This window comes from Staurois parvus, unplaced genomic scaffold, assembly GCF_062004578.1.
Source record: "Staurois parvus isolate SC_StPar_1 unplaced genomic scaffold, SC_StPar_1.0 ptg000381l, whole genome shotgun sequence".
In the NCBI taxonomy this organism is placed as follows: Eukaryota; Metazoa; Chordata; class Amphibia; order Anura; family Ranidae; genus Staurois; species Staurois parvus.
Window position 1 is genome coordinate 2,370,527 of NW_028318177.1, and position 288,358 is coordinate 2,658,884.

At 41.9% G+C, this 288,358-nt stretch overlaps 3 protein-coding genes and 1 long non-coding RNA gene across 5 annotated transcripts; 3 read left to right on the forward strand and 1 right to left on the reverse strand.

Annotated features, from left to right (window-relative positions):
• Window positions 1-65,042: 65,042 nt before the first annotated feature.
• Window positions 65,043-153,262, forward strand: HDGFL3 (HDGF like 3). Its single transcript, XM_089685718.1, has 8 exons — window positions 65,043-65,430; window positions 102,573-102,649; window positions 111,671-111,809; window positions 120,188-120,199; window positions 124,044-124,205; window positions 134,467-134,610; window positions 145,724-145,807; window positions 147,990-153,262. Exons 1-7 carry the CDS (start codon window positions 65,347-65,349, stop codon window positions 145,775-145,777), a joined length of 672 nt encoding a protein of 223 aa, XP_089541844.1. The 5' UTR covers window positions 65,043-65,346; the 3' UTR covers window positions 145,778-145,807; window positions 147,990-153,262.
• LOC149455934 (uncharacterized) lies at window positions 65,562-70,743 on the forward strand. The gene is made up of 2 exons (XR_016313995.1): window positions 65,562-66,629; window positions 70,518-70,743. It is a non-coding gene; the product is annotated as an uncharacterized LOC149455934 (long non-coding RNA).
• On the reverse strand, window positions 152,842-208,545 carry TM6SF1 (transmembrane 6 superfamily member 1). 2 transcript variants are annotated; one of them, XM_089685716.1, is made up of 11 exons: window positions 208,175-208,545; window positions 195,469-195,572; window positions 193,121-193,218; window positions 183,354-183,457; window positions 178,701-178,783; window positions 177,055-177,176; window positions 174,349-174,453; window positions 166,325-166,417; window positions 158,849-158,968; window positions 158,720-158,751; window positions 152,842-155,880 (listed from the first exon to the last, which is right to left on the reverse strand). In XM_089685716.1, exons 1-11 carry the CDS (start codon window positions 208,264-208,266, stop codon window positions 155,718-155,720), a joined length of 1,116 nt encoding a protein of 371 aa, XP_089541842.1. In that variant the 5' UTR covers window positions 208,267-208,545; the 3' UTR covers window positions 152,842-155,717. The 2 variants fall into 2 exon arrangements, with proteins under 2 accessions (XP_089541842.1, XP_089541843.1); XM_089685717.1 differs by lacking the exon at window positions 158,720-158,751.
• A 73,753-nt stretch (window positions 208,546-282,298) lies between these two features.
• LOC149455936 (protein kinase C delta type-like) lies at window positions 282,299-287,737 on the forward strand. Its single transcript, XM_089685719.1, has 6 exons — window positions 282,299-282,531; window positions 282,888-283,060; window positions 284,913-285,051; window positions 285,964-286,146; window positions 286,546-286,677; window positions 287,573-287,737. The coding sequence occupies exons 1-6, from the start codon at window positions 282,409-282,411 to the stop codon at window positions 287,735-287,737; spliced, it is 915 nt and encodes a 304-aa protein (XP_089541845.1). The 5' UTR covers window positions 282,299-282,408.
• The last annotated feature ends 621 nt before the right edge of the window (window positions 287,738-288,358 follow it).

The following is a 288,358-nucleotide window of genomic DNA, read 5'->3' on the forward strand; positions in this document are numbered from 1 at the left end:
CATAGCTACAACTCACATGAAAGCTGTTTTCACGGGAGAGGCTTTTGGAGTGATCGCTGGTGAAGTCAACAGAAATTTAGTTTGACAAAACAGTGCAAACTGACATAACTGCATGAACTCACCCAAAGCTCCAGGGCTCCTTTACAGTTGTGTGGTGTGGTAGGCTGGACATACATTATACAATTTTCCTTTTAGACGTAGCAAAACCATATACACTTTCAATTTGTAGGCAGTCAGGCAGGCCCCTGTACTATATAGTTGTAAAGGTATATCTAAAGGAAATCAAACAAGAAAATTGTATAATGTATGGCCAGCCTTAATGTACATTATGTTGCTTATGCCTTCTGATGTGCTACAACAAGTGTTTTCGGGTGAAATTAAAAGTGAATGCATCAAACCAATGCAGTTATTACAAAAGTGTGATTCGTTCTTTGAGCTTTGTCTTCCTGAAAGACAATACCTATGATAAATCTGCAGAACACCGACTACATTCATTAGAATTCACTGGAGTGGCTCAAAATGTTTATTGGGGTTTTTTTTGTTTTGTTGTTTTTAAGAGCATATACAGTGGGGCAAAAAAGTATTTAGTCAGCCACCAATTGTGCAAGTTCTCCCACTTAAAAAGATGAGAGAGGCCTGTAATTGGCATCATAGGTAGACCTCAACTATGAGAGACAAAATGAGAAAAAAAATCCAGAAAATCACATTGGCTGATTTGGAAAGAATTTATTTGCAAGTAAGAGTGGAAAATAAGTATTTGGTCACCTACAAACAAGCAAGATTTCTGGCTCTCACAGACCTGTACCTTCTTCTTTAAGAGGCTCCTCTGTCCTGCACTCATTACCTGTATCAATGGCACCTGTTTGAACTTGTTATCAGTATAAAAGACACCTGTCCACAACCTCAAACAGTCACACTCCAAACTCCACTATGGTGAAGACCAAAGAGCTGTCGAAGGACACCAGAAACAAAATTGAAGCCTGCACCAGGCTGGGAAGACTGAATCTGCAATAGGCAAGCAGCTTGGTGTGAACAAATCAACTGTGGGAGCAATAATTAGAAAATGGAAGACATACAAGACCACTGATAATCTCCCTCGATCTGGGGCTCCACGCAAGATCTCACCCCGTGGGGTCAAAATGATCACGAGAACGGTGAGCAAAAATCCCAGGACCACATGAGGGGACCTAGTGAATGACCTGCAGAGAGCTGGGACCAACGTAACAAAGGCTACCATCAGTAACACACTACGCCGCCAGGGACTCAGATCCTGCAGTGCCAGACGTGTCCCCCTGCTTAAGCCAGTACATGTCCGGGCCCGACTGAAGTTTGCTAGAGAGCATTTGGATGATCCAGAAGAGGATTGGGAGAATGTCATATGGTCAGATGATACCAAAATAGAATGGTTTGGTAGAAACACAATTCGTGGTGTTTGAAGGAGAGAGAATGCTGAGTTGCATCCAAAGAACACCATACCTACTGTGAAGCATGGGGGTGGCAACATCATGCTTTGGGGCTGTTTCTCCGCAAAGGGACTGGGGCGACTGATCCATGTACAGGACAGAATGAATGGGGCCATGTATCGTGAGATTTTGAGTGCTAACCTCCTTCCATCAGCAAGGGCATTGAAGATGAAACGTGGCTGGGTCTTCCAACATGACAATGACCCAAAATATACCGCCCGGGCAACAAAGGAGTGGCTTCGTAAGAAGCATTTCAAGGTCCTGGAGTGGCCTAGCCAGTCTCCAGATCTCAACCCCATAGAAAACCTTTGGAGGGAGTTGAAAGTCCGTGTTGCCCAGTGACAGCCCCAAAACATCACTGCTCTAGAGGAGATCTGCATGGAGGAATGGGCCAACATACCAGCAACAGTGTGTGCCAACCTTGTGAAGACTTCCAGGAAACGTTTGACCTCTGTCATTGCCAACAAAGGATATATAACAAAGTATTGAGATGAACTTTTGATATTGACCAAATACTTATTTTCCACCATAATTTGCAAATAAATTCTTTCCTAATCAGCCAATGTGATTGTCTGGATTTTTTTTCTCATTTTGTGTCTCATACTTGAGGTCTACCTATGATGCCAATTACAGGCCTCTCTCATCTTTTTAAGTGGGAGAACTTGCACAATTGGTGGCTGACTAAATACTTTTTTGCCCCACTGTATATACTATTTTTGCTGCAATGTAGAATTACCTTATATACACAATTGTGGGTTTTATAATTGAAGGGGCAGCAGTATCATTTTTTATTTTTAGGTATGGGTGGGGCATCTTCAACGAACAATGTACAGTAGCCCCCTCCTTGCCTTGCTTGTTCACTAGCCTTCAATTTCTGCTCCATAGTTTGTGTCTGCTATATCCTCATGCTTTTGTTCATTTTAGAACTGCTTCTTTGGCCTTACAAATCTCTGGAAATGTAAATACAACTTAACCACTTCAATTACGGACACTTTCACCACCTTCTTGTCCAGGCCAATTTTCAGCTTTCAGTGAATGACAATTGCGCGGTCATGCACACTGTACCCATATGAATTTTTTAGCATTTTTTTGAGACAGATAAAACTTTATTTTGGTGGTATTTATTCACCACTGAGATTTTTATTTTTTTGCCATATAAATGAAAAAGTCCAAAAATGTTGAAAAAAAAAGTGTTTTTCTTATAAAAGTTTGCAAATAAATAATCTTTCTGTGTGTATATATATATTGGCCAAAATGTATTTAGTTATAATTTTAGTAAAAAAAAAAAACCCAAATTAGTTTATAACCAAAAATTATAATTTTTCAAAAAAATTTTTTACATTTTTATTTTATTTTTTATATTTGTTTTTGTTTTTTTTTAACATACTGTAACCATAGTGACACTGTACTACTTGTGGGGAGTGATGAAGATTTTTTTTTTTTCACACTGATAGCTTTACCCCCATAAAGGCTTTAAAAGCAATCATTTATCCTTCTCTCTGGCTGCATTCTTGCAGCCATTGAGAAATACTGTAAGAGCTGTGATTGGTCACAGCTTGTCACATGGTACAAAGCATGTTGTGAATAGCCTTGTACCATGTGACCTCTGTGATCATTCACAGATTTCACTAGTAGTAAGCAATGATGTCAGAAGTGACATCTTGCTTACTACTATTCATGTGATCACTGATTGGCCAATCAGTGATCATATGATTGGGATCTCACACAGGGAGCGCGCACAGGCAGGGAAGCAGAATGACGTTTATAAACGGCCACCTGCTCTTGCACTGCACCCGTCCAGCGGTTTATATACATGGGCCGGACGGGAAGTGGTTAAAGCAGGTAAGAAGGCCAATTGCAGGTCAACTGCTCCAACCAATAAGGCTCCATGTACACTGGAATGTTTTTCTACTGGCAGCAGAAAAACACGGCAAAACACATGTAAATGCGGTACTGCGTTTAACACTTGGACGTTTATTCATCTCATTGGCCGGAGTACTTTCCATTGAAATGAATAACCACCAAATCGCTAAATGCGGTTAACATGGCGCATTTACACGTGTTTTTTATTCCTCTCCTGCAGATTCTTCTGCATTCAGGAGAGGGACATTTAACTGGTCCTAAACTCTGCTGCTGTCAAACTCTGATAAAAGTCTGTGTGCATGGATACATAAGCTTTTATTGAGTTGAGATCAGAGGCTTTGGCAAAAAAAACGCCAAAAAGCTCTTGAACTAATGTTTTTGAGCAGCAGTGTGTTTGATGCCTACATTTTAAATAACCTCAGAAGCATCTCAAACTGATGTCAAAAGCAAGCTGCTATTGTCCATCAACACAAGCCCATCGACACAGGCCTTAAAGTGGTTCTAAAGGTAAAACATTTTTCATTTTCATGCATTCCTAGCAGTAAAGTATCAGAAAGTTTCAAGACTAGTTTTGTAACACGCCAACAGAGGGCAGCACAAAGTTGCACACACAGTCCCAGAGAGCACCCACCTTCATAAGTCAGTGTGCCAAAAGACATTGTCCTGTGTACATTGGGAACTGTGCAACTGTTGCTATTCTGACCATGTGTGTTACCAGGTCTGCTATTTCATCATGGACAGCAAGTTAGAAGAAATAGCCAATGTGAAATTCTGAGTGAAACTGGGCAAATTTGCCACAGAGATGTTTGACATGATTCGGCAAGTTTACGGCACTGCTGCAATGAATCGTTGGAGGTGTTTTGAGTGGCACGCACACTTCAAGAGCAGAAAAACCTCACCAGAAGAGAATGAGAGATCAGGCAGACCGTCAACAAGCTCAACTCCTGAAAATGTTGAAACTATTTGGCAACTTGTGCATGATGATTGTCGGAGAAAAATCCACAATATTGCTGCCAATGGCGGTATGTCATACGGAATAGTCCAGGCAATCCTCATGTGTGATTTGAACATACGCTGTGTTGCTGCGCATATTCCCCAGGCTGCTGACCCAAGAGCAAAAGGAACACTGAGGGAGTTCTTGACAGACTTTGATGCAGTGTTCATATTTGCTCTTTGTTATAACTTGCTGTACATGATGAAATAGCAAACCTAGTAACGAACATGGTCAGAATGGCACCAGTTGCACAACTGGCGATGTACACACGATGATGTCATTGCTCCCTGTGCCTGTGCGTGCAGCCTTGTGCTGCCATCTGTTGGCATGTTACAAAACTAGCCTCAAAACTTTTTGATACCACCTCATACTTATCTGGGTCCTGTATCGATCCAGTTCTGTGCCCGTCCGCCAGTCTTCTTTCCTCTCCCCCTCCTCTCACAAACTTGGCTGAGCGCAGTTCAAGCCATTGGCTCCTGCTGCTGACAGTCAACTCCTGTGAGCAGAGATCGGAGGGTGGGGCCAAGCCGCGTTGTGTGTGTCAATGGACGTGCATAGCCAGGCTCAGGATTGAGCCCACACCTTTGCCCCCATAGCAAATGGCTTGCTATGGGAGCAGACACAGAAGAGCAGGAGCCAAGATCACCAGCAGGTGATCCCAGAAGAGGAGGTTCAGGGATGCTCTGTGCATACCATAACATTTATTATTTTAATTTGCCTTTACAAACTCTTTAAAGTATAGTGCAAATACTTTGCTGATCCTGCCTGTAGATCTGTTGCCACTTCCACTAACAGGGTGACAACGTTCTTGGTTGTAATATGAAATTGCACAGCAGCGTTGTCACCCTTTACCCTTTTAGGGCAGGAGAGTTTTAGATGGACATGTAGTTTTGAATAGACTTTAAAACTGAAATCAAGTTGTTGTGTTCCCCAGGGATTGTGAGGGATAAATGCGCATTTAGTTTAGGGAAGGTTTAAAGTACATGAATACTTTCTTTTCTCATTAATGAAACTGTTGTGTACTAGCCTGTTATACCCCTTCATTAGCAGGCCATATTTCTGTGATAGTTTGACAGACCATTACTCCATCATGCACCTCTGTGCCTTAATGAGTTTTGTATAATTTTTTTTTGAGACAGATAGAGTAGATATTGAATAACTGATGGTCTTTTTTCCTTTTATAGTAAAAAATTAAAACCCAACATTTTGATAAACTGTTTCCCATTCTGTTAGAATAAAAATGCCAGAATAGTACACAAAACCCCAAAATGGCCCTTTTTCAAAAGTAATCTCATTTTTTGCCACAATTTTTGTGAAAATGAATTAAAACTGCCGAATATTGGGGTGCCGTGAAGAGGCCCTGCAGTTTACTCATGTATTTGTAAATGTGTGCAAACTAAACCCCTGTTTTTAACGTGAACTGTTAGACAGAACAATTCAGTTGGTTGCAGGCTGGTTGGTCAGCTGAGCTGGGAATTTTTCTCTGTTCTGTGAACATCAAGGTTGTGTTCTATTAAATTGCGCTTAGTGTATCCAACATATTCTAAAATATTTATATTTTATAAAATATTTATAAAAATAAACAGCTGCAACTTTTAAAAAACGTAATGAATGAGTGAAAAAACAACACATATAGTGTTTTAGTGGCGCTAAATTAATAGTGATAAAGTGATATAGTGAGTACAACACAATAAATGTGAATAAATCAAAAAAATGAAATCAGTGAATTATTGTGAATACAAAAATATATATATTGATCCAAAGTCCACAAAGATTATTCCTCCTCTCTCTCTGTGTTTTTTCTGCTTCCTGTCTGGTATTGTGCTGGAGAGCTGATGTGTGCATCGCCCACAGGTGTGCCTGGCTCTGCTCATTCATCGGAGCGGCGGGGGCGGGAAACTCTGATATGGGAGCTGAGCGCTGCATCGGGGACACCGACTGGGGACACTGACAGCAACTTGGATTGGAACCTATAAACTAGAAACGTTGGATATATCCATTCATGTGGCTGCATTTTTTTCACTAGTAACTGCCTTTAAACGCTGAAATCATAACACTTGAATTTGGAAGGCTGAGCTTAAACTAAAGAATTAGTTTGAATTATTATACCTCCATGATGATTACAGTCTGTTTATAGTCTGTTTATATTTTGGAGGATTATTCCTTGAAGCCTGTTTGCCAACCACGAGAGTTGAAGGCAACAACTTTTGGTGAGTGCACATCCGTGTGGGGGATACTTTGAAGCACTTTGGAATCCACCCCGTGCTGTTTAATGATAACCAAGAAGGAGGAATAATCTTTGTGGACTTTGGATCATTATATATATTTTTGTTTTCACAATAATTCACTGATTTCATTTTTTTGATTTATTCACATTTTATTGTGTTGTACTCACTATATCACTTTATCACTATTAATTTAGTGCCACTATAACACTATATGTGTTATTTTTTCACTCATTCATACCTGGCTTTTTGTTTGCCAGTGACCTTATTCCCCTGTAGGCAGCAGTATAACCCAGTTGTCTCTGAATAACAGAAAGCCGTGTCTCTTAATGAAACCATCATCACTGGCAAAGAGCTATGTGGGATGGGATTTATTGTGGGAAGAAGCCTGTGAAGCGAGGAATAAGGTAACTATTCCTCATCTTTACATCCCCTTCCCCAGAATAAAGCACTGTTTAATCTTGCTATATGAGGGTGACTTCAACCTACTATTTTTTTTATAGCTAATTGTAGTTCAGCATAAAATTGGAATTCCAGCTTTTATATCACTGGCCCATACAAACTATTTCCATTACATAACGATGTACCCGCTGTGAAGTATTGTAGTAACATAAGCCACATACAGTAAGTGGCGCTGTGTTCTAGCAACAGTATGGGTGTACTCCGCCATGCAGGAGAAGCCTTGCATTTTTATCAATGAATACAAGGCTTCCTCTGATCACCTGAGATAGAAATTATAGATAGAAATTATAACGTCATCCGCCCGCTTCTCCACCTCACCCAATCAGAGGAAGCCTTTTATTCATTGATAAACATATAAGTCTTCTCCTGAATGTCGGAGAGGCACTCAGCCGGTTTCTCTTTAATCCTGGCAGCAGACTAGAAGTCACCCGTACTGCTGCTGGAACACACCGCAACTTACGGTGTGCAGCTAATGCTACTACAGTCATTACAGCACACACAGCGGCCACATTTTTATGTTCCAGCTTGACCCAAACAAACTATTTAAAGTTATATTAAAGTTCAAGTTCCACTTTAAGTAACCAATGAGAAAAAATAAACCCCAACTCCAGTTAAATACATTTCTGTTCCTCTGCCTGAAATGTAGAAAAGAAAGTTTAAACCATAAAGATTACTGTTTTATTAGAAATGAATGAATGTGCTTGGGTTCAGTTCATGGGCCGTTCATTGAACCCATTGTAAATATCCAAAACTGCAAACTTAAATGCAAACCCCATTGATGTTTATAGGACATGAACCTGGAAAATCAATTTTAGCCATTTTCAAGGCTAATTGTAAAAGGATGACAAAGAACATGGGGACATGAACCAATGCAAAAATACATTTTCAAAACTATTGCTTAGAAGGAAGAGGGTCCTCCTCGTTTATGCAAATTCAAGAGTGATATGGAAAAACCACCAATCCTTTACTTGGGAGAAAAGGCTAAATTATAATTATTCTTAGAAATGTTTCCTCCCACCATGCGGAATACCCTGTGAGGGCGGGACCATGGGAGCCTATGATTGATGTCACAGCTCTGGGAATTCACAGTCATTGTTCAACACACTCCTGTATTTTCCTGTAGGGGTTTGAGAGGCTTACCCTATAGCACATCAAGTGGAAAGAGGGTCAATATGGGTCAACACTGAGTAGGGACATGTGAAAGCTTGAAGCTCACTATAAGTCTCCTAAACCTATTCTACTTAACCAGGCAGCTGTTGCAGTGGAAGAAAATAATGTACCCTAATCATTCTGATGCACAGACTCTCAATGCCAGCTTGGCAAAACTACTGACTTTACAGAACCACTAAGTGCTGCAGAACTAATGCAATGGCTCAGGCAAAACTGTTTTGCAGCTGGTATACCTGGAGAAAAGTAGCCACACTGAGCCAGAGACTTTGGAAGCTCTTCAGGGGCAAGCAGCCTGATAGGTGACTCAACTCAACTGTTCCAGGCCAGGTTCTGTGAAACACAAGCAACCTAATGGATGCCCTTTGGCTGGGAAAGGTCACACAAAGGAGTATTGCAAGGCATGTGTCCTGAACATGTTGAAGCAGCTGTTCCTGGTTAGGTATTCTGTCAGGATGTGCTGTGGTAGGACAGAAGAGTGGGTGGTCACTTTGGGCAATCAGACCAATGATATGTTTGCTTGGCTGAAATACCAGCAGCATACACCGACACACCAGAACTTCAGGTTGGCCATGCTGCAGCAGCTGAACCAGCAGTACCACATTGGTGGCTCCCGATTCAGGACATGGGCACTATCTTGTCACATTTCAAAGAGGAAAAAGAATGTTGGGTCATGATGAGGCTGGGATTAGCATCACAATCACTTTAGTGTCCTCATACTGCATGGTGTAATAAGGCAGGCACTGGAATTTCTGAGGCTGATGTTGAGGAGGAGAAAATTCAGAGCTTGAATCCAAAGGGAAAATCATTTGGGGATTTTTTGCCACCACCCAAGAGGAGGCATGAAAGGCCCCCACAGCAGGGCAAAGACCCTCTTTGCCACATCTAATCTGGCTAGATCCACCAGACTGTAACCATATATAAAGGGGGAACACCTAATGGAAAAAGACTGGCTGCTCTCCCACAAGGTGGGCTTGGTTACACATTTATTGCTGAAGCATCCACCAACAGTATTTATTTTTTTTGAAACAATACTTCAAGATTAGCAGTTGGTAATCATTTTACATTTTTATCATGTTTATTTTTACTACTTAAGACCATCCCTGCCCTGGTCAAGTAACGGTGGCTGCATACAAGTTGGTGTCCAGCCAGGACCACCAGCTGGAGGTGATCCAACATGCGCATGTGGGGAGGTGCAGCAATTTCCCACCCACCAACAGTATTTATTTATTTGGAACAATAATTCAAGATTAGCAGTTGTTAATCATTTTACATTTTTATCATGTTTACTTTTTACTACATAAGACCATCCCTGTCCTTGTCAAGCAAAGGTGGCTGCATGCAAGTTGGTGTCCAGCCAGGACCACCAGCTGGAGGTGATCCAACATGTACATGTGGGGAGGTGCAGCATGATGTGGGTAGTAAATACTGAGTGTGGTAGACTTGGAACTTGCATTGAATAGAATGCCAACGTTTCATACACCCTGGCGGGAGAGCACTGCAAGGGGAATAGCTCACATTTCAATGCAGTCAAAGTTGTGGTTGAGGAGAGATGCCAACAGCGTCTGTTTCAGAGCATGAATTGCAGCCTGGCCCCAAGAGGGGAGGCTTCTTCTCAGGATAGCGAATCCCTAGCTTGTCTCTTCTCATCTGGAACGTTTCCCTACTACTATATACTTTCATAATAGAGAAAAAGTGTGGGTTTCTCCCTACACTAGTCACTTGCAAAATGCACTTCAGAACCCAGGGCAGGGACTTAATAGACCCTGCTGACCCAAGATGACCTCCAAGAGTCACATGTCTGTAATGGAGCCAACCAGAACACTGCTCCATTGACCCAGGAAATCATAGAGAAAACAGTGTTTTCCTTGGACTTTCTCTCCAAGCTGTGGCACAACTTGGATCGAGCACCACCTAAAGTGGAGAAAACAGACTACACCTGCCTACAGGCATGAGGTACTATCTTGCCCTGCTGCATGTGCTATGTTAAAGAGGGCCTTTAAGCACAGCAGGGTGAATTTGTAACTGAGAAGCTGTATTTTAGTTTTAGCTTACATGTTGTTTTGGTTTGGAATTTTTTTTTTGGGGGGGGTTCAAAGAATGCAGTGTGGTGCTGAGACAATAAAGGAAGGTCTTAACCAGACTGTAAATAACAACTGCCTAATGCAGAAGTTATCATTTAAATGATAAAAAAATAAAAATCGCACCACTCGATTGACAGTATGTAAGCACTTTTACAAGGCCACAGTTTAAGAAGGAGAGATTATGCAAGTTTATAATTAGGAAATAAAATTTAGAGTGCATTTTTGACAGAAAAAATCCCGACATACTGAACTGAGTCAATATACACTATGTCATTAGCTTTAGTAGAATGCAGTTTAAGAGATACTTTTACAAGGTTGCAGACAACAAGCAGGTTTATAATAAAAAAAAATCAAAATTAGACTGTGTGTTATTTCACAGCAAAAGCCAAAAATATTGTAGTGACTCAATTGTCAGTGTTTTACTCTTACTAGGCCACACTTTAAAGAGAAAAGACACCAACACATTGTAATGTCAGAAGGAAAGATCCATAAGTCGCATATCAAAGGCAGACCCATGTGCATGAGTTGAAATGAACAGTAGCCTCAGCCCGGACTCCAGCCAGGCTATGTCCCCATCACATTTCACTGCGCCCCCTGGAGAATAATCATGGGGATGGCATGATTAAGCTACAAAGGCGGAGTTAATCATGTTGGGCACATAGCCTGTCTGGAGTCCGGGCTGAGGCTACTGTTCATTTCAACTCATGCACATGGGTCTGCCTTTGATGTGCAACTTATGGATCTTTCCTTCTGACATTGCTGCAGCTTGAAGCTAGGACGAGCTACCTATCCCTGCTTGCATTCACAGTGGTCTAGTTTGGACTCCCTACCTGAGCGGCACCTAATTTTGTCTTTTTGGATCACCAAAACATTGTGGTTACACATGCGCAACCTTTTTAAACACTTTAATACCAGACTCTTTCACTTCCTTTCACACTTTGAATGACAACTGCGTGGTCATGCAACACTGTAGCCAAATTAATTTTTTTTTTAATTTTGTTCACACAAATAGAGCTTTCTTTTGGTGGTATTTATCACCACTGTTTTTTTGTTAAAAAAACAACAAAAAAGACCAAAAATTAAAAAAAAAGCAATATTCTACTTTCTGTTATAGGACAAATCCAATAAAATCAAGTTTCTTCATAAATGTAGGCCAAGATGTATTCTGCTACATTTGGTAAAAAATAACCCTAACCAGTGTATAATATTTAGTCTGTAGGAAAGTTATAGAGTCCACAAACTATGGTGTGTGTATATACTGTATATCTGATAATTGATCAGTTCTGATATACTGATGGCCTATCTCATTTCTTGAGGCCTGAAAATGCTAGGACAGTACAAATATCCCCCAAATGACCCCATTTTGAAGAGGATTAACATCAGCCAGATTTTTTTGCTTAAAGAAGCGCCAAAAGTAGTAGTGCCTATGTGCACAGCATTTAAAACCCAGCTCTGGGTAAAAGAAAAAAAGATGCCCTACATTGCAAAGGTCAATAGCTTGTTGAGGGTAGAGTAATAAAGTGCAATACCTTGTTCCTTACTCTGGTAGGCTTCCTCCAATCGCTCAACTGGTCCCCCACAGTCTCTCCTCTAAGGTGTTCTGGTCTGCAGTTTCACTTTCTGGCTACCCTCAGGTCATGCTACAGGTACTTACAGAAGAATAGAAGGAGTGATGCCACGTAACGGAACTGAAGTGAAAGAAAGGCACGAGGCACTGCGAAGCTAAGCCTGGGTTCAAATCAGTGTGGTGCGGTCAATCGCATGTGATTCGCCCAGGAACCACACCGCATTCCTGTGCAAATCACATGCGATTTGTATGCGGTGCAGTTGGAGCCATACAGTTTGTATGGCTCTATCCGCACCGCACCGCACCTGCACCAGAAAGGTGTAGGACCCTTTTTTGGGTCCGCACTAGAATCAGATCGCATGGGTATTCACACTTATGTGATCTGATTCTGCACATTGCACCGTGTTTGCGGACTGCTTTCAGGGTGTTGTTGACTTAACATACACACCCACAGCGGTTCCCATGAATGGGGTGCAATCCTGATGCGGTACGGAATTTGCACTGAAAACGCTGCGAATTCTGCACTGCATCAGTGTGAACCAGGGCTAAAGGTAGAAGTGAGTTAGGGGTTGTGAATGCAGAGATGGCACAGCAGAGACTTTGGATGCAGCAGAGGCGGGGGTACAGATATGGCAAGGCTGAGGCTATGCATGATTGCTGAGACTGTCGTTGCAGCGGAGGATGTGACAATAGTGGAGGCTGAGGGGCAGCTGAGGAGCAATTGTTATTTCACTCTAAAAGGCCCCCACAATATTGTAGTAAGTGTACCATTTTTAAACACTATGACTAGGCCGCTTTTTTGACAAGACACACACCAGTTTTTTTTAAAAGCAAGAGAGGAACATAAGAGTGTATTTACTTACCCAACAAATTCCCAAATTGTAGTAGATACATACACTGTCCTTACATAGGACCCACACCAGCTGTTTCTAAATCAAGAAATCAATCTGAGTATTTATTTTGTTGAAACAAGCACTCAGCTTATTGTAAATATGTATACAGACATTGACCGCTTGCCTACCACCCTACAGCAGAAATACTGCTACAGGGCGGCAGGGCTGCGCAAAATCACATATATACATGATTTTGCTTCTTCGGGTAGGGGGCGCATGCGCGCCCTATTGGCCCCACCATTGGTTGCTTCAGCTGTCGATCACCGGGTCCCGGCTGGTGATTCCCCGCTGGCACCTGGCAGTCACCAAGTATCATTGACGGGTCAGAGGTCTGTATGGAAACAAAACAGATCTCTCCCCTATCAGCTCCAGCACGCTGCTTTGTATGGATCTGCATAGCAGGGCAATACAAAGTAGGGTGCTTCAACAGTAAACCACACACACAGCACATAGTAAAACAGCACACAGTAAAACAGCACACAGTTAACCCTTTGATCACTCCAGATGTTAACCCCTTCCTGCCCAGTGCCATTAGTACAGTGTCAGTGCTTTTTATTAGTGTCATTGGGGATGTCAGTGACAGTTAGTCCCCCCCCCAGTATCAGAATGCCCGCCGCAGTCCCGCTATAGGTCACTGATCTCCGCCATTACTAGTATAGAAAAAAAATTTCAATATATATACTGCCATTTGTAGATGCTATAACTTTCACATAAACCAATTAACTTACATGTATTGGGAAGTTTTTTAGCAGACATGTCACAAAATACATTTTGGCCTAAATTTATGATGAAATTTGCTTTTTTTACTGGACGTTTATTAGCAAAAAGTCAAAAATATTTTTTTTCTCAAAATTGTCGGCCTTTTTTTGTTTATAGCACAGAAAATAAAAAATGAAGAGGTGATCAAATACCACCAAAAGAAATCTCTATTTGTTTGAAAAAAGGACGTAAATTTCATTTGGGTGCAGCGTTGCATGAGTGCACAATTGTCAGTTAAAGTAACGCAGCGCCGTATTGCAAAAAATTGCCTGGTCAGGAAGGGGGATAATTCCTCTGGAGGGCAAGTGGTTAAAGCAGAGTTCCATCCAAAAGTGGAAGCTCTGCTTGTCTGCCTCCCCCCCCCTTCTGCTGCCACATTTGGCACCTTTTGAGGGGGGAGCGGGTACCTGGTTTTGACAGATACCTGCTCCCACCAACCCAAACAGCTCAGTAGGGGGATATCTCACTCCACACCGCCACTTGTCCTGTGGTTGGAGTGCGTTCCAATGCCCGGAAGTCACCTGAGCTGTTTGGGTTGGTGCTCCCTGTGGCATCTATATTATGTGAGTGGAATACATTTTATTTACATATTTTTGAATAAAGAATTTGCCACACTATGATTATCTTCTTGGCCTTTTTCTGAGATACTGAGAATGGAGGAAATGGTTTAATGTCATTGGATTGGAAGAGGTTGATGGATTCTGCAGGATTGTGCATCACACCTACGGCATCCAGGATCTGTGTTTACAAGCATGCTGGCTACTTTGTTGTCCAAGTTGATCCGGTGACTTCCCATTTCAGCCATACACTGTGGTGGAACATAATTTGGACTTGTAGTCACCAGTTGGACTGTCACATTAGGACGATTTTTGGTATTTTGGATTTCACGTTTCTTGTGACACAATATCATATATGTTATGTTGATTCATAGATATTTTGTATAATTATCATGATTGCACTATTTTGGTGAGCGCCTACTTCTAATAATTGCACATTTATGTTAAGTGTTGTTTCACTTAAAGGGGCAGCCGACTAGATTTTTATTGAATTTTTATTCGAGTTCACAATTTGGTTGGGTTTGGCGCTGCTTCATTTTTTGATTGGTGCAATTTGTAAATCGTATGTTGCACCTGAAGTCGCAGTAGCATGAACCAGGGCTAATCTAATTGGATGATCTAACCTAATTGAATAACATATGGAACTGTTCTTACGTTTTTCTACTTATAACCTAATTGTGTGATGTATGGGATTGTTTTCCCTTTTTTTCACTTTTTTTTTACTTTTTTCTGCACGATTAATGATGATTGTGTAATTTATGAGCTTTGTTGTTTATAAGCACTTTTTGAGTCCAAATTTGGTAATTTATATTAAGGAGCTCTTCACTATTAGTATGTATACATATATTGTAGTGAGCATACTCACAGTCTTTAACCACTTGCCTACCGGGCACTTATACCCCTTCCGGCCCAGGCCAATTTTCAGGCACAGGTGGGTGGCACTGCTGGGCATTTGTGGGCACAGGTGGGTGGCACTGCTGGGCATTTGTGGGCGGCACTGCTGGGCACTGGTGGGTGGCACTGCTGGGCACTGATAATCAGTGCCCTGATGATCGGTGCCAAACCGTCCTCTGACAATTGCTGGTTATTGGCAGTACTTTCCTTACGCTGTGACAGCGTGAAGAAAGTGCAGATGATAACCAGCAACTGCATTTACCAGTGATCCACGTAGGACACGGCGATCATGGAGATTGCTGGGTGCGAGCCCCCGGTAGGGTGCATTCTGGGAGGACGTCCAATGAAGCCCTCCCAGAACTGGACAACCGCACTGTAGTTGTCATTCGGCTATAGCGCGGTTGGCAAGTGGTTAAACACTTTGACTAGGTTGCTTTTTCAGAAGAACCCACACCAACCAGCTTTTAACTAAAAAAAAAAAATCAACATTAGGCTGGATTTATACATGCAATAAGATTGCCACGCCTTTGAAAAGTAATCAATGGTTGGATTGCTTTTTGAGAGGTGTTTGACAGGCAGTGAGGAGGTAATATGTCATCTCCTTAGCAACTGTTTTAACCCTGTAAATGCCGCACCAGCACACATCATCTTGGCTTGGCTAATAAAAATGGCTGAAGTTCAGTTTGCAGAAGAATACCAGACAGTGAGTGAACACAGGGATAACGTGGCACTGGCATGGAGGGGAGTATAATTCTGCTCTAATGCTTGGAATAAACCTTTTCCAGCACTGACCAATTCTATAGAAGTACTCCAGATATGGATATTTAAGCTTGGACCAATATCACTGTGGATATACCATACCTGTGGAATCTCTCTAGAAGCTGGAAATCTAAGTATTCTGCAAATTCTTAGTTTCTCAATAATCTACCTATCCTTTTGTATAACCAATACTAATAGGCCAGGATAGTAGCTGCTAGCAACTCTGCTGGACTTCTCTCAGCAAGGAAACCTTTTTGTCATTTGCTCTTAGGAAAGTTCAGTAAGGTGCACGTCAATTACTTCGAGGCCCAGTAACCATATTTTCTCTGTAGGCCGGGTCATCCGATTGCATGATTCTATGAATATATTTACAATGATATAAGACAGAAAATATTATAGCGCTATCTAAATGTTATTATAACAAATTCATAATATATACATAAAAGTCATTTTTATTTGAAAAACACATATTCATTAACATACACAGATATGTAGATTCTTTCTCCAGTGGTTGCCTTTGTATCAAGTAAGGTTGCACTCCTAAATATTGTCTGATTGGGTTGTAATACCTGCCAGTTCTATTTCAGCAGATTCTGTATATATCGTATCGTCACTTTCTCAATCATTGAGACGTACTAAGTGTGGAACACCTTCAGCAGCTCAAAATTCTTCCTCTGAACTCTTCTGCTTACATCAAATTTCACTTTTCTTAATTATAATTATAATAATTATTGTAAAAAAAAAGGGACTGTCTTTGAAAACAGATATCTGTGGGACACAGTACAGAAAGTGTCATTTTAGCACCATATCAACTATTCTCTGTTATCTCTACCAAGTACTTCATACATTGGCTTGGGAGACAGACTTGGCCTCAGATCAGCGAAGAGGATTGGAAACTATGGCCCTCTAAAGCAGCGTTTTTCAACCACTGTGCCGCGGCACACTAGTGTGCCGTGAGATATTGTCTGGTGTCCCGTGGGAAAAATTGCAATTTCATCCGTAACATGTGGCCTCGGCTCACAAATAGACTAATCATTAGAACAGCAATGGGCAAACTACGGCCCGGCGGACCTTTTAATCCGGCCCGCGGAGCGTGATACTGTCAGGATGATCTGTCCCCCTCGACGTATCTGCGCATGTGCCGGAGATCGCCGATCGGCTGCTAATGCCTGAAACTGGCACATGCGCAGATACGTCGAGGGGGACAGATCCTCATAGGAGACAGATTTTCATGCTACACCGGAACGGCGAGAGGAACGCGCGGAGCAAAGGTAAGTGAATTGACACAGGGGGGGGGGGCTTGGGGACTTAATATGGGGGATGAATTACTATGGGGGATGAATTACTATATGGGGGATGAATTACTATATGGGGGATGAATTACTATAGGGGGGATGAATTACTATGGGGGATGAATTACTATATGGGGGATTAATTACTATGGGGGATGAATTACTATGGGGGATGAATTACTATATGGGGGATGAATTACTATGGGGGATGAATTACTATATGGGGGATTAATTACTATGGGGGATGAATTACTATATGGGGGATTAATTACTATGGGGGATGAATTACTATGGAGGATGAATTACTATATGGGGGATTAATTACTATGGGGGATGAATTACTATGGGGGATGAATTACTATATGGGGGATGAATTACTATGGGGGATGAATTACTATATGGTGGATTAATTACTAGGGGGATGAATTACTATGGGGGATGAATTACTATATGGGGGATGAATTACTATGGGGGATGAATTACTATATGGGGGATGAATTACTATGGGGGATGAATTACTATATGGGGGATTAATTACTATGCTTACTATGGGGGAATATTACTATACTTACTATGGATGACACATACACATCATTCATCTACTCTTGGTCCGGCCCCCGGGTCCAATTATAAAATACTTTATTATTTCATAATAAAGTAATTATAAAATAATTTCTTTGTGTTTGATTCCTATTCAAGAGAATTACTTTATATATAGTCAATATAGGCACAGAGGTAAATTTTTTTAACATTTTCTAATGGTGGTGTGCTTCGTGATTTTTTTCATGAAAAAAGTGTGCCTTTGCACAAAAAAGGTTGAAAAATACTGCTCTAAAGTACATAGGAGAACACATAACGTGACTCACATAGAAGCTAATCATAAGGTCCTCTCTTGTTAGTATTTGGCAGGTTTGCAGAAATGTATCCCATTGTTTGTGATGGGGTCTAACCTCATGAATATGTCATCTTTACAATGGGAAGTCAGATTTTGAGCTGTATGCTTCTTACATTTTATGTTCCTGTACAATTCACATAGATATGATACCACCTTTTGATGTCTCATGTGCCTTATGTGACGATTTGCTAACACATCTCCAGTTAGTATTCAAATTGTGCTTTTATTGCATATTGTGAGAGAAAGGGATGCAGATTGTGTTTGTATGCTCTTTTTGTACTGATAATAAAAAAAAATAATAAAATTAAAAGAGTATGGAAGTGAGAGGGTAGACTTGAGAGTGAGTTGGATGGGAAAGCCCTTTAAAGTTCTTTTTTGCCTTAACAATTTGTAAATACTTTAATATCTAATATCAGGACACCGGAGCACTTTAAAGCCTAACTCAAGCCATAATGTTTTCCTTTAATTATGAAGAGAGCTAGGAGCATATGGATCACCAGCACGTAAATGTCAATCAAGCTAATCAAGGTTCCATCCCTTTATCTATCAAAAAATAGTTAGGGCTTTAATGTGCAAGTGTGCCCCCTCTAGTAATCACATGGGCAACAAAAATGCATCCATGTTTATTTCTTATGTTATTGCCACCCTGTACCCATTTTTAAAATTACATTCAATTTTCTTCCCTCTAATATGATTTAACTTTCTTCCTCATTGTGAGTTCCTGTATTGTTACTGCAATACGCACATTGAGGGCTGGAAAGAAATATTCCTTTTGACCTTCAAACATGGCAAATGCCAACATCTGGTGCATCATATTGTTTGCTTCAACTCCTCCACATAGAGGTATTCGTGGATGCCAAGTGTTTGGTGAGTTCAGCTATCTAATAAAGATTGCAGTGATTGTCCCTGCAACACAGAGATCCCAGAAAGGGATATTTTACTATTACAACAATTGAAGTCAGAATAGTAAGAACAAGGGCAGTATTTATCGCACTGTCCACATTCCGACCCTGCTCTTAAAGCACTGCTTGGGCTTACATGTTATATTTATTGTCTTGTATTTACTTTGTTTAGGAAGGGAAAAGTGGAGTCTCTGTTGCCAAAGATATCAACTTGAGACACCAGGCATAGGGGTTGGTATTCCCAATGTGCGGGGCCCCTACCTTTCTTACCAAGCCCACAAGTCCTCCAGCACTGGGGGTGTTTTTAGAAAAAAATGGTTTTGATACCTCTGGCCTGTAGATATCACTATTTACAATTGTTACATGTGTAATAGTTTTTAAACTGTTTTCTAGTTCCTGTTTCTGTTATGGTACATGTTTTATGAATGCCCTGAACATGTTAATAAAGCACCACTCTAATTTTACAGTACTTCTCTAACTCTTACTCTTAAAAAGACCATCTGTTAAAGGCAACTGCTAGACCTGGACCCTCCCTAGAAGTGTGAAGCTACGTGTCCTCTTCGTTTGAGGGCAGTAATCAATGTTTATTCTGTACAACAACAATATGGCTAGTTTTTCATGCTTAAATGCAAAGGGCTGAACTCCAATATAAGAGGAGATTGGTTTTGCAGGGGTTCAAGAGTTAGAAGGTAGATGTTGGGTTTCTTCATAAAGCCCATCCAGATCATTTGGGCATGTTTGCCTTTGCAGCTAAATTGACTCCTGTTGCTGTCACTTACAGCCAGTGAGGAGAGAGCAGGGGGTGGGGCTGAGCTACAGTCTGTGTATCTATGGACACACAGAGCTGGCTCAGGAGCGACCTCAAAGAGTGCCTCCATAGCAAGCAGTTTGCTATGGGGGCACTCATCGGGGGATGAGAAGCCAAGAGCAACAGTGGGTGACCCAAGAAGAGGAGGATCGGGCTGCTCTGTGCAAAACCATTGCACAGCACAGGTAAGTATGACATGTCACTTTAAGGAAGTTCAGTATTGGTCTGGAGTATATAGGGCACATGCCTGTTTCAACACCAGCAAAGATATGCCATGTTGGTATGGAATGGCTTCATTATCCTTTTCCTACCTTGCGTTTTTTACCTCCATACTATTTTAACTTCTTTCTCATCCCTTTGTCTTCCTTCTGCATGGAGTTTTTCAGCTTTTATAAAAGATGAGTACCCAAAGATTCAACTCACAATAAGACACCAACCCACATGAATAAGACCTGAGAAACATGGGGGGCAAGCAAATGTTGTCTTGGTTAGCCTTTGGAGGTTTTTGTTCCTGAAAATGTCTTATTTATCTCTTTGGAAGTTGCATACAGCAGAATGAACAATGACATTGGGTTTACCGATGTGGTGGATCCACGTCTACTCAAGGCATGCTGAGCGTACGATGACTATTTATAACTTAATGGTCCATCTGGTCTGGTAAGAGGCCCTCTTGTATTGTGGTGAAGGTGGTGGATCTTTTCTGGACATTTGCACATTGTTTTGCACCAAAGTGATAGAAGTTCTGCTTGTCACTTACATCTGTGAATTGATTCTCCCTTGGGAAGAAGTTTCAATTAAGAAGACATCTTTGTGGTCAGTTGTTATACGGATACTTTTTTGACATTACATATTTATGTTTCATGATCTAATTTTACTATATATAAAAGTTTACTGTCTGTATTTTTCACATACCATTTGCTTTTGTACTGCACAAGCACACAGCTTTTTTACTTTTACTTGCGGTGCTAAATAGTCTGCAAATAAAAAGTTTGAAAAAAATGGCTTAGCACCTGATCCAGCAAGGCTTACTGGAGCATCACAAATGTCCTGTCACTATCCAGGAAGTATGCTTAGTGAACAATCAGTGGCCCTAACTGGAGAACTGGAGCCTGCAGACAGACTCACCCTGGATCGAGTTTTAGTTTAATACATTGAACTCTCTAACTGCAGATTAAAATGTAACACAATGGGGGTTGTAAGCTGCTTGTGTGTATGTTGGGGGAGTTGTAAAAAAGTTGGGTACTTTTAAGGCTACTTTAAACCTAAACCTCCACTGCTTACAACCACCCCTTACTAAGCATTGGGGAGTGCTAAACAGCCTTGTCCTTGCCAGCCTTGGTAGTGGGCATTTAGAGTTTAACCCCTTTCTTGGAAAACCCCTCTCAATGCACCACTACTGCTTCTAATGGGAAGTCTAGTATTATTGTGGCTGGATAACACAACCTTAGGACCCTCCATTTATTTGGCTGCACAATATGCAATGAACATTTATGACTGTCCTCATTCACATTCTACTAGTCTTGTTCACACATATTTCCAAAAACGACATGCATAAATTCCCTGCACCGGATTGTTTGTGCCAACCATGTAAGATGGCAGGTGAATGAAGAACACATAGGCATAGTTGGGTGTTGCTCTCTTCACTCAAAACATGCATGAGGCTGAGAGAGATCCCGTTACCACCTGGAGCCATTTTCCCCGTGAAAATGTAACATAATTTTCCGGATGCTATTGCCAACTCTCAGTGCAATACCAGAAGGCAGGTGCAGACCTCAACAGCCATGTTGTCACTGCTTTGCTCTGGTGGAACAGCTGGCTCAATTACTGTAGCACTGAGACTAAAGGAAGAAGGGTCAGCCAAAGGAATGTTTACCATGATGAGGCTTGTCATCGTGCTATGACGGAAATTTCTTCATAGACATGAGCATGTATTTGTTTATACCTTTCACGCTTATACCGTGGAAGGTTATGTGGTATCATACTTCTCCTAAAATTGTCCTCCAGCTCCCTCTGCCTGCTGATATTGTTTTTCTGTTTTCAAATAAATAGGTTTGTAATAGTACATCGGTGGATTAAGATTGCCTAAAACATTCATATCTTGCATTGTAATAAATAAACAAAGAAATTGAAGCCAACAAATGTTCAGCCCAATCCCCATATAACCTATTTACATGTCAAATTATCAGGTGGCCCCCTTGTGCAGGTATCACAACAAAAATTCCAGGGTCAATTTAATTTTTATTAGTTTTTTTCCCAGCTCTCCAATCTCTATAATGGAATGGGTGGAATAGAAATATAACTTAGAAAAGTGACAGCAGAAAAGAGACCGGTCTGCTCGTTTTGTTTTGTTATTTTCTTTTTTAATACGCTTTCTTTTTTTGTCTGAGTATAGAATAGACTCCTTGCCAGGTGTGATAGTCAGTGAGTATTACTAGTACCACACATAGCTGCTGGGAATGTTAGTAGGCATCATGGTTTGCATAATTGTGAAAATTAGCTATTCTTTCTTACTTACTAATGGATTTGTATTTCTGCCCTTAAAACCCTTAAATTTACACAGTCCTTCCACACCACAGAGCTTTGTCTCGCTCAGTAGGAGACCTGAGTTTTGCTTTACTGCAGTTCTATAACACTTAGAGGTCTTCTTCCCATCCTGTGATTGGGCAGTGCAAAGAGAAGCAGCAGACTGATGAGATCATAGTACTGCCACTCGCCTCTCTTCCAATCAGCATTCTCCTCAAGGCCATCTTTAATATTGATTGGACCCTGGGCAAACATTTTATTGGCCCCCCTTCCATGCAATTTTGCTCTCCACCCCAACATCCCAAAAAAACAAGCAAATACACACGCGTTTCATGAATAAATTGCTTCCTCGGGATCCACGCCTATTACATATACTCTACATTAGGCCTTTGCACATTAGGTCTTCTCAAATAAAAGCATATTAACATCAGGGTCAAAACATGGATCTTCCATTAACATGCAAGTGGTTTCTAATCCTGCTTGCATTTAAAATATTTATGGATGTATAAATTAATACAGACCTGTATCAGTTTGCATCTTTTATATCTACATGGAGTTCAATTTCTAAAACCATATGTGCAGTGCTGCTCTCCACAAATGTTGTAAAAACAATGAACTTATAAGGATCTTGATTGTGTTTTAGTATATATATATATATATATATATACACACACATACACTGCTCAAAAGAATGAAAGGAAGACTTTTTAATCAGAGTCTAGCATCAAGTCCGTTAAACTCCTGGGATATTGATCTGTTCAGATAAGTAGCAGAGGGGTTTGTTAATTAGTTTCAGCTGCTTAATGAAATTAAGAACAGGTGCACTAGATGAGCAACAATGAGTTGACCCCAAAAACAAGAATGGTTTTACAGGTGGAGGCCACTGAAATTTTTTGCCCTGACTGTTTTTCACTAGTTTTGCATTTGGCTAGGGTCAGTGTCATTACTGGTAGCATGAGGTGATACCTGGACCCTACAGAGGTTGCTCAGGCAGTCCAACTCCTCCAGGATGGCACATCAATACGTGCCATTGCCAGAAGGTTTGCTTTGTCTGCCAGCACAGTCTCAAGAGCATGGAGGAGATTCCAGGAGACAGGCAGTTACTGGGCCTTCTGGAGTGGCCCAGTCAGAGTCCTGACCTCAACCGAATTGAAATGCTGTGGCATGACCTTAAGAGAGCGATTCGCACCAGACATCCCAAGAATATTGCTACACTGAAACAGTTTTGTGAAGAGGAGTGGTCCAAAATTACTCCAGATCGTTGTGCAGGTCTGATCTGCAACTACAGGAAACGTTTGGTTGAGGTTATTGCTGCCAAAGGAGGGTCAACCAGTTATTAAGTCCAAAGGTTCACATACTTTTTCCTCCCTGCACTGTGAATGTTTACATGTTATGTGCAATTAAACCATGGCAACATCTAATGTTTGTGTAGTATTATGTTCAGCAGACTGTGTTCTTCTATTGTTGTGACTTAGATGACGTTCAGAGCACATTTTATGCCCAATTCATGCAAAACTCCACGTAATCCCAAGGGGTTCACATACTTTTTCTTGAAACTGTATACATATTTCACACATGAGCAAAATGTATACAGTGAATAATTATACAGCAGTCTGTATGTACACATATAACACTTGAGAAAAGAGTAATTGCAAAAACATTTTGATAATAAAGGCAACAAAACAAGCAATGATAAGTAGAACACTTACAAATATTGTATGAGCATCCTAAACGGTACACAGTAGTGAATATTAGAGTAAATGATCAGTTACAGCCTCTAGCATTAGACAGACCAGAATTCCCCAGGGTGCGGAATCTAAGTTCTGACCTGCTTGTTCACCAGAGCCCCTGATGGTGGGGATGGACTTGGAGCAAGCCGAGACCAGGTCGTGACCCCTGGGTGCAACCAGCTGTGGTAGAGGCACCTGTCGGTGGTACGCAGCAGGTGAGAGTCTGATGTGAGGAGGTAGAGTAAGCGAGGTCAGACAGGCCGGGTCGGTAACAGCGGAGCAGGTCGGTACAAATGGTAGGCAGAGGAATAAACGAGTTACGATCTGGGTTTGGCAACTGGAGATCAAAAGTGCAGGAGCAGGCAGGAGAATGGTCAGGCAAGCCAGGAGTCAGAGCAGGAGAAGTCAGCAGATCAGTATCAGGCAGAGTCAGCAGCAAAGTAAACTCACAGAACACAGGAAAGACCATACGGCACTTGAGCATTGCAAGAGCTGGGTTTAAATAGCCCGCCCGACTCCTGACAGGCACTCCTGGGTCCTTGTGGTTGCCCGGAGCAGCCTTTGCTGACAGGCGCGCCTGGGTCCTAGTGCCCGCCTGCCTGTACATTTTATCAGGATTCTACGCATGTGCAGATTCGATCGCCGCGGCGATCTTCCCATTCCCTGACAAGGTCACATGCACTCTATTCATCATCCAATGTGTCCTCCTTAGATCATTCGTGTCCCCTTTGAATGTGCACTCGGCCTGTGTCAAATCACCTCCTTTCTCCTCCAATCCATCAATTTTGTACTGAGGGAACCAGAGAGCAAAACTCCAAACAGTGTTATATCGTTTATTACAAATTCCACAAACTCACAGAAATGCACTTACATTAAAACCAAACAATAGGGCTTATTCACGTGGTTCCGGGAGGCTCCTGTGTTCCACGGACCAGAATTATGGCACCGGAAGTAATGCAAAAGGCTCTGCCCCTTTATCCTTTTCCATCTTTATAAAGTTCCATTACCTTGTTATGCAGGTCTTTTGACAGTTCTTTTGTGCTCCCATGGCTACAATTCTAGCCTGCTCAGTGCATCCACATGATGGCTAATATACTCATTGACTATTTATACACAGACACTAACTGCAGATTCCCACAGGTGTGAGAAATTAACCTTAAATTGCCATTTTAACCCGAGTGTGCCAGCTTGTGTGATTGTACAAAGGCCAGGGGATGGAAACTTTCCAGGCCATTTGGGTGATTCCTGTTTGTCATTATGATTTAAAAAGGAGCCAAACAACTATGTGATAATAAATGGCTTCATATGATCACTATCCTTAACCACTTGCCCTCCTGAGGATTTACCTCCCTCCATGACCAGGCCATTTTTTGCGTTATGGCGCTGCATTACTTTAACTGACAATTGCGTGGTCATGCAATGCTGCACCCAAATAAAATGTAGGTCTTTTTTTCCCATGAATTGAACTTTCTTTTGGTGGTATTTGATCGCCTGTGTGATTTTTATTTTTAGCGCAATAAACAAAAAAAGACCGACAATTTTGAGAAAAAAAACAATATTTTGGACTTTTTGCTATTAAACATGCCCAGTAAAAAATCAAATTTCATCATAAATTTACGCCAAAATGTATTCTGTGACATGTCTTTGCAAAAAAAAATCCAAATACGTGTAAACTGATTTACGTGAAAGTTCACAAATGGTGGTATAGATAATGGGGTGTTTTTTTCTACTAGTAATGGTGGCAATCAGCGATTTTTAGCGGGACTGCGGTGGACATTCTGACACTGGGGGGGGAACTAACTTGACACCCCAGTGACACCAATACAGTGATCGATGCTAATGGCACTGGGCAGGAAGGGGTTAATGTAAGGGGCAATCAAAGGGTTAACTGTGTGCTGGGAGTGTTTTACTAGAGGTTGGGGGAGCGGGTGTGCTTCACTGTAAGCACACTGATCGGGATGGCTGTACTGTGCACAGCTATCCCGAACTGTGTGCTCGAGCTGACAGGGGGCAGATTGTTTGAAAGACAAAATAATCTTCCTCACCATTGGAGATGATTGGTAATCACCGGTCACCGGCGGGTAATTACCGGCTGGGACCAGGTGATTTACATCCGCAGCCGCGAGTGGCGGCACGTGGTCTGCACGCACCCTCTACCTGGAAATGCACAATCACACATATACATATATATATATATATATATATATATATATATATATATACATACAGGGGCGGACTGACCATTTGGAAACTCGGGCACTGCCCGAGGGCCCGGGGTCAGTAGGGGGCCCCATGAGATGCCCCTGGTACCTTTTTCATAGGCTTTTTTGAGTTTGAGCAAGGACACAGGGGCCCCATGATCCCATATTGCCCGGGGGCCCCATGAGTTGTCAGTCCGCCCCTGTACTGTGTATATATATACACAGGGGATGGATATATATATATATATATATATATATATATATATATATATATATGTGATTCTGCGCACAGGTGCCGCCCTGTGGCAGTATATCTGCTATAGGGTGGTCCTTAAGCGGTTAAAAAAAAGTTTTTGGCTTCATCAGTCATATTTTCAATATCAATGCCAAAATTTCACGATTTCTGCCAGGGGATGCAGACTTTTGAGCACAAGTCTAAATGGAGATATATCAATGCTCATATACAAAATTACAAACTTACATACTTTAAAGGACATACAGTACACCAATATGGGGCTGACAGACATACTTGGGGGTGGGCTACAGACTCGGGTCTGTTCACTGATTTGCACCATGAAATAAAAACAAAGACATGCATGCTCAATTGTAAAATGCTTCCATACTGTATATAACAAATGCATTTCTACAGGGGTATGGCCACATTAAGGATTCTGAAATAACCTTCTGCACGCTGCTATAAACCCTCACATATTTCAGGCAACCTTTTGCATAAAAATAAAGAATAGTTCAATATAAAGAAGACAAATAAATAATTAAATCTACTATTTGTTTAAACAAATCCACTTTGAGACGGGCCAGGAATACTAGTTATAGCAGCGCGACCTCTAGTGGACAAATCATGCCACCACAATGACTATCCGGAGATGATCATTTTTAGGCTCTGATTTACGATAATAGAACTTTTATGTTAGTCCAGTACATCTATTCTCATTTTAAATATCCAGCCAAGTACAATTAAATTCAGTTCTGTATTCTCTATGTGAATAGAAAGTTAGATTTGTCTTCTTTATTTCATTTTTACTTGCCTTGATTTTGGCAGGAAGTCATGATTTAGGGTTAGTGTTAAACAAAGTTTTGGGTCTGAAGTAGAAGGCTGGCAGGTCACAGGTACATTTTCTCAAACCATGAGCAAAAGTTTTACTTAAAATAAAAGTATAGTCTATTAAAATATTTGCAATATGCGTGTGAATGTGGACAGCTTAAATCGGTATTAACCCCTAGCCCCCCCCCCCCCCAACGCACACAAAACAAAATCTAATATATTGCAGCTTACCGATCATTAGATGTGGTGGCTGATTTTGTTTTCTTTTTTAGGCTTTTTTCCCTCTGTTTTCTCTCTGGATGAATGAGTTTGGGAGGCACTGAAGACAGTAGCACTGTGAGTCTGGGGGGAGAGGAGTGTTAGATGTATTAGCAGATTTGAATACAATAACACACTGAAGCCAAACACCAGCTTGTGCTTTATAATACATTACATCAGTTTTTTCCTTTTGAGATAAAGGTTTTACATGAATAAATAAAAGCTGATAATTGTAACTATCCCTGCCAGTGTTAAATGGTAAACTACAGTTGCAAGAAAAAGTATGTGAACCCCTTGGGATTACGTGGAGTTTTGCATGAATTGGGCATAAAATGTGCTCTGAACGTCATCTAAGTCACAACAATAGAAGAACACAGTCTGCTGAACATAATACTACACAAACATTAGATGTTGCCATGGTTTAATTGCACATAACATGTAAACATTCACAGTGCAGGGAGGAAAAAGTATGTGAACCTTTGGACTTAATAACTGGTTGACCCTCCTTTGGCAGCAATAACCTCAACCAAACGTTTCCTGTAGTTGCAGATCAGACCTGCACCACGATCTGGAGTAATTTTGGACCACTCCTCTTCACAAAACTGTTTCAGTGTAGCAATATTCTTGGGATGTCTGGTGTGAATCGCTCTCTTAAGGTCATGCCACAGCATTTCAATCGGGTTGAGGTCAGGACTCTGACTGGGCCACTCCAGAAGGCGTATTCTGTGCTGTTGCAGCCATTGTTTTGTTGAATTACTTGTATGCTTTGGGTCATTGTCCTGTTGCATCACCCATCCTCTGCGGAGCTTCAGTTGGCGGACAGATGGTCGTACGTTTTCCTGCAAAATGTCTTGATAAACTCTGTAATTCATTTTCCCATCAATGACAACAATCCATCCAGGCCCTGAGGCAGCAAAGCAGCCCCAAACCATGATGCTCCCTCCGCCATGTTTTACAGTGGGGATGAGGTTTTGATGTTGGTGTGCTGGGCCTTTTTTTCTCCACACATAGTGTTGTGTGTTCTTCCCAAACAACTCAATCTTGGTTTCATCTGTCCACAGTATATTTTGCCAGTAGTGCTGTGGAACATCCAGGTGCTCTTTTGCAAACTTCAAACGTGCTGCAATCTTCTTTTTGGACAGCAATGGCTTCCTCCGTGGTGTCCTCCCATGTACTCCATTCTTGTTTCATGTTTTCCTTATTGTAGATGTGTCAACAAAAAATGTTAGCATGTGCCAGAGATTTCTGTAGGTCTTTAGCTGACACTCTGGGATTCTTCTTTACCTCATGCAGCATTCTGCGCTGTGCTCTTGCAGTCATTTTTACAGGACGACCACGCCTAGGGAGAGTAGCAACAGTGCTAAACTTTCTCCATTTGTAGACAGTCTGTCTTACCGTGGACACATGAACATCAAGGCTTTTGGAGATACTTTTGTAACCCTTTCCAGCTTCATGCAAGTCAACAATTCTTGATCGTAGGTCTTCTGAGAGCTCTTTTCTGCGAGGCATGGTTCACACCAGACAGTGCTTCTTGAAACCAGTAAACCCAAAACAGGTGTGTGTTTTTTAAGGGCAGGACAGCTGTCAGCAACACATCCAATATCATCACACTGATTGGAGTCAAGGTTGGCTCACTCCTGGCTCCAATTAGCTCTGGGAGAAGTCATTAAGTTAGGGCCTCACATATTTTTTCCTCCCTGCACTGTGAATGTTTACATGTTGTGTGCAATTAAACCATGGCAACATCTAATGTTTGTGTAGTATTATGTTCAGCAGACTGTGTTCTTCTATTGTTGTGACTTAGATGACGTTCAGAGCACATTTTATGCCCAATTCATGCAAAACTCCACGTAATCCCAAGGGGTTCACATACTTTTTCTTGCAACTGTACATCTGGAAGAGAGCTTGTTCTTTTCAAAAACAACAGATTTTTGGCCTGGATCACTAGATGAAAATAGAAGAAAGGAATCCTAAAAAAGAAAATGAATGCAGCCATCACATCTAAGAACTGTTACATTGCAATATAATGTTTGCTCTTGGGATTAATACTGCTTTAAGGTGTATGTAAAGGGATTTTTTCTTTATTTTAAAGATCCTGGGAAGGGTTACATTCTCTGTTGTGTTTTTATGCTGTCTGCTGGGTAGATTAACCCTTCTATTTACCCTGGTGATCACTATCACTGAGACAGTGATGGGAAATCCAAACTCCAAATCTTTAAAGCTGTCACCAGAGCAAGAAGTGAGTGGAAATTATCCAAAAGAAATGTTTTGTTAACAACTGTCTAAGATGGGATTTTCTCTCACTTTGGGAAGATTTCCTCTCATTTCCTGTTGCGTCACAAGCACAAAAAGTATAGAAAAACCTCCTCTTTGGGATCCAGACAACAGAAGAATAACCCACAAGGAGTTGTAACCCTTCCCTACTCTATCCAAAACTTTGGGCTATAGAAGAAGTTTAATGGAAATACTTGTTTCACTTTGACATCAGGAGTGAGTAGAAGGTAAAAACAACAAAGGCATGCCATTGGTAATTTGACTTGCCATGTCAAGTTTGACAGGCGGCATTGTCTGTAAAGCTATCCCATTGCAGCCAAATGCTGGGCTTCTGGTTGTGGCATGGTAATTATATGCAAAATCCCCCTTAAGCAAAAAAAAAAAAATCCAAAGAAAAGGCATTTAGGAGGTAGCAGTACATTTTCTGAACACCTGGAAGCCGCTGCTCTACCATCTTATGTAAAGCAATCCATCTCCTGTAGGCCTTAGATTGGTGACACTATCTGCTCCGACTACATGAAAACATTACCATTATTTAGGTGGTCTATCTTTGAAGTCATTTAATATCAGCAGTAGTTCATGGAAATGTCTGATTACAAATAGTCACCAAACAGAGAACCAAATTTAAATATATCTTACAGTGTCTACAAAATTACCCACCCCCTTAGAAGTTTTTGGGGTTTATTCTCAAAGAGCATTCAACCACAGTGGATTTAATGTGCAAATATGTTTTATGTTACTATAGAAATATACTAATTAATGTTAATGTGACATATCTCTGCAAAGGGAGTTACCAATTAATAAAAAAAAACATAACTGGCTGCATAAGTAATTTATTTATTAATATGATCATTGTTTGGCCTATGCAATAGAATATGTTTGGTAAGAAGGCTAAATAGCTCACTTTGGGGGGCTGTAGTGACCCAGATCTCTGGGTTACTGCAGCCCTAAAGCCTGTCACTTTTGGATACAAGTTTATAATTCACTCCATACTGTTCCAAGAGGGAGGTTCCTTTCTAGGATTCCCTAGTCTTTCCCTTCTTGTCAGGAGCCTTTCCCTACCACTAGTTACTTTCCCTCGCAAGCAGGAACAGCAAAAAATGTGCCAAAATCTTGGGGCAGGGAGTTAAATAGACCCTGCTGACCCAAGATGGCTACCGAGGGTAACATGTGCGCAGCGTAGCCAACTGGAATGCTGCTCCTTTGACCCAAGAAACCATAGAGAAATGTTGTTTCCCTTGGATTTCCTCTCCAGGCTATGGTGTCACTCAGTTTGAGCACCTCCTCCAGTGGCGAAAACAAACCGCACATGCCTACATCTTGGTGGGCATAAATACTGAAGTATGGACCTATATCCAATGGATTAGACTTGGAACTGATGTAATTCTCGTGCTATGTATGGGCCTTGTCCTGAGGAAGCGGACATATGAAACACGTTGATAAGAGTTGCTATATATTATTAGTGTATTTGTGTTATGTCATGGTCAAAATGATTACAAAATGTTGGATATTATGTATGTAAATGTTGTAATTTGGTTTTAAACGACCAAGTGGGTATAAAAGGGTTTTGGTTACATTCTCACTTTTCATAAAAAATCCCATAATGTTTTGTAAAAGTACAGATAAAAAAAACATATGAATGCAGCACTGTGATTGTTAATACATCATTAAACATATTTTTGAATTGTAAGCACTGCAAGTACCTGAATGTACCTGGTATCAGCCACTTATGGTCCTTGTTGTATAGCAGGACTAGCATGCAAGTGGGAGAAGCAGTACAAGGTGCCAGTCAGTTCATGTTCTGAGAAGAAGCATGCTGACAAGAAGGAAAGCAGAGTGACAGAGAGATGAGCTTATCATTGTGAAACTTCTACGTTTACTATCCAGTCATAGGCTAGGGTGGGTCCAGCATGACCTGGGTTCAGAGAAAGTGGGTTTATTAATGTATCTTTAAATTGGCTATTCATTTTATCGTTTTTGGCTGCCACATGTTTTTGGAAAATGAAGAAAGAAAACAAAATCATAATTTTTCTTTTCTTTTTTTATATATCAAAACTTTGTGAGAAAAAATGAGATCTGCAAAATACTCACCATGCCCTTATTTAAACTCCTTGGGGTGGCTACTTTCCAAAAAGGGCTCATTTGGGGGGGGGGGTGCTATCCTGGCATTTCAGGGCCTCCAAAACAGGGCCTTCAAAGTGGTCATTGGATTTCAAGCTCCTGTATGTGGCTAGGCTCCCAAAAAGTCTCACACATGTGGTATCCCCATACTTGCTAGAAGTAGCAGAATGTATTTTGGGGTGTAATTCCACATTTACCCATGGCTTGTGCGAGAAATATATAATTTAAATGACAACTTAAAAAAAAAAAGATGTTTTGTCATTTTCCAAAAACTTGTGGGAAAAAATAAATCTTCCATGGACTCAATATGCCTCCCAACAGATAGCTTTGGGTGTTGGCTTTCTGAAAAGGGGTCATTTGGGGATGTTTGTACTGTCCTGGTATTTTAGCACCTCAAGAAATGTGATTGGCAGTCAGAAAGTAAAAGCTGTGTAAATTCCATTATCTACACCATAGTTTGTAGACGCTATAACTTTCACACAAAGCAATCAATATACACTTATTGGGATTTTTTTAACCAAAAACATGTAGCAGAATACATTTTGGCCTAAATTTATGACAAAATTTGAGTTTTTGGGATATTTTTTATGACAGAATTGAGAAAATATCAGGTTTTTTCAATATTTTTTTTCAAAACTTTTTTTGTTTATAGCGCCAAAAATATAAAGCGCACAAGTGATCAAATACCACCGAAAGAAAGCACTATTTGTGTAAAAAAAAGGATGTAAATTTCATTTATGTACTGTATTGCATGACCGCACAATTGTCAGTTAAACTAGTGCAGTGTTGTATAGTAAAAAAATGGCGTAACTTGCAGTATCTATACCATAGTTTGTAGACGCTATAACGTTCACATAAAGCAATCAATATACACTTATTTGGATTTTTTTTCCCAAAAACATGTAGCAGAATACATTTTGGCCTAAATTTATAACTAACATTGAGTTTACTATGTATTTTTTATAGCCGAATGTAAAAAATATAGTTTTTCTTCAAAATTTTTGGTATTTTTTTGTTTATAGAGTGAAAAATAAAAAGGGCACAGGTGATCAAATACCACCGAAAGAAAGCTCTATTTGTGTGAAAAAAGGACATAAATTTCATTTTGGTACAGCATTGCATGACCGTGCAATTATCAGTTGAAATAGTGCAGCGCTGAATAGCAAAAAGAGGCCTGGTCATTAAGGGGGGGTAAATCCTCAGCATGGCAAGTGCTTAACAGTAAAAATAGTTTGTTTTACATTGTATATTATTATTATTATACAGGATTTTTATAGTGCCAACAGTTTGCTCAGCGCTTTACAATATAAAGGGAGAAAATACAGCAACAATACAGTTCAATACAAGAGGGTTAAGAGGGCCTGATCCTTGGAGCTTACAATCTAAGAGGGAGGGGCTAGTGGTACAAAAGGTAATAACTATGGGGTATGAACTAATAGGAGGAATAGAAGATTCTGTTAACAGCTGAAGGCAGGATAGGCTTCCCTGAAGAGATAGGTTTCAGAGATCACCTAAAAGTGGAAAGATTTGGACAGTGATTGGATTTGGGGCTGAAAGAACAGATGGGAGTCTAGGATTACACCTAGCACCCTGGCATGAGGGGAGGGACTGATGATTGTATTATTGATCTTGATGGAGAAGTCAGGGGAGGGGGCACGGGCTGGAGGAAATAGTATGAGCTCCGTTTTGGAAAGTTTTAATTTGAGGACGTGGAGTGAAATCCATGCTGATATGTCACTTAGTTGGTTAGTAATGCAAGAGGAAGGGGTGAGGTGAGGAGCAGAAAGATAGATTTGTGCATCATTCACATAGAGATGGTAAAGCCATAGGAGTTTATCAAGTGACCAAGGGCGGAGGTGTAGTAAGAGAAGAGAAGGACAGAACCTTGAGGCACCCCTACAGAAAGAGGAATCGCAGAGGAGGAGACAGAGTTATAGGTAACGCTGAAGGAGCGCTGCGATAGGTAGGAGGAGAACCAGGAGAGAGTCTTGGAGGCCAAGAGAGTGGAGTTTTTTGAGGAGGAGGGGATGGTCAACAGTATCAAAAGCCGCAGAGAGGTCAAGTAGTAAGAGTATAGAGTAGTGACCATTGGGTTTAGCAGTAAGTAAATCATTAGTGAATTTTAGTAGGGCAGTATTTATGTCAAAGGTGTATAAGACTCACTTTGTGGGACTTATGAACGAATCCGACTTACGAACGTTCTCCTGAAACGGAACTCACTTGTAAGTCGGGGACTTACTGTAATAATGATAATAAGGTAATATAGCGCTACCCTCTTGAGGGCCACCATGTTTCTGGGTCCCCCTTACCTTTGCATAGTCAGGTAACACATATTTTTCCACACTTGCATCCACAGTCCATGAACAGTCTATGAGCTTGGTTTTTTTGTTATTTTAGAAGGAGAAATAACGTGGATGGGGTAATAGGGATTATGGGATGCCCAACTTGACTGAAACAATGAACGGGGACAACTTCCTTTCTATGTAAATAAAAAACCCTGAATTGTTTCTCTCCTTGAATATGGTCAGTCTTTACGGATCAGTAGCAAAAGCCCCCTAAAGGCTAAGGACTCTCAGGCCCCTCTGAAAGTTAGCACAGGTTGTTGCAAACTACATGCAGAAGTATCTCCTTTCCACTGTAGAACTGCTCCAAGCTCCACAGCCTGCAGACACTTCCAGCCCTCCTGGCTGCTTTGAAGATCTCCTTGGACAAGGATAGAGGGTTAAGCACAGTGCCGTCCTTTGAAAGCTTGCTACACATGGCAGTCTCTCTCCCCTTGTGAATCCCTGGGTGTGCTGTTATACTCACTGCATCCTTCTTGCTCCCACAGATCCCAAGCATTGGTCCCGTTCATACTGTGATGCTGAATGGACCTACCTGAGCCAGCCTGAGCCCAGCTTGGAGGCAAAAGCCCCCCTAGACCTAGAGGACCTCTCCCAGGCCGCCAACAACCTCTTAATCACTCCATCTTCCACCCCACTCCCTTGATATCATGGCTCTCTCATATTTATGGGTTAGTCCCTTACCACAATACCAGAGCCTCCAAGCCTGGAATTGATCAGACTTCCATAAACATGCAGATTTAGGTTTCTGCCCACTAGCTTCTGGAAGCTTCCATGTTCCTCCAGGACCAGGTGGAGGCAATAGAATCCCATCCTAGTGAGTCACCCAGCCTGACCTGCAGTAACTTGACCTAATTACAGACTCAAACAGTTACCATGAGTCATACCATAATAAATGTACCTATGCTAACACTAGTAGCACTCTAGAGGGTTCTACACTAACAAATGGACACAATGGTGAGGACACTTCTTTGTAAAAACATTATTGAACCAACCAAGAACACACTGACTCCCCCCACCTAAAAACTGCCCACTGATGCTTTTCACCCTTGTGGTCTTAATCCTCTCACTGACTAATCCCATAAGGGGAATATATGTCACCATGTTCTTGGTTGGTTCAATAAAGATTTTATGAAGAAGCGTGCATCCATTTGTTTCCTTTGGGGTGAGAGCACATGGAGTGAAGACCAGAGATGACCATGGCACAAAAATTTGTTTTGTTGCGGATTCATTCATTAAGTTAATAATTTTGTTTCATTATATTCATTATGTTAGAATGATTCATTTTTAGAATTTGATTCTTATATTTGATTTGTTTCATATATTTGTTATTTTCAAATAAAAGGCAGATATATTCATTCTATTTTATTCTATTCTCTTCTAATCTATTCTATTTTTCTCTATTCTGTTCTATTCTTTTCTATTCTATTCTACTATATTCTATGCTTTTATTTTTTATTGTACTCTATTCTTATATATTCTGTTCTATTCTGTTTTATTCTATTTAATTCTAGTATTTTATTTTTATTCTGTTATATTTTTTTCTATTCTATTGTATTATTGTATAAAGCAGCCTAAGTAAGAATCACCATCTTATTTCACTTTTATACCTTACCATATGTATTGCAATATATTTCCATTTCAAATTCAAATTAATGTTCAAATTTGGTTAATTAGTTTTGTTATCATTTATTTTGGATTCGTTACTGTTGTGATTTGGAGATTCGGATTCATCTGAATCTCTAAATAACAAAAATTTAAATTCATAACAAAATGTGAAAATGGGCTCCTTGACCAGCACCTGAAACACCTTTGGAATGGTGACAGCTTACGTTAGCCTTCTGAGTCTGCTAGATCCAGTTCCTGTTGGAGACTGTTCCACATTTTCACAGCTCTTAAAGTACAAACCCCTGAGATCTGCAGAGGTCTAACTGCTGCTTTTCCACTTGCAGTGAGTATCCTCATGTTTTTTGGAGTGACTTCAACCTGAACAATTTTCTGTATTTAATATAATATACACTCACCCACCACATTATTAGATACACTCTGCTAGTACCGGGTTGGATTCCCTTTTGCCTTCAGAACAGCCTTAATTCTTCGTAGCATAGATTCAACAAGTTGTTGGAAACATTCCTCAGAGATTCTTTTCCATATTTACATGAGTTACTGTTGCCTTTCTATCATCTCAAACTAGGCTGATCATTCTCCTCTGACATCAACAAGGCATTTTCGTCCACACAACTGCCACTCACTGGATATTTTCTCTTTTTCAGACCATTCTCTGTAAACCCTAGAGATGGTTGTGCATGAAAATGCCATCAGATCACCATTTTTTTAAATACTCAGACCAGCCTGTCTGGCACCAACAACCATGCCATGTTCAATGTCACTTAAATCCCTTTTCTTCCCCATTCTGATGCTTGGTTTGAACTTCAGCAAGTCATCTTCACCACATCTAGATGCCTAAATGCATTGCGTTGCTGCCATGTGATTGGCTGATTAGCAATATGTGTTACCAAGTAATTGAACAGGTGTAGCTAATAAAGTGGCCGTCGAGTGTGCATATCAAACCTGTGTACTATAATTAAACCAAATGACAATTTTCGTGAACTGTAGCATCTTACACTTAATAACACTCCCATATGTGTTAACCAACTATAGTTATAAACAACAATGGTGTAGCGCTATACATAAAATATTGCACTGTAACTTGCAACACACATAACTTGTGCTAACAAATATATAAATAAATGTGTGCAAGAAGGTCAAGCCCAACATGGTTCAGTCTCTGTGTCACTTTCTGTGTATTATTTTTTTTGCTAAGTATACTTCTACAACAACCGTACGCACACTTCCACACCTCCACCTTGATTGTGTGCAAAGAAACAAACAGAGGGCGCACGGGCCTAGTGCATTACCTTCTATAAATAAGATTTATTGAATAAAAGTAGTATACTCTCAAAAGAATAAAATCAAAGGCACATCACAAAAAAGACAACATAGTCCAATCTCCCTAGATGGTGGCTGTTGGGGGACTGTAGACCTCCAAATGTCTGACGCATTTCAAGGCAGAACCTCTTCCTCAGAGCCAAGGTTGGTTCTGCCTCAAAATGTGTCAGCCATTTGTCTTTTTTGTGATGTGCCTTTGATTTTATTATTTTGTGAGTATACTACTTTTATTCATTAAATCTCATTTTTAGAAGGTAATGCACCAGGCCCGTGTGCGCTCTGCTGTTTTGCACACAGCTCCTTTGGAGTTCCATGGTCCATTGAGGGCAGCAAGGCTTGCATTCCCAAAAAGTACTCCATGTAGGGTTACTGACAGTGTGGAGCTCATCGTCCAGCGCAGGAGTTTCAGCATTCATTTGCTCATGCTTCTTTTTATCAGACCTCCACCTTGATTGCTTTGCCCCCTCCGGCTGTGGTTTGTATGATCCACATAAAATGCACGGTCAAAATAGGAATGCATCCCCTTTAAATGGGATCCTCTATGCTCTGTAAATGCTGACATCGGTCTGGGCTGGAATCTTTCACTCAAGGTTGTTAACAATACCAGCGATTCCTCACTAAGCTGCAGCACCAGTTCCCTTTAAATCGGCTCCTGTTTGTTCTCCTTCATCTCCTTCACACAACAGCATAAAAAAACAAAACATCCCATAGTGCTTCACCTTTATAAAGGCTTTATTCATCCACGATAAAATATTACTTGCATTTCCCTGTGATTATTGCACCCTGATATACAAGCATCAATAGGTAAACAAATCACTGGTATTCAGCTCCAGCCGGCTATGATAAATACCGCACTTCCTGGTTACCCTGTGCGTGATGACGTCATTGGAAAAGCCCCGTGTGCACACAGTTGTCATGGAAGTATAATTAGCACAAAAAAATAATACACAGAAAGTGACACAAAAACTGAAGCTTGTGGGACTTTTGTCTTGCACAGATTTATTTATATATTTGTTATTAGCACAAGTTATGTGTGTTGCAAGTTACGGTGCAATATTTCATGTATAGTACCACATCATTTTTGTTTATAACTTTCTATATTCAACATGTGTTTCTTTATACAAGGTCATAAAATGTCTAGTTTATTTAAAACAAATTCATATTGTTGCCCTTAAAACCTATGACTCTTTTATTAACCAACCTTTAGAACAGGGGTCTCCAAACTTTCTAAACAAAGGGCTAGTTAACTGACTTTCAGACTTTAGGGGGGCCGGATTATGGTCATTGGGAGTAGAAATTGTCATGCGTCATTGGGAGTGAACAATGCATCTTTGGCATTAGGGGAGGAATAGTGCCCTATTCTTGGTGTAAGTTAGAGAAATAGTGCCCCATCGTTGGTGTCAGTGGGAAGAATAATGCCCCGTTGTTGGTGTCAGTGGAAGGAATAGTGCCCCATGGTTTGTTCCAGTGGGAGGAACAGTGATCGTTGTTGATGTCAGTAGCAGGAATTATGCCCCCTTGTTGGTGTCAGTGGGAGGAATAGTGTCTTGTATCAGTGGGAGAAAAAGTGCCTCAAGGGCTGGATCAGGGCAAGCAAAGGGCTGCATCTGGACCCAGGCCGTAGTTTGGAGACCACTGCTTTGGAAGCTGCAGATTGACATTGCATGCTTTTATCACATCTACAATCTACTAAGGCACCCAGATTCTTCATCATTTTTTCACCCAATTGTATACCTCTTTGGTTGCATGATGCATTCATTAATTAACCTCCAGGTGCTCCTGGAGTCCCTGTACAGCAGAGCTCAGAGTAGTATGGAAAAGATGAAGCAGTACAAGCAGCCACTCAGTTCATGAGCTGACAAGTAGCATTTTCATAGGGGCATGCTATTTATTCTCATTGAGCTCTTTTGTCTTTAAGCTGTTGGATCAACCATTGAGCCTGGCTGAACTGGTAAAATCAAGGACTATGCTTTGTGTTATCTGCGAACACAAAATCTTTCAATTCCAAATTCTTTGCTATTTTTAAACGAGGAAAAATATCACCTTTTTAAATGATGCAGCATATCACAGCGCCATGGTATATGCATTGTGGTGTGCAGTGCATTGTGTTACGCTCTACTTTGTGGTACCATTTGTAATGAACGACGATGATATGTGCTGCACATAGATCAGGTATCTTGCCATGTATTGCAGTAATGCACTAATTGTCCTGTGTCATTGGGAGTAAACCATTCATCTTTGGCATTAGGGGAGGAATAGTGCCCTATTCTTGGTGTAAGTTGGAGAATTGCATGCGTTTTGTGCTGGAATTGCTACAACATAATAGTGTGAATGGGCCCCCAATGATATATTAATGTATTGTACAATGTAAAGCGCTGCGTAAACTGCTGGCACTAGTAAGGACCTGCAATAAATAAATAAATAAGCCAGACTGGCTCAACTGCTACTGGCAGTGGTAAACATGCATGAGGCAGAGATACCCAGAAATAGGCCAAGCTGATTTTTTTTTCCTGCACTTTTATTCAGCAAAGCAGTAAAGAAACACATCAGTGTTGCAGGAGGACGTTGTACATGTCCATAGTATAGAACAAAACCAAACATCTGCTTTTTTGAGTCACTAACCAACCTCAAGTTCATCCTTGGGTGTCCCAAAACAAACAGACAAGTCTTGTACCATTTTAGTTTTCTCTCAGCAGTCAGTCATTTCACCCATCAGCAGGCTGTAACAGCAGAAAGAGTAAAAAAGGAAGAGCCTCTAGCATCAGTCAGGTCACACACAAAAAGACCTATGGACAGCTGAGACTAATGAAAAAGATCTAGTTAACAGGTAAGATGGGGACCTAGAACTGGAGTCGTTTATCCCACACAAAGCTCCACAAAACCTCCAGGCTCCAGGACCCATAAAGGAATTAACTGGATCTTAAACAACAGTTTGTTTTCTCTATAGCAGACCCCAACCTTGGAGCCCCTCACCATGTGTAGTTGAGAAACCTAGGTGACATATATTTCCAGCCAACAGTCCTGCCAGCCTGTCCTTATCAGTATATAGAGCTGTTTTTATCTGCCTGGAGTTCATCTTTAAACATATACTATTTACAGTGTTTATATACACATTTGCATTCAGAATCTTCTAAGACAATAGAAATAAAGGTGCTTCCTAGAACAGCTACTCAGATTCCAAATGTTGGTTGGCTATGGTTTGCAGCCCTATTTTAGTTTTTATTTAACTGTTTTTGTGTTTTCTTTTTCTTTCTCCACAAGAGTGGTTACAAGTAAGGAGAAGGTTTATTTGCCATCCTCCTATGTCTTACTTGTTGTAAGAGGGTGCTGTGCTGTTTTTCTCACTGTATTGTTCATGCACAAATATAGATAATGGCTCTCATTTTTCGAATATCAAAAGGGCGTTACTCTTATGATTTCCTTTCCAATACCCTGTATACAAGAAATGCATTGTGCTATATGGTTATATAACATCATGTGAAAAGCTACTAATGTGCATCGTGAATTTGTATAGAATTTGCAGCCTCAGTTTGCTTCAGGGGCTCCCTCAGGTGTGCTTCCCCTAGCCCATGGGGGGTATTAAATGCAACACTCTGACTTTTCACAATATTGCTATGAAATCTGCTGGTGGCACAGAGATAAATAATAGTAATTAAAAGAAAAGAACATTACTCATGTCCTGTGTAGCTATACGAGTACAGGAGGCAAGCAGGCATATTTGAATTGGGTCAGTGCAGACCCCATGGTGCTGTCATTCAATTCTAGCAGAGGTCTGTGTTTACGACCTTATATGCAGACATCAAAGAGAACAACTGTCAGAAGGGGAGTTAGTGATCTGCAAACTAAATCTACCTCTGACAGGCATTTTTCTTTACTGTAGTTATCTGATTTGGAATTATGCACACACTTTTGCTAGGGATGTCACCAAATGAACAGGCTTTAAGGCATCTCCTACAGAGCTGCCACGCAACTCTGAAATGTTGCTGGAGCAATGCAAGGTCAGGAAAGGGAATGTGAAAATTGGGAAAGTAAAGATTAATTACTTAGTTGAAAAAGTTCTGAACAGTTATAGTAGTTTTTAAGTGAGTTGCAGTCTATTGTATCTATTTAACATTAATGTGGTAACATGTAATCTGGGAAATATTATTATGCAACAAAGCTAGCGTGACAAGCGGGTTGTTCCCACTGTATTCCATACTTTCTTGTGTTTGAATAGACCTCCAATAACAAATGCTGTGAAAAAAAGCCTTTCAAAAATCTCTTCAGGGGAATGTTTGGAGGCTTCTGGGTGCAGCCTGATGACACCGTAAGTATACAGCCACAGCAAGGCCATTAGTCGCCATCCTTCTCAACTAGGATAGGGTATGCACTATGCTGGATATGTATCAGACAGAACAATCACATAAAGAGTCTGTTTCAAACAACACTGTACACTAGAGGACACAGGATCACAGTCTAGACCAGGGGTCTCCAAACTTTCGAAACTCGAGACAGTTTATTGTTTTTCAGACTTTAGGGTGGGCCGGACTGTGGCCATTTGGAGTAGAAAATGTCCTGGCATCAGTGGGAGTCAATGCCCTATCTTTGGTGTCAGCGAGCGGAATTGTGCTACCATCGTGGGTGTCATTGGGAAGAATTGTGCCCCGTTATTGATGTCATTGTGCCCCATTGTTGATATCAATGGGAGGAAGTGTGCCCCATTGTTGGTGTAATTGGGAAGAACTGTGCCCCATTGTTGGTGTCATTGGGAGGAATTGTGCCCCATTGTTGGTGTCACTGGGAGGAATTGTGTCCAATTGTTGGTGTCATTGGGAAGAATTATGCCCATCATTGGTGTCATTGAGAAGAATCATGCCCCATTGCTGGTGTCATTACAAGGAATCGTACCCCATCATTGGTGTCATTGGGCCCTATTGGTGTCATCCCATTGTTGGTGTCATTAGGAGGAATTGTGCCCCATTGTTGGTGTCAGTCGGAGGAATTGTGGCTCTTCATTGGTGTCAGTGGGGGGAATTATGCTCATTGTTGATGTCAGTGGATAAACTATTGCCCCAAGGGCTGCATAAAAGCAAACAAAGGACTACGTTCAGCCCCCGGGCCACTGTTTGGAGACCACTGATCTAGACCATAGGTTATATACAGCTATCTTTGGGTGTTGGACAATGGCAAACAAGCTGCAAGAACAATGCCAATATAACCACTCCCACTCCCAGAATGCCTCAATTTTTAGCTATCATCCATAGGTGATAGATGTTTTCCCTCTGATGACAGAAGCATACCACTTTCTTTTTATTTTATGTGTTCTCAAGATTCTTCTGTCAAATTTTCAGCAGCTATATCGCCACTGCAACTTTCCAGATCAGTTTACTCCTTTACTCCTTGGGGGACTGTACCTGGACTCAGCCAAGAAGAAGATTTGGGGCTGGCCTATGATGTTGCTTTGGACACTGGATCTTGCAATGTGTGTTCACATTAGTATGCAGTGCAAAGTGTTGAGTATTGAGCTTCAGGGTGCTATATAGGTCCACGGCCATTGGTGGAACTCTGTATTTGAAGTCTACTTTGGGAGTATGCTCACTGGCAGGGCAAAGACCTGGAGGTGGTCCCTAAAATCTATTTCCTTGCTCGAAGGACTGCAAGTCTTGTGATAAGATAGGGCTTTTGCACTTAACTGGTGCCTAGGGAGCTGTTGCTCCAGTCCTCCTGTAGCTCAGTTGTGGAGAACAGGCTGCAACACAGCACTGGTTATATCATTTCTTTTTAAATTTGGCACCCTTTTTGCCTCTCCCTCAGTTCCCTCGACTAACGGACAGGGCTGCCATTACGCACATACGTGCCATTTTCCTGCTCCTATATTCCTAGATTGCAGGGGCCGCAAGCCTTAGTCTCTTCTCCAGAGTTTGTATCTGACTTTCCTCTTGCTGTTGCTATGCTACCTGAGGAGGACATCAAATCATCTGCCTATTAAAGATATAATTTTGATCCTTATTGACACAGTGTGCACTTGCTTAGCTTTAGAAGAGCCTGCATCAACACGTGCTTGAAAAAGAGAAAGGAGTCTTTTGCTCACTGAGCAGATAATTAATAGGGTTGATGTGGAGGGGTAAGTCAGGATCATCAGGTAGGAAGAAGGGTTACTGTAGTTAGAGGGATTATAGGTGCTCAAAGAAAAGGAAGGCTAGCCCTGGGTTTGAGCACCCAAACAAACTCGCCAAGTTAGGTGAAGGTGTTGGGGTGGCAAGCTCAGGGGTGGCAGCCCTGGATGTCACCGCTACCCCTAACAGCCAGGAGAGCAGACCATCTAGTCGGGGTGGTGAGGGTAGTGCAGGAAGGCATAGACAATTGGTGGTAATGGAGGATTCCATAATCGGAAGAGCTGATAGAAAAATTTGTCGCCAGTATCGCATCAAGCAAATGTTTTGCTGTCTCCCTAGTGTCAGGGTTCCGCGTGATGTGTACCAGGTTGATAAATTACTGGGAGGGGCTGGGCATGACCTAGCTGTCATGGTCCATGTTGGAACCAATGACAGAATACATGGAAGGTGGAGGCTCCCTCAAGAAGCAATTTAAAGAATTAGAGTGCAAGTTGAAAGGAAGGACCTCCAAGGTGATATTCTCTGAAATATTGCCTGTGCCAAGAAACTTAGAGAAATTAATGCATGGCTAAACTCTTGGTATAAGAGGGAAGGATTTGGGTTTCTAGAGCACTGGGCTGACTTTTCATTACGGTAAAACCTATATGCTAAAGAAGGTTTGCACCTAAATGGACAGGGGGTCTGCTGTGCTGGTGGAGAACTTTATGGGAAGGTTGAAAGAGTATTTAAACTAGGATTAAGCCCCCGGTCACATCGGGTGAGATTTGGCATGTGATTTGCATGCCAGGCGACTTGAAAATCGTATACCAAGTCGCATCCTATTGTCCGCTATCAGAGTGGTCATATCGGTGCGGTTCCGACTTGGTCAGAGCTGCACTGATTTCAAAAGTAGTGCATGCACTACTTTTGTTGTGATTTGCATAGACATCTGTGTCAGATGTCTTGCTAATTGCAAGGAAATCGGCACATCACCCGATTTTGAAATCGTGTAACTTCACTGTAAGTCGCATGATTCCAAAATCAAGTTTGATGTGAACGGGGTGTAAGGGGGATTGTGAGTTAGAATATAATGGAGCAGACAGGTCAAATAGGGGGCAGTCCTTAATGGTGGGTGGAATGGGTAAAGATGGGGGGGGAACTTATGGCAGATGATAAGAAGGTTCCCATGTTAAAAACAACAAAAACAAAAAATATGCAAAATACGTGTGAAAAATGTGCAGTGAATTAAAGTGCTTGTTCACCAATGCCAGAAGTCTGTCAAGCAAAATAGCTTTGGTGCATGAAGAGAACTATGATTTAATTGGTATTGCTGAATCTTGGCTTCATTCTTCACATGACTGGGTTATTAATATTCCTGGCTACACTCTCTTTCGAAGAGACAGGGTAAAAGTTGGTGGTGTCTGTCTCTATGTGAGAAGTAATCTCAAAGAGAGTGTGAAAGAGGACCTAGTTGATGGAGAGTATGATGAGGCTTAAGCATTATGGATGGAACTGCATATGGGGGTGCGTATTGCAAAGTTTATTACTGGAGTTTGGTATAGGCCACTCAGTGTTAATGAGGAGGTGGAAACCTAGCTCCCTGTACTGATAGAAAGGGCCACAAGGGCTCAGACAGTGATAATAATGGGGGATTTTAACTACCCTGAAATTGACTGGAGTAATGGTACTGCAGGAATGATTAAAAGGAATGATTAAAAGGCAAACATTTATAATCCTATTAAAAAGCAAATTGTATGCACAGTTCAGAGAGACCCAACTAGAAATGATGCTCTGCTGGACCTGGTAAGCTCATGCAGTGCTTATTACTAATGTTCATATAAAAGAATATATGGGTAACTGTGTCCATAACATGATTTTATTTAATGTTAGCTGTAAACAACAAGCACATAGTGGAAAGATAAAAACGCTCAACTTTAAGATAGCATAATTTCCAAGGCTGAGGGCTGCTCTTCAAGACTTAAAACTGGAAGGAAATATTGGCGTCAAAGAACACAGAACAGAAGTGGGAATTATTCAGAACCACTGTACGCGAACACACTGCAAACGTATTTCTATGGACAATAAGTTTAAAAGGCTAAAAATAAAACCTATGTGGCTCACAACCAAAGTTGAAAAAGCTATAAATATTAGAAAAAGAGCTTTTAAAAATACAAAAATGAAGGAAAACTAGCATCATTTAAATGTTACAAGGAATATATTATGTATAAAGGAAATCAAGGCCGCAAAAATTCAAAACAAACGACAGATTGCAAAAGAGAGTGGGACAAAGCCCCAAAAAAACTTCAAATATATTAATAGTAAAGAAGTCCGGTCTGAGCATGTAGGCCCTTTACAAAATAATCTAGAGTGGATGACTGGTGACAAAGAGAAGACAAATTTATTAATACCTTCTTCAGCTCTGTGTATACAACGGAGCATGAGGGAGCTCATGTCCATAATGGGATGATATTAACTTAGCCCCAAATGAACCATTATGGTTCAAAATTGATATGGTCCAGAAATATTTAGACAGATTAAAGGTGAATAAGGCTCCTGGACCAGATGGCATACACCGACGGGCCTTTAAAGAATTGAGCTTTGTCATTTCAAATCTATTGTTTACCACTGGATTGGAGTAAAGCCAATGTGGTGCCAATGTTTAAAAAGGGATAAAAGTCTTTACCAAGTAATTACAGACATGTTAGTTTAAAGTCTATAGTTGGGAAGATCCTGAAGAGCAGGGGCGGACTGACAACTCATGGGGCCCCTGTGCAATAGGTGATCATGGGGCCCCTGTGTCCTTGCCCAAACTCAAAAAAGCCTATGAAAAAGGTACCAGGGGCATTTCATGGGGCCCCCTACTGACCCCGGGCCCTTGGGGGCTAAGAATATGCATGCATCATACATACTAGGGGGAGTACAACTGGGGGAATCAATGGTGGAGAAGGATCTGGGGGTTCTGGTAGATCACAAGCTTAATAATGGCATGCAATGCCAAGCTGCGGTTTCCAAAGCGAGCAAAATTATTTATTGTATTAAAAGAGGTATAGACTCCAGAGAGAGATATCATAGTACCCCTGTACAAATCATTAGTAATACCTCATGTGGAATATGCAGTTACATTTTGGGCACCAATTCACGGAAAAGGATATTGGGGAGGTGAAGAAAGTGCAGAGAAGGGCAACCAAACTGATAAGCGGTATAGAGGAGCTCAGCTATGAGGAAAGATTAGAGGAACTGAATTTATCCTCTCTTAAGAAGAGATGATTAAGGGTGATATGATCAACATGTATACAGCTACTTGCTTTACCTTTCTGGCGGTATTCCCGAGTGTAGCTCGGGGTAAAGTTTCAGCACCACAAGCTGTAACCCCAAGCTACACTCGGGAATACCCTGCAGCGTTGCTCCGGGATTCCTTCTGCACTTACCTTGTTCTGCGCTCCCGCGATGTCCCCCCTGCAGCGTCCCCAGCAATGTCCTCCGGCCGATGCCGGCATCTGTCTCCCGGGTTCTGTTCCCTGCGACGTCAGGACATACGGGGACGGAACTGGCGGGAAATTTAAAAATGTCAAAAAGTGACATTCACTAAATACACTAAAAGCACATAGTAAAACATTACTGTATAAAACCATTTCACATACATTTTGTCCCGAGTGCTTTGTCCTGTGCCCTGCCTGCATATTTACTGTTCTTTTTGCCTGGAAACTGAGAAACGTCCATGGCGTCCAAAAAGCATCCCTTTAGGTCAAAATCAGTTTTAGACCAGCTAGAGAACAGCGATAGTAAATCAGAACCTCCTGCAGAATTGAATGATAATGATTCGTGGGGAAATTCGTCATCAGACACTGAAAACGATTTTGCGACTTTGCTCAGTGATGTGCGAACTTGGCGCTCTATTTCAATTTTCAGTGTTTTTGGTTTGATTATATTATTGAATTAAATTGATTATTATATTATAATTTATGATTTCGTGTTTCAAATTTTAACATACCCAGAACGTTTACTAGACTCTTGTTCGGGACAGATTTCAGTGAGTTATTCCTAAAAATTACAGGCCTACAATAAAAAAACGACATATTTCAATGCAAAAAAAGGTACCGCTTTGAGCACAGAAATACTGACATAATCAGACAGCTAGGGAGGTTAAAAAAAACATTAAAAAATATAAAATCTCCAAGACATGAAATTGCTAAACAGGGGCGGACTGACAACTCATGGGGCCCCTGGGCAATAGGGGATCATGGGGCCCCTGTCTCCTTGCCCAGGCACTAGAAGAGTAGGCTGGGGGATTGTGATGATGTCATCACTCACTGACACATTGCACATGTGATGGATGGCCGGCGGGTCACACTCACACAGATACGAGACATCAGAGTCAGACATTACCTTCCTCTGCAGGCACAGCTCCGCCTCTGCTGATGAATGGCAACAGAAGGGCTGGAACTCCACAGTGATCAGCAGCCACCAGCCGGCTTGCGGTAAGGGACTGAGTCTGAGAGGAACACTGGAAGGACACTGGCCTCAGACACCCAGCATCTTCCTCTGTCCTTTCTTCCTCCCCTCTTCTGCCCCTCCTCTCAGCAGGAGGATCAGTCATGATGTGGCGGTGTCCCACATCGAGAGAGTGTCGGCTTGTGCTGTGCCCAGGTGCTCCTAAGTGACAGTGCGCCCTAGGTGGCCGCCTAGTTTACCAAATGGAAGCACCGGCTTTGTCTGGATGCAGTAGCATGTTCTCTCCACTTAGGGGTGTTTCAAGCTCTCTTTTGTGGGGGACACCTAACTTGGAATTTCTGGCATCCAAGTTCAACAACAAACTGGTTTGTCATCAGGTCAAGGGATCCTTGGGCTTTCACAGTGGATGTTCTAGAATCATGTACACGCAAAAATTATTATTTTTTTTAATTTTCCTCGCACATGATTGGGTAGTTATTGCAAAGTGAAACTTTACCACATTCACTAAGCCTGGGGGCAAATTCTCTTGCAAAGTAAACCGCTTATTTGCCTTTAGTAAATCAACCCCTGAGAATGGAGACCGGTAGATCATGCTTTCCACACCTAGATGAATCTGACTACATCATGCAAATAAATGTACAGGTATAATTTTGTATAGCTCTTACCTCACTCCAGTAGGCCAGTAAATAAATGTGATGCTTTTAGTTCCAGCCTCTACCCTAAATGTGGCACACAAGTTGGTTTATTTTTCACATAGTATGGTTTTGTCTTCAAGTTTAGGGCTCTTTGAAACAGGTTGAACTAATTTTGTTTGAATTAATAGGTTCATCTGCCCATTCTTCTGTATAATAAAAATGCAGAAAAAGGTGCACAGATCTAGTACATTACAATATTACATTTATTTCCTGTGTGTGGCTGGAAAGCACCTATTCACGGAACCCCTCTGTATAAATTGACCTATGCTAGGGGGAAATGCCCACACAAGTTTGATAAGATCTGGAGTTGCTGGGTCGATGCACAGGGTGATACTATTTAAGCTTTATCATTCTTAAACTGTTCCCTTTGGCTTTGGACTTTGGGTCTTCCAACAGATTATACCGCCCATTGCCCCTCCTTTTTTTCTTTCTTTCTCAGCCCTCCCTTGCATCCCCCTCTTCCCCTCTCCTTGCTGCTGACTGAACCTTTTCTTCCACCCCGTTGAGTGTGTCTTAACACTTTGTGTGGGTACCATACTCTGATGTCATATTGCATGTTGTGCTCAATACTTTTTTGTTGTTGTTGTTGTTTTCTATAACTCTCTGCATGCTGTATATGCACTTTTGTACATTTATACCCAATTGCATACCTTGCAGAGTTTGATAAAAAGTTTCACTGGGAAAACAAATGCATTCCAATAAAAACCACTAACTAAGAATGATAATTCTATTTGACACAAGAGATAACGGCCTTAATTTGGACATGGGATTCCTCACTCATTATCTGACAGTTTTATAACCCCCTCTGTGACTGTTGCCCCCCCCCCCCAGCCTTTGCTTTTGCTGTGTCTTATCTCTAGTCTAATCCTAGTCTTTTAACCATTGCTGTGTACATCTGTTTGTGTGTGTTTCTTTCTGGTTTTTTTTTTCCTCCCCCTTTCAACATCTCTCCTAACATTCTGCTAAAACTTTGTAGTAGTACTGCCTGGACCTTGAATAAGGGGACATACCCCGAAAGTTTGTCCTCAAAATTGGATGTTAGTGCAAATAAAAAAAGTATCATGTCAGTACTCAATTGTTTCTGTCGCAAATGCACTAATACGGCTACAATCACCTCAATAAAAACCACAAAATCGCACTCAGCGATTAGATGGGTGGATTATGAATTACTGGAACAATTGTTGTATTGCAATGTACTAGGTCCATGCGTCTTTCTCATTGTTTTTCTCTTTTCTTTATCAAGTAGATCACCTCTGCTTAAGAAGAAACTGTAAGACCCAGTGTGTACTATTATGGACCATTATTAGGCCCTATGCACACTGGATATTTTGCAAACTCTCCTAGACACCTTACCTCCTGACAAAAGCGTTTTGGCAGAAATAACAGTTGATGATATAATTCATTTCATTATCCAGAATAATCATTTCTTTTGGTCATTGAAATGCATTAATGCTTAAGCACTAAAAGCGCCTAGTGTTAAAGTGCCTCAAAGTGCCAAAACGCTGCTGCTCCTGGACGCCTTGGCAGTAGAGGGTTTTTTTTGCCTCTAAACACCCATGGCTCTAAACTCCCCTAAATGCCTATGTGTGCATTTAGGTGTATAGAGGCAGAAAAAAAGCCAGATTCCCCTAAAAGCCACATTAAAAATGTTTGGTTTGCATGAGGCCTTACACCTAGAAATCTGGTAGAAACCCTGACAATGAAACTTCTAGACCAATGTACCTATGCAAATATATCCATATCTAGAATTATTTAGTGCCCGTTCACATATATGCAGATTGGATGAGGTTTGAACCGCATCCAATCCACAAAAAATGTGAAAAAACATTTCTTCCTGTGGTGCCTGTTCACATATGTCCGGTGCACTAGCGGTGCGGATTCAGTGCGTTTTTGAAAAGAGTCCTGTACGATTTCTGAGCAGTGCGGTCCGGTTCAGGTGCGGATTACAGGCTATTGACTTCTATGGGAAGCGTTTCTAAACCGCTCATGTCATCAGTTGTGAACAGGATAAAATTCTGACCTGAACCTGATCTAAACCCCCTGCTTGTGCGCGCTCCCTGGGAGCGCACAGCACCACGATCCGGTGCCCACTGTGTCATCCGGACACAGAGGAACACCGATCGTCATACGGGAACTCTGTGCGAGGTCCCGATCATGTGATCTCTGGCTGCAAGAATGCAGCCAGAGAGAAGGAGAAGGAGGAATTTTTGCTTTTACAGCCTTTATGGGTGTAAAAGCAATCAGTGTAAAAAAAAAAAAATCTTCCATCACCCCCCACTGGTAGTACAATGTCACCATGGTGACAATGTACTGCTAGGGTGACAGTATGTAAAAAAAATCCAAAAAAATAATAGTATAAAAAAATAAAATAAAAATGTAAAAAAAAAATGTTTTTGGTTATAAACTAATTTGGTTTTTTTTTTCTACTAAAAAGATAACTGAATACATTTTGGCTGTGATTTATGATGAAATATTATTTAGTTGCAAAATTTTATAAGAAAAACACTTTTTTAAAAAATGTTTTGGACTTTTTCATTTATATAGCAAAAAAAAAATAAAAAATCCCAGTGGTGAATAAATACCACCAAAATAAAGCTTTATCTGTCTCAAAAAAATGCTAAAAAATTCATATGGGTACAGTGTTGCATGACCGCACAATTGTCATTCAAAGTGTGGTAGCACTGAAAGCTGAAAATTGGCCTGGACATGAAGGGGGTAAAAGTGTCCGGACTTGAAGTGGTTAATTAGCACTGTTTTTTTTCTGTTTTGCGCTATAAATTAAAAAAGACTGATAAGTTTGAAAAAAACGCATTTTTCTTCCTTTTTGTTATAAAATTTTGCAAATAAGTAAATTTTCTTCATAAATCTACAAGCTATGGTACCAATCACTGAAAATTGAACAGAGCTGATCAAACCTCATGTACTGATGGCCTATCTCATTTCTAACAACACTAACAAGCCAGGACAGTACAAACCCCCCCAAATGACCCCTTTTTGGAAAGTAGACATTCCATGGTATTTAGTAAGATGCATGATGAGTTTTTTGAACCTGTAATTCTTTTCCAACAATTGTTTGGATAATGAAGAAAGTAAATATAATTTGTTTATTTTCCACACAATTGTTATATTAACAGGTTATTTCTCTCACATGGTATATGCATACTTGCAGCTTCACCCCAAAACACATTCTGCTGCTCGTCCTGATTATGGGGATACCACATGTGAGACTTTTCCACAGCCTGGCCACATACAGAGGCCCAACATCCAAGTAGGACCTACAGGCATTCTGGAGGCATAAATTACACATCTCATTTCCTCACTATCACATTTTTGAAGGAATTACCCACAAAATGACCCCATTTTTTAAAGCAAACCCCCCCATGTATATTCTATGAGGCATAATGAGTCTTTTGAACATGTCGTTTTTTTTCCACAAGTTTTCAGAAAATGGGGAAAGAAAATGAAAATATATTTTTTTTACACAAAGATATTTCTAACCCATAGCATGTACATACCAAAAATTACACCCCAAAATACATTCTGCTGCTGTCTTCTGGGAGTGCTGCGCTGCTTGTACTCACCACTGTGCTACTGGTGGATGTCTGCTCCTCCTCAGATCTCCTGAACCTCTTTGTTTGGACTCTCTCCTCCTCCGTTGCTGACCCACTGCTTTCAACTGGCTCATACTCAGAACCTGAGTCTGACAGAGAGAGCGCCCCGCTACTCCTGTCCATCATACTCAGTATCTGGAAAGCCTCCTCGCTGGTGTATAATTTTTTAGACATGTTTATACTGCACTGCTGATATTGCTGATGTTGATTTGATGTTCACTGGCACAGATATTAATCACTGGTACAGATGTGGATTTCACAGTGATACTGTGTGACAGATATTGAGCACTGGTAAACTGTGACAGATGTGGATTTGACACTGGTAGGCTGTGACAGATGTTGATCACTGGTACAGAAATGGATGACCACAGGTACACTGTGACAGATGTATATCACTGGTACAGATATGAATTTTACACTGGTACACCACAACAGATGTGGACCACTGGTAGAGATATGGAATTTACACTGGTACGTTGTGACAGATGTGTATCACTGGTACAGATATGGAATTTACACTGGTACGTTGTGACAGATGTGGATCACTGGTACAGATGTTAATTTTACACTGGTACACCGTGACAGATGTGGATCACTGGTACAGATATGGATGAGCACTGGTACACCATGACAGATGTAGATCAATGGTACAGATGTGAATTTTACATTGGTACACTAAGACAGACGTGGATCACTGGTACAGATGTTATTTTTACACTGGCGAGCCGTGACAGATGTGGATCACTGGTACAGATGTGGAATTTACACTGGTACGCTGTGACAGATGTGGATCACTGGTACTGTGTGACAGATGTGGTGATCACTGGTACTATGTGACAGATGTGGATGACCACTAGTACTGTGTGACAGATGTGGTGATCACTGGTACTATGTGACAGATGTGGATGACCACTAGTACTGTGTGACAGATGTGGTGATCACTGGTACTATGTGACAGATGTGGATGACCACTAGTACTGTGTGACAGATGTGCTGTGTGACAGATGTTGATCACTGGTACTGTGCGTGAGATGTTGATCACTGGTACTGTGTGACAGATGTGGATCACTGGTACTGTGTGACAGATGTGTTGTGTGACAGATGTTGATCACTGGTACTGTGTGACAGATGTGGATCACTGGTACTGTGTGACAGATGTGGATCACTGGTACTGTTTGACAGATGTGAATCACTGGTGCACTGACAGCTGTGTGGGGGACACTATGGAGTGATGTGTGTGTGTGTTTTACACAGATCAGCTCTGCTTCTCCTCACTAGCAGGCTCTGTGTAAGGAGAGGCAGAGCCGATCAACAGACTGACGGCTTTGTTGACATCGCATGATGGCTGTGATTGGACACAGCCATCATGTGATCAGAAGGGCCAATCAGAGAGCCCGTCAGCCGTGCAGCGTTGCGCTGTGTCCATGGGATACAGGCACACTGAGAGCACGCAGCTGTGCAGCCACATTCTGAGGTTGTTCAGGAATGTCCACTCACAATGGCGAAGATCCCACCTGGACGTTTATGTGCAGTGGCCAGGTGGGAAGCGGTTAAAGAGGACCTTTACTCAAAATACACAATTACTCTCCCCTGCCTCCTCCCCCTTCCTCACTCCTATTTGGATTTTTGTAATCTCTGTTTTTGTGGTCGGCAAGAATGATATTGCCCCCTTTTCCTGCTATTATAAATGGGACAAATTAAAGAGTTATTTTTTTCAGCATTGTTTTAAACTGTCAATGATTAAGCGCAAAAAAAAAGTTTTACTTCTTTCTGCCTTCAGAAAATACTGAATAAATATCTTTGGAAGAAAAGCCCAAGAATAAGCTTTTGTTACCACATAAAACATTTATATAAGAAATGCCAAAGTTAGCTCATCCACTCCCTCATCATATCACAACTCGATTACTGCAACTCCCTCCTCACTGGCCTGCCTCGCCGCTGGCTATCCCGCTTCAGTCGATCCTGAATACGGCTGCCAGACTCATTCACCTTTCCAACCGCTCCATCTCCGCCACCCCTCTCTGCCAATCCCTCCACTGGCTTCCGATTGCGCAACGGATCAAATTCAAAATCCTAACACTGACGTACAAAGCCGTCCACCATACTGCCCCGAACTACATCACTGACCTAATATCCAAGTACCGCCCAGCACGCACACTCCGCTCCTCACAAGACCTCCTTCTCTCTAGTTCCCTGGTCTCCTCCTCCCATGCCCACCTCCAGGACTTCTCCAGGGTGTCACTTATCCTCTGGAACTCCCTGCCCGAACCCATCAGATTATCACCTACTCTCCTCTCCTTTAGGCGCACCCTGAAAACCCATCTCTTCAGGGAAGCCTACCCCACACCCTGCTAACTTGCCGACCTCCTCCACTCTACCTACCACTCCATCCCCCACAGCTATCTCCTCCTGTGCCACCATCCCCTCCCTCCTAGATTGTAAGCTCAAAAGAGCAGGGCCCTCAATCCCCTCATGTTTTGCATTGTATTGTTCTGTCACATGTTCTGTCCCCCTTTGTAATGTACAGCGCTGAGCGAACTATTGGTGCTTTATAAACACTGTATAATAAATAATAATAATACTGCTGAATCAGTAGACTCCTAGCTAAATTGTAAAAGTTACATTCATAGGGAGTAACAGGTGCGGCGGGCACTAAAGTGGTTGGTAAGTACAAGTGTTTGGAGATACAAACTACTATGCTTAAAGTGTTACTAAACCCAGGACCCTGCATTCACTCTATCTGGTCTCCCACAGTACACACAACATGGAAATGCAATTATTTTAGAAAATATAAACTGTGAAATACCTTTTCTCATCAGCAGTTAGAGCAGTCTTGTGACTTCTATCAGTGTCCAGCTGAGCACTGGTTAAAGCTTGTAGGAGGAGTTTTCATTTTGCTCCAGGAGGATGCAGAACCCCTGACCTCTGTCTGGACAGTGCTGATTGGCCTTGTGCTGATCACATGCACCCTCCCAAGAAAAATAACAAAAAACACTCTAGCAATACACACCAAACTGAGCATGCGCAGAGTGTCCCCGAGGCTCTGTTCTATCAGGAGATGAAATGGAGAATGTAGAAGAAGGGGAGGATCAGACGTCAGGATCAAACATCCTTTTTACACAATGCAGAGGATTAACCCCTTAAGTTCCACAGTGATTATAATAAGCATGCTTTACTGCATATACAGACTGACTTTACTATTGTGGATTTAGTAACACTTTAAAAGGGCTGAAACAACGCATGCATCATTTTAAATGTTTACTTTTTTTTGCCAATAATCAACAGTTTTCAACATCTGTATTTAAAGTGACCCCATCACTAAAGTAAATTATCCCAGCAAAGCTATCCATGAAAAAGAAGAACGTTTACAAACATGGACAAAGTGGTTGGTAGTCTTCACAAAAGAAAAAATAAATAAACTCTGAAGTAACTGACCAAAATAATTGGCATCCATCATATTCCATATTCAATCAAAATTCAGACTTTGCATTTAATTTTTGATTTAACAGAATATTTTAAATAGTAAAACAAATAAAAATTACATGAACAAAATGATGGGTCCCTTAAGCTGAGATTTTGCTGCCCAACCTTCAGGATATAGTCACACCAGGTGCAGGTGCATAATTCAAATGAAAAAAAACAAAAAGAGGGCGCACCGGTATAGTGCATTATCATTTAAAAATATGTATTGAAAGAATAAAAAAGTAAGTATCATACTCACAATGGACATGTAAAACACAGGCATATCACAATGAACAAGGTGTTCAATCCAAATAGCATCCACAATGATGGAACCCTGGATGACCAACTGTCTGACGCGTTTCGAGGACTCAGCCTCTTCCTCAGAGCAAAATGCCTTGTCTTCTATCTGGCTGGTGGTGTGCGCTGAAAAGAGTAGCTTTAGTTTTTTTTCAATACGAGGCAACTCACCACCTTGCACCGAACGATGCCTTACAGAACTTAATGAACATCACAGTGGAACATATCATTACATTTGTTTAAAAAAAAAAGTAAATGATCATCACTGCTGTGATCCCACTGCACCCCACCCCACACCAGCCATGTAACGCAACGGGAGGTGTGAATGTACCCTCAGAGGAAATACCTGTAAATAAGTGATTTCTGTCACTCGCAATGAGACTTCTGCACCTGACAATATGTAGTGTGGTCCACTCTTTGTGAGAACTGCTCCAGCTATCTCAGGTTTGAAGGGTGTCCCATCCAGACAGCATGTTTCAGTAGATGTTTGGTAGAATTCAGGTCAGGGCTCATAGAAGACCACTTCAGTAAAATCCAATGTTTGGCTGTTAGCCATTTATGGGTGCTTATGGCTGTGGGACCTATTTAAAGACCCATGACCTAAGACTGAGACCAAACCTTCTGACACTAGGTGTTACATTTTGCCCCAAAATGTCATTATATTCTTGAAATTTCATTGTGCATTAAACTGATTTAAGACACCCTTTGTCAGACGCAGCAAAGCAGTCCTAAAACATAACCAAGGCTCCTCCATGTTTCACAGTAGGTATGGTGTTTTTTCCTTCGAAAGCTACAGTTTTCACCTGTGAAGATAGAGCTGATGTGACTTGTCAAAAGCTCCAGTTTTGTCTCATGTGACCAAAGGGCATTCTCCCAGAAGCGTTGTGGCTTGTCAATTATTAAAATGATTAATTTTAACAAATTCCTATCTCACTTTTGTATGTTTTTCTTTGAACAGTGAAGTTCACCAGGGGCTTCTTTCTTTGAGCTCCCTCTCATACAAAAAGTGATAGATGGTGCAATCAAACACTGATTTGCCTTGATCTTGGAGTTCAGTTTGCATCTCTTTGGAAGTTTTCCTTGACTCTTTGTCTACCATTCGCAAAATCCTTCTTTTCAATCCGGGGTTGATTTTTCTTGTGGCCATGTCCAGGGCAGTTGGCTAGACCTTTTATGGGCCTTAAAGTGGAGCTTCACTCATTTTTTTCAGACGTATCCTTTTTTTAATGCCCACCCACAGCGCTTCAAATTTTAAAACTTTTCAACTTTATCTGAAAGTACCTTTTATTAAATTATTTTCCCCCAGGACTTTGGTCCTGATCCTGTGATAGCCTCTGATTGGCTATCACAGTGATCAGTCACTGTGCAGCCCACTTCTGTGTTTACTTCCTCGTCTGATACATTTTATCTTTCTCTCCTTGCAGAAGAGGAAGATGTAAACAAACAAAAATGTGTAAAATAAATTAATAAAGAAAAAATAGGTACATGAAGGTTTGATTTAGTTCAGTGCTAAGGTTAGTGTCAAGGTAAGGATCAAAGGTCAAGGTAAAAAAAAAAAAGAAAAAAAAAAGTTGGGGTCAAAGGTCAAGTTCAGTATATTTTTGGTATGTTTTTTTTTTCTGTTAGTATCAGTGTATTTTAGGTAGGATAAAAAAAGCTAAATTATTTCTGGACTGTGCTACGGGTACAAACAACAAATAACATTCACATATGTGGTATTGTCAGGAGCAGGAGAATTTATTTTGGGTTGTTCTTTGGCAGTAAATGATTGTAATGGCAAGAAATATACTGCTAAATATAAAAAAAATGTTTAAACAACTATTTTGGGTCAGTGTTCTTTGACAATTAAAAAAATCAGGAGATATCTGTAACCATCAACAGAAAGATCTACTTGTTCAGAAAAAAACCAAGGTATAACCCACCTGGATGTACAAAGTAGTTGCGGTGATATGTACGGTTTTACTAACACGTCAAAGTTGTGAAATTGCGTTCATGCATTAACATTTGTTTTTCTCTCAGTCACTAAGGGGTTAACCATTTGACACCCGGCCTATGGCCAAATGGCGTCCGCAAAAATGCATTAGCTTTCCGGGAGGCCGCCATATGGCGTCCTCCCGCATATGCGCAGTTTGCGCGCTTGCAGAGCCGCGCAGCGGTGCGATCTGTCACCGGCCATGTACCTTGGACACGGCCGATGACAGATCTGAGTACCGGCCCCTGTTGCCGGTACCATGTGACCTGCTGTGACCAATCACAGCAGGTCACATGACAGTTGTATACAATGGATGGCTTCATTCATGCCATCCATTGTATACTAGTGTCTAGCTGTGAATGGTCACAGCTAATCACATGCACATGTCATGTGATTAGCTGTGGCCAAATCACAGCTAAGCACAAAAAAAAAAAAAAAAACCCTGAATGAATCGGTGTCATTCAGGTAAATGCTTGCTTTTAGCAAAGTAATTCTTTGCTATAAGCAAATTGTGTAAAAAAAAAAAAAATACTGATCACTTCCCCAAAGTAGTACAATGTTACTATGGTAACATATGAAATATGAAACAAAATCTTAAAACAAATAAAAAAAATTTAATAAAAAATGTAAAATAAAAAAAATATATATATATTTTTTTTTTCATACTGTCACCAGTCAGTGTCCCTGATCACCGCCATGCCAGTTATATGATGACACTGTACTGCACTGGTGACAGTATTTAAAAAAAAATAGTGAAAATAATTTTTTTATTTTTTCATTTTCCAAAAAATTATGACAAAAAAATACAACTTCAAAAAACTCGCCATGCCTCTTATGAAGTACGTCGGACTGTCTACTCTGCAAAAAGGGGTCATTTGGGGGATATCTGTACTGTTCTGACATTCTTGGACCTCAAAAAATTAGATTGGCTGTCAGTACTTCAGGATTGATCAATATTCAGATCTATACCATAGTTTGTGAACTCTATAACTTTCCTACAAACTAAAAAATACATCCTAATTTGGGTTATTTTCACCAAAGACATGTAGCAGAATACATCTCGGCCTAAATTTATGAAGAACAATTATTTATTTGCAAACTTTTATAACAGAAACAAAGAAAAACGTGTTTTTTTTGTAATTTCTGGTCTTTTTGTTAATTTAGCAAAAAATAAAAACCCCAGCAATGATTAAATACCACCAAAAGAAAGCTCTAGTTGTGTGAAGAAAATAACATTTTAGTTTGGGTACAATGTTGTATGACTGCGCAATTATCATTCAAAGTGTGAGAGCGCTGAAACCTGAAAAATGGCCTGGGCAGGAAGGTGTAAAATTGCCCGGTATTGAATTGGTTAATGCTTTATGCATGTAAATATTACACAAACATTTACATACCTACAGTGGAAACAACACTAAAATTGTCCCAGGATGCAGCAATGTCCTATTATTTTTGCTAACGCTGTTGAACACAGCGCAACATTACGTCCCCAGGCTCAGCTCTCTGAATGGCCCATAGACTTACAGACTGGCTGTGTACAGATGCTACCAGATACTAAATGTATGTTTAATGCCGGCCAGTGAGAATGAGCTCTTGGGTGTAATATGATTGTTTTTACATTTTTTTTCTCTGTTTCCTAAGGATCACAGCTGGAAAGAGAACAGTAGTGAGTCCAGTTGACTAGCTTGGCTCCTCATCCCAGAAACATATATACAGTGTCTTGAAAAAGTATTCATACCCTATGAAATTTTCCAAATTTTCTCATGTTACAACCAAAAGATTTTATGTGATAGACCAGTGGTGGGCAACCTTTTTTTTCAACTGAGCCAAATCTTGCCAAAACCATGATTGAAATTTATTTTGAGAGCCACATTTTTAAAACTGAAAATACATCCCCCATAGTAATTCATCCCCCATATAGTAATTCACCCCCCATAGTGTAATTCATCCCCCATAGTAATTCATCCCCCATATAGTAATTCATCCCCCATCGTAATTCATCCCCCATAGTAATTCATCTCCCATATAGTAATTCATCCTCCATATAGTAATTCATCCCCCATAGTAATTCATCCCCCATATAGTAATTCATCTCCCATATAGTAATTCATCCCTCATAGTAATTCATCCCCCATATAGTAATTCATCCCTCATAGTAATTCATCCCCCATATAGTAATTCATCCCCCATAGCAATTCATCCCCCGTATAGTATTTCATCCCTCGTATAGTATTTCATCCCCCGTATAGTATTTCATCCCTCATATAGTATTTCATCCCTCATATAGTATTTCATCCCCCATATAGTAATTCATCCCTCATATAGTATTTCATCCCTCATATAGTATTTCATCCCTCATATAGTTTTTCATCCCCCCATATAGTATTTCATCCCCCCATATAGTATTTCATCCCTCATATAGTAATTCATCCCTCATATAGTATTTCATCCCTCATATAGTATTTCATCCCCCTATATAGTATTTCATCCCTCATATAGTATTTCATCCCTCATATAGTAATTCATCCCTCATATAGTATTTCATCCCTCATATAGTAATTCATCCCTCATATAGTATTTCATCCCTCATATAGTATTTCATCCCTCATATAGTATTTCATCCCCCCATATAGTATTTCATCCCCCCATATAGTATTTCATCCCCCCATATAGTATTTCATCCCCCATATAGTAATTCATCCCTCATAAAGTAATTCATCCCTCATAAAGTAATTCATCCCTCATATAGTATTTCATCCCCCCATATAGTATTTCATCCCTCATATAGTAATTCATCCCTCATATAGTATTTCATCCCTCATATAGTATTTCATCCCCCCATATAGTAATTCATCCCTCATAAAGTAATTCATCCCTCATATAGTATTTCATCCCCCACAGTACTATCCCCCCCCCTTCTAGTAAGCCAAGTCCCCCGTGTCAATTCACTTACCTTTTGCGTTCCTCTCGCTGTCTTCCCGCGCCGTTCGGGTCTTCAGGGCGGACTGTGAGAGGAGCCTAGCTCCCCTCCCCTCACGTTCGGCACGCTGCCCCGCCTACACACATCCTGACAGCCACATCCGCGGGCCGGATTAAAAGGTCCGCGCGGACTTTTGGGGCTGCCAACCGAGAGGAGGCAGGGGAGCGGCCGACCGAGAGGAGGGAGGGGAGCAGGCGCCCGGCACACAGAAGAGCCGCATTAGAGTGGGTAAAGAGCCGCATGTGGCTCGCGAGCCGCGGCTTGCCGACCACTGTGATAGACCAACACAAAGTGGCACATAATTGTGAAGTGGAAGGAAAATGAGAAATGGTTTTCAAAATGTTTTACAGATAAATATGTGAAAAGTGTGGTGTGCATTTGTATTCAGCCCCCCGGAGTCAATATTCTGCAGATCCACCTTTCGCCTTTTTGGGGATGTCTCTACCAGCTTTGCACATCTGGAGAGAGACATTTTTTCCCATTCTTTGCAAAATAGCTCAAGCTCTGTCAGATTGGATGGAGAGCGTCTGTGAACAGCAATTTTCAAGTCTTGCCACAGATTCTCAATTGGATTTAGGTCTGGACTTTGACTGGGCCATTCTAACATATGAATATGCTTTGATCTAAACCATTCCATTGTAGCTCTTGCTGGATGTTTAGGGTCGTTGTCCTACTGAAAGGTGAACCTCCGCCCCAGTCTCAAGTGTTTTGCAGTCTCTAACAGGTTTTCTTCTAAGATTGCCCTGTATTTGGTTCTGTCCATCTTCCCATCCAACTTGATGCCGCCACCACCATGTTTCACGTTGGTGGTGGTATGTTCAGGGTGATGTGCAGTGTTTTCCGCCACACATAGCATTTTACTTTTAGGCCAAAAAGCTCAATTTTGGTCTCATCTGACCAGAGCACCTTCTTCCACATGTTTGCTGTGTCCTCCACATGGCTTCTCACAAACTGTAAACTGGACTTCTTATGGCTTTCTTGCAACAATGGCTTTCTTCTTGCCACTCTTCCATAAAGGTCAGATTTGTGGAGTGCATGACTAATAGTTGTCCTGTGGACAGATTCTCCCACCTGAGCTGTGGATCTCTGCAGCTCCTCCAGAGTTATCATGGGTATCTTGGCTGCTTCTCTGATTAATGCTCTCCTTCCCCTGCCTGTCAGTTTAGGTGGACAGCCATGTCTTGGTAGGTTTGCAGTTGTACCACACTCTTTCCACTTTTGGATGATGGATTGAACCGTGCTCTGTGAGATGTTCAAAGCTTGGGATATTTTTTTATAACCTAACCCGGCTTTAAACTTCTCCACAACTTTATCCCTGACCTGTCTCTTGGCCTTCAAGATGCCGTTTGTTCACTAATGTTCTCTAACAAACCTCTGAGGGCTTCACAGAACAGCTGTATTTATACTGAGATTAAATTACACACAAGACACAGGTGGACTCTATTTACTAATAAGGTGACTTCTGAAGGCAATTGGTTCCACTTGATTTTAGTTAGGGGTATCAGACTAAAGGGGGCTGAATACAAATGCAAGCCACACTTTTCAGATATTTATTTGTAAAAAATTTTAAAAAACATTTTTCATTTTCCTTCCACTTAACAATAATGTGCCACTTTGTGTTGGTCTATCACATCTAATCCCAATAAAATACATTTACATTTTTGGTTGCAACATGACAAAATGTGGAACATTTCAAAGGGTATGAATACTAATTCAAGGCTCTTTAGTATAAACCAAAAGAAGAGGCTCACAGCTTCATTTCCCATACTTCTATCCTGAGTTTTCTTTCAATATTGTTTTTAATGATATGCTATCAGACGTGGCAGAGTTGCCCCCTGAACGCCTCAACACTGCCCTCCGAAAAGTGATCCACTGCGGCAGGCTTTTCATAGACTGCTGCCATGTGAAACTAGCCTTAGTGGCAGTTCACAGTAGAAAGCACATGCGCACGTTGTCACCCATTTTAGACAACCTATTCATTTCAATAGGCTGCTGCATGCATAGGAATTTGCTAACAGTATGGCAGGGGGGACTTTTAAAAATCGCATCGCATGAAACAGCATGGTACTGCAGCAACATGTGATTTGGTGGCTGCAAACGCGCTACGCTTGCTAAGATGTGTTTGTAGAGAGATTAACTATTAATGGCACCCACATGCACCTAATAAGGGTAGATAATTCTCATGCAGTGCTGGAAACATGCATGGAAATGCGCATTTCTGCGTTCTGGCATGAACAGGCCCTAGCCAAGCGTCACACTGTAGTGGATGTAAATGACACGTTCCCCGACCTGCACTTTTGCAGATGCGATGGGGTGCCATTCATTCTTAATGAAACCCCCACACATCAGAAAATGTTGCGTGTTTTTGGGTGTGCAGCACCATGTGATTTAGTGCGGCTGTGCATTTTAGAAATGGTCGGGGACTTTTTCTTTGTGTTTCTGGCAGGTGCAATAGTCAAAATCCACACATATGTGCCTGCGACATTGTGAACCTAGCCTAATGCAGGCCATAGATGGGGAGAAAAACTGCAGATTTTTCTTTTAAAAAACGAAAAATCGGTTGTTCAAGTGGCCAACGTTACCATCAATGGTAAAAAAAATCGGCCGATTTTCTACCCGTCTAGAGCCCGCAAAAAGTGTCCCTGCAGAGAGCTCTGCTATTTCTTTGACAGTTCTCTGACAGTTCCTTGACATTTATAGAAGTTGCAGCAATGTATCTATTTGTTTCCATTTAGGATACAGATGTTTTTATTCGGAAACAAATAGATACAATGTTTCAACCGCTGTAAATGTCAAGGAACTGTCAGAGAACTGTCAGAAATAGCGGAGCTCTCTGCAGACACTTTTTGCTGGACTGGAATTCTTCTTATTTTCATCCTACTTCTTCTTCTTCTTCATCCTCATCCTCCTCTTCATCCTCATCTTCTTCTTCTTCATCCTCATCCTCTTCTTCATCCTCATCCTCTTCTTCTTCTGCATCCTCATCCTATTCTTCTTCTTCATCATCATCCTCATCCTCTTCTTCTTCATCATCATCCTCATCCTCTTCTTCATCCTCATCCTCCTCTTCTTCTTCTTCTGCATCCTCATCCTCTTCTTCATCCTCATCTTCTTCATCCTCTTCTTCATCTTCTTCATCCTCATCCTCTTCTTCTTCATCATCCTCATCCTCTTCTTCTTCATCATCCTCATCTTCTTCTTCATCCTCTTCTTCTTCATCCTCTTCTTCTTCTTCATCCTCTTCTTCATCATCCTCTTCTTCATCCTCTTCTTCATCGTCTTCCTCTTCTTTTTCTTCTTTTTGTCTTCCTCTTGCAGGTCACTGCTCATGCGCAGATTTTTTATCGGTAAAAAATCGGCCGATTTGCCCACTAATTGCCGCGAAAATCGGCCGATCGGCAAAATCGGCCGATTTTTTTTCCAACTTTACCGAAAAAAAAAAACGGCCAAAATACCGAAAAACGGCCGACCAAATCGCCCACTAACGATCCGAAAATCGGCCAATTTTATTTTCGGCCGAGAAATCGGCCGATTTTCGACCCATCTATGGCCTGCATAAGCCCCCGTTCAATTTGACAGTTCAAAATGGCATCACAAGTCGCACCCTATTTGTGCCTATGGAACCGTTCAAATCAGTTCAATAATTTTAAAAAAGGGTCCTATTCTATTTCTGGCGATTTCGTGTGCGACTTGCATTGACATCTGTGCATGAAGTCGCATAGATGTCGGTAAGCCGCACATGAAATCTCACTGACCAGAAGCCTTGAAATTGTACTACTTCAGCTGAGTTGAGCAATTTCAAAGTCACCGGTCAGTGCGATTTCATGCGTGGCTCACCGCCATCTATGCAACTTCATGTCAATGCAAGTCGCACATGAAACTGCCAAAAATAGTGCAGGGACCTTTTTCAAAAGTGGTGCAAGTTGAAGTCACACTGATTTGAATGGTTTCTTAGGCACAAATAGGGTAGACTTGGCATGTGATTTTGAACTGTGAAATCGCATGACAAATCGCATTGGCGTGAACGGGGGCATAGGCTCCATTCACACCTTTGTCTTCTGGTAAACATGCAAAAAACACGTCATAACGCACACTGCAAAAATGCGAGAGGCTCACAGCTACAAGGAAATGGTGCAGGAGCTACTTTGGCGCAATTGTCATGCACAGGGCCCATGCAAGTGAATGGGCTGCCCTATGCTGTCGCATGTCATGAAAAAAAAGTGACACATTGTGTTGCGCAGGTGTGAATGCAGCCTTAGGTATAGCGTGGAGACTAGATTGTAAGCTCCTTTGGCACAGATACTGATGGGTGACCTATAGATGAGATGTTTGTAAGCTCCCTCCCGTCTCAGTTTTCACATCAAGGAACCTCCGCCAACCAGAAGATCCACCAGCTGGAGCAACGCGCGCCGTACAACTACCTAGCCGGATATTTAGTGTGCGGTCCCCGCCCGCTCCGCTGGAGGAGAAGTCCTGTGTTGTTCCTCGCAGCGCCATAGAGCTGACGGTGGCGGTCGGTGTGACGGGAGAAGGAGGGAAGGAGAAGAAGGGGTTTGGTCGGTGCACTGAGGGGGGAAGGGCCTGCGGTGGAGGAGACCTCCTGCTCCGTGTACACAGGGGCGCTGCTGAGGGGAGCTGATCAGTGAGGGGCCTTTGGTACCCCCGTGTGTCCTCCTCCCCCATCTTCCTCCTCCTCCATCTCCATCACCACAGCGGCTGCCGCAGGGCGGAAGGTTGGTGTCAGGGCTGGACGAGGACACAATGGCTCGGCCCAGGCCACGGGACTACAAGGCGGGAGAGCTGGTCTTCGCCAAGATGAAGGGATACCCGCACTGGCCGGCCCGGGTGAGTGTGCCCGCTGAGGGGCGGGGCTGAGGAGAGACCGGGAGAGGGCGGGGGACAGGTGAGGAGGGGGAGGGGATGTCTGTCCGCCCATCACTCAGCATCTTCATCATCTTCACCTTCCTCACCCCACATCAGCTATACACCGACCATGGGGGGGTCTGACCGGACATCACATGACGTGAGGGGCCCCATCACCGGACATCACATGACGTGAGGGGCCCCGTCACCGGACATCACATGACGTGAGGGGCCCCATCACCAGATATCACATGACGTGAGGGGCCCCGTCACCGGACATCACATGACGTGAGGGGCCCCATCATCGGACATCACATGACGTGAGGGGCCCCGTCACCGGACATGACATGACATGAGGGGCCCATCATCAGATATCACGTGAGGGGCCCCATCACCGGATATCACATGACATGAGGGGCCTCGTCACCAGACATCACATGACGTGAGGGGCCCCATCACCGGACATCACATGACCTGAGGGGCCTGTCACCAGATATCACGTGAGGGGCCCCATCACCGGACATCACATGACGTGAGGGGCCCCATCACCGGACATCACGTGAGGGGCCCCATCACCGGACATCACGTGAGGGGCCCCATCACCAGGCATCACGTGAGGGGCCCTGTCAACGTACATCACATGATATGAGGGGCCCCATCTCCGGACATCACATGAGGGGCCCCATCTCCGGACATCACATGAGGGGCCCCATCTCCAGACATCACATGACGTGAGGGGCCCCGTCACCAGACATCACATGACATGAAGGGAGCAGGGCCCTTGATCCCCTCATGTTTTGCAGTGTATTGGTATTGTTCTGTCACATGTTCTGTCCCCCTTTGTAATGTACAGCGCTGAGCGAACTATTGGAGCTTTATAAATACTGTATAATAATAATAATCACTGGAGATTACATGACATGAGGGGCTCCGTCACCGGATATCACATGACATGAGCCCCCCCATCACCAGAGATCACATGATATGAGGGGCCATATCACTGGAGATCATGTGACATGAGCCCCCCATCACCAGAGATCACATGACACCACTGAGGGTCCCCCATCACACCGTGTACCCCTCCCCCATTATTGTTTTCACATTTATAACCCTTTATTTCATTTGTTTTAGGTCTTTCTATCACCCGGCAGTGGGGGCCTCATTCTCCGGCACAGAGAAAGGTGTGTTTATGTGTCCCGGAGGGACAGGCGTGTGCATACAAATCAGTGTCAGGCTGCGGCTGTACATGTGTCACCGTCCATCCCAGTGTTTACATGAGTACAGGGAGGGATGAGCGGCCCCAGACACAATCCAGTAAACGCATAAAGATGCTATTCTAGCAGTATGGCCCCTTTGACCTCTTGCTGGGCATGGAACGCAGGGAGGTGGGCCCTAACACCCCACCATTATGTTCATGGCAGCCAAGGGTTCTGTGCTGAGAGTGCACTCCCGGACCAGTGACCAAGGTGTCACCGACAGATCCCCGTCTCTAGTTATGGTTAGGAGTCCATGGGATGGGCTCCGGATCTTTTAAACCCTGTGACAGCCAATCACTGGAGTCAGTGGGATGGGCTCCGGATCTTGTGATCCCTGTGACAGCCAGTCACTGAAGTCAGTGGGATGGGCTCCTGATCTTGTGATCCCTGTGACAGCCAATCACAGGAGTCAGTGGGGTGGGCTCCTGATCTTGTGATCCCTGTGACAGCCAATCACAGGAGTCAGTGGGGTGGGCTCCTGATCTTGTGACCCCCTGTGACAGCCAATCACAACTGGAAGTCCACCCCCCCACCTTAAAGCGGACCTTAAATCTGCAATACTTACCTGAACTCCCAACGTTCCTAAACAAAGGTCACTCACCGACGATGGCCCCTTCTCAGTTTCTTCAGGGTGCTGGTCTGCTGCCTTTTTGATTGGCCGGCACAGGATGATGTAATTCCTGCATTCAGTCATCCCAGCACACGGGCACCATGCCAAAAATGTATATTGAGCTGCACATGCTCAGCTCAGTGTACATCTAACCCCTTCCTGCCTGCCCCAGTGTCTCAACTATTACACCTGGGGGGCAGGGAGGACTACCTGATTATGTGACCCCTGTAATTGGTTGTCAGAGTGGTCATGTGATTAGGAGCCAAGCATGCAGGATCCTGTTCATTAGTGTGGGCTGAGAGCTGTCATTTATAGCTCAGTCTGTCCTGGGAGTGCACACTGAGCACGCTCTCTGCACAGAAACCAGTGTCACCCCAGGATACATATGTGCAACATGTGGAAGTCAAAGCCCACCCTCTTTGCTGCCACATTATGTGGGCGGCAGGATGTTAAAGAAGACTGCGAGCAGGCAGGTAAGTTTGTTATTGCAGAAGAAACATTGCGTGTCTCTGCTGCAGTAAACATCGCACCTGCTCACATCCTGCTCACAATTGTAGAAGTTAGACTTTAGTTCTACTTTAGGGTCCCGTTCACACCGTCATGTGCGTTGTAAAGGAAAACAGCACATGTGTCATAAGCAGTGTTAGTCAGTGAGGCCGTCTGACCTCTGCAGCCCATCAGTAAAAAATGAGGCATGTCCCCTTTTCTCTGCATTTTCATACACTGAGACTTCCAACAGAATACTGTAAACGCTCTGCAATGCAAATGAAGAAACATAACAGCAGACAGGGATGGATGTCAATCTGGCCTAAGACCCAGTTAAGGGGCCACAGTGGATGGGAAGGGGTTAACATGGCCTGCGCCTATTTTTTGAAAGCTGTGCGCCAGTTTGGGTACCAATGCCGGCTTGTGCACCAAATTCTGGTAGTTCCTGCTACCGCCACTTTTAGAGACATAGAAAAGTGACGGCAGAAAACAGAGTGGTCCGTTGAATCTGTCCTTTTTTTTTTTGTTTTGTTTGTTGTTTTCATTAAAGCAGAAATTCACTCTCAATCAACGCTGACTATTTTTAATCCTTATGCTGCTAGCATTAGTAAATAGATAGGAAAGTATCATATATACAGTGCTCAGCATAAATGAGTACACCCCTTCTGAAAAGTAAGATTTTAATCAATATCTCAATGAACACAAGAACTATTTCCAACCTTTTGACAAAACTGAGTTTTCTAGAACATTTGTTTAGCTTATTACATGAAAGTAAGATTAATAATATAACTTAGATTACAAAATCTTCAGTTTTACTCAAATTAGTTGATGCAAAAATGAATACACCCCACAATAAAAACGACTCCATCTAGTATTTGGTATGACCTCCATGATTTGTAAGGACAGCACCAAGTCTTCTAGCATGGAATGAATAAGTTGGCAACATAATGCAACATCTATCTTTTCCCATTCTTCAAGAACAATCTATTTTAGAGCCTGGATGCTGGATGGAGAGTGATGCTCAACTTGTCTCTTCAGAATTCCCCATAGGTGTTGGATTGGGTTCAGAATAGGAGACATACTTGGCCACTTTATCACTTTCACCCTGTTCTTCTTCAGAAATGCAACAGTGGCCTTAGATGTTTGTTTTGGATCATTGTCATGTTGGAAAAGTGCACGACGACCAAGGACACGGAATGATGGTAGCATCGTCTCTTTCAACATAGAGCCGTACATCTGTGAATTCATGATGCCATCGATGAAATGCAGCTCCCCGACACCAGCAGCACTCATGCAGCCCCACAGAAGGACACTGCCATTGCCGTGTTTCACTGTGGGCACCATGCATTTTTCTTTGTACTCCTCACCTTTGTGACACCATACAGTTTTTAAGCCATCAGTTCCAAAAACATTTATTTTGGTCTCATCACTCCAGAGTACAGAGTCCCAGTAGTCTTTTTTTTTTCAGCATGGGCCCTGGCAAATTATAGGCGGGCTTTTTTTGTGCATGGGCTTCCTTTGTGGACAACACCCATGCATGCCATTTTTCTTCAGTGTACGCCGTATTGTGTCACAGGAAACAATCACCCCAGTTTGGCTTTCTACTTCTTTAGCTAACTGCAGTGAACTTGCATGGCGAATTTCTTCAACCCTTCTCATCAGAAGACGTTCCTGTAAAGGTGTTAACTTCCATGGATGGCCTGGATGTTTCTATGAGATGATTGCAGTGCCATCTTTGTTAAATTTTTGTATCACTTTTGCTACCGAATTCTGACTGATAAGTAAAGCTTTGCTGATCTTGTAGCCTTCACCATTCTTGTGTAAAGAAATGATTTTTTTTCTTAGGCCTTGTGACATTTCTCTTTCATGTGGTGCCATTGCTGACAGCATAAAATGGGAAGGGCTTTTCTTTGTTAAAGTGTTACTAAACCTACAACAGTAAAATCAGTCTGTATATGCAGTAGAGCATGCTTGTTATACTCACTGTGAAACTTAAGGGCTTAATCCTCTGCTTTGTGTAAAAAGGATGTTTGAGCTTGTCTTCTCTGATCCTCCCCTTCTTCCACAGCCCCCATTTCATCTCTTGATAGAACTGTCCAAATGGAGGGTCAGGGATTATACAATCTCATAGGGCAGTGAGAGGAGAGTGAAAACCCCTCCTACAAGCTTTAACCAGTGCTCAGCCAGACACTGATAGAAGTCACAAGACTGCTGTAACTGCTGATGAGAAAAGGTATTTAGCAGTTTATATTTACTAAAATAATTGCATTTCCATGTTCTGTGTACTGTGTGATGCCAGATGTAGTGAATGCCGGGTCCTGGGTTTAGTAACACTTTAAGTAACGCCCTTTTATAATTAACTGTCTGCTGGACACCTGTTTAATGAATAATTAGACACAGCTGTAGTTGAATTCTTGTTAATTAGGATTTTGTTGTCTAAAATTTAGCTTTGCAACTAAGACTTTCATTGGGGTGTATTCATTTTTGCAACATGGTCTTGATTGAATTTGTTAGGAAAAATACTTTTTATGTGTGCAAATTAACAAATCTTGTTTGCAATCAATGTCCCGCATTTGTGGGAGTATGTTATAGTATAGTGTCCCATAGAAAATGTTGATTCTGAAAGAAAAGTAAAGGTTATCTGACAAATTTGTTTGGGTGTACTCATTTATGCTGAGCACTGTACTTGTTTTAAGCTTTTTTTTACATTTCTTCAGTTACTTCCTGGTTCCCATGCATAGGCAAATGATGTCAAACGTCCCAGGAGTCTTCAGGAGAGGAGCGAGGGTCCCCAGCTCAGCCTATGCCTGAGCTAGGAGCAGATGGATTCCAGGAAGTAAATGATACATGAATCATCTGCCCTTACTCAAGATGGCCACTGCCAGAAATGCCAGGAGGTGTTTTTCAAAATGATTTCTCAGCATAATAAAACATGGAGACATGGATGGATGGTTGAGTTTGCTTTGAATATTAAAAAGGAATTAAATAGAATTTTTGGTTTGTGACGCTCAGATGCAGTGCAGTTTAACTTTTTTGCATATAGATCTATACTCAGCATGTTTGAAGCCATTTAGTCTAGGTTCACACTTGTTTGGTGCGGGACACCGCATGTGATTCTCACAGGAATCGTACTCCTGTGCATATCACATGTGATGTCTGTGTGGTGCGGTTTGAGCCATACATTTTGTATGGCTCAAATTGCATCTCATCTGCACCAGAATGGCGCAGGACCCTTTTTTTCCGAACCTGATTTGCATTGCATGGGTGTTCTCACCCATGCGGTCTGATTTCTGGCAATCAATGCGTTTTTCGATCCATTTCAGGGTGTCATTAATGTAACTTTGACATCCATACCAGATCTATGGACGCCATGTAATTGCAATGTGGGGGCAGGAAACACACAGGATTTGCTGTGTTTCCCGCATCGCATTAGTGCGAACTAGGTTTCACTTGTTGACTGGCTCACTACGTCTACTGGACGTTTATTCCAAGCATCGACTTCCCTACTCCGAGCATCAACTACCCTTGTTATGGCTACAACAGATACAAAAAGAATTACCGTCAGTTCACAGATGAGGAAGTTGGTGGTGATTAAGTCCAACTCCTGGTTGGAGCACGGAGACGCCAGTGCACAGAGTGTGGCATATGTGCGGGGAAGCTGCTATAAATGTGACAGCTCCGGCACTGTGCTCCTGGATTGCTAGGATTCTAGTTGTCACTGCTGTCAGCAGGTGATGCATCCCCAGCCCCATTCAGCTTCTCACGGAAATTATTTGGCTGGCGGCTGAATGTAAACAAAGGGGCTGGTTGTTGACTGACATAATTGTCCACATATGGGTAATAAAATCCCTTTGTTTAGGTTAAACTGTTGGCCAAGGATGAGTTGTTGATTGCAATGAAGCTGTCAGTTGCAGAGCACATGGCATTCTAGTTAGCAAGCGGCTGACCATGCAATGAAGACCCCCCCCCCACATGCCACAGATTCACAGATGTACCTGTCTCCCACAGCTATATAATTCTGTTCCCTACAATGGCATTTATTGTGCACAGAAGTGACCAGATTCTAAAGAATGTCTAAAACACTCTTTATGAATTCCCCAGAATCGGTTTTTATCCATTCCTGTACACATGCAAACGCTCAGATGTGTGATTACCAGCGTACAGCCGCAGCTTGTCATTGATTTGTACAGCCGTGTCTATGCAGACTCCTGTCCGTTAGGGATGAGATGGGTTCCATCTGAACCCATGGGAAGCTGTCACATGATGGCATTCTCAGTGGTCTGGTAAGCTGTGGGTGGGGCTTTCCCCACCATACATCTGCATGTACGCAAAGAAGCAGGGATGTTTGTGATGTCATTGGATTAATATGGTTACATGACATTGACCACTAATTTCCATAGCAGGTAAATGACCTCATGAGAATTCCCGTCCATTTGCAGATGCTGGGAATGCTACGGCCACACCTTCCCATAGCTCCTGCTGAACTGGGTTCAGACCAAATCCAGCTCATCCCTGAGATCAGGTTCTGGTCACATAAACACACACCACTTCAACTGCTAATGAGGCCTTGCGCAGTGCTTTACATATTGTATACGTACATGTGTTTTTCTTATTACAGGTATTTGTAGCACTGAGAGTTTACATAGAACTTTACATACGATACATTTATATCAGTCTCTGCCCTCAAGGAGCTTACAATCTTAAGGTTCTTTTTTCACCTGCATACCCACCCATACATAGGGGTTCATTTACTAAAACTTGAGAGCTGATTGGCTAACAAGCACAGCTGCACCAGTCTTTGCACTTTCCAGTTTTAGTAAATAACCCCATAGAGTCAATGTAATAAACCTTTGGAGTGGAAGGAAACCCACACAAGCACATGGAGAACAGGCAAACTCCATGCAGATAGTGTCCTGACCAGGATTCAAACCAGGGAACTCAGTCCTGCATGGCAGAAGTACTAATTACTAACCTCTGCGCTGGCCATCTAAATAATGACCTCGTTAAGGGGCTGCATGGTTTTTTTTTTCTGGAACATTTGTTCTGCTGAAAACTTTGGCAATCCAGACTGAGTATATAACGAAAGGTGCATCATTAGTGAACAATGCTTGTCAGAACATTCAGCAGACAAGGAGGTATAGAGGTTGATTTACTAAAACTGGTGAGTGCAAAATCTGGTGCAGCTCTGCATAGAAACCAGCTTCCAGGTTTTATTGTCTAAGCATAATTGAACAAGCTGAAGTTGGGGGCTAATTGGCTACCATGTACAGCTGTGCCAGATTCCAAGTGCCCCAGTTTTAGTTCATCTACCCCATAGTTAGCTTTCCATGCCAAACAGAGATTTGGATTTTTTTGTAAGCCTCATATCCCCTCCACACAAATGCCTTTTAAAAGCCATATGTAAACAAATTTCCCAGGAAAAAAAAAATTACATTGGCCCCAGCCTGAAACATTAACTGGAGGAGTAGGTGACAACACTTTGCTTCACCACTGCCTTCTGGGTTAGCTGGGAACTTGAAATCCAATCCAGCCCATTGCATGAGAGCATTCTTGCCATAGTCCTGTCTCCCAGCTATGCAGAAAGTCAGATAATGTCACCCATGCTTTCCAAAAGTGTAACAGGCCCAGGCCAAGGTTATTTTTTTCTTGTGTGTTCTGTTTATTTACAAAGGTGTGTTAAAGCCATTTTTAATATATGGGGTAGAAGGGGAAAAGGGCTAGAAAAAAAGCTAAACTTCCATTTGGCATGGAAGGTCCACTTCAAGGCTAGGTTTTCACCTAACCTATAGCCCCATTCACACAGAAATACATTGTGTTCAAAACGCACTGCAGTTGTGATGTGCTGTGGGTGGCAGTGTTAAGGGCACCCCAAATGCAGGTTGCAAACACAGTGTGTTTGCCTGAACTAGATCACTTGGTACAGTAGTACCATGCGATCTGGTTGCAGCACATCTTCAAAAGTACTGCATGCACTACTTTTGGTGCAGTGCAGTGCGATTTGAAAAAATAAACGGGCTCAAATTGCACCACACTGAACTGCATGTGAATCACATTCCTCTGCGATTCATAGTGTGAACCAGCCTTTAATGATATGCAAATATTACTTTCACCTGTAAGGGCTGATCTTAGCTATGCCTCCTCCCACCTCCTTGGCTCCCCTGTTAGCCATTTAGGGCCCGCTGTCACAATAAAAGACCAGTATGGAGGCTCAGGAGAAGTTTGAGCCAAACTTGGCTTCTGTGGGAAATGTCTAGATTTGGATATGACTTCAGCTCCTTTTGTACTGCAATTGGAATACCATGTAGAATGAATAGCACTGCATCACACCAACACATTTCATGCACGGTGCTGCACCAATGTTAGTTGTGAAAGTGTTAGTTCACCGTTACCTAAATTCTGTAAGGTGACTTAACATGGACCCTCTCCCCATCCCCCCTAGTCCTGCTGTACTGGAGTCCCACGATCCTCCGCTGTCAGTCACCAGCGTGACGCTTCATTGGTGCGGGGATTTGGAAACCCCACAGTTTAATCTCCTCTTTGTATTGCTTAGCCAGTACGGACCAGAGGGATTCCAGTTGGTCAGCACCGTCACATGGATGGCATTGACCAATCACAATCTGTCTAGTTCATACTGTCAGCACTGCAAAGAGAGGCGAGAAAGCCATGAGGATTTCAAATCCCCAGACCAGTGAAGCAGCATGCCCTGTCTGACAACGGAGGATCATGGGGGGGGGGGGGGGGTGAATTGGGGAGGAGGTCCAGTGTTAGGAGGACACCTTCTTTACAAATTTTCTGTAAAGGTGAACCAACTCTTTAAAGCACTTTTAAATGCCCATCACCACCATCTTGATGAAACACAGCCTACACTTAAAAAAAAAACTAGGGGGAAAAGGAAATAAAGGTACATAATATACTTACCTCTCCTCCTGCTTCCATAGTGCAGAGGGTGTCATCATCCTCCTGCCAACATGATCCCGGGGCATAATGAGTACTCCAAATCTCACAAATACATGCTGCAGCACTGTGCTGGAGATGTTGTCTCTACAAGATCCTGGAGTGCTTTTCCCTCCATTCCCTCCTAGATCTTGCAGGAAGGAGGATGATGTTTCCTTTGCTTTGGTGTTGTGGGTAGCAGCCAGAGGAAAAGTAAGTATACTTTTTCATTTTTACCCCCCTACAGGTTCTTTATTCATGCAGCCTTTCTAAAAAAGAGAGGGGGGGGGGTGGCTGGCCCACTTAAAAAGCAAACCTTGCATCCTAGCTTTAAGGTCCATTTTAAAGAGAGGCATCGCAGGAATCCTCTGAGAAATTACCACCTGTTGAGAACTTGTATCTTAAACTTGTATCTTAAATTTTTGTGTGTGTATATGTATATATATATATATATATATATATATATAGTATATAGTGTGTGTATGTATATATATATATATATACACATACACACTATACTGCCAATAGTATTGGGATGACTGCCTTAGTGTTAGCCCATAGGGTTCAATATTGAGTTGGCCCGCCCTTTCTAGCTATAACAGCTTCAACTCTTCTGGGAAGGCCGTCCACAAGGTTTAGGAGGGTGTCTATGGGAATGTTTGACCATTCTTCCAGAAGCACATTTGTGAGGTCAGGCACTGATGTCGGATGAAAAGGTCTCTGCTCTAATTCATCCCAAAGGTGTTCTACCGGGTTGAGGTCAGGACTCTTGCTCATCCATGTCTTTATGGACCTTGCTTTGTGCTCTGGGGCGCAGTCATGTTGGAACAGGAAGGGGCCATCCCCAAACTGTTCCCACAAAGTTGGGAGCGTGAAATTGTCCAAAATGTCTTGGTATGCTGATGCCTGAAGAGTTTCCTTCACTGGAACTAAAGGGCCAAGCCCAACCCCTGAAAAACAACCCCACACCATAATCTCCCTCCACCAAACTTTACACTTGGCACAATGCAGTCAGGCAAGTACCGTTCTCCTGGCAGCTGCCAAACCCAGACACGTCCATCGGATTGCCAGACAGAGAAGCGTGATTGGTCACTCCAGAGAACACATCTCCACTGCTCTAGAGTCCAGTGGCGGCATGTTTTACGCCACTGCATCCGATGCTTTGCATTGCACTTGGTGATATAAGGCTTGGATGCAGCTGCTCGGCCATGGAAACCCATTTCATGAAGTTCTCCACACACTCTTGTGCTAATCTGAAGGCCACACAAAGTTTGGAGGTCTTTAGCTATTGACTCTGCAGACAGTTGGCGACTTCTGCGCACTGTGCGCTTCAGCATGCTCTGAACCCTGCTCTGTCATTTTATGTGGCCTACCACTTTGTGGCTGAGTTGCTGTTGTTCCCAGTTGCTTCCACTTTGTTATAATCCCACTAACAGCTGACCGTGGAATATTTAGTAGCCAGGAAATGTCACAGATGGACTTATTGCAGAGGTGGCAACCTATCACGGTACCACGGTATTCACTGAGATCCTGAGAGCGACCAATTCTTTCACAAATGTTTGTAGAAGCAGTCTGCATGCCTAAGTGCTTGATTTTTATACACCTGTGGCCATGGAGGTGATTGGAACACCTGAATCCAATGATTTGGAGGGGTGTCCCAATACTTTTGGCAATATAGATTGTGTGTGTATGTGTGTCTATATATATATATATATATATATATATATATTTTTTTTTTTTTTTTTTTTTAATTAGTGATGGTTTTAAACAAGTGCATGTGTGCTGTGAAACAGGCTGTAAAACTGAAATAATTTTAATTGCATCTATAAAGATAAAGCAGCAACTCATAAGACTGTCCTAGTGCATAACAGGCCATCTGAGAAGCAGTATTTGCAAGCCTGCTGCTGCTGATGTCACTGCTCACACTCCCAGTCCGTAAATATTTATTGTAAATACGACGGATGCTGGTGATCTACACATAGAGGTCTATTTATAAAACATTCAGTGGACAACTATTAGAGCCATGAAATGTATGAAATTTTCTCATATTTTTGTAATAGATTAACAACTGTTTCATCAGCTCCACCTAGTGGCCAAAATTTAGTATAGTTTTCTGAAATACCTCAATGAGAAAACACTTCATTTTGGCCACTAGATGGACAGAGCTAACACAGACCGTGGCCGCCGCTCACCTCCTGCTGTACGGATATTCCTAAAGCAGGGCCGACAGGAGGAGAGGCAGTGACGGCTCCGGTGAAGAGTAGGAAGCAGTAGCCAAGGACACACAGACACCTCCTTGGCCGGGCCGCTGCACACAGCTGCACTAAAGAGACAACGGCGGCCTCTCTCCTTCCCTGGTGGGCACACTGTGACAGGTCTGTAGCAGTGGTGGCTTGGGCTGTCGGTTTGCTGGATGGGCTGCCTCTTTGCTGGTTGAGCTGTCTCTTTGCTGGATGGGATGTCTGCTGGATGAGCTGTCTCTTTGCTGGACGTTTTGTCTCTTTTCTGGATGGGCTGTCTCTTTGCTGGACGAACCATCTCTTTGCTGGACGGGCTGTCTGTTTACTGGATGGGATGTCTCTTTGCTGGACGGGATGTCTCTTTGCTGGACAGGGATGTCTCTTTGTTGGACTGGGCTGTGTCTTTGCTCAGTTGGGTCCAGCAAAGAGACATCCCAATCCAGCAAAGAGCCCAGTCCAAGAAGGGACATCCCCATCCAGCAAAGAGACATTCCTGTCCAGCAAAGAGACATCCCGTCTCTGTGGATTGGGATGTCTCTTTGCTGGATGGGGATGTCTCTTTGCTATATGGGGATGTCTCTGCTGGATTGGGCCTTCTCTTTGAATATATAGGGGGCACTGTGATTAGATTTTTAGGGGCACTGTGATATAAAGGGACTGTAATCAATACAGTGCCCCTTTACAGTGCAGTCCTCTTTATATTACAGTGCGGAGGACCGACCCTGTGAATATTCCATCACCAACTGCCCCCTGCAAATGCCCTTCCACCCTCAACACCCCGGAAATTGGCTGTTCAGCCTAAAATGCTCTGGCCTATTTTTTTCCCAGTCCGGGCCTGCTGAGGGGGATGAACTCATGAGAGAAATAGAAGATTCAGCTATAGGCTTTCAGGGATCGCCTAAAAGTGGACAGAGTAGGAGATAGCTGAACAGATTGAGGTAGAGAGTTCCAGAGGATGGAAGAGGCTCTGGAGAAGTCTTGGAGACAAGCATGAGAGGAGGAGACAAGGGAGCTAGCAAGCAGGAGGTCTTGGGAGGAGAGGGCGATTTGGGTGATATTTGGAATCCAGGTTTCCTAATAAACTTGCTCATATCATTAATGTTACCCAGTTCACAGTTTTAGAAATGTTGTGCTGTGGTGTTTGTCAGCGCTTCATTTATGGTTTACAAGGAAAGAAAATGAAAAGTCAGCAGCTACAAGTACTGTCACTGCTGATAGTTAGGAACAAGACTAGCCCATGATGTCCAGCATTGTCTTCCATGCAGCTACTGCTCCTCAGGGTTCCTGTTCCTCCACTCTGTCCATCTTTGTTTCTCTGGAACCAGCTGTCAGTTTCTGATGGCTCACGGCTGACTGCTTACTACACATGCATGGGATAAGACCTGTTCTAAAACAGGTTCTGCAGTCTCCTGGGATGTGTGGCATTATCCCAGGAGGCTGTGGGTAGGGGCAGACCAATTGATGTCCTCCTCTGACCCATCTCTTAGCTGGCTGAAGGAGGAAGAAAAAACAAGGTAACTCCTTTTTGGGTGAGGGTCCACTTTAACAAAACTTTAATGGTTTTGAAACTGTAACCTGAAAATTCTGTCTCCTTAAGATGCTTTGGTTTTATTTTGTATCATTTATTGTCAATACACATATAATGGTGCTCCCATGCAACATAAACATCAAGAATAATAGGGTCTTTCTGCTGCTTGCATAAAAACAACAATATGGTCCAGGGAGCCCATCTTTCTGCTGCATGTGGAAGGATAAGGAGGTGGAACTCTTCTATGTCACCACATGCAGGACTGATGCAGGTGTTGAGTGCAAATAACCATTTCGTTTGGATGATCTTTGATTTATTTGAGTAGGGAACATGTTGTGACTTATATTTGTTGAATAGTTAGAGAGTGATGTTACAAAATGCAAATATATTTATGCATCAGGAAAGAAATTTGTTATATCAATGGGCCCCATAGTGACAAACAGTTACATATACATACTGCCCAACGTGGGATGGGAAGGAGAGAGACACCATATAGCACAAAGTATGTAGGCCAGGGACCCTTCCTGGCACAATCTCCCATCATACAGACCTTGAAATATTTATATGGTTCTAAAGTGTAAATTTTTTTCACCTTAATTCATTCTATGCATTAAGGTGAGAAAACTTCTGTGCCACAGAATCCCCCCCCTCCCTCCCTCCTGTATTCTTACCTGAGCCCAATCTCGATCCAGCACTGTGCATGAGAGCGGCGGCTCTCTCCCTCCTCACAGCGAGGATTGATAGCAGTGGGAGAAATCGAAGATTCAGTTATTAGCTCAAGGAAGGATAGGCTTCCCTGAAGAGATCCAGCACTGTGCATGAGAGCAGCGGCTCTCTTCAACCTCACGGTGAGCATTGATAGCAGAGGGAGTGGGAGAAATAGAAGATTCAGTTATTGGCTCCCACTGCTGTCAATAAAATTATGTTACTGGGGGGCGGAGCCGAGCTCGGCTGTCTGTGTCAATAGATACAGACAACGTGGCTTGGGAGCGAGCCTGCACGAGTGCCCCATAGGAAGTGGCGGAAGGAGGAGCCAGGAGCGCCAGGGGGAACCACAGAAGAGGAGGATCGGGGCTGCTCTTTCAAAACCATTGCACAGAGCAGGTAAGCATAACATGTTTGTTTATTTTATTTAAAAAAAAAAAGCCCCACAATCACTTTAATTTCAATAATTTTTATTGAATTTTTCAAGGATAAACAAGGGTAAATAATGGAAAAACAGGGAAAGGGTAAATGGTTCAGTCATACAATATTACAATAGACAAAGTATGATTGATCTTTTTGTAGTAATTCCGTTCTAGGATGGATGGGGTGTTGGTCTTGTTTTAGCAATATCATCAGAGGTATTTGCATATATTTGATGAGTTTGTTTGGTGAGATTTCGGAAGTTATTGGGGGGGGGGGGTAGGGGAGGATAGGAAAGATGGGGAAGGATCTAACTGGGAGATTGAGGAGATACCAGTCTTGGTATGGGATATGTTTTCGTCTCTTCAAATGTCATCAGTGTTGTATAGAACATTTTGGGTGTTTTAGCCAGCGGGTCCACTGGGTGGTGAATTTGTGGTAGGAGGAAGTGTTCCCACAATCACTTTAATACACAAAAAGCGAGTGGTTTAACCCACAAGTGTTTTTATTTATAGCTGCTGTCTTTCTTTAGAGTCTGTTCACATGTTCACAAGGCCATTACAGTAACGCATGGTAAAAGACACATTAGCACAACATTTGATAATGCACCATATGTGCATTGTGGTGGCACTCATTGTAAATGGCACCTCAACAACGCAGCTGTGCTGCACTGAAACGCATCATAATGTACGATGTGTGCTAGTATGTATTGCACTGAAACGCATCATAATGTACGATGTGTGCTAGTATGTATTGCACTGAAACGCATCATAATGTACGATGTGTGCTAGTATGTATTGCACTGAAACGCATCATAATGTACGATGTGTGCTAGTATGTATTGCACTGAAACAAGCTCTACTTTATTGTGTTAAGGTGCAGTGCAGCTCATTCCTTTTAAACATGTTGCCTAACACAGCGTGCCACAATGCTCCTCAATGCTATGCAGTACAGGGCATTGTAGTTGTATGGACCCTTATGGGCAGCGCAGTGGCTACGTGGTTAGCACTTCCACCTGGCAGTACTAGGGTCATTGGTTCAAATCCCAATCACAGGATTACCTGCCTGGAGTTTGCATGTTCTCCCTGTGCCTGCATGGGTTTCCTCTGGATACTCTGGTTTCCTCCAACACTCCAAAGACATGCTGGTAGGTTAATTGGCTCCTGTTTAAATTGGCCCTAGTATGTGTATGTATGAATGTGAGTTAGGGGCCTTAGATTGTACCCCCCTTGAGGGTTAGGGACTGATGTGAATGTACAATATATATGTAAAGCGCTGCGTAAATTGATGATGCTATATAAGTACCTGAAATAAATAAATATATAAAAAAACTAAATAACAAATGCACTTACTCTAACCATTGCATGAAATGCTTAGTTGTACTATAACATTTTGGTAGTTAAATAGTTCATTTTTAGAAGTCTGAACATCAGGTCAAAAAAGAGGGACAATTGAAGAGGAAAAATAGGACAGAGGGATCAGGTTTCAAGAGAGGGACCGTCCCTTTAAATAAGGGACAGTTGGGAACTATGTATATATAATTTTGGGATTTTTTGCCTTCCTCTGGCTCCACTATGGGTATAGAATTGTCTATATAGGATTTTATAAATCTATTTTCTTTTTTTCCCTTTTATTGGTTGAACTAGATGGACTTGTGTCTTTGTTTCAGTCAGATTAACTATGTAACTATATAATCAGTTGCTATTTGTTTTATAAGGAAGGAGTTTGTATAGCAGATCTACTGACTTTTGCAAGACAAGCTGATATCAAGACAGTGACTGTCCTGCCACCTACACTCACATAAGGGCTAGTAAGCCCTGAATAGGACATTATTTATCCTCCTACGTGAGGTTATTGCCCAATAAACTAATGTTTTTACAACAATCTACCAAAGTATGGTTTATTCTTGCTGTTTGTCATTAGCAACACACTAGCTGCCTGACAAGGCCCTATTATAAATTGCCTTTATAATGTATTTAATTATTCACAAAGATAGTTCTAATTTATAGAAAAAGATATTCTGGTATGTTGTGCTCCCTTGCCTGATGTCTCCATGGTATCTGAGGTTATACAATGATAGTTACATTTAAATATTCAAGTAATATCTAATACTTACAACTTGCTATGTTTAATTATATACAGTACACTACATTACTGCACCATCAGTAACAGCAGAGAAATGAATAAAACAAATACATTTATTTTTTGGTTGTTATCATAGATTATTACTGATTTTTGTGATAGACACATAGTTCTAAAAGTTTCATAATAAGGCTCCATGCACACTAGCATTTTTTATTAGCCGAAAAAATGCTGGTAATAGCGTTTTAGTAGCGTTCAGGAGTGGTAGGGTTTTATTTGCATTTTTACAGTATATGTAGAGGAAAAAGAAAATCTGGACAAAAACTGTTAGGAGTGTTTTAGTAGAGATTAGCAGCGTTTAGCGTTTTTTTCTGCTGGTAAAACGCTCCAAAAAACTACAAAAACTATTTTTTTTCAGCCCCTAGATGCTGAAGATCAAAAAATGCTAATAGCCTAAAGTAGTGTGCATGGACACATAGGATAACACTATTTAGCTTCTAGGAGCAAAAGCAAATGCTAATAACAGCTTCTAGGAGCTGCAAAAAATGCTAGTGTGCATGGAGCCTAAGAGCTGAAACTCGTAAAGGCTGAGATGTGTTATAATAACGCATTGGGCTGCAATGCATTGTAACAGTGTATCACACTGCCCCTCATGCTACAATGCTTGTACACCGGTGTACACTATGTAGGGACAGTGAGGGATGGTGCAATGCATAGTTACAACACATCAAAATGTTTATTTTTTTGTAACTTTATTCAAGTGCTGCAATTCGATGACATTGTATGGTGAGTGGTGCTGCATAGAAATGAAGCATGTCTGCATTTTTACTCCACGCACCGCAACTTACTTCAAGGCAGGATTGTGATGTGAACAAATGTTTCCTATGTCCCCTTGCATTGACCCTGTGTTAATCTGTGCAGATCAATGAAGATAGTGTGAATGAGTCCTAATGTGAAATGATAATGACCATACCATACATAAAGTGGGCCAAGGTACCATGCAGAACATTGAGGGATACTGTGTGCAGCTGACCGTACAGTACATCACAATTGGATTCCTCTTTCCACTGGTTAGGGGTAAATCTACAGTTAATATTAATTGGGAAGAGGTGAGTTTTTTTTTTAGTTCAAAGCAAAATGTGACTGTACAACTTTGATGTCAAGCAGAAGGCTATACACAAGTGTTTGTGTAGGGGAGACATGCTTACAGTATTTTTCTTACAGTCACACTGGATTTACAGCACTGATTTACAGATTTACAGCACTGGAAATACTGCTACAGGGCAGGAGAGGTGTGCAAAATCACGTATATATATATGTGATTTAGCATTTCCGGGTAGGAGGAGTGCTCGCCGCGCATGCGCCCTACCTGCATCGTCATTCACAGGCCTTGGATGTCAATCACTGGGTCCCGGCTGGCGATTACTCGTCGGCACACGGTGATCGTCGAGTATCTCTAATGGGGGAGAGACCTGTGTATAAACAACACAGATCTCTCCCTTGTCAGCTCCTGCACACTGCTTTGTATGGCTCTGCATAGCACAGCCATACAAAGCAGTGCGCTTACAGTGAAGCACACACACAGCCCAAGTAGTGAAACAGCACACAGTTAACCCTTCGATCGCCCCAGATGTTAACACCTTCCTGCCCATTAGTATAGTGTCAGTGTTTTTTTTTTTAGCACTGATCACTGTATTGGTGTCACTGGGAATGTTAGTTTCCCCCAGTGTCAGAATGCCCGACGCAGTCTCTGAGTCCCACTATAAGCCGCTGATCGCCGCATTTACTAGTAAAAAAATAAAATAAAAAATTCCAGTATCTATACCGCCATTTGTAAATGCTATAACATTGCGGCCGGCCAGTTCTGAGTGGACGTCATATGACGGCCTCCCAGAACGCGCTGGGGCGCGCACCCGGCGATCTCTGTGATCGCTGTGTCCTACGGACACAGCTGATCACGTGATGTGGTAAAAGGCCAATCACAGCGGCCTTTTACCACCTGATCAGCGGTGTCCAATGACACGCTGATCAGAGGGAAGTGCAAGTGCCGGTTCTCGGCTGCACTTTCCTCACGCTGTCAGATCGTGAGGAAAGTACTGCCGAGAACCGGCAGTTGTCAGAGCGGGGATCGGCACCGATCATCAGGGCACTGATGATCAGTGCCCTGATGATCGGTGCCCAGCAGTGCCACCCGCAAGTTCCGCCCACCTGTGCCCAGCAATGCGCCCACTAGCTCCGCCCACCTGTGCCCAGCAGATCACCCACCTGTGCCCAGCAGTGCACCCACCTGTGCCACTCTGCAGTGTCACACACTTGTGCCCAGAAGTGCCACCTACCTGTGCCCAGCAGTGCCACCCACCTGTGCCCACCCACCTGTGCCCACCAGTGCCTCCCACCTGTGCCCACCCACCAGTGCTGCCCACCAGTGCCACCCACCAGTGGAGCCCAGCAGTGCCACCAGTCAGTGCCCAGGGGTTGTGCCAGTCAGTGCCGCCAGTCAGTGCCCAGCATTGATGCCAGTCAGTGCCGTCTATCAGTACCCATCATCAGTGTCACCTATCAGTGCTGCCTATCAGTGCTGCATATTAGTGCCGCCTATCCGTGACACCTCATTAGTGCTGTCTATCAGTGCCGCCTATCCGTGCCACCTCATTAGTACTGCCTATCAGTGCCCTTTAGTGCTGCCTATCAGTGCCCATCAGTGCCGCCTATCAGTGCCCATCAGTGCCGCCTCATCAACGCACATCAGTGAAGGAGAAAAAATACCTGTTTGAAAAATTTTATAATAGAAACAAAGAAACTTTTTTTTTTTTTTCAAATTTTTTGCACCTTTTTTATTTATAGCGCAAAAAGTAAAGCGCCCAGTGGCGTTTAAATACCACCAAAAGAAAGCTCTATTTGTGAGAAAAAAATGATCAAAATTTCATATGGGTACAATGTTGCATGACCGCGCAATTGTCAATCAAAGTGCGGCAGCGCTGAAAGCTGAAAATTGGCCTGGTAAATAAGGGGGTATAAGTGCCTGGTAGGCAAGTGGTTAATAGCAAAATGTCAAAAATATTGTTTTTTTCTCAAAATTGTTGATCTTTTTTTGTTTATAGCGCAACAAATAGAAAATGCAGAGGCGATCAAATAACATCAAAAGAAAGCTCTATTTGTGGCACAAAAAGGACATGCATTTCATTTGGATGCAGCGTTGCATGACCGCGCAATTGTCAGAAAAATAACGCAGCCACATAAAGCAAATTATGGCCTGGTCGGGAAGGGGGTATATTCTCATGAGGGCAAGTGGTTAATGCGGCACTGGACTTTGGATGGACATATCTTACAATGAAATCATAGGAAGGTTGGAATACAGGATAAAATTGTAATGTGTGTGGGCAAGGTAGGGCTTGGCATAGAAAAGCTGATCTTTTCTGAGGAAGTTAAAGAGGAAGTTCAGTCTGGGCAAACAAAATTAAAAGTCAGAAGGTACTAATACTGTAGCTCCTGACTTCTAATAATAGGACACTTACCTGTCCAGGGATCCTGCGCTGTCCTCACCTTAGCTAGTTCTTCACTAGCCTTTGGGTTCCCGGTGCCGGCAGTCCAACTGGCTCTGCAGAGTTGGGCTTCACAGCTGGCTGCCCACTGCACATGCATGAGCCTCGCTGCACTTTAATGGTCCCGCAGTCTTCCGAGACCTGTGATGTATCCCAGACGACTGCGGAGAGGGAGGGGGGAATGAGAATTTCCACTGGGAGCAGGTACCTGTCAAAGCTAGGTATCCGCTCCCCCCCCCTCCCCCCCAAAATAAAAAAATAACATGCCAAATATGGGAGATGAGGACTTAAAGCGAAACTTCCCCTTTTGGGTGAAGTTCCACTTAAGGTACATATCTGTTTACCGGCACTTAGATTGTCCCACATCTGAAGGATTTTCTGTCTTTCTTTCGAACTACAGCCCAAGGTTAAAATGAAAGGTAGCAAAGAATTGCAGCCGCGACGGCTCTACTGCCTGTTTTTACTACCCCCGACGCCCTGTGAAAAAGCCCTATGTCCTAGCAACAACAAAAATTATCATCGGAAATCTTGTAAAAATATTTTTGAGAACATTTCTCAATAGACATCTTAGGGCTCATGTACCCTCTACCTGATAAACTGACATTTAGGAGCTTTTCTGTGTTTTTTTCAGCAGCCCCTGAACTCTCCCTAATGTTTTCCTATGTGGCCATGTACACATCGTCGTTTACAGGCAGTTGAGTTTACAGTTGTTTTTTTAGAACGCACCAAACTTGCGTTAAGGAGTAGGTTTTATCAGCGTTTCAAACACCAAACGCTAGTAAATGTGGCTAACTGCGTTTTTAAGCGTTTGCGTTTAGAAGCGTTTTTTAACTGTTCTATATCCAGATGCTGTCCAGAGCCTTTTTTCATCATCAGAAATGCATGCAAAGTGTTTTCCATGTATTCAAATGGACTCAATACACCAGCGCAGTCAGTTCCAGGTTTTGCGTGAAGGTAAAAATGGTAGAACGTGCCGCATTATGCTCATGATGGGATCCATAGTGAATACAACCAGAAAAGACAGGTCATCTCAACACATACTGCTCTCTGCTTCTGCTCTATTTCTCTCAAAATGTCTGAAATAGTTTATTTATTTCAGGTACTTGTATAGCGCCATCAATTTACACAGCGCTTTACATATATATTGTACATTCACATCAGTCCCTAACCTTCAATCTAAGGTCCCTAACTCACATTCATATACATACTAGGGCCAATTTAGACAGGAGCCAACTCGCCTACTAGCATGTCTTTTGGAGTGTGGGAGGAAACCAGAGTACCCAGAGGAAACCCACACAGGCACAGGGGGAACATGCAAACTCCAGGCAGGTGGTGCTGTGGTTGGGATTTGAACCAACAACCCTAGTACTGCCAGGCGGATGTGCTAACCATTTAGCCACTGTGCTGCCCATCGTTAATTTTGTTACTGTTTTTCAGTGCATTCTGGGCATTTTAGAAGGTCTCCTGATGTTATCTTTAAAAACGCTTCTAAACGCAAACGCACATAAACGCGGTATGCAAACGCGGCTAAACTGACGTTTTTTTAACCTACGTTTTCCAGCAGTCAGTTTCCATCATTCAGAAGTATTTTCCAAACGTTCCGTGTACATGAGCCTTACAAGTGGGCAACTGTTAAAAGTTCATAATGATGAACAGTAGTTTTCTGACTGGTTAGTATAGATAAAACATTATTACTCTTTGCAACTTATGCATCAATTAGAACCTTACGGTGTTCTTTTGTTGAGTGAATTCAGACACCTCTCTGACTGAAGTCTTCTGAGCTCTGGCAGCCTCGCAGTGCATTGAACTGGGGTGAGCACCCGGCCCAATGTGAGAGCCTGCTGACAGTGTGAGTCTGAACCTCCCTTCCCAAAGTGCGAGTATTTAAAAAGGACTGATTCATTCATATCGGAGTATGGGTGTATTTTAACATTCAAACTCGTTGACCGGTCTGTGTTCATTTTTAGGGGAATGATGTGTTGGATAAAACTATTTTTAAGGCTTACATTTACTTATGAACTCCAGACTTTGAAACCCATTTAAATGATGGATTGTGGTTTCTAGTTCCTCTGAGTATTTCTGCTGTTCTGTGTAAGATGTAAGGCATAAACAAGTAACAATAAATACATAACCTGTTTTTTGGGGTTATAAATAGCATTTTTCATTAATTTATAATAGCAACCATCTTACATAGCAAACAATGATTATCAGCACTTGTGATTTTTTAAAAATTGATTTAAGTTCATTCACCTTTTACAAAGAGAAAAATGTGTTTTTCGCTATTTACAATATGTGAAGTTGTATGGGCATATTGTATAGCCCAGCCTTTCTCTACCAGAGTGCCTTGAGGTCTCTTTCGGGGTGCCTTGAGGTTTCTTTAGGGGTGCCTTGAGGTTTCTTTAGGGGTGCCTTGGCAAAATGTCTAAAAGTTGCTCAAAACTTGTATACAAGCCAGCTGGTGGAAGAAGCCTGACTTTTAGTTACACAAAGCCCCAGGTTTTCATTGTGCACCATTATGACTTTCTAGCCTCCGGCATCCTGACAACCAATGACATCTTCAGCTAATAAGGAGGATGTCAGTTACCTGAACAGCATCCTAGTTTGACCCTCCCCCGCCCTCTCCATCAGTGCTGGGGTCACATTAGCTCAGTGAAGGAGAAAAACTGAGGGAGAAGAGAAACACGAGAATACTAGTCAGGATCAATGTGCAAAAGTATATTTAATTTGGAAGAATAAATCAGCTCTAGTGTTGGGTGTCCTACATGTGTGGGTGTTGCTGCGTTATATAAAACTATTAGAATTGTTTCTTAAATTGGGGTGCCTCAGGACTGTCCATAATTTTAGAGTGTGCCTTGAAATTGTCCATAATTTTAAAGGGTGCCTTGACTGAAAAAAGGTTGAGAAACACTGATCTAGAGAAAATGCTTTCTCGTGCTTATATTTTGCTGTGTAAGGGCTCCATTATGAACACCTATTTAAACGCAGTATAAAATCATATGCAAGGAAAATGAATGTATTTCAGTGAACCTTGTTCACACCACTGAAGCGCTTTGTGTTTTCATTTGCATTAAATAAAAAACAAAAAATTACAGTATACTGCATGTTTTCACATATAAATGTACTAGGAGGTATTTAAATGAACTGTAAATGGAACTCGGTAAAAAAATTAAAAATAATGCCTAAAAAATGTACTGCACATGCATTACAAGGCCCGGTTCACACTAGTGTGGGCCATGCAGCCCCCGTCTACATGGGCATGACAGCCTATTCATGTGAATGGGCTACTGTGCGCGCGTTTCACGCATCCGCAGGGAGACTGCATGGTGTTTTTGACCATGTGGTTTTCATGCAATTTCTGCACCTGCGATCGTGCTGCGGAATGAGATGTGTGGGGGGTGCCATTCAGAATGACTCCTGTGCGTATCCCAAGAGAAACTCGTTATGGGTGCAGGAATTGCATCGATCCCCACACCTGCAACTAGCCTGCAGTATATGGGCTATTGTGAACCAGGGGTAAATACATGGAAACACCCGCAAGACTGCACGCTGAACGTGGGGATTGTGGTGGATAGGAGCCACAAGGGTTTGCTTATACAAAAGTCCTGTTTACACCACAATCCCTGCATTCGGTGTGTTGTTCAGCAAACACTTTTACATGCATTTGTAATGCATCTGTGATGTTTTTTCCAGGGTTTTTTTTTTTTTTTGCTGAGTTGCATTTACTTTACTTAAACACACATGACAACACTGTAATCTAGGCTCATTCAAATATATAAATTCTTCTTGCGTATGCATTTGTACTGCGTTTAAAATGCATTTGACTGTATCTGGTGTAAGTGAGCCTTAAAAAAAGCCAGATGCAGTCTTACTGAACAGGGGGATGTGCCATCTCCTGGCTCTCTTTGAGTCTTTGCAATAAACAGCTAACCAGAGAAAGGAATGTTTTTAAATAATGAAACCTATTAGGTCTGGTGTAAAGGAGATAGTAAATGGCTACATCGTTCTTCAATGAGAATAGATGGGGATGGCTGAAAGGTTGTTTCCCTGAGAGAGCTGTTTGTGATAATGGAGGTTCAGCAGAATCAGGCTGCACACATGATTTTACGAGGAACACCACACCTCCGTGGCTTCTGCTGTGTTTTCTTCATTCACTGCCTTAGCTACAGTTGTAAGAAGGAAAATGATCTCCATGTTTTCTCTACCCTTCCAGAGCTGGATCTATTGGGAAAACACAATTCTGACTCCAGTCCAGACTCATTTTAACTGAAATCGCATGTCTAGTTCCTTTTATGTTAGTATTGGCAGAGACTCTGCAATTTTCATGTGATTTCAATTTGATTCTCCTGATGTTAACATACATGTTTATATATTTTTGGGATTGTCAAAATATAATAGGCTGATGGTCAAATCATTGAAATGCATGTGAATGCTTCACTTGAAATGAAGGTGTTTGTAGTAATACATGGAGCTTCTTTGTTATCACGCTGCACGGTCAGTGACTAGATATGTTTCGTTTTGTCTTTATTTGTTGAAAGCTGCATTACTGTCCACATGTACATTTAAATAGAAATTATTATTGCAACTGTGTTATCTTGTGACACGATTGCTGAGTGGATAATTGTACAAGATTAGTTAGACAAAGATAATGTGGGTCTTATGTGAATGCAATAATAATTAGTAGCCATGTCAGTGTATGTGTCCAATCAATGCAAGGTAGGTTTTATGATTACAATTGCAGAACTGTGTGACTGCAAATGATTGATCAGTTACAGAACTGTGTATTTAAATGTTGTGCTTATGTGTATAGTGTATTCAAATATTGTGTATGTAGAAATCTGCTTAAAAAGAACCTGTCATGATTGGCATTATACTGGAGACTAAAGCTGCTCATACATGGATTTAAGTTGGTCGAATCAGCAAGGACTGGCTGAAGTTTGATCCATATGTGGTCACTGTGGTTGAACAGAAGTCAACCTATCGACTGACTTGTGTTCAACCACCTTGTTGGTAAATTTTGGCTCGATCAGCGCTGCAGGCAATAGACTGCAGAGCTGATCTGTGTATTCTGATGGCAGAGGGGTCTCCCAACAGTTAGGATACAATGATACAGCGGGGAGGATTCCCCCATCCACATCAAATGTGTGGATGGGAGAATTGGGTCAGTTTTTTCTGTTCAACCTACTGGTTGAACAAAAAATAAAACTGACCCGTGTATGGCCAGCTTAAGTATTCAGTGTTTTATTATTTGTTCAGACTTACCTATTCAACTGTTCTTACATTTAGTTAGATCCCATTTAGAATACTGTGTCCAATTCTGGAGACCTCACTTACAAAAAGATGCTGATAAGACAGAATGGGGTTTATTTACTAAAGCTGGAGAGTCCAAAATCAGACTCCCTTCTGCATAGAAACCAATCAGCTTCCAGGTTTCATTGCCAAAGCTTCATTGAACAAGCTGAGGTTAGAAGCTGATTGGTTTCTATGCAGAAGGGAGTCTGATTTTGGACTCTCCAGCTTTAGTAAATAAACCCCAATGAGTCCAGAGATAGGCAACAAAAATGGTGAAAGGTCTGGAGGATAAAACATACCAGGAGAGACTTCAAGAACTTGATATGTACAGCCTGGAGGAAAGAAGGGAAAGGGGAGGCATGATTTAAACATTTAATACATGAATGATGTGAATAAGGGAGGGCAATATTTTCAATATAAAGCCAAGATCCAGAACACGGGGACATGATCTCAGACTAACCGGAGGAAAGTTCAAAACTAATCTTAGAAAGTATGAGTTGATTCTTGCATGTTGATGAGTTGATGACTTCCAGCAGAGGTAGTGAGTCAGTCAACAGTAAGTGGATGTAAACATGCTTGGGACAAACATAGATCTATGCTCAGACAAAAAAGTTAAATAAAACAAGAAAATTAAATAAAATATATATAACACACACATATAAATAAAATAAAAATGCAGCTGACTCAATGGATCCCTTGGTCTTTTTTTTGGCTGTCACTCTTCTATGTTTCTTCTTTGTTTCTAAGTTACTCTTCCTAGCCTGAATCTTTAGGTAACAGAGCCTGTCAATTTAATAATACTGAAAGTTGCTGACAGCTTTGGAGTGCAATTAAAGACTAACCCATCCTACACCAACACCTTCAAATTTGTCAGATTGAAGGCTACATAGCCAATGGTGAACAAATGAAAAGATGGCCAGCACTCTAAATAGAAAGATATCTTAACTCTTTAGTGAGGTCATAGATGCAAAAGAGCCAGAGAGCAACAATTTCACAAAGCACATGTCACAATAATGAAAGGATAAGTTCACCTGTAAAAAAAAAATTCTTATGCAGGTAATAATAACTAATTAATGTATTATTTTTTTTCCTAGGAGCCTGTAAAGCATTGCACCTGTGATCAGCAGATCGTGGGAGCAATTCTGGGCTCCTGCAGACTGCCAGTGTAGCTGTCTGCCCGGTCATCCCATACAGGCAGGCAGTTACTGATGTCCAGGAAGATGAAGAAACTACGAGGACGCTCACCAGCACCCTCATAGTACATTGATAACAACAAGCCATTATCTGCAATGACTGATGGTACTTGTAGTCTATTAATTCACAGGAACTCGGAATGAATGATGTGGCCTTGTGGGTCACAATGGGGGATACGGTCCAGGTGATTTAGTACCATGTTACTTGTTACACCATGAATATGGGTGTAACATATTACTAAAGGTGAACATATCCTTTAAAACAAAATATAAAATAAATAAAAGGCTATGTTTCCAAAGGAAAAAGAAAGGGATATAAAGAATTAAACATAATACCCTAAAATTCCATAACGTGACAGAGAAAGGAGGGGGAACCCCAAAAAGAATGTAGCAATTACAAATATATATAGCAAATTAAAAATGGGTATTGGGCCCCTTTTCACACTGGTGTGCTCTTGCCATTCTTTCCCAGAATGACAAAAGCACTTGAAAACTATTCCCCATGAAATCCTATGGAACTGTTCACATTGCAGGTGTGCTGCGCTTTGAAAAGCCCTGCATGCTCCATTGGCTTAAAATGGAAGGTGCCTTTTTGATGCAGTTTTTCAAAAGCGCACCAAAAAGGTACCTTCCATTGTAAGTCAATGGGAACTCATCAAAAGTTCATCAGTGTGAAAGGATCAACAGTGTTGTTTAACCGCCTCCCACCCTCCATATAAGGTAATGATGGACGGTTCTCTCATTCTGGGAGGATGTCATATGATGTCCTCCCACCCTAACTGTGCATGAGCGCCCTCAGGGGCACGCGGTGATCGGTGGTGCGCTGTGTCCCTGGGACACAGCGGATCACCGATCACTGTAAAGAGCCGATTATGTCGGCTCTGTCATGTGATCAGCTGTGTCCAATCACAGCTGATCACATGTAAATAGGAAATGCTGGTTTTCGGCAGTCCTCTCCTCACACTGACAGCTCGTGAGGAGAGGTGAGCTGGTAATCGGCATTCCTCAGAGGGGACATCTACACTGATCATCAGGGCACTGATGATCAGTGTAGCCCCATCAGTGCCACCTGTAAGTGCCCATCAATGCCACATACCAGTGCCCATCAATGCCACATATCAGTGCACATCAATGCCACGTATTAGTGCCCATCAGAGCTGCCTTTCAGTGTCAGTCAGTGCCTCCTATCAGTTCCAATCAGTGTTGCCTATCAGTGCTTCCTAAAAGTTCCAGTCAGTGTTGCCTAACAGTGCCTATCAGTGCCATATATGAGTGCTGCCTTTCAGTGCCCGTCAGTGATGCCTGTCAATGCCCACGTGATGCCTGTCAGTGCCCATCAGTGTCTCCTCATCAGTGCCGCCTATTGGTGCCCATCACTGCAGCCTCATTAGCGCACATCAGTGAAGGAGAAAAATTACTTATTTACAAAATTTTATAACAGAAACTAAGAGAAAACTTTTTTTTTTCAAAATGTTGTCTTTTTTAGTTTGTTTAGTAAAAAATAAAAACCCAGAGGTGATTAAATACCACCAAAAGAAAGCTCTATCTGTCTCAAAAAAAAAATCTAAAAACTTTGTTTGGGTGCAGTGTTGCATGACCGCGCAATTGTCATTCAAAGTGCGACGGCACTGAAAGCTGAAAATTGGCCTGGGCAGGAAGGGGGTAAAAGTGCCCGGTAGGCTAGTGGTTAAACCCATAGGAGCTGCCATTTCCTGAACGTGTATCTGAAAAGATCCTCTTTTTTAATAGAATACAGTTTGTGTCACCACCACTGTTAGACTCAGGGTTATGGTCAATCACCATACGGTTGATACGGTTCATGGGTTTGGTGCTGGGCATGGCAGAGTGAATCGTAACAGGGTTGCTCACTAAAGTAGTTTCTTCAGAAGGTGGGTCCTCAGGGCCACCAGTAAGTCACTCTTGTGTTTTTGAAACCAACATTTGAAAGTTTCAGTGGTCTTTCCAATATGAACCAAAGATCCATACAAACATCTGTGTGGTGATTAAAGTGTTCATAGATATGGTCATTGTGGATGACAGAAGGTGAAGCTACAAAAAAGTGCTCTACATACATTACATCTATGGCACTGGAAGCAGTTCTTCTTTTCAGACATTATCTTAGTTGGGTTCTTCTAATATTTATCACAGGGATATGCCGTCATTCATAGATCCCTCACATGTGTGCTCTATTTATGTGTGTAGCGGTGGTTGTTTAATTTCAGCACAAATTTCTATCACCACCCCCTGTGACTGTGTCTGTTGGTGATTTTTTTTTTCTATCAATTCCTTATTTAGAGCACGGCAGTACAGAAACACATTACACAGTAAAGTGCAGCCAGTCATAAATGATAAGTGCATAGAAAGGTCATTGAGCTATACAAGGCAATGCATGATGACAAGGACATGACTCTACATATTGAAATGTACAAAGCAGGAGCTGCAAACTATTCCAGAACAAAACAACAAGCACGATTTTGGGGTATATTAAAGCCTAACTAGTAGTATTCGGGTCGTTGGTTCAAATCCCAGCCATGGCACCACCTGCCTGGAGTTTGTATGTTCTCCCTGTGCCTGCGTGGGTTTCCTCTGGGAACTCTGGTTTCCTCCCACACTCTAAAGAGTGTATGTATGAATGTGAGTTAGGGACCTTAGATTGTACGCCCCTTGAGGGTTAGGGACTGTTGCGTATGCACAATATATATGTAAAGTGCTGCGTAAATTGACGGCCTTATATAAGTACCTGAAATAAATAAATATCTCCAGGTTTGCTATGACATTAGCTTGTTTAGACCAAGCTGGTGCAAAATAACTATTTGCCTCACTAACAGATGCGTCTGTTGAGAGCGCTCTGTATCGGCAGCAGTACAGGGATTTTTCTGTCCTGTTACCAGAAGAAAATTGAGTTGGGCTTAGCACCCCATACGGAAGAAAAATATATTTGAAATATGTTTTAAAAATAAAATGTATAAAATTTATTGACATATATTTGAAATGCTACAATTGTGGCCATATTCAATATATTTCAAAATATATTTTAATAAATAAATATATGTATATGTCTGCCTTGTAGTAAATGGGTCATGGGTTCGATTCCCAACCATGGTGCCTCCTGCATGGAGTTTGCATGTTCTCCCTGTGCTTGCGTTGGTTTCCTCTGGATTCTCCGGTTTCCTCTCACACTCCAAAGACATGCTGGTAGGTTAACCTCCTTGACGGTATTCCCGAGTGTAGCTCGGGGTAACATTTCAGTACCAAAAGCGGTAACCCCGAGCTACACTCGGGAATACCATGCGGCACTGCTCCGGCATGTTGTCTTCACTTACCTTACCCTGCGCTCCCACGATGTGTCCCCTGCAGCGTCCCCGGCCATCTCCTCCGGCCGATGCCGGCATCCGGCTTCTGTGTCCTGTCCCTGTGACGTCGGGACGTACGGGCGCCGCCGCCGCCGCCGGCGGGAAATTTAAAAATTTTAAAAAATGTCATTTTTTTTTTTTTACATTTTTCATAGTAAAACATTGCTGTTTCAACCAATTTCACATACATATTGTCCCTAGTGCTTTGTCCTGTGCCCTGCCTGCATTTTGTCTGTTCTTTCTGCCTGGAAACTGAGAAATGTCCATGGCATCCAAAAAGTGTCCCTTTAGGTCAAAAGCGGTTTAGATCAGCTAGAGAACAGCGATAGTAAATCAGAACCACTTGCAGAATTGAGTGATAATGATTCGTGGGGGAAATTCGTCATCAGACACTGAAAACGATTTTGCAACTTTGCTCAGAGATGTGCGAACTTGGCGCTATATTTCACATTTCAGTGTTTTTGGTTTGATTATATTATTGAATTAAATTTTTTATTATTTTTATATTATTTTTATGATTATTTATTAAATTATAATTTATGATTTTGTGTTTCAAATTTTATCATACCCGGGATGTTTACTAGACTCTTGTTCGGACAGATTTCAGTGAGTTATTCCTAAAAATTACAGCCTACAATAAAAAAAATACATATTTCCATGCAAAAAAATGGTACCGCTTTCAGCACCAAAAATCTGAAATAATCATACCGCCAGGGAGGTTAATTGGCTCCTGTCTAAATTGTCCTAGTTTCATCCCTGGCCATGCGGGATCTCCTGGGGAAAGACCTGGCAACCTACCCTGTAAAATAATTGCTAAGAGAATTCATGTAAAAAGTCGCTTACGAGTGACGGTCCATGCAATCGCCAAGGGTCGGATACAACTGAATGGATATATATATATATATATATATATATACTGTATGTTGAAATGTGTTTTTATTACAAAATATATGAAAAATATTTTTAAAAATACATTTCAAATATACTGGATGTCTTTAGAAATGCAAATCTACATTTTTGGAATGCATTTACAGATATATGTAAAAATTATGCTAAAATGACTTTTTTATATGTAAAGAAAAATCTGAAGAATATATTTTTAAAAATATATATTTTTAAATATATAGTTTTTTAAAATATATTCTTCATATTTTTTTAACATATAAAAAAGTCATTTTAACATATATATTTACATATATTTGTAAATACATTCAACAAATCTAGATTTGTATTTTTAAAGATGTACAGTATATTTGAAATGTATTTTTAAAAATATTTTTTTATATATTTTTAAAAAAAAACACATTTCAACATACAGTGTGTGTGTGTGTGTATATATATATATATATATATATATATATATATATATATATATATATATATATATATATTCATTGAAATATATTTTAAAATATATTGAATATGGCCAAAATTGTAGCATTATATAAATTATATATAATATATTTCAAATATATTTTTCTTCCATGTGGGACTACTCAGCCATTCAGAGGGAGCTTTGTATTTCATCAATGTATAAAGGTGAAGATCATGAAGTCATCTGCCCGCCTCAGCCAATCAGATTTATCCATTCATTAAATCCAAAGCTTCCTTTGAATGTCCAAGCAGCGTCCCAGGAATGGCACGGTAAGTCCCCATACTGCTGCCAGGACACAGCTCTGTATGCGGTATGTAGCTGATGTTACATACAGTTTATACATCACCCAAATCGGGTGCATTTGTTAGTAAAGCTAAAGTGGCTTAGTGGCTAAATGGTTAGCGCTTCTGCCTGGCAGTACTAGGGTCGTTGGTTCAAATCCCAACCTCAGCACCATCACCTGCCTGGAGTTTGCATGTTCTCCCTGTGCCTGCTTGGGTTTTCTCCGGGTACTCCAGTTTCCTCCCACACTCCAAAGACATGTTGGTAGGTTAACTGGATCCTGTCTAAATTGGCCCTAGTATGTGCATATATGAATCTGAGTTAGGGACCTTAGATTGTACACCCCTTGAGGGTTAGGGACTGATGTGAATGTACAATATATATATGTAAAACACTGTGTAAATTAACGGCACTATAAAAAATACCTGAAATAAATAAAAAATTATTAAAGTTTCATCCAAACTATTTAAAGGATAAGTTCACCTTTGTAAAATATATAAACATCTTTTTGCAGATTAAATATGTGCATTTATTTTTTTTGCTAGGAGCCTGCGATCAGTAGACGACTGGTACCACGCAGGTCTCAGTTCTCCTGCACACACTCAGAGTAAGATGTCTCCTCATATAAGCAGGCAGTTGTACATTGACAGGAAGAAACAATGAACTACCTAGAGTGCTCAACAGCACCCTAGTCATTCATTGGGAACTACAAGCTGACAGCCACAAAGGTTTGTCGGTACTTGTAGTTCTCCCATTCACAGAACTCTGGGGATTAATGACGTGGCTGGGTGGGCGGAGCCCTGGCTCACTATCACAAGAATCGGCGGGTCTGGGAGAGGCTGCAGCAGTGGGAAAAACGGGTTGGAACACCTAACATGTTCTCAAAGGTGTTAGGCTTTAACTTTAAAGGAACGAATATTGTACCCTAAGGGAATGTACATAGCACAGCTGGGTGCCAGATGACACGGGGTACTCTGTGGCCCGGGAGAGTGGGAATCTGTTGTTGATTTTCTTAAAGGATACATGCACTTGCAGGTAAACAAAATGTGCAGCATTGCATGTAAAGCTTTGAACCAGCGACCAGCAAATGTCTGGTGCCATACAGGTCTCCAGCAGACTGTCAGTTTAATCCGTGTACTCATACCTTGTACAAGCAGACAGTTTAACATTCAAGGTAAGACTGAGTGAACTACTCCAGTGCTCCACAGCGGCGTGGTAGTTCATTGAGAACTACAAGCAGACATCTGCAAAGAATGTCAGTACTTGTAGTTGATTAACCTCCCTGGCGGTATGATTCTTTCCGATTTTATGTGCTGAAAGCGGTACCATTTTTTTGCATGGAAATATGTAGTTTTTTATTGTAGGCTGTAATTTTTAGGAATAACTCACTGAAATCTGTCTGAACAAGAGTCTAGTAAACATCCCGGATATGATAAAATTTGAAACACGAAATCGTAAATTATAATTTAATAAATAATCATAAAAAATAATAATATAATAATAATAAATTTAATTCAATAATATAATCAAACCAAAAACACTGAAATTTGAAATACAGAGCAAATTCGCACATCACTGAGCAAAGTCGCAAAATCGTTTTCAGTGTCTGATGACGAATTTCCCCACGAATCATTATCACTCAATTCTGCAAGTGGTTCTGATTTACCGTATTTTCCGGCGTATAAGACGACTTTTCAACCCCTGAAAATCTTCTGAAAAGTCGGGGGTCGTCTTATACGCCGGTGCGAGCCGGTGTCAGGGCGGCACTTTTTCGAGGGGCTGCGCGACGCCGCCCCCCCCCTCCTTCTCCAACGGACACTAAGTACAGGGGTGGGCAGAGGGGCTGCTGTACCTTACCTGGCTCCGGTCCCACGACGATCCGGTCCAGGAAGCGCGGCTGCTCCTTCTTTCAGTTCGGCCGCTCGATGGTCACGCGGCCGCTCGGCTCCGCCTCCTCACCGATGATTGGGCGCCAGCACTGGAAAGGCACACAGGCGACCAATCACCAGCGAGGAGGCGGAGCCGAGCGGCCCCGCAAAAATTCGAGCGGCCGAACTGGAAGAAGGAGCAGCCGCTCCTCTCCCCCACTGACACTAACGATGGGGCACTATTCCTCCTCCACACTGACACCAACGATGAGGCACTGTTCTCCCCACTGATACCAATGATGGGGCACTATTCCTCCTCCCCACTGACACCAATGATGGGGCACTATTCTCCCCACTGACACCAATGATGGGGCACTATTCTCCCCACTGACACCAATGATGGGGCACTATTCTCCCCACTGATACCAATGATGGGGCACTATTCCTCCTCCCCACTGACACCAATGATGGGGCACTATTCTCCCCACTGACACCAATGATGGGGCACTATTCTCCCCACTGACACCAATGATGGGGCACTATTCTCCCCACTGATACTAATGATGGGGCGCAATTCCTCCCACTGACACCAATGATGGGGCGCAATTCCTCCCACTGACACCAATGATGGGGCGCAATTCTTGCCACTGATACCAATGATGGGGCGCTATTCCTCCCACTGACACCAATGATGGGGCGCAATTCCTGCCACTGATACCAATGATGGGGCGCTATTCCTCCCACTGACACCAATGATGGGGCGCTATTCCTCCCACTGACACCAATGATGGGGCGCTATTCCTCCCACTGATACTAATGATGGGGTGCTATTCCTCCCACTGATACCAATGATGGGCCACTATTCCTCCCACTGACACCAATGATGGAGCACTATTCCTCCCACTGACACCAATGATGGGGCACGATTCTTCCCACTGACACCAATGATGGGGCACTATTCCTCCCACTGACTAATGATGGGGCACTATTCCTCCCACTGACTAATGATGGGGCACTATTCCTCACACACTGACACTAATGATGGGGCACCATCATTGGTGTCAGTGGGAGGAATAGTGTCCCATCATTGGTATCAGTGGGAGGAATAGTGCTCCATCATTGGTGTCAGTGGGAGGAGTAGTGCCTCATCATTGGTGTCAGTGGGAGGAATAGCACCCCATCATTGGAATACCATACTGAAATAGCATACCATATTGAAATCAAATCTGATGTTTTTTCATTTTTATTTGGTGTGCGTTGGAAGAGGGGTAGTCTTATACGCCGAGTATAGCTCAAACCCTATATTTTAACAGGAAAAGTAGGGGGTCGTCTTATACGCCCAGTCGTCTTATACGCCGGAAAATACGGTACTATCGCTGTTCTAAAACCGCTTTTGACCTAAAGGGACGCTTTTTGGACGCCATGGACTTTTCTAAGTTTTCAGGCAGAAAGAACATTCAAAATGCAGGCAGGGCACAGGACAAAGCAGTAGGGACAAAATGTATGTGAAATGCATTGAAATAGCAATGACAGCAAAAATGAAATTTTTTAAAAAATTCAATTTTCCCGCCGGTTCCGGCGCCCGTACGTCCCCACGTCACAGGGACCGGAACACAGAAGCCGGATGCCGGCATCGGCCGGAGGAGATGGCTGGGGACGCTGGAGGGGACACATCGCGGGAGCGAAGGACAAGGTAAGTGCTGCAGGGACCCCCAGAGAACGCCGCATGGTAAGCCCGAGTGTAGCTCGGGGTTACCGCTTTTGGTATAGAAATTTTACCCCGAGCTACACTCGGGAATACCGCCAGGGAGGTTAATTCACAAAACACTGAATGAATGATGCAGCCGTTTGGGCAGAGCCACCCTTGGCTGCACTGATTTAAAAAACTGACAGCTAATATGGAGAATTTCTCCCTGTACTACTGTCACAGTGTGTTTGTGAGGGGGGGAGGGGGGATGGTAGTGATCAGGCAGCCGCTGCAGCAATGGGAACAGGTTACATCTTCTACCCTAAAAATGATGACTTTAGACAAATGTTCGTATCTATAGTGCATGCAGTTCTATCTTTGACTTTTAAGTTACCTTGTGAAAGGGCTCTATTCAATACATCTGCGGGATAACCCCATTCCAAAAAATTTTTACAAACATTTTTCAGTGTCAGAGCAATTACGCAATAGCCGCATAAATTAGAGAACCGGTAACTTTTCAATTAAGTTTCTGGGATGAGCACTAAAAAGATGCATCATAGTGAAATCCTTATCGAGAAAAACACTAACAGAACTTTGCTGAAACATTCCTACAAAACAGAACGTTAACAATACCAAGAAATTCCCTCTAGTCTCCTTCATTACCCCCGGTTCACATAAATGCAGCTGTGCGGTGCGCGTTTTGTGTGGGCACAAGAGCCCATTCATTTGAATGGACTCTCGTGCCCCGTGACACGCAGGGAAGAAGTCCCTGCACTTCGTCTGAAAACGCAGCCCGCACGGGAACCTCGGTTCCCAGTACGGTTGCGTTTTCCAGTGCGGGCGGCGTGCCATTAGAACTAATGGCACCCACCCGTGGGTCCGCATTCCTCTGTGCGGGTGGTGCGGCTGCACAGATTTTTGTGCAGATCCGCAGCCACACCACCAGCACATATGTAAACCTAGCCTTAGGCCCCTTTCACACGGATGTTCTCATCGGGAACGCATGCCCAGGTGGATCAGATCAGAACCTCCATTATCCACTATGGAGGGGCGGGTGTAAATGGACATGTGTCCCTTTACACTTGCCAACATCCAAACCTATCTGCCAAAAAAAGACGGATGGGGATTCGTTCCTCCTTAGCCTGTTGGATCAGATAGCAGTCAGATGGAAACAGACAGGTGGTCTGACTGCCCATAGAGGACAGCGGGCTGTGTCCGCTCTGCACAGACCTGTCATCCACTTGCTCAGTGGGGATCAGCAGACAGATCCCCCACTGAGCAAGCGGATCTGCTGACGGGTCCGTCCCATGTGAAAGGGGCCTAAGTTGTATTTCATCAATGGGCAGAGCTTCCTCCAGTCTTGATCCAGTCTCGATCGATAATATTGATAAAGTATTTCTTATAGGGTGTTGTGGTAGGAAACAAAATTCTGGTGAAAGGACTAGCACTTTTTCATTCTGGTTTTAAGATGGCAGGAAATTTGACTTGAAAGCACAATCACTGTTCTAAATAGAGTGTATTAATATGTAAGTTGTACTTTATTTTCCTATTGTCTACAAATTGGTGCTGTCTGCTAAGCACTGCTGTTAGGCATGGTTTTTTTTAAGCCAATCAAAAAGTATGACTGCTATTTTCAGCATCCTAAGTTCAGTTATTTTTTTTTTTTATTGAGGGTACTACTGGGCTTTTTATCATTTATTTATTTATTTTATTTATAATTTTCACCCAAGATTCACACATTCTTCTAATTGTATTCTATTAGAAAACTGTGTAGAAATGTCTGGTACAAAATCTGGTGCAGCTCATCATAGTAACCAATCAGCTTCTAACTTCAGCTTGTTCAGTTAGGCTTTGACTTAAAAAACTGGAAGCTGATTGGTTACTATGCTGAGCTGCACCAGATTTTGCACTCTGCGGTTTTGGAAAATTGCTTGAATCCCTCCTGCAGAAGTGTTTTACCAGCGGGGAGCCTTTCTGGCCGGGAGAACACAGTGATTATTGTCAGTAGCTATAGCAGCTGGCAATAATCACATGTAAAAATCCGACAGGCTGGTAGTACCCAAGTCGTACAACAATCTAATCGGGTGCAATCGGCCTGGCCATAGATGGCTTGAATCTTGGTTGGTCCCTACTGCACTGGCTAAGATTCTTCTATGGCCATAGTATGTACATAATATGGTTTCCAATTTAAAAAAAACATGGATTTTAATTCTTGTAAACATTTATGCAGAGATATTTTTCAGTAAAAGTCTAAATATATTTTTATCTTTAACAGATTGATGAACTGCCGGAAGGAGCTGTGAAACCACCAGCAAATAAATTTCCAATTTTCTTTTTTGGCACTCATGAGACGTAAGTCATTTTCAATGGATTAATATATATTGTAGGCATAACACCCCTACCGAGTGACAGTGCATAAGGAGAAGTTAAGGTAATCACAAATACAGGAAGAAGCCCAAATAGATCTACCAACAAGTAAGCACATTTAGTTTATTGCAGTACAGAGCACCCATATTGGTGTGCTCTTCAACAGATCCAAGGGAGCTAGAGTTGCATGCAAGTAGGTGTGTCACTTTTTCTGCCTTCAACCCCTTTTCTCACAGGTTAAAGTTTTTTTTTTATTTTTTACATACAGAGGTCCAAAACATCTGTTCAATTTTTATTATGTGCATATTAATGAGATAGTAAAACAAATAATGCCTTGCCTTTTTAAGGAAATACATTGTCTTTTTTATTTCAGACCATGTAAGGAAACATAAAAAATATCAATGTTTCTATTCTGTTTATTATATTTTTTATAACTATTTGTGTTTTCTGTGAGCTGTATGTGCTTCTCTTTACACCCCATTAGGCACTTTTTTGAAGAGGGGAGGAGTGTTTGCCCTGGAATCACTTCATATCTTAATTGTACAGGACACAGGCCTTTTATTCATAGACCATGGGTTATATGCAGGCTAGCGTCTGGTGATTGGACGCTGGCAAAAAACTTGCTAAGGCCGCCCCTGGTGTGCAGTTATGTAAACTGGGCCACTCTGTGAAACTCCATTTTTGTGCTAGTGTGCTTTGGCGAAGGCCATGTTCTTGTATTTTCCTTTTTACATTGTTGATTGTTTTTTTCTGAAGCTTCTATCAAGATCTGACTGATTATTGCCTGTGGTTACCTAGCAGTTTCTGCATCACTTACACTTGGTGTGTACCTTGGGGACTGTACCTGGACCCCACTAGGATCCTGTGTTAGGTGCTGACCTTGACACATAGTGCAATGTTTATATTTAGCCTCTGGGTGCTATACAGGGCCATGATGTATTTTCTATGGTTCCCAGACCCTGAAGACCCCTTTGGGGGTTTGCCTTGGTGGGAAAAGTCTTGGCCAGTGTTGTGAATAAGCTAAGACAGGGTTTCCCTGTATATTGATTCAGTTTTAATAAACATCTTACAGTTCCAATTCTGTTCCATTGAGGATGTTGCCTCTTTTAAGGATTCAGTTGATATGATCTTAACGGCCATCTCTGACTTTGTAGGTCCTACCCTACAGACAGCAATTGCTGCCATGTCTGTTTGCCAGACTGTTGCTAACTTGACATGACAAATGAACAATGATCAGGAACCTGATCAGGAATCAATGGGATCTGCCAGTGCTTCTCTCAGACAAGAGGAATTTCTAGCATCATACGAAATATGGGATGCTTATCTGCACATTTCAATCTTCCCCTCACATCAATATTTTCTGCGTTTTGCAGTGGGAGACCAACACTTCTAATTTGTAGCAGTACCATTTGGGCTCTCTTCTGCACCCCAAGTATTTACAGAAGTGCTTGCCTTGCTTCTGGCTGTTCTGCTAACCAAGGGCATTCATGTCACAGGTTACCTGAACGACCTCCTACAAAAGGACTTCTCAACCACAACCTTATCTGCGAGCAACAAAAGGATGATTCAGTTCCTATAAACCTCAGCTGTATAATCAACTTTTCCAGGTCTCTCCAGCCTTGACACTTTCTGGAGTACCTGGGGCTAATCTTGGACACAGCAGAAGACAGAGTTTTCCTCTCTCAGGAGAAAGTTGCTTCCCAAAGGTCCCACACGAGGAACTGCAGAACTAAATGGCACCCCTCAGTTTGCTTCTGCATTAGGGCTCTGGGTCTCCTTTAACAGATAGGTTCACCTTTTAAAAATTATAATAAATGCACATTTCTCTTATGTTCATTGACAGACACAGCTGCTTCTTCTGTATCCATGACCAAACAGGGTTTTATAGCCCCACCTATAAAAACCGGTTTGGGCATGGATGAAGAAGAAGCAGCTGTGTCCGTCAGTGAACTCAGAGAAAGGGATTTTACAGTAACAAAAGATCTGTTTTTTTTGCAGGTAAAAAAATATGCATTTACTATTTTTTTCTTAGGAACCTGTAAAGCATTGCACGACCAGCGGATCGCAGGTGCAATGTCAGGCTAATGCAGACTTTCAGTGTAGCTGTCTGCCCGTATCTCCAATATGGGAAGAACCAATGAACTGTGAGGATGCTAACCAACACCTTGTTATTCATTGAGAAATACAAGCCGTCAGCAGCAAAGACTGTCGGTACTAGTCTATTCATTTACAGAATTCTGTGAATGAATGAGGCCGGTGTGTGTGGGCAGAGCACCGCATGGCTGCACTCTTTTCAAATTATGACAGTGGCTGCAGGAGCGGGAACATGTTACATGTTCCACCCGTTTGTATCCTGTTTCTGAAGGGCAACTTATCCATTAGGGCAGTTCCCTTAGCCCAGTTTCACTGCAGACCTTTTTTAATCCAACATACCCATGACATGGAACAAGCAACTCCAATTCTTTTATTACCCAATGCTAAAGCATCAAGGAGGCAGCAGAAGTCAAGCAGCCCTAAGACAAACAAGTCTGATACTCATGTTCTAGTTCTCTCGGCCATACACATCTCTGAAGTAGATAATTGGCAGATTGACTGTGTAAGCCGTCACCGCCTGGACAGGGGAGTGGTCTCTGCACCCAATAGATCTTTCAAAATCTCTGTGAAAAGTGGGGATACCAGATGTAGGTATCCTGGAATCCAAGTACAACAACAAATTTGTGGCCAAGACCAGGGATCCTCTAGCCTTCACAGTAGATGCTGTGGTGATTCATTGGACTCAGTTCAAGGGTTTATGCCTTCCCTCCAATGAAAACCCTCTCTTGACTGCTATACAAGGTAGAAGAGGAAAAGGTTCTGGTGATTCTCATTGCACCAAACTGGCTTAGGTGGACATGGTACACATACATACCCAGACTTCTTGCAAATGAGCCTTGGCCTCTTCCACACAGACAGACTTTGTGGCCCAAGGTCGCCCATTGCATCCTGCTTCTGTGTCACCGATTTTAACAGGATGGTGGATGAAATCCAAGTCCCAAAGGATAGGGGTATTTTTGATTCTGCTATTCCCACCTTACTCATTGAAAAATATTCCAACTCTCACAAGATTTCACATTGCACATCAAAAGCTTTCTTTGCCTGGTGCAAGGGCAGGAAGCTGAGTCTCAGGAAATACTCTATCTCTCATATTTTGACTTTTCTTTAGTCTGGCCTTGACCAGCATCTGGTCCTAATTACCCTTAGGGGACAGGTTTCTGCTTTATCCATTCCATCTCAGAAACCTCTTGCTTCCCACTCCTTAATCAGGACTTTTCTCCACGGAGTTGCTCATATAAAGATAATAGCAATTTTCACTTTCCTGTACATTTCTTTTCTTGGAGTACAGTAGAAGTCACAGACCCCTCCCTGAAGGAGGGATCTTATCAGTGCATACTAGGAGCAGCCCCAGCAATTTTTATTCAGTGCCCAGTCACCTGAAGATAGCTTGCCTGTAACCCATGATCTAGGAATACAGGTCCTGTGTACTGTACAATACTCCAAGGTAAGGAATTTACAGGTAAGTCACAGTTCCTATTTTTCCAGTAAGCAGGCTTTGGTGTTAGTATGTCATTTGCTGTCCATTTGTCTCTCAGCCACATCTATTGCTATTAAACCCACAGTGAGGTTGCAAATGTTAATTAGGCCAGCATTGGTTTCAGCACACCATCTGGACGCCTATACATCATGATTTTTTTTTTTTTAAGTATAACTTTTATTAGTATTATTTTTACAGTAGAACATAAAATGAGGATGAGCAATGTACACATTCATGTTTGCCCAAGATGCAATGAAAACATACAGATTTACATCTTAATTGGTTGCAGGCCAATGTGTAGCTGTTGCTTAAGAGGCGGGACATTGGTTACATGGTAACACAACCTGTTGTTTCTTGCTTCAACATGCTCTATGGTCATAACTGACTAGCGACAGGCACACATGCACACTGCCGACAGTAATTATCCTTGGCATATGATATGCACACGCTTGATGGATGCTAAACAACATTTGGTTGACTGAGGCATACAATGACAGATTTACATTGCTGGGGTCTTTGTCGCTTCTGGGCTGTCATATTGGATTAGGTGTTTAATGATAATAAATGATTTGTAAAAAAAACTATATGTGGGTTTGGATTTTTTTACATGAGCTTTATACTGACCATATGCTGCTTATGTTGTCTTAAAGGACTGTTACATATTGATCTCATTCATGCTTCTTTGTGATTGGTAACTTTTTTTTTTATTTTGAAGTGGCAACATTTTATATGCAGCCAGAAGTACTGTTATAATTTTGTACAAGTCACTTTAATGCTAAAATCTAAGCAGATATAAAAATCACGAATTAATGCAGCTTTGTAATAATTAATACATCAGATATGTATTTTTTGCAAACATTGCAAGAACCTGCATTTGAGTTGGTGTCAGTCTCTTGTAGTCTTCTGTGCAGTCTGTACAGCAGAGCTTAGAAGGAGGGAAGCAACACAAGAAGCCAGTCAGATGTGCTGCAATGTAAGGGGCATGCTATTAGGAGGAGATTTCAGAGTTATAGAGAATAGAGCTCATCATTTCATCTTTCAGCTACAGGGGTGGGGGGATGCATGCAAGTAAAAGTGAAACTGCAGCAGAGGAAGATCAAGTCCCCTCCCTTGTGTGTTGTGCTGTGCTCTGGTTCAGAGCTGTATAATTCTCAGGTCTGAATTTACAGAAATACAAATCTTTTGCCAGGCAACGCAGCTATAATATATTATTTTTATCTGTTTATTTAGCTATTTGCCTGGAGCTCAACTTTAGGAAAGTGAGAGTATTTGCCTAAGAAACATTGGTGTTAAACTTTAATTTCCTCACATGGTCTGAATTGAAAATTCAATATTTTGTTTCCTTGTCGTTCTATACTGTCATCTGTTTATTGCATTTGCAGTACCACCATTTACTTTGCAACAACATCAATAGTGACTGCATTTCCATATTTCCTAACTGCTTTTATAATAGTTATTATTGAACAAGCAATGGTGCATATATCTACACAAATAATTTCAAACATACATTTCTGATGTTACAAAGAAGAACCTTTGTAATGGAAGAAGCGCTATTGGTGCCACCTATTAGAAAAAAAAATAGGAAGAGCTGAAATGGACTAATAAAAGCCAGTAACAGTAAGTTGGCTTCCAGCGTGATGAACCAAGGGTGTTAAGGGTGGGAAAGCAAGACCCACTTCTTTTTGGGGGAGCATAGAGCAGCATCTTCATTGAAAAGAGGAGGCCAGTCTATGCCATCCTTAGATGTAGTCTTGCCTATATTCCCATCGCCCACATTCCTGGAAACAGGACTCATCAGTAGCGGGTGCTTCAGAGACTACCAACTGGATACTGGAAACATCATGGATAAATGCACATATATTCGACATAACACCAAGGAACTCCGAATGCAGTCCGAAGGCTTTTATTGAAGAAAGATCACATCACAAAAGAACAAGTACAATGTGACTTGCTCACCAGGGGGTTTCTCTGGAAATTTGGCATCTTCTCGGCCACCAAAAGAGGTGGTTCCTTCTACATTACCCAGAATCCATTGGACACCTTCTAGTAGTTGTTGCATTGTCACCTTTGGAAAGGATTAGGAATCCTTTCTGTATCAGGGCAGATAGCCTGCTTCCTGCGCTGGACAATACCATGCATCTTCATCACATGTGCGCTGTTTCTGACATGGCAAGTTCCAGTCTCTTGACTGGTAGTCTCTGGGTATAAGGAGTGGTTAATGCCATTTGGTGTACCTTAGGCCTCATGTACACTACTGCTTCTAAACATGAGCTTAGGAGCTTTTGGCGTTTTTTTGCCAAAGCCCTTGAACTCAACTCAATAAAAGCCTTTGTGTCCATGTACAAATAGGCTTTTACTAGAGTTGAAGGGCAGTTAAGCGTTCCTCTTCTGAACACAGAATAATCGCAGTCAGGAGAGGAACGTTTTGGCCAAAAAGTACTAAATGCAGCAAAACACATGTAAACATAGATAAACGTGTCTAAACGTTTGCCGTCAATGGAAAATACTCTGGCCAATCAAATGAATAAACGTCCAAGCATTAAATGCGTGGTACTGCGTTTACATAAATTTTTGCCGTGTTTAGCGTTTTTCTGCTGTCAAGAGAGTTAAACGACTAAGTGAGTTCATGTGCACATTAGGCCTTAGACTCTGTCTGGTCAAGTCTGTTGAGAAAGTCAGGGTCTCACAAGTTTGTTGGCAGCAACATACGTAGGTCTCCTGCTTCAGGATCCCTCTGGCAGAAACTGGGAACACTTTAGAGGCTGTTTATTGTGCTGGACTATACCACAATCTTCAAGTGTGTTACTTGTGAGGGCAATCCCCATGTTCTAGTATCTCTTTACTGATGGCTTCTTGACATAAAGTGAGGCACACATATTTTTCAAGAGTGCCATGAATCCCGGATGGGAACCAATAGGGTGAGGCCATCATCTGTGTGGTGATCATGGCAGAATGCTTTCAAGTTTGAGTCCTTCCTCTTTACATTACCACACTGCTGTCACAATATTATTTCTGCCCATTCAAGAAGATCTGCAGGATCAGACATTGGGGTATGTGATTGCCTGAGCAGTTTAGGATCACCAGAGCAGGACACAATCTCTTTCAGGACCAATGACCAACAGGGCATTTCGGTCTCCTGCCACTGGAGTATTGAACAGAAATAGAAATTGAATAGGAGTAGAGAAGACTTTGGTGATTTCATGTTCCTTTCTTGATGAATGCTGATGCTTCGCTGTATGAGGGGGATCAGGAGCATGTTTAGATCCATGCCTAGAGGTCAGGGGTAGATAATATGAATTTTCTGCAGTATCCTTCTGTGTTCCTTAGGGTATTAGTGAAGATGAGTAAGCATTATCCTTATTTCTGTCAGGCCTCTTCTTTTTCAGGGTTTTTTTTCCCCTGCATTTTTAGTTTTGATGACTTTGTGGGATCTAATTCCAGATTTCCCAGGAGTCTCTATACACACCTTAGAGATTGTCATGCTTGTCTGAATCAAGGCCCCCCTGATAAGTCTTCTTGCAATTTGTAGTAAAAACAGCTTTCATCTTTGAGGTCAGGGGCACAAAACCTTAGGTCCTTCCCATTTGGAATGGCTGGTCTTGGACCCCAGGTCAGGATTTGCAGGGATTTTCCCCTCAAATTCCTATTAGGACCTATACCCTTAGGAAGTGTGGCCCAATTTGTTGCGTGTCACGTCATGTTGTGGATCCTTGCTTCTCTTCAGAGGAATTTTTCCTGCTGTTTTTTCATGAACGTTACGCTATCAGTTTTTGCTGGGGTGGTAGCTCCAGCGTTTTTAGTACCCTGGCTAAAAATGTTGACAATTCAAATCGTGAAGTTCTAGTCCATTTGAGAGAAGATGCCATTTACAGGATGTGTTTTCTTCCATTTTTTAACAACCCAAGTTAATAGAGGGTTGTATCTTGCAGTACATACAATCACTTTGAGAATTAGATGTCTACTGTTTGTGTAGGATTTTCCCTGGAAGACCAGGAGTGTCCAGATAGGATTTTAGTACACTCCACTCTCTTTTCCATATGCATTTGCCAAGATGGGTGGTGCTACAATGGTCCTAGCTGGCATAGCCGCTGCAGGGTAAAGCCTACATGTTTTACAGCTGTTACAGATTGGACTTCATGTTTTGTCAAGATTTGTCTTTAGGTGTAGGCGTGCTCAGTTTGTAGATCTCTTTAAGTATACATTTTTGTATTCTCTCATGTGACTGTTTTGGATGACTTGGGAGAACACCAGCTATTATCCTATAACTCCTGTTCTAGGGATCGTCTAGGACAGTGACGTTCCTTCCCTAATTTTGCTTTAAAGTGGTATTAAAGGTTTGGCTTAAAAAAAAAGCAAAAAAAACCCAAAAAACATTATACTTCTGCTCTATTCAGTGGTTTCGCACAGTGCAGCCCTGATTCTCTTCTTCCTGGGTCCCCCTCCTGTTCTCCTGGCTCCTCTCGCTTGACCAGAGTCCCCAGTAGCAAGCCACTTGTTGTGAGGACTCTGGTGTGTGCTTACTTCCGAGCCCTACTGTATGCTTCCATAAAATACCTAGAGCTGTGGCTCGGCCCCAGCTGTGACTGGTTGTGATTGACAGCAGTGGGAGCCAGTGGTTCTCGCTGCTGTCTCAGCCAATGAGAAGGAGTCCTGGGACGGCCGAGGTTCACATGTACTTCATTGGATCAAGAGTGGGCTCCGGTGAGAATTGGGGGGGATGTGGGGGGGAGCAGCAGGCCTTTCAGGGTCCACCTATGTAAATACTGAAGGGCTGGAGCTATGGAGGAGCTTTTGACTTTTATGTGATTGTGTTTTCTGTAGGCAGACAGAGACTACCTCCTATGTGACTGTCATGTGTTTCTCCTCAAGCTTTCCATGGCAGTCACTATGACACACCCCCTTCCTCTGCTTGAGTTGTGACGCTGCTGATCTGGGACAAACTCCTGATGCTCAACACCAGCACTGTCAATCACTGTTCATTAGATATTCAACTCCTACAGATCAGCAAGGTGGAATAGCATTGGGGGTGCAGGGTCCACCACACTAGCTCTGGATCTACTACACCAATTTTAAAGGGACAGAGTATTGCATGCAATTTGTCCCCAATACTTACCTCTCCTTCATTGATCTGACATCCCTCGCCAGTGCTGACATCTTCTATCTTGCTTCTTTTGGGTGCTGGGCTGAGGCCTCCTTCATTGGCCAGCATGGGAATGCACAGGAGTTCATTCTAAAGAAGACTGCATGTCTCTTCTGCAATAAGGAAGCAGCCTTCTTGCAGTTTTTAAAAAGGAGACTTTATTTATGCTTTAAGTATAGCATTAGACAATTATTGACATCCAATTTAAATATAGATTAACTGTAATAATGCAATAAATGTTTTTTTACTCATCACACCACTGATTCTGAACGGTCGCTTTGTTTTCTCATTGCAGTGCATTTTTGGGCCCGAAAGATCTGTTCCCATACAAGGAATTTAAGGACAAGTTTGGGAAGTCAAACAAAAGGAAAGGATTCAATGAAGGATTGTGGGAAATAGAGAACAACCCTGGAGTAAAATTTACTGGTTATCAAGTAAGCAAAAATCCGTTATTGATGGTATACTTTTAATGATTTAGTTGTAGATTATGCTATGAGACTATGAAAATAGAAATTACTGTTGTCTTTCTGAGCATGTAACGTTGAATTTAGGACTCAACTAAATCATAGGGGTCTATTTATAAAACATTTGATGGCAGGGGCAGACTGACCATTTGGAAACTCGGTCAGTAGGGGGCCCCATGAGATGCCCCTGGTAACTTTTTCATAGGCTCTTTTGAGTGTGGGCAAGGACACAGGGGCCCCATGATCCCTTATTGCCTGGGGGCCCCATGAGTTGTCAGTCCGCCCCTGTTCGATGGGCAGATGTCACACACATTTGGTCAGGCTGCTGCAAATATTTTGGCTGGTATTTCTGTAGTAGATCAGTTCCAAGGATTATCAGCACCATCTAGTGGCCAACGTGGTATATTTTACTCACTGAGTTATTTTAGAAATCTATACCTACTGCAGTTTGGTCACTGGATTGAGCTGACAGTCCTTGTAATTGGTCTGTTAGAGAAATGGTGGCCCTCATATGAGCAGTCTGCACTCTTACAATTAATGTTTTATAAATAGATTCCAAAGTGTCTGCACTGATAGTTGCCCAGCACACATTGAATGGATAATGTTATGTGTATAGGGAAATTGCTGAGAAACAACAGTAGTGCAGATGACCAGCCCTTTTCTTCAGAATTCCAGCAAGGGTGACTGCTTTTCGTGTGCATTTGATTGCACACTTTGAAATACATAAACAGTGTCATATATGCACTATAGAAATCTGTGTAGTATGACCGAGAGGCGTTCATTCGTTGGTCGAAATCGAGGCCCACATTAACCAATCTAAAAAAGAAGCATTCGTCCGGCAATACGTAGTGTTGACATTTTCCATAGAAGTGGAAGTGATTCAGTGTGCGTGTGACCTCGTACCCACACCAGAACGAGCGATATACACAACAATTACCAGCAATGAGTATAATATCGTTTATTACATGACCTATATACATAAATAGTGATACATAAAAATATAGTCTGCAGAATTCTGCTTTCATTATCTCATTAGGCCAATCTACTTTTAACATTTGGATTTTTCATTCGTGTTTACGAAGATTCCTTGGACATAAACATCCGGGTCATCTTCTGTTTCCACTCATGCGTGATAGCGCTTGATAGATTTTTTCGTACGACCGTCATACCACCGCATAGAAAATCAGTCGTCCGTATGCAAAACAACAACATTTTTCACTGTTGTTCAACCGGATTTTTTAGTTCACAATATCATTATCGGTTAAAACATCCTGCTCATCAACGAAGAGAAAATCGTTCCATCAATGGTTCCGCAAACTTTTTCGTAGGATTTTCTTATCGTGTGTACGGGGCCTAAGGGTGGTGCAGCGTGCACTGAATTCAAATGCAAGTGCTAGACAGTTACATGAATTTGGGACACTTTTGCAAAATCTCTGTGTGCCAGTCTGTATGAATTTCATGGAGTATGTTCATATTTAATCTTTGTACCATTTCAGTCATTTTCTGTTTTAGCATTACTGGGTGAGTGAAGTTCAGGAAAATGTTAAAAGGTGTGTTATTAAGACAATTGGAACACTAAAACATGACACGTGTGCAATAGTAGAATACAAACAGTGAAACGTACCTTCAAACACTATGTATAAACGTAAAGTGTATTTTCAGTAAGTACACACTTGAGTTATTTCTCTAGAAGTTACTTTTGATGCGCCTTTTGCCACTTTCACAAGGTGATCTGATCAGGTCCACCTGTCAGTTTTTCAGGCGGACCTGATCAAATGGTTTATGTATCCCTATGGACAGGTGGGTGTAAACGGACTTGTGTCCATTTACACCCGCCTACCTCCTGGTCTGATCCAGTCCACGTAAATAAAAATGAAAAGGAATCTGTCCTCTTCCATTTAGGCCTATGGATTTATGGGTAGTTGGGTGTAAACGGACAGCGCAGTCCTTTTACACCCGGCCGTCTATAGAGCAGAGTAGGCTCTGTTCATGTCCACTCTGCAGAAACAGAGTGGACATGGATGTGTCATCCTCACACTCTGCTCCAATCAGCAAGGGACCTGTGAGTGGATACCTTGCTGATGGGAATGGAACCCTCCCTCTCTGCAAGGGACCTGTTCTTTTTTTACTTTGTTGCTGCTCCTTGGTTTAAATGCATTTGCTTCATCTAGTGATCATGTCTTTATCAATAAATGTGGCCAGCATTTCTGTTTAATAGGGATCCATTCTGGGAGGTATATATATTCGACCATCACAAATATTTTAAAAATGCTGGTTGATGCTGTTTCTGGCTTTAGTACTTTTTGAATCACTTGCCCAGAACAAAAAATTCAGTAAATTGAGAATACCTAATTTGCATAATTGTTTGGCTTCAGTCACTGAGAACATTTTCAAACTGTTGGATTTGCTAGACTCCCATTCAATACATTTTAGAAAGAGAGATCAGCAATGGTAGGCCATGTGTCTCTAAGGTTTCCTTTAGTAAGTGAACATGACATATCCTAAGACGTACCTAATAGTAACAACACTCTTCAGGTAATTGGGATGCCTGCAAATACCTATGTTAGCCTTTAGATTGATTCTTGTGTTCCAGTGGAGCCCATTGGATCTTAGGCTCAAGCTATACCCAAAGCCTCTGCTTTTCTTTTAAGTTGCAGTACAGGTCTAGGTACTAAGCTTTAATGTCAGTCATTCATTTATTAAAACCTGTGACTAAGATCCGAAGAGCTCCACATGGATACAGGGATTCATTTAAAGGCTGATGCTACTTTCACACTGCTCCACTGAAAAAAGGCATAAAAAAGGAATACATGTTTTTGCTGGGTTTTTTTAAATGTTGTTGTGGTGAGTTGTGTTTTTTTATGCGTTTTTGATTCGTTTGCATTGCATTTTTCTCCAACAGACACAGCACTTCCCACAGGCATGCTGTGTTTTTGATGCGGTTTCCATTCATTTTAATGGTGGGATGCATTTTTGTTGTCTTTTTTTTAAACTGTTGTTGTTTAACTGAACAAACATGCACCAAAAATTCAGCAAGCTGGATTTTTTTTTCACCACAACTGAAGTGCAACGGATCAGTGCAAAGAGCGTCATGGAATTTAAAGGGATGCAGATTCCTTTTGCTTTTTTTAACTGAAGAACGCACCAAGAGCGGATCAGTGTGAAAGCAGCCTTACACAGGTATTTGCAGCTGCCACAAAGTGCCTGCATCTCAGCATCAATCGTACTTTAGGCAATTTTAAGGCCATAGCATGTGTGATCTGATATTACTGACATGTGCCCCACTGATTTCTGGTGCATTCACGTTCTGCTGCCTTTTCCTGTATTTTTCTAAATAGAATTAGTTACTGCAAAGTGCCACCCCTATATCTATTGCCACTATTGCCATAAAAAAATATCAAAGTACAAAAGTACTTTAAAGTACGTCTACTTTAAAGCTTAAGACCACACAGATATACAATAAAACAAATTGATACATTAATTAGTAAAATGTGTTTTAGAATGCAGCTAGGGTAAATAACTGAATTTGACCTGATTTCAGTTCTAGTAATCCCATGTGCAACAGCAGTCAGACTGTGAGGGAGGGGCAGTACTTAGGGCCAGTCAGGTGTCCTGCATGCACATGTACTAAAAAGGAACATGCTAACAGCAGGAAGAGCAGAGAGATGCCCTTATCAGTCCGTTGCTGCTATTTCACTGTACGCTCACAGCCTAGGTCATATACAGTGGGGAAAATTATTATTTGATACCCTGCAGATTTTGCACGTGTGATAATTTTTTTATATTTCAGTGGTTTTTATTAATTTTTTAAACAGTATAAAACAGAGGCAATAAAACACGCCCACGCAGGGGCTATCAATTGCACAGATAAAAAATGAAAAAAAAAAAAGAAAAAGGGAAAAACAGTGCTCTAACGCCAACAGGGGAAAAGGTACGCCCACGCAGGGGCTATCATTGGCACATAAGTTACAAAACATTAATGTAACTGACAATAACAACTAAAGTCAGCTGTCCAGTCACACCAAAAACAGAGAGAGAGAAAGGAAGAAAGAAAAAAAAAATTAAAAAATTAAAAAAAAAAAAAAAAAAGCAAAGAGCAGGGGTCCAAAAGTGCCAATACCGAACGCCATTACATCCCCAGACTAGCTGGGGGGAGCGTGGGAAAGGCATATTGCAACCACGGCTCCCATATTTTCAAAAATTTATGTTGGGAGTCGTTGCAGATACTCGACATCTGTTCGTTGAGCATCATAGTGGTCATACGATCCCGCACCCCCTGAAGAGGGACAAACGGACTCTTCCAGGCCTGAGCAATTGTTCTAGTGGCCAATAAAAACAAATAGGAAGCCAACTTCTGCTGGTGAGCCAAGAGGCCCGGTATGGGGCAATGAAGCAAGGCATACCGAGCATCCCGGCATATGGAGAGATGGAACAAGGTGAAAAGGAGGCCAAACACATGAGACCAAAAACTAAACAGTCTCGGGTATGACCACCAGATATGCAATACATCTCCATGATGGCCACAACCCCGAAAACATTGATCACTACAGGCAGGGTTAGCCTGGGCCAACCGAGCCGGAACCCAATACCAACGAAACAATACCTTATAGGCTGCCTCCAGTGTGGCCGTATTAAATGAGCATTTAGCTATGAGTGACCAGGCCTTATTCCAGTCCTCCGGATCCACAGCCACTCCCAGGTTGTGCTCCCACTGAACAACATATGAAAGAGAAGATTGCGACGAGCGTCTGTTCAGAGCTGCATAAAGAAGGGATATAAGGCCCGGGGCGCCCAGACGCTGCTGGCAAAGCTGTTCAAAGGCAGATTTCTGGTACGGGAAAGCAGAAGTGCCCCGCAGCGAGAGCAGCCAGTGCCGCAATTGAAGGTATCGAAAGAATGCCGCCGGGGGGACATCCAGGGATTCCCGTAGAGAATTCCAGGTGGGGAAGGACCGAAAAATCAAAAAGTGTTGCACCTGCGAAAAACCATTAGTCACCCACCAAGAAAACGCCCTTGGGCGATCTAAACACGGTGGGAAAAGAGGGTTGTTAATAATTGGGAGCAAAGGCAGAAAAGGTGACATCAGGCCACTGGAGTAACGTACCGAGTCCCAGACTTGTAAGCCATGAAGCAACATCGGACTCAATGCCATAGGGCGCAGGGCAGGGGGAAGCCATAGAAGCGTCGACGTTGCGATAGGGGCACATTTAGGTAGTTCCAACAGGACCCAGAGGGGAATGTCAGAAGAGGCGTGCAACATAGAGAGCGGGGCAATCTGGCTCGCCTGATAATACTTAGTTACATTAGGCACCCCAAGACCACCCTGGAGTCTATAAGCAAAGAGCGTATTTCTGGATACTCTGGGGTGCTTATCCGCCCAGATAAAATGCATAAACTTCGCCTGAAGCAACCGAAGAAAATGAGGGGGAACCCGCACTGGGAGGGTGCGAAAATAATATAACAATTTCGGCAAGATGGTCATTTTCACCGAATTAACCCGTCCTATCCATGACAGGTGCGGAAATTGCCAAGAATGCATAAGAGAGGATAGAGAGCTAAGCAATGGATAATAATTTGCAGCAAACAAGGAGTCATAGGTGGGGGTCAAGCGAATGCCTAAGTATTCAAGAGAAGAGGAAGCCCATTTGTAAGGGAAGTGGGATGGTAGGCGCGAAGCCAAATCCGAAGCCAAAGTAATATTGAGAGCGACAGTCTTATCCAAGTTAATACGGAGACCCAAAATCAAGGAGAAGCGCTCAAGAACCTGTTGCAAATTAGGAAGCGTCGTCAAGGGGTTAGTAAGTGTCAGGAGGGCATCGTCCGCAAAAAGTTTCAGCTTGAACTCCTGTCCCGCGTAAGGAACCCCCGATACATTGCAATCGTTCCGGAGTGCTAAAGCCAGTGGCTCAAGCGCCAGGACAAAGAGCTCTGGGGACAGGGGGCAACCCTGTCTCGTCCCTCGCCCAATAGGAAAGGGATCTGAAAAATACCCAGCATATTTAACGGAGGCCGAAGGAAAAGAATACAAGGCCTGAATCCAAGAAAGAATAGAATCCCCAAAACCCCAACGAGACAGCACAAACTGCAGATATTCCCAGGATAGAGAATCAAAGGCTTTATATATGTCTAAAGTTAGTAAGAATCCCAGGATTTTCTGCTGTTGCAGAAAATGTATAAGACGGATCACCTTACGAACATTATCACCCGCCTGCCTCCCAGGGACGAACCCTACCTGGTCCCTGTGGACCAGGCTACGCAAATATTTATTGATGCGAAAACTAAGGATCTTGCCCAATATCTTCAGGTCTTCATTAAGAGGAGAAATGGGCCGGAAGGCTTGCGGTTCCTGTACATCATCGGTCGTCTTAGGAATCATGGCGATATGCGCTCTAAGCGCGTGTGGAGAGGGCAAAGAGCCCTGTCGTAACTCATTAAAATAGTCAGCCAAAAATGGCTCCAACAGGGCTGAGAATTTCTTATAATAGAGACCGGAGAAGCCGTCGGGACCTGGGGCCGCGGTGGACCGTAAAGATTTGATAGCTTGGAGCACTTCCGGTACGGTGACACCGGTGTTGAGGGCCACCTGTGCTGCCTCGGATAACCCAGGAAGTCGGAGATCTTGAAAGAATGCCTCTGCTTGAGCCACGGGGAAGGGAGCTGGTTTAGCGTAGAGGCGCGAAAGGAAGTCTGAGAAACTGGAAACAATCTGCTGGGGATTAGAAGTACCACCTGTAGGAAGTCGCAGTCAGATCGGTCAGATCGGTTTATGGGGTTTCCCCACAGAATTGAGTTTCCTGGCCAGCGTTGGGCCCGGCTTATTAGCACAGGAATAAAATTCCTACAAGACCATCAGAAATAAGCTTGGAGAGAAGGAGACAACTGTTAGAGCAATTATTCGCAAATGGAAGAAATACAAAATAACCATCACTCTCGGTCTGGAGCTCCATGCAAGATTTCGCCTCATGGGGTAAGGATGATCATGAGAAAAGTGAGGGATCAGCACAGAACTACACGGGAGGAGCTTGTGAATGATCTCAAGGCAGTTGGAACCACAGTCACCAAACAAACCATAACACAATACGCCGACATAGATTGAAACCGTGCAGTGCCCACAAGGTCCCCCTCCTCAAGAAAGCACATGTACAGGCCTGTCTGAGGTTTGACAATGTCTAAATGATTCAGAAAAGGACTGAGAGAAAGTGCTGTGGTCAGGTGAGACCAAAATTTAGCTCTTTGGCATTAACTCGACTTGCCGTGTTTGGAGGAAGAAAAATGCTGACTATGACCCTGAGAACACCAACCCTACAGTCAACCACAGAGGTGGAAACATTATGTTTTGGGCTGTTTCTCTTCTAAAGGTACAGGCCGACTTTGCTGCATTGAGGGGACAATGGAGGGGGCCATGTATTGTAAAATCTTCGTTGAGACCTTTTTCCCTCAGCCAGAACACTGAAGATGGGTCTTCCAGCATGGCAATGACCCAAAACATACCGCCAACGCAACAAAGGAGTGGCTCAAGAAGAAGCACATTAAGATCATGGAGTGGTCTAGCCAGTCTACATACCTAAATCCTATAGAAAATGTATGGAGGGAGCTGAAACTTCGAGTTGCAACGCAACAGCCAAGAAACCTTAAGGATTTAGAGAAGATCTGTAAAGAAGAGTGGACCTGAGATGTGTGGAAACCTGGTAACCAACTACAAGAAACATCTTACCTCTGTTCTTGCCAACAAGGGTTTCTCCACCAAGTACTATGTCATGTTTTGCTTGGGGATCAAATACTTATTTTACTCACTGAACTGCAACTCAATTTATAACATTTGTATCGTGTGTCTTTTCTGGATTTTGGTTGATATTTTGTCTCTATCATTTAAAATACACCTATAATAAAGATTATAGACCCTTCATTTCTTTGTAAGTGGGCAAATTTGCAAAATCTGCAAGGGATCAAATAATTATTTTCCCCACTGTAGGAGGGTAGATTGCAATAAAGGATTCAGTTCATCAAAAGGTAGAATTAAAATTTTATTTTTTATTTTATAATCACTAGCCAGTGTGCTTTCGGGGTCAATAAATCCCCCTTCTTTAGGGTATAAGCAGGCTGATTCAGAGCAGCAGCTGCTGTGGAACTTCATGCTTGTATGAAATGTGGACACAGGATTGGGATGGTCAGGAACAGCAGCAGTCCAGTGTCAGACGTTTTCAAGGAACCCAGTGTAGCCTAATGTTGATACCAAAAAACAGAATATATAATTAATAATAAACCTTATTGATTAACATATTTAAGTGTATTTGTGTACGCAGTAAGCCATATAAATAAAATATATTTATATTTGTTTTTTTTAATAGATGCATCTGAAGGTGAGCATAAACTTCAAAAGCAGAAAACAGTAGAAGAACATGCAGTGAGAAAATGGTCATGTACCTTGGTGGAAGTTCTACTGGAAAGATACTTATGCAATATGTAATACATATGATGGACATGGTATTGCCTTAGCAACCAGCTAGATGTTTGCTTCTCTAACCTGTAGTATGGACTTGAACCCTAGAATCTGATTGGCTGCAAATATAAACACCTGTACTTTAGACTTTCTTGTCTTAGAAGTCCTGGTGCAATGTGCCAGCTGAATACTTTTTACATATATGTTCAGTTTTAGAAATACAAGCACCTGGAGGCCTACGCTGGTCCCAGTCCGAACTACTTTAGACTAGGTCAGGTTGATGTGATGTCTGTTGGGGGCAAGGGAAAGTTTTGGCATAGAGATAGGAAATTACCGAATTTTTCGCTCCATAAGACGCACCTGACCATAAGACACACCTAGGTTTTAGAGGAGGAAAACAAGAAAAAAAATATTCTGAACCAATGGACTGCAGACATAGTACAGGAGATAACCAGAGACTGCAGACATAGTACAGGAGATGACCAGAGACTGCGGACATAATACAGGAGATGACCAGAGACTGCAGACATAGTACAAGAGATGACCAGAGACTGCGGACATAGTACAGGAAATGACCAGAGACTGCGGACATAGTACAGGAAATGACCAGAGACTGCGGACATAGTACAGGAGATAACCAGAAAGTGCAGACATAGTACAAGAGATGACCAGAGACTGCGGACATAGTACAGGAGATGAACAGAGACTGCAGACATAGTACAGGAGATGAACAGAGACTGCAGACATAGTACAGGAGATGAACAGAGACTGCGGACATACTACAGGAGATGACCAGAGACTGCACACATAGTACAGATGACCAGAGACTGCGGACACAGTACAAGAGATGACCAGAGACTGCGGACACAGTACAAGAGATGACCAGAGACTGCGGACACAGTACAGGAGATGACCAGAGACTGTGGCCATACTACAGATGACCAGAGACTGCAGACATAGTACAAGAGATGACCAGAGACTGCGGACACAGTACAGGAGATGACCAGAGACTGCAGACATAGTACAGGAGATGACCAGAGACTGAGGACCTTTGGGGAGCAGAGGAGGGGGGGAGCGGGTACCCAAATTTGACAGGTACCCACTCCCACTTCCGCGGAGTTGTCCTCCCTCCCCATCTTCTGGGACACGTGACAGGTCCCAGAAGACTGCCGGACCATTCACAAAGCTCAGCGCTTCTTGCGCATACGCAGTGGTTACCCGGCTGTGAAGCCACTAGCTGTCAGAGCCGGGTGCCCATACTAAAGATGCCGGCACCAGGGAGAGAAGACGGTGAGGACACCGCTGGACCGAGGGACAGGTAGGACTGAGGAGCAGGTTCTGCTGCACAGAGCCGGTATTCTAACACGGTGGCGGTGGGAATACCGGGCCGGCCACTCCATATTCGCTCCATAAGCCGCACAGACATTTTTTCCCATTTTTTGGGAGAAATAAGTTCGTCTTATGGAGCGAAAAATATGATAGTATGATTTGTATTGGTTTGAAGTTATTAAAGGTAAGTGTTGCATACTTTATATCTCTCTCTGGCATCAATGCTAAGAATACCACTAATAAAGCTGAAAACTTTGATATGATCACTCCTGGCAGATCCTGATTGTGTGTTCAAAGGATGGCCAGTAATGATTATATGCTAGGATGTTCTGGCTTATTTACCTTCATGCATGATAATTATTTTGCAAATTTGTAATAACTTTAATTCTCTGCATTATTTCTGTGTTTGCCCAATAGACGTTTATTAGAGCAGTGTTTGCCTAGCAGTGGTGTTGCTCCCTTGTTACTGAAGAGATTTGGCCAGAACCACTTATGATAGTCCAGTTATCTCCTGTGACAGTTCAGTTGATTTGAAAGTCATAACTTTGATGTTTTAAAATACATATAGTAACACACTACTGTTTTTACTGGTGGAAGGCAACAAATATAAAATTTGACATTGTATAATTACTAACGGTGGATTGGAACGTGTGCTTTCTCATCTGTAGGAGTGCTTTACAAATCCTATAATACATGAAGAGATCCACATCCATTGCTGTTAAAGCTCAAATACTGCCAATGTTAGCAGGCTTTTAAAAACTTTTTTTTGTAAAAAGCTGAAAATTATGCTGTTTGCTTCAAAGGGTAACAGCAGGCCAGTATAAAAAAATGCACAGATTTGTAATGGTGTCTCTAAACCATTATTTTGATATCATGATTATTATCATTGAAGCATTGTGGTGTTCATGTAGTAAAAGGATGCAGCATGTATAGTCTGTATGCACAGCCATAGGGGGGAATTTACCAAAACTGGTGCAATCAGAATCTGGTGCAGCTGTGCATGGTAGCCAATCAACCTCTAACTTCAGCTTGTTCATTTAAGCTTTGGCAATAAAACTTGGAAGCTGATTGGTTTCTATGCAGAGTTGTACTCTCCATTTTCAGTAAATAACCTCCGTAGTGTCTTTTCGTAAACTTTTGAAGCTATTATGGTTCCTAATGTTCACTGTCTTCCATTGTAGTAGTAGTAATAATAATCATATACATTCCTGTTGATTTGACCATATTTTCAGAATGTTATTATGCAAAGTTGACCTGTACAATGGTGGTCAACCTGAAAATAATAGAAGGCTTTAAGGGCAGCCACTGACACTTCCAGAGGGACACACAATAGCAGTGTGCTATCATGTGGTGAGGTGAATTGCATCGAGATAGGCAGCCCATTCCAAATTAATGGGAATTTTTTTTTTACTGCAATGCATGCTGAAGAGAAAGTTGGGGTCCTCTCTGGTACCAGTCAAAGCAATAATACCTTCCAGCATTAGTATCACTTACCATGATACAACCACTGAGCACTGGCAATGATTAATTCAATAATAACCCCCCCAACACTGGTGTTGGATAGTTCTAATAACCCCCAGCATTGATGTCAGTGACCACGTAAAAAACCCAGCACTGATGTGATTGACCCTAGTAATAACCTCTGACATTAGCATCACTGGAAACAATAATAGCTTCCAGCATTGGTGTCACTGACTGCAAAAAAAACTATTCTGCATTGGTGTCAGTGACTGCAGTAATAACTCCCAGTATCAGTGTCAGTGACCAGGTAAAAAAACCCAAGCATTGATGTGATTGACCGCAGTAATAACCTACGACATTGGTGTCAGTGGACACAATAATAACCCCCAGCATTGATGTCAGTGACCACGTAAAAAACCCAGCACTGATGTGATTGACCCTAGTAATAACCTCTGACATTAGCATCACTGGAAACAATAATAGCTTCCAGCATTGGTGTCACTGACTGCAAAAAAAACTATTCTGCATTGGTGTCAGTGACTGCAGTGATAACTCCCAGTATCAGTGTCAGTGACCAGGTAAAAAAACCCAAGCATTGATGTGATTGACCGCAGTAATAACCTACGACATTTGTGTCAGTGGACACAATAATAACCTCCAGCATTGGTGTCAGTGACTGTGAAGAAAACCCTCCTGTGACTGCAGTATTAATTCACAGCATTGGTATCAAGTGACCAAAGTAATAACCCCAACATGGGTGTCAGAAGTTATGCTTTTAACCACCCTGCACTGGTGCTCAGCAGCAGTGGCATTGACATTTCCTTCCCAGGAGTGGCAGTGAACTCTTGGGGGCTAAAGAGTATCCAGAGTTACAAACAAATAAGTTGACATCTTTCATTGTGACTGCAGATAGGTTATGGTTGTTCTTCACTGGATTAGTCTCTTATATCAGTCATATTTCTGATCCATTTAAGGCAATGCAGCAGCAAAGCTCCTCAGAAACTGAGGGGGAAGGGGGCAACGCTGCTGATGGCAGCAGTGAAGAGGAAGAAGGAGATCAGGTAGAAGAGGACGGAAAAGGAAAGAGGAAGAATGAGAAAGCAGCTTCCAAGCGAAAGAAGTCCTACTCTTCAAAGGTAAGATGTAGCCATGTTATACTGTCTTGTATCTTTATTGTGGCATTGTGGTGTAAGTTTTAAAAATGCACAGTATCCCCTATATATTCCACGCTTTGTAAATTAAAGTTCTGTCAAAGCTTCCGTTTTTTTTTTTTTTCATTAAAGTAATAAACATGTTATATATACCTGCTCTGTGCAATTGTTTTGCAAAGAGCAGCCTTTATTCTCCTCCTTTCAGGTCCCCTCTGGCTCTCCTGACTCCTCCCCCACCTATTGCTCCCCATGAAAAGCTGCTTTCCATGGGGGCACTCGTGCAGGCTCACTCCCAAGCCTTTCTGTGTGCGTCTGCTGACACAGACAGCGGGGCTCCCCACTCCCTTTTCACTGGATTTGATTGACAGGAGCAGGGGCCAATGGCTCTCGATGCAATCCATCTGCCCCGTGAGGAGGGACAGAGCCGCAACTCTTGTGCACAGTGATGGATCAAAATTGGGGTCAGGTAAGTAGAAAAGGAGTGAGGGGGGAATCTGTGACACAGAATGTTTTTATTTACCTTAATGCATAGAATGCATTAAGGTAAAAAAAAAAAACATTGAGGCTTTGGAACCACTTTAAATATTTGGTCATTATAGCACACTTTTTCTACACGGAATCTCTTACTTATATGTATGTCAGTGTAAAATTAAAACAACAAAAATAAGAAAACACATCAGCAGTACTACTTTGTAATATATGCTCATTTCTCTAATGTTTAAACCTTTAAATACCCTGCAAGGATGTCAGTGCGTATGCGCGGCCGCCGGGATCGGATGTCCCGGCGATAGCTCCGCACACCTCCGGCGCCGATAACAGCCCATATAAGGGCATAGTGCAGCATAGCTCCCGGGGGCCCCCCCCAGACCTGTACCGGACCTCAGGCTCCCGCAATATGTCGGGAAAAGCAGCGGGGAAGAGCCGTGGAGGCTCCCAGATGCTGCTCCCTGCGGGGACTGGGCGGTCCAAGATGGTGCCCGGATCGGCGCCTGCAGCTCCTGGTGCCTCCTCTGCCTCTCTCACGGCAGCACCTCTCCCCCAGAAGGAGAAAAGGAGCACCTCATCCCACAGTGGACCAAGGAGGACTGCAACAGCATCACCAACTAGGGTGAGTGACTCCCTGCAGGCCCCCCAATCACCTTCCAGCCCTGTACCACCAGAGTCCCAGGCTTCGGCCTGTTGCTTGGACCGTGACTCCCCTGCCTCCTCGCCATTGAGCAGCGAGATCGCTGCCATTTTTTCCAGCCAGCATAGCGGTCCGGAGCCCGCAGATGACAGCCCGGCCTCCTCACCAACAATTCCTCCTGACCCGCCACTATATTCTGGTGACGCGACCTTGATAGCTCGGTTCGCAGATTTGCTGCAACGCGAACTAGATAGAGCAACCTCCAAATTGGCGGCTGACCTTAAGCAGGATTTTCAGGTCTTGGGTCAACGTTTGGACAGTATCGAGGCTAAAGTTGATGTGACAGCCCATAGTGTCTCCCAAAATTCCAACATGATCACCGACTTGCAAGATCGACTAGAGGAAGCATACTCTAAAATTCATGATTTGGAGAATCGGGCCAGGCGATACAATTTCGCATTTGAGGACTCCCTGAGTCGGTTAAGGAGCTCACTAGCTGCGCACACACCCTCATGTGGTCTGCTTTGCCCAATATTGATGACCTTCATCTTGAGATAGATCGTATCCACAGAGCATTGATCCCCCCCGGCAAGGGGGGCCTCCTAGAGATATCATCGTCAAGCCTCATTTTTTCCAGGTCAAGGAAGCAGTTATGCGGTATGGCAGGGAGAATCCGGACCTGGAGCTTATGGGGCACAAGATACAAATCTTTGCTGATGTCTCTCCGGCCATTATCCAGAAGCGGCGATCCCTCAAGCCACTACTCTCTCACTTAGTTCAGAAGGGCATTAGATATCGTTGGGCCTACCCTTTTCACCTGCAGTTCACTCTTAATGGAAAGTCCTATGGGTTTGCTACATTCCAGGATGGCAAGGAGTTGCTGTTTCAGCTGGGTGTTATCTCTCGCAGTCCGGCATCCCATTCCCCTACGGGATTGGCTTCTCGACCTCCGTTGCTTCCGCCATTGTGGACTACGCCAAAGGGGTCACGGAATCCACCTGGGAAGATATCTTGAACTCCCGTGTCCTTTTGGGGACTTTTCGCTGTGATGTTTTGATTGGTGGTGGCCTCTTTGTGGCTCCTGCGAGCGTTGGCCGATGCTGCTTTGTTGTTGTAGGGGGATGGGGGGGGTGGGGGCGGGACCTGGGGATTACATTACATCTGTTTGTTGAATGCCATTTCAGAAGGTTCAATTGTTTTGTTCTTCTATTTCTAAGCACTAAATTTTTGTTTTATTGCTGATGGGTTACTGTTACTGTCGGTGCCGGAGAGTGTCTTTGCGCTCTCTCTGATTGGAAGACTCTTCCCCGAGATTGCTTCTCTGGGCAGATCCATTCCACTACAGGGCTATTGCTCTGTATTTCCTGGTACATAGGCTGATTCATTTATATAGTGTTGTTTCGTGTACCACGGCTACTTGACATGCAGACTTTTGTGTTCCGAATGTCTTCTCCTTTCTCTTTCCTTTTTCTCCACTTTTTCTCTCTTTGTCTTTTTTTGTTTTCCTCCGGGGTCAGCTGGCAACATTTAGGGACTCTTAGGAACATTTTCACTCTTCAGGAACGGAGGGTCTCTATCCTGCTTAGCTCCTTAATTACTTATAATGTCTTCCTTACGGTCAACTAGAGGGCGTATTCGTTTAATTTCTCACAATGTTCAGGGGCTTAATTCCCCCTCCAAACGCATACAGGATTTTAGTTCATACCACTCCCTTGGGGCAGATATAGTTGCCTTACAGGAGACGCATTTTTCCTCCTCCTTCTCTCCGCGCTATATCCATAACAATTACACTGTCTGCTTTTTTGCTAATGCTACAGAGAAAAAACGAGGGGTGGCCCTTTGCTTTTCTCGCCAACTGTCCTTTACCGAATCTAAAATTATCCGGGACAGGGAGGGGCGATATCTTCTGGTGAAAGGCCACCTGGGAGGAAACCTAATCACTTTTCTAATTTATTATACTCCAAATGCCAATCAGGTGGAATTTTTTCAGTCCCTTTTAAGCACTCTGGTCGGGGAATTTGAGGGTGATGTTATTCTGGCTGGTGACCCCAATTTAGCACTGGACCAGACTCTGGATCGTTCCCGAACCGTCACGCTTCAGCCTCCTTCTAGACGGAGCCGTAAGTTGGCCCAGCTATTATATTGGTATGACTTTATTGATGCATGGAGAGGGCTAATCCTTCTTCTTGAGACTACTCCCATTACTCCAGAGCCCATAACAGTTATTCCCGCATTGATCATATTTTTCTTCATACACATTCACTCCCCAAACTTCTTCCTGCTAAAATCTTCTCCACGCCCTGGTCTGACCACGACCCAGTTTCTATAACCTTGTCGCCCGGGACACCTGGTAAGACGGCTTTTCACTGGCGTCTTAATGACTCTATTTTGGGTAACCCCTCTCATTGTCGGGAAATCTCCTCACACTTACAAGCATTCTTTGACTTCAATAAAGCAGAGGACACAGACCCGGGGATTAATTGGGCAGCTCATAAGGCCTCGGTCAGGGGGTGTATTATTCAACTTTCTTCTTGTCTTAAAAAAGCCCAAAATGACCTACTTACCACTAAAACTCAGTCATTCACTGACCTGGTTGCTCAACATAAGCAAATTCCCAGTCCTGATTTGTTACTTAAACTTGACCAGGCCCGACTGGAACTTAATTTGTGTCTTACTACCATTGCTGACAAACAACTTCGTTGGTCTAATCATAAATTCTTTACTTGGAGGGACAGACCTGGCACATTGTTAGCACGCAAGCTGACTCCCAGACATTCCCAGATGGCTTTCCCCAAACTCAGATTGGATATCGGTTCGTTATCCCAGGACCCTAGTAAGATCCTCTGCACATTTCATTCTTTCTACACTAAACTTTATAGCTCAAAATAAAAACATATAGTGTTGCGCTCCCAAACCTCTAATTAATATATTATTATTTGAATCACTTAATCTCTGTTCTAAAAATCACAATAATTGAGAATGATGTATGTGATTAATCATAAATTATAATAACCTTAAGCTATGAATCAATAAACCATGTGCATGAATAAATAAAAACAAAAAAATGAAATAAAAAATAATAAAAAAGTAGAAATAATGTCCCAAAAAAGTGACTTTGTGCTGAAAAATCTTCAATCTATAATGATTATAAATCAGTGACTGCTTGTGAATCCTCCCACATGTGAAGATGTGCGCTCACCTCATAGGAAGCCTGCAATTAGGCTATATAAGCTTGCGGTTCACCTCCTTTGGAACCTGCTTGTTTGGAAATCCTGCTTTGAAGTAATGAGTATCCGTGGTGTACGATATATGCTATGGGATGAATCGCTTCTCCAGAGGGTGCAACTCCTCTATATTTTCATCTCCATGCGGTTCTCCACATATAAAAAAGATCTCGACATGGTGCTTTATCTTTTATAAAGATTGGCTTTATTTGCTCAGGATATGACACTCACATGTATTGTATACGGATAGTGGTAGCACTGATACAATCGAAAACTAACGCTGACTGTCGGAGCTGTGTACCCGTGGTCCGGCAAACGAACTGGCTCCCTCCGAGTGACGTTACAGTCCCACCCCACTGTAACGTCACTCGGAGGGAGCCAGTTCGTTTGCCGGACCACGGGTACACAGCTCCGACAGTCAGCGTTAGTTTTCGATTGTATCAGTGCTACCACTATCCGTATACAATACATGTGAGTGTCATATCCTGAGCAAATAAAGCCAATCTTTATAAAAGATAAAGCACCATGTCGAGATCTTTTTTATATGTGGAGAACCGCATGGAGATGAAAATATAGAGGAGTTGCACCCTCTGGAGAAGCGATTCATCCCATAGCATATATCGTATACCACGGATACTCATTACTTCAAAGCAGGATTTCCAAACAAGCAGGTTCCAAAGGAGGTGAACCGCAAGCTTATATAGCCTAATTGCAGGCTTCCTATGAGGTGAGCGCACATCTTCACATGTGGGAGGATTCACAAGCAGTCACCGATTTATAATCATTATAGATTGAAGATTTTTCAGCACAAAGTCACTTTTTTGGGACATTATTTCTACTTTTTTGTTATTTTTTATTTCATTTTTTTGTTTTTATTTATTCATGCACATGGTTTATTGATTCATAGCTTAAGGTTATTATAATTTATGATTAATCACATACATCATTCTCAATTATTGTGATTTTTAGAACAGAGATTAAGTGATTCAAATAATAATATATTAATTAGAGGTTTGGGAGCGCAACACTATATGTTTTTATTTTGCGTTTTGTCACATTGGTAGTTATGTGCTAGAGGTTTGCGATCCAACTTTAAAGTGTATTAATAAGGAGTTTTTGTCTGCTTTCTGACTCGCAAGATATTTCATATATTCTAAACTTTATAGCTCACCCAAGGGGGGTTCTTCTTCTTCTCTCGACACCTTTTTGGGGTCTGTTTCGCTTCCTCCCCTCCAGGAGGCCCATAGGGAGATGATGGAACGGCCTATTTCATGTGAATAAATCGGGAACGCGGTGAAATCTCTTGCCTCTCATAAGGCCCCGTGTCCGGATGGTCTTCCCAATAATTGTTATAAAGCTTTCCCCATATGGCCCTCTACTTTAATTATTTGCGGGACGGGGGATTGGTACTCCCAGATGAAAATAAGGCATTCATCAGTGTCATCCCCAAGCCTCTCAAGGACGCCACTATGGTTTCCAATTACCGGCCTATTTCCTTAATTAATTTAAAGATTCTTACTAAAATCCTGGCCCAACGTCTCCATAAATTTCTGGCCCTATATATTCATGATGACCAGTCAGGATTCATAAGCAGTCGACAAACATCGGACCAAATTCGACGGACTATAGCTTTGCTGTCAGCTGTGCAGTCCAATTGGGACGGGTCTTCACAGAGGGAAATTCTAATACTGTCACTGGATATTCAGAAAGCATTTGACAGTCTGTCTTGGGACTATTTGTTGCAGACGTTAGACAAATTCGGGTTTGGCCCTCATTTTATGACACTGTTATGGGCCCTATATTCTACTCCGTCCGCTCAAGTTTCCATTCGTGGATATAAATCAGCCCCTTTTTCGATAGAACGAGGGACTAGATAGGGATGTCCTCTTTCTCCATTGCTCTTTGCTTTGGCAATGGAACCACTTGCTATTCGCGCTGATCCCACTACTTCGGGCGTCTACTGTGGTCAACGGGATCATAAATGCGCCTTATTTGCTGATGATGTTCTCATGTATGTTTCTAATCCTCGAACGTCTCTGCCTGGTTTTTTCCACTTGTTTCATCGGTTTTCTGAGGCCTCTGGTCTTGCGCTTAACTCATCTAAAACAGTTGCCTTAAATATCTCGTTACCCGATTCAGAGGTTCGTTACCTCCGGGAAAATTTTGATTTTCAGTGGGCCCCTGGTTCTCTCTCCTATCTAGGGATTTACATCACGAAATCTATATCGACGTTATACAAAACCAACTATCTCCCGCTTTTCAAACGACTTAAAAATGACTTACTAGACTGGCAGGATCTTTCACTTTCCTGGTTCAGTAGAATTAATTGTATTAAAATGACCTTTTTACTGAGATTATTATACTATTTTAGGACGCTACCAATCATGTTCCCCAAACAGGAACTGTTATTACTACAAGCAGCAGTCTCAATATTTATATGGAGGGGAAAACGCCCTAGGATTAACAAGTCTACCTTATTCTCCCTGAAGAGGCATGGCGGTTTGGGAGTCCCTACTCTCTTGGCATACTTTCAGGCAGCCCAAATAGCACAGTTATCGTGTACTACGGCCAGGGGATATGTCCCTCAGTGGGTTGGGATTGAGGCTCTTTCGTGCCATCCATATGCTATTGGTACTCTTATGTGGCTTCCCAGTGGATTGCGTCCTCCTATTTTGTGTCCTACTCTATCCTATTCGTTATCGGTGTGGGATAGATGGCGAGCTCGCAAACCTTTTTCCTCTCCACATGCCCCGTTGGCCCCAGTGTTTGGTAATCCTGAGTTTGCCCCAGGTCTATCTCCATGGGTGTTCCAGTGGTGGATTAATAAGGGTCTGTTACGTATCAGAGACGATTTAGATGGGTTTCGTCCTCGGTCTCCCCAACATCTTTTGACAAAATATCAGATGCCTCCTGGAGAAATATTTCGTTATCACCAACTTCGCTCTTTTATCATTACTAAGCGTAGATTACTCACAGAACCTTGTGCGCTTACTTCCCTCGAGGTCTCCTGTGGGGCAGGTGGGTTGATGCAAGGTCGTTTATCCCTTATCAATGCTTCCATTGTTGATCCCCTCACCAAATTTATCCTATATGACCCAATGGGAGGGGGATTTAAATAGTTCATTAGACACGTGGCAGAATGCGGCTCATACTTTATCGAAGATCTCGATTAACACTGATCTTGTTGAATCCAATTATAAAACGCTACTTCGCTGGTGTTTGGTTCCTAATCGCTTAGCCAAAATGTACCCTTCAGTATCATCTAGCTGTTTCCGACGTTGTGGTCAAGAAGGTACTATGTTCCACGTTTGGTGGAAATGTTCAGTTGTGAGTAGGTTCTGGATCCGCATATTTAATTTTATATATATTCGATAACAGGAGTTAATATCCGTAGATCACCGGAAGTGGCCTTATTTCATATATTACCCGCTGACGTTCCCAAAAAATCGACTAAACTAATTTTATATCTCTTACTGGCAGCTCGCATTACCATAGCTAGAAGTTGGAAACAATCTGTGATCCCGTTCGACAGGGTGAAACAAAAACTTAACTGGATAATGCTAAACGATAAATTTACAAGTATTGTCAATGATGATATGTCCAGATTTGAGGGGACTTGGGAGCCTTGGATTAGTTACATTTCTGTATCGTGAGAGTCCTACAGCTGACCCCCCCCCTATTTTTCTCCTTTCCCTTAGGAGTTGTTTCCTCCTTTTTTCTCTTTCTTCTCTCTTTTTCTATTCTATCTGCTGAATTGTTTGTTACATTTGATTTATTCCTACGGTTCAGTCTCTGTTTATTGATTGATGAAACCTGTATGTCTTGATGGTAATGGCACTCTATGTGTATTCCTATTGCCACTGTTAGTCAATTTTTCTGTGTGCCTATCAGTGTTGTGATTGTGATTCTATATTTTGTTCCACCATGTAGGTGGACTTTTTTTGCCATCCCGTTTTATCCTATTATATGCCTGTTTCTCAATAAAAAAAAATATTGAAATATAAATACCCTGCAAGTACGAAAAAAATACCTGTTTGAGCTGCCAGAAATGCACTCAGTTCCTGTCCTGTTGTGAGCTGACAACACTCAGCATTTTAGTGGACTGAATGGTGTCGGCCCTGCCCAGTTTTCTCTTGTCAGACTACTCAGACCCACTAATTCTCTCACCTCAACATAAAGGTTATTCATTAATTTTGTAATTCCAAGATAAGAACTAAGAGGGTTACTCTCCTCTACGATAAGACAGGAATAGTGCACAAGACACAGGACAGATTAACATTAACAGGACTATTTTAAAGCAATCCACTGAGCTGGCCAGAACCAACTCTTAAAGGGAGTCTATTCCACATTTTCACAGCTCTCACTGTATAGAAACCTTTCCGTGTTTTGGAGATTAAATTTATTTTCCTCCAGACATAAAGAGTGCCCCCTTGTCCTCTGTGATGACCTCAGGGTGAATAACTCTACATCGAGTTCACTATATGAACCACTGATGTATTTATACATGTTGATTATAACTTTTTTTTTTTCTTTTAATGGTTGAATTGGATGGACTTTTGTCTTTTTTCAGCCAGACTAACTATGTAACTATATGCAGCCCGGACACCACCCCCCATTGACTTCTCCATCACATCCAACAATGCCACCATCAAACCCGCCCCGCAGGCCAGAGTACTTGGTGTCATTCTGGACTCCAACCTATCCTTTCAGCCCCAAGTCCAATCTTTAACAAACTCGTGCAGACTCCACCTCCGCAACATCGCCAAAATACGCACGTTCCTAACCCCAGAAACTACTAAACAGCTCATCCACTCCCTCATCATATCACGACTCGACTACTGCAACTCCCTCCTCACTGGCCTGCCTCGCCACTGGCTATCCCCGCTTCAGTCGATCCTGAATACGGCTGCCAGACTCATTCACCTTTCCAACCGCTCCGTTTCCGCCACCCCTCTCTGCCAATCCCTCCACTGGCTTCCGATTGCGCAACGGATCAAATTCAAAATCCTAACACTGACGTACAAAGCTGTCCACCACACTGCCCCGAACTACATCACTGACCTAATATCCAAGTACCGCCCAGCACGCACACTCTGCTCCTCACAAGACCTCCTTCTCTCTAGTTCCCTGGTCTCCTCCTCCCATGCCCACCTCCAGGACTTCTCCAGGGTGTCACCCATCCTCTGGAACTCCCTGCCCCAACCCATCAGATTATCACCTACTCTCCTCTCCTTTAGGCGCACCCTGAAAACCCATCTCTTCAGGGAAGCCTACCCCACCCCCTGCTAACTTGCCAAACTCCTCCACTCTTCCTACCACTCCACCCCCCACAGCTATCTCCTCCTGTACCACTATCCCCTCCCTCCTAGATTGTAAGCTCGAAAGAGCAGGGCCCTCGATCCCCTCATGTTTTGCATGACACACATAAGACCAGAATTTGAGGAGCGGAGGTCATGAGGGGGGGAGCAAGGTGATAAAAGTGCAGACAGATAACAGGGTGCCAAGCTATGAAGAGCCTTAGGTGAGCAAGAGGATCTTTAAGGCTATGCAAAACGTGACGGGTAGCCAGTCTAAGGACTCCAGGATAGGGGTGACATGGTCACTTGTACTAGACCTAGTGAGGATTGATGAGTAGAACATTGCAATAGTCAAGTCAGGTGAACACAAATGTATGGATCAACTTTTCAGCTACAGTGTACAATAACATAGGACGCAGCTGAGCAATGTTTCTCAAGTGGAAATTTGTGTAAGTAGAAGTCTGGAAAATGTTCTCAAGTTCTGCAAGAACAGTGTACAACTCTTTACATTACCAATAATGCATTCAATATACTATATGTTTACATGGACTAAGTATAAAACTTTTTATGTGTGTATTCCTCTTTTCTAACGTCTCCAGAAACCGTCAAAGCTTTCTCGGAAATCTTCGGGAGACGAGGGAGAAAAAGACAGCAAAGATGAAGAAAATAAGAGCGGATCAGAAGCTGGTGATGTGGATAATGACAAGAGAAATGCGTCAGAGGTGCAGAAAAGCAGCGCAGGGGTATGACTGTTTTAGTGTTGTGGTACAGAAGTATTGTTCAGCAGTACTGTTTAGGATGAAGACTCATTTTATGGCATAGCCCAGGCAGATTTGGAAATATCTGAGTGTTATGTAATATGTTGTATATAATGATATCATAGGGAAGTTTGATGTTTGAAGTCTCTTGTTGCTGTGCTGGCCCTGGCAGTGCGGTGCAAACAGCAATAGTGAGCAGTAATTTATAGCTGAACTGAATTCTGTTACTGAGGTTAGTGTACACATTGCTGACTAGTGACAGATTTATGAAAAACAAAACATCGGTGGAGCTGTTCTTAATAGTTCTTGGATTTCTTCTTTCATTGCTTTAAAATACATTTTAAAGGATTGGGATGGGAAATAGGTCCACTTTTGTCCCAGTTTTCATAACAGCTGCACAATTGTTAACCACTTCCCGCCCGGCCCATGTAAATAAATGGCCGGACGATAGCAGTGCAGGGGCGGGTGGCCGTTTATAAACGTCCTCCTCACTTCCCTGCCTGTGCACGCTCCCTAGGAGCATGCGGCACCGCGATCTGGTGCCCGATCACTGTACAGGACCTCTGTGCAAGGTCCCGATCATGTGATCACTGATTGGCCAATCAGTGATCATATGAAGAGTAGTAAGCAAGATGTACCTTGTGACATCATTGCTTACTATGTGTGAAATCTGTGAATGATCACAGAGGTCACATGGTACAACAGCCTTGTACCATGTGACAAGCTGTGACAAATCACAGCCCACACAGTCTTTCTCAATGGCTGAAAGAATGCAGCCAGAGAGAAGGAGAAATGATTGCTTTTACAGCCTTTATGGGTGTAAAAGCAATCAGTGTAAAAAAAGAAAAAAAATCTTCATCACCCCCCCCACAAGTAGTACAGTGTCACTATGGTGACACTGTACTGCTAGGGTGACAGTATGTTTAAAAAAAAAAAACATAAATAATAATATAAAAAATAAAATAAAAATGTCAAAACAAATTAGAAAAATTATAAGTTTTGCTTATAAACTAATTTGTTATTTTTTTTTTACTAAAAAGATAGATGAATACATTTTGGCCAAGATTTATGAAGAAAGATTATTTGCAAAATTTTATAAGAAAAACACTTTTTTTTTTTTCAAAATGTTTGGACTTTTTCATTTATATAGCAAAAAAAAAATAAAAAAATCCCAGTGGTGAATAAATACCACCAAAATAAAGTTTTATCTGTCTCAAAAAAATGCTAAAAAATTCATATGTGTACAGTGTTGCATGACCACACAATTGTCATTCAAAGTGTGATAGCGCTGAAAGCTTAAAATTGGCCTGGACTGGAAGGGGGTGAAAGTGTCCGGACTTGAAGTGGTTAAACAAGCCCATTGCCCTTGTCTGTTTCTCCTGTCTAGAAGGAGTTTAACATGGGAGAAGGGTTGTCTGGTTACCAGAGAACTGTATGGCCCTTAAACGGTATGGATCATAAACGGCCCATGTCATAAGCAGGCTATATCATCTTACACACTCTTAATAAATTACTACAATACAGTTACTTCTCACATTGTCAAAATGCTACTGTAAAGCCTCTTTTGACATCCTATGTAGCACGATCTTAAACATGGAGTATAAACAATCAAGTTTGTTCAATTTTTTTCCGTTTTTTTATATTATTCACTTGAAACAGCGTAGGAGGACAGATTCCTCATGCTGTGTTTTCAGATATTATATGATGAGATAGTTTAATTACAAAAGCAGAGACGTAATCTGATGCATCTGCAATAGGCCTTAGGTAAATATCTATGATAAGGAATATTAGGTTTGTATTATGTGGTTCAAAATACATCTCTCACACTGAACACTGTCCCACTGTAGAGGCCTTCATCAGGCTGAAGGGCTCCTAAATGTGTTGTTAAGCAAGACACTAAGCCATGCACAAACCTACTTCAGGTAATAAAATATACATTTCTGAGAACTGATAATAAAAGAAACTTCATTTTTTGTTCACCAGCTTGGGAAATGATTCCTCAGATTAGATAGTGACAGGATAGCTGCCATTAGGCCAGATAATGCTTGTGGAGCCCGTATTATTAGTAGTTTGCACCAGGGTGGATTTGATTTAAATCAAACTGATTTAAATCACGATTTAAATCACGATTTAAATCACCAGTCAGTAAGGCTTGATTTAAATCCTAGTTTTCTATATAAAGACTAATTCTTGCTGGTATAACTTTAATATGCAAGTAGATTTTTAGAACAACAACTTTTCATATTAGTTTTTTTATCCCCAGTTTAATAGGTTAATCATTCATGTTTGGACAACTTTTCTGTTATACTTAGGAAGGGGAAAAATAATCATTACCTTAATAATAACAATTTAAATAGATTTATTCAACAAACAATAACATTCCAGCATATATTATTTGCTTAAACATCCATGTTTGTTAACTAATTTGGCGAAACAAAATATATATATTTTAAGAAACTTAGACTGTCAGCCCCTTCCTCCTCACACTTAGTTTCACTTTCTTCTTGTGCAGATCTATTCCACTCCAAACAATCAGAAAAATATTGATTCTATTCTATTCACTGAACTTCTTGAAACTTAGCAGTGAAGGGGTTGATTCTGTATTCATAGGTTTGTAGAAGTTAGGATTAAGGTCTTCTTCTTAACTCTGTTCATGTTATAACATTTTTGCTGTGAGAAGAGGCATGTGATCTCCGCTGAGTCAAATTCAGTTTTGAGAACTGCAAAAGTAAACCAAGCATCTGTGATAATATCTTGTAGGCAGAGAAACTGCCCAATAATCTTACAAAAACCTCTGGAAGAGCGTGACATTGTGAATGGATTCATGGAATTTATTTACCAAAAACATTAAACATATACAGCCTTATTCTACATAATTAAAAAACGAATCTTTATGTTATGATGGAATAACCTTCGGATGGTAATATATTTTCCTCAAAAAGCATTTTATTTTAAAAAATCCAATTTTAAATAAAAAAAATCTGATTTAAATCAAAAAAATCCGATTTAAATAAAAAAAATCCGATTTTTAAAAAAAAATTTTTATCCACCCTGGTTTGCACAATGCTTTACAATATAAAGGGAAACAGTACATGTACAGCGTTTTATCCTAGACTGCAGAGAACCTGTGTGTCTGTAGACCTGTTATTGCAAGTATATGCTATGGCTTTTTTACTGCACTAGAAATACCCTTTGTGGGCTAAAAGTTACACATCTAAGGGATATTGGGGATGCATATTTCTGGTTGCAGCACGGACTCAGATCATGTGTTTTGGAGTACGTGAAGAACCTCCTATTTTATGCGTATTATGAAAACTTTGAATGAATTTCTAATGAAATACCCACAGGATGTAGCAGAATATGTTTGCTGTACTATTTGGCAAGGTAACTAGCTGACCTGAATGGGATTTTTTTCCCAACAATACTAGGTGGAATTTTGTACGTTCTCAGACTAAAATTCATCCCCAAACAACAAGTCAACCAGCCCCAAGCCTTCGCCTTACACTTTTTACTCCCTCTGAAGCACTAAAGTCTTGGTAATAAGACGCTTTAATGTAATGTCTAGGTGCACAGAACACATTATTAGAATTTCTTAAAAACTACAAATTGGAATATGGAATAAAGACATAATCAGCATATAAACATGGGGAGAAAGTTTATCATTGTGAAGGCCTAAGACCAGATATCTTCATGTTTCTACATAGTTTTAACTTGAACCAATTTCAGCTTCTTTCAGTTAAAAAAAAAAAAAAAGTCTGAGAATTATATCTTTTTATTGATTTGAATACAGATCAATTTTTGATAGTATGCATGTTAAAGGAAAAACCCCACAGGATTTATCAGAACATCATTTTTACTCTCTGGATTGTAATCTGAATAATTTCAAAGTGTCATTTTGGCAAAAACATAAGTGAGCACTTGTCCATTTTTGGATTATGGGCCACAGATGGGAAAACATGTTGTTGTAATTCCAAATGGATGGTTAAAGGATAAATTCACCTTTTGCTAAAAAAAATGAATAGATTCCTTTTTTGCAGGTAAAGAAATATGAATTTATTATTTTTTTGTTGCAGGAGCCTGTAAACCAATGCACCAGCGATCAGCATATTGCTGATGCCATGCAGGTCTCCTGAGGACCTCAGTATATCTGCTTGCCCGTACGGGATGTACGGGCAAGCAGATATACTGACAGGAAGAATCAATGAACTATCGTGGCCAGGTGGGCGGAGTCACGTTTTGTTTAAATTTTGACAACTAGCAGGAGGAGAAGATTCCCTGCTAGCTGTCAAAGTGGGGGTGCGAGGGGGTGAGCGGGGGCCGGTCTATTCATAACATGTTAAACCCTGAATATGGGTGTAACGTGTTATGAAGGTGAACTTATCCTTTAATCCCTGTGGAACAACTGTGAGAGCAATATGGAAGATGCCCATTAGATGAATGGAGGTACACACAACTGAGCAACTTTCATTATGCAAAGCAGTGGACCTAATAACTCCTTTTGATTCCCTCATTGTAGAAAACCCATCCGTAAAGACCTCCTGTGCCTTTAATATAAAGTGATCCTACATAGGCAACTGGGGGAGAGACTATTGTTTTTCAAGGAATAGGAATCAGAATTGGTCCTTACTTTTACAGACCCCCCAGAAAGCTAAAAATCCTCTATTTGACACTTGTACATCCTTTGCCTCCCAAATGTTATAAATTGCTTACTAGATGGTACTGGGTCTCTACTAAGCTAGCTCATGTCTCTTCTTCCATTCCAGACACCTTCTATCAGGTTGTGCCCAGTGTAGCATGTTCCTCTATATCTGGTGGGAATGTCCTAAAATAAACCCTACTTGGGCTCTAAACATCAACACATAGGAGATATCATGGGGGGGGGCACTTATCGGATTACCCCTGCCTAATATCTTTCTTCTTACCCCCTTCCCTAGGAAACAATGCAAATGCAGCACCACTTCTCAGTCGAATAAACATTGCAAAGGGATTAATCCCTCTTCATTGGACACAGGATCAACCACCATGGATCCTGGAAAGGATCACCAAATTAAACAAGTTAATGAAAGCAGGGAGATGGGTTCATCTTTGTAAAGACCAATATTAGGCTTTACTTGAGATGGATTGACATTTTCTTCTGCCAGAAAAGTATAGCAAATCAGAACTAATAAGACAGCTTACTGCTTGGATAATAGACATGACCACGCAGGATAACGTATTGTTTTCTTACCCAACAACTTATCTAGAGCAGGCAATTATCTACCCCATTTAGATGTCTAGGAGAGCATAAAGACTGGAAGCTACATTTCATTATGTGGTAAAAACAGAAAAAACTGTGTATATTATATCATGTAAATGCCCAGTTTTGCTCAAATGTTTATCCAAAGGAGACATTTATGAAATTACCCTTAAAGAATGTATGTCTGAATGTCCCTTATAATAGTATAAGAATAGAGGGAAGGCAGTTGTCCATAACATTGTGAAGCAGCAGTAACAGAAAGTCCCCATATGTTAGAGCAAAACTGTGATGATTCAGGCTCCCGCAGCTCCTTATCAGCCTAGAAGAACAGGCTTCCAGGAGTTTGTACATTAAAGAGGAGTTCCACCCAAAAAAGGGGAAGTTCCGCTTTAAAGATTGGTCCCCCGCTCCCCATTAAGGATTGACACCTTTGGGGAGCGGGGGGGAACGGATACCCGAATTTGCGAATTTGACAGGTACCCGCTCCCACTTCCGCTGCGATCGCCTAGGCAATCGGAAATGGAAGTTGTCCTCCTACCCTCCCTTCCTGAAGTCTTGTGGGACACGTGACAGGTCCCAGAAGATGACAGGGCCATTCAGGAAATGCAGCGCTACTCACGCATGCGCAGTGGGAATCCGGCTGTGAAGCCGCAAGCTGTCACAGCCGGGTGCCCACACTGAAGGTGCTGGCCTCCTGGAATACAGGACGGCTGGTGAAACGGGCTGCGGCAGGGGCAACGCAGGATCCCGGGACAGGTAAGTGGCTGTTTTTTAAAAGTCAGCAGCTACAGTTTTTGTAGCTGCTGACTTTTATTATTTTACAGAGTGAGTGGAACTCCGCTTTAAGCTGGTGTCTACAGTAGAACCAATGAGAAACATTCATTCATTCAGTATATGTGCGATACATGAAAATGAAATGCTGTGTAGCAAATCATACTGTATGAACAGAAATGTTACCAGAAATGAGCTGCATGTCACCTCTTTCTCATATGTACATGAAGCCATTGAATCGCTTGTATGCTCTAACGCACCCGAACAAAAGTGTCAAAAATACCCTTTTTTCTGCCATTTAATAACCTTTTATTTTACATCTGCGATAAAGCATATTATGCTATAGCAATACAAAATTGTAGTTATTATTTTAACATAAAATAAAGGCCCGGAGCAGTCACACCTAATAATGCTTTACGCCTAGTACATGATTGGCAAAGCAAATGCACATTCTAACTGCCTGTATGCCAATCTTTGTCCTGGTGACATCATCCTCTGGCAGCAGGAAGTGAGGGGAAATCTCTCCGGTAGGAGCACAGACAACAGTTCAACCATTACAGAGGCCCGAAACCTTCTCCACTTTTCTCAGAAGAAAATGAAGGTTTTGAATGAAGCTCCATTTTAAATTTTCACCTTGGAGTTCCTTCCCTTCTCCTCTGCTTTTACTACTTATTCTCTTCAAAGTCACAGAGATCACCTGTCACCCTTCATATATAAATACATTCACATATATTTTGGCCGTGTTGTGCTCCTACACATTTCATTTCATTTGCACCAAATGCACAATCCCCAGTCGGTTTCCATTTGATTCAGCCCTGTGGACATTCCATTATCCAAGGCAGTGTAAACTGTGATGGAAATAATCAGGACACTGCTAACTGAAAGTATTCAAATGCTGCATATGTAAGATAATTATTGTCAAACCAGCATGTGGATTAGGGGATTGGGGATCTGTACATTGTGTTGCTCATCCATTTTATGAAAGCTAGATCTGATTTCATTTGTATGAGGCCCCTTTTACACATGCGGACCGTTTGTTTCATCTGTGAAGTCAAGTGTTTTCAATGAAGTTTATATCAGTTTTTCATCAGTTTTCACACTACCAATGCAAAAACGGACCTTTAGCCCAGTTACTTCCGTTTTTTGTCGATTACGGTTTTTAACGGAACAAATAAAAGGCTTTGATATGTTAAAAAAAACAGATGTTGATCGATGTGAATCTAAACCAGCCTTTCTCAACCAGGGGGCCCAGGCACCCAGGGGTGCCTTGAGGTTTCTTTAGGGGTGCCTTGGCAAAATGTCTAAAAATTTCCTAAAATTTGTATGTAAGCCAGAGGGTGGAAGAAGCCTGACTTTTAGTTAAACAAAGCCACAGGTTTTCATTGTGCACCATTATGACCTTCTAGCCGCCGGCGTCCTGACAACCAATGACATCATCAGTTGATAAGGAGGATGTCAGCTGCCTTCACAGCATCCTAGTTTGACCCTCCCCCGCCCCTCTCCATCAGTGCTGGGGTCACATTAGCTCAGTGATGGAGAAAAACTGAGAGAAACATTGGAATACTGGACAGTACCAGTGTGCAAGTGTTTTTGCTTTGGAAGAATAAATGCCTCTAATGTTGGGTGTCCTACATGTGTGGATGTTGCTGCGTTATATGAACCTATTAGAATCACTATTTACATTTTAGAATGGGGTGCCTCAAGACTGTCCATAATTTTAGAGGGTGCCTTGACTGAAAAAAGGTTGAGAAACACTCTTCTAAACAGATGTTAAAGGATGATCATTCGTTTACATCCATTATTCCATTGAGATGCATTGATGTCTGTTTTTCATCCGTCAATGGATGGATGAAAAACAGACAAATGATCTGCACGTGTGAAAGGAGCCTGAGGTATGTTTGTAGCTACAAGTGAATTACAATAGTGTCCAGTAACTCAGTTATAGCCAAATGCAACAATTTACTGCAGCATATCTGGCAACAATTGCTCTCAGATACTCTATATCAGAAACTGGATACATTTATGATCTAATAAATCCTTTTTGTGATACACATATAAATCCCCCAAAATAACTCCAACCATTAATATAATCAATATCACTTCAACTAAAATTGTGTTTAAATAAATCCACACTCAATTGCGTCTTAAAAAAACAGAAACCCCAACAAAAATTTAAAATAAAATAAAATATAAAAAAATATAAAAAAATATAAAAATGTATATAATAAACCCAAAGTGTCCAAGTTCCAAAAATGTTTTCAATCCAGTAAAGCAGAAATTGAATCTAAGTACTCCATGATAACCTCAAAGAAAAGAAAAAAGAAAATTTATAGTGTATTACCCTTAAAAACAAAAAAAAAAAAAAATATATATATATATATATATACTTCACTCTGTGCACAACACAAAAACACACCAAAATTTGTGCAAAATAAATTAGATATATATCAATCCAAATAAATCAGCAAATAAATAATTAAATAAGTGAATTAATAAAAAAAACCAAATCGTGAAAAACGTGATCACTCCAACCACAAGTGAATAGTGATACTAGGTACTAGTACCCTCTAAACTCCAGCCAAAAGTGATACCAGGTACTATTACCCTCTTCCAGTATTTTCAAGCATGAGCTGACATAGGAAATCCGTATCTCTCAATCCTTCATTTCCAGGGGTATTCCTCCCAACTCCTCCTTCTCTGCCTGATGTATGCAATCCATGTTTGGAACTTGGACACTTTGGGTTTATTATATACATTTTTATATTTTTTTATATTTTTTATATTTTATTTTATTTTAAATTTTTGTTGGGGTTTCTGTTTTTTTAAGACGGAATTGAGTGAGGATTTATTTAAACACAATTTTAGTTGAAGTGATATTGATTATATTAATGGTTGGAGTTATTTTGGGGGATTTATATGTGTATCACAAAAAGGATTTATTAGATTGTATACTTTCTAGGGAGAAAGTTGTGATTTTGTGGTGAGGGTGGAAGTATAGGAGCTTATTGATTGATGGATACAATTATGGACTGACACACATATTTAAAGTGACCCTGTTGCTGACAAATATTATAGAAGAATTAACCTGCAAAAGAAGAAGAGAAAACCTCACCTTTTCAGCAGGCGCTGAGGACATCGCTTTCTTCATGATTTGTAGCCTCTGCTATCTGACATGGGTGTGCCAGATATGTCCTCTGATATTTTCTCCCCAATGTCACTACTGTGTACTGCAGTGATATGCTTGGCAGGAGGAACCACAGCGTACAGCTCCGGGAACACGCCAACACACGGGAGTCTCGCCTGCCTTAAAAGTAAGGATTCCTCCTCTTCCTTTGCAGAGTTAATTCTTTTGCCAGCTAGTGACAGGGTCACTTTAATTCCAGCATGGAACACCTAAGAGCATAAGTATCCTTGGATCGATATTCAACAACATTGCACCAAGTTTACCATAATCATCATCTCATTTCTACATACTATTGATTGCACCATTCAGATACAAGTATGTGAAATGATAAACAATTTAAAAGTGATTTGAATGTTTTCCTCATCTGTTCTTCACAATGTAATCAGCAGTGAAGAGTACTTATAGCATGAAGAGTGAACTCTACAATTATTTTCATCACAACTTTTCAGTCATCATGTTTAAATTTGCAGTTATTATAGGTTTTACCACAACATAGAACCTTCACTTTTCTAGTCCGATTGTAGGTTTGGATACGTAGTGTGCTGATCACTTATCCTTGAAGTATCTCTGACAATGTTTATTACTTTCATATGCAGCATTTCTTCTAAGGCTCGCTTAATGTTTTCTTTAAACAAAGAGTTGCATGATGCCTAGAACAACTTGTATGTCCCAGCATACTTCCATGAGAGCTGCTTTATTCTGTTTCCAATGAGTTCCCCTCTGATCCACTGACATTTCTCTGGAACTAAGATCATTTCTCAGCAAACCTCATTCCCTACAGCCTGTGAATCATGACCGACCCAAAAACCTGAAAGGCCTGATGTTTATTGAGTTGTAATGAGTCTATTTAAGACCAAATCTATGATCTTTAATGGATAACTCGTTTCGTGGCAAAAAAATAATATACCATATACAATTGCTATGCAAGCCATATTGTAATGTAAAGTAATTAAAATACATTTCCTTTTCAATCCACAATGTCATTTTCTGTAAAATGCAGTGAAATAAGGCAACCTAAAGGCTTTCTGTACACAGTTTGTTATGTGATTGGCTCACCGATTTCCCCAGTAGTTTGCAGTAAGATACAAGTCAGATTGTTGGCATCCTCTGCAAAAAAATTAAAATTTTTGGTTTGATGCTCCAAAGGGTTAAATACTTCTAAAGACATACAGACAGTATATGTTTCCTCATTAGAGCCCTGCAGGTGCATCAGCTGATTAATAATGAAAACCTCTCTCCCATTCAGATTCACATTGTACATTGGTACAAGAGCTATTCCTTCAGAACACAAACAGATGCAACAAAACTTGTTAGAATCCCTGTAATGTACACAGATCACCCAGAGGGGATTGTGGTTTTCTCAACTGACACCCTGGTCACATCGGGTGCGACTTGCATGACATGCGACTTGCAAATCGTATGCCAAGTCGCACCTTATTGTCCGCAATTAGAGCGAGTCGGTCGGAGCCGCACCGATATCTAAAGTAGTACATGCACTACTTTTGGTACGATTTGCATAGACATCTGTGTCAGATGTCTCACAAATCGCACCTGAAATCAGCATCTCACCCAACTGTAAGTCGCACGCTTTCCAAGTCGGGCTTGATGAGTAAAGTGGAATTTCTCGTTACAAAGCAGTAATTTAAATGAAAGGAAAAATGTGAATTCAGATTTTCAGTAGTTATGTCATTTAATTCTTCATTAGTTGTCAGTCAGAGGAAGGTTATTTGCAGAGGACTTTAAGGGAAATGCATGTAATATTATTATCACTGTTCATTATTTTTGCAGACCATTATTTATAGAGGCCATTTAAAAGCCACAAATAATGTCCATCCTTGTTATGATAACACTTTGTGAACAATGCTTGAAGAGAAGGTTTTACTGGGTGTTCTGTGATTTTCCTGCAGAATGTTTATGCACGAGGGGCCCGTAAGAAAGGCACAGATGCTAAAGAAAAATAATAAATCTTAGTGGCACACATGCAAGATTTGGTGAGCATACAATTACCTGTGTAACATGAAGCGCGGTGCTGCTAAATATTCTGTACCTCGATGTTCTTTCATGATGCAGACAGATTTACGACACTACAGCTTGAGGAATGTTATATCTGACTGACAATCAGTCCATTGACCATGGCGAATCGATGGTTTCACAGCTATCTGTGTTTTGCTGCTCGCATTAGCTATTCAATTTAACAAATGATTTAGCAGAAAGAGTCCAACTCAGAAGGAGTATTCTTCCATTTACCTTAATAATGCCTGGTCAGGGATTATATTTTCATAAGCAAAATGTCTTGCTCTCTTGACAAAATGTGTATAGAATATGAAATTTTTTTTTTAGTCATCTGTATTAATTTGTTTGCATTTTATATATATGCACCAATCAGCCGTAACATTATGACTATTGACAGGGTAAATGAATAACATTATCTTGTTAGAATGGCACCTGAAAGTAGGTGGAATATATTAGGCAACAAGTGCATGTTATTCCTGAAGTTGCTGTGTTGAAAGCAGAAAAGATTGGCAAGCATAAGAATCTGAGCAAATCTAACAAGGGCCAAATTGTAATGGCTAGTTGACAGGGTCAGAGCGTCTACAAAAGTGCAGCTCTTGTGGGATGTTCCCAGTCTGCAATGGTCAGGACCTACCAAAAGTGGCCCAGAGAAGGAGATCTGGTGAACTGGCCGCAGGATCATGGGCAGCCAAGGCTCATTGATGCACGTGGGGAGTGAAGTCTGGCCCATGTAGTCCAATCCAATAGAAGCTCAAATTGCTGAAAGGTGTTCGCACACACAGTGCATCAAAGTTTCACTCCTGTCCACAGTCAAGTGCCTACAATGGGTATGTGAGCATCAGAACTAGAGCAATGGAAGAAGTGGCCTGGTCTGGTAAATCACATTTTCTTTTACATTATGTGGATGGCCGGGTGCGTGTGCGCCATTTACCTGGGGAAGAGATAGAACCAGAATGCAGTATGGGAAGAATTCAAGATGGTGGATGCAGTGTAATGCTTTGGGCAATGCTCTGCTGGGAAACCTTGGGTCCTGCCATTCATGTGGATGTTACTTTGGCATCCATGCCTCAACGGGTCAGGGCTGTTTTGGTGGCAAAAGAAGGACCTATTCAATATTAGGTGGGCAGTCGTAATGTTATGTCTGATCAGTGTATATCAGATGATAGATTTGCATACTCAGTTAAAGTATGAATGAACATGTTACACATTATAACATATCGGTGTGCCCCATATAACATAGCCATTACATAACATGTGGCTACTCAATGTTGATTCATCTTTCCCAGCATTCCTTTCTAACCCCTCAAGCATGCTGGGTATTATAAGACAAAGCTGGAGACAGCCACAGGTATAATCACCTCTGGAATAGATAACTGCACCTGCAGGACCCATCTGTTGTAATATACCAATATTGAAGGTTACAATGATTTATGGTGTCTACATACCAATCTTGCTGTTAGTCTTCACATTAACAATTTATTTTTCTTTTTTTCATTGTCCCATTTCTCCTGTGTAAATATTCAGTACCCTTCATTTATATTAATTTATACAAATATTAAACAGGGAATTGTTGCTTGAAATACTGAAGTATGAAGACAATGTATATAAATGAAGGGGAAAATGTATATAAATGAAGGGGACAATGTATATATATATATATATATATATATATGTAAAGGGGACAATGTATATAAATGAAGGGGACAATGTATATATATAAAGGGGACAATGTATATATATATATATATATATATGAAGGGGACAATGTATATAAATGAAGGGGACAATGTATATAAATGAAGGGGACAATGTATATATATGAAGGGGACAATGTATATAAATGAAGGGGACAATGTATATATATGAAGGGGACAATATATATATATATATATATGAAGGGGACAATGTATATAAATGAAGGGGACAATGTATATATATATATATATATATATATATATATATATGAAGGGGACAATGTATATATATATGAAGGGGACAATGTATATATATGAAGGGGACAATGTATATATATGAAGGGGACAATTTATATAAATGAAGGGGACAATGTATATAAATGAAGGGGACAATGTATATAAATGAAGGGTAGCATTAGATAATCTTTGTTAAACTAACTTGACAATTGTTTGTTTGTTTTTTCAGACTTAACCAAGTACAGATTACCATGGGAAGAGGTCCATATTTTGCTGTACTCCACACATTTAATTGTTGCCATCAAGAGATTGTCAGTTTGTATACATAATATCATGTTCTATTTGTTGTGTTTGCTGGCATCAAAAGAGTGTAAGCTCTGGGGGGGCAGCCTATCATTTTACATGATTCTGTTGCATGAAGTTGCCATCCAAACAGATTTCACAGCCTTCAATGTGTGCACTTACTTTTCCTACCCTGGAAACATTTAACTGAAAATTTGTTTTCCAACCAATGGGCTTGATTTATCTTTACTACATTAATTGTACGGTAAAGCATCCAATATTTATAAAGTGTCCAAATTATATGAGCTAAACTACACCGGTGATTGCTGATGCTTGAATCACACAATCTGATATGTGCTGAGCTACATTGCCTGTTTGTAATAATTTAACAGCCTGAAAAATGCTTAATGCCACAAATTCAGTCTAAATTTCTAATTAATGTCTCATTTGAATATAATGGATAAAGAGATTGCTCAGTCAGTTTAGGATGTGAAGTCAGTGCAGAATTAAGAATATGTTAAAATGTTTCCATGTATTGATTCCAGCATTAGGATTCATGCTTGCAGGTGTCTTAGCTCTGTCTTACTCCTCCTCATTCACACTGGCACATGCTACTAAAACACAAAGTGTAGGTGAGCTCTATAGCAAATCTCAGATGACTAAAGGACACGTCTCTTACAGACTGTGCCCACTGAGATGCACTGCAGCACCAGCCTGTTCTGTGATTATATTACAGCTTGCCTTTACCATTGAGGTTGGTGATGTATGTGGTGATGTGAATGTGGACAGTGGGAAACTAGTGGAATATGCTGTAATTCTTCCAAGTACATGAACCAACACAGTGTGAAGCTTTTTACCAAACCATTGTTGGCAAAATTGGCTGCCATCTGAAAGAACATAACCTACTAGGCCCCTTCCACATGGGGCGGACTCTACTAAGAGTCTGCTTGCTCATCGGGGAATCTGTCAGCTGATCTCCGCTGAGCAGGCGCATAGCTGGTCTGTGTGTGCTTCGCTTACGCAGAGCAGATACCGTACAGCCCCTACTGTCTTCTATGAACGGTCAAGAATGTAAATGGACCGCTTGTCTGTTTATACCAAACTGCCATCCGAACTGCTGGACAGACTGGGAACAGATCCCCATCTGTCTGTTTTTATTGGATCGTATTGGATGTAGGCGAGTGTTGACGGACATCCACCATTTTACATCCACCATTCCATAGAGAATAATAGAGGGCCCACTCGTGTGAAAGGGGCCTAAAAATCAAATTACACCACCTAGCCTTCCCGCCTCACCTATGTAGATATTAGATGCATTTTACTGTTTAGTACAGAATACCTTTTGTGCATTCCAAGGCTAGTGAAATGGCAGCTTTAAAACATGGCTTTGTTGATAGAACTGTATTCATTAACTCTAAAGACTTACTTTGAAGAGATAAAGGTTGATAAAGGGAAGAATAATATGAATGTGTTTTTTTCTGCAACTGTCAACTGTTATTATTATTTAGCACTTTCTTTAGCTCTGTATTAGAAAGCTGTAAAGGAATTCCAGAATTTTACAAGGCTGAGTCTTGACATGAAGCAAATGTAATTTGGCCAGTTTTAATGTAGGGTTTGATCCTCTGTGTTGTTAAAAGTTAATTCTGTACATAAGTTTTGAAAAGTGAATGCAGTACATTAACAGGTATATAATCTGTATTTGAATTCTTTGTCACTTATTAAATCTAGAGAAAGCGATAATTATTGTTTAAGCTGTATGACAAATACTTCTAGATAAAAGACGTGTATGTCCAGAGATACCTGTTCATTTCAGCAGCTATGGTTGCCAATTCGGGACAATCCTAGATATTCAGTGATGGTTTGCACCCTCTAGCCCACACCAAACCCATGTTTTTATACTAAAGCGAAGGCATTGTAAGGGCCATGTTATACAAATGGCAGATGTATCCCACTGTACAGATAACTTTTGTATCAGGGTTCATGTATCCTGCCCTGAGTTTCTGCTGGAAAGTAGCAGCATTCACAGAGATACAGGAATACTAGGGAGCTTGTAGACTAATTGTGAGACAGATGTATATCTAAGCATAGATTTGCACCTTCAATGTATGGCAATGACTATAGGATAGTCCCTTTTCATAGGGAATTCTGGCCTTAGTTTATTTTGCAACACATTGGTAAATAGCTAAAATTACATAAATGTGCACTTCATAAAACTTTATTTGTTCAAAACAGGCTCTTACTAACCTTGTACATAAATACCCACCGAATCCCCACAAAAAAAAAGTTTGAGCCCTGCCCCACCCCCACATACAAATACTGGGGGCGCCTACACATGTAAACGTTGATTGTGCTAAACGTCACTGTGCACACCGGAGCAAAAGCAATAGTTCTACGCCCATTATTCCTGGGTAACCCTAAACTGATGACCTGCAGGGACATATTAAACGTCACTTATGGAAAGGTTTGAGTACAGAAGATTGTTACTGTCTCACAGACACACCATTTTAAGGTTTAACATGTTGGGTATCTATTTACTGGCGCATCTTTTATATTTTACAGAGAAATTGGGATATATATTGCGTTTGTGTGTCCTAAAATTAACTGTATCAAATCTCAGATGACAAAAGGACACGTCTCTTACAGACTTTGCCCATTGAGGTGAACTACAACTCCAGCCTGCACAGTGATTGTTACAGCTTGCCTTTACCATTGAGGTTGCTGATGTGCATCTGGACAGTTGGAAACTAAATGTGGAAGATGCTGTAATCCTTCCAAGTACATGAGCCGACACAGCATGAGGCTTTTTACCAAACCATTGCTGGGAAAATTGGCTGCCATTTAAAAGACCTTGGCCTACAGAGATCAAATGATATCATCTAGCCTTCCCATCTCACCTATGTTAATATTAGATGCAATTTACTGTGGTTTACATTAGTACAGAATACCTTTTGTGTATTCCAAGACTAGTGTATTTTTTCTGAAATTTCGTGCTTGATAAATTGTTGTGGTAATATTGTGTGGCATAAAAATTTGGAACTACCACCATTAGGGTCTCAATATCATTTATCTGCCAGAATTGACCCGTTCTCCACTGTTACAATGGATACAGAAGGAACAAACACAAGTGTTTGAATGAAACGGTCATACACAAAGCACATATAAAGGTGGCCTCCTGATGGCAGTATTAATAAAGGCATGAGCATGTGAAAGAAAAATAATTGCTGGATATTTTTCTCCTTATGAAAATGTTTTAATGAGGCTTTTAACAGCTTTCTTTACACTTTAAATCACAAACCAGTAATATGACGGCTCATTTTAATCTGGCAAGTTTTGTGAATAGCTTGCAATATGATGTTCTACTGTACATACTATTCTTTTATAGTAACATTTGTTTTGCACTTAAAAATAAGCAGTAATTTGCTAAATGAACAATGAACTTATAGCGGTTGTAAACCCAGGCATGAAATATGGGTAAAACATATCCCCCTATAGTGTCTCAGTTAAGAGCACCAAGTGTCATTTCTGCCTACTGCCCCTTTCTTCTGCATGAATCACTTCTGACAGGTTTTTCTGACACCAAGAGAAAAATGGTGATGAGGAGGTCACAATCCGTGATTGACAGGCTCAGCTTTGTTTCTGCGTGAAGAGGGGCGTGTCCCTTCCCTCCAGTCAGCTCTCACAGCTCTCCTTACTGAGGTCAGCAGTGTGTGGCCAATTCAGCTCTCTGCCCTTTTTTCTGACAGCTGAGACAAGCTTTATACATTCTGGACTTCCAACGGATGTAAAGAGAAGACTGCAGATAAACAGGTACAACTTATGTAGGAGGATTTGTTTAATCTCTCTGTATCACCTGAGGCCAGTCACTTCACTGGGTATATGTGAGGGTTTACATCTACTGGATAAGAAACAGGTTCAGTGTGTAGCATGCTGTACTTACCTGCATTCCCATCCCCTGGCCTGGTTCACCACCAGAACCCTATGAAATACTTGATGCTTCCAGGTATGGGGGGAACAAAGGCACTCCCTGCTTATTCCTATAATAATAACATTCAGTGCTTGAGTGACTAGTCTGCAGACCAGAACGCTGTCTCATGAGTCCTGTGAAAGTTTCATCTAACATGGGATTTAATGGGGGCAGCAGATATAGTTAGGGAGAATAGGGAAGTATGACTACCGTGCCTGCTGTTATGTAAACCAAAGTACACGATTACAGTACACACACACAGATGTATCAAACAAGCTGATGATAATACACAATAACATTTTTATATTGTGGAATGTCTTGGGAGAATCAGAGTAACCATTAAAACTGAGAACACAGAGAGAATTCTGCATTTGCTTCATGTCAATTACGTGTTTCAGATGATTTTTTAGAGCTCCAGTCTTGACAGCAGCCTTTACATTGTTACCTAAAATGACAACTGATATAAGCAGCTTAAAGCCACTGGGTGGCCAGTGAATCCATGGGGATTGTATGGGAGATACAGTGCAGGGGTAGGTTCATACAAAACATTCTGGCCTTGGGCCTGGGGACAAAAAACATTCCAACACCTCCCACAAATCTTCACAGTCCATCCATTTCACCCAAGGGTCGCCCCCAAAGTCACCAGAATATGGGGCAGTATGAAGAATGTCAGGTATGTAAGCACCCACAATGAAGAACAGCCACCCTCCATGTAAACTATGGTAACAAATTTTGTCATGTACGATCTGTTAATATAGAGATTAAAGAGGAAGATAGGATTATTTTCTACCTAGGTAAAAACTTCAATACTAATAAATAATCATTCCAGAATGTCTTTTCTTGTGAACAATGCTGTTGCTGTTGTGATAATAGATTTTATTTATTTTATTGCATTTTTTCCAGTGAAAGCCTTTTATTTTCTCTATATTTGTTCTGCTCGTTCTTGCATCTTTTGCATTTCCAGTGTTTGTAGTTGAACACATCACATATGAAGATGTATAGCTGTTTTTACAAAATAAACACCCTGGATGTGTGTCAAAAAGTAAGGTTAAAGATGGTAAAGATGAGTGAAATAGGTCACACTTGACTTTATTTACAGTATATGTAATGCAGATATTAAAACAGAAATTCTGTAACTGGTGGTGTCGGCTATGATTGTATTGGTGATTAGGGGTTATTGTTTTGTACATTGTGGGCTGTAGCGGATGTAGGTCATGTGTAGTACAATAATAAAGGTAAAAGACATATTTACTAAATGTTTTTCTTTTTATAAAACTTCATGTATCATATATGTCTGATTTCCTGCTTACATTATTGTCAGATCAACTCTCTCATTACAAAGTAAGAAGTCTCCTGTTCCTGGTATAATAGCTGATCATTTCTCACAAAGTAGGCCCATTGTCAGACCACCTAGAGGGTCAGTTCACACTAGTGCAAGTGGAAGCCGCTGGGGGACTTGGGACTTCGTTCCACAGCTGGAACCACTCACACAGAAGATGTGGGACCCAAGGGCAGGTGTCATTGATCTTAATGGCATGCTGCCCGCACTGGAAGCTGCATTGTAGTGTGGGTCTCAGTTTGGGCTGCAATTTCTGGAAAGGTGCAGGCACGGCGTTTTGTGAGGCACGGCAGCCCATTCAAATGACTGGGCTGCTGTGCTGTGGCCTGCAACACCGCACTCGTGTGAACCAAGTGTCAATTATAGTCTTGTGGACTTGTATAGGCCACATAGGTGGGTGGGAATAATTGGAGGGATCATTATTTGGATTTTGACACCCATCAATTTTTATGACATGGCACTGCTGGTATTCCATGCAGAATTGTACAGGCACTTTACTGATATGTCCAATAGTAAAACTGCTGTCACCCACATACAGTTGTATCATATACCTAAATGCATTCACCCTCTCTGCTAGTCCTGTTTATCATTATCACAAAAGTGAAAGTAAAAGAAAATCCCAAACCCCACATTTTGGGTTATCCACAAAACAGTAATAGAGGGAAAATTTCCCAGTGGGGACACTTGTTCTGGTGACCGGGGGGGGGGGGGGGGGGGTCATTGGATTCCCTTAATTTGCAGGAATTTCTCTTCACTTCCTGTTTTGGCTACAGGGCAGGAAGTGGAGGTAAATCTCTTCAATGGGATGCAGTTGGCAGAAAAAAAAAGATAGCTGAAGAGGGTTGCTTACTCTATCCAAAGTGAAAAAAAGTTTTGCTTATAGTTCTACATTATTATTTATATTGTCTCTGATCTGTTCCTACAATGTCTGGTACTTAGAGTGAGCTTGGGCGCTTTTAAGAGGCGGCAGCTCTTGTACGCATTTTCAGTTTGCAGGGGGATAGAAACCTCTTGACATAATGAAAAATAATTAGTCACAAAATAGTATCAAATTATTCAGTCTAAAACTATTATAACTGTGCAGGTTTACCGAGGAAAGATAAACCCGTCTCCTAGCTCTGGGAGGAGTAATACATTCACATCTGCATACTGGCCTGACAGTGTACATGCAAGAACCCTTAGCAGGGAGTCACGGAGTTTACCTGCGGGAGGCAGTCCCATTGGAAGCAATGGGAGGCTGCCATCTCCTACAGCTAATTGCAGCTGCTTGTATGTAATTGGTATGCAGTGATCACCTGCAACAGATTTGCCTTGAACGACCCCCTCCTTAGTGGGAGAGTGGTCCTAGGTGGTCTCAGAGTGGCTGCCCTGTTACAGGTTGTGTATTCAGTATGAGACCAGGGAGCTAGCAAAGCAGATACTTCCTTACCATAGAAGCCTCTCACATCCCTATCAGAGCCAGGGAGACAAATAGGGAGAATCTAGAAATCTCCTAGGTAAGCGTGCACAATTATAATACATCTATTCTGAATATTTATATTGTTCTCCAACTGCTACAATCAGGCCGGCCATCATTGTCACTGTTGATATTGGCTGCTCATGAGCGTGGTGAAAACATCCTATAATGTGTTTACATTAAAGTGTATTTATGGTCAAAATTTAAAATCACATATTCATTTCCACATTATATTTCAATTATTTCTAGCCTAATTCTATTACTCTGAATGATCGCAAAGTTTGTAAAAGTTGTGCTGCTCACCACCCATTTACTTCCTTCAATTCAGTTACTGGCATGCCTTGTGAGTAGGCACTGCAGTGTCACAGTATACACAGAGCCTGCCTTCTGAACTACAGAAATGGTTAGCGGAGGAGGTTCAGGAGGTGGAGTCAGTACAGGAATCATTGCTAGAAGGTAGCAATGTACCATGGGATATATAGTCCTTATACACTGAAAGTAAACAGCAGAGGAGACACTGCAAAGCATGCAGGGAATCCTGAAAACAAACGGCCAGCAGACAGGCAGAACTCACATTATGAAAGGAGATTTTTCAAGTACGTTTACATTGGATTGTCCAATATAGCGATTTGTATTGTTATTACAATGATGGTGTTACAAAATGAAAGTATGTGCTGTAACCTACACATTCTTAGGTCCTTGATATCATTTCATTGTGTTGGACCCTTGGGAGGTTTGGTTGTTCTTCTGCAACTTCATTAGTTTTCATTATATACTATAAAAATCTTCACAGCATCCAAGGAAAGTGAGCCGTTCATTACATAGAAAGGTAAATTATACAGCGAAGCTCATCTTGTTGGAAGGAGAGTTCCACATGGACCTTATTTCTATTCAGATTTGACCCCTGTTTTTACCTTCACAAAAAATTCTGGTTCACTGATACACCGATGAGCCAATAGCTGAGGAACAGATGCAAATAGTATATTTGTGAATAAAAATAAAAGCCTAGCTTCATCAGGAACTCTGTGGATGTAAGGAGTCCGAGCATGAAGAGAAGCACCAATATGGGAGAACTGTGCCTGTACAGGAAAAGAAAATGAATCATCACGTATTTATTCACATATATAGTCACACTCCTCTGACTGATATAGAGAGGATAACTAATGTAATTGGTGTTGAAAAGATAATACATTTTTCAGCCAAGAATCTAAGTGGACCACTGTAAGGGAGGATTATTTTCTAGGATTAGTTTCTATACAGTTAAATCCTATGACTTGGGCCGGTTTTATGCATTTGGATTTTAAAATACCATAAAACCCATGGAGCATTTCTGCATTCATAGTGTATGTGCATGCATTTTCTGACATTTCTAATGATGTTTTAATGTATATAAACCATAAAAAGATTCTTTTTGCATGCTATTTGCATACTTTTGCAGTCATTTCTAAGTGCTTTGTATGTGCTTCTAAATACAATATAAAAGCAACATTCAGGACTTTTTCATAACATAGTTAGTCTGGCTGAAAAAAGACAAACGTTCATCTAGTTCAACCATAAAAACAAAAACAATAAAAAACGTTATAATCCTATACCCACCATTGATCCAGAGGAAGGCAAAAAAAACCCCAGGAAAACATCATCCAATTTGCTCCTGCAGGGGGAAAAATTCCTTCCTGATCCCCTGAGAGGCAATCAGATATTCCCTGGATCAACTTTATCTATAAATGTTAGTATCCAGTTATATTCTGTGTATCTAAGAAACAGGCCTTTTTTAAAGCAATCCACTGAGCTGGCCAGACCAACTCTTGAGGGAGTCTATTCCACATTTTCACAGCTCTCACTGCGAAGAAATCTTGCCATGTTTGGAGATTAAATCTCCTTTCCTCCAGACGTAAAGAGTGCCCCCTTGTCCTCTGTGATGACCTCAGGGTGAATAACTCTACACCGAGTTCACTATATGAACCACGGATGTATTTATAGATGTTGATCATATCCCCCCTTAATCTCCTCTTCTCAAGAGAGAATAAATTCAGTTCCTCTAATCTTTCCTCATAGCTGAGCTCCTCCATGCCTCGTATCAGTTTGGTTGCCCTTCTCTGTACTTTCTCCAGTTCCCCAATGTTCTTTTTGTGAATTGGTGTCCAAAACTGAACTGCATATTCCAGATGAGGTCTTACTAATGATTTGTACCGGGGTAATATGATATCTCTCTCTCTGGAGTCTATACATCTTTTCTTACAAAACATAGCACGAATAAATACATGAATGTAGGCAGGGCTCAGTGAAATACACATCATTTATGATTTCATTAACATTTCATGCATTTTAACCATCTGCAAGAGTACCTAACACCTAAAAGCATGAAACTATCGAATTGTTGCTACTTTAAACACCGCTTCCCTAATGACAAATGACAGCTGAGCGGGAGCTTTCTGGTTCTGGCAGGACAACATATGATGTTCTCACAGTCATGCACCCTAGCGGCCGTGCTTTGAAACACGATCTGCCACCCACAGTGTCCACAGGACACAGTGGATGACAGATCATTGTACTGGCCCGGTTCCATGTGTTCACTGTGACTAATCACAACAATCACATGACATTTGTACACAATGAATGGCTTTCAGTCATAGCCATTCATTGTGTCTTATTGTGATGATCTCTGTGATTGGCCACAGTGATCACATGGCCGGGCCAATCGCAGCACACCTGTACCATGTGATGGCTGTGGCCAATCACAGCTATCACAATAATACACGCTGGCTATAAATGGATGCAAATCATAAAAATAATTGTTTAAAACAGTGATCATCACTGTTATAAGCAATCATAGTGCAAAAAAAAAATCCTTTCATCCTCCCCAGTGTAGTGCAGTTTGCATGTTCTCCCTGTGCCTGCCTGGGTTTCCTCCTGGTTCTCTGGTTGACTCCCACACTCCAAAGACATGCTGGAAGGTTAATTAGATCCTGTCTAAATTGGCCCTAGTATGTATGCATGAATGTAAGTTAGGGACCTTAGATGGTACGCCCTTGAGGGTTAGGGACTGATGAATGTACAATATATATGTAAAAGTGCTGCATAAATTGATGGTGCTATATAAGTACCTGTAATAAAATTATATATATATATATATATAATTTTTAAATTTGCTTGTTTTTTCAATGAAGTTGGAGTTACCCTTTAAGCTCAAATGCTAGGACATTCTGACAGGCAAAGGTCTAACTCCTTGTGGTAGTACTGAAGCTTGTTCCCTCCCACAAATTCATGTTAGCCTATTACTAGGATGTGTGGGACAGGTAAGCTTTCACTCTACCAGGCAATGCTGGAGCTTTGTTGGTCAGAATGCCCTTACATTCAGGCATAGTTTTGGGGTCTTTAAGGTTTCTTCAACAGCAAGAGATTTTTTCAAATTAAATGGTTGCTTTAAACCACCTGACTTTTTCTTGTCTCTCTGGGACTAATAGCAAAACATCTGTGCTTAGTTCCTGGGTTCACACACCTGCTGTGGCAATTATGAGGTGTTCAATTTTTCCTGTCGGATTTTTTACATTTCCATATAAGGCTGGCCATACATTGTACAATTTTCTTGAGAATTTTTCTTTAGATTTACCAAAAACCATATAATAGGAGGTCAAACCTAAACAAAACTTTAAATTGTATCCAGTTAAGCAGGCCCTTGCACTACATAGTTGAAGGTAAATCTAAAGGAAATTGGACAGAAAATTGTATAATGTATGGCCAGCCTAAGAAAGATGCAACATAAATTTGTTGGAACATCTAAAACTACAAGGTAGACAGGGACAGAGTTAGGAATCATGGCAGGAACTCTCGCTGTAGGAGTATCCAAGAGGTGCCAGGAGCTGACTAAGCTCACCATACTTCTCATATAACTAAAATATCAGTTTGGGAAGAACTCACCTTTTAGATTTTCTTCTGCAGACAGCATGTTTCTAGGGCATGTCCACAAACACATGAGCAATAGAAAACAGCAATTAATATGCAAAAGAATATAAACATACAAACAGATTTACATTACAAGAACCCTACCTGAGCTAGTCCCCCAGCATGAATAAGAGTCAGATCTGGCATCCAAGTACATCCAGGAACCAGCAAACCATACAAAGTGATCAGATTACATGGAACAGAATAGAACATATATACCAACATCTGCAAAACAGAGAAAGCAGGGGCAGCAACATTTTAGCACTTAAAACAGTAAAAAGATTGAATAAAGCCTATATGATGGTCAAGTATGCAAGTTTTATATTAACTAGGGCAAGTTTGATGAGAATTTGGTCAATTTGCTGATAATATTGCATTCACATGAACGTTTTTGCCTATACAGTAGGAATGATTTACCTTGTTTCACTTCCACAAGAAGTAGTATTTCAAGTTGAAACACCTGGCCATAACTCCGTGACTACTTTGCGTGTTCTTACAACTGGACATGAACAATTTGAATTTAGTAAATTGATTTTAAACAATTTTAATCTGCAAAACGGTTTTGATAAAAACCCTGCTCTGATTTTTCTATTACAGACTGATAGATTGATTAAATACAGTATCTACGCACACATAATGTCTTTTTACCATTTAAAAAAATATATTTTTCAAACACTATCCATGTATGAGGCAATTACAGTACTAAACAGAGGGACACTGCCACCTACAGGCTGCAGTGACCACTGCATGTGATCATTATGTCACATCTCACATAGTGACCACGTGATCAGGAACCACACTGTTCATTTGCCTCCCCAACAGAAACACTGAAAGGAATACTAATCTGAAAGTTTTTAATTCTAACTACAAAACTGAAAACAAGTTTTGGCCATAGTTAGAATTTAAAATATTTACTACACCAAATATTACCTGTCACGTACCTGGTAGGGCACTGAATTGACGAGGTTAGCCTCTCTTGTATCTCCAGCCCTGGCCCCATTGAAGGTGGAATAGATGGTGCCAAGGGAGAGGAGGAACATGAGTGGCGGCAGGTGTTGATAGCAGAACTTGCAGCTGGAGATGCAGGCTTGAGAAGTCAGGCAGGACATCAGGTCAGAAGCGGATGTGATGCACGCTGGACCAGCCGAGGTTAAAGGGACATTCCGCATGTACTGCAAGATCTGGAAGCGTGGCTTATCAAGGCTCTCGGCAGACTTTAGGCAGGAACACATTACGAGGACTGGAGCGGTTATGGAGGACAGCCAAAGCAGACACTCAGAACTTGTATGACACCAAATCATAAGCAGGAGCGAGGTCATGAGTAGGCAAGGTCAGTAGCAGGTGGGCAATGTGAAACCAAAGTGTAGGCAAAAGCTTGGTCAGGAGTGAGGCCGAGGTCAGGAACAGATGGGCAAAGGTACAAACAATCCAGAATCAGGTCAGTAACAACCCTGGTCATCAATGGAAATCATACAGAACACACTCAGAACACAGGTAAGCTGAAGACACACATATCTGTGCACCAGTCACCTTATAGGAATTCCCTTACATTGCCCCCTCCTTAAGGGCAGCCTCCAGATGCTCACCAGAGCTTTCTTTTCAGGATGAAGCCAGAAGTAAGCCTGTACCAGCATGAACATTTGAGGATGGTTCCTATTAATTTCCCTCTGGGCCATAGCCCCTACACTTGATAAGGAACTGGGTTTGACTTCTCTTACGTCTACAGTCCAGTATGGCTTCAACTTCATATTTCTCATTGCCCTCAATGAGCAGCGGAGCGGGGTTCTCTGGAACTTGACCCAGATATGGATCTGAAACAGCTGGCTTTAATAAAGAAACTTGAAATACGGAGTGAATTTTCAGGTTTCTTGGCAAAATAATTAAAATGCTACAGGGTTGATTAAAGGGGCCCAGGTATCTCAGGCCAAGATTTTTCGAGGGGCAGCTTAATTTCAGGTTAGCTGTAGATAACCAAACCTTGTCTCTTGGATTCAAGTCTAAAATTCCTCTTCTTTTATCAAAGAATTTCTTATTACTTACCTGAGCCTTCATGATGGTATCCTTCAAGAGTTGATTGTTAGTACTGAGAAAGCTTAATCTATCTTGCATAGCTGGTACAGAAGATCCAAAGGGACCACAGGCAAAAAGGAAGGATGGTATCCATAATTGGCATAGAAAGGAGATTGGTGGCAGAGTGAGTGGAATAATTGTATGCAAACTCTGCTAATGGAAGGAGAGGTACCCAATCATCCTGTGAAAAAGAAGAAAAACATCGCAAATACTGCTCAGGGGTTTAGTTTGTCCCCTCCGTCTGTCCGATAGACTGTGGGTGACAGGCAGTAGATAAACAAAGTTTAATATTTAAGGCTTCACATAAAGTTCTCTAAAACCTGGAGGTTACAATTTTCTTAATGAAAGCCAAGGCAGTCTCGGAAGTAGAGGGGGTCCCCTTCAAGGGTATAAAATGTGCCATTTTATACAGGCGATCTACCACAACAAAAATTGCAGTGAACCTTTCTGATGGGGGGAGTTCAATGATAAAATCCGTAGATATCATACTTCATGTTTTTTCAGGTACCGGAAGAGGCGCCAACAGACCCCAAGTCTTAGCTTTATCAGTTTTATTCCGAAGACACACTGAGCAAGATACATTCCTTACAATCCTGAATCAGGCCACCAAAAGGAACAGGCTATCAGATCTGAAGTTTTGTAAATGCCAAAGTGGCCGGCCAAAGGGTGATTGTGGCACATCTTAAGAATGGAGACTGAACTGTTTAGGGACAAAGACTTGTCCTTTATGCCATCCCTCTGTTGAAGATGTAAATCCTGAGGGGGAGGATGTTCTGTGACCACCTCTCTAATTTGTGACACAAGATCAGCTTGCAAAAGTAGAAAGTTCTTGGCTGGGAGGATTGTGTCAGGCTCGGAGGGCAACACAGTAGCATGAAACATGCGTAAGACCGTGTCTGGTTTACAGGTATTTGACCGTGGACGATATGTTATATGAAACACGAAGCGGGAGAAGAAGAGAGCCCACCTTACCGGTCAAGGTCTCAGTCTTTTAGCAGTCCTTAAGTATTCTAGATTCTTGTGATCAGTGCAAATGAGAATGGGGTGCGAAGCCCCTTTCAATAGATAGCGTCATTCTTCAAGAGCTGACTTGATAGCCAACAATACCCCACATCATAGTTCCATTCAGGGGGGCTCGATTTCCTAGAGAAGATGGCAACAGGATGGAGCAAAGATTTGGGTCCCTGGCATTGAGACAATATAGCTCCTGCTGCACTTTACCTGTAGGTTAAATTAATATCTCCTAAACATGCACCATTTAGGAGATATTCTACAGAGGTGCAGCCGGAGACATCACCAGCACATGCGCTCTGAAGAAATGGCATACATTCCTTCAGAGCTGTGTGTTGTGGCTGAAACTCCCGCGCGCATGTGCGGAAGTGACGTCATCGGCAGCTCAGCCATTCAAGCAGCTGCAGCCTGGGAACCTGGAAAGAAGAACGGGTGCAGATAGAATCCCTGTCAGCGGTGACAACGCAACGCTTGAGGGCTTCAGTTTAAGGTACGTTTCACATAATGTGCTAATTTACTATACATGCTAGCACATTAAGATTTTACTGGGTTTTTTTTCAAACAAGTTTACTACAGCTTTAAGTCCTGTTGTGGGCTGACCACACACAGCATTACTGTGGCCTGAAAATGCAATGGTTTTAGTTCTGCCCTGTTGTAGAACTCTTTCTCATCTACACAAAAATTGGGAAGGGGGTCTGTAGTTCAAAATAGGAACTGGAAGGGCAGATTAGGCTCCTTGAGATAACACACAGAGTCAAAAAGAAATTCAGGACAGTTCTAAATTTCTGACAAGATCAACAGGTATTTTTGCCCTTGCTTAAAAGACATAAAACACTTTCAGGGGTAAATCTAACAGACCAAAACTTAGGAATTACAGCTGAAAAAAAAGCTAAATTCCTGACAGATGTAAAACACGCCTTTTATTCTAATGATGTTCTACCTATGGCACAACTTTCCTTTTAGTACATTTTCCTCTTAGTAAAGTTGTTCTTTCAGTAAATCCCCACCTTCCCCGAGTGCAGCCCACCTGGTAGACGATTTACCTTTGTACCATTCCCACAATCTTCAATGTGCAGTCCTCCTGCCTGGGGCCACAGCCTTTGTAAGTAGAACGTCCCAGCTGAGACCTTTTCCAACTATCCTACTAATCAAGGTGACCTCTAACTGTCCACCACAGTACATGAGTTCCCAGATAACTTGCTGAAAAATATTTTTCATGCAGTCTTATGACAAAGCAATTCCTAGGCCTTGTTTACAGAGGGGGCAGTAGAGATTGATAGCTGAGCCACAGTTTGAGGCCCACACCCTCAGCCACAAGTGAACATGGCCATGTTAGTACACACTGGTGCAGTTGCAGAGAGAAACGATACAACAGGTCATGTTTGCAGGGAAGTACCGCCAGCAAACAATGCGTTTTAAGTTAATGGGGTCACGCCACCACCATATGTAATGCATGCGGCTTTCAGGTGTTAAAACAAGTAATGAGGAGGCAACATATCCCCTCCAAGCCACCTGTCAAACTCCTCTGGTAAGTGATTTCAGAGGGGCCGCAATGAAGACCACAAGTGTAAACAAGTCTTTACGCCTCTTAGAAATGATTGTTTGTGACTTTGTGCTGTACAGCCCATGATTCTACCACCTAAGCTTAAAAATACATCATATATATAGGAAATGCAGCGCTATATGGTGTTGCTATATTACAGGCAACTATAATGATGAAAGGTGAAATCAGAACATAAATAAAGGCATAAATAAATAAATCACAGTCCAGTAAAGGTGCTCGCTGATTCCCAGTGCAAATGGTAGAAATGCGCACTAACCAGAAGCGTATTGGTAATACGCATGAATATGAAATATCCTGAAGATTCCGCTATCTTTTCTGGTCTGGTAATGGGTAGGAGCTGGGAAATGCAGAGAAGAAGCGCCCTCGTGTGGTGAAGATGAGGTCTGGCAGGTCAGAGAAATCCTTACAGAGGTGTATGAAGTAGATAATTCCCCCTCTCAGGAGCTGGTACAGGGATCACTCTGGGGCTGCAAAAGTTGAAGAGGCTCCTCGCAGGAGACACAGGGAAGAACTCATAGTGTAGTATGTAAATTGACTTTATTAAAAAAAGGCGTTCAGTGAGAACCACAGTGGTGCCAGATACAAATGAATAACTGACCCTTCCAAGTTCAAAGATGGCCGCCGGGCCTCCACGTGGCACCGGCGGCGTAATGTCAACGGTGTCCTGGGCTCCATCTGACGCGTTTCGTGCGCACGCACTTCAGAGGTAGAGCCCAGGACGCCGTTGACATTACGCCACCGGTGCCACGTGGAGGCCCGGCGGCCATCTTTGAACTTGGAAGGGTCAGTTATTCATTTGTATCTGGCACCACTGTGGTTCTCACTGAACGCCTTTTTTTAATAAAGTCAATTTACATACTACACTATGAGTTCTTCCCTGTGTCTGCTGCGAGGAGCATTTTCAACTTTTGCAGCCCCAGAGTGATCCCTGTACCAGCTCCTGAGAGGGGGAATTATCTACTTCATACACCTCTGTAAGGATTTCTCTGACCTGCCAGACCTCATCTTCACCACACGAGGGCGCTTCTTCTCTGCATTTCCCAGCTCCTACCCATTACCAGACCAGACAAGAGAGGGGAATCTTCAGGATATTTCATATTCATGCGTATTACCAATACGCTTCTGGTTAGTGCGCATTTCTACCATTTGCACTGGGAATCAGCGAGCACCTTTACTGGACTGTGATTTATTTATTTATATCTTTATTTATGTTCTGATTTCACCTTTCATCATTATAGTTGCCTGTAATATAGCAACACCATATAGCGCTGCATTTCCTATATATATTTTCCTTGGGACTTCTTATGTGTTTTCCTTGAATGTTCAGCTGCTGACCATTGGGAGCGCTCACTGCAGTTTTTCTATTTATACTTAAAAATACATCAATTTTATGGAGTATCCATGATACTAAAAAGTAAAAAACAAACTACTGAACATTATGAACAGCATCTTTTATGACTGTCAGATGCAGTGTTGAAATACCACAATGTATTTCCTTTCAGTTAAATTTTGTAAAATATTTGTTAAAGCTGAACGCCGGGAAACGGCTAAATATAATACAAATGTGAGAACTTTTTTGGCTGACAAAGGATTTGTATTTCTTTCTATACTTCAACAGAAAATAAGTGAGCGCTCAGAGGCAAAGGCAGTTAGCACAAAAAGGTGACTAACAGATGTTATAATGTAAATATAAGCACATAAATATTAAGGTGCAAGAATATATAGAGTACATAAAATCCCAATATATACTGTTATGAAAAACATTTGTGTGTGTAAAAAACAATAATAAAGTGCAATTTCTCTTTCACTTTTTATCTTTACCAAATGTCCAATAAACATTCGATTTATAACATAAGACATCCACCAACAAACCTCTGTTTCAAACAGTGACTCTCAGCGCTGAAACTCATCCAATGTGTAAAAAATAAAGTGCTGCTTATCCTATTCTGGGTAGACAGCTTAATACTGTAGCAGATGTCTCTTAAAGTCTTCTATTCTGTGATTGAGGTTGGCAGCGGTTGGTTGAGTCATTTAGCCTCAAAATCACTTGCCATTACTGTCCTCATCAATGATTTCTGCTTGGTATGGAGGGGCCCCGGACAGGCAGTTGGAGGTTCTCTCAGCTGTCTTCTCCGGCAGTCACTCTCCTCACAGCTTCCTTGGTGATTCACTCTTGTGATTTATACAGCTGTGTCCTGTCTAGCAGGGGAGAGGACCTAACCATTTACTGCTGCAGTTTCACTTTCACAAAGACTCCTTTCACATGGAATGGAGTCCGCAACGCTTAGTAGAGGATGTGTAAACAGATCCTCTGCTGAATCGGTGCTGAAGGGGACAGATGTCAGTTTTTTTTACATCCGTGCTCATTCAGTTTCTGCCTGGCAGAACATGGCTGGACCAGGGTAGCCAGGTGTAAGCGGACTCCGCTGTCTATTTACATCAGGCTTCCTCTGATCCGGTCCGCAAAATTGGAAAAAGATGCAGTCCTTTTCTGCTTCTATTTCAGGACCTGGGCAGATACAAGTACGTTTACATCTGCCTGTTTATGGGGCTGCATGAACCTTCTGATCAGGTCCACCTGAAAAACTGACAGGTGGACCTGATCAGAATGGCCGTGTGAAAGGGTCCTTACTAATCCCCTGTGACTGGACAATGAAAGGAAAAGCAGCTCATCTCTCTGTCACCCTACCCCCTCATCCTATCAGTGTCTCCCTTCACTGCAGCACTGCTGATTGGCTGCTTCTCCTGTCTTCTCTGAGCTCTGCTGTACAGACTAAACAGTAGACTGCAAGAGACTGATACTAAATAAAATTCAGGTATCTACACTGCTTGCGTTTAAAAAAAAACAATTTAATGTTGCATAGCATTAATGATTGGCGCATTCGTATGTTTCTTTTTACCGTTCAGCTTTAAGTTTTATTTCAGAAAAGATTTACCTGAAGTTTTGGATAGGCAGCAGGATCTCTAATATATGGTTCTTGTAATTGAGAATAAAATCGACAGAAATCAGAAGGACAGTCTAAGGCGATCTGTAAATCAGTATAAAATATCAGATTAATAGTGTATTTTCACCCTCCCTGCACAACTTTACTCAGAATCACAAACAAGGTAGCTAATGGAACCCAATTATTACTTAAACACATGAATTACACAGAGCCAGTGGCTGACCAAATCCAATGACCTATGAGACTCTTACAGCCTGGACAGTCAGCTATAAAAGGGAGAGGCTGTCCACTTGATCACTGCTAGGTAGAAGGATAAAACTCAGCACTCTACTGCACTTTCACAAATTCTCATTTTATGTATAGCTTGAAAGGGCCCCTATGCCCAGACTATAAACATTAAGCCTGGGTTCACACTGATGCGGTGAGACACATCACATGTGATTTGCACAGAAACTACACCGCATTCCTGTGCAAATCACATGCGATTTCTATGTGGTGCAATTTGAGCCGTACATTTTGTATGGCTCAAATCGCACCATATCTGCACCAAAAAAGTGCAGGGCCCTTTTTTAGTCCACAGCAGAATCAGATCGCATGGGTGTGAACACCCATGTGATCCGATTCTTCACATCGCACCGCGTTTTGCCAACTGATTTCGGGTTATTGTTAACTTAAAGTACACACCTGCGGTGGTTCATATGAATAGGGTGCGATTATCATGCAGCTCGGAATTTTGCACAGAAACCAGTACAAATTCTGCACCGCATCAGTGTGAACCCAGGCTGAAGGGTTACTCAGCTCTGGTTTGAAAAACATTCTATTCAAATATGTATTTTGAATGTAATAAGTACCCTCTATTGCTTCTCAGCCTCTTTCATTCCTGTATCTTTTTGCTGCTGTGATCTGACTTCATGTTAGAGGGTAGCTACATTCATCCTCCATGATCGCAATGTAATTAGGAATGTAGTTACTCCCACTTGATCCTGAGATGGACTGAAGACTATGGACTATTGAATTTGTTGTGCGCATAGAGCAGAGCACATTCCAAACAAGTGGAAGTGAGGGGAGAAATGAGAGGTTTGGGAGGACTTTGCAAGAAGGCAGAAAAACACAGTAAAAAGCGATTTAATTAAAAATAGTCCTGCTAGATCACTTCAGGCTGGCCCCTTTTGCATGTATAGCTATGTAAAACATTAAAAATAAGTGCTATACTGTTTAAAATCCAGTAATATACTGCCTCACCCTGCTCACTACATGCTCAGTTGTGCTGTATTTTTCAGCACTGTGTTGAAAATGTAGCGGCTGATCTGCTGACCGCCTAAAGAATTACTGCTGTTCAGGGGTTCGGTGCTTCAGCAAGATTGCAGCCTCTGGCAAAAACAGGAGCAATGCTGGAAGCAATTTACAGCACACACAAATTAAGGTACCATAATTATTCATGTGAAATGTATGTTCCTTGCTAAAGAATATTATTTTTATCAAGTTATTACAAGTAAAGTCCCACTTTAACCACTTGTCCTCCAGAGGATTTACCCCCCTTCCTGACCAGGCCATTTTTTGCATTAAGGAGCTGTATTACTTTAACTGAAATTTACATCTTTTTCCCCATAAATAGAGCTTTCTTTCGGTGGTATTTGATCACCTGTGCACTTTTATTTTTTGAGTTATATAAGAAAAAAGAAATTTTGAAAAAAAAAACAATATTTGTGACTTTTTGCTATTAAACAAGTCCAGTAAAAAAAATTTAAAAATCAAATTTTGTCACAAATTTAGGCTAAAATGTATTCTGCTACATGTCTTTGGTAAAAAAAATCCCAATACGTGTAAATTAATTGGTTTACGTCAAATGTATAGTGTTTAAAAATGGTGGTATATATACTGGGATTTAAAACATTTTTTTACTAGTAATGGCGGTGATCAGCAACTTAGAACGGGACTGCGGCGGGCATTCGAACACTTTTCCTATTTTATTTATGAGGAAAATATGTGAATTTTGGGTAAAATTCATGTGGTGAGTCATGGGTGAAAACACTCATAACTGACATCCCCAGTAACTGACATCCCCCAGTGACACCAATACAGTGATCATTGCTAATAAAAAGCACTGACACTGTACTAATGACACTGAGCAGGAAGGGGTTAACATGTGGGGCGATCAAAAGGCTAACTTTGTGCTGTATGCCGTTTTACATACTGGACTGTGTTTGTGCATCACTATAAGCACACTGCTTTGCATGGCTGTGCTATGCAGAGCCATGCAAAGCAGTGTGCAGTTCTCACCCCTGTCGGAGATGTTCCTCAATCACCAACTGGGACCCAGTGATTGACAGCCGAGGCCGTGATTGGCGGAAATTCCCTACCTACCTGGAAATGCAAAATCATGTATATATACGTGATTTTGCGCACACGTGCAGCCCTGTAGCAGTACTTCTGCTATAGGGCGGATGGGAAGAAGTTAAGTAGTGAATGTGAATGAACTATTTACCTAGAATAAGGATATTGTTTAGCTGCACTCATATCAGTAGTCTCCAAACTATGGCCCGGGGGCCAGATGCAGCCCTTTTCTTGGCTCTATCCGGCCCTTGGGACACTATTCCTCCAACTGACACCAGTGATGACGCACCATTCCTCCCACTGACGCTTTTAATTGGGCACTATTCCTCCCACTGACGCCATCAACGGGGCACTATTCCTCCTGCTAAAACCAATGATGGGGCACTACTCCTCATACTGACATAATTAATGTGGCACTATTCCTCCCATTGATACCAACCATGGGGCACCATTCCTCCTGCTAAAACCAACAATGGGGCACTATTTCTCCTGTTAGAACCAATGATGGGGGAGTGTTTACTCCCACTGATGCCGAGACATTTTCTACTCCCACTGGCCAGAGTCCGGCCTCCCTCAATCCTGAAGGACATTAAACTGGCCCTTTGTTTAAACATTTTGGAGACCCTACTCTAAATGATCAGGCCATCCCTCAGCTTTCTAGCCATGTTTACTGGGAGGTTGTTCATTTTCAAAGATCATAACAAAAGAATAAGGTTGGTTTTAGTTGATTTCTAACACATTAGAAACACCTGCTGGTTGTTTACATTACTGGGCTGGCAGGCTGTTAAGATTCTGTTCTGCTAGAAAAAAAGTTTGCATTGTAAAATGTAAAAATTAATTTCTCCACAATGCTTATAGATAAAGAGATAAATGAGGGCTTCTTAAAGTACTTTTCTGCTTCTTCAGATTTTGTAAATGCTTTACTGTGCATGATCTGAGCACAGGTTCACTATGCTCATTATAAATACATTTATTTATGTCTGTACTAAACAAGTGTGTTATTACTGAGGCAAAAACACACTGAAGGGCTGAAACACACTTTTCCAATACAGTGCATTGCGGTAATGAGCTTACACTGCTTAGCATTAGTGTGTTTTGGTGTCATTCATTTTGAACAGCCACCTCAATGAACTAAGACATCACTGCTCCAATGCACATGGGTGGCAACACATCACAATGCGGTCAGTTGCATCAGAAAAAATATTGCCAATACATTGTTTTGTCCATTCAACTTTCATCCATGGGTCGAACACTTTTCCTATTTTAATTTATGTGGAAAATATGTGAATTTTGGGTAAAATTCATGTGGTGAGTAATGGGTGAAAACACTCATAACTAAAACCTTACATTTTTCATCTTTTCCACTTAGCATGAACCAGACACTTCTCAGAGTCAAATATAAATGGTCTTTGGTTACAATAATCCTCCCATTCGGCTATCATTTTGCAAAAAAAGAACTTTAAAGACTGTTTTTATTATATCCTGAACACAAGCAAGTAGGATTATCAAATGCATGCAACACTTGTAGTATCTGGAAAAGGATGATGGTGGTGGTGGTGGTGGTGGTGGGGGGTTAGGCATTCTTTAGAATGTCTCTTTTTATTGCTTAGTGGTTCTAGCAGGTAAAAGAAAACACCTGAAACTGTCAAAAAAAAGATCTTGTTCACTTTTTCAGTGTCAATTTCCAGAATCTAACAAAGTGACATAGGAGCAAAACCTCTGCTGCTGGGGGCCCCAACAATCCTGCTTTCTGCCACACACAATCTATCTGCATAAGTGATGACATAATATAGTATGCTTGGGTGTGACGTCATTGTGCCATTTAGCCTTTTTAGGATCAACGTGGGTGTTGAGATGGATGAAATGTTGGATACTTAGGGAAGATATGGGGTTATAGAAGCTGGGAATGAGTGTAGGCCACTGAAATGAGTGTAACCCTAGATTTACACTAGTGCTGCTGCATAACCTTGCATCCTTCAGTGTGTTTTTATATCATGTTTATGAGTGTTTTCTCATATCTCATGCATTTTTGTTTTGGCCAAAAACTATCAATATCAGTTGTGACATCATTGTTGCTAGGAGGAACAGACTGGATTTTAAGCACAAAACTGAGAGAAAAACACACATTTCTCTTGTGTTCCCATCAAAGTCTATGGGGCCAAGAACACACTGGGTAGCACCAAGAGGAGCACTTGCACCTTTTCAAAAATCACCCTGCACCATGTTGCATTGATGTGAACAAGAGAACAAAGAGATTTCCATTGTCAGGCATGGCAGACACACGACAAATTGCACTAGTATGAATGGAGGCTTAGTATTTGTAAGGAAGAGAGATGAAGGGGTTATGTGCTTGTTAGATAGGGAGAGGTGAAGTTATTATTTGGGGGAAGAGTAACAGGGGGTTACAGGGATGGACTCATTGGATGAAGCTATGGGAAGACACCTCATGTATTGAGATGTAGGGGCTCTGGCTCACCTCTTGCACTAGGATTCTGGAACTATAACTGCATATGAACTACTTTTTGGGGTTGATTTACTAAAGGCAAATAGACTGTTCACTTTGCATGAACTTTTCCCGTAGCTTAGTAAATGTGATGAAAATTCACTTTGCAAAGAATACCAAATCACATGCATGGAAAGTTATTGAATGATAGGAGTCAGCAGAACTTCACCTTGTTCACTAAGCTAAGGGAAACTTCCCTTGCAAAGTGCACATTCTCTTGAAAAGTCTCTGATTTTAGTAAAAATCCCTTGATGTCAATGTGATCTATACATATTTCTTGGACTAGTTGGTGGATCAAGCCAGCCTGTTCTGACCAGAGTAGCGTCTATTAACTCTGCGGTATTGTTTGCTGCTATGAGATATGTATTTAGTCTGAAAGATCACATGACTTCTCTACACACCCTACTTACTCTATGGATCATTCTCAAACATGCTTAATGTATTTTTAATACTGAGGAGTAACAAAGTGCCTAAATGTATTAAAAATGGAAGACATGGAAACAAATAAGCAATGCTACAAAACTAACAGCAAACTTTGAATGACTAACATCAGCAACACAGTTGACAGAAATCAGCATCATAATTAAAGTCATTTTATTAAATAAATATATACCTAGTAAGATCTTAGAGTCATGTTTTTCATACTTGTATTGATGAAAGTCTAGTAGCTCTGGACACAGAAACATCAGGTGTAGTTCCCCAATTTGCCCACTAGATGTCCCCATAAATAGGGAAGAGTAGGCAGTGGCAGTGCCTAGGCACAGTGTAGGTTTGAGATCCCCAGAGTTCCTGGACTTGGCTCATATCTTTGCTGTTTCATGTTTGCAACTAAAAAATGTGCCATCACTGTTTAAATGACTAAAGGGATGTAAATACACAGATCAGCCTTAACTTTATGTCCACTTTCAGGTCAAATGAATAACATTGATTATCTTGTTGGAATGGCACCTGAAAGTCAATAGTATATATTAGGTTGCAAACATGTTGTCCCTGAAGTTGATATGTTGAAGGCAGAATAAATGGGCATAGCAGTTTGATGTCTATAGGGCTGTGTAGCCCCAGACTGGTTAGGGTGCCCATGCTGGCCCATGTCCACAGCCAAAAAGTGCCTACAATGGGCACTCAAGCATCACAACTGGACCACAGAGCAATGAAAAAAGATCTGATAAATCATGCTTTCTTTTACACCATGTGGATGGCTGGGTGCGCATGCACCACTTACCTGGGGAGGAGACGGCAACAGGATGCAGTATGGGAAGGGAAGACAAGCTGGCGGAGGCAGTGTGATGCTTTGGGCAAAGTTCTGCTGGGAAACCTTGGGCTCTGCCATTCATGTGGATATTGATTGACACATACCACCAACCTAAACATTGCTGGCCATGTATACCTCTTTGTGAAAACAGTTTCCCCTGATGGCAGTGCCCTCTTTCAGCAGCATAATGCACCCTGCCACACAACAAAAATTGTTCAAAAATGGTTTTGGAAACACAAAGAGTTTGACTTGGCCTCAAAATTCTCCAGATCTTAATCCAATCAAGCATCTGTGAGATGTGCTGGACAGAGATCAGGCTCGAGTAAGTGAGTGTGTGTAGGGGGGTGGAAACAAGTAGTGGGACATTTTTTACCTTAATGCAGGAAAAATATTAAGGTAAAAAATGATTTGCATTTATAACCACTTTAAAAAAATCTGCTACTGATCACTTAGTGCCAGCATACCACAGCATACCTTCAGAGGTCTCGTGGAGTCCATGCCTTGACAGGTCACAGCTGTGTTGGTGGCAAAAGGGGGACCTTCTCAATATTGGGTGGTTGGTCATAAAGTTACTGTATGGATGATCGGTGTATGTAAATCAACTCTGCTCCAGCAAAATAATGAAAATGCTTCCTTTGCATGGACTCTTCTTTCTCCTAATTTCAAGACGGGAGGGTCTTCTGGAAAATAAACTTGTACTGGGTGAAGCTGCCATTGAAGCCCATTGCTGTAAGGGGAAGCTATGGGCTTGGCTCCTGGGTGGTGCTGATTAGGGTAGGCTGGGATGTCTCTGTAATAGTGTCGAGGGAAAGATCCCATGCCAATAGCACCTCAGTAAGTCTAAGGAGACAAACCTATGCCAGGCAGGAATGGGCTAGAGAGTACAGGTGCTCCCCCACCACATGGCTGGAAGTGGGTTGGACATGCTCCCCAGCACAGCAGATAGGCCCACAACACAACAGCTAAAAATATGCAATCTGAATAAATGATTCTACATATTTATCTGTGCTATGCTCCAGTGATTCTGGATACACAGCTGGCTACACAGGCAAGGATTTGTACTGAGATCATGTTTTCATTTCTTTGCACTGATAAGGTAATTAACACCAACACTGCTCTTAAAAGTAAAATGTTCTATAATTTCATAGAGTGCTTATCGCTTATCTTCATGTATTAACACAGCAAGGTAACATTTTACACATTTGTTACTCATACGAGTATCCGTACTCACACATTGTTACATGCCTGCTCTTCCATATGTTTTATACTGCATTTTATATAGAGTTGTAAACGTTTGCCATGCAAAGAAGTGACAACATAATGATAAAACACATACAGGTATTGATGGTATAATTTACATGAAGTCAATCTCTATATGTTTCCAATTATATAGGTGTATATGTGGCCAATTTAAAGCAGTATTAAACCCAAAAACAAGCATTTATTGTATTGCAGCTTACCATCTCTCTGCTGATACTTCCTTTCCACCCAGACTGATGGGTTTGTTTACTAAAGCTGAAGAGTGCAAAATCAGGATCACTTCTGCATAGAAACCAATCAGCTTCCAGGTTTTATTGCCAAAGCATAATAGAACAAGCTGAGGTTAGAAGCTGATTGGTTTCTATGCAGATATGAGTCTGATTTTGCACATCCGGCTTTAGTAAATAAACCCCACAATGTCCCTATTGCTCCCTCATCCAGAGTGGGGGCACTCTAATACAGGAGGTGTGTTACTGGCCAGATCACCAAGGGAAAACAGCCTAAACAAAGGAAAACGAATGCAGCCACCACAGCTTATGATTGGTAAGCTGCAATATATGACATTTTTGGATCTGGGTTTAATACCACTTATGTCTAAATCAGTTTAATAGTTGATACACTCATATTACAATGATTACACAATGCAATGATTACATCATGACTCACCATTCCACGGAATATACAGAAGATACTTGCACATAAAAGATAGGAAGCTAGCAGCAAGTCAACTGGTCTCCGGAATATATTTTTCTTCTGAATATTTTGTGCTTCCTACAAAAACAATGTAGACTAATGTTAAAGTGGAACTTTATGTAAAAATAACTGTAACAGGCAGGATTTTTAATGCAGAAGAGACATGCTGTATATGCGGGAGTGACATCATCTCGGCCTGGCTAATGGAAACATCCGGGAATTGATAGCTGGAAGTTGGGTTGAAGATGTCAGCGGCCAGTGGGGAGCTCCGGGCAATCACAGCGCTGGAGAACAGGTGAGTATAGTTCTGCTTTAATTAATAGCTGGAACTTCAATATGCATATAAAAAAAATGTATGTAAACCCTAAGTGATTGAAATAAAGCACTGCGTATAAAAAATGCCCTTTTTATTAAAATATTTTTGTAATCAATGTTTCCTTCTTTGTTACCCCTCAGTGCTGCTTATCTCCTGCAGCTGCTTTGCTGCCACCTTCTATCTACATGCATGTACTCCAGCAATGAATGCAAGGCGTTTCTTAAGGTTTCTTGATGGTGACAATGGTGGACCATGCCTATGTAATGTTTGTTAAAACGGGCACTTGTAGTCTCCATCAGAAGCCTGCATGAAAGACTGAAAACACAGAACAATTGGGAGACATCCTATAACAGAAAGAGCCTGTACAGGGGGTTTCAGGGCAGGATTACCAGCTATTCTCTGAATAAAGCTACAGATTAAAGAATGATTTATCTTCAAGTCTTCCCTGTTGGCTCTTATGTGGACAATATGCTGCACTGTTTGTATTTGCCTATACTACTTCCTAATGAACATTTTGGTATGCATAAAAATAATTTAAATGGCTTTTGAAATTATATTAACATGCTAACTCCTATGTTAGTGAATCTGTGTAAAGATGTTCAACCCAATTTATTAGGTTAGGTCCAAATCCATGGGAGTGAAAGATTTCTAAACGATAGAACACTCCACTCTATCGAATGCTTTTCATTTCTCTAAAAAGACCTCCACACAGCTCTCAGGGTTATCATTAGAATGTTGTAAATTGTAAATACAAATATTAATAAAGGTGGCCCAACCTACACATCTGCTCGCTGTTAGACAATGTGTTTTACACACCATACCAGTCTGCTGGAAACCCATCCAAAACCAAGTGTTTTCTAGTTAGGAATCTAGAAATTGCAAGCTTTGTCACAGGGGTACTGCAGGTCTTTTCTTTGTAAATGGGGTATTGCAGGTCCTCCCCAGCACTTGGGGATAATGATGGGAAAAGGCATAATTTACACACAGGAATCTAATTCCTCTAGTGTATAAAATGATGCGAGGGCATCCAGGATTTGTGGTGTTTGGGTGTATTTGTTCCCTAGGTGGTCTATATTTGTAGGTATAGCGGTCGGGCTGTATTCGGGTTTGGCTAGATAAGCCAATAGCCTCCCAGCTTTATTGGGGAATGCAAAGATGTTTTGGTAAGTATAAAGCAAATGTATCTTAATTTGTTGTCGCAGAAACAGTTTTCGTTCCTCTTTTTTTTTTTAAATAGTTATTTGGGGTAGGAGCTAAAGTGCGTACGGGTTCAGCTTGGGTCATCACCATTTCAGAAGTGCCTATTAAAGCTTTTGAATTGTTTCTAAATATTCCAACAACAGACATAGAAGCTAGTAATAATTAGGCTCCATGCACATGGGGCGTTTTAATAACGCTGAGTTTTTCAGCGGTTTTTAGAGTTTTTCCATTAGTGTTTTGCCACATTTATTTCGCATTTGCGGTTTATAAAACTAAAAAAATGCCGGTTTGCAGTGTTTTACCATGTTTTACCACGATTTTCAGTGTTAGGAGTGTTTTTACAGCTAAAAAACTCCTCTAGAAACCCACTAGTTCTGTTTTTTTTCCCAGCCAAAAAACATGTGTGCATGGACACATAGGATAACATGGTGGGGGGTTTACTAGCTGTAGAAGAAAACTCCAAAAGCCAAACAGCTGCTGTAAAAACGTCCAGTGTGCATGAGGACTGAAACCATGATTTGCTATAATCTTTTTATATACAGAATGTACTCTGTCCTCCATATACACTGCACGAGCAACCAGCATAGAGCCAGATCATCCACAAGGCAACCCTAAGCAGGATCCTAGGGCCAGTAGATGTCAAGAGGTCCCAGCTATAACCTTCATTCTCTTGCACTAAATTAGCAGTACAGGGCAATTGGTCATAGCTGTCTACCTGCCTCTGTGTTTACAAGGGAAGACATACTTATGGAGTTTGTATCTGATGGGGCCATGCCAATGGAGACAGTGCAAATTGGGGCACCTTATTTGTGCAATCCATATCAATGCTAGTCAGAGATGGGAGGTCAAAGCTAATACTTTGCCTAGGGGCCCATTCTGCCTACATCTGTCTCTGTTTGAGAGTAAAAAGGCCTTTATAAACCTGACCAAAGATGAGGAAGGGTGAAAAGGGGCAAGGAGGTAAGGGAGCAAACTACACATATAAAAGTCAGGGGGGATTACTAGAGTTATTTGTGTATATTCCAACCAGGTCACACATAGCTAAGGCAGCGTTAATGGTAACCATTTTAAAAGCATGTTTCTTGGCATAACAATATCAATGACATCCAGCTGCTTTCTCTAGATCACCTAGAATCCAGATTAGTCAATGTTAAATACATTACCTCTATAGACGGGTTATGAATAACGGATGGCTGTCTGTAGATCTTGAATGCAGCCCAGAGTGGAAGGCAAAAATATGGCAAGTTTAGGAGAATTGTCGAACCAATCCGTGTACCGTATTTCCCTGTAGAATAGAAAGACCTGTTTATGTTCAGATTGTACCGTAATAAGTATGTGCAGTGACTGTAATGACATAAATCCTAGGGTTTTGATATAAGTAGTGTGATTGTGTGCATGTGTTACATAAATGGCGTGGATGGACACTGGCAGGAATATGTCGCCCATCAGCTTCTCCTAACTGCTGGGAACTGCAGCAGGACAATCTACACCTGTGACATCACAGGAATCCTATGGAACAAATCACTGGACACCAGCTCTGTCATACGGAAGGAAGAAGAATAAGAAACATGTACTACCAGTGGGGCTATTTTTAAAGTGTACCTGTTGGTTTGCCTGGCATAGGCAAAGCACAGGTTCACTTTCAAGCCAGCAAATGATTCTCTTGTCCATGAAGTCCCAAACTGAAAAAAAGAGCATTGGGTGATTCAGCTCAGTAGTATCCACCGATGACTAAAATAAGAGGTGCTGGCACAATTGACCTTTTCATTTCAGACCAAACTAAAGTATTCAAAAAGGGTCCTTCTCTTATTCCGATCTTACGAGTGGTAATCAAGGATGTAAAAAACTTTCTTGAATTACAGAAAAGTTCAATGAGACAAAGCACAAACAAGGGATCACTGGAACCATTAGCAAGAAGTGACAGGCACTATTGTTCTAGATCGGTTGTAGGTGTACAGCCCCAGAATGGGTGAACTGAAGGTACACAGTATACTCTTCCACCAAGATAATGAACAGATTATTCAGGCACAGCACCAATGAGGACCTGACTGATTACAGGGGCAGGCGGGGTGGAAGCCTGGAACTTTTTACATTATTTTTACACTATACTGACAGAAGCCTGCCATGTCAGTGGCTGTGTGTGTTCCTATTACCTTTGCCATCCTAAGCCATGGTCAGTGTAGGCGATCGGAAATAAGGCCCTTATTCTGGGTTCATACAGTCACAATACGTTAACACACATTATGCTGTGCATTCAAGTAGAACTATAGGCAATTTTTTCCCATTTTGGATAGAGTAACCCGTCAGTTTATTTTTTGTCATCTGTGTCCCATTGGAGAGATTTCCCTTCACTTCCTGTTCCATAGCCAAAACAGGAAGTGAGAGGAAATCCCTGCAAATTAAGGGAATTCCTTTGGGACCCCCAGGTCACCAGAACTAGTGTCCCCATTGGAAAATGTACCCTCTATTACTGCTATTATTTCTGCAGACAACCCAAAATTTGAGTTTTCTTTTACTTTCACGTTTGATGATAATGGTAAACAGAACAAACAGGGAGAGTGAATCTCCCTAGCGGGGGCACAGACTGCAGTAGAAACCTAATAGGTGCTCTAATACATCTCTACTCTATCCAAAACTAAAAAATCACGTTTTGCCTTTAGTTATACTTTTACTTTTGTTGTGTTAAGGCATTCATTTAAATGGGCTAAAAATTGTGAAGCAGTTTCACCAGCATGCCAGTATGTATGGGGCCTTTGTGTTGTACAATTATATTACATTTGAGTGCTTATTCTGCACCTGTGGTACATACCTGCAATGCTTCCAGGTATAAAGACAGCCATACTCATTATAATAGATCCAATCCAATAAAGGCCGATTGTCCTGTAATTTTGACTGTAGAAGAAAACAGCAATGAGTATTAATGTCTGTGTTTCTGAACAAATTGTAAGGTTTTTTTTGAGTATATGTGTGTGCATCTTCCAGGTTAATTAGAAATCAAACCATACAAAAATTATCCTCAGTAGTCCCTATGTACACAGGAATAATAGACACAAGGTTATAGGACTTTAGGAGCTCAATAATGAAAGTGATCCTGCATTGCTGCATCTGAAATCATTTGCATTAATCCTTAATTAAAATAATAGTAATCAGAACTACAGGGGCTACAGGAGAAACAATAGAGTTTAATATTCAAAGGTGCAAAAAAACAAAACAAAAAAACACCTCTTCGTGTCTCTGGTGGAAATGCAGTTAAAGCCGTACTAAACCCAAGAACAAAACTGCAATATATTGTAGCTCACTGTCCTTACATGTGGTGAGTGCATTCATTTTTTTTAATTTTCTCAAGCAAATACAGAAAATACCTGTTGATACTGCCACAAATGCTGTGTCCTTGGCTCTTCCTGTCAGCTGCACAGAAGAATACCTTCCTTCCTATCTTCTGTAAACTACCTATTGCCCTCTCCCCCATGTAATGGATTTGAAGAGATATTGACATGTGTGCAGTCAATATCAGGAGAGCAGCCTAGGGCAACAGCCATGGCTCCCTACATTGATACAATGGAGGATTGACATAGCAAACCAGGGACAGAAAGTGTTATTTGCAAAAGGATCACCAGGTGAAAATAAATCAGAAGAAGCTTGAAAAAAAAAGAAAGCAAATGCAGCCACCACACCAAGGGTCAGTAATCTGCAATATATAAAATTTTTGGTTTTGAGTTTAGATACACTTTAACTCTTATATATTAAGTAAATGATGGTACCGTATTTTCTGGCGTATAAGACGACCCCCTACTTTTCCTGTTAAAATATAGGGTTTGGGCTATACTTGCCGTATAAGACTACCCCTCTTCCAACGCACACCAAATAAAAATTAAAAAACGTCAGATTTGATTTCAATATGGTATGGTATTTCAATGATGGGGCACGATTCCTCGCTCTGACACCAATGATGGGGCACTATTCCTCCCACTGACACCAATGATGGGGCACTATTCCTCCCACTGACAACAATGATGGGGCACTATTCTTCCCACTGACACCAATGATTGGGCACTATTCCTCCCACTGACACCAATGATGAGGCACTATTCCTCCCATTGACACCAATGATGGTGCCCCATCATTAGTGTCAGTGTGTGAGGAATAGTGCCCCATCATTGATGTTATAGCGAGGAATCGTGCCCCATCATTGGTGTCAGAACAAAGAATCGTGCCCCTTCATTGGTGTCAGTGGGAGGAATAGCACCCCAACATTGGTGTCCGTGGGAGGAATAGTGCCCCATCATTGGTGTCAGTGGGAGGAATAGTGCCCCATCATTGGTGTCAGTGGGAGGAATAGTGTCCCAACATTGGTGTCAGTGGGAGGAATAGTACCTCATCAGTGGGGAGAAGAATAGTGCCCCATTGTTGGTGTCAGTGGGGGGAGGAATAGTGCCCCATCGTTGGTGTCAGTGGGAGTAATAGTGCCGCATCGTTGGTGTCAGTGGGAGGAATAGTGCCCCATCATTGGTGTCAGTGGGAGGAATAATGCCCCATCATTAGTATCAGTGACACCAATGATGGGGCACTATTACTCCCACTGACACCAATGACACTTGCTGACCCCTGTTCCAGTATGGTGCTGTTGCAGCCAGCATATGTGGTTGCAGCAGCACCTCTGCACTGCACACTTACCGGCTCCCTCACTCGATTTTCGCGGGTCCGCTCGGCTCCGCCTCCTCGCCCATGATTGGCCGCCTGTGTGCCTTTCCTGAGCTACAGTTCTGGCGGCCAATCACCGGTGAGGTAGGCGGAGCCGAGCGGCAGGTGTGAGGGAGTGGCCGGAGTGACTGAAGGAGCAGTGCTACCTGGACTGGATCGTCGTGGGAGCCAGGTAAGAGACAGCAGCCCTCTGCCCACCCCTGTACTTAGTGTCCCTTCCGTTGGAAGGGGGGGAGGCGGCGGCACCGCGCCGCCCCCCTAAAAAGTGCCGCCCTGACGTATACCGGCGTATAAGACGACCCCCGACTTTTGAGAAGATTTTCAAGGGTCAAAAAGTTGTTTTATACGCCGGAAAATACGGTACTTCCTTAAAGTGGTTGTAAAGGTTCAAGGTTTTTTACCTTCATGCATCTCCTATCTCTCTTTATGCTTGCCAAGAGCCCCAGGGTCTTGTACTAATGATCGGGACCTGAGATTCTCGGTTCAGGATCACCTGTTCGCCGTGATAGCCTCTGATTGGCTATCACAATGATCAGTCACTGTGAGCTCACCCCTGTGTTTATGTCCTCTTCTGAATGAAGGGAAAGATACATTGTATCTTACTTTCCTTTCAGGAGAGGAAGATATAAACAAACAAAAGTGTGTATAACAATTTTAAAAAATTAAAAAAAAATAGCTAGATCAAGGTTTGATCTACGTCAGAGCCAGGGTCAGTGTTAGGGGTCAAGGTAAGGGTCAAATGTCAATGGTTAGTATATTTTGGGTAGAATTTTTTCCTAAAAAAAGCATTTTTTAAAGTAGTATCAGTGTCAGTGTGTTACAGGTAGAATAAAAAAGGTGGATTATGGCCAATGGGATTTGTAGTGTGCGTAGAGCTGGGGGCTGATAAATGAAAGGTCTGCCTCCTTCATCCATTGAGCACCATCACTACATCACTACACTGATGATGGAAGCTATAGTACAACTTCAACGACTGAAGGAAGGGGGCGTATTGATGAGCACCTATGACAGGTACAGTGGTTGTATTAACCTCTGCAGCACTGAAAGATTACCAGGGTATGGGGGTAGATGATGGAAGATTAAAAGTAAGACAGCAGCTAGCAGCACAAGGGACACTTCTCATTTGTTGTAAGTATCGTCCCTCACGTTTATCTTTTTTTCTAAACATTAATTCAATATATTTTTTTTTTTAGAACTTACTTTTTATTGATTTTTAAAGTGCTTACAACAAACAGAGTTGCATAACAAGCACAAAGCAATAAAGAAACAGAGAAATAGGCTCATCGATGAGAGGCATTTAGGTACATACAATGTCAATACATAACAGTGGATCATCATTTTCAGTCAATGAAGTAGGCAAATCATAAATGGAAATATCCCATGGTTCCCAAACTGCTTCAAAGATGGGGACAGAGTTAGCATGCAAAGCAGTGAGATGTTCCATTCTTCTAATCTCTACTATAACCTTCAACAATTCCGATTGTGTAGGAGGCGTAGTAGAAAGCCAATGCATGGGAATGGTTCTCCTGGCCACTGTTAAAACATGGGAGGATAATTTCCTGGCAAATTTGGAGAGGCCTGAAAAAGGTAGGCCCAACAAAAAGTGGATGGGCTCAAATGGAACAGGAGCCTGTAATAGTAGCTGTAAAATGTTAAGGACCTTTCTCCAAAAGGGTGCAATGTGCTGGCAAGTCCAAAAAATGTGGAAGAGAGTGCCAGTTTCCTCATCACATCGCCAGCAGACAGAAGAAACACTTGGATTGTGAGCATGGAGAACCTCAGGAGTCTTATACCAAAACATCAATATTTTATAAGTATTTTCTTTATATACTACACATATAGAAGATCAGGAAGCAGCCTCCCAAATCTTGCTCCATTGATCCAAGGCAATATCCCGTTGGAGGATTCGGGGCCATTTACGCATATAAAGGAGTGTATCAATAGTAAGGGGGCAGGCGACTTGAAGCAGCTTATAAGGAAATTATACCTAGCTTAGCTTAGAGGAAATTATACCCCATTGATATGGACCCTGAATGCAGATACGTTCAAAAGGGGTAGGCTTCTAAAAAGTTAAAGATGGGGTTTTGGAGGAAAAAAAGTGACGTATCTGTAGATAAGCATAATATTGGTGAGGTGACATACGAGTGGCTTTTTGAATCTCAGAAAAGGGTTTAAGTTTACGAGTCGCTGGATGGACCAAGTGTCGTAACAGAAATAGATTGGCTTCGGCCCAGGGGCGCACACGGGCCGAAGCCAGACTATCTGGGAGATTGGGATTAAGTATGACATTGGTCAGAGGGGAACACAGGGAAGACAGGGCAAGTTGAACCCTATACTGCCTCCATATAGATAACGTGAATTGCATGGGTCAAATTCAATATTTAAGGTATGAGAAAACCCATTTTTCTTTGTATGTCTTTTCAATCACGTAAATATTGCATATACCTATTTCATATTCAGCAAGTAACAAACTCAAATTCCACAGACTGATAAATGACTCAGAGGAGATACACAGCCCCTCTTTTATTGCTAGCAGATATGGGACCATCTGTTTTAGTCAGTTATAAGCATGCAGCCAGCAAGCACAGGCTTTCTTATTGTTGATGTGCAAACTAAACCTTATAAATACATGCATCCTGTAGTAACTATTTATTTTATTTTTATTCATACCCAATATTGTCTATGAAAATTGGATTATTGTTAATTACAACTACAAACAAATGTATATAATATATAGGTTGGTTATGCTTCAATCACTTACTCCCAAGCGATCGCTGCCACCATCAATAAGTACATCAGGTAATGAGCAGTGCCATCCCAGTAGCAGATCATGTGACCATGAGCTGTGTTCAGATATGGCTCACTCTGGAAAATGACATTATGATAATTACTATTTAACAAGAAAGAAGTGGTCTGTATATTTGTTAGTGGCAACTACAAACAATTTTTACCTTCTTTTACTCCAACATACAGCATAACATTTAATTTGCTTGAACTTATTTGTACTTGGCAGTCATACACAATAAATTCTTCTCGTCTAGGTTAATACTCATTTAGCATTATATAAAATAAATTCCACTTAAAATGCTTCATGTTTTACAATTTACTGAAAGATGTTTGATTACTTTCCTAATATTTTGAAGTTTCTGGATTCTCTAGGTTCCATTACATCAGGGTTTCTCAAGCTAGACATTAGGGACTCCATAACAGGTCTTGTTTTCTATAACAGTGTTTCTCAGCCATGATACTATGGCAGCCTGGGGTGCCATCTGGGTTTCCTTGGGGTGCCACTAACACAGAACCCAGTTTGCGCAAGATTAGCTTCATCGTGAGTTGAAATGGTGAGGACGGGCTGGCCTCCACCACCATAACAACCAATGATGCTGTAGGGTAAGGACAAATGGAGATGCTCTGATGTGATGGGGCTCTCAGGTATAGATGCATCCAATGTTTGGGGGCCTCTGATGAAAGAGGGTCACTGATGTGAATGGGGCCTTTGATGTGATGGGGGGCCTCTGATGAAAGAGGGTGACTGATGTGAATGGGGCGTTTGATGTGATGGGGGGCCACTGATGAAAGAGAGTGACTGATGTGAAGGGGGACTCCATTGATAACATAACATTTACACTTTTTTTATATTTTTGACTGGGGTGCCTTTGCATACTTTAAAGAGTGCTGTGACTGAAAAAAGGAAGAGAAACTCCATTCCAGATTGCTTTATAGAAACAAAGGTGAAATTACGCCTGACGTCAATCACTGCTTGTAAGCAGGTTGAATCCCTTTTACCTCTTCACGCCGGCGCCTCCCAGCCCTTTAAGGCGTTTCAGATGCCAGGAGGCAGGGCGGGGGTTTTAGCATCATGTGACCGCCGTGATTTGTGTCACAGCGGTCACATGATCGGAAAAGGTCCCGATCACAAGGGGAGATCGGGACCTTTCCGTGAGACACCGACATATGTGCTGGGAGCGCGCAGGGTGCAAGCTCTCAGCACATATGTTTTCAAATGGTATGCAAATATGCGGCCACTTGGCGTCAAGGCTCAGCCGCCGAGAGGCCGCATATTTGCGTATGGTCAGCATCAAGGGGTTAAAGTAATTAGCCACCAGCCCAGGATGGGTTGGGTAAGGGTTAAAATCTTGGCTACCAGTTTGAGGGCTTCTTGGGTTTCAGCCAGCCCACCTGTGATATAAATTGAGGGAAAGCTGAGAAATCAGGTGATCCCTATGTGTACCAGTGTGCTGTGGTGCTGCTGATTCCATATCCAGAAGAGGATTAATTATGCAAGGTTCTCGGGGAGCCACCAGCCATAGACCATGTCACCGATAAAGGACTTCGCTACCATACATGGACTCTATTATGCTCTCAAGTTATGCCTTGGAGGAACTGTTTGTGTTTTATACTGCTATCATGTTTTAGTCGAAGAAGATAATTAACCATTTCCCGACAATGCTATAGCTGAAAGACGGCTACAGAGCGGTCCTCCAGTTTTGGGAGGGCGTCCATGGACGCCCTCCCAAACCCCTGCCTCTCGCACACTCCCTGGGTCCAATCACAGCTGATCACATGTAAACAGACTTGTCGGTTATCGGTAGTGCTTTCCTCACATGCTCCATCTGTGTGAAGAAAAGAGAGACGATAAACGGCAAGGTTGTCAGTACATTGTCTACAATGATAATCAGTGCAACTTATCAGTGCCCATCAGTGCTTCCATATCAGTGCAGCTTATTAGTGCCGCCTAATTAAGTTCCATCTGTGCCGCCTCATCAGCATACATCAGTTCAGCCTATAAGTACACATCAGTGAAGCAGAAAAATTACTTATTTGTAAAATTTTATAAGCGATACTAAGAAAACTTTTTTTTCACATTTTCAATCTTTTTTTGTTTGCTTAGCAAAAAAATTAACAAACCCCAGTGGTGATTAACCACCAAAAGAAAGTTCTATCTGTCGCAAAAAAATGATAAAAATTTAATATGGGTACAGTGTTGCATGACCACGCAATTGTCATTCAAAGTACAACAGCACTGAAAGCTGAAAAGTCACCTGGCCAATCCAGAAAACATGACCTGATATCAGTTCTGCAGGCACTGCTCCATAGCTGTGAGCTCCCCATGACTGGCGAGCAACTTAGGACTTTCAAGAGCGCAGTAAGCGGTCTATTCCCCCATCTCTATACTTAAGACAGGGAAGAACATGTGCTCGAGGGACACTGAGAAAACCATAAACAATAAAGGTGTTCGCTGCCGAACCAATCAGAGCGGGGTGATTCATAAATTGGGTTTTATATATGACAGCTTCAGAAAGAAAAACTATTGGCACTGCTCATAGCAACCAATCAGCTTTCTTCGTGTTACTAAGACAGATTGGAAAATGGAAAAGAAAATGATGTGGTTACTATAAGACAGCACAGAGTTTTATCCTTAGTTGCTGTCATGTGCGAATCTCAATGTTAACGTGTTTTTCAACCTTCCTTTAAAAAATAAATGAATAAATGTAGCTGCATACCTTACATCATCACTGCTTCCTGTCTCTAGTGTTGTGCTGTCTTTACTTATGAAAGCTTCCTTTGTGGAATGTCCACCTATAACACGTCTCCTTTGTCTCTGGTGTCTCCCTTGTGCCACCATATTGCCTAGTGCCTTGCTTCTGGGCCACCAACCGGCCATAATGTGTTTTTTTCCCCCATAAATTTACATAAATACCTCAATCAGGAAAAAAGTATTATTGCCACTAGGTGGCGATGATGATATAGCAACTACATATATTAGAAAAAAATACAGCAATTTGTGTTCTAAATGTGAGGATATTTGTCACATTCATGAAAAGAACATTTTATAGAAAGACCCAATACTGTGTCTTAAATTTATTTTGAGCAAAACCAATCTATCCTGAAAGAAAAATCCATTTGTGGGAAAGTAGATAGACTGATATGATTTTTATGTGTATGGCGCACTGAACAATCTTTTTGATCTTTCATTTGTATTTCTTCTCCCAGACAGTAAATTGATAAACAATACAATGATATATAGAGTCATTCTATGCATGGCCACCATAGCTGTATGCCAGTTGAAGACCTAATCAGCCCAATTTTTACTTCTTCTCCCAATGCAATAAGTCCAGAGGACAGATCACGTTCTATTCTATACCTTTAAAATTACCAATAGACGTAAGAAAGGGGTTGAGAGACAGGACAGCCACACCATCAGAACAGTATGCACCCAGGGACAAACGCCGGCAACACAGACTGCTTTCATCCTAGGCATTCGTTCCCAGGCACATGCTGCCCTAAGCATTAGTACCATTTGGTGCATCATCCAGCCCTGTATAGTTGCAGCAGCTGTCAGCATCTCAATTTTACAATATATAGACAAAAAGGTGCAGCGCTATGAGTGCGGAGGACCTAGATGTACCTGATGAGAGAGGAAACTTCTTTCATGAGTATTTTAAATGCACTTCTGGTGAGTGCGCATTTAATTTATTTCCTGCTCACCTTTGGATCATTTACTCTTATTGGCAAAGGAGACCCGGCAGAATTTGCACATCACATCCTTTTATATGTTTTTGGACATTAGACTGAACATCGAATTTATTTTGAGATGAACATATGATCTAATGTCCTCATCTTTATACTCTTAAAAATTGAGTGTATGTTGATATTTCACCATTTCATTAATAGCGCTGCACCTTTTTGTCTATATATTGTCTTGGAAGGTTATGTTGGTTACCTTTTTGGTGTTCTAGCGGCTTGTACCAAATTTTCATTACAGTAAGCGCTCACTACACAACTCGTATCTAATCTCAATTTTACAGGTCACCTGCAGCACGCCTGGACAGTGTGCCTGAACCTTCCACCTGCACACAAATGCTGGAGTCCTATACACAGGGGCTAAATATCCAATGTGCATGAGGACTAACTGAAATTGTAAGATACGCAAGCCAAGAGAGCCTACCAACTCAACCAACACATCCAAAGGGCAGAAGATCAAAGTAGGTTCATACAATTACATATTCCATAGAAGATGCAGTTGATCTTGTACGCAGATTTGCAGAAAAGTTAACAGTGTGTGCTAAATTGTTGCCTAACAACTATTGTTGCTGTATTTTAATATTTCTGAAAAAACAACATTAATCTTTAATCTGCTCCAAATGTGCTAAAATATTTTCCATTCAGGATTTATAAGTACAATTAAATTAAATTAATCCATAGAAAGATTGCAAGATTTCCTGAAAGGGCTCACCAGTGAAAGCTGAAAGGTGGATTAAAATATTTTAAATTTTTTATATTTTATAAAGGTTCCTATGAAAGAAGAGAGGGGAGATATATAAACTGTGTGAAATAACTTCATAGGACGCAACGGACTTCCAGAGACAATATTATCTACTGCGCAAAGCAAACTCTGTTGTATTCTTAGATGGAGAAGGAAAGCAAGTTAATAAACACAGGAGACCTACAAACTCTGAACCTTGTAAAGAAAAAAAAACAGCTCTTTGATTTCTGGATTCCAATGCTTAGTCCACACATTTCACAGTCTTATTGATCTAATAGTAAAAACCCTTCTCAGAATCAGATCAGAAAAGAGAAATACATGTACGGCAGTTCCCATGAGAAACTATTGCATGATTTGGTCGTGCTGCTATACCAAACTTAACCAGCAGGTGATGCTGCAAGTAAGATCTGAAATTACAGCTGTCTGTTCCATAAAACTCTGGGAATTGGGAGGGGTGACCTTCACTTTTAGGAAATCCCCTGTAATCATTGCAGAGATAGAAGCCTAGTCCTTATGGAAGGCTAACTGATACCTTACATACTATACCTCACTCCAATAAAATTTACAGGGTATGTAAGTGAAATTTAAATTGGAAGGGTACCAAACTATTCTCTGATCCTCACTGCTGGATGTGACTCCTTCAGGGTTATCTCACCACAATCATCCTAATTAAAAGGTATGCGCTAATAACAAACTTATACAAAGGTGTATATCATCATCCAAAAAAAAAAAAAACATTCAGTGTTTTAAATAAATAATTATAGTGTACAAACATAAATTAGTGTCCAAAAAAATATATATATTAGTGTCCAAAAAATGTATTGCACCATTATGTTCTCTTTTTTTCCCTGAGTGTACTGCATGCTCTCATGGAGGTATGAGAAAGAGTGGAGAAGTTCATCATAGGAGCTTGGGCTGCAAAGTTGTTTGTCTGTGATTACTATTATCTGGAAGTATCTGAAACATCACCATATCTATTTGGACATCGGGTTCATTGCTCCCAGAGCACAAGCGCTAAGGCTGGTTTATAATCTGACCAGCCATTAGCTCTGGTGAGTTCATTTAATCTCCTTTGGTGGTGGATTTTTCACAATTGGTTCAAGTCACTGAAGATACAAATATATATTTTTTGGACACTAATTTATGTTTGTACACTATAATTATTTATTTAAAACACTGAATGTTTTTTTTTTTGGATGATGATATACACCTTTGTATAAGTTTGTTATTAGTGCATACCTTTTAATTAGGATTATTGTTGCCAAAATTTATTTTGGGTGGGATATGCTGCTGACGCTTTGGTGTTTTTTGTAAGTGGCGCTTTTTTCTTTTTTAATTTGGTATTATCTCACCACACCCTTACTGTTGCAGAACTATTATTCTTTGGAAATGATGAAAAATGCTTTCCAATGAAAAAAAAAAATCTGAAGTTCAGCTCACAGCTGGATCCTAACCGTTACGCTACAACTGAAGGTGGGGGAAGATATCAAAGTCCAGCAAGGGATCAAACCCAGAAATGAAAAATGTTTTCTACTGAGTTCCTCTTTAATGTATAAGTTACCCTTCAGCAACATTTTCCAAAAAGCTTGCTATTCAATTCCATATTCTCTGAATATTACATACCAGCACTCCCCCTGTTAGAAGTGCTACACCGCCTCTCATTACACATGCAACTGTGGGGGAACCTCTCTGTAAACACTTCTGACCCCTCAATCCTCCTCCGTACTGCCATTCAAACTGCGCAATGCGGTCTCGCCTTCTCCAGATGAAATCAACTGCTACAGCTAAAGATGGAGTGAATGCATTGTGCAGTATGAATTGGCCCGAGTGGCCGGCAGCAGGATGGAGGGGGATTGAGGGGTCATTGGTGTTTGTGGAGAGCCCCTCCCTCACAGTTACATATATGATTAGAGGGGGTGCAGCACTCCTATTTGAAAGGGGAGGAGAGCAGGAATGTACTATTCAGAAGATAATTCATTGTATAGGGGTTTTTTTGGGAAAGGTTGCTGAACGACAACTTATACTTTTATGGGGAACTCAATACAAAATATTTTTTATTTCTGGGTGCAGTGGTGCAAAGTGTGATCCCCTGATGGATCTTGATATTTTTCTGAACAGCACTTTAATATCTGGCTATGATGCACTCGGTTCTGACACTTGTAGATGACTCCATGACGTTTAAAGCTACAAGTGACATGATACCGAGAATTAAAGATAAATTCCTGGATAGCATTAAAGATTTATTCCTGGATCTTCAGTCTCAGTCTCTGTGGCTTTGCTACAAGGACCTCTAACGTCTCACCTTATTTCACTGGAGAAATCCATGGATTGGATTAGAAATGAACACATTCTCTTACAATCAGAGCACAATGCAATACACGTTAAGGATATATTGTCTTGGCAAAGAAGGAAATGAAAAGGTCATGCAGAGCACCTTTACTCAGTGGATGCCACATAATACTGAACTTTTAAAGGCTAAGTTCGCTTTTTGTAAAAAAAAAAAAAAATGCACATCATTTTGCAGGTAAAAAAATGTGCATTTATTATTTTTTTTAAATTGAAGCCTGTAAAGCATTGCACCCTTGACTCTCTGCAAGCTGGCAGTCCATACCCCCCATACGGGCAGGCAGTTACTAAATAGCAGTAAGAATCAATGAACCACCAAAGTGTTCACCGGTGTCCTCACAGTTCATTGAGAACTACATGCCGTCAGCAACAGTACTTGTAGTCTATTGATTCACATTAAACTGTGGATGGATGATGCGGTCGTGTGAGCACAGCTCTGCATGGCCACACTGTTTTCAAATTGTGACAGCAGATGCTTGGAGAAGAATCCTCGTCACTGTCACAGAGAGGGGAGTGCTGGTGGCCAGAGGTGGGTGCTTAGAAGCATGTTACATGTTACAATGTAGATATGGGTATAACAGTAACATGCTCCTGAAGGTGAACTTATCCTTTAATGTTGGCTGGCTTTCTTCTTTAATCACACGTTGTGCTAATAAGATCATCATTCGATATGAGGACATTCATTGGCAATCTATCAACAGATCTGGAAACATTCACACCAATGGCATAAATGATTTGCCATGTCTCATACACTTCAGTGTGATTTGTGATATGCACATATACTATATCAATTGCTTTTATTTATTTCCATAAAGACGTTTCAGATTCTATGTGCCAGCTGATCATAGGTTGATTTATCCATTTTTAATTATAATCTATTAAAATAGATATTGTGTTTAAATCTGTTTTGTGTACACCTCACAGTACAAAGTTTTCTTATGCAAATCATTTATTGTGAATCTGTTGTAAAGTTTGTTACCTGGAGATCCTGCCAGTAACATCACTTCCTGTTCAGTCTGACAAGGCTAAGCCACTGCCTCACAATTAGTAGCAGTGTTGTCAGCCTGCTGTGCGCACTCCATAGACTGGCCATTGGGCTGTCAATCAGGTCTACCCAAGGTTGCCAGACAGACAGAATTGTGCACAGCAGGCTGACAATATTGCAGCTAACTGGCAAGGTAAAGGCTTAGCATTGTCAGCCTACAACAAGAAGTGCTGTTAATGGCAGGATCTTCAGGTAAGGAACTTTGCAACAGATTCACAAATGATGGATTTGTTTAAGAAAACTGTATAAAGTAAGGCATGACACCAAATATACTGAAAACAATAGATTTAAGGTATACATAGGCATTAATACACTGCTCAAAAAAAATAAAAGAACACTTTGAAAACACATCAGATCTCAATGGGGAAAAATATCATGCTGGATATCTATACTGATATGGACTGGGTAATGTGTTAGGAATGTACGGATGCCCCATCGTTTGATGGAAATGAAAATTATCAACCTACAGAGGACTGAATTCAAAGATACCCCAAAAATCAAAGTGAAAAAATGATAAAGCAGGCTAGTCCATTTTTCTGAATTTTCATTGTATCAGCTCAAAATGGTACTCAGTAGTTTGTATGGCCCCCACGTGCTTGTATGCATGTCTGACAACGTCAGGCTCTGAACCAGAGCATCACTGAGCTTCTGAACAGTCTGAGGTGCAACCTGGTGGCGTCGGATGGACCGAAACATGATGTCCCAGCAGTGTTCTATTGGATTTAGGGCAGGCGAGTGTGGGGGCCATTCAATGGTATCAATTAATTCATCCTCCAGGAACTGCCTGCATACTCTCGCCACATGAGGCCGAGCAATGTCGTGCACCAGGAGGAACCAAGAACCCACTACAGAATCGTAGGGTCTGACAATGGGTCCAATGATTTCATCCCGATATATAATGGCAGTCAGGATGCCATTGTCTAGCCTGTAGAGGTTATGCCTCCCCAGACCATCACTGACCCATCACCAAAACAGTCATGCTGAATGATGTTCCAGGCAGCGTAACATTCTTCATGGCTTCTCCAGACCCTTTCACGTGTGCTCAGGGTGAACCTGCTCTCATCTGTGAAAAGCACAGGGCGCCAGTGGTGGACCTACCAATTCTGGTGTTCAATGGCAAATGCCTATCGAGCTCTATGGTGCCGAGCAGTGAGCACAGGGCCCACTAGAGGATGTTGGGCCCTCAGGCCACCCTCATGAAGTCTGTTTCTGATTGTTTGGTCAGAGACATTCACTCCAGTGACCTGCTGGAGGTCATTTTGTAGGGCTCTGGCAGTGCTCATCCTGTTCCTCCTTGCACAAAGGAGCAGATACCGGTCCTGCTGATGGGTTAAGGACCTTCTATGACCCTATCCAGCTCTCCTAGAGTAACTGCCTGTCTCATGGAATCTCCTCCATGCGCTTGAGACTGTGCTGGGAGACACAGCAAACCTTCTGGCAATGGCACATCAATTGTGCCATCCTGGAGTGCCTGTGCAACCTTGGACTGCCTGTGCAACCTCTGTAGGTTCCAGGTATCGCCTCATGCTACCAGTAGTGACACTGACCCTAGCCAAATATGAAACTAGTGAAAAAAAGTCAGAAAAGATTAGCAGGGAAAAAATGTCAGTGAAGTTTATTGTTGCTCATCTAGTGCACCTGTTGTTAATTTTAAAGCAGCTGAAACTGATTAACAACCCCCTCTGCTGCTTAACTGACCAGATCAACATCCCAGGAGTTTAATTGACTTGATGCTATACTTTGATTAAAAAGTGTTCCTTTCATTTTTTTGAGAAGTGTATATTTTGTCTGAAAAAGGACCAGTTAAGAGTCATCATGTACCATAAATGTATAGAACAGCCATGTACATATGTAAACTCCCTGTTATTACCTCTTTTAAATATAGGGTCATAAAACTATCAATGATTCCATCTTGTTCCAGGCCAATGATAAGACCCACCACGCTGGTAAATGCAAATACTGCATATACTAGAAAAGCAAAAATAACATGATGGTTATAATAAAGAAAAAAACAGCACAAACATTACGGAGACAACTTTTATAGATGGATAAACATATCACTTAGCTCTTAAACTGTTCATACATTTTACAATTACCAAATGATCTAACATTGATGGAGTCTCTCCATAAACTTGCTTGGATTGTCAATGATCATGTCTACTTGGAGTGGTACCTCTGTTACAACAGTGATCAGCCATGAAAATTCAAATCTGATGATTAATAATTCCCTGCTGGATAGAGACATAAAGGCCACATGGGACAATGTCTATCTACAGGGAATTTTCTGAACATTTTGTACCATTTCATTATTTCTTCCAATACCCTGGGGAATTATTAAGGATCCAGCACAAACTGTAATTTGTCCATGGTTTGTAGACATAGCATTGTAAAAACACTACAAGGAAAATTAAACAACAATTAAAATGTACTACATTCACTGACTGTATTGTAAGTGGAGGAGTGATGATAGTGAGGTCTGACAAACTCCAAACTCCTAAAGGATGTCAGAAAGACAAAGGTAAAAGTACTGTGATGACACCATGCATGTGAAAGTCAGCTGCAAGCACAAACATAGGACACAGGAGGTGGTGTGGTGCCCTGTACATTTGAATACTGTCAACAACCTATTGTTGGGTTAAGAACTTTCCTTGTGAGGATATTTAGTTTTTCTTATGGAGCTTTTAATAAAAATACATTTTTATGCTACTAGCCTCTCCTCTCTGTCCTTCTCTTGATGAGTATGTGAAAGGGGACCAGAACACCTCTGCACATTTGGGCATTAGAACTTAGCACTGTTTGACCATCTTTTTGTTTCATAAGTGGTCAGATGAATCCAGTGAGTGATTATGATCCCCTGGGCAGCATCTTGGAGACTGTGGACCACAAACACTATATTACAATAAAGAGTGGAATTTTGTTCACTCGGCACAAATGTGGGCTGTATTAAAAGGGCACAAATGTGGCCCATGGGCTTGTAATCATTGCTTTGTGACTTTGCAACATACTGATCTGGATGTGACAGCAATTGACACAGATATTTTTAAGGGTCAGAACTGCAACAACGGATGGTGTAAACAGTGCTGATTGTCATTAAAAGAGATGGTAAAAGAAACTGTGTGTTGGGTGTAAAGGATTAACTGCTCAATAATACTGCCCCAATGATGATCACTCTCAGCAACTGGAAAATCTATTTGCTGGGTGAGACAGACAGCATGATGCTCACAAGGACTAATGTCTTCCTGTGCTCGGAAAACGACCTCTTCTCCTTCTCCTATAACACAGGGTGGAGGGGTTTTGTAGTACACATAGGGCTGTAAACAATGATTTGCTAAGGATAACGTGCATATGCTGCTGCATCAATGTGCCCACGAATCCAGTCCTACAACCAATGTACTCTCACAGTATTTACAACACCCATGCAGTGATGCATACAACTATGAAAGCATACATACAACCAATTCACAAATGTGGCTTGCTTAGTGTGCTGCCACAGCAGCCTATTTTATTATCTAACACATGTACTTAGGTATGTTCCTATGTGTTTTGTGTGTATGTACATTCTTCTGCTAGACACTCCCAGTTTCCTCATGCTTTTAGTTTAGTTTACATTTAACCTCAGTGAGTGGCCTTCAAAGAGTCATTATTATTATTATTATACAGTATTTATAAAGCGCCAATGGTTCGCTCAGCGCTGTACATTACAAAGGGGGACAGAACATGTGACAGAACAATAACAATACAAAACATGAGGGGATTGAGGGCCCTGCTGTTTCGAGCTTACAATCTAGGAGACATAAGGTTTTCCTCCCATATTATTATTCATCTTTGAGAAAACTCCAGAAAACATCTTTTGTAATCTGGCGGCCTAGACTAAAATGGATTCCTACTGAGTTTTCTTAGTGAGTTGACACTTCATGTGGATCTTGCTGAGACAGTAAGTTGCCATTCTGTTCATACAGACTGGGTCTCAGGAGGTATGTCTTTTGTATAAAGCAACAAAGCTCTTACATCTGTTCAGGAGACTTTAATAATGTGACATAATTTCTTGTGATTTGAACATAGCACAAACAGTGTCTAGAAAGCGAACCCCTTGGCATCACTGTCAGTAATCAGGGAGGGCTTAGGGACAGCCATACAATAATTATTTCAATTGTATACCAGATTAATGCTTTACTATGTTATTAACAAAATATAAGAAGGTTTCATATGTATACATACCATAAAACAAAGGATCCTTGGGTGGTTTCTGAATGACAAGCAGACGGGATAATAATGCTATGAACACTAAAACCACAGCACCAGCAACTGTAACCGGCCAGGCACTGGAAAATATAAAATATCTGACAGCTAAATGGACACTTACACAGTTACTAAGATTGGCACTGTCTGAAAATACAATTTTGTTATTTATTACAGGACTTATATAATGTTGTTAGTTTACGCAGCCATTTCCATATATATACTATATTGCAAAAAGTATCTGGACACCCCTCCAAATGATTGGATTCAGGTGTTCCAATCACCTCCATGGCCACAGGTGTATAAAATCAAGCACCTAGGCATGCAGACTGCTTCTACAAACATTAGTGAAAGAATGGGTCGCTCTCGGGCTCAGTGAATTCAAGCGTGGTACTGTGATAGGTTGCCACCTATGCAATGAGTCCATCCGTGAAATCTCCTTGCTTCTAAATATTCCACAGTCAACTGTTAGTGGTATTATAACAAAGTGGAAGCAACTGAGAGCAACAGCAACCCAGCCACGAAGTGGTAGGCAAAGTAAAATTACAGATCGGGGTCAACGCATGCTGAAGTGCACAGAAGTCCCCAACTGTGTGCAGAGCTTCATGGAATGGGTTTCCATGGCCAAGCAGCTGCATCGAAGCCTTACATCACCAAGTGCAATGCAAAGCTTCGGATGCAGTGGTGTAAAGCATGCCGCCACTGGACTCTAGTGCAGTGCAGACGTGTTCTCTGGAGTGATGAATCATGCTTCTCTGGCAATCCGATGGACGTGTCTGGGTTTGGTGGTTGGCAGGAGAACAGTACTTGCTTGACTGCATTGTGCCAAGTGTAAAGTTTGGTGGAGGGGGGATTATGGTGTGGGGTTGTTTTTCAGGGGTTGGGCTTGGCCCCTTAGTTCCAGTGCAGGCAACTCTTAAGCCATCAGCATACCAAGACATTTTGGACAATTTCATGCTCCCAACTTTGTGGGAACAGTTTGGAGATGGCCCCTCCCTGTTCCAACATGACTGCGCACCAGTGCACAAAGCAAAGTCCATAAAGACATGGATGAGCTAGTTTGGGGTGGAGGAATTTGACTAGGCTGCACAGAGTCCTGACCTCAACCCAATAGAACACCTTTGGGATGAATTAGAGCGGAGACTGAGAGCCAGGCCTTCTCATCCAACATCAGTGCCTGACATCAAAAATGCGCTTCTGGAAGAATGGTCAAACCTTCCCATAGACACACTCCTAAACCTTGTGGACCGCCTTCTCAGAAGGTTTTAAGCTGTTATAGCTGCAAAGGGCGGGCCAACTCAATATTGAACCTTACAGACTAAGACTGGGATGCCATTAAAGTTAATGTGCGTGTAAAGGCAGGCGTCCCAATACTTTTGGCAATATAGTATATAAATATATATATACTGTATATACACACACACTATATTGCCAAACGTATTGGGATGCCCCTCCAAATCACAGGATTCAGGTGTGACAATTACCTCCATGGCCGCAGGTTTATAAAATCAAGCACCTAGGCATGCAGACTGCTTCTATAAACATTTGTGAAAGAATGGGACGCTCAGGGAATTCAAGCATGGTACCGTGATAGGTTGCCACCTGTGTAAAAAGTCCATCTGTGACATATCCTTGCTACTAAATATTCCACGGTCAGCTGTTAGTGGTACTACAACAAAGTGGAACCAACTGGGAACAACATATAGTATATATATATATACACACACACAGTGGATATAAAAAGTCTAAACACCCCTGTTAAAATGTGTCTGTGATGTAAAAAAATTAGACAAAGATAAATCATCTTTTTCCTTCTTTTTTTTTTTTGGGGGGGGGGTTAAACATAAAAAACTAAAATAATGTGGTTGCATAAGTGTGCACACCCTCTTATAACTGGGGATTTAGATGTGTTCAGAATTAAGCAATCATATTCAAAATCATGTTAAATAGGAGCCAGTGTGCATCTGCAATCATTTAAAGTGCCTCTGCTTAACCCCAAATAAAGGTCAACTGATCTAGTAGGTCTTTCCTGACATTTTCTTGGGCGCATCCTACAGCAAAAGCCATGGCCCGCAGAGAGCTTCCAAAGCGTCAGAGGGATATCATTGTTAAAAGGTATCAGTCAGGAGAAGGGTACAAAAGAATTTCCAAGGCATTAGATATACCATGGAACACAGTGCAGACAGTCATCATCAAGTGGAGAAAATATGGCCCAACAGTGACTTTACCAAGAACTGGACGTCCCTCCAAAATTGATGAAAATACAAGTAGAAAACTGGTCTGGGAGGCTGCCAAGAGACCTACAGAAACAATAAAGGAGCTGCAGGAATATCTGGCAAGTACTGGCTGTGTAGTACATGTGACAACAATCTCCCGTATTCTTCATATGTCTGGGCTAAGGGGTAGAGTGGTAAGACGGAAGCCTTTTCTTATGAAGAAAAACATCCAAGCCTGGCTAAATTTTGTAAAAACACATCTGAAGTCTCCCAAAAGCATGCGGGAAAATGTGTTATGGTCTGATGAAACCAAGGTTGAACGTTTTGGCGCAAAAACAACGCTGCATATCACCAAAAGAACACCATACCCACAGTGAAGCATGGTGGTGGCACCATCATGCTTTGGGGCTATTTTTCTTCAGCTGGAACTGGAGCCTTAGTCAAGGTAGAGGGAATTATTAACAGTTCCAAATACCAGTCAATATTGGCACAAAACCTTCAGGTTTCTGCTAGAAAGCTGAACATGAAGAGGAACTTCATCTTTCAGCATGACAATGACCCAAAGCATACATCCAAATCAACAGAGGAATGGCTTCACCAAAAGAAGATGAAAGTTTTGGAATGGCCCAGCCAGAACGCAGACCTGAATCTGATCAAAAATCTGTGGGGTGATCTGAAGAGGGCTGTGCACAGGAGATGCCCTCGCAATCTGACAGATTTGGAGTGCTTTTGCAAGGAAAAGTGGGCAAATATTGCCAAGTCAAGATGTACCATGCTGATAGACTCATACCCAAAAAGACTGAGTGCTGGAATCAAATCAAAAGGTGCTTCAACAAAGTATTAGTGTAAGGGTGTGCACACTTATGCAACCATATCATTTTAGTTTTTTATTTTTACTTCCCTCCACCTAAAAGATTTCAGTTTGTTGTTCAACTGAGTTGTACAGTTTATAGGTCACATTAAAGGTGGAAAAAGTTCTGAAAAGATATATCTTTGTCTCATTTTTTTACATCACAGAAACCTGACATTTTTATATCCACTGTATATTGTACATTCACATCAGTCCCTGCCCTCAAGGAGCGTACAATCTAAAGTTCCTAACTCAAATTCATACATACACATACTAGGGCCAATTTAGACAGCAGCCAATAAATCTACCAGCATGTCATTGGAGAATGGGAAGATACAATATAGGTGGGTGTATTCTCATAAATGCCACATCCCTTAAATATAGCCCTAAAACCAAAACCCTATGGAATTTTGAAGGCACTACAAACCAGGAATTTAGATAAAAGATTGTTTGTGATCTTTTTTATTACAATGTTGCATAAAAACATCCAACGGCTTACAAATTTGATCTATTACATTACATGTAGTGTGCGTTCAGTAATGTATATAGACTAGACGCATAGCTCCGTTCACCAAACGTATTTCAGAGATACTACACACTTTCTTCAGGGGTTATAGCAGTGGTTCTCAACCTTTCTAATGCCGCGACCCCTTAATACAGTTCCTCATGTTGTGGTGACCCCCAACCATAAAATTATTTTCGTTGCTACTTCATAACTGTATTTTGCAGTGGGAGGACTAGCGCCCCATCACTGATGTCAGTGGGATGAATAGTGTCCCATCGTTGGTATCAGTGGGAGGAATAGTGCCCCATCATTGGTGTCAGTGGGAGGAATAGTGTCCCATCATTGGTGTCAGTGGGAGGAATAGTGCCCCATCATTGGTGTCAGTGGGAGGAATAGTGCCCCATCATTGGCGTCAGTGGGAGGAATAGTGCTCCATCATTGGCGTCAGTGGGAGGAATAGTGCCCAATCATTGGCGTCAGTGGGAGGAATAGTGCCCAATCATTGGCGTCAGTGGGAGGAATAGTGCCTCATCATTGGCGTCAGTGGGAGGAATAGTGCCCCATCATTGGCGTCAGTGGGAGGAATAGTGTCCCATCATTGGTGTCAGTGGGAGGAATAGTGTCCCATCATTGGTGTCAGTGGGAGGAATAGTGTCCCATCATTGGTGTCAGTGGGAGGAATAGTGTCCCATCATTGGTGTCAGTGGGGGGAATAGTGCCCCATCATTGGTATCAGTGGGGGGAATAGTGCCCCATCATTGGTATCAGTGGGAGGAATAGTGCCCCATCATTGGTATGAGTGGGAGAAATAGTACCCCATCATTGGTATCAGTGGGAGGAATAGTGCCCCATCATTGGTGTCAGTGGGAGGAATAGTGCCCCATCATTAGTATCAGTGGGAGGAATAGTGCCCCATCATTGGTGTCAGTGGAAGGAATAGTGCCCCATCATTGGTATGAGTGGGAGGAATAGTGCCCCATCATTGGTATGAGTGGGAGGAATAGTGCCCCATCATTGGTATGAGTGGGAGGAATAGTGCCCCATCATTGGTGTCAGTGGGAGGAATAGTGCCCCATCATTGGTGTCAGTGGGAGGAATAGTGCCCCATCATTGGTGTCAGTGGGAGGAATAGTGCCCCATCATTAGTATCAGTGGGAGGAATAGTGCCCCATCATTGGTGTCAGTGGAAGGAATAGTGCCCCATCATTGGTATGAGTGGGAGGAATAGTGCCCCATCATTGGTGTCAGTGGGAGGAATAGTGCCCCATCATTGGTGTCAGTGGAAGGAATAGTGCCCCATCATTGGTATGAGTGGGAGGAATAGTGCCCCATCATTGGTATGAGTGGGAGGAATAGTGCCCCATCATTGGTATGAGTGGGAGGAATAGTGCCCCATCATTGGTATGAGTGGGAGGAATAGTGCCCCATCATTGGTGTCAGTGGGAGGAATAGTGCCCCATCATTGGTATCAGTGGGAGGAATAGTGCCCCATCATTGGTATCAGTGGGAGGAATAGTGCCCCATCATTGGCGTTAGTGGGAGGAATAGTGCCCCATCGTTGGTGTCAGTGGGGGGAGGAATAGTGTCCCATCGTTGGTGTCAGTAGGGGGAGGAATAGTGCCCCATCGTTGGTGTCAGTGGGGGGAGGAATAGTGCCCCATCGTTGGTGTCAGTGGGGGGAGGAATAGTGCCCCATCGTTGGTGTCAGTGGGGGGAGGAATAGTGTCCCATCGTTGGTGTCAGTGGGGGGAGGAATAGTGCCCCATCGTTGGTGTCAGTGGGGGGAGGAATAGTGCCCCATCGTTGGTGTCAGTGGGGGGAGGAATAGTGCCCCATCGTTGGTGTCAGTGGGGGGAGGAATAGTGCCCCATCGTTGGTGTCAGTGAGGGGAGGAATAGTGCCCCATCGTTGGTATTAGTGACACAAATGATGGGGCACTATCCCTTCCACTGACACCAATGATACTTACCTTGCTGACCCCTGCTCCAGCCTGGGCTCGCTCTCTCCCTCTCCCATCTACAGCCTGCATACCTGGCTGCAGCAGCAAAATTTGCACTTACCTGTCAGCTGTCTTCCTTCTCTGGCCTCTCTCTTCACTCGTTCCTGCAGCTCCCTCGATCTTCTTCGATCTCCGCGCGCTGCCGCTCGGCTCCTCCTCTCCAAGCTCCACCTTCTCGCCGGTGATTGGCCGCCTGTGTGCCTCTCCTGAGCTACAGTTCCGGTGGCCAATCAGCGGCGAGGAGGCGGTGACAGGGGCAGCATATCATCCCGCCCACACATCGCCGGAGACAGCAGCGGTGTCTCGGTTCCTAAGACCATCGGAAATATGTGTTTTCCGATGGTCTTAGGCGACCCCTGGGAAATGGTCGTTCGACCCCCAAAGGGGTCGCGACCCCCAGGTTGAGAACCGCTGGGTTATAGGATATACAGTCTCTAGAACATAACAATATAACTAACAATGATACAAATAAACATTGCATATATATATATACATATTATCATACCTCAATAGGCAACTTACCAATTAGAGAGTCTTTCCTTTGACCAAAAGAAGCTGTATTAAGTGCCTTCAATGTCCCATTGGGGTTTTTGTTTTGGAGAATGGAAAGAGACTGTCGGTAGTGCCGTGGTTGGGAACTGAACAGATGACCCTAGTGCTGCTAAGATGAAGTGCTAACCATCTATTTTTAATTTTTATTTATTTTTTATATAAACATGACCCATGGAAGAAGAGATGCAGATCGTTAAACCTTTCATAAATGTAGCACACAACAAAACAACCAACCATCACAAAAATTATCAAGTAGACCCAGGCAAAAATAAAATTAAATGGCTGAAAAGCTGGTAAGGTTGAATGAAAGACACAAGTCCATCCAATTCAACCTGAGTGTGTGTTTGTGTATGGAATTACCTTTTTCCATATCCCAATACATTGCGTTAGCTAAGAAACACATCTAAAGGTTTTTTAATTTATCTACACTCCTTGCTGACGCCACCAACTGTGGAATGGAGTTTTACGTCCTTACAGCGTTACACAGTTTAAGATTGGACAGCTTCTTGTTCAACTTCATTGTGTGTCCCCGTGTCTTCTGTAGAGATCTTAGGTTAAATAGTTTTCTCCCAATGCTAACATCCCCGTTCAAAGATTTGTATAATGTAATCATATCTCCTCTCAAGCGTCTCTTCTCCAGGAAGAATAAATATAATGTTTGTAGTCATTCCTCATAACTGAGGTCCTCCAGCCCCTTTATTAGATGTGAGGCTCTTCTCTGGAATCTCTCCGGTTCAAGCACATCCTTCTTGAGGACTGGTCACCAAAACTGGACTGCATACTCAAGACATGGCCTAACCAGAGGTTTGAAAAGCAGTAGAAGTATAGTTTCAAAAATAAAGAACACAGGGCCTAGATGAGCGTCAAATCAGCAGCTAACATAGTACTTAGATACACAAAATTGGAACCAAACAGTGTAGAGCTATATCAAAATCAGTTACAGGAATTTTGAAATCTCTAAATCCTAAATAAACTTATATAACATGCCCCCAAGGTGTACAGTGCAATAACACAATTAAAAAGATGTACTCAGAAAAAACTATTCAAAGCCTCAATAGATTAAAACATAAATAAATTAATAAATAAATAATGCACATTCATAAATGTACAATAAATTAAATTACATTAAAAATATGTATGCTCATTCATATAAATACATAGAGTCAGAGAAGGAGCACACAAGTCTCAGCCATCTATATGGTGATGAGAGAGTCCAAAGAAATGTTAGTTCGAGAGAAAAGATCTCACCGAAGGTCAACCAAAGTGGAAGATGGAAAACCTCCAGATCCTTGATGGCAACACGTCACACCCACCCAGTGAAATAGACAGGGGCCTACCAGAACGAAATCAGTGAGTGAATCACACAAGCAGGAAATTACATTTCTGGGGCCGTTCTGTAAACCAACATATACAGAACACCACCAGGTTGCCAGATTGCATTGAATTTGATAGAAAATTGAAACATATTTTTTAATATCATTACACTTAGAACATGGCTTGTGTAGCTATTGTATATAGTGGAGTTACCCTTTAAGATGGTACTTCCAACTATTGCGCTATTATTGCAGTAGTGGATTGAATGCGGGCTGACATCAGCATCTATTCGCAAAAGTCTGTCCTTTACCCCCACCAATTGTACATTCATTTATTATTTTTATTTACCTCAAGATTTTTGGTTTCTAAATTTTAATAAATAAAACATTCTGGAACAAGGCAACTTTTTCCACTGTGTCAATTTAATTTTCTTTTGATTATTTAAAGTGCTCTATTTTATGTATGTGCGTGTCTATTTATTTTTGCAAAACTAAACTTAAAGCACTTCAGAAGCTCTTTATTCCATAGGGGTGATTGGATGCACGTTTTTTTCCATAAAAGTGATTGGATTTTCATTAATGGATGCACATCATCCCACAGTGCTGTCTGACCTTTTAGATGTTCATAAGTCTATGAATACAGCTTGTCTTTATCTGTACAGTAAACACAGTCTGCTATGCACAGTACGGATCAATGCACAGTGTATCTCAGTGTGCCAATTGACGGCTATATACTCATGTGAAGACACAACCAAAACATTGCTGGGCTCTGTGCACCAAGATGGTTTTGCCTGTGTGTAGGGTCATTAAATGTGTGTGCCCATGGACTTTATAATATTTTTGAACTGCAAAGAATCATCTATATTGCCATGTGTAAAAGTCCTTGTCATCGTCAATTGTAAATACAAAAACCAATGTACTTAAAGCAATTCAGGTGCACTCCTGTTTCGCCTTTTTAGCCTATCTGTCTGGTTCTATCCTTACCATTTCTGGGTTACTTCCCGGAGATTCATAAGGGCCTATTCATACTGCTGCACCATTGTACTGCATATTCTGCGTTATGATGTGTGATGTGGCATCATTCATTCTGAATGGCAACCAAATGCACCTACTGATGGACATGTGTTGCTGTATGGGGATTGCAAGAGGCTGATACAAGCCCAAATAAAAGTGCATGCTAAAAATATGTTTAAAGGAGAAGTACAGCCACAGCTATTTTGACTGTACTTCTCCTGTGGATCACAGGAGTGCTGTTCATTCTGCATTCCTGTGACCCATTTGCAACTGACAGTGCTCAAACCCACTATGATCAGTTTATAAAGTTCCATTACCTTGTTACGCAGGACTTTTGATAGTTCTTTTCTGATCCCCATGGCTCAGTATCTAGCCTAGTCAGTGCTTCCACGTAAGAGCTAACAAACTCATTGACTATTTATACACTGACACTAATTGCAATTTAAAAAGCCACAGATGTGGGACATTAACCTCTAATTGTCATTTTAACCCGTTTCTGTCACCTTGTGTGTCTATACCAAGTTCAAACATTCCAGGGTATGTAAATTTTTGCTCATTGCCATTTGGGTGATTTCTGTTATCATTATGATTTAAAAAGGAACCGAACCACTATTTGATAATAATTGGCTTCATATGATCATCATCCTTCAATAAAAGAGCATTTTTTGGCATGATCAGTCATATTTTCAATATCAATGCCAAAATCTCACAATTTCTGCCAGGGTATGCAAACTTTTGAGCACAACGGTATATATGTATGTATGTCAATTCCTATATTTTGCCCAGAGGCACTATTGCACCTTGTACAGACTTAGGGGTTCAATATTGAGCTGGCCCACACTTTGCAGCTATAACAGTGTTAACTTTTCTGGGAAGACTGACCACAAGGTTTAGGGGTGTGTCTATGGAAATGTCTGACCATTCTTCTATAAGCGCATTTGTGAGGTCAGGCACTGATATCGGACGAGAAGGCCTTGATTACAGTCTCCGCTCTAATTCATCCCAAAGGTGTTCTGTTGGGTTGAGGTCAGGACTCTGTGCAGGCCAGTCAAGTTCCTCCATCCCAAACTCACTCATCCATGTCTTTATGGACCTTGCTTTGTGCACTGGTGTGCAGTCATGTTGGAACAGGAAGGGGCCACCCCCAAACTGTTCCCACAAAGTTGGGAGCATGAAATTGTCCAAAATGTCTTGGTATGCTGACGCCTTAAAGTGGAGTTCCAGCAGTTTTTGTGTTCATTAAAAGTCAGCCTCTACAAAAACTGTAGCTGCTTACTTTTAATAAACACACACTTACCTGTCCCAGAGTCCAGCGATGTTCTCACATCCATTCATTCTCTTCTTCTTCTCTCCTCCATGGCACCGGCATCTCAACTGTGGGCACCAGGCTGTGACAGCTTGTGGCTTCACAGCCTGGTGCCCACTGAGCATGCGTGAGTCGTGGTGTGCCTCCTAAGTGATCTGGCAGTCTTCTGGGAGTAGGGGGCCACAGCGAACTAAGCCAGAAGTGGGAGCGGGTATCTGACAAAAAAAAAGGTATCTGCTCCCCCCCCAAAAGGTGCCAAATATGGCAGTGGAAGGTGGGAGGAGGCAAATAAGCAGAACTTCCACTTTTGAGTGGAACTCAGCTTTAAGAGTTCCCTTCACTGAAACTGAGGGGCCAGGTCCAACCCCTAAAAAACCACCCCACACCATAGTCCCCCCTCCACCAAACTTTAAACTTGGCACAATGCAGTCAGGTACCGTTCTCCTGGCAACCGCCAAACCCAGACATATCCATTGGATTGCCAGACAGAGAAATGTCATTTGTCACTCCAAAGAACACGTCTCTACTGCTCTAGAGCCCAGTGGCGGCGTGCTTTACACCACTGCAAACACTTTGCATTGCATTTGGTGATGTAAGGCTTGGATGCAGCTTCTCGGCCATGGAAACCCATTTCATGAAGCTCTCTATGCACTCTTGTTGTGCTAATTTGAAGGCCACATGAAGTTTGGAGGTCTTTAGCTATTGACTCTGCAGACAGTTGGCGACTTCTGCGCAGTTCAGCATACACTGATCCCGCTCTGTCATTTTACGTGGCCTACCACTTCGTGGCTGAGTTGGTGTTGTTCCCAGTTGCTTCCACTTAGTTATACTACGATTATCAGTTGCTCGTGGAATATGTAGTAGCAAGGAAATGTCATGGATGAAATTATTGCACAGGTGGCAACCAATCACGGTACCAAGCTTGAATTCACTGAGCTCCTGAGAGCGACCCTTCCTTTCATAAATGTTTGTAGAAGCAGTCTGCATGCCTAGGTGCTTGATTTTTTACACCTGTGGCCATGGAGGTGATTGGGACACCTGAATCAAATGATTTGGAGGGGTGTCCCAATGCTTTTGGCAATATAATGTATATTCATTGGCCTAAGCACTAACCAAAATAATTAAAATGGACAAATAAAATATGTAAGGGCCAATTTAGTAAAGAGTTCCCTGAGGCCTTTTCTCCTTAGCTCATACACCATTAAAGTAGTATTAAATCCCCCCAAAATTTATTATATTGCAGCTTAAGAATTTTCAGATGTGATGGCTGCATTCATTTTCTTTTTTTCCTTTATTTTCACCTGGTGATTCAGCCAGCAAGTCGGTTATTTTTCAGCTTCCTTTAACAAACCAACTTGTCCCGCAAAAGAAGCAGTTAGAGAGTTAGAATCCATTTAACACTGGCAGGGGGGCTTACAACAATCAGCTTTTATTGATTTGGGTAAAACCTTTATCCCAAAGGGGAAAAAACGTTTGCTATAACTGCTTAAAGAGTGTTAGCTGGAGTTCAGCTTTAATTTGTTAGCCCGGTCCATCCATCTGTGATAGGACATCTAACACTACCCTCACCAAAGATTGACAATGCTGCTATCCAAAGGTGTCTCCGTTGCTCCTCCTGGTTGGATCAACAGGCGGAAATAAAAAAAATAGAAAAAATATGCAGCCACCACATTTAAGAATTGATAGCTGCAATACATTTTTGTTTTTGGCTTTAAAGGATAAATTCACCTTTTGTAACATGTTACGTGTTAAACCCATATTCAAGTATTCAGGGTTTAACATGTTACGAAAGGACCAACCCCTCCCGATACCCCGTTTTAACAGCTAGTTGGGGATCTTCTCCCCTCACTAGTTGTCAGAATTAAAAAAAAACATGGCCTTGCTGGTCTCCGCCTGCCCGGCCACATCCCTGATTCACAGTATTCAACCTTTGTGGCTGTTGGCTTGTAGTTCTCAATGAACTACTACGGCACTGTTGAGCGTTGCGGTAGTTCATTGATTCTTCCTGTCAGGGTGTATCTGCCTGCCTGTAGGAGGTTCAAGCACACAGATACACTGACAGTCCTCAGGAGTTCTGCATGGCATCAGCGATTTGCTGATTCCTGGTGCAATGCTTTACAAGATCCCAGAACAAAAAATACTAAATGCACATTTTTTTTACCTGCAAAAAAATGTGCATTTATTATTTTTTGTTAAAAGGTGAACTTATCCTTTAATACCACTTTAAGTCTAAAATAACATCTTTGCAAATAGCTCCTCACAATATAACAGCCATTCAATGGTTACACCTATTGATGTATGTAAAGAGGAAAGAAATCCTTTCCATAAACCAGCTGTGGCCATTCCCTATGGCTCTTGGAACAAGTGAGTTGAAGTACATTAGTGCTTAATAATAGAAACTGTACATCCATCTTTAATGGAGCTTTATAAATGTCCTCTGGTTTCATCACTCTGTAATGGAGTGATCAGTTGTGCTTGAAGACTTTAAGCCCCTGTGCAATGTGGATTTCCAAGAACTACGTGCAAATAGGCACTAAAATTAAATGTATTATAACATTTGGCCTGGCCATATTTAATGTGACCTTTGCAAGTCACTCTTTTAGCCGTTTTGATTTTTTAAGCCTAGTTGACAACCCGTGTCCCGGTTTACCTTTCTCAGTGTCAAACACAATGTTATTCTATCCCCAACTTTGGCAGCTGATGGCAGATGAGTATGGAATCACAGTGACTCCTCTATAGAAGGAGAATATATGAATGGGAGATCATGGAAAGTTCTGCAAACGGCAGAATAAGGTAACAAAATGATTCTAAAACAATATATTTATTATGCATTATCTCACTGTGATAAAACACAATTAAAACAAACTTCTGTCTATTCAGTGAGCTTCTTTTTACCTAATACTACTACGCTTTAGATGTGTTCCACTTACCCGTTAACTGTAGACACATGGTTGAAAAGATAAGTGACAGGAATGGCAGTTAAGGATAATATAAATACACCGGTTGCAGCAGGTGCGCTCATTATGGTAGGACTTGTCCTTCCTTCAGGAAAGCAGCATCTCCAGCTCAGAAGATGGGGGAGTCTACGATGTGATGCACCTCTAGAATCAGCTGTTCCATGGCACTACTGTCAGCTTGCAAAGCTTTCTGCAATATAATAAACCCCTTAGAAAATGTTCTCTTCTTTTAGATTGAATGCTTGCTGTTCAGCACACACAAGGTTACACACACAGGACACCCGAGCCTTCCCTTGTTCTGTGCAGTGACACAGCTGACTGCTGTTTTCAGAATACGAGCTGATTCGAATTCCTACAGTGAGTGGCTGGCTCAGGCCAGTGCCAGTACAACAGAATCGGAAAGCTGTAACCTCATTTGATTGAGTAATCCGGGAGCAAATCAGCAGTTGAATCAACATGACATCATACAATCAGGTGGATTTTTACCTTAATTTAACATTTTTAATTTAAATGTAAATAGTAAGAGGACTTTGAGAGAATTATAAAGGTGCATTTAGTCAACCCTGGAAATAAAATCAACTTTCAGAGGAAGTACATTTATCCGGCTTGACCCTCAAGCTGACCAAACAGATCCCACCTCCCCCTCCAGAGATAAATACTTACCTCGATCCGACTGCTGCAACCATCAGGATTGTTGACATCTCACACTACAAGTCCTCTGTAACTTGACCACACTTTCACAGTTAGGCCCCATAGAATCCATGGAGATGGAGGTAGATGGGCCCAGGGGCGGACTGACCATTTGGTAACTCGGGCACTGCCCGAGGGCCCGGGGTCAGTAGGGGGCCCCGTTAGATGCCCCTGGTACCTTTTTCATAGGCGTTTTTGAGTTTTGGCAAGGACACGGGGGCCCCATGATCCCCTATTGCCCGGGGGCCCCATAAGTTGTTAGTCCGTCCCTGGATGGGCCCCATAGTAAGAGCACTACAGGTGAAATAATAAAGGGGTATTTAGTCAACCCTGGAAATTAAAGGATAAGTCCACTTTCAGAAGAAGAAGACGTACAAAGCTGTCCACCATACTGCCCCGAACTACATCACTGACCTAATATCCAAATACCGCCCAGCACGCACACTCCGCTCCTCACAAGACCTCCTTCTCTCTAGTTCCCTGGTCTCCTCCTCCCATGCCCGCCTCCAGGACTTCTCCAGGGTGTCACCCATCCTCTGGAACTCCCTGCCCGAACCCATCAGATTATCACCTACTCTCCTCTCCTTTAGGTGCACCCTGAAAACCATCTCTTCAGGGAAGCCTACCCCACCCCCTGCTAACTTGCCCACCTCCTCCACTCTTCCTACCACTCCATTCCCCACAGCTATCTCTTCCTGTGCCACCATCCCCTCCCTCCTAGATTGTAAGCTCGAAAGAGCAGGGCCCTCAATCCCCTCATGTTTTGCATTGTATTGGTATTGTTCTGTCACATGTTCTGTCCCCCATCCCCCCTAATGTACAGCGCTGAGCGAACTATTGGCGCTTTATAAATACTGTATAATAATAATAATATCCGGCTTGCCCCTTCAAGCTAACCAAACAGATCCCACCTCCCCATTCAGAGATGAATGCTTACCTCGATCCGACTGCTGCAGCCTTCGGGATTGCTGACATCTCATGCTACAAGCTCTCTGTCTCTTGACCTCACTAGCACAGTTAGGCCCTATAGAATCCATGGAGATAGAAATAGATGGGCCCCATAGTAAGAGCACTACAGGTGGTATAATAAAGGGGCATTTAGTCAACCCTGGAAATTAAAGGATAAATCAACTTTCAGAGGAAGTGCAATTATCCTGCTTGCCCCTTCAAGCTGACCAAACAGATCCCACCTCCCCCTCCAGAGATGAATACTTACCTCGATCCGACTGCTGCAACATCTTGGCATTGTCGACATCTCACGCTGCAGGTCTCCTGACCACGTCTGTACAGTTAAAGTGGTATTAAAAATAAAAACAAAAATGTAATATATTGCAGCTTACCAATCATTAGATGTGGAGGCTGCATTAAAGTGGAGCTCCACCCAAAAGGGAAAGTCCCGCTTTAAAGCTTCATCCAAGGATTGGCACCTTTGGGAATTGGGTGGGGTGAATTTGACAGGTAACTGCTTCCAATTCTGAAGCGGAAGTTGTCCTCCCTCTCTCCTTGTAGTCTTCTGGGAGACGTGACAGGTCCCAGAAGACTATGGGACCACTCAAAAAGCTCAGCGCTACTCACGTATGCGCAGTGGGCACCAGGCTGTGAAGCTGCAAGCAGGTACACTGTAGATGCTGACTCCGGGGAGAGAGGGTGGCTGGTGAACCCAGCTGCAGTGAGAACACCACTGGATCAAGGGACAGATGAGTGTCTGTTTTTTTAACAGTCAGCAGCTACAGTTTTTGTAGCTGCTGACTTTTATTTATTTTTTTTAATTTGACTGGAGCTTTGCTTTGAGTTTTATGACCCCTTCATGAGCAGGCCATTTTTTTGCTATTTAGCACAGCCCTACTTTAACTGGTAATTGCACGGTCATGCAACACTGTACTCAAACAAAATTTAAATCAGTTTTTTCACACAAATAGAGCTTTCTTTTGGTAGTATTTGATCACCGCTAGATTCTTTTAATTATATAAACCAAAAAAGACAGAACATTTTGAAAACAATATATTTTACTTTCTGCTATAAAACATTCCAATAAAAGATGGAAAAGTCTAATTTCTTCATAAATTTAGGTCAGAATGTATTTTTATATTACTAATCGCGGTGATCAGTGACTTATAGTGGGACTGTGATGGTGTGGTGGGAAATTTGATACTAACTGACACTGGGTGGGATCTAACTGCCACTGACATCACCAGCGACATCAATACAGTGATCAGTGATAATACTATACACTCTCACTGTACTATTGACACTGTCTGGAAAGAGATTAACATCTGGGGTAATCAAGAGGTTAAATGTGTGCCTAAAAATGTGTACTGCTTTTTACTAAATGTCTCTCTGTTTCTTCTCTCTGCTTTGCAGAAAGATCATTCCATCTGTACAGAGCCCTGTGTTGATTGTAAACACAGGGCTCTGGGATGAGATTGGACTCAGCTGATCAGCAGGTCCCGGCCATGAATCATTGGCTGGGACCTGCTGACAAACTCCCGCTGTGTACAATCACAGCGGGAGATGCCTGTACCCGGAAGAGGCCAGGTAGGTCCTTGTGCCTGTATGGGCTTGCCTGTCCACAGTACATTATGGGCGGCCAGTCTGCACAGGGTTAAACATTCATGTTCAGGGCATTGCTGTACTGCACAAAGCCATTCTGTTCCCTTTTGTTGGTAATCTGGTGATCATGAAGCACACTTGCTGGTGATGCTGGAACACCCTCCTTGGTTCTTTTCACATACAGAAAACTGCTGTAAAAATGTCAGTTCTATAAAAAGTTTCTCACAGCAATCAATTAGTTCCAAAACTGTGTTGAAAGTTTGAATGTAATTGCAGGAGGTAGATGTCACACTGCAGAGGTCTTAGGAAGCAACTTCTACCGCTCTCCTCCTCAGTAGTCTGCGTTTGCTGTGAATGTAGATAACTCACATTAAGTGACTTTGATTCTAGCTGCAGTTTGCTGCAATGCATTAGGAGCTCACTGACCGGGTTTACTGAGTACCTGGAATTGCTTTCTAATGTTGACTATTCTGACACGATGCCAAAGGCAACACATAGTCATAGTATGTGAATCATATCATGTAGTGTCATTTTAAAGAATATATAAACCCAACATTTCATATTCCTGCTGTACCATGTGCTTGTATGAAAGAGTATCCTGTCCTCTTTGTATTGCTTCCTTTGTGTGAAATCCCTGGTGTTCCTGCCAGTCCCTCTGCTTTCCTATTAAAAACTGACCACACTAGGCATGGGATCACAATGTGGTCAGTTTGCTGTCTGTGTTGGGATCTCAGACTACTCTCCTCCAATAATCAGACTTGTCCTGACTCCCCCTGCGTACAGCCAGTGCACTACTGAACAGGTTGCTTTACAGGTTGAGGGTTCACATATACTGTAAGTTTACAATATTTACGCCGATGTTTACTCAAGGTCTGGAACATGCTGATTATATCATCCAGCAGCAAAAGGGCCCAACCACAGTCTTTTCTCTATGAACACATTTCAACTCAAATCTTACCAAACTCTTCCCCCATAATTTCATATACCACAATGCCATTTTTCTATTACCTTCAAGTGGCGGGAGGGAGAGAATAAGCCAGCTTTAAGCTGCTGCAGAGAGAGCCATACAGAGGATCGGTTCCAGTAATTGCCCTCCATGCTGTGCTGATCACCCTTCCTGCGCACATCTGATCCACCTAGTTGCCTGACTCCCCTGCTGTCTCGGGCCCACATACAGGAGGACTGGTGGTACCCCCTTATCCACGACCCTGCATCCATCAATTGACTTTAGCACACCCATAATGGCACTGTCCTAATATCTCTATCTTTTGGGATTAAGTGGTGAACTTTATCTACACTATAATGAACAATGATTAAATGAATAAAAGATCTTCTATTACTCATATTTATCCACGAACCTTGGCCACCAATGCCAAAATCGACACCACAGTAATCTTTTCTGCACTGGATATAGTATGTATCTGTATATGTAATCTTTATTTAGGGTAGAAACAGTGCAAAGAAAGTTAATCAGACATGTCTCATCCAGTGTGTACAAAAGGAAGCATAACCAATAAAGCAAGCATACACATACAGTCAGGTCCATAAATATTGGGACATCGACACAATTCTAACATTTTTGGCTCTATACACCACCACAATGGATTTGAAATGAAACAAACAAGATGTGCTTTAAATGCAGACTGTCAGCTTTAATTTGAGGGTATTTACATCCAAATCAGGTGAACGGTGTAGGAAGTACAACGGTTTGCATATGTGCCTCCCACTTGTTAAGGGACCAAAAGTAATGGGACAATTAGCTTCCCAGCTGTTCCATGGCCAGGTGTGTGTTATTCCCTCATTAACCCAATTACAATGAGCAGATAAAAGGTCCAGAGTTCATTTCAAGTGTGCTATTTGAATTTGGAATCTGTTGCTGTCAACTCTCAAGATGAGATCTCAAGAGCTGTCACTATCAGTGAAGCAAGCCATCATCAGGCTGAAAAAACAAAACAAACCCATTAGAGAGATAGCAAAAACATTAGGCGTGGCCAAAACAACTGTTTGGAACATTCTTAAAAAGAAGGAACGCACCGGTGAGCTCAGCAACACCAAAAGACCCGGAAGACCACGGAAAACAACTGTGGTGGATGACCGAAGAATTCTTTCCCTGGTGAAGAAAACACCGTTCACAACAGTTGGCCAGATCAAGAACACTCTCCAGGAGGTAGGTGTATGTGTGTCAAAGTCAACAATCAAGAGAAGACTTCACCAGAGTGAATACAGAGGGTTCACCACAAGATGTAAACCATTGGTGAGCCTCAAAAACAGGAGGGCCAGATTAGAGGTTGCCAAACGACATCTAAAAAAACCTTCACAGTTCTGGAACAACATCCTATGGACAGATGAGACCAAGATCACCTTGCACCAGAGTGATGGGAAGAGAAGAGTATGGAGAAGGAAAGGAATTGCTCATGATCCTAAGCATACCACCTCATCAGTGAAGCATGGTGGTGGTAGTGTCATGGCGTGGGCATGTATGGCTGCCAATGGAACTATTTATTGATGATGTGACTGCTGACAAAAGCAGCAGGATGAATTCTGAAGTTTTTCGGGCAATATTATCTGCTCATATTCAGCCAAATGCTTCAGAACTCATTGGACGCCGCTTCACAGTGCAGATGGACAATGACCCAAAGCATACTGCAAAAGCAACCAAAGAGTTTTTTAAGGGAAAGAAGTGGAATGTTATGCAACGGCCAAGTCAATCACCTGACCTGAATCCGATTGAGCATGCATTTCACTTGCTGAAGACAAAACTGAAGGGAAAATGCCCCAAGAACAAGCAGGAACTGAAGACAGTTGCAGTAGAGGCCTGGCAGAGCATCACCAGAGATGAAACCCAGCGTCTGGTGATGTCTATGCGTTCCACACTTCAGGCTGTAATTGACTGCAAAGGATTTGCAACCAAGTATTAAAAAGTGAAAGTTTGATTTATTTAAATAAAGGAATGCGCTAAAACCACAAACTATTCCTAATTTAGTGTAGAAACATTAGTGCAAAAGATATATATATCTATTCTCAATTAATATCAAAAAATATCAAAATTATGTGCAAAACTATTTTTTAGTGCATAAATAATTTAAATAATTAAATTTGTGAATATAAAAAAAATGTCCAATTCTGAATTTCTTCAAATGTCCAAATAAATCCTTTTCAAATTCAGGTGCTCTCAAAGAAATTGTGCCAAAATCCACCACCAAAAGTAAAGTTGGGTAACTCACCAGAGCTCCATGCTGATCAATCTCTAGATCAGCAAAAACGCCCCTTGAAGACGTCATTCATGACGAAACTAGTAGGGCTTGCTGGATGCTGACGTTTGTGGAGAAAATTAAGTCACGAGCGCTGTAGTGAGTGTACGGGGAACAGGAGACTGTTATACCATTGCTGTTTTATGCTGTTATACTGGTGTCGGTGAAGACACCCTTTTTGTGAGTGTAAATCTTTATTAAATTGTTGGATACTTTTATAAAAAAACTGGCTGCACCATGATTTTCTCTTTCATTCCCAAACATGACCTCGGTGGAGAGATATAAAAAGAGAGAGTGATATAATGCTCCTGGAACAATTATATTGAGTGGTGGATACCTACCTTATGGATGATTGTGTAGCTATTGATCATCACACCTGAGAAGTTGATTCATTGCATCTGCTCCCAGAGCAAAAAGCGTTTTTTGCTGATCTAGAGATTGATCAGCATGGAGCTCTGGTGAGTTACCCAACTTTACTTTTGGTGGTGGATTTTGGCACAATTTCTTTGAGAGCACCTGAATTTGAAAAGGATTTATTTGGACATTTGAAGAAATTCAGAATTGGACATTTTTTTTATATTCACAAATTTAATTATTTATGCACTAAAAAATAGTTTTGCACATAATTTTGATATTTTTTGATATTAATTGAGAATAGATATATATATCTTTTGCACTAATGTTTCTACACTAAATTAGGAATAGTTTGTGGTTTTTGCGCATTCCTTTATTTAAGTTATAGCACTAAGAAATTTATTTGGTTTCTTTGAGGTGGAATTGCTGCTTTAAAGTATTAAGGGTGTGGTGCTTTTATTACACTTGTGATAAAGTTTGATTTATGATTATTATTCTGTCCCATTACTTTTGGTCCCTTAACAAGTGGGAGGCACATATGCAAACTGTTGTAATTCCTACACCGTTCACCTGATTTGGATGTAAATACCCTCAAATTAAAGCTGACAGTCTGCAGTTAAAACACATCTTGTTTGTTTCATTTCAAATCCATTGTGGTGGTGTAGAGAGCCAGAAATGTTAGAATTGTGTTGATGTCCCAATATTTATGGACCTGACTGTATGTCTTTTGACTGCAAGGATGGCCAGCATGTGACAGTGGACTTCATCTATTTCACTACCGATAGTGAAAATTTTAAAAGATCTGAAATTGCTCCTATATAGAGACAAGCAAGATTTTCAACTACATAGTTCTACCCATATCAGTTATTCTTCAAAAGATGAAGAAACCTGTTAGAAAATGTGCTCAGCCCTTCAGAGACTCAGCTTATTTCCACATTCCAATATATGCCTGGTTTATTGCTCTAAGGTGTTATGCATCCATATAAGTTATGTTTTGCTTTCTGATCATGTTCATGATGGTAGCCTACGCACAATGCAGATTACTTGTTTACTGATGATAACTCTTTCTATAGACTCTGTACTGTCCAAAAATGGAAAATATTTTTTTACTAAAAAAACAAACTAAGGAAGTATATAGGCTTCTATTGCTTAACTTCCCACCTTGAAAATACTAGTTCTTTGGCTTTCATATCAGTCTAATGACACACAGCAAATATACAGATTAGGTGTTCTGGCCTCATTCTGACTTTCCTGATCTGCATATTTGGTTGGGATTAGTGTTGCAAAACAAAGTGGAAACCAGCCGGAATTTTTGGTAGCACTTTTTTCCATCACCAGAAACATCCATTTATTGGATCCACCCTACAAGAGACTGCAAAATACTTGAACAGACCAACAGAAAAAACTTTACCTCCCCCATGACACCTATCTTAGGACACCCTAAATTTATACCCAACTTCTTGGATAAACATCCCTAATACTGGTTGAGTCTTGTTTGTGCAGATAGATTTCTAGTGGCAAAGACCTGGAAATCAGTCGAAGATCTCCCATCTGAACCTTAACTTTCCAGGTTTGGTTCTGGAGACCATCTCAGTTTCTACACTTCCTTCCAAAAGGAAGTCTCCTTTCTCCAAAAGTGGGAAAGAGACCTACGAATGACACTTTACAAAAGACCAAAAAGATAGGACCCTTGCTTTTTGTCAATAGGCATTTGAATGCAGTAAAAATCAAGAGATTAATTACAAAATCATCACTAAATGATGCAAGATGTACCAGCTAAGCTATTACCACAGTTGAGTGACAGATGATGGTGCTGTGATTCAGCAAGAAGTACAATTGTGCACATTTTATGGTCATGCCCCTTCTAACCACATTCTGGCAACCAACATAAATCACCAGCTAACTGGTTTCTCACTCCCAACCCTGCAGCTCCATTTCTCCAACATACACCTTGTCCACGAAAAAAATACAAAAAAGTCACTCCTGATCCATTTACTGAACAATGCAAAAGCATGCATCCCTGGCACCTAGAAACTGAACAGACCTCCCCCCACATTGGGAGAATAATTCGCCAGCATGAACAGCATTAAGTCCATAATAAATCTCATGCCCTCCCTCAGAGACAGAGTGGAGAAACACAGGCAGATGTGGTAATACTGGATCCGATTTCAATAACTCAAAGAATATCTTCACATCCTGTGATCCCACCAAAATATACCCGCTGATACAAGATCACCCCCTCTCACTTAAATTATACAGTCACATGACTGTTCAACTTATATGAAGAGGAAAACATTAGATCTTTGTTAAAAAATTTTCAATCAGTTATCTATTAAAGTATTTATTTCAGCTAGCCCAAGATAGCCCTATTAATCTTGGCATGATGACACCACATATACTACTAGCAAAGAACACAAGACCGTAGATATTTGAGATTTAAACCTGCATACTCCTTAAAGCGGAGTTTCACCCAAAATTGGAAGCTCAGCTTATTTGCCACCCTCCACTGCCATATCTAGCACCATTTGGGGGGAAGCGGGTACCTGGTTTTGACAGGTACCCACTCCCACTTCCGGCTCAGTTCACCGCAGCAAAGTGAGCCAGAAGTTCGGAACCCTTCTTCCACCCGCAGTCTCCTGGGAACTTTCACAGGTCTCAGAAGACTGATGAAAAGTGAGCCAGAAGTTCGGCCCCCTTCTTCCACCCGCAGTCTCCTGGGAACTTTCACAGGTCTCAGAAGACTGCCAGACCAATCAGGATGCGCATCGCAACTCGTGCATGCGCAGTGGGCACCAGGCTGTGAAGCCGCAAGCTGTCATAGCCTGGTGCCCATAGTTGGGATGCCAGCGCCATGGAGAGATGAAGGAGAGAAGGGACGGCGCGGGTGAGAACATCGCTGGACCCTGTGACAGGTAAGTGTGTGTATGTTAAAAACCAGCAGATACAGTTTTTGTAGCTGCTGACTTTTAATAAACACAAAAACAGCTGAAACTCCGCTATAGGGAAAATTTAATATTTGGCACCTAATCTGGAGCACCCTATTCTAATTTCCTGGATTTGAAAGGGTGGTAAATGTAGGGGTGTACTTACTTTTTCCATATGACAAATCTGCATTTTCATCCATGTAGATAATGAAAATGGATACATCATGTCAATTTTATGTGTCATATGTTCAATACATCACCTTTCATGTAGGCACTATGTGAATCAAAATCTAATCTTTGCCTGTTCATATATGATGAAACAGTCAGCAATTTACTTTTTTACGTGATTGTATACTGTATGTAAGGATGTGTGTGTCCCCTAATAGACAGCCAAGAACCCCCCCCCCCTTTCTTTAACTCATTTTTAAAAACAATAATTGATTTCTTTAGATATCTATACATTCTTAGGTCCCTGCAAACACACACTTTCACGCACTGCAATGTTGTCTTTCTTTTCTTACAAAATACTAATATTGTATGTGACTGTAATCCAAGTATAGCATGCAAACTCGTACATTTCTGTGGAAATTATAAAGAATTAAAAAAATTCAAGACAAAATGATATACACAGTATGTAAAAATGTAAACTTCACAATTACTAACAACAACCTACAAAACTGCAACTTACTAAACATTAACTTTCTCCATCAGCTCATCCCCAGTTATTACATTTTGTATTACTTATACCTTCCTTACAGAGTGAAAGCTCTAACAAAAAAAGCCCTCTGATCCCTCTTGTATTGAATTCATATTGTAACTATAGTCTGCTTCCATTTTATAGAACTGATGGTGCTATATAAACCTTGAATATTAATAATAATAAAGTGAAATGTTTCTGTTGCTAACGTAATGCTATTCAGAAAATGTAGTCGGTTGAATTATATCTAACAGGTAGAACTATTCTAGAAATTAGGCTATTTATATGCATGGCAGTTTTTGGTGCATGAATTACGTTCAAACAGGCATGGATATTTTGTTAATCATAGGATTATGGGACCAAAAAATAGTACTGGAAAAATAGGACAAAGGTCAGATGTTGGCATGAATCTCACTTATGCTCAGCTTTTCATGTGTAAAGTATATTTGCTAATGACATGGTAACTTGCTTTAGCATTAAAAAAAAGGATATTTAAAACCTTAAAGTAGAATTAAACCCTCAGCATTTTTTAGCTTAACATTTAAGACTAAAAAAAAAAAATATTCCCCAGTAACCGATTTGTTAAAATTCTTACCCTGACACTTGCAGTTTCCGACTTGCAAAACAGCTGGCTCCTGCTCTCTCAGTGCTGCTTCCATGAACTTCTGGTCTTCACAGGAAAGAGTTAAAATTGGACAGTGCAGACTCCAGGCTGTCTGTTTGCTTGGAGTTTGGAAGGGGAGGAGGATGGAAGAGCAAGGGAGAGCCTTGCCATCCTAGGCCATAGGGTTGTGTTTTTTTTTCTGATGCACACAGTGTAAGGAGACACAACTGTAGTCCCTGCATGCAGGGTTGACTAAATAGGATGCTGCAAAGCAAAGGAGCCACCTTGAAACAGCAATCATGGCACCAGCCTAAAGAAACTGCACACTCAGTAAGTGATTAATCACCTGCCCTCCAGGAGGTTTTACCCCCTTTGTGACATTTTCAGGTCATTTTTTGTTTTAGTGTCATTTATTGCTACTTTAACTGACAATTGCACAGTCATGCAACACCGTACCAAAATCAAATGTTTATCATTCTTTAAAACAAATAGAGCTTTTTTGGTGGTATTTGATCACCACTGGGTTCTTTATTTTTTGCTATATAATGAAAAAAGACCAAAAATGTTCAACCCCCCCAACCCTGATATTTCTATTTTCTGTTATAAAACAGCCAAAAAATCCCATTTCTTCATACATGTATTCTGCTACACGTCTTTGTTAAAAAAAAAATCCCAATAAGTGTATTGGTTTATTGGTTTGTGTGACAGTTATATCGACCACAACCCTTGTTATACATATATTAGAAAGTCAATTAGTCCTGATGTACTGATACTCATTTCTTGAGGCCCTTAAAATACCAAGACAGTACAAATACCCCCCAAAGGCCCCCTTTTTGGAAAGTAGACAGTCCAAGGTATTTAGTAAGATGCATGGCTAGTTTTTGTAAGTTGTAATTTTTCTACACAATTTTTTGGAAAATGAAGAAATTAAATAAAAATTGTTTTCTTTTCACAGTTTGCTTTTATATACTATCACTAGTGCAGTACAGTGTCATCATATGACTGGTGTGGCAGTGATAAATATTTTTTTTAAATTTTTTAAAATTTATTAAAAAATATTTTTCTTTGTTTTACTATTTTTTATATACTATCATCAGAATAGTTCAGTGTCACCATAATGATATTGTACTACTCTGGGGAATGGGAGGGAATCAGGGATTTGTTTTTTTTTACACTTTGATGTTACAGTGATGATCACTGTAACAGCAATGTTCTCGGTTTAAATCTGGAGATTGATCTACATTTATTTTTATGAATGTAGACGTGGTATTTATTGTTGTTACATTTAAACTTTACAGGTATCTGTAAGGGGAAAAATCCTCTGACTCTATTTTGTGAATAAAAAAGTTTAAAAAATAAGTGTTAATGTTTTATATTAGATTCTTTCTTTAGATTTTTTTTTTCCTTGTAAGGCTGTGTCTGCCTTTGTAAAGCAAACACTGGCAGGGACAACAAGGCTGCAATGAAAACATTTAGGCTACTTTTACACTGATCTGCAGCAAAAACTTATATGCATTGTTGCAGCGTTTCTACTACAATTTTACCGTGTTCGCAGTGAGTTTTTTTACAGGACATGTGACTCAAAACCTGCACCAAAAATGCATTTTTGCCGCATTTTAAATTGATTTAAATAAAAAGGTGCATTTTTGGTGCTTTTTTTTACCACACAAAACCTGCACTAAATATGAAGCCAGCAGGAATTTAAAAAACGCACTGGAGTCGCAATGGATCAATGTGAAGAGATCCATAGGAATACATGCAAGTATACAATCCCAATGCACACGTTCCTGCGCTAAAAATGGCTGTGTGTATAAGTGGGTGCTGCAGCGACTGTCGCCTTGAACCGAACAAAATTAGCAAGGGAGAATGTCACCAGCACACAGAGGATCACCAATATGGGTCCAAAAGTTTTAATGAACAATCACATAGTAACAGCAAGGCTACGTTTCGGAGTCTCGCAGGACTCCTTCATCAGACATATGGGGGTTTATTTACTAAAGCTGGAGAGTCCAAAATCAGACTATGTTATTGCCATAGTGCATGTGGACAGGAACGACTGTAAAAAGGCTGCAGGACATCGCCAGCATAAAAATGTAACAAAGAATTTAATAAGCAAAAAATACTTTGCTCCTCCACCCCCATATTACCTAAGGTACACATCATTTTACTACTTAAATGACAGTCAGTCTGGGTTTACATCTGCTTTTAGAGACCTACCAGTGCCTATTAACCCTACACTAATCTCTTTCCTTATTATTAGCAGCAGCACTTCCTATGTTTTTCTTGGCACAGCTAAAGTACATTGTCAAAATGATTAGTGGGAACCCACCCTTTTATATTGAGGGGGATAGCTTATCCAAAAGCCTCCCTCCTAATTTGTCAGGTTGGCGCACTGAGAACAAGCAAGGTTCACATCAAACCCATGGCAGACCTGAACAAAAATGAACTGTATATGAAGCTTTAGTGGAAAACAAAGTACAAATGTTAAGACTTAACTTGTTTGAAAAATCATATACAGGCAGTTCCATGCAGCTGCATGTCAAAAATTGACAGCCATGCAGGAGCGGGTACATGGCCCCGAACACAGACAGTGGGGGGTTTATTTACTAAAGCTGGAGAGTCCAAAATCAGACTCCCTTCTGCATAGAAACCAATCAGCTTCCAGGTTTCATTGCCAAAGCTTCATTGAACAAGCTGAGGTTAGAAGCTGATTGGTTTCTATGCAGAAGGGAGTCTGATTTTGGACTCTCCAGCTTTAGTAAGTAAACCCTTGTGTGTTCAGGGTCTTCCAATGGCTCCTGTATGGCTCTCATGTTTTGACATGTTGTCCTTGCAGCCACTGCATCTGCATCCATCTCTATAGGCTGCCTGCACATAGCTGGGGATGGATGCAGGCCTCCTGTCCACAGTATGGATTCCAACACTCATCTGAATGAGACCAAATTGATATATTTATATGTGTTTATATTTTTTACCATACACAGCAGGAGGAAAACCTGGTACTTTGGTATCCTTGTGTGGCAGGCATTGTGCTAGGTGTGATACAACAGCTGCCTTTGGAAAAGTATTGTATTTGGCATCTCTCCTGACTTTCTTCTCTTTGTGATATTAGCTATGGAAAGATATGATCCATTGTGGATTTAAAGCATCATGTAGCAGTGGAATAATCTTCATGCAGGTCACTTGACAGCAATTGTTTCTGTGACATTGGAGGTAAAGCCTTTTACACAAAACGTGTAATGACAGACCGCAGGAGACAGCTGTTATCCTGAGCTACAGGTCCAGAATAGAAACAAAATGGATCATAAGATGAATATTATAAGCCTGTAAATATGAACTATTCCTGAAACATGGGCAGCATATTTCCATTGTAGCAAAATGTCACAACTTGGTCTTTAAAGGGGAACAAATATCTGTTTTATAAATACATTTAGTTAATCTAGATATATAGAAAATGCCAGGTATAATGTATATCTATAGTGTTGTATGGGGACATAATACAAATGTATGTTTATGTTTGACCAAAGGTTACCTGTTTTTTCCATTATCTGTTATAACTTATAAGAGCTAGCCTCGTACAAGAAACTGTGCTTACAGAGATTCATGTCTACTATACCCATTTTTAATACAAAATGCGGCACATGTAGATCAGTGAGGTTAAAAGATTATATTTCTTTTTATAGTTAGCTATGTAAACTATTTTTAACCCCTTAGTGACGGAGGCTCAAACAAATGTTAATGCCTAGGCACAATTTTTCAACTTTAGCAAAACTGTACATATCACCACAACTACTTTGTTTATCCAGGTTAATTATACATATTATTGTTTTATACATATACAGTACATATATTGTTTTTATCAGGACAAAGTGGGCTTTCTTTTGGTGGTAAATGGTAACGGATATCTCCTGAGTTTTTTTATCAAAGGAAAACAGGCCCAAAATGGTAAAAAACACACCCCAAACTTTTTTGCTATTACCATAATTTACCACCAAAGATATTGTTATAAAAATAGCTGAGCAAACTGTTGGCGCTATATAAATACTGTTTAATAATAATAATAATATACTTTGAATTATTATTGTTGTTAAAATAAATCTAATCTAGAAAATGTGTGTTTTTTAAAAAATACCCAAAGTATACTGACTGTGACCTTCGACCTCATGCTTGGCATTTGACCCTTACCTTGACACTAAAGCCCCATACACATGGGATACATTTTGGCCCATACAATTTGGTTCAATAGAAACTGCCAAACATTCGGTCCATATGTACACTCACCTGTCTGAAAGAAGCTGACTTCTGTCGAACGGGCATGCTGGAAAACCAGCATCTGACTGGCATTCGATTAGTGTTGGCAGCCAATGGCTGCCAGAGCCGACTGGCGTTTTCTGGCAGTGGGGCAGTCCCCCTGTCAGAATACAATAGCTCAGCGAAGAGATCGATGTACTAACATCGGATAGTTAGTACAGCGAGCTCCTCCTGAGCTCTTCAGTTTTTAAAAAAAATAAAACTGACGGTGTGTACCCAGCATTACACTAACCCTGGCAAACCTCGATTTAGTTATTCTTTTCTATATTTTTTTATTCTTCATTTTTAATTTTCATTTTTTTTTTTACACACTTTTGTTTATATTTTCCTCTTCTGCAAGAAGAAAAATATATAATGTAAAAGAGGACATAAACACAGGTGCAGGCTCACAGTGACTGATCACAGTGATAGCCAATCAGAGGCTATCACAGCATATGTATGTGGCCCCATGGATAAAGAACCATTTCTGTGAGGCCTCATGCATGCGTATGATTGGTGGGTAGGTGTTAAAAATGCTATACCAAAATGATTTTGAACTTTAAAAAAAAACATATCATACTTACTTGCAACCCTAATCCCCCTGCCAGCGCTCCTGGTTCCTCCCACCGCCAACTGCCCCCTAGCAAGCCACTTGCTATGGGGGCACTCATGCGGGTTTGATCCCGAGCCACACTCTGTGTCTCCATAGACACACGCAGCGTGGCTCAGCCCCCCCCCTCTCTCTTCTCAAAAGCTGTGACTGACAGCAGCAGGAGCCAATGGTGCCCACTGTTGCCTTGATCTCCAGTGAGGAGAGAGACACTGCTTTCAGGCACAGTGCTGGATCGAGATTGGGCTCAGGTAAGTATAGTATGGGGGGGGGGGGCAGCACACAGAAGTTTTTTTTACCTTAATGCAGAGAATGCAATAATGTAAAAAAAGCTTCTACCTTTACAACCACTTTAAGTGAAATTAATGTAGAGGCTTTTCTTAGAGCAATTTCACTTGGTTGGCAAAGGGATGGTACAAACAGGTGGATGAACCATGTTTTTATGGTCCCTGAACATCAATCTAAATTCCACGTTGCTGTAGGACAGCACAGTACACATTGTTGCAGGTGAAGTGAATTTAACTCAGCCTCCAGATGTTGACAAGTGACACCACTTGTCAAACTCCCGCAATGATGTTAATGGGACTTCCCCACAACCACAAGCAAGTTGCTTGTCTCATGGTTTGGTGCCATATTTCAATACAAAATCCCCCTTGGAATTTAATAAAAAAGTTATATTGTGACTGCTTCCCTGAGTGCTTTCCATACTGGAATGTCAGTGACATCTGGCTTTTAGGGGCCCCTATGTGTCAGAGGTCACTTATAAGAGTTGGCTCTCTAGCCTTAATTTGCTACTGAGTGATGATTCTCATGAGCCTTGATTATACACTTTGTTTACAGTGTTTTCCCCTGCGCAGTCACACCAGGGGAAACTGCTCTTGACTTTACTGAAAGTGGTTATGGGAGCCCCATTGTGTGCTGAACCTCCTGCCTCTTTCACCTTTTTTAGCCAGCCATGCCTGCTGTAATTAGGAAGCTATGTACTATGATCAACTATTCAAAAGTCATATAGAACTGGACTGGACTGCTTGGGGGTGAGCAGTGGGCAGGGCTGGCTGCAGACTGACAATGTTTGCCAAATGGAATGTTCCTGGATGAGCTATGGAGATCAGTACACATGGCTAGTGTGTCCCCAGATCCAGAAGTCTCATTAGCACTGGCGTCCACAGGCAGGGCTGTAACGTGCCTTATGGCAAATGCACCTTGTTGGTAATGCTGAACCTTAGAACAGAAAGAGAGCCAAGGCACAAACCGTGCGCATTGAAATATGATTAGAATATGAATAGAAAATGCTTAAAAACAGTCGCAGGGAAAATAATCATTCAGTAGCACTTCAAAGGCAAACTAGGAGTCACACAGCAACATGGAGCCTAACAGACCATGGCTAGTGGTAGACTGTGTGACGGATCTGTTGACTCCACATGCAGGGACTCACTCTGTGATGGCAACATATGGCATTTCAAGTTGCCTTGGTGTGCCTTGGAAAAAAGCTGAAAGACTAAGTGCATCCCCTTCCCCTGCTCCTCCACCTTTGCACTTATTTTGGATTTTTATGAGCTGATCTAAAAATTCATTTTGAATATTAAACATTTCAGTCCGCTGTTAATCCTTCTTACTTCTTAGTGTGACCCTTGATCTTGCCTATTTTTCCCCACAGGCTCTCCAGCACCTAAATCCTGTGCTTTTGCCAAATACCAACTACAGTGTCGATGATCCAACTACAGTGCAGATGAGTGCTGTTGGCACATATCCCACACAGGACAGTAAAGGGTGATGGGATGATTCATGAACATTTACCCCCTTTAATTTCTGTGGCTGGATAAACATGCCAAAACACGACTGGCCACACACTACAAAGATTCAACATTTTTCATGTGTACTGTGGAAGTGGAGTGTATTTAGACATTTGCCTGGAGTTCCAATTCAATTGTAATTGTTGTTATAATATATTTACTCTTGGTACATTTACATGCATTTTCATACCTATATTTTCCACTAATTTTAATTTCTACAAGCAATATATTTCCATTGTGAAATGCTTTGGAGTCATATTTCATATTTATCCAAGCCCTTTGCGCAGTGCAAAACATCCGCTACTTGCGCTTGCTGTAGGTGGATAGAATTTTGAATGAAAAGTCTTAGGAAAATCATGCGAAAATTCCCAGAATATTCAAATGTTGTTCTAAAGATTGTGTTTGCTTTTAAGATTTGATTTGGTATGAATGGACTTTACTGAATGAAAACCACACACACTGTTAGAAATTCTTTCGTTGAAAAATTTTCATCACTGCGCTTGAAAGCGAACGCTGGTTTGACCTACTAATAGTTAGAAAACAAACTTTCTTAGAACATTCTTTCCCTTGAGATTTTTCATTTGAAATTTACCCATCTGTGGCCAGCTTTAGGCAAGATAAATCTAGGAGAAAGGAACACCAGATTTTTTTTTTTTTTTTGTGTATAGTCATACGATATGGTTATGACATTCTTGCTGTTTGTTGAGTGCTGACATGTTGTGACTCTGATTACAAGTTGTGAATTATGGTGTGTTCTTGACATGTGAGCAACACACATGTTGGCTGAATATAAGGAAAAACTACATGGAAATCTGTACAGTCACACAGATAGCAATACATTACAAAAATGAAAAAAAAATATATATACTCTGCATGCAGCAAACGTGTGAATCTTAGAAGTCAGGGTACTCATTGGAGTACCGTATTTGCCGGCGTATAAGACGACTGGGCGTATAAGACGACCCCCCTACTTTTCCTGCTAAAATGTAGTGTTTGGGCTATACTCGCCGTATAAGACTACCCCTCTTCCAATGCACACCAGTGGGAGGAATAGTGCCCCATCATTGATGTCAGTGGGAGGAATAGTGCCCCATCATTGATGTCAGTGGGAGGAATAGTGCCCCATCATTGGTATCAGTGGGGGGAATAGGTGCCCCTTCATTGGTATCAGTGGCAGGAATGGTGCCCCATCATTGGCATCAGTGGGAGGAATAGTGCCCCATCATTGGTATCAGTGGGGGGAATAGTGCCCCATCATTGGTATCAGTGGGGGGAATAGGTGCCCCATCATTGGTATTAGTGGGAGGAATAGTGCCCCATCATTGGTATCAGTGGCAGGAATAGTGCCCCATCATTGGTGTCAGTGGGAGGAATGGTGTCCCATCATTGGTGTCAGTGAGGGGTGGAATAGTGCCCCATCATTGGTGTCAGTGGGGGGTGGAATAGTGCCCCATCGTTGGTGTCAGTGGGGGGGGGGAATAGTGCCCCATCGTTGGTGTCAGTGGGAGGAATAGTGCCCCATCGTTGGTATCAGTGGGAGGAATAGTGCCCCATCATTGGTATCAGTGACACCAATGATGGGGCACTATTCCTCCCACTGACACTTGCTGACCCTGTTCTAGTACGGTGCTGCTGCAGCCAGCATATGTGGTTGCAGCAGCACCTCTACACAGAGCACTTACCTGCTGCTCCGGCACTCAATTTTCGCGGGGCCGCTCGGCTCCGCCCCCTCGCCGGTGATTGGCCGCCTGTGTGCCTTTCCCGAGCTACAGTTCTGGCGGCCAATCACCGGTGAGGAGGCGGAGCCGCGCAGCCGCACGAACATCCAGTGGCCGAACTGAAGGAGACGCCGCGCTTCCTGGACCGGATCGTCGTGGGACTGGATCCAGGTAAGAGACGTCAGCCCCTACAAACCCCTGTACTTAATGCCGCAGCCCCCCTAACATGTGTACCGGCGTATAAGACGACCCCCGACTTTTGAGAAGATTTTCAAGGGTCAAAAAGTCGTCTTATACGCCGGCAAATACGGTAGTTTGGGAAATCTTGTTTTGCTAACCAGGAACCATCTCAATGAACCTGTGTTATCCAATGCAGAGCAAAGCAACTAGATTATTGCAACCCACCCAACTGTACTTACATATATTCCTCTGCGGCTCTGACTCAGGAGCCCAATTTGGAGCTTACACAGGGCTGAGGACTCCCCCCCTTTTCTGCTGGGTGGCTGAGCAGCCAATGACTAAGTAGCAATGCAGTCACATGAGAGAAAGAGAGGATAGACTCACGTACAGAAACCTACCCAGAATTAATGAGTATTTTTCTTGCTCCTGGCAGCCGATTAGAGAAGAGGGGAGTGAAGGGGCTACTGTGGGGCTACCACTATGCATGGCATAGCACAGGTTAGCTTTAGCACATTTCACTTCACCTTAACTTTAACACCAGTTTTCCTGTGACTATTTAAAATATATAAATATTAAATATATATATTATGAATATATTCAGTTACTTGTCAGCCCTGGTTGACACATATGCGATTTGTGATGCACTTGCAAGGACTCACACACATACTATCTAATTGAAGTGTGTTTTTGGATGTGCTTCTTAAAAGGCTCCTGTGCGAGTTTGCAGCGATACATATATGTGAACCAGGGCTTAATGTAACATAGAAATTGATGAATTAAGATTTCCTATAGTATAAAATAAATGAAAATAAATGCCCAAATAACAAATTAGTATGTCAAATGGTATAAATGACAGCAATTTAAAAAAACCACAAGCAACATAAATTCACTATCTGTATCAGAGTTGGATATCTGGTCCCTTGAGGAAAGATGTGTAAGATAATTGTCATTGTGATTCAAAGCATGTGAGCAGCATATGACGAAGTGGCTCCATAGCAGGGTAAACCAGAACTTTGCAGGTTTATTTGTGGAGACGGCCAGTGGTAATTTGTATTCCTATCTGTAGGCAACAGACTGACTGCTTAGCAGCTTAAAAATAAGTTACAAGTCACATGTCCTCCTCCATATACATGTGGTGTATGGGAAATAACAGCTCAGCTCACTTACAGTTGTGACCAAAATTATTCAACCCCCAATGCTGTAAAGGGGTTTAGGGACTATAGTGTACATTTGGAATTGTATTCAGAATCAAATCCTACAAGGACGTTGTAACTACCCAAATGCAACTAAAATGACATCAATTGTTTATGTAATACAGTAGTAAATGGTTCTTATGTGGTTTCTTCATTGCCACAATTATTCAACCCCTTAAAGACTACCACTCTGAAGAACAGAGGTTCATACAGGTGCTTTCCATCAGGTATTGAAAACACCTGTGGATGTCACCGAGCAGCAATCAAGCATAATAAGCACCAATTAGGCAGCTTTAAAATGACTGTGATACTCAGCTCCTTCTAGACATTTACTGGTGTGGTTACAAACATGGTGAAGGCAAGAGAATGGTCCAGGAAGACAAGAGAAGAGGTGATTTCTCTTCACAGGAAGGGCAATGGCTATAAGAAGATTGCAAAGATGTTAAACATACCAAGAGACACCTTAGGAAGCATCATTCGCAAATTCAAGGCAAAGGGCACTGTTGAAACGCTACCTGGTCGTGGCAGAAAGAAGATGCTGACTTCGACTGCTGTGCGCTACCTGAAGCGTAGAGTGGAGAGAAGTCCCCGTGTGACTGCTGAGGAACTGAGAAAAGATTTGTCAGATGTGGGTACAGAAGTTTCAGCCCAGACAATAAGACGCACACTGCGTAATGAAGGCCTCCGTGCCAGAACTCCCAGGCGTACCCCCTTGCTGTCTCCAAAGAATAAGAAGAGTCGACTGCAGTATGCCAAAAGCCATGTGGACAAACCACAAAAGTTGTGGGATAGTGTTCTGTGGACTGATGAAACAAAATTAGAACTGTTTGGGCCCATGGATCAACGCTATGTTTGGAGGAGGAAGAACAAGGCCTATGATGAAAAGAACACCTTGCCTACTGTGAAGCATGGTGGAGGGTCAATCATGCTTTGGGGCTGTTTTGCTTCTGCAGGTACAGGGAAGCTTCAGCGTGTGCAAGGTACCATGAATTCTCTTCAGTACCAGGAGATATTGGATGGAAACGTGATGCAGTCCGTCACACACCTGAGGCTTGGGAGACGTTGGACCTTTCAACAGGACAATGATCCCAAGCATACCTCCAAGTCCACTAGAGCATGGTTGCAGAGGAAAGGCTGGAACATTTTGGAGTGGCCATCGCAGTCACCAGACTTAAATCCGATTGAGAACCTCTGGTGGGACTTAAAGAAAGCAGTTGCAGTGCGCAAGCCTAAGAATGTGACTGAACTGGAGGCCTTTGCCCATGAAGAATGGGCGAAGATACCCGTAGATCGCTGCAAGACACTTGTGTCAAGCTATGCTTCACGTTTAAAAGCTGTTATAACTGTAAAAGGATGCTGTACTAAGTACTAAGATTGAATGTCACTTGGGGGTTGAATAAAACTGATAATGCTGTGAGCACAGAAAAGACATTTGTGGTTATTTCATTATAACTGTTATGTTATATTTGTCTGACCTACAAGTGCCTCTTTAATGTAAATGTAAGCAAGATGACTGAATGATCAAAAGCAATGTCAAACTGGCCAAAACACTCAATTTCAGTGGGGGTTGAATAATTTTGGTCACAACTGTATGTGTTGAGTGAAACTGACTGATTCTACTTTACCTACATCTTTTGTTATATTTGGCCATTTTCATGAAATGCTTTGGAGCCAACGGAAACAACACAGTCAAGGTGGTTTTAAGACTCGATGATCTTTTAATGGTTTCTGAATGGTGGTTTAGTCAGTATAGAAAAATCCTGTGTTTTCACTTATTTGTGGTGCATTATATTGTTATTTGATTGGCAGGCAGCACAACTATAACTCTGTTTTTAGTGATATATACAGTATATACACTGACCAGCCATAACATTACCCACATGGAAGAGAAATATATTTACAATATATTTAGAAAAAAAATTATATATGTGACATATATTTACAATATATTGGCCTACGCTAATATATGTTAACATGTATTCTAAAAAAATTTAAAATTAAATATATTTTCTAAAGGCATATATTTAAAAATATATATATTTAAAATATATTCTTCAGATTTTTTTTAACATATAAAAAAGTAATTTTAACATATATTTTTACATACATTTGTAAATGCATTACAAAAATGTATATTAAATGTATTTTCAAAGACATATATTTGAAATGTATTTTTAAAAATATTTTTCATATATTATTATTATTATTATACAGGATTTATAAAGGGCCAACAGTTTGCTCAGCGCTTTACAATATAACGGGAGACAATACAGCAACAATACAGTTCAATACAAGAGGGATAGGAGGGCCCTGCTCCTTGGAGCTTACATTCTAGGCGATATATTTTTTAATATATATAAAAACGCATTTCAACATACAGTGTGTATATATATATATATATATATATATAATTTTTTTTTAGGTATATTGAATACAGCCAAAATTGTAGTATTTAAAATTTATGTCAGTATATTTGGGAAGAATATCTTTAAAATATATTTTTCTTCCACATGGGTATGATGATACACCTAAGACTGAGTAGGTCCCCCCAAAACAACCCTGACGCATCGTGACATGGACACCACTACACCTCTAAAGGTATGCTGTGGTATCTGGGACAAAGCTGTCTATAGCAGATCCTCTAAAATGATTGTAAGGAGATTTTTTTTAATAACAAACATAGTATACTTACCTACTCTGTACAGTGATTTGGTACAGAGCAGCCCTGTTCCTCCTCTTCCTGGGTCCCCTGCTGGTGCTCTTGGCTTCTCCCCATTCTGAGTGCCCCTATAGCAAACTGCTTGTGGGCTCGATCCTGAGCCAAGCTGTGGGTGTCTATTGACACACAAACATCAAGGCTTGACCCCACGTTCTCTCAGGCTGTGATTGACAGCAGCAGAAGCCAATGGCCAGTGAGGAGAGAGAGTGACTTTTCTCGGGGACAGCGCTGGATCGAGGTCAGCCTCTAGTACGTATAAGGGTATGCTGGAGGGGCAGAGAATGCATTAAGGTAAAAAAAACCTTCTGCCTTTAGAACCACTATAACTATCTCCCACCTGGCTTATAGTCAAGTGATGGGCAAGTGGAGTGCTGTTATTCCATAAGGACGCCAGTTTGTTATACTGGGCTGGCCCTAAAAGAAACAAAGGAAAAAAAAAATCTGTATTTTTTTGGTTATATAAAAAAAAAAAAATGAAATACCACCAAATGAAAGCTCTGTCTCCAAAAAAAGGATACCATTTTTATTTGTTTAGTGTTGCATGACTGGGTAATTGCCATTCAAAGTGTGACAGTGCTGAAAATTGGCCTGGACAGGGAAGAGGTGACAATGCCCGGTATTGAAGTGGTTATGGATTCATTCATACAGCCATCCATGGCCATCCACCACCCAGATCAGCATGTTTCTGCAGCGGATACAGCCAGGTGTTTAGAGCCACCATCACCCACTAGATTCCCTGGGCGTCACTACCGTCCTCCCCTCCTCCACAATCTACAGCAGCAAACATTTTTTTCTTTACCTATTTTTTTTATATTTTTTCTATAGTGCATCACGTTTCATCCATGTGGCTGGAGGAGTTTGGACCCCAGAGGGCACCATCAGGGGCTGAGCTACCTGAACCAGGAAGAGGTTCCCAATGACATCAGGAATAAAGATGGCGTTGCAGGACCCAGTGGATTCACGGACCAGTTGAGGATGTGAATTGTATGCATAACACTTGCAAAAGGTAAGATGGGGATGCGAAGTGAAGTTCAGCTGCAGCCGCTCATCCTGTACAAACCAATGACCAGATGAGAGGCTCCATAGCTCTCCACATATAATCCCAGATCACCAGATCTTCCTGGCAGAAAGTTCCTACATAAAAAACACAAATATGGCCTACATAGTACATGTGCTGACACACGTATACATGTGTAAAATTTCTTCTAGCTTTCAGTATGCTAACTATTCAAATGACGTATGTGTGAGGTGTCAGAAACTTGAGAAATACTGACCAGTAATGCAGATTTTTGTATTTTTCACTGATCTAAATGCCGATCTAGTTTACTAATATTTATGGGATTGTGTGTACAATGATGGACTGCATTCAGATTTGCTTTTTTTTAAAAAAAAACCCAAAAAACTAAATGCCTAAAAACATGGTGTTTTTTGTGCTGGCATGCAAAAGCCTTAGGGGTTCATGCACACTGGGCTTAAAAAAAAAAACATATAGAGCATTTTTCGTTTACATGCATTTAGTGCCAGAAAGCTCGTCTCAAAAACACAAACCAGAAGGTTTTTTTTTTGCCCTTAAACATCCTAATGTACATGGACACTAAAAGAGTCTTTTTAAAGTAGAACTTTCCTCAAATATAGAACTCTAATTCTCCCCCTCCACTTTTTAACCACTTGCCGACCGCAGATAGCCGAATGACGGCTTCACTGAGGCCGGCCAGTTCTGGGAGGGCTTCATATGATGTCCTCCCAGAAGGTAATCCCTCCTGAGATATGTGGCATTGGTATTCCAGGAGGTACTGTATTACGTTCCGGAATTCATAGAACAATATGTATACAGACACGGCATTTATGATGTAAGGGAGAGGATAAATGGGAACTATTATCTCCTAGATTGTAAGCTCGAAAGAGCAGGGCCCTCAATCCCCTCATGTTTTGTATTGTATTGGTATTGTTCTGTCACATGTTCTGTCCCCCTTTGTAATGTACAGCACTGAGCGAACTATTGGCGCTTTATAAATACTGTATAATAATAATAATTATTGCTATAAAGGACAGAGAAAGGTAAGTGTAATATATTTCTGACACCTACCTGCATTCCCTTTCCAGATGCAGCTTTCAAAAAAATGTGACAGTGGTATCAATGGGGCAGGTTCATAGTGTTGTGTTAAAGCAGTATTAAACTTTTTTTTGCTTTTATGGATCCTGGGTGGTTTATGGCATAATGTGCTAGGATGGTACATTATATTAGCACATTATGACAGACTTACCTGTGAAACGGTGCCCTCTAGTACTGCGTTGTCAGCGCTCCTGCTGGTTCCGGGTGCTTCCAATTTTGCAGTCTTCCTTCTGGATTTAATCTATTTGGCCGCTTGAATGGCTATGCCGCGATGACATCACTTTTGCACATGTGCACATGAGTCTTACTGAATGTACTCTGAGCTGCACATACGTGGCTCAGCGTACATTACTGTTGCTTGGCAGGAGGAAGCATTTACGATAAACAAGACTGACTTCACTTCAAAGCAAATCCAAGTCATCCGTCCTCAGTGGTATTTTGCTGCATCAGTTGGTGTTAATGGCTGACGGCAGAGGCAACTTCCCAACCACTTGGTTGCTATGATTGGCTGTCACAGCGATCACATGGTTTCCAGCGCACAAACGGTGAGTGCGCTAGGAGCGCAGTCTCAGCACAGAACCTCAGAGCCCCGTAGATACTTATGTACAGCGGCTAGACATTAAGACCCTGCCACTACATATATGCATTACACCAGTGGGAATCAAGAAAAAAATAAAATTGAGAACAGTTAGGCTTTTTAATACAGAAAAGGTGTACTATGTTTTCTACATGAAAATATTCCTTCCTGATCACACGGTACACTGAATTGTGCACATACAGCCCTGTGTACAATTTTGGCATCTGCTGAGATGAACAAAGTCATGCACTCATGCAGAAGTGGCATCATTTTGGTTCAATCAAGCAAAACAACCCAAGTTTGAAATCTGGAAGAAGGCCAGCTGAAGATGTCAGTGGCCAGCAGGGAGCTGTTGGACTCCGCGTCACTGGAGTGGAGGTGAGTAGAGTTCTGCTTTAAGTAGAAAGCACATCCTACACTGGCATTAGACAAAAATCTTGATGCCGTCAGTGCTTACTCCTAAGGTGCAAAACATCAAGATTTTTGTCTGGAGCCAAACACTCACCACATTACTTGGATTCCCTGTGATGGGACCAGGCACAGTCTAAGGACCGGTGGAGTCTATCTGTATTCATTAAGTCAGACTTGTAGCCGGTTCTTCTTTGTGGCAGCAGACGATCATTTTATGTGCTGTGCAAGTGGACATTCAGTCCAAAATACCCCTTTGCTCCATTGTATTCCTCTTCTCTCCTTAATCCTAAAAAGCCACTTTTTTTTTTAAATGTATCTTTATATTTTTTTCTTTTTTTGGATTTATGGTCCACACTGCTTCCTGCCTCTACTTTTACATAGGCAGGAATGATGTCCACCTGCTGCTGCAGCCTCCTGGGATATGTACATCAGATATCCCATGATACACACAGTACTGGGGGGTCAATTCACTAATGGTTACTGCATGTAATATTTGTGTGTTTTTGAAAAATTATTTTTAAATAATGCATGGGATAATATGAGTCAATTCATCAAAATAAAAAAAAATCAAATCTGTAGTAAATATCGCAAATTTTTTTTAGATAAATCATTAGAGTCAATTCACACACATACACAAAAAAAAATAAAAAAATTATATATATATATATATATATGTATGTATCATGGTATAGGCAGTCAGTCTGGCTATTCTGCCCAGAGCTCAGGAATGGAAATAATGTGCAGCTACATTTTAGTGTCTCCAAAAATCAATCCGCATTTGGATCACTTTTTAGAGGCGTTTGACAGGTGGTGAGCAGTCGCTATGATGCCTCCTCACCGCCTGATTTAACCCTGTAAATACTGCACCAATATGCTGCAATCACGTGTTTCACTCGATTGAGGCGGATCCCCATTTACTTGAATAATTCACATTCAGTGGCAATACTGCCCACCAAACGCAACAGGGTGGATTCATTTTGCTGCCCACATCCACTGCCTTTGCAACCTAATGGGGTTTGGTTAAAATACCTCAACCGTGTGTTTTTACAGCCCCCCCCAACCCTTCCCTCACCTTAAGTGTGAATGAGCACTTCATGTGCCATCTTTTACAGAATGATCTCCCTCTGTAGTCTGTGTGAAAAAATGCAATAAACCAAAAATAACACTAAATATAGCATGTGTTTTAGTAAATTGACTCATTTTGAGATAAATACTTCATGAGTTGTGAATTGACCCTTGGAGGAGGAAGGACCCAGTAACACGTCATCAGGGAGCAAGCTGCCAAAACCTGGAAGAGACAGCCGGCTCCTGATGATGGCAAAGGGGAAGATGGCGGCACAGGACCAGGTGTGCAGCAGTGGAGTGTCTGGACTTTCTGGGCATGTAATTATATTTATTTTATAATAAAATCCCTCCTGTGCTGTAATGGACTCCAAACCCTACCTATCAGCTGCTTACACTCAAACTGATACCTGAACAGTGTAGAAAATATATAATAGCGCAGCGCTAATAAACTAAATCACCATAAATTATAATTCATGGGCTAAATGTTTAGCCCATGAATTATAATTTATGGTGATTTAGTTTATTAGCGCTCACTATTATTTATATAATTATATTTATTACACACAACCCAGCATAAGAGGTAATGTGGGATTTAAAAAAACCCAAAATGAAAACTTGAAGTGGGTGGGCTTGAGTTCTCCTTTAAATGAGCCCCTTTATTTTGCCTGCTGAACCATGTGTTTCATATGAGCTGTAGGTCAGGATTATTTTTGTCTTATATTTACCTTTTCTACATATACAGTGTGGGTTTTAGTTTCAGCAAAAATGTTTTATGGACTGCAATGCTGGAAAACCTGATCTCTAACCTGTCACTGCAGTCTCTTGGCATATGCTGCTTGGTGTCTGATTTCATTTTCTTTTGACCTTTTGTATGTTGTAAAGAACATACTTATCATTGTTGTTATGCAGTTTTTAGAGTTAGCGATTTTCTTTCATTGCAGGGTAATGGGGCAAAAGAAAGATGCACCCCAGAGTCCGCAGCCCACAGGTCCAGTTATAAGAGAGAAAAGTGGATCCATTTCTATTACTTTTCATGTTAGGCCAGGTTCCAAGCAAAGTGCTAGAACAGGTAAATATTTGTGAGTACATAGTCCTTTCCTGTGTGATGAATGTGGCACAGTATATTTCAGAGACACACTTCAGTGTGTTTTTAATGCATCTATTGATGGTTAAGTGGCTAAAAGGTACTTGTCCTCCAGCACCTACTATGCCTGTATCCTACACAGTACAGTGCTGAGCTCCTATGTTAAGCTGCTGCATGTCATAAGAAGAATTTTATAGACAGGAATCTATTATGGCAAAGGTGACAGAGGGTTTTTTTTTTTTTTTTAAAGGAGACACGTCAAAGCTGTTCTCACCTGCAAATGTGCCAGCTCCTGGGCATAGCTTATTTTTGCAGCACCATCCACAGTGATGTTTCTGCCCCCAACCCAGCACCATTTCCAGGACCCGGGCTATGGTGGCTTCCAGTTCTAGCTGGGAACTTTGGCTGTATGAAATATTATAAGTCAAATTGTCTTCAATGAGACCATAAGATGAGCCATTTGCACAAGTGAAAGGAATAGTCTGCTTCTGTTACTGTTATGCTAGCAGGCAGAATAATATACCAGCTTATTATTGGGGATGAGATTTCCACATCAGGTTTCCACACCTAGTTATCGGTGGTAGCCATAAGGATGAATCTATATACAGTGACTAGAAAGATTCACTTAAACAGCACTCTGTCATAAAAAACTGGCATAAAGAAAAAAAATCTAACATAAAACAATATCCAATCAAAAACAATTAAAAAGGAAATACTGTATGTCCCACGTTATCGTTCTCTCTGTTCCTATGGGATAGATTGGCTAACAAACATGGTTTTAAATCCCCCCATACTCCTTTAGCTCCTCTGCTGGGTAACCTGGCGTTTCCCCCGGGCCTCTGCCCCTCTACCTTTGCATGGTGGACTAATAAGGGATTTCTTCGGTTGGCTAATTTTTGGGATCATAGAGGCCTCACACCTAGGATAGTATTTCAGGAGAAACATCATCTCCCCCTGAGGGAATTCTATTACTATTCTCAAATAACTCATTTTCTTTCCACTCTCAGACGAACTCTTGACTTGTCCTACCTGAACCCAATGGAACAATTTTGTAGAACTTTGGATAAACCCACAGGTCATATTTCCATGATTTACGCTATCCTCCAAATGGACTATTCCAAATTGCCCTACATGGAGAGGTGGGAACGAGACCTAGGGGTAGTTATGGAGATGGCAGAATGGAATAAACTGGCACAGTATAACTCTAAACATTTCATTAATACTTCATTGATCGAAGCTAATTATACGGTCTTCATGCGATGGTATCTGGTGCCCTCCTGCTTGGCTTCCTTTATTCGGGGGGTCTCCTCCGGCTGTTTCCGCGGTTGCGGACAGTAGGGCACGGTTTTCCATATATGGTGGACCTGCAGCAAAGTCAAGTGATTTTGGATTTGCACATATAACTTTATATACTCACTGACTCATGTCAATCTTACCAAATCACCGCTCCAGGCTCTCCTGGAGGGGGTACCTAGACATGTGAAATGCCTGATCGCATTTATATTTACTGCTGCCAGGATATCTATTGCACGCTCTTGGTGATCCCCCTTGATCTTCTGAAGGCTAAGTTTACCTGGATAATGGTCAACGAACGTTTGACCGCTATTCTTCAAGACAGGATGGTATATTTTGAAAAAACCTGGGAACCTTGGATGCAGTATCTTTCATCATCATCCTAGGATGGAGGATACTAGATATGGATGGTTGATCAATATAAACAGTCTTGCTGTTGACTGTTGGTGAGATCCTTCTTCAACAAGCGTCCTTTGATTCTTCCTTTTTTCTTTCTCCTATCTCTATTTTCACTTTTCCCTTTCAGTTTTAACTCGCCTCTACTTTCCCTTCCCTGGATCTGAACATTTTCCATCTACAGGTCCCTAAGGGACCCCTTTGGTTACCATCAACAGAGATTTATTTTTCCTATTGAAACATTGTGTTTTGTGCATTGCCTGTTCCGGACTGAAAGGGCTGCAGTTTGTAAGGGATGGGAGGGGGGAATAGATGTACATCTTCTCTGTACTGATTTGTAATTTCTTCTAAAAAACCAATAAACACTGTTGGAAAACAAAAAAGAAATACTAAAGTAACTTCCACCATAATAGAAAAATGTGAAAAAGTTCAGTTCATTTCAGTGATGTGATATCTCTTTAAAGTAACATTGGTCCACCACCAATGTGATTCTGCAGTGATTATCACCTCATTGAATTCAACACTCACCAGAAGCTGGTGAATAACCAGCAGTGGAAACTCACTAGAAAATAAATTGCCTTAATGCTGAATGGTTGTGAAAACGACAATTAGATAATCAGCCAGCAACCCAAAAAAACCTTCAGTCAATGGAATATTAATCGCTAATGCTCCGATTTCCTCATCATCCCGATTAGATGATATAATTCCATCTTAGATTGTAAGCTCCAAGGAGCAGGGCCCTCCTTTCCCTCTTGTATTGAACTGTATTGTTGCTGTATTGTCTCCCGTTATATTGTAAAGTGCTGAGCAAACTGTTGGCTCTATATAAATCCTGTATAATAATAATATACAGTTGCAAGAAAAAGTATGTGAACCCCTTGGGATTATGTGGAGTTTTGCATGAATTGGGCATAAAATGTGCTCTGAACGTCATCTAAGTCACAACAATAGAAGAACACAGTCTGCTGAACATAATACTACACAAACATTAGATGTTGCCATGGTTTAATTGCACATAACATGTAAACATTCACAGTGCAGGGAGGAAAAAGTATGTGAACCTTTGGACTTAATAACTGGTTGACCCTCCTTTGGCAGCAATAACCTCAACCAAACGTTTCCTGTAGTTGCAGATCAGACCTGCACAACGATCTGGAGTAATTTTGGACCACTCCTCTTCACAAAACTGTTTCAGTGTAGCAATATTCTTGGGATGTCTGGTGTGAATCGCTCTCTTAAGGTCATGCCACAGCATTTCAATCGGGTTGAGGTCAGGACTCTGACTGGGCAACTCCAGAAGGCGTATTCTGTGCTGTTGCAGCCATTGTTCTGTTGAATTACTTGTATGCTTTGGGTCATTGTCCTGTTGCATCACCCATCCTCTGCGGAGCTTCAGTTGGTGGACAGATGGTCGTACGTTTTCCTGAAAAATGTCTTGATAAACTCTGGAATTCATTTTCCCATCAATGACAACAATCTGTCCAGGCCCTGAGGCAGCAAAGCAGCCCCAAACCATGATGCTCCCTCCGCCATGTTTTACAGTGGGGATGAGGTTTTGATGTTGGTGTGCTGTGCCTTTTTTTCTCCACACATAGTGTTGTGTGTTCTTCCCAAACAACTCAATCTTGGTTTCATCTGTCCACAGTATATTTTGCCAGTAGTGCTGTGGAACATCCAGGTGCTCTTTTGCAAACTTCAAACGTGCTGCAATATTCTTTTTGGACAGCAATGGCTTCCTCCGTGGTGTCCTCCCATGTACTCCATTCTTGTTTAATGTTTTCCTTATTGTAGATGTGTTAACAAAAATGTTAGCATGTGCCAGAGATTTCTGTAGGTCTTTAGCTGACACTCTGGGATTCTTCTTTACCTCATGCAGCATTCTGCGCTGTGCTCTTGCAGTCATTTTTACAGGACGACTACACCTAGGGAGAGTAGCAACAGTGCTAAACTTTCTCCATTTGTAGACAGTCTGTCTTACCGTGGACACATGAACATTAAGGGTTTTGGAGATACTTTTGTAACCTTTTCCAGCTTCATGCAAGTCAACAATTCTTTTTCGTAGGTCTTCTGAGAGCTCTTTCTGCGAGGCATGGTTCACATCAGACAGTGCTTCTTGAAACCAGTAAACCCAAAACAGGTGTGTGTTTTTTAAGGGCAGGACAGCTGTCAGCAACACATCCAATATCACCACACTGATTGGAGTCAAGGTTGGCTCACTCCTGGCTCCAATTAGCTCTGGGGGAAGTCATTAAGCTAGGGACTCACATACTTTTTCCTCCCTGCACTGTGAATGTTTACATGTTATGTGCAATTAAACCATGGCAACATCTAATGTTTGTGTAGTATTATGTTCAGCAGACTGTGTTCTTCTATTGTTGTGACTTAGATGACGTTCAGAGCACATTTTATGCCCAATTCATGCAAAACTCCACGTAATCCCAAGGGGTTCACATACTTTTTCTTGCAACTGTATGGGCAAAATAAAACAGCCACATACTGTGATACTGTAAACATATGTATTGCCTTAAACAACCCCACCTTTAAAAAGCACTCACATTGAGTAAAAAGCAAGGAGAAAGTTACGGGGGGGAATTTACTAAGGTTGGTTCACTGAGAATCTGGTGCAGCTGTGCATGTTAGGCAATCAGCTTCTAACTTCAGAATGTTTTATTAAACTATGGCAATAAAATCTGGAAGTTGATTGGTTTCTATGCAAAGCTGCACCAGATTTTGCCCTCTCCAGTTTTAGTACATAACTCCCAGTGCATCTTATTCTGCATTCATGAGGAGAAAAACACAAAGGTGGGCTGTACAGAGACTGATCACTGTGACAGCCAGTCAGAACGATCATGTGATTGAGATTTGGTCCTCCCAACTCCTGCTCATTAGAATGACAGGAAAGGGGGAAATGGTTTCTAGCCCCCCCTCCCCTTTCCCTCATGGGACTGCGGCAGGTCAGTTTAAATTATCCCCGCGATCCTACGATTGTGGGGATGCTCTATATAGTCACGTGTCCTAGGGGAGGTCAAGTGACCTCTACTGGGTCACGTGACCCTTTAGAAAACTCTAGAGCCCCATTAGGGGCTATTTAAAGGGGTTCGGTAGCAGCGGAGCTCATTCGCCTCAGAAGGCAGAGCTGTGGTGATTCGGGAGTTTACTCCACTGGAGCAAACAGCGCTTTCTGAGGCTGCGGTGCCTCATCGAGAGAGCGGGAGAAGACGGTGGAGAAGAGTGGATCAGAAGATGCCTGAACCTACTGAGAGCTTTGGGGCAAGCTGATCCTGCAGGAGCCACACCAGTGGCTGCTGCATCCAGGGTAGAGGCAGCTGAAGGGACCTGGGACTCCTTGATGTCACCGGAGGAAGACTTGGGCCTCACGGAGGAACATCGGGTTTTCCTTCCAGTCAAGGAAGTGGACCGGTGAAGAGAAGGCGCTCTCTGCGCTGAAGATACTGCTCCTGTCCAGGTCACTCGGAGGGAAGTGCTGTGCGATCCCCACTGTACAGGTGCCGGAACTCCAGGGCACCCACAGGGGACGGAGCAGTATCTGGGCCGACCAGCAGGGGAGACGGCAGAGCAATGGAAAACGCTGGTGATAGCCGGTGGTTCCGGATCGGGAGTGACAGCAGCCGTGGCGGTGCCCTGTGGCTCATCGCAGAGCCTTCTTGGTTTGGTACATCTTGTTAATTTGGATACAGGATCCATCCCTGTCCTTGGATCTTCTGATGCGCAGCCAGCTTTGACACCTCATTCTCAGAATGGGCCTGGCGAGTCTCTTTCTATCCCTTTACTGACCTCTATATCTGACTTGTTGAAACAATTGGTTAGAATTTACCTGAAAAGACTCCTAATATTAATGCTGGTTTGGATGGTTCAGGGTTGTCTGGTAACATTGCTGCTGACGTTTGGGCGCCATCTAGTGGCTCTTTTTCTAATGGCGCCCAAGTTTCTTCACCTACTGAACCTGCAAATATGTCGGTTGGTTTACAGTTTACTAGATTGTAAAACATTCCTGAAACTTGCCTAAAAGAGGCGTTACCTTGTGAGTTGTCACCTGTAGGTTATCACTTCTCCTTGGCTGTGAAGGAAAAAATTTGGAGGAGAGAATTTGTGGACATTTTATCCTTCCTCCCCTCAGCCAAAAAAATGTATTTCAATATCTGATAAAAAGGATAGCGATAAGTCTGACAATGATAGGAGACGTCTTTTAACAACTGGTTACAGGCCTTCTGCATCTTTTCTAGTGTGTTATGTGAGAAGTTTTTGGAAAAAAGTTCTGGTCTTTTCCAGCACTTAGATATTCTTTTGGAAGCTTACAAGAATTTCGGCGGTATGGCTTGGTTTTCGTACGTCATTTCGCCAAAACCTCTCGGTTCATTTGTCTTTAAAATGGGGATTAAAAGATGTCGGTCTATGGCTGAATCTTTCACAAAATCCTGCCTAAGCAAAACAGCCAACGAATGTGGCATCCAGTACAGCGTCAGTTTATAAATAAGGCATTTGTTTCAACATTAACGTCATCAATGTAAGTGGTCGAACTCCTGCAAATACAGGCATGAATGTGCCTTTTGTGCAGGAACTCACCCAGTCTCTAAATGTTTCAAAAGATTGTCAGTCGCTAATCAGCAGCGGAGAAAACAGATTGAGTAACTCCAGTAAAGCGGCAAAACATGCCACCATGGTTTCTAGTTTATCCAGACAGACAGAAGGCCCAGCGTCTATTTAATGGCTTTTGTGAAGACTTTATGCTGCCCGTTTTTTCAGGCCATGGCTGCAAAATGGTAGATAACCTAAAGTAATTTTTTTCTGAATAAAGAATTGTGCAAAGGATGCATAGAAGGTCCGTTTAGTTTACCAACTTTTAATAATTTCAGAATTTCTCATTTGGGAAGAGTTCCTAAGAAAGAACCAAATTCTTATAGATTAAATCATCATCTATCATTTCTTTCTAGGGATTCATTAAATGATCCAACTGAACCAGGTCTTTCTTCTGTAAAATACGCATCTTTTGAAGATGTGTTAATTAAGCTCCATTGTCTAGGTAAGGGAGCCCTTTTGCTGAAGGCTGATATAAAATTTGCATTTCGGCTCTTACCAATACACTAGTCCTGTTTTAATTCGCTGGGTTTTCGTTTTTCCGGTAAATTTTATTTGGATAAATGTTTACCAATGAGTTGTTCTTTGTCCTGTTGTTATTTTGAAACTTTTTTGTCCTTTTTAGAATCGGTTGTTTCGAAGGAATCGGGTTCCTCCTTTATTGTTTAGATTACTTCTTATTTTTAGGCCCTCCCGATTTAAGTCATTGTAAATATTAGATTTATTTTTCAGAATTTGTTCTTTCTTTGGTGTTCCTCTGGCTTATGAGAAGACTTTGGGGCCCACTACCTATCTGTATTGGGAATAACCAAAGATTCAGTTCAAATGGAGTTTAGGTTGCTTAGGGAGAACATTTTGAGAATTCAGGACAGCTTGTGGTCTATGATTCGGAGGAAAAAGGTTTGTTTAAAAGATATGCAATCTTTATTAGGCCTGTTGGTTTTTGTAACTAGGATCATGCCCATTGGAAATATTTTTTGTAGAACATTATATTCAGCTATAGCGGGTCTTAAATCACCATTTTTTCATGTTAGGATCACTCATGACATGAGGGAGGATTTATTCGTTTGGCTCCAATATCTTTTGCATTTTAATGGGAAAGCAGTTTGGCAAGATGGTTTTATCTTGGATAAAGAATTTTTACTGTTTACTGATTCCGTGGGCTCTTGTGGATTTGCAGCTATTTGGCAAAACCACTGGTGTGCGGAAAGATGGAATCCCACATGGCCAGTGAATGGTTATTTGCGTAATATCGTGTTGCTAGAATTATTTCCTATTCTTGTGGCGCTTGAAATTTGGGGCTACAGCTTTCGGAATAAACATTTGCTTATTAGAACTGATAAAAAAGGTTTGTTGTATGCAATTAACTGTTAGCATCTAAGGCTCCACCAGTCATTACTTTATTGCAATATTTGATCTTTAAATGTTTAAGTTTAAACATTTGGATCAAACAGGCCCAGGTTCAATTCTTAAACTATTTTGTGAATTTTGCTAAAAATTTTGCAAACCCGAGTGATGTCTTTGGGGGACCAGATCTTGTTAATCAATGCAGGCCATTTATAGACCTAATAAGTAAGCTGTAAATTAAAAGGTCTAGGGGACATGTACAATGCCAAAAGAAAAAGGAAAAAAAAATACCATACAGCAGAGAGACGGCCTTTCTCAAATGAGATACTGAAAATACACAAATTCTGTAAAGCAGACTTTCCCTTATTTTCCAAATTTTCCATCATCATTCATTAGAGCATGCTGATGTGAAACCATTTAATGCTGATTTTAAAAAAAATCTTTTGATTTACTTATCTTTTTTGTGTTCACTTCCTGGTTTCCCTGAAGGCCCTAGTAATGTAGCCCTGGGGAACCATAAAACTAATTTGGCTGTACTTTTGTGGATCTCATAGGAGTGCAATTCATTCTGCATTCCTGTGATTCATTTTCGACAGACAGTGGGCTAAAGCCCGCTGTTGGCTGAGGTGGCAGAGCCAGTCCAGACTGGGGAAAGATTATGACCATATAGTTGGGATCCACCCAGGAGCCTGAACCGGCAGCAGGCTCAGCCTCTCAGCAAGCAACTGAGAGCCTGAGCCAGCAGGGCTCACCCCTCCACACCCCAGCGCTCAAGTGAACGCTGGGGGGCTTCAGAGCAGAGAGCTGGAGACAGACAGTTCTGGCTCTCTGCTCAGAAAGGCAGGGAAAACTGAGTGATCAGCAGTGTTTGATCGCTCAGTTCTCACTACAGAGTCGGTGGGGAATCGATGCTGCATCCACCAAGGCAAGTATGTTTAAAAAACCCTCCAAAATTCCAATACTTCTCTTTTAAGCTTTTAACCTCACACATTTGCTGTACAGCAAAAACAAAACAAAACAAAACAAAAATCTCTCTGAGAATCCATCCACTGACACCAATAATGAGGGACCATTCCTCCCACAGACACCAATGATGGGGCACAATTGCTCTCATAGACACCGACGATGGGGCACCATTGCTCCCACAGACACCGATGATGGAGAACCATTGCTCTCACAGACACCAATGATGGGGCACCATCCACCATCATTGGTGTCTGTGGGAGCAATGGTGCCCCATCGTCGGTGCCTGTGAGAGCAATGGTGCCCCATTCAACTCCTTCGACCTTGCTACCACTGAAGAGGTCACTAAGGTCTTCTCTGAAGCCCGCCTCACCACCTGCCCCCTTGACCATGTCAAGCACAACTCCTACGATCACCCTCTTCCTCCACCTTACACTCCCTCACTCACATCTTTAATCTTCCCCTCTCTACTGGCACGTTCCCCTCCCCTCTAAAGCACGCGCACATCACTCCCATTCTTAAAAAAACCTCCCTGGATCCCACAGACCTGAACAACCTTAGACCCATCTCCCTGCTGCCATTTACATCCAAACTCCCAGAGCGCCTAGTCTATAATCGCCTGAGTTCCCACCTCACCGACAACAACCTCCTTGATCACCTACAGTCTGGCTTCCGCCCCCTACACTCCACCGAAACTGCCCTACTCAAACTCACCAACGACCTGCTAACCGCCAAAGCTAATGGCCACTATTCAGTGCTCCTACTCCTCGACTTCTCCGCGGCTTTTGACACGGTTGACCACCCCCTCCTCCTCAAAAAACTACACTCTCTTGGCCTCAGGGACTCCGCTCTCTCCTGGCTCTCTTCCTATCTATCACAGCGCTCTTTCAGTGTTACCTATAATGCTGCTACCTCCTCTTCACTCCCCCTCTCTGTTGGGGTCCCTCAAGGTTCTGTCCTTGGGCCCCTTCTCTTCTCCATCTACACCTCCTCCCTTGGCCAATTGATACACTCTCACGGCTTCAACTACCATCTCTATGCCAACGACACGCAAATCCATCTCTCTACCCCTCACCTCACCAACTCAGTCTCCGCACGTATCACAAGCCTACAGAACAACATATCGGATTGGATGTCACTCCACTTCCTCAAACTAAATGTTTCCAAAACAGAGCTCCTAGTTTTCCCCCCAGCCCGCGCCTCCCCCTGACTTCTCCATCGAGACCAACAACACCACCATCAGTCCCACCCCGCAAGCCAGAGTACTAGGTGTCATCCTAGACTCCAATCTGTCCTTCCAGCCTCAGGTCCAATCGCTGAAAAAATCATGTAGACTTCACCTCTGCAACATCTCCAAAATACGTTCGTTCCTAACCTCGGAAAATACTAAGCAACTCCTTCACTCCCATATTATATCACGACTTGACTACTGTAACTCCCTTCTCATCGGCTTACCTCACCGCAGGCTATCCCCGCTTCAGTCTATCCTGAATTCTGCGGCCAGACTCATCCACCTTACTAACCGCTCCGCATCCGCAACCCCCCTCTGCCAATCCCTCCACTGGCTTCCGATTGCCCAACGGATAAAATTCAAAATGCTAACATTGATGTACAAAGCTGTTCATAATACTGCCCCAAACTACATCCCCGATCTGGTATCCAAATACCACCCAAAACGTACTCTCCGCTCCTCACAAGACCTCCTGCTCTCTAGTTCCCTGGTGTCCTCCTGCCATGCCCGTCTCCAGGACTTCTCCAGGGCTTTCCCCATCCTCTGGAACTCCCTACCCCAATCCATCAGACTATCACCTACTCTCCTCACATTTAGGTGCACTCTGAAAACCTATCTCTTCAAGGAAGCCTACCCCGCCCTCAGCTAATTACCGATCCCCTCCACTCTTCCTACCACTCCATCCCCCGCAGCTATTTCCTCCTGTACCACTATCCCCTCCCTCCTAGATTGTAAGCTCCAAGGAGCAGGGCTCTCAAGCCCCTCGTGTATTGAATTGTATTGTTACTGTACTGTCTTGTGTACTGTCTCCCATTATAATGTACAGCGCTGAGCGAACTGTTGGTGCTATGTAAATCCTGTATAATAATAATAATCCCACAAGAGAGACCAGCGATGGGGCACTATTCCTTCCAAGGATGGGGGAATTGTGTACTCCCACTGAAACTGGGGCATTTTTTTACTCCCAATGGGCACAGTCCGGCCCCCCTAAAGCCTGAAGGACAGAAAACGGGTCTCTTGTTTAGAAAGTTTAAAGACCCCTGGTTTAGAGTGTCCTTATAGCAAGATGAAAAAAACTTCTGCCTTTAGATTCATTCACTTCCTTCATCTAAATAGAATAAAGTGCAACAGCGCTAGGTGTCTGGTGATTAATCGGATGAATAAATGAATAAATAAATAAATGAATAAATTAATTAAATAAGCTGCTAGCATAGAAAGTAAACCTCAAAAAACTTCGGATAGTATATAATAAAAATATGCAGTGCTCATATGCTAGAAATTAACCTGATCGCATAAATTAAACATAAATTAAGCAAGATTCGTGATTAAAATAAAGCATTAAAATATTAAACTTGTGATTTCTGTGGTGCATCCGAGGTTGAGAAACCAGAGGGAAGTTCGTGACTCTTGTGGAAAAAAACTGAGAATAGCTTGCACTAACCAGATGTCTCAGCACATGGAGCATGGAGTAATTAAGACCTACTCCTGGTACTCTGAAAGGAAGCCACTGAAGAGGATGATGTCATCTTATCTCTCGCCACTAGATGTCATGTTCCCAGGACAGCAGGACAGGGATCCCAGAGATGTACATCAGCCAATGGAGGGATTAATCCAGCAAATCAGTCAGCAACCCACAGAAAGCCAAGAAGAATCGAGCACCTTCAAAAAGCCCGGGCTCTCTCCATAATAAGAGAGCCACAGGCCAGAAGCTTTGATAGTGTAATAGGTATTTATTTGTGCAGTAATTGCAAATGGTAAAACACACTTACAAAATTCAAAATGCAGGAACCATAGGGCAGCTAAGTAGTAAGTCCAGACAGTTGGGGGGCACCTCCTGACGCGTTTCGTGTGACACACACGTTTTCAAAGGGGGTGCATTGCAGAAAAATGATCAGATTTAAAGCCCGCGGTGCGCATGCGCAGTACGCACCGATGACGTCATTGCGGCAAAGCCGCGCATGCACAGTACGCTCATGCAGCGGCCATTTACTTGGAAGTGCAGTACAGATAGACAAATTGATCCAGAGCCCCATGTTAAAGGATTCAGCAGGGGACATTATGCCTGTGTACCATAGAAGCGGCCACAATATAGGAGAATTTCTATTTGGCATATGAAATAGCATTCTTGGAACAATAGACCAGACACCTTACTAATTAGAAGTGCCTATATGTAATCAAAAAAGGATAGTTACTATGAAATTAGCATACATAGCAACATGTCTAAATAGTTAGACCGGGTACATTGCCAATAAAATATGTTCAGGGAGGTATTGCACCATAAGAGTATATAGAAAAAACGCATGTAAAATCAAAAGCTCATCCAGTCAATGAAAAGATCATAAAGTATTCAGTAACAGATTGGTTGATGAAAGACCACATATAAAATATATAACCGCATATTAAAAAACATACTAGGATATATAACAGACATAATAAATGTCATTTTACTCCCTGAAACATAGTCACGAAGTGGTGATATTGAAAAAAGTGGAATAATACCACTATAACATCAAAAATTATATCAGAAAGTGTCACCATCTATATATGCATAAACGCATGTGACCGAAATGTGTACATAAAAGATTAAATGAGATAAACATATGTAATAGGAGTAAACAGGGGTGGAGAACGGGAAAATCAGCTACAATAGATAAGCTACAATAAATGAAATAAAATACGCATAAAAACGCATCAAAATATAAAATAACATAAAAAGCAACCAAACCTCATTTAAGACTCATTTAAAAGAGCAACCATACCTCATATAAATGAATTAACAAAAAACGCATGCCATAAATGTATATGGTAAGAATAATAAATTATATTGTGACGCAGATTAACTGGTATCGATAAAACAATTAATGTCCAACTCTATATTAAGGCCTAAAGGGGATGATGTACGTAACAAATACATCCATTTTGTCTCTAACATGGAGACAGCCCTTCGTTTATAAACTCCTCTCCAGTGTCTATGAACCATATCTATGCCGATAAACTTGAGGGAATGTGGATCCCGATTGTGTTGTTGGTGAAAATGCATTCATAAAGAGTGTTCTTTAAAACCCTTTTTGATATTTGTAAGATGTTCACGCAGCCTATCTCTTAATCTCCTGGTGGTCCTGCCAATGTACTGTTTCCTGCAGGAACATTCAAGGAGATAGACTAAGTGAAGGCTATTACATGTGATGGTGGAGTCTATCGTATATTGCTTACCAGTAGAACGAGAGCAAAATGTAAAAATCGGTGTTTTATGGGTGCCATTGTAGACACACAACATGCATCAGTTACATGGGAAGAATCCTTTCCGATTAAAGAATGTAAGTTGTCTCGGGGGATTGACCACATTTGGAGCAAGTTTATTCCTAAGGGAAGAGGCTCTCCTATAGGTGATTTCTGGTTGATCGGGTAACGAGCTTCCCAGTACTGGGTCACTTTTAAGGATACACCAATGTTTTTTAATGATTTTGGCTACATCTTTGTACTGGGCAGAAAAATTGGTGATAAATGGACAGAATCTATTGTCCTTATTTTTGTTTTTGTGCCCAGTAGAGAGGAGCAACTCTCTATTTGTGTTCTTTTCATTATCAATTTCTGCCTCTAAAATATTACTGTCGTAGCCTTTTTCCACAAACCTCTTTTTAAGGACAGTGGATTGTTGGATAAAATCGTCAACCTTATCACAATTTCGACGGACCCTTAGGAATTGGCCCCTCGGTATGTTATTTAACCATCTTGGAAGATGGCAACTATTTTTTGGAATGAAGCTATTCTGGTCTGTCTGTTTAAAAAAAGTCTTTGTAGATAACCCCGTACCATTATTAAAAATGTTCAAATCCAAAAAATTAATTTCCTGGAAATCATATTGAAAAGTCAATTTGATGTTGTTGGTATTATAATTCAGGGTCGTAGAGAAAATTCATCACCATCCCATAATAACAAAATATCGTCGATGTACCGACGATACAAGCGGAAATGTGGCCAGTCCCTGGAGTAGATAATGTCCTCCTCCCAATGAGCCATAAACAAATTGGCGAGGCTCGGCGCAAACTTTGCACCCATTGCAACTCCGGTGATCTGCAGAAAATAATTATTACTAAACCAGAAATAGTTATGACTCATTGCAAATTTTAGAAGATCTAATATAAAACTTTTCTGTAATGGGGGGATGTCTAGAGCACCCTTCAAGTAATAGTCCACAGCTTGAAGCCCATCATCATGTTTTATGTTGCTGTAAAGGGCGGAGACATCTGCCGTTACTAAATAGGTTGGTTTAGTCAGTTTAATATCTTTAATAACAGATAACACTTGTTTTGAATCCTTTAGAAAAGCTGGAGTATTAATCACCAAAGGCTGGAGGAAGCCATCTATGTATTCTCCAACACGTGCACAGAGCGACCCAATGCCACTTACAATAGGGCGGCCTGGGGGGTTAATAGGATCCTTGTGGATCTTTGGAAGACAATAAATTACAGGTAATTTTGGAGCAGTGGGGCATAGATAATCTTTTTCTTTCTTGTTCAGGATACCAGCTTCATACCCTGTATTAATTAAAGATTTCAATGATTTTTTATATGCAAATAACAGATTGTTGTTAAGAAGCATGTACATCTCTTTATCTTCTAAGATATTACTGACTAGTGCAAGATAGTTAGATCTGTTCATTTTCACAACCCCTCCTCCCTTATCGGCAGGCCTTACTACTAGATCTTTTTCTTCTAATAAATTCTTAATTGTGTTATCGATATGTAACTGGTCATGATATTTTTTGACTTTGGTTTTTTCAAGATCATTTAAAACCATATTCTTAAAAATCGTAATATGGGAGTGGGCTGGAGGATTAAAAAGAGAAGCATTTTTAAGATTAGAAGATTTAAAAGTACCAGTTGAGATCAAAGTTGTGTTGCTCCTTATTGGATTAATAAAATGTCTTTTTAATGACAATTTTCTAGTGAACTTGTGTACATCTATAAACGTACCAAATTTATTAAGTTTTGCAGATGGAGCGAATTTTAGCCCTTTATTTAAAAGAGTCAATTCGTTTTTAGTGAGTGTTTGGTTGCTGAGGTTAAAAACACCAGATTCCCCTACATCCTTCTCTTTTTGTCTATTAACCCTCGCTCCTCCTCGCTTTCCTCTTGTCGCCAACTTCTTTTTCTCCCTGGGCCCTGCTCTAAAAAATGGTTGTATCCATTATGATGAGGCTTTGGATGTTGTTTATTAGCAGGAGCTCCTCTATTAGGGGCCTTATTTTGGGGATGTGGATGAGGGGAGCGATGTGGATGTGGGTTTCTGGAGTTATGTGATGTATTATAATATGGTCTATGTTGTGGCTGGTAGATCCGACTCCGTGACGGAGTTCTGTTGTGAGGTCCACCAGTCTGATGAGAATATTCATGATGATAGTCATCATAATAATAATAGCCATTACCCCCTCTATCCTCACTATATTGTGGATAATAATCCGGCAACGGGGACTGAAACCTTGCTCTAGGGGGATGAGTGTTAGTTCTAATGGGGGATCGAGAATAAGATCGCCGCCTGTAATCATGGTAAGGGTGAGTACCTGATTGCCTGTCATCGTTACGGGGAGTGTGATGATAATTCATCAAAGGGGCAAATCTATTCGATATAGGAATATTGTAGCTTGGATTAAGAGCCGAGGGTCCAGGTGAGATAAAGGAGGAGTCCCTCTTTCTAAAGATCGGTGTCTGTGGGGGTAAAAGTCCCTTTTTGGGTTTGGGATCTTTGGAGGGCTGATGATGGATAGATGGATGAACCGCCTTAGATACATCCCCAGATACAAAATCATAATTAGCCGATTCCCATTTGAAAACTGATTTTTCTTTATAATCATAATAGTCTCTGGTATACTTTTTCTTTATTTTTTGTTCTTTTTCTGTCTTATCCAGTAAGCTTTTTAATTTATCAGATTCAACTTTATATTCTTCTTTATCCATATAGGGAACAAGCAGATCCTTGGTTTTGTTGATTTCTGTATCTAAATAAGCCAATTTCTTTTTTTTCTTTGTTAAAAGGAATTCGAGTAATTCAAGGCCTTTAGTATTAAAGAATCCCTCCACTGGCTTCCGATTGCCCAATGGATAAAATTCAAAATGCTAACATTGATGTACAAAGCTGTTCATAATACTGCCCCAAACTACATCCCCGATCTGGTATCCAAATACCACCCAAAATGTACTCTGCGCTCCTCACAAGACCTCCTGCTCTCTAGTTCCCTGGTGTCCTCCTGCCATGCCCGTCTCCAGGACTTCTCCAGGGCTTTCCCCATCCTCTGGAACTCCCTACCCCAATCCATCAGACTATCACCTACTCTCCTCACATTTAGGTGCACTCTGAAAACCTATCTCTTCAAGGAAGCCTACCCCGCCCTCAGCTAATTACCAATCTCCTCCACTCTTCCTACCACTCCATCCCCCGCAGCTATTTCCTCCTGTACCACTATCCCCTCCCTCCTAGATTGTAAGCTCCAAGGAGCAGGGCTCTCAAGCCCCTCGTGTATTGAATTGTATTGTTACTGTACTGTCTCGTGTACTGTCTCCCATTATAATGTACAGCGCTGAGCGAACTGTTGGCGCTATGTAAATCCTGTATAATAATAATAATCCCACAAGAGACACCAGCGATGGGGCACTATTCCTTCCTTGAATACCAACAATGGGGCATTATTCCTCACACTAGAACCAAGGATGGGGGAATTGTGTACTCCCACTGAAACTGGGGCATTTTTTTACTCCCAATGGGCACAGTCCGGCCCTCCTAAAGCCTGAAGGACAGAAAATGGGTCTCTTGTTTAGAAAGTTTAAAGACCCCTGGTATAGAGTGTCCTTATAGCAAGATGAAAAAAACTTCTGCCTTTAGATTTATTCACTTCCTTCTTCTGCCCCGGACTACATGTCAGGGCTCCCGGTATGACCAGAGATGTGTGAACTGACACAGGGAAACGCAGGCTCAAGTATGGTGTAAACAATATAATTTATTAAAGGCTATATACAAATATAAAACGCACAATATACACAAAACCAAACCTCCAACTGATAACAGAATGTACACAGACAAGAGTAGTCAGGGCTGGTGAGGTGGAGTGATCAGGCAGGCCGGGTCAGGAACCATCGGGAAGACAAGGCACAAAAGGAGCAGGCAAAGCGTAGTCAGATGGGCCGGGTCAGGAACAATCAGGCAGACAGGGTACCAGAGGAGCAGACTGGAGAGTGGTCAGGAATAGCCAGGGTTGGTGCAGGCAGAGTTCTATCAAAGTCAGGCAGAGGGATCAGGAAGGCAGATGACAGGATCAGGCACAGGGGCTCATGGGCACAATACACCAAGGCACTGATCACAGGCCTGGTCCTGCTTAAATACACCTCCTGCAATCAGCCTCAGGTGATGGCTTGACTGCAGGAGTGAGATTCTGGCTGCTGACAGCACCCGCTGGCCAGCCCTGGTACTGCAGCCCACAAGGCAGGTGAGTCCCACCAACATTGGCGAGTCCATTCCTGACAGTACCCCCCCCCTCAAGGAGTGGACTCAGGACGCTCCAAACAGTTCGTAATGGCACAGATGTTCCACCGCCTGGGTCCGGTAACTGGCTGGACATCCCACTGCCGGAATTAAGTGACTGGCTGGGTCTCCTGCTGATAGGCTTATCTTTTTGCAGGAGACCGCAGGAAGGCAGGTTGCTGGACACAGGATTTCCAGAAGCAGGCTGGGCTTTAGGAGCTGGCACGTCAGGCTGGGCAGCGGACAGAGGCATGTAAGGCTTGGCAGCGGACAGAGGCACGTCAGGCTGGGCAGCGGACAGCAGGCTGGGCAGCAGGCACTGGGACAGCAGGCTGGGCAGCAGGCAATGGGACAGCAGGCTGGGCAGCAGACACCGGGTTAGCAGGCACTGGGACAGCAGGCTGGGCAGCAGGCACCGAGACAGCAGGCTGGGCAGCAGGCACCGGGACAGCAGGCGGGCTGCAGGCACCAGATCGTCAGGCCGGGTAGGATTGTCAGGCCGGGTAGCATATACCGGGTCATCTGGCAGGACCGCAGGCACCGGGTCACCAAGCTCGACAGCAGGCACCGTGTCGGCTGGCACAACAGCGGGCACCGCGTCGGCTGGCACAACAACGGGCACCAGGCTGGACCACGGGCACCAGGCTGGACAAGGTCATCAGGCTGGATCGGGTCATCAGGCTGGATCACGAACACCAGGTCATCAGGCTGGATCGGGTCATCAGGCTGGATCGCGAACACCGGGTCATCAGGCTGGATCGGGTCATCAGGCTGGATCGGGTCATCAGGCTGGGTAACAAAAGGCGGTTTCTCAGACGGCAGCCTGACCGATTTGGATACTGGCAAGATGGTACTGGTTGGAAAGAATTTTCGCTTCTTCTTGGGTTTAGTTACTGAAGCACTGTAAGTAAATGCAGTTCTGTAAACGGATGGAGCAGCTGAAGACAGAGAAGAGCCGGAGGATGGAACAGAGGTGGGAGCAGTTGCTCCAGCGGGCTTTTTTACAGGGTTAAAGGCAGGATAGGTGCAGCGAGTGGGAACAGGGTACTGACATGTGGTTGCTAGCAGGGTATACTGGAGGCGCTGTCGGGAATGCAGGAATAGAGCTTTGAAAAAATGGATTGGAAGTAGGACTGGGTCTTTGCAAGCTGACTGAGGCTGGTTGTAACAAGTCTGACCATGTCTGTAATACTGGTTGAACGAAGCTCAGCTTACACGTAGCCTGTCTGACCAAAGACTGCACTGCGTTTATACACTCCACAAGCATATGTGATGGACAAGCTGCATAATAACAACCATACCAGTGACTTCACTTGATCTGCACTAAATGGTGGAAAAAAGTCGTTCCTGGTTTCAGGGGTACTAGATGAAGCCAACTCAGCACAAGCCTGAATCAATAGTTGCACCTTAAGAGAACTTCGTGACGATCTACTAGGGAATGAGCAACCCGTATGCACTCTAGCAGCTGATCCCTGGCATACTCCTTCAGAGTCTGATAGGCATATTGTCTGTCTTCTAAGACTAGCAGATACAAATACACAACCTCCTCAGGATGCATCCTTCACAACAACAAGCCAAGATAGCTTCCCTGTGCAGCCACTTCTGGTCAGGACTGGCCTTGGTGTAATGTCAGGGCTCCCGGTATGATCAGAGATGTGTGAACTGACACAGAGAAACGCAGGCTCAAGTATGGTGTAAACAATATAATTTATTAAAGGCTTTACACAAATATAAAACAGTTTGTAGGGCAGTGTACCGATCGACTTCTGTACAACCAGCCTCTAGGAAAATGTCCATACGACCAGCACAGCCAGTTATAGCTGGCAGCACTTATCAGTTCTAAGAGATAAGTCTCTCCACTGTCACAATACCTCAGCGGGAGTGATTTCCGCATCCACGTGGGAACCCCGATGTTGAACAAAAAATGACTAATGTATAGACTGCCTTACTGAGCCTACCATAAGGAAGAATGTCATTAAAACCAGCAACTGTTGAGACAATGAACACCTTGGGCAGGTTTATTTACTGTATATCAATGCATAATGTACAGAGTACAGGGGTTAGGTGTAAGTAATATACAAAACAACATATGGAGTGCAACAGTCAGGATGAGTGCCACATTCACATCAGTGTCCCCAAAGTGCCACCACCTTACTCCAGAGTCGGTCAGAGTCTGGCAGAGTGTCCCTTTACATCAGATTGTGGTAGAGTCCCCTTCTTACATCAGAGTCTGGCAGAGTGTGCCCTTACATCAGATTCTGGTAAAGTCCCCTTCTTACATCAGAGTCTGGTAGAGTCCCCTTCTTACATCAGAGTCTGGCAGAGTGTCCCCTTACATCAGATTCTGGCAGAGTCCCCTTCTTACATCAAAGTTTAGCAGAGTGACCTCTGTAAACATACTTTAACCACTGGTAGGCAGCTGGCAATAAAAGGCTTACAAAAAAAATGCCTTTGTTGTCAGCTCTGTACTGTGCATGCAAAGCGAGCCAATCAATGAACTGCTGGGTTCAGCCTCAACTTGTGTGGTGGGGTGTGTGAATATAAGCCATGCCTAAAAAGTGCCATGATGTCACTGCACAGGTGCACACCCAGTTCTCTAATTGGCTGGCTGCAGTACCGTGCATGCACAGTTCAGAGCCCATGGCAAGGGGGGTTTTATGGGCACTTTTCTCCTGTCTGTGAACATTTATGGACAAGAGAAAAGCGCCTGTTTTATACAAAGTGTCTATAAATGTATGGATGGTTGGCAACACAGGGCTGGGGGTGTACACATGCTGCCACTATGATGTTTTGCTTGGTGGCTGTGGCAGGAATGATATACTCTGTTGCATTTTGTGGGCTCAGTGCCTGCTGAACATGACCCATTCGAGTGAATGGAGCACCTCTGCAAGCACCCCACAACTGTGTGCAATGTATGTGGTTCCAGTGCACTAGTGTGGGGTTCTAGGGGTTAACCACTTGCCCTCCAGAGGATTTACCCCCCTTTCCTGACCAGGCCATTTTTCGCATTATGTCGCTGCGTTACTTTGACAATTGCGCGGTCATGAATTGCGCACCCAAATGAAATTTATGTCCTTTTTTCTCACTAATTGAGCTTTCCTTCAGTGGTATTCGATCACCTGTGCGTTTATAATTTTTTGCACTATAAAAAAAAAAAAGTCCGACAATTTTGAGGAAAAACAACAATATTTTTGACTTTTTGCTATAAAACAAGTCCAATAAAAAAATTTAAATTGCGTCATACATTTACGCCAAAATGTATTCTGCTACATGTCTTTGCTAAAAAAAAAATCCCAATACATGTAAATTAATTGGTTTATGTGAAAGTTATAGCGTCTACAAATGGCGGTATATGTACTGGGATTTTTGTTTTTCATTTTTACTAGTAATGGTGGCGACTTATAGCAGGACTGCAGCGGACATTCTGACACTGGTGGGGAAATATGGCTTGGTGTCACTGACATCCCCAGAGACACCAATACAGCGATCAGTGCTAAAAAACCCCCCAAAAAACATTGACACTGTACTAATGGCACTGGGCAGGAAGGGGATAACATGAGGGGCGATCAAAGGGTAACTGTGTGCTGGGAGTATTTTACTAGGGGGCGGTGTCTGTGTGCTTCACTGTAATCACACTGCTCTGGAGATCCTCGGAAATCACCGGGCACAAGTTATTACCGGCTGGGGCCCGGTGATCGACAGCCGAAGGGCGGCACGGGTACGGCACGCGGCTCACGTGCGCCTCCTACCCAGAAATGCAGAATTACGTATATTTACATGATTTTACACAGCCATGCCGCCCTTTAGCTGTATTTCTACTATAGGGCGGATGAGAAGCGGTAAAGCAGATGATGAGGAGGTGAAACAACACCTACTCATTGCCTGCCAAATGCTCTCTGAAGAGCAATCTGATTGCAGATAACTCTTCAGAGACCAATGCTCATGTAAACAGGCCCCTAAAGCCATGCTGGGGATGGGCAGAAATGTGTTAAAGCAGAAGCATCATAAAGGTGTGAGTGAAAACCCCAGAAGTTTAGCCAACTAGCAGATTGCCAGCTATACCCAATAGTACAAAGGTGTCCCTGAGTATTAACTGGACATGAAGGGGGGGGAGAAGGGAAGGAGATGGGGGGAGGGGGAGAGAGAAGGGAAGGAGATGGGGGGAGGGGAGAGAAGGGAAGGAGATGGGGGGGAGGAGGAGAGAAGGGAAGGAGATGGGAGGGAGAGAGAAGGGAAGGAGATGGGGGGGGGGAGGAGAGAGGAGAAGGGAAGGAGATGGGGGGAGAGAGAAAGAAGGGAAGGAGATGGGGGGGAGAGAGAGAATTGAAGGAGCTGGGAGGGGGAGAAGGGAAGGAGATGGGGGGGAAGTGAGAGAGAAGGGAAGGAGATGGGGGGGAGGGGGAAAGGGAAGGAGCTGGGAGGCAAGGGAGAGAGAAGGGAAGGAGATGGGGGGGGAGGGGGAAAGGGAAGGAGATGGGGGGGAGAGAAGGGAAGGAGATGGGGGGGAGAGAAGGGAAGGAGATGGGGGAGGGGGGAGAAGGGAAGGAGATGGGGAGAGTTCAGCATTGGGCAGAGCTCAGCTCACTCAGCCCACGCTGGTCTGGTGGCTCAGGCAGTCTTCAATCTTGCAGCCACCATGTAGATGCCAGCTGTAGAGCTTCAAGTTTCCCACCCACACATCTTCTCAAGTACAGCCCTGGTTGAGAATTGCAGTGTGGGTGGGGCATACATGAGAGGGGCGGGGCAGACACAAAGAGGGGGTGGGAGGAGGAGGTGCACATCAGTCTGTCAGTGCAGGGAAGGGGAGGTGCGTGTGCTGGCTGGGCTGTCACAGACACTGGACTTGATAGATGCAGCCAGGCGCTGCACACAGCTTCAACTGATGGAAATCATCCATAGGTTGCCTGGGTGAACACAATTGATATCTGGTGGGGGCATAGCCCCCCCCCCAGCACCCCCCCTAGAGCCAGCCAAGTTGGGCGTAGCAAAAATGTGGCCATAAATAAGCGTTTCTGCCCCAGTTAAAAAAACACACATGATGCGCTTGCGGTGCCACTATTCCTTAATGGCAGCCCCAAACGTGGGTAGCAGCTGTGCCTTTTCTGAAGAAAAATGTGCAATGCAAAACGCACTGGGCTCACATTCAAAATTCGATACATGAGCTTCTTTTGGTGCATCTTTAGAGCGAAGGGAGGCCCATTCGGATAAATGGTGCAGCTCCAAGAACATGCAAAAAACATGGCGCAGTAGTGTACTCAGGTGTGAATGGGGCCTAACCTGGTCGAAGTGATGTGGTGGCATTCTTAATGGCCCCCAATGTACCTTCCAGCAGACATACATTGAAGTGTAATGTGTGACAATGCAGTAAAGTGTACTGGGGTGCGCTGCCAAGCAATAGAACATGGACCGTTCTTCCATACACAGCAACGCACCTCACTGTATTGTTGCGCTGTGCTGGAATTGTGCGTTGGGGTGCCGTGTACATAAATGGGGGGAGACTGTACTGAACAATTCATATGAAGGAGGAGAGAACACATTTAACAGCCCTGTACTACTGAGCAGATAGGAGATTTCAGAGGCCATTTTGTTACAGAGATTTAATGTCCTGTGATCTCCGGTATCCGGTGAAATCTCGTATCCCCTCACTCACGCGCCCTTTGATCTCTGGTGTCCTGTGTATCCAGTGAACGGGGTGGTGTGTGATCTGGGGCAGTGATATCAGATTTATCTATAATAAAGAGTCGGTTCACCTTTACTTAGTTCTCCCAAACACCTCCCTATCCACAAAGGGCATTCAGATCCTCTCTTCTCCCCCTTCCCTCTTAAGGTGACCATACACTACGCAATCTGATTGTACAATCTTCCGTAGATCTACCATCAACTAGGTACCATCAACAAGGGCCTGCCTGATGTGGCCAGCTTTACACATTTAAAAAAATTACAAATTTTAAAAAAATATTTGGATTACTTTCTAAATCTTGGCCTAGGCAAGGGTGACACCCAGGCCTCGCTCATGCACACACATGCCAAAGGTCTCTAGCAGACACCCCTGCAGCCTTCATGCACGAGATCTTGCCAACTGCCTTCTGGGATGTGTGATGTAGACACCCCAGGATGCAGTTGATCTCACACAGGAGCACACAGGCTGCGTGAGTCAGAGACATAGACCCGTGGGGTGTGTGCATGTGCCACAGATCTGATGTATACACAGACAAGCCATGGAGATCTCTGTCCCCTAGACCTGGCAGAGAATTGCAGTGTGTCTGAGCATGTAACGGGTCTCCAGTGAGGATGGCGGATCTGGAGAAGAGCAACTAATGGGGAAGTTCTGCTTCAACCAAGACAATGCTGAACTCCATGGGGTGGAATTTCTCTTTTTTTTGTGACTGAGACATTTTTGGGGAGCTTATGTAAAGTGAATTTTTTCTTTAACCACTTGCCCAACGAGCACTTATACACCTTCCTGACAAGACCAATTTTCAGCTTTCAGCGCTGTCACACTTTGATTGACAATGGCACGGTCATGCAACATTGTACCTTTATGAAATTTTTATCATTTCTTTCACACAAATAGAGATTTATTTTGGTTGTATTTTATTTTTGCACTATAAACAAAAAAAGCAAAAGTTTTTCTTTATTTCTATTACAAAATTTAGCAAACAGGTAATTTTTCTCCTTCACTGATGTGTGTTGATGAGGCTGCACCATTAGGCAGCACTGATGGGCGGTACTGACTGGCTGCACTGATGGGCACAGGTGGGTGGCACAAAAGCAGTCTCCTTTTTACAAAAAAAGATTGATGGAGTCATGCCGATAGTAGAGAAGCTCCTCAAGGAAGGTGTTTTGAAACCTGTGGTTTCCCCATACAACACCCTGGTAAATCCAGTGAAGAAAGCTGATGGTACTTACCTTTTAGTGCAAGATTTTAGGGCCATTAACAATCTTGTTATTCCAACTGCCCCCATCGTCCCACATGTGCCCTCAATGATTACCTCCATTCCACACGATACAGTGTTATACTGTGATCGATTTAAGCAATGCGTTTTTTTTCCGTCCCAGTTGATGAAGAGACACAACTACTGTTAAGTTTTACTCTGGCCAACGACCAGTTACCCTGGTCCAGACTGCTCCAAGGCTATGTGGAATCTCCGTCTGTATATTCCATGGCCCTCCTAGAATCCTTAAAGGGTTGGGCACCCCGCCATGGTTCCACGTTACTCTAGTATGTGGATGACTTGTTACTTTGTTCACCTAACAGGAAGGCTTGTAGGCAGGACAGTACATCTCTGTTACATTTTCTGGGTACAGAGGGACACAAGGTGGCAAGGCATAAGGTACAATATCGTCAAACATTGGTGGATTACTTGGGTTTCACTCTGTCACAAGGCACCAGGATGGTGAGGCAGTCCAGGATCCAAGACATTACAGGTCTGCCCCACCAGAAAAGTAAAAAAGTAAATTCTCTCTTTCCTTGGTATGGTCAACTATCGGGTTTAGCGAATTACAATGTTGATTTTCATATGTATGCTCGTGACAATTGTAAAACCATGGCGGCTGTGGTCGGTCAGGATCATGGAGGACAGAAGCCTATTTTTCAAAAGTAGTGCCAAGTCTGGTGCAGGGCATGCCGGCATGTTTGAGAGCGCTGGTCGTCTGTGCCATGGTGATGGAAGACTCAATGAGTGTGACTCTAGGACATAAAACCATCCTTCACACCACACATCATGTACTGCATGTCCTTAAGAACTTCACTACGCAGCACGTGACAGCACAAAGGGCAAAGTAGTTATGGAGTGATTTTGACATCAACTGCAAATTTGGAAGTTAAATATGCTCAAATTCAGGTCCCTTAGCTATGTTAAATTATTTTCTAGGAATAAAAGGTGAAACTGACAAGTGACAACCCACCCAAGGAACATGATTGTGTTCAGGTAATACTTGAAGATACCTCTCCCAGAATAGACATACAACACCCATTCCGGAAGCTCTGGTCATATTTGTAGATGGCTATTGTTCCAGGCCTTCTGATGATACCTTTTTAACAGGATATGCAGTGGTTTAGTTATCGGACATTGTTCATGAGACATTACCCCTCCCACACAGGCCAGGCCAAGCTACAGAATTGATTGCATTAACAAGAGCCTGTGCACTTTTTAGAATCAAGATGTAAATGTTTACACAGATTCTAGGTATGCTTTTGGAGTTGTCCATGATTTTGGTAAAATATGGCAGAGAAGGGGATTCACCACAGCAGATGGAAAAGGGGTATCACATGCGGACCTAATAAACAATCTTTTGGAAGCCATTCATAAACCTAGGTCCATTGCAGTAATTAAATGTAAGGCACAAACTTCTTCCTCTGATTTTGTAGCCAAAGGCAATGCATTTGCTGCTTGCACTGCTAAAAATGCCACCCTACAGCAACACCTCTCGCAAAACTCATAAATGTCTATGGCCATTTTAGATCCGCCTATGCTACCAGAACATTCTCTTCGCAAGGAGCTGCAATATACAGCAACTGAAGAGGATACTGGCAACAGAAAGGGTTGGCATTAGACGCAAATGGTCTAATGTCAAAAGGAGGCATAACAGGACTCCTGCGGCACAGCACTCCTCTTATTATAGCTCAATTCCACGGCATAGGACATCGGGGATGGCAGTTAATGAGAGATGAAATAAAGAAAAGATTTTGTGTTCCAAATCTTACTAGGCAGACACAAGTACAAATAGCATGGTGAGTTACATGCATCAGAAACAATGCTGGAACCCCCAATCAGGTTAGACATGATCATCTAGTGCCACCTAGTGGACCATTTGAGGAACTTCAAATTGATTTCACACTCATGCCTAATATATGAGGCAAGATTCTTCAGGTGATAGTGGATCGCTTTAGTCGCTGGCTCGAAGCATTTGTGACAAAGAGGATGCACAGACCGTTGCTAAAATCCATTGCAAAGAAATCATCCCTCGATGGGGATGTCCAGTAAGTATAGACTCAGACAAAAAAACTGCATTTTCATCAAAGGTCACACAACAGGTAGCCAAACTGATGAGCATTGACTGGAAGTTCCACATACCCTACCATCCACAGAGTTCTGGTCAGGCAGAACGGGCAAATAGAACCCTGAAGGAAAAACTAAAGAAGATAACGGGGGACGAGATGAGGATGATACCAAATAAAGTCACCAAGCTTTCCCACTTTGAAATTCTTATGGGCGGGTCATTCCCCACTCCCTGGACAAGAGGTCCTTTGGTAGTTATGTCAGGTGATTTACAATTAATCCAGGAAAGATATTTCCAGGAATTGATTAGGGTGCTGAATGGTGTATACGGTGATGTCTCCCTCATTTCCTCTTCCTACAGATGATCCAACCCCCCCGTACAAGCCAGGAGATCAGGTAGAGGTTAAGGAACTTCACAAACACAAGACCACAGATCTGCCGTACAGAGAACCTACCATAGCGACAGCTGTGACTGCTGATTCCAACGTCTGGATACATGCTTCTAAAGTAAAGAGGATCCCGGAACCTCCAAGGAACCAGGAGAAAGAGACGGAACAAGGAAAGGAGATAGACCTACCAGCGTCCTCCAATCTTCAGAATGCTGCTTCATCCAGAGACAGCTTGGAAGAACATTCTTTTGATTGGTTGTCTCTCAGTGATAACTTTTTCAGTGGCTTACTGGGCTAGTCACTGCTACTATCATCCAGAAGAATGGCCACTAATCTATGGTCACAACAATAGGACTGTAAGTGACAGTGGACTAATAAAAAAGGAGCAGAAAAGATCATTGACCGAAAATATGTCATTTTTTTAAATGTAAGTATAGGTATGCCAAACTCTCAGGATTCGAGAGTTGTTGGGTTTGCAGTATGCTCCACCCCGAAACAATGAACATTCCTTTGTATGCTGCACCAAAAAATGTGACATCAATGTTTATTGGTAATCTGAGCATTATCCTTACAAATGTTACTACAAGGCCTAAATATAAAAGGGACTGTGAGCTAATGGGGGTCTCTACTGGGGGGGGGCAGATCCAACCATTAGATCAGTGCAGTCAGCAGCAACCCCCGTTACAGACCCCCCCCCCAATAGTCTCCTTATACCAGCACCAGAGGCGGACTGACCATTTGGGGGGCAGAACTGTGAGAGCAAAGTGGGTGGCAGTTGCTAGGCGACAGTGGCCCAGTAGCTAATGACAGTCGGGACTTTGGTGTTCTTTTCTCCCTCCACAGGGCATCAGTGTTCCACCTCCCTCCGCAGAGTTCCATTGCTCCACATCTCTGCCATGCAGAGCATCAGTGCCCCCCTTTCCCTCTACATGTGGTAAAGTAATTCTAGCTTTCCCTATGGATGTAAAGCACTTATTTTCCTTTTATGTTTACATTGCTTTATGTTAATATTGGTAAAGTTGTTGTTCATATTTATTTTTGTAACTTTACTCTGCATAAATCATTTAACAGTGTCATTTCATGAGATAATTACAAGGCCGTGTTTAGGGGTGGGGCAACTAGTGGCGAGTAACTCTTAAGGCCTGGCTAGTAGTTCAGGACTTTGAATTTTGAGCCCTGTATTTATTATTGTTAGGATCAAAAACACATAAAAGGTATAAGGGCTCTTTCACACCAAGTGCTAAATAATCTAACTACTTGGAACGGACGAGTGATGTAGTATTTTAAACTAGCCATGTAAGCAGTCGTCTCAAAGATATACAAAAATACAAATTTCTGTACTCAAGGATGAGACAAAAAAACCCTAAGAGCTCAAAAACTGAGGATTGAGGATTTTCTTTCCTAGAAGGAAAATTCCAGGCAACAAGTTCAACCAAAGAGTCCCTAATGTTCCTCCGCAAAATTCTGCATCTGAGCTAAAATGAGAAATGACGCTCAGTTTTCCTTAACCAGAGTTCTATGTAATTCTCTGCTCCCAGAGTTCCTGAAGCCCAGTGGTGCTTTATATCCTCTCACCAACAGCTTTCTCCATCACTCATCATATACAAAATTCCTAAACAAGCTTGAATCGGATTGTTGGCCTTAAGAAACCTCTAATTTCAGAAATGACACATTTTTGTTTTTACATTAGGAGGTCTGTATGTGAGAGATAACAAGGAGACTACAGTGGTTACATTTGGGAATTGTTCTCTTGTATGACAAGCATGTGTTCTCAGTTCATCATCAAAAGGGACTGGGATAGACTGGAATTTCTGTGGTGCACTACAGCATCACCTGGATAATAAAAACAAAAAACGGCAACTAGTGAGGTGCCGGAGGGGGCAGGTAAGAGCCAGCAACCATGGAAGTGATTTAGTTGAGGACTAAATTGTCCAGTGCTTATCTGCTCCTGTCCTAATTTATCATTCTAGCTTTGGAATGTGCGCACACTGGAAGAGACTCACGCTGACACACAAGTTCAGTCTATGAACACGTCTAGTTTATTATAATGAGAAAATGAGCTTATATATGCAAAATGATGCAAGAGTCATGTGAGGACAGCATAAGCATTATGTTAGTCTTTGATTGGTCATTTCCACACGAAAACAATCTCCGTCATGGTATAGGTGTGATCTTCTTCCAAGTCTTATCATATACAAAAAAAAACATTCCTTTGTCTCAAGTTGGCAGGATGGGAGGGGGTCGGTGCGTGTGAACAAACATTTCTTAAGCAAGGATTTCTTAAAGTACCACAAAGCCCAGCAGGCAGAAAATATTCACACAACATATGTATTCATACTAAACATTTATAAATATGAAGAAAGAAATAGTATTAAAGTAAATATGTATAAAAATGTGTAGAAAAACATATATATAAATATATATATATTCAATAGGAAACCAAATAGGCATTTTACCATATCCATCACAGAAGCAATGGCAACGCCTATAAATTAGTGCCCCACCAGAAGTTAAAGGAAAACTTTATCCCCCCCAACTAGGGATGCACCAATAAATCTTCAGCGGACAAAATGTAATGGTCGAAAATAGTGTTATTGGCATTTTGCTGATAGGAAAAAAGGTGCAGATAATAGCCACCGAAAAAAGTAAATTTGCTGCGATTTTATCACATTTAGGTTGCGGGTCATAGGTCATGTGACTCAAAAAATTTATCAAACACACAAAGACCGTCAATTAAAAAAAACAAACAATATTTTTGGCTTTTTGCTATAAAACATATCCAATAAAAAAAAAAAAGCGTCATAAATTTAGGCCAAAATGTATTCTGCTACATGTCTTTGCTAAAAAAAAAATCCCAATACCCGTAAATTAACTGATTTATGTGAAAGGTATCGCGTCTACAAATGGTGGTATATACACTGGAATTTTTATTTATTTTTTATACTAGTAATGGCGGCGATCAACGACTTATAGCAGGACTGCATTCTGGCACTAAGTGGGAACTGATAAACAGCCATTGACATCCCCTGTGACACTAATACAGTGATCAGTGCTAATAAAAAGGTAATGACACTAAGCAGGAAGGGGTTAACATCTGAGACAATCAAAGGGTTAACTGTGTGTTGTGCTTACACTGTGTGCGGTTTTACTAAGGAGACATGCTGCTTTCTCTCTCTTTGCTGAGAAAAAAAGCAGCATGTCCATGCTGACAGGAGAGAGATCTGTGTTGTTCACACACAGATTCTTTTCCCTCTCAGCTTTAGAGGCAATCAACGGCCGAGACCTGGTGATTGACATCCGTTGCAATCAATGGCAACGAGGGTAAGGCAGAGCGCACCCCCTACACAGAAATGCAAAATCACATACATTTATGTGATTTTGCACAGAGCGGCCACCCTCTAGCAGTATATCTGCTATAGGGAGTTAGGTAAGTGGATAACTCTTTTCAGGCCTGGTTCACACCATTGTAGTTTTTTGCATTTTGTTCGTTTTGCTGTGCGTTTGTGTATTTGCTCACACGTTTTTGAAACTTTTTATGTGTTTAGTGTCTTTTGAATGTTCAATTTTTTGGGCCAACTTGTTTGGCTGATTAAAAACACAAAGCACATCAAAAAACACAACACGTGTGAGTTTTTGCTGCGATTTCAATGCATTTCAGGCCTGGTTCACATCAGTGCAGTTTGCATTTTGTCCAGTACTTTTTGCAGTACAGTTTTGCATTTTTTATACGTTTTGTGTTTCTTTTTAAATTTTTGGGGGAAAAACCTGTTGCTGGGCAGATTAAAGATGCATAACACATCAACATGTGAGCATTTTGGTGTGTTTTTGATGCATTTCAGGCCTGGTTCACACCAATGCAGCTAGCGTTCTGTCCTTTTTGCAGTGCTTTTTGTATTTTTGCATGCACGTTTTTGACATTTTTATTTGGTTTGCAAATTTTTTTTTTGGCCAACTTGTTGCTGGGCTGGCTAAGCATGCATCAAAAAAATGAGTCAAACACATGAAAAATGCATCAAAACCATGTGAAAGAGGCGTAAAAAAAAAAACCGCACTGCATGTGGTTTCTTTATTGAAGTCCATTGAATCAAAAACATGACGTTTTGTGTTTTAAAAAGTCCTGACCCTTTCCAAAATTGCAGCAGCTTAAAAATGCATAGATGTGAACGTGTCCCCTAGGAAACCATATTAAATGGATTGTAGTGCGTTTCTGCAAAAAAACACATTGGCGCGAACCAGGCCAGGTGCTTTTTTTTTACTCGGCAAATATGCACCAAAAATGTGGCAAGCAGGAATTTTAACACTGCAAGGGAAGCGCAATGGACCGATGTGAAATCATACACTGAATTTAAAGGTATGCATCTTTCTTAAGCTTTTCTTGTGCTTTTTTTTTTTTAAAAAAAAACACGAAAGCACTTCAAAAACTGCTCAGTGTGAAAGCAGCCTAATAGACGAAAAGGTGCTGAAAATAAATGAATTCAAATTCATGATAGTAATTAAAAAGTCAAATATAATATTATTATATATACATTTTCTTTATTTAAAACCACTTGCCCTCCAGAGGATTTACCCTCCTTCTTGACCAGGCCATTTGTTGTGATATGGCGCTGCGTTACTTTAACTGACAATTGCGCGGTCATGCAACGCTGTAAATAAATGAAATTTATGTTCTTTTTTTCCCCACATTTTGCTATAAAACATATCTAGTAAAAAAATTAAAAAAAAAAATCAAATTTCTGTTTGCTAAAAATAAATCTTAAGACATTGAAAATTAATTGGTTTGCATGAAAAGTTGTAGCGTCTACAAATTGGAAGAATATATACTGGATTTTTTTTTTTTTTTATACTAGTAATGGCGGCGATCAGCGACCTATAAAAGGACTGCGGCGGGCATTCTGACACTGGGTGAGAACTGACTGCCACTGACATCCCAATGACACTAATACAGAGATAATAAAAAGCACTGACACTATACTGACACTGGGCAGGAAGGGGTTAACATTTGGGGCGATTAAAGGGTTAACAGTGTGCTGTTTTACATCATGTACTGGGAGTATTTTACTAGGAGAGACCTGCGCCTCCTACCCAGAAATGCAAATCATATATATATATATATATATATATATATATATATATATATACACACACACACATACACATATATATATATATATATATATACACACACACATACATATATATATATATATATATATATATATACACATACACACATACATATATATATATATATATATATATATATATATACACACACACACATACATATATATATATATATATATATACACACACACACATACATATATATATATATATATATATATATACACACACACACATACATATATATATATGAATGGGAACAAACTACAACTGTGTGTAATGTATATGGATGAGACACAGTAGTGCAAAATGTTCAGGAATAAAACAGGCGGAGAGGAGACATATTTCCTCCCCTCCCCCCATCAACCACAAGGGTTGCTGCATGTGTCAATGAGCCCTATTAAGCCTGCGCTGCGACTGTGCGCACTCCATGTAGTGGAGGAATGATCCCATTCACATCAATGTCACATTTGGAGGTAATATTGTCTGGTAAACACAACATGGGGATAATGGGAGCGTACCGCAATCACCTGTAATGTACGCTGTGGTAGCGCGGGGGTCTCAGGGTGATAACAGGCGGAGAGGAGGAGACGTATTACCTCCCCTCCCCCCATCAACCACAAGGGTTGCTGCATGTGTGAATAAGCCCTATTAAGCCTGCGCTGCGACTGTGCGCACTCCATGTAGTGGAGGAATGATCCCATTCACATCAATGTCACATTTGGAGGTAATATTGTCTGGTAAACACAACATGGGGATAATGGGAACATCCTGCAATCACCTGTAATGTACGCTGTGGTAGTGCGGGGGTCTCAAAATGATAACAGGTGGTGAGGAGGAGGATGGTGATAAGGGGACATATTCCTCCCAGCCGCCTGTCACCTGCCAGAGTCCTAAGAAGCCCCAACCACAACCACCTACATTATACCCCACCGTGGCCCCATCCCATTCACCTACCAGGGCTGTGTCTGGTGTAAATGTGATGGGATCATTTCTGCTGTGACCTGTGTATAGCTCCCCACCAACCACAGCTTCAGGATTTGGGAAGATGGGGACACCATCTGCCATACACAGCACAGCCCCCCCATATCAAACAGTACAGCCCCCCACATCCCACAGTACAGCCCCCCATATTACCACACAGCCTCCCATATCACAGAGCACAGCCCCCATATTAGTATACAGCCCCTCCCCCCTCAGCCTGGCCACCAACACGCCGTCGACAGAACACGGAGAAGCTGCAGACCTCTGGAGAGCCGAGAGCCATGAGCCCCACCCCCTGGGTGCAATTGGCTAAGTAAAAAGCCCCGCCCCCTACGTCTAATTATACAAGCAGTGGTCAGTTGGAGAGTAGCACCAAGCTGGATCCCAAAGAGGAGCTTTAACCCCTTATGTGTGGGCAGCATTACAAGTCTCTCAAACTAAAGTCTTCAGTGTGGAGTATCTGAAGTTGATTGCAGGAGGTGTCAGTGTCTTGGGGGTGGGAGGCAGTCTGGTGATAAATCGGGGTGGGGGGTCAATTTGGGGTAAATGGGGAGCCAATTTGGGGTAGATGAGGGTGGGAACAGTTTGGGGTAATTAGGGACATGGGAGTTAGACTGGGGTAGCTGAGGGGATGGGGGAGGGTGTGTTAGTGATGGAGGAGGGGGTAACAGTGGTGGGGGATAGGTGGGTTTCCTCACTCCTCTGTGATTTGTATATTTCAATAAATCTGTGTGTTTATTTATCTCAGAGTTAGTGGCGATTTCTGTTGACTATCAGGTGGATCCTCCTGTAAGGGCCCAATCACTCTATATTGATGAATGACCATTCATCGTACAGCGATGTTTAGCACAATGCACATCAATGTAGCACAGGGCCCCGTTCACACTTTGGTGTAGAAGAAATGTGGACTAACAAGCGTTTCTGCCCAGGTTTCTAATAATGTGTAACGCACTTGCGGTGCTATTAATTCATAAAGAGATCCCAAACACAAGTAGCTGCCATCATTTTTCTGTGTGATAAATGTGCAATGCAAAAGGTGCTTGTGCTGCTCCAAACCCCCCCAGAAATGCCATGCCGCAGCAGTGTAGCTCAGGTGTGAATGGGGCCTAACCTGGTCGAAGTGACGTGGTGGCATTCTTATTGGCCCCCAATGTACCTTCCAGCAGACATACATTGAAGTGTAATGTGTGACAATGCAGTAAAGTGTACTGGGGTGCGCTGCCAAGCAATAGAACATGGACCGTTCTTACACACACAGCAACGCACCTCACTATATTGTTGCGCTGTGCTGGAATTGTGCGTTGGGGTGCCGTGTACATAAATGGGGGGAGACTGTACTGAACAATTCATATGAAGGAGGAGAGAACACATTTAACAGCCCTGTACTACTGAGCAGATAGGAGATTTCAGAGGCCATTTTGTTACAGAGATTTAGTATGTCCTGTGATCTCCGGTATCCGGTGAAATCTCGTATCCCCTCACTCACGCGCCCTTTGATCTCTGGTGTCCTGTGTATCCAGTGAACGGGGTGGTGTGTGATCTGTGACAGTGATAACAGATTTCCCTATAATAAAGAGTCGGTTCACCCAATTACCTCCCTCTCCACGAAGTGCACTCAGATCCTCTCTTCTCCCCCCTTCCTCTTAAGGTGACCATACACTACACAATCTGATTGTACAATCTTCCGTAGATCTACCATCAAATGTAGTACAAGGGCCAGCCTGATGTGATACAATTGAATGGCTTGTTTAGAGGTTTCTCTCTATTACATAGTTTTGGTAAATCTAAAGATTATCCAATCAAATTGTATAGTGTATGGGCCAGATTTACACATTAAAAAAAAATTACAAATTAAAAACTTTAAAAATATTTTCATTACTTGCTAAATCTTCGTCTAGGCATGGATGGTATCGCTGGCCAACACGCATGCACACACATGGCAAAGGTCTCTGCATGCACATGCACAGGACATTACCAACAGACTCGTTGGATATGTGATGTAGACACCCCGGGATGCAGCTGATCTCACACATTCACATACAGGCTGGGGGGGGGGGTCTCTGAAAGAGGATTGGCAGAGACCTGCAGGATGTGTGCATGTGCCGGAGATCTGACTTATACACACACCTGCCATGGAGCTCTCTGGGGGTCCCTGAAACCTGGCAGAGAATTGGTGTGTCTGCGCATACAGAGGGTCTTGTGGGGGGGTTACGGTGATGTTTTTCTTTAATCAGGAACTTCATTCTGTCTAACCCCTCCCCCAAAAATCCATCTCAGAAAACGTCCTACCCCATGGAGTCCAGCCTTGTCTTGGTTAAACCAGAAGTTCTCCCTTAGCAGCTCTTCTCCAGATCCGCCATCTTCACTGGAGGTTGGACATGTGCCGACACACTGCCAATCTCTGTCAGTACTCTACCAAATGACCCCCCTAGCCCCCCCTTTCCGATGTCAGTGCACATGTGTCACAACGTGTAACAAACGGCTCCTGCCATGCTACATCACACACCCCAGGAGGCACTTTGTGAGATGCCACACATGCAGACATACCAAGGGGCTTTTCCCCAGAGTACTGATGAGTCCATCCTGCCAACTCCCAATCATAACTAGAGACCAGGGGCTGTCTGACACAGAGCACAGAAATGTCAGCCGTCGTGGATGTGTATGAGCATTGTGTGTGGTCACGAAGGCCCGCCCTTATTACTGAATACTATATATGAGTTATGTGGTCAGTAAGAGGCTAACATTGCTGTGCTCTGTTTTGTATATTAATGATCACTTTTCAGATGCTCATATGATTGTCCCCCCTTCTCTGTGCTGCTAATGACAGGAGGTACCCAGAAACTTCCAAACACACACTTAGCTACGTCCCCTACCCATGAATGCGCAGTCTGCCATCTATCACTTTCACAGAATGCTGAGCTGCAAGAGAGAGCTGAATGTGCATGCGTGGGTAGAGAACAATGCTGAGTGTGTGTCCATGAGTTTCTGGGGCCGTGCATCCAACACTGGATACATCTTACCATCTGCAGGATAGACAGGACAGTAATATGTCCCCTTCCAGCCCAGGGGCCCGTCGCCTACCAGGCACTGTACCCCAGTCTAGCCACACACTGCCACTGCAGAGCACAGAGTTCTCTTCATGCTGCCAGACATAGGAAGTAGGCTTCCCTAACTGAGTACCTATCAGAGTCTTGGCCTTTTCACAATGAACAGGTAGGTACGTGATGGAGGTGACCTACTACACTTCACTGTGAATAAACATTTCTAGAATGCCTATTAGCACTGAAATGCTGCACCTGCACCAGAGATGAATGCTGTGGTTGGGGCCTTGGGTCCCGTTAACTATGCCCCAGATTATAGTGTGTGGTTGTACAATGCTATGGCATATATCAGAGCTATATGCATTTATATTAGTTATAATATGTGACTGTACAATGCTATGGAATGTGTCAGAGCCATATACATGTATTGACTGAAAAACACGCATTATTATTATACAAAAGGAAGGCAGACATTACACTTACAATACAATCTGGTACAAGAGGAATCAGAGGGCCCTGATCCTGAGAGCTTACAATCTAAGAGGGAGGACACACATTACAAAACACATTCTGCCACAGAACAGGTCACAGCTGTAATAATGCAGAATAGTGTTTGAATGTACAACCCCACAGTATATGTCAGAGAAGGTTGGCAGGAATGGCACATGGAAGGGTTTAGTTATGAATTCAGGATCTGATAACAAAGTAAATCTAATATTTGGTGACACACATGATGAGACATATTTATTACAAGGTTATATCTTGATCTATAAATGAAGGAAACCTGATTCTGCCACTTCCTAATTCTGGGTCTGCTTAGAGTGGACATCGGTCTGATTTTCTGTAATAAATCAGAATTTGAGTTTTGCTAATTTGCATAATAGCTGTCACCAGGGAGAATTCTTTTAAGTGCTGCAAATCCTACTTGAGGAAATGCAGCTGTTTGTGGCAAACAAGGTTGCCATGGCAACACATGTGGAGGGGGGCGGGGCCAAAGTCAAGGTGGAGTGGAAGGGATCAAAGTCACAGTGGAGCGGGTGGGGTCAAAGCCATAGTGGAGTGGGCGGGGCCTGTGACACAGTAAGGCTAGCTTTACATTCCAGAGCGTAGGCAGTCATTTCTCACTAGCCGCAGCAGAGTGTAGACACGTTTTTATCGTCTCATTCCACAGCTAGAGAGTATTTCATTCTGTTGTATATATAACAAAAAAAATTACAAGATTAATTCGTTGGTGGAAGAAGCTTCTTTTTCCAACCACCCGGACACGACCTAGGCAAGATCACAACCGAGATGAGATCAGCAGTTGTTCAACATTTAAATATTCAGATGTGAACACCAGAAAGCGGAGCAGGGAGGAGGAAGTACTTGATGTGACCAGAGAGGTAGCACAGACCTGTGTGGAGGACTATGGTGAGACTCCATGGAACCACAGCAATAATGACAACGCTACAGAGATAGTACAGAGCTCCGCACAACAGAAAGGCAGGAAAAGGAAATCTGATGAAGAGCCTTGAAGGGAAATGTATGTCTTTTAGGTCTGTCATTTTGTTTCCCCCCCCCACTCCATTCAATATTTTGTACTAACATGTTGATTAATTGTTTTGTATTATACCCAGAATGAGTTAATGAAAATATGCTGTGTCAGTTATGTGTTACAGAACTGAACTCACAATATTCTTCTATTTTTTATCTTAGCTTAGCCTTGGTAGAGGAGGAGATAGTATCCAATTATTTCTTTATACTAACAGCACCGGTTTCTGTTATGATATAATTAAAAGTCAAATACTTCTGTCCCATGGGAAAATAATTGTTGGATACTTGTAACTGATTTCAAGGTCTGAGAAGAGTCATGTTTATAGCCTTGACAAGTATCTAGCAAGATTCTATTGTATGTAGTAGATAAGCGTTTTAAAACAATGTATAAATTTTCTTTATTCCTGGGAAAGTGAAACTCCACTTCTCATCACTTTTCAGAATTGATGTCAATGTTGTCTTATTTGTATTCAGCCAATCAATTACTGACAACTCAGTTTTTTGATACTCTGTGCCCCCCACCTTTCTTTTCTCTGTTATATTAATTTCCTTCCCGCTAATAAACTTGAGAGATTGATTTCACCTATCACTGTGTGTATGTCTGTTGTTTCTGATGGTGAAGTTAATCCTCCGGACGCGTCCGTACCTGAAACAGACTAAAAAAATAGATAGCCAGGGGCTTGCGACAACCTTTCAATTGGAGGTCCCACCGAGATTGGGAGGTCAACCCGTTTGCGGTCACCCGGTAAGATAAACAAAATCTGTCTGTCTCTCTGGCTGTCTGTGGGCTGTGACTAAACTCTCGATCTCTGAACTGACAGGAGTATTCTGGGAATACTTCATTGAGTCTCCGGGAGACTCAGATAAGGAAAGGTGATTTATGTAGACGGGGTCTACATTGCAAATACCTAGACAGGGTCTAGGTAAATTACAGAGTCTTAACTAGTCTGTTGAGGGTAACCAACTTTGTTTTCTTTGCTTCTATTATCAAATGCATAGAGTATAAGATAATTTGTTTATGAAAATAAGTGAACCCGGTTGGTAAATGAACAGGTCGAAGTCATTGAAATAGTCAATATTTAAGTTCTTATTGTCTATCTTTTGTTGAGAGTGAAAAGTGGTCATGTGTCACTAGACCCGTTCCGTACTGTCAGAATATATCCCTCCTTCTCCAAAGAGGACGTGAATCTTTCCTTTCAGCTAGTGCAGCAAATCCAACCCACAGCCCCATCCCCCGTCCCAGTCTAGGACGCGGTGGAAGACCAACCTGAACCCCCACCCAAGGAATCCCCAGGGATACAGCAGCGAATTCCTGATTCCACACAGGATGAGGGAACTTTTTTTGATGAAGGATTAAAAGAGATATCAGGGTCCCCATGAGTAGACTTGGCAAATAAAGCAGGAATAGGTCAAATTTTCAGTCCCAGATGGGCAGGTAGAACCAGACACAAGGTGGCGACACAAACCAAGCAATATCCATTTTTCACTGTAGGAGACACATTAATAATTAAATGTTTGGAAATAGAGGACATTGACTGTGTTACAAAACATTGTTCTGTTGGTGCTTGACAGTCCATTTTTTTTACAGCCATACCGTCTGATGCTGAATGTTTTTCAGTAATTGATTTAGCAAATGCATTTTTTAGCGTCCTTGTTGACGCAGAGACACAGCCCATTTTTGCTTTCTGTTTAATGCCTTGGGGTTTGTGTAGATTCTTCTGTAGTCTACGCAACTGTTCTCCAGGCCACTCTGAGGGGGTGGACACCGGACTATGGGTCAGTCCTGCTGCAGTACGTGGATATCATCTGCCTCTGCAGTCTCACTAAGGGGGCCGACCTGAGGGATGGAGAGAGTTTGTTGAAATGTCTTTTTGAAGGTGGACACAAAGTGTCAAAGAAAAAACTACAATGGTGTAAAATAAGTGTTAAATATCTGGGTTTTGTGCTTATAAAAGGGGGAAAGGAAAGTCAGTCCAAAGAGAGCTGTGGCTCTCCTGAAACTTACCCACCCACAAACCAAGAAAGACATGCTCTCCTTTCTTGGAGCCATTGGTTACTGCCGCCAGTGGATACCGGACTGTTCCTATTATGACAAGTCACAACCCAGGAAATGCCAGAAATTGTTAAGTGGTCAGATGATATGGTTGATGCATATGTGTATTTAAAAAATGCAATAGTAACTGCCCCAGGCCTTGACCTTCCTGACTATGTAAAAATGTTTCATGTGTATGCAAGGGACAATTGTAAGACCATAGCTGATGTACTCGCCCAAGAGCACGGAGGCAGACTTCACCCTGTAGCTTTTTTCTCAAAAATGGTGCCAGTTCAGGTCCAAGGCATGCCTGCGTGTCTCAAAGTGTTGGCATTTTACGTTATGACTGTGGAGATGTCTATGTCATTCATCTTAGGACACTCTATGATATTGCACACTACACATAATGTAGCTATTTTACTAAGAAATATACACACTCAGCACATGTCCTCCCAATGGCTCAGCGGATATGAGGTTATCTTGATGAGCAATTCCATGTTGCATATCAAGTATAGCGCAAACAACTCAGGTCTAGCAATGATCCTAAACGCACTGTTGGATATCAAATCGTCAAACGATCTAGGACCGCTCATGACTGCCTCAAATCCATTGAGGCTAATATTTCACCCAGACTAGATTTATCAGAGATTCCAATCCCAAAGGCTGATGTTGTTTTCATAGATGGCTCCTGCACTAGGCCAAATGACAACATTTATCATGCCAGCTATACTGTAGTTAAACTCCCTAACACCGTTATAGAAGTAAAACCAATCCCTTTTCTATCAGCCCAGGCTGCTGAATTGATTGTTTTCACTAGAGCATGTGAACTGTACAAAGATCAGTCTGTCACTATTTACACGGATTCTAAATATGCCTATGGAACAGTATATGACCATGGTGTATTATAGTTTCTCAGAGGCTACATAAGAGCTGATGGGAAAAAGATTGCCCATTCCCAATTAATAGCCAATTTGCTCAAGGCTCTCACACTTCCCAAGGAACTTGCTGTCATACACTGCAGAGCACATACCAAAGGGGACGATGATATAACAAAAGGTAACGCTTTAGCAGATTATGAAGCAAAAAAAGGTAGCTCAACAACAACTTGCTTTACTGCAGATGCCCACTTTATGCCCCATCTTCCCAGATGATTCCCAATTGATCACAACTTTGCAGCAGTCAGCTTCCACAAAGGAGCTCGAAGACTGGTGCTACCCTATTTTACAGAAGAATCCAAAGACTGGATTAATCTGCAAAGAGGGGAAACCATGCATCCCACGGTGTAGCACCCCGATATACATTGCACAATACCATGGGATAGGACATATAGGATGGAAGGCAACCCTAAAACAATTCCAAAAAGATTTTTATATCACAGGAATGGCGGCGTTACTACAAGATTATATGAAAAGATGCATTACATGTCAGGAGTAACCCAAATAAAGCCATGCATCAACACCTGCCTTACCCCACAACACCTTTTACACATCTTCAAATTAACTTTACACACATACCCCAACCAAAGGGAGGACAACAACCAGCTTGTGTGGTCACAGATGTGTTTTCCCGATGGCCAGAAATGTACCCCACAAAAAGAGAACGATGTTATCCGCAAGTTTCCGTCTTTTTCACAGGAAAATAACCACCCGTTCCAGGCCGGAGATCGTATTGTGGTGAAAAAGCTGATGAGAAACAAGAAACAACAGGAATTTGCCTATGGACCAGAAACTACGGTCGTAGCAGTAATCAGAACAGCAGTCCTCACTGAACATAGTCCCACTTGGATCCATACTTCCAGAGCGAAGCTGGTCGAGAAATGCCCAGGACCAGACCCATGGGAAAAAGGAAAGGAGGTACTAACGGGGGTAGAAAACCCTGACCCTGAAGATGAACTGCTTCCCCAATTTTAAGCCATGGTTCTGCCACTTTCTCCTGATTATACTGATTTTGTTGGCACCTAGCCATGGTGAAGTGGTGATAACACAGGACTCAGGCCACACCATATTGTGGTATAATTTATCAAATACTGAGGTTGCCACCTTCATTATTGATTACTGCCAAATTGTACAATGTTCCCATAACTCCCACTTACTCTGGTTGTGTAATATGTATCATACTGCACGTGCTGTTAGCCATGTATATATAGATGCCATAGGGGTACCAAGAGGGGTTCCAGATAAATTCAAGGCCAAAAGACCAAGCAGCAACTGGATTTGAGTCTATATTTTTCATTGTTACCGTAAACAAGAATGTTAATTGGATAAATTATATTTATTACAATCAACAAAGATTTGTTAATGATACTAGGGATGCCCTCAAGGGAACTGCTGAACAATTAGAAGCCACTCCACAAATGACACTCTAGAACAGGATGGCCCTAGATATGATTCTAGCTGAGAAGGATGATACATGCAAAATACATAGACACGGTAGATATTTGTTGCATTTACATCCTAGACAACACAGGCCCAAATGGCAAAGTCATATTAGCTATAAAGAAACTCGAAGACTTGTATAGAGTTTAAGAAGAACTCCGGCTTAGACAATTTTTGGGATCAGTATTTTGGATGGTTCACTAGCTGGAAACAGATACTAGTGCAGCTTGCTATTATTATCCTGATTATATTACTATAGGTTTTGTGGTTTGCTGCATCCTCCTGTGCATTAAGAAGCTTATGAACAAAGGTATAGGTATGACTATGTATGCAGAAGAGATCTAAGAACAAACTGTCCCACTGAACCCAAAACCTAAAAGAGTACCACAGTTATCTAGCCAAATACAAAAAGAAGCAGAAAAAGAACCATGTTGTATAAGGGGGAATAGAAATCATATATATATATATATATATATATATATATATATATATATATATATATGTAAATAATGATTTAAGAAGGGATTGAAGGGAAATGTATGTCTTTTAGGTCTGTCATTTTGTTTCCCCCCCCACTCCATTCTATATTTTGTACTAACATGTTGATTAATTGTTTTGTATTATACCCAGAATGAGTTAATGAAAATATGCTGTGTCAGTTATGTGTTACAGAACTGTACTCACAATATTCTTCTATTTCTTATCTTAGCTTAGCCTTGGTAGAGGAGGAGATAGTATCCAATTATTTCTTTATACTAACAACACCTGTTTCTGTTATGATATAATTAAAAGTCAAATACTTCTGTCCCATGGGAAAATAATTGTTGGATACTTGTAACTGATTTCAAGGTCTGAGAAGAGTCATGTTTATAGCCTTGACAAGTATCTAGCAAGATTCTATTGTATGTAGTAGATAAGTGTTTTAAAACGATGTATAAATTTTCTTTATGCCTGGGAAAGTGAAACTCCACTTCTCATCACTTTTCAGAACTGACGTCAATGTTGTCTTATTTGTATTCAGCCAATCAATTACTGACAACTCAGTTTTTTTATACTCTGTGCCCCCCACCTTTCTTTTTTCTGTTATATAAATTTCCTTCCCGCTAATAAACTTGAGAGATTGATTTCACCTATCACTGTGTGTATGTCTGTTGTTTCTGATGGTGAAGTTAATCCTCCGGACGCGTCCGTACCTGAAACAGACTGAAAAGACAGATAGCCAGGGGCTAGCGACAACCTTTCAAGCCTGACTGTGAGAGTCCTGTGACCAAGAAAAGAAGGACGCCTTGCAGCTCTTCAGAGGAACATGACAAGGATCAGAGAAAGCAGAGCAAATATGACCACGCTACAGAGACAGGACAGAGCTCTGTAGAACAGAGAGGAAAGAAGAGGAAATCTGATGAAGAGCCTGACTGTGACAGTCCTGTGACCAAGAAAAGGGCAGTACAGAGCTCTTCAGAGGAAGATGGCGAGACGGCGAGGGACCACAGCAGATATTATACTGCTAGAGAGACATTACAGAGCTCTTCAGAGGAAGATGCTCAGAATCAGGATAAGCCGAGCAGATATTACTGTATACTGCTAGAGAGACACTACACGGCTCTTCAGAGGAAGATGGCGAGACGGCGAGGAACCAGCGCAGATATGACAGCGCTACAGAAACAGGACAGAGAGGCAAGAAGAGGAAATCTGATGAAGAGCCTGAATGTGAGTGTCCTGTGACCAAGAAAGGAAGAACAGATGGAGGTAAATATTATGGATTTTCATAAGGGGGAGGGGAAGGTATTTCTGCATCAACTCCAACATTAGAGTAGAACTGAATTCAAACAGCAGAGATTTACTTTGTTATAGGGAGGATTTAGAAATGTTAAAGTGTAACTCTGGCCAAAATAAAACTTGACATACATGATACAGGCTGTCAGTAGCATTAACACCTGTATACAGTTGTTTTATACTGCGGCCTAAAGATGGATAGGACACTGTCAAACGGCAAACTATAGGCCAGCCAAGGTTAACCCCTCCCACTCCCAGCATGCCTCTGTTGTAAAGCAGTATCGAGAGCATGATGATAAATACAGAAAGGGAACCTTCAGGTGAAAGGATTCCTGTGACCGTTAATGGACAAAAAAGTTTATTTTTTTGGAGAGAGCAGACAGGGGTGAGAACCCATCTGTATTTTATTGCTCTGTGTTCCAATGAGGAGCTTTCCCCTTGCTTCCTGTCCTTATGACACCAGGATAAAAAATTAGGGGAGTTGGTGTCACTGGGAAAGGGACGTTTGTGTTATAACCCCTCCCTTGCTTTTGACAGGTATAATAGCTTCCTGCTCTGTACAGTATTTCTACCCGCCCTGGCAGTAACTCTCTGAATAAGAGTGTTTTATTTATTTATAATCATGGCATGAAGAGTGGTGAGATGGCAGTCAAATGCCAAGTATACCAGGGACGGGCGCTGTTTGAATAGACTTTGGATTCCCGTTGGCAGCAGAATTAGTTATTGATTTGATATCTGTTTAACTGATTAAATGCAAAACAGAATTATCAGTTATAGCCGGAGTAAGCGATTTTTGTCTGTTGTATAAGTACATAAGTACTTAAGTACAGCAACAGCATAAGTACAGCAACATGATTTGTATGGTGACGGGGTAATAAATTAAATGTCTTTCTTTCTCTAGGAGTTACCGGAACGACGACGATCCACAGCATAGAAAGTGAACAATGTGAAAAGACTTTCCTGGGTCCAGAGGACTTCATCTTCCACAAGATACTTGGAGATGGAGGCTATGGGAAGGTAAGTGATTAAAAGATAACTGCTAAGGGGACACTAAACACTGGGGGACACAAGATGACCATCCTCACTGAAGACTGTACACCATGTGCAGAATAAACATGCACACTCAGCCAGGTCTGTTGGGGATGGAGGGGAATTAAGTACTGAGCAAGGATTGTACACCCTTGTCCCCCTATAATGCAGGACTCCTGGATCTGCACTATATGGGACGAATTTAGACAGCTGCAACCGGCTAGGCAGTGAAGGGTAGGGACATCGGAGGGAGCGATCATGCAGTGCGGGAAAATTTGAATGTAGAGTGTCAGATTATGCCTGCCAGTGCAGCAACCAGTCAGAAATGCACCTTGTCTGACTTCTGCAGAGTGAATTCTGATTGGTTGCTCTGGGTTACAACGCTTAAGAATCAGCCTGGTGGGGTGAATAAGGAGGACGGAGGCTGTCTGTGTATACAGGACACAAATGGCAGTTGGTCATATTTCTGCAGATGGCAAAACCAACAGGTCAGAAGAAGGGGGAAAAGAAAGAGCCCTCACTTTCCTTCTGTACTGAAATGTATTGTAATTGTACTGTCTCCCTTATATTGTAAAGCGCTACGCAAACTGTTGGCGCCATATAAATCCTGTATAATAATAATAATTAAGCATTGAACATGAGGAAGGTCCAGCAATGATGTTATATATAGAGCACATGGAAAAAATGATGTACTAACTGTTTCTCTCCTACAGGTGGTGCTGGCAACACACCGTGACAGCGGAAGACTGGTGGCCGTGAAGATGGTCCACAAGAGGAATCCAATTGATGACAACCCAGACACAGTCCTCAATGAACGCCAAGCCCTGGAGATGGCAGAGGGCAGTCCTTTCTGCAGCCATGCCTATGCTGCCTTTCAGACAGAGGTAAGTCTAATTTTTGAAAAGTTAAATAGACAAAACTATCCCATGAATAGCGTATATATATATAAATGTAACATATAGGAGCACAAACATTGCTTGATGATAACTGGATGAGATTAAGCAGATGTAGAAGACACCAGAAACAAGCTACCAAGAAATGTACAATGCTTATAAGTTTATGTGTATGCTTTATGCACGCAACCATCCAGTATTTACAACTGCCTGAAAGTGAGATGCTATATCAAATTATATAATAGTATCATGCAGTGTGTTTTGGTAGAAAATTATAACATGTTATTTTCATTTGGACCTTTTAACTGAAATTAACTTCGCTAACCTGTCTGTATTCCTTTCCCCAGGATTACTTATTCTATGTTATGGACTATCTGAGAGGAGGAGATGTGTATGACGCATTTGAAACCTTGGGCATAGCAAACAACTTGAAGCCAGCTGACCTCTCCATGATCAGAATTCTGTCCGCGGAGCTCCTGTGTGGTCTGAAGCACCTGCATTCCAGAGGAGTAGTGCACAGGTAATTACTTTAATACATTCTTAAATCATTTTACAATTCCCTGCTCCCCTCCCTCCACCTCAACAACAAAACTGCTATCAAAGCCAGTTTGTGGAAAGGACAATGGTGAGCGTACACTTTCCCATTCATCTTCCTTCATCCAATGTCTATGGCTGCCCTTCGCCTGGCCATTTATATTAGTATAAATGGACAGTTGCTGGACAATTTGGTTGGATTTGATTGGATTTTCCACAGGAACGAACTTCTCAATCCTGATGTAAACAAATATTTAACCACTAGAGTACCAGCATGTAATCCCCTTCATTACCAGGTGATTTTTCAGTGCTGTGATACTTTGACAAACATTGACTTGGTTATATCATTCTTTGAGACAGGTCAAACTTTTGTTGGGTGGTATTTAAAAACTGCTAATTTATTTTTTCTATATAAAAAGAAAAAGACCAAAAATTCAAAAAAACAACAAAAAAAAAAACCCTTCCCTTACCTTCTTTTAAAATAAAATGCCAGAACAGTATGGAAACTCTCAAAATGACCCTTTTTGAAAAAGTTGATCATTTTTTGCCACAACATTTTACCGAAAAAAAAAAATGTTGGCATTGAGGTGGTTAAAACATGGAGCTTTATGATTTATGACTTGGGCATGTTGCAAATTTTCATTTTGTTTCGGATACATTCGCAAATTGAAGAATTTGCTTCAGATGCATTTGTTATTTTAATTGAACAGATTCATTTTTGCAATTAGTTTCATATCTTCACCATTAGTTTAGTTTCATTTGGAATAGCTGGTTGTTAAGGAGAGGGTGCCTACCACATTCTTAACAACCATGACTCATCTGCTGTCAGCAAGATGAGTCATGGAACTCCAACACATCAACAACCGCATGGCACCGTGGGGCTCACTGCAGCACGATTTTAAAAAAGGGTCAGAAATGTTCCCTGCGTTTTTCACAGGTAGGGCAGCTCATGGAAACGAATGGGCTGCCCTACACACATCACGCAGCCGCACAGATAAGAAGCAAGGCTAAAATGCACAGGGAAGGGAGAAAGTAAAGGGGTTAGTGTACATGATACATACAATGGGGGGATGGAGATAAGGGGGTTAATGCACACATGCATGTGCTGGATAAAGGAGGTGAAAGGTTACTATACAGATCACCTAGAAATACTAACTGGAAATCTGACATACAAGAGTGGATGAAAGGGTTAAAAAAAAATTCCATTGTCATTGAAAATGAATGAATGGTTCAGCAGATCCATTTATTCCCCATTCATAAGTGATCACAATTCCTCCCCTTCAGTAAGAGAAAGGGAATGGACAAGCTTTGTAATCACTGTGATAGGACATTAATCACAATGTGCTGAGCCATTCAGATCAGCTCTGTACACTGTGTCTGTGTACTGAGGGTTCAAGGATGGCTCAGTACACAGTGATCAGAGGACATACCAGATACCCAGAAGGCGTTGTTTATAAACAGCCCAATAGTAGTCTGTATGGTGGTAGGCAAGTGGTTGACAGTACAGCTCATTTACTGCAATTAGTTCAACAAAGATACAACTGTTTCCTGGATTGTATCATGATGTGTATGGGCAGTGCTAGAAAAGGGAGCTTTGTGATTGTTCATCTTTCTATTGATGAGTAATTTTGGGATATATCTCCTAGATTGTAAGCTCCAAGGATCAGAGCCCTCCTATCCCTCTTGTATTGAACTGTATTGTTGCTGTACTGTCTCCCGTTATATTGTAAAGTGCTGAGCTAACTGTTGGCGCTATATAAATCCTGTATAATAATACATGGGTTATAAGGGGGGATAATTGTCTGAACTGCAGACCTAACATTTTTTTTTCTCTACAGAGACCTGAAGATTGATAACATTCTTGTAGAAAGCACCAGTCATGTAAAAATTGCCGACTACGGTGTGTCAGCAACCAATGTGTTTGGATCCAACATGGTGACAGAAAACCTTGGATACGCCCTAAATGCATCTCCAGAAGTAAGTTAAGGAACATTAATCTACTTTTATCTATCATATTAGTCCTGTAGAAACCTGTATACACATGGCACCAAAATACCAGATTAGGCCTGTCCAGAATTAAAGAGAACCTGTATGCACAGAGACATTATAGACCAAAATAAGCCTGAATTAAATAGAACATAATGAGCAAATATCCACCAGATTAGGCCTAGATGATAGAGAACCTATATACATAGGACAATTACTGACCAGAACAAAGAGAACCTATCAGCTTGGTCTTTACCAGTTTCAGCTGAGAGTCTAATCTGGCACTAAAGAAAGCCACTGACTCCCAGCAGCAGTGCTAGTTCCATAGCTGGCAAGTCCCTATATGTGGCCTGCCCTGATGTTGTGGCCTGCCCAGGAGCTAGCATCACTTTTGGAGGTTGAACAATCACAGCCTTCAGCACTGAAAAGAAGTTTCAGCTAGGACAGGTTTATTCCATGATGACAGATTCTCTTTAATGTGCCAATAACTAGGGGACATATAAGGAAAGGAAATAACTGCTCTAATTGGACTGTAGAAATCTCACATTCGATTGGGTCCAGCCCTGGGGGTCCCATCTCTTTGCTGAGGATTATTTGATATTCATATAGTATGTATCCCTGATATCAGTCTTTTTAAAAATCTGTCAGGATAAAAATCAGTTTTGTTAGTTTGGCAAGGGGCAGCGAATTTTCCTTGTAGCTCTGTGTGTACAGACAGTGAAACTGGATGGTGTGCAAAGGCTAGTTTGTCTGTGCTATACATAGAGGTCGGATGCTGCTAAAATAACGAATTTATACATTTAAAAATGAAATGTCTGGGTGGAGCCTTGTTCAAAATGATGCTTCTGCTTTCCAGTCTGCTTTGTCAATCTGATCCTAATCGCTCTCTGATTTTCCCCACAGAGGCTTTCCAAATTGCCATATAATGGAGCTGCGGATTACTTTGCGTTGGGGATTTTACTATTTGAGGCTGCCTTTAATGAGTATCCCTTCCATGGCCGTTTCGGCGATCCAAGTATAATAATACATGGTGTGCCATTCTTCCGGGCCCCCACTGACCCCGACTTCAAGGATTTTCTGGAAAAAGTACGTAATGACACAGTCCCAGCGGGACTGGGAAAATAGACATTTAGGCTCATCCAAGGAGCCAGTGTGCTTTATAAATGCGGTTTGAACTTCATTTGCTTTGGGACTCTGAAAAAAGTGAAGCCCCATTCATTCTAATAATTGTAACAAAGAGTGTGCAAGGTGGTGGTAGAAACCTGTCACATGACATTACTCTTCACCTATGACCAAGCTTTCTTTGCAGCATTATGCACAGAACACATCGCAGACTCCACACTATGCTTTGCTTTTTATTGCTAAGATATAAATTGCCAGCACCGTGTGGAGTATTTCTAGTGATGTGTGGAGAGTGGAAGCTGCTTTTGATCAATTTTGTGCCATAACTGTCATCTTATGTTTTTCTATTTTGTTCCCCTACAGCTCCTGTGCAAAGATCCAGAAAAGTGCAAAGAACATGTTGCCAACATACAAGATCACCCATTTTTCAATGGTATAAACTGGAAAAAAGTGGAAGCGGGGGAGGCACGCCCTCCTTTTTTCATATGTCGGAAGGTAAGTTAAAAAAAAAAGACGATGTACATACTTACCTATTTCCAAGCTGCTCCAGTAAGGTCAGGTGACCCGTCTTTCTTGTGTCAGCCAGCAGCGTCTGAAAAGGAGAGGAAAGAGCTCCGACAATGGCTGGAATGCCTGGGACTGGTAACATCAACCATAGGTTCATATGGCCCAACCTTTGTTAGTGCTCACTCCTCTCCCTTGCAGCTGCCGCTGGCTGACACAGGGGAGCCAGATTAAGCAAATGGCTTGAAGAAAAAAAAAAAGTATATACATATCCTATATATAGCATATATAGCCTGGAATTACACCTTAGTAAGACTAAAGGCAAACTTTTTTTTAGTTTTGGATAGAGTGGAGAGAGTTAGAACCCTTGACAGTTTTTATTGCTGTCTGCACCCGTTAAAGAGATTCACCCGTTAAAGAGATTGTCTGTCCTGCTTACTATTAACATTGAAAGTGAAAGTAAAGAGAACCCAAAATTATGGGTGATCCCCAGAAAAGTAATATAGGGGAATCTTCCAAGGGGACCCTGGTTCTGGTGACCTGGGGGTCCCCAAGGGATTCCCTTCACTTGCAGGGATTTCCTTTAACTTCCCGTTTGACTATGGGATGGGAAGTAAAGGGAACTCTCTGGAAAGGGAAGAAGATGGGGGGGGGGGAAGAAGAGGATAGCAACAGGCAGAAAGTGAAATAAGGGGACGCATATAAAACTTTTAGAAGCGAGTTTGTACAATTCTAATAGTGGAAAATCCATATCCTTGCTTATGCATAGTGGTGACTGAGAATATCTCACAGTCCTAGGGACTTGGATACATACAGGGGGAAATTGTTCCCAGAAGTCAGGAGGCATTTCTGCCAACAGTGGGTTTCATTGCTTTCTCTTTTACAGGGTTTCAGAGACATGACAAGACAGAAGATAAAGCTGGAAGACCTGATGAATGACATGGACAAGAATGGAGAATGTTATGCACCTATTTCAGAGGAGGAACAAAAACTTTTTAATGGCTTTTCTTTTATCAGTGACGAATGGCGAGCCATGATGAAGATGAAATGAAGCCATACACACCAGGTTGTAGAGAAAGAAAGGGAAGAGAGAGGGGGAAGAGAGAGGGAGAAAGAGAAAGAGAGAGGGAGAAAGAGAGAGGGAGAAAGAGAAAGAGAGAGGGAGGAGGAGAGAGAGAGGGGGGAGGAGAGAGAGAGAGAGGGGGGAGGAGAGAGAGAGGGGGAGAAGGAGAGGGGGAGAGAGGGATAGAGGAGAGAGAGAGGAAGGGAGGAGAGAGAGAGAGGGAGGGAGGGAGGAGAGAGAGAGGGGGGAGGGAGGAGAGAGAGAGGGGGGAGGGAGGAGAGAGAGAGGGGGGAGGGAGGAGAGAGAGAGGGGGGAGGGAGGAGAGAGAGGGGGGGAGGAAGGGGAGAGAGAGAGGGGGAGGGAGGAGAGAGAGGGGGGGGAGGAGAGAGAGAGGGGGGGAGGAGAGAGAGGGGGAGGGAGGGGAGCGAGAGAGGGGGAGGGAGGAGAGAGAGAGAGGGGGAGGGAGGAGAAAGAGGGGGAGGGAGGAGAGAGAGAGAGAGGGGGAGGAGAGAGAGAGGGGGGGGGAGAGAGAGAGGGGGAGGGAGGAGAGAGAGAGGGGGAGGAAGGAGAGAGAGAGGGGGAGGGAGGAGAGAGAGAGGGGGGAGGGAG

Excerpts from the sequence above, each read along its gene's own strand:
- LOC149455936 (XM_089685719.1), top strand. The coding sequence starts at position 282,409 with ATGGTCCACAAGAGGAATCCAATTGATGACAACCCAGACACAGTCCTC. Across the intron at positions 285,052-285,963 it reads CCCTAAATGCATCTCCAGAA|AGGCTTTCCAAATTGCCATA; the intron begins GTAAGTTAAGGA and ends TTTTCCCCACAG. Across the intron at positions 286,678-287,572 it reads CTTTTTTCATATGTCGGAAG|GGTTTCAGAGACATGACAAG; the intron begins GTAAGTTAAAAA and ends TCTCTTTTACAG.
- TM6SF1 (XM_089685716.1), bottom strand. The coding sequence starts at position 208,266 with ATGAGCGCACCTGCTGCAACCGGTGTATTTATATTATCCTTAACTGCC. Across the intron at positions 158,752-158,848 it reads ATGCTGGGGGACTAGCTCAG|AAACATGCTGTCTGCAGAAG; the intron begins GTAGGGTTCTTG and ends GACATGCCCTAG. Across the intron at positions 155,881-158,719 it reads TGCAGAAGAAAATCTAAAAG|GCACAGTTCTCCCATATTGG; the intron begins GTGAGTTCTTCC and ends TTTCCTGTACAG.
- HDGFL3 (XM_089685718.1), top strand. The coding sequence starts at position 65,347 with ATGGCTCGGCCCAGGCCACGGGACTACAAGGCGGGAGAGCTGGTCTTC. Across the intron at positions 124,206-134,466 it reads AGAAGTCCTACTCTTCAAAG|AAACCGTCAAAGCTTTCTCG; the intron begins GTAAGATGTAGC and ends TAACGTCTCCAG. Across the intron at positions 134,611-145,723 it reads TGCAGAAAAGCAGCGCAGGG|AATGTTTATGCACGAGGGGC; the intron begins GTATGACTGTTT and ends ATTTTCCTGCAG.